Source organism: Perognathus longimembris, chromosome 1, assembly GCF_023159225.1.
Source record: "Perognathus longimembris pacificus isolate PPM17 chromosome 1, ASM2315922v1, whole genome shotgun sequence".
NCBI lineage: Eukaryota > Metazoa > Chordata > Mammalia > Rodentia > Heteromyidae > Perognathus > Perognathus longimembris.
In genome coordinates this window covers 76,367,988-76,607,426 of record NC_063161.1, presented here as the reverse complement: position 1 = coordinate 76,607,426, position 239,439 = coordinate 76,367,988, and the positions used below count along the sequence as shown (strand labels likewise).

Here is a 239,439-nt window from a genome sequence, read left to right as displayed (position 1 = left end):
AGAGGTTAAGCTGGCTGATAGTGGTTCATGCCTGTAATCCTAACTACTCAGGAGGTTGAGATGTGAGAATCCTGGTTTGTAGCAAATCCCATAATTATTATCCACAAATAACCAGCAAAAAGCTAGAACTGTGTCAAGTAATAAGGCCCTGAGTTCAAATACCAATATGGTCTCATCAACCTCTGGGTCAAATCTTTAAAAAGATTTGAAGACATCTGCAGAGATATAAAACAAGCAAGCAGGCATGAGCATACACACCTGCAATCCCAGCAGTTGAGAGGCTAAGAAAGGAGCACTACAAGTTCAAAGTTATCCTGGAGCCTGGGATACATAAGGATACCCAGTCTGAAAGAGATGAGGGCAGAGAGAGAGAGAGAGAGGGAGAGACAAGCAGTGAGAGAGAATAAAAGAAGAGGAAGAGACAAGCAGTTTAGTTTCCATGCTTAATAGCCAGCTAGTCTGAGTGCTTGTATATTTGTACATAAATTATAAACTTGATTAGTATGAAGCATACAGAGTACATCACCTACAGATAATAAATGTACAATACTTTTTTTTTTTTTTTAATGCCAGTCCTGGGGCTTCAGCTCTGGGCCTGAGCACTATCACTGAGCTTCTTTTATTCAAGGCTAGCACTCTACCACTTGAGCCACAGCTCCACTCTTCGCTTTTTTGGTGGCTTAGTGGACCTAAGAGTCTCACAGAGTTTCCTGCCTGGGCTGGCTTAGATTCTCAGATCTCAGTCTTCTGAGTATCGAGGATTATAGGCGTGAGCCACGGGAGCCCACTCAATACTCTTTAAAAACAAAAATTAACTCCACAGAGCCAACTGATTACAGAGAATGTTTTCCTTTAGTTTGGCTGAATTCTTCTAGCTATAGACAACATGTGGTTGAAATCTAATAATCTGTCAAATTGAACTATCTCCTAACCTGCTATTTTCCTAGTAGATTATTGTCATAAAATGTAATCCATGACATGAGTATTGGTTTACTTTTAAACTTACAGTAGCCAGAAAGAAATGAAGCAAATGAAAAAATAGGCTTAGATTGAGCCTTGATCATTCAAATATGAACAATTTATTTGCTACATCGATTGCAATTTTTCCATTGCATGATGAATGCTTTTTCCTATTCCTACTATTCACAATGTAACAGTAACAGATTTGACCTGATGTTAAGTTTAAGCATGGTATTAATTTTCCCCATTACTTTCTCTTTTTTTTCTTTCCTTTCTTTCTTCCTTTTTTTTTTTTTTTCTGCCAGTCACAGGGCTTGAACTTGGGGCCTAGGCACTGTCCCAAAGCTTCTTTTTGCTCAAGGCTAACACCCTACCACTTGAGCCACAGTAGCCTTCTGGCTTTTTCTGTGTATGTGGTACTGAAGAATGGACCCCAGGGCTTCATGCATGCTAGGCAAGCACTCTACCGCTAAGCCACCTTCCCAGACTCCCATCACTTTCTTCTATCTAGATTAGGAGTTAGCCAATATGTTCTTAGAGCAATCAGATAATAAACATGGTCACATGTCCTGTAATAATTTTTAATCAATACCAAACCACATATATAATTTACATTAATTTATACTGTCCAGGGACATCATAAACTCTATGAGGTTTGTACACATGCAAAAACAGAATCAGCTAGGTGCCTGTAGTGGTTTATACTTGTAATCCTAGCTACTCAGGAGGATGAGGTCTGGAGGTTCACAGTTGGAGGTCAGCCTGGACAGAAAAGTCTGAGACTCTGTCTCCAAAATTATCAAAACAAGGGACTAGTAGCTTATGCCTGTATTTCTAGCTACTCAAGAGGTTGAGATCTGAAATTTTGGGTTAAAAGCCAGCCCAGGTAGACAAATCCATGAAACTCTTATCTCTAATTAGCCAGCAAAAAGCTGCAAGTAGAAGAATGGCTCAATCAGTAGTGCACTAGCCTCGAGCAAAAAAGCTGAGAGCAGAGGCTCTGAATTCAAGCCCCAGTACTGGCACAAAAAAAAAAAAGTAAAAATGGAGAAAGCAAGGGCAGTTGAGAGGATTTGAATACCCATCATTTTCAATGAACCAGGTTGAGTAGCCAGCCCCCCCCCCGCCCCCGCCCCCCACTTAATTTGGAGCCACTGACTATCAGGAGGGCTGCTTCTAGCTCTGGATGAGTGGTACACTAGTGACCAGTGACTTGTCCAAGGATGGAAGCCAGTTCTTTGTCCATGATTCCCGAAGCTACTTGGGAAAAATCAGGCATCCAATTCACAGGGACCTATGGTAGAAGGTTCTAGAAATGGTTTCCTAAGTTCTAAGAGGAAGCAGTGAAAAGAGCTGACCTCTCCTTCCCAGGATGCCGCAAGAGAGCAAGCTGTCAGCAGCCCACGACGAGCATCCACCTCACCTCTTCTTCTGTGGATGAACATGTCTCAGCAGGAGGTAGTCCTTGTGTGAGCTGGGTTTGCCGGGACAGGGTGGGCTCGTTTAGCATGTGATTGAAATACCATGCTGAGCCCTTAACAAGGGCTGTCCCGGAAGACGGAGGGGAGGGGCACTTGACACTCACTGCCTTGGAAGAGATGGGCAGGGCTGGGCAGGGCAGGGCGTGGAAGAAAGTGCCTTGTCTGGCATTTTGTGAGGCTTCCTGTGCCCTGGCTACAGTTATTTCCCTGCTAAATTCAGGGCTGCCTGACTGATGCCTCCCTCCTCTCCTTTCCTCCCTCTTTCCAACCTTTGCATTCTTTTCTTTGTGGTAATGGGGAATTGAGCTCAGGGCCTCAGTTTGCTATGGGTGCTGCACCCCTTGAGACACACCCAGTCCTTTTGTTTTTTTTTTTTTTTGTGTGTGTGTGTGTGTGAGAAAGCTCTCCCTGACCTTTCCCCAGGATTGCTTTGAATAGTTCTGCTCCCACCACCACCTCCAGAGTAGCTGGGATTACAGACATGTGCTACCACACCCTCCCCTAAGTCACCCTCACTTCTGTGATATTTGGCAGCCTGGAAGTCAAGCCTTGTCCCTGTTTCCAGGCCACCTTGCTCATGGAGGGCCCCCAGGAACTCCTCCATCCTTAGAATTTCCACAAAAGAGCCCTCCCACTCCCTCCTTTCCCAAAAGCTACACATGACCAGCCCTGTCCCTGCGCCTAACTAAGCTCTGTTCTGTGAGATTCACAAAAGAACCCAAGGTCCCTGGGCTTCATTCAGCTCTAGCCCCAATCACTTTGCCAAGAGAGAAGCTCTTCTCATTCAGCTACCCCCTCCCAGCCCCCCAGTGCAGGCAGGCAGATATTCCCAGGCTGCTCAGGGCCTGAGGTTGGTGTGGTAAAGACAGAACTGTCCGCATGGGACCGGGGTTACAAGCAAGCAGCCACGCAGGCTTTATCCTCTTTTTTTCCCCTGTAGAACAAAGGCTCGGCTGGCCCTGGGAGCTCATGCTGCGGCTCTATTGAAATGTCGAGGTGGCTGTCTATTAATCAATCCCCCGGGTGCCTCAGAGGCTGAGAAAAGAGTCAAACAAAACCCCTTTTCTAAGCAGGAAGAGCTTTGCAGAGGCCCAGCAGCAAGATTTCCTCCGCGCCTCTCTCTGAGGCTGACAGGAGACTAATCAGAGGCTGCAGCCTCCCAGCCTCCAGCAACCAGAGCTGCCTGGCTGTGCAGACAGACGTGAGCACCACCACTTCCAGCTCCCAGGAGCGCTGGGAGAGAAAAAGGGTGGGTGTCTGGCCTTCCTGAAGTCCCCCCCCACCACCACCACCATTGTCTAGAAGTCACAAAGACCCAGTCTAGTAATTTTTTTTTTTTTAAAGACCAATATCCTAGGAGCATGGGAAAGCAGAAATAAACATTGTTTTCTTTCCTCCTCCAATGTAACCTTGGCTGGAAATTTCCCAATGCTGTTCTTCTACATTAATTAGTAACATACCATTCTTCATAAGTCTAGGAATATGAAGTTTAGCTTCTGCTTTTTTGTTGGTTTGTTTTCTGTTCTGGTGCCACCACTGGATCTTGAATTCACTCTCTCACTTGGCTTTTTCTCTCATGGCTGGCTCTCTACCACTTGAGCCATATCTCCACTTTGGGCTTTCTGGGGGTTCATTGGAGATAAGAGTTCCATGGGCTTTCCAGCCCAGGCTGACTTTGAAGTGCAGTCCTCCATCTCAGCTTCCTGACTACCTGTGATTGCAGGCATGAGCCACAGTGCCTGGCCTTGGGTTCTGTTTTTAAATCAAAAACACTAAGCAGGCCTGTTCCCAGACATGTTCTTATCACCCCAGGCCTGTTATCTGTGGGTATCCTGTTGTAGGGAATTAGCCACCATTGTGATCCTGTGGCTCCTGTCAGGGATAAAGGGATAAGGATAAAGTCTTAGGCTTATATGCTTGTGAGTTGAGCTGTATTCTATTTCATATAATTGTTGTAAAAGGGAGAGGAAGGAGCTGGCTTTTAAAGAAACATTGAGTGAAAGACATTCACAGCCATTGTCAAGGGAAAAAAAATCATCTAAAACAAGCAGATGAAAGGGTAGGGAGTTGGTGGCTCATGCCTGTAATCCTAGCTACTCAGGAGGCTGAGATCTGAGGACTGCAGTTTGAAGCCAGCCTGGGCAAGAAAGTCTGTGAGACTCTTATCTCCCAAGAAATAATCAAAAATCCAGAAATGGAGCTGTGGCACAAGTGGTAGAATCCCAGCCTTGAGCAAAAATGCAAGCATGGGTAGCCTCCTGACACCCATTCCTTCCTCCTGCCTGCTGTTCTGTCTCTCCTCAGGCTCAAAGCAATGGAGCCAGCTGATCCAAACATGTGCCAAAATAAGTCCTTCCTCTAAGTTATGCCAGATACCTGGTGTCAAGAGTAAGAAGTTAAGTGAGATGCCATCTTTTGCCTAGCTTTGCGAGACCCCAGAACAGGGGGCTTGTCTAGCATCTTCCCTGCAGGCTTGGGAGCTAGCTGCGTAACCTGCTTTATCCAGTAGACTAGAAATAAAAGCCCTTACTGTATGGTTCCAAACTGAGATGTTGTGAAGCCTAACACATTTACAGAAAAAGAGACTCATTGGGGAAACCTACTCTCAATCAACCATCTGTAGCCAGGCCTAGTAAAGCCTGGAAGAGCTACAGCCTAGAGACACATTCCTGATGGAGATATAAGTGCTTTTGATTGAAGATCTGGGTGGGGAAGAAGGGAGTTGTTTGTTGTACAGCAACACTGCAGCAGTAGCTGATAGTACACCGTCTCCATCTATCACCCCATCTCTCCAGCTCATTGCTGGTGGTAGAGCACTTGCCTTGAGCTGAAGAGCTCAGGAACAGAGCCCAGGCCCAGAGTTCAAGCCCCACAACCACCACCACCAAATATATGTATATAACCATATATATATATATATATATATATATATATATAAAATTACAATATAAAAATATAATCAAACCATTGTTTTGGCAAACCAGTGGAACCTACAGAGAGATATAGGAAAATTTCCTCAAGGGATCAGCTCACACAGTCATGGGGGCTCAGAAGCCCAGTCCTTCTCTTGGCTAGCTGGGAGCTGGAGGCTCAGAGAAGCCATTCATGACTCCCTTCGAGCCAACAGCACGGATGCCCCAAGGCAAGCAAACACAGATGCCTCAACTCAGAAAGAGGCTGCCAGGTGCCTTTCCCTCATCTTTTTTATTTTTCTGTTGTGATAATGGATGGATTTGCATTATGTCTGACCTCCTAGGTAAGGTAGCTTTTCTTTTTGTTGGTCATGGGGTTTGAACTCAGGGCTTAGCACGGTGCCTGAGCTCTTTCACTCAGGGCTAGCACTCTACCACTTTGGGCTACAGCTCTACTTCTGATTCTCTGGTAGTTAATTCTAAGAGATAAGAGTCTCAACAGACTTTCCCCCCCTGGCCTGGCTTTGAACCATGATCCTCAGATCTTGGCCTCCATTTTTTTTTTTTTTTTTTTTTTTTTTTTTGCCAGTCCTGGGGCTTGGATTCAGCCTGAGCACTGACCCTGGCTTCTTTTTGCTCAAGGCTAGCACTCTGCCACTTGAGCCACAGCACCACTTCTGGTCATTTTCTATATATGTGGTGCCAAGTCAAACCTAGGGCTTCATGTATACAAGGCAAGCACTCTTGCCACTAGGCCATATTCCCAGCCCTCTCAGCCTCCTTTGTAGCTAGGATTACAGGTATGAGCAAGCAGAATGGTTCTTTACTCATTGTAGTGGCTAATCTTTCCCAGAGCCACCCTCCTGGAGACTCTTAGAAATAAGACTTAACCAACTAACAGGGCACCCAACAGCCTAGTCAAGTTGGCACACAGAATTAGCTATTCGGGTAGAATGTGGATCGCATAGCCAAGCCTGTGCTGGGACCAAATAGCAAAGGAACATTCTACTGTTCCCCTCCAGAAATACTTGTGGAGTTACAAGATAATACATAAGATTAGTATGTTTCTTCTATTTTCTTAATTTTCAGCTACGAACATAGGTTTGCGGTCCTAACTGGTGGAAGGAGGGGTTTGAAAATGAAGTTGAAGAGGAGCTAGAACATCTCTCTAATAGTCTTTCCCCTCCATATGCTCTCTCTTTTTAATGATTGACATTTGTGTTTCATCGATGTTCCTTTCGTTCAGCTGTTGCTTAGTAACAATCATCTTTAACGAGGCCTTCATCTTGCTGGTTCACTTGAGTAAGTCTGCATCTCAGAGCAATCTAGTGTGAAATGATTTCTGGCCAGGGCAATAATGAAACTATCTGACTTTCTGAATTACTGTCTGAGATGTGGGTATTGCTTCCAACTTCCCAAAACATTATGTTTAACAAATAGACTAGAAAAAACAATAGCTTAAGGATCCCGGGTTCCGGGCTGTTATCTCTATAAACTCACCCAGGAAAATCCCTCCTTTCACCCCTCCCTCACACACTGCTGGGCCTGAGATTTAGCACATCACCCTATTATAGCAAATGACTACCGGTTCTGGTTGCTTACAGCTGTAATCCTGGCTCCTCAGGAGGGTGAGATCTGAGGATTATGGATGGAAGCTGGCCTGGTTATCATGAGGAGCCATGGTGTGTGTGTGTGTGTGTGTGTGTGTATGTGTGTGTGTGTGTGTGTGTGTGTGTGTGTGTGTCTACTCCAGCATGCTTCTTTCGGAGTGGGAGTTCAGTGTTCAAGCTTATCATTTTGAGAGAACTTTGGGAATCCTATGTGCTATATCTGCTCTTTATTTGTATGTTGATGCTTTGGTTTTGTGTTAGTGTTTTCCTCAGGTAATAATTATTATTCCATCCTAATTTCCTTTGGTATCTGGAACTTCTGTAATTGACTGGATAGGGAAATGTTTAGGTCCTGGTAGCTCATGTCTATAATCTCAGCCACTTGAGAGGCTGAGAATGGGAGGACCAAAGTTCAAGGTCAACCCAAGGCAGAAAAGTCTGTGAGACTCCATCTCCCAGAAGGGGGATTCCAGGCTCACTTGGTTGGAAGTGAAGGTGTGGCTTAAGTGGTAGAGTGCCAGCCTTGGGTGGGGGGGGAAGCTAAGTGAGAGCTTGAGGCTTTGAGTTCAAGCCCCAGTACAAACACACACACACACATACACGGTGGGTTGCTCATATGGTCCCCTGGATGAGAAGCCTGTAAGTCAGCGTATCAAGGCTCAAGTGTACCTGTGTGAGAAGCAAGACTCTACCCTAAAATTAACCGGTAAAAAAACAGGGCTGGTGGCATGGTCCAGCAGCATTGAGCCAGCCCAGCAAAAGGGAAGCCCTGAGAGTTCTGATCCTAAATACTCCACCCCAAAATAAAATGGTTACCAAGGAAGATTAAACCCCAGAATTCCAGGATCATTTTGGCGGCTAGCTAAACTGCATTTCATCTGTTTCCAATTACCCCAGTGTTCAGTGTGTTTAGTTTTATGAAGGGTACCGGGAACCAGGCATCTCAGATTCCATTTCTTCCTCTAGGGCATGAATGTCTTCCCTGTCAGTGGGAATCACTCATGCTTTCCTCCTTGGCTTCTCTTCAAATCGAGGAAGATTTCCCTATTCATTCATTCATCTGCTTATTATGCTGGTACTGGAACTTGAACTCAGGGCCTGGGTGCTGTCCCTTAGCTTTGTCACCCAGGACTGGTCCTCTAGCACTTAAATCACAGCTCTACTTCCAGGTTTTTTGGTGTTTAATTGGAGGTAAGAGTCTCACAGACTTTCCTGCCAGACATCAGCTTCCTGAGTAGCTAGGATTCCAGGTGTGACTATCAGTGCCCTGTCCCCATACATTTAGAGTAGAAAGAACAAGCCATTTCCACCTATAGCATATGGCTCAGTATCATCTGATCTCTTTTTCTCTCATCGTCTCTATGTACTTTCTCTCCCCCCCCCCCTTGCTACTTTACTGCTCTGAGGATTTCTTGTTAAATTACTACATTTGGGTGCCTTTGGTTTCAATTTAAGCTTTGGCTATAAATGACTATAATTTGATTGTAATTTTAGTTGAATCACGTGAAATAAATTGATTTTTAATTTTACTTTTTCATTTTTGAGGCAGAGTCTCTGAAATGTAACCCAGATTGGCTTTGAACTCATGATCCTCCTGTCTCAGCCTCCCAAGTTGAGATGACAGGGGCGTGTTACCATACTCGGCTCCAAATCACTATTTTTGGACAAACACTTGCATTTCATTCAACCTAATAGTAAGTGGTATATATTGAGAATTTGGGGTATTTAGGGAGGGGAGCAGTCAGTACTGAGATTTGAATTCTGAGCTTTGTCCTTACTAGGCATGCACTCTATACTTGAGCCACACCTCCCAGTCTTTTTGCTTTTCATTTATTTTTTCAGATAGGGTCCTGTATTTTGTAGCTTCATACAAAGATCCTCCTGGAGCCATGCACTGGGGGCTCACACCCACAATCCTAGCTACTCTGGAGGCTGAAATCTGAAGATCATGGTTCAAAGCTAGCTGGGCCAGGAAAGTCTATAAGACTAATCTCTAATGAACCACCAGAAAACAGGAAATGATGCTGTGGCTCAAAGTGGTAGAGCACTATCCTTGAGCAGAAAAAAAGCTCAGGGACGAGGCCCAGGCCCTGAGTTCAAGCAACAAAACAAAACAAAACCCTCCTGTATCACAGATGTGTACTACCACTCCCAGCCCCATACATTGAGATGCTGCTTACATTGTGGACACTGCACCAGGTCCTTCTGCATTTGACCATCATTTAATCTGGAGATCTGTATCAAATGAAGAAACTGAGGCACATGAAGAGATTAAGTAACTTGCCCAGGGTCATGTGGTTAGTAAATATATGGTGGGCAGTTAGAACTTGAGGGCTCTGGCTCTGAGCTTGTCCGACTTGGTCCGACTTGTAGCATTCCAACAATGCTAATGACTCAGGATAGGGCCATATTCCCCAAAGTGATACCTTGTTTCAAACATTTGTTATTCTCTTTATGGGTTACAAAGTATTTTGTAGAAAAAGCACTATGTAGAACATGGAGCTGTGATTCAAAGTGGTAGAGCTCTAGCCTTGAGCAGGGAAGCTCAGGGTCAGCATCCAGGCCCAGAGTTCAAGTCCCATCAATGGCCAAAACAAAACAAAAAAGCACTATGTAAAAGCTCTGTGTGTGTGTGTGTGTGTGTGTGTGTGTGTGTGTGTGTGTGTGTGTGTGTGTGATTGCTGGAACTGGGGCTTGAACTCAAAGGCCTAGACGTTGTCCCTTACCTTTTTTTGCTCAAGGCTGACTCTACCACTTGAGCCACAACTTCACTTCTGGCTTTTTGGTGATTAGCTGTAGGTAAGAGCCTCAGGGACTGGTGATCCTCAGATCTCAGTCTCCTGAGTAACTGGGATTACAGGTGTGAGCCACTAACCCTCATCCCTTCTTCTTAGCCTCGGAGAGCCTCTGAGCAAGGCCTGGAGAAGATTCTGGGGCCCATTGAAAAGGCTACCACTCTGTTCTATGGTGAACACTCTCAAACTGAGTGTGGGGTGGGGAATTTGCAGGCCTAGAGCCCATGGCCCTGCCCCATCTTGGAGCCACACCCACCGGCTGGGAGCCACGCCCACCACCTGGAGCCACTACTCCAGCTGTCTCAATGGTTGCCTTCTTGGACTTGGAATTTGAGGTCTGGCTTTTTATTTCATGTCATCAGTTCCCAAAGAAGTCTCCTGCCCTCCACTGCTGAAGTTCCATTTTGCCACTGTGCGCTGTTCCATGAACTCCTCCTGTATCCATGAGAAGTAGACTGGAAGTGGCTCTCCCCCTGTCATCCCAGCTACTCAGCTGAGATAGATGCCCTGAGGATGGCAATCAATCACTGAGACATCTCCAGGCAGTAGAAAGTTGGAAACAGAGGTGTGGCTCAAGTGGCAGAACATTAGCTGTAAGCAAAAAAGACAAGTGAGAGTGTGAGGCACTGAGTTCAAATTCTGGTGCGGGCACACACACACATTAAAGACTAGTCTGTGAGCACTCTTAGTGGTAAGCCTTACTCATAAAGCCAAGAAACTGGAAACAAGCCATACATCCATCAAATTAGTGCGTTGATTGTCTTTTTACAAGTGCAGTATATTTACCCAATAAAGTACTAACAGCAATAAAAAGAGGATGGATTGCTGATACAACATAAATGAACCTCAACACCTTGGGGTTAAGAGAAGACACTGGGTTGAGAATGTGACTTAGTGATAGAGTGCTTGCCTAGCATGAATGAAGCCCTGGGTTCTATTCCTCAGTACCACATACACAGAAAAAGCCAGAAGTGACACTGTATCTCAAGTGGTAGAGTACTAGCCTTGAGCAAAAGAAGTTCAGGCCCAGGCCCTGAGTTCAAGTCTCAGGAATGTAGGGGAGGTGGGGGAAGAGAGAGAGAAAGAAGGAGAGAGAGAGAGATAAAAGGCCATATGTTGTTTGATTCTGTGAATGAGGAATTAGAAAAGGAAAACTAGATAGATAGAAGAAAGTCAATCAGGGTAAGATGGTGTGAGGGGTGACTGAAAAAGGGTAGGAGGAACTTTGGCAGTGATGAAGATATTTAAAAGTTTGATTATGAGGCAGAAATCAAGAGGATTGTGGTTTGAGGTCAGTTCAAGAGGAAAAGTGTTACTAAGATCTTCAGGCAGGAGCCACTGATGCCTGGCAAAGTTACTTTTAAAAAACATTTAGAGGTTTACGTTAAATCATACAGAAGGATATAATGCCTGAGATTTGTTTCAAAATAATATGGGTGAACAAATGCAGCAGTCATACTCACTGGACATTATGTTGAAAATGAACTATACAACTTGTGAGTAAAGACAGGAGGGGAAAAACTGGGAGAAGAGCGAGGGAAGGGAGGACATTGTCCAAAAAGAAATGTACTCATTACCTGACTTATGTCAATATAACCCCTCTGTTTATCACCTTTATACTAACAATAAGAAATTAAATAAAAAAGCAAAAATAATATGGGAAGTCATCACTTGTTGCATGTTTTAGATGGTTCCATAATTCAAAGTTAAAAGGAATGAACTTCATATTGAAAGGAAACCCCTTTGTACAACTTAAAAATAATGACAATACATTTACAGCTGGGTACTTGTGGCTCATGCCTTTAATTCCAGCTACTGAGATATGAAGATCAAGGTTCAAAGCCAGCCCAGGCGGGAAAGTCGATGAGACTATTAAGTCCCATTAAACAGCAGAAAGCCAAAAGTGGAGATGGCTCAAATAGTAGAGTGCCAGCTTTGAGTGGAAAATCTCAGGGACAGTGCCCAGGCCCTGATGAGTTCAAGCTCCAGTACTGGAACATGCACACAAAATATTATAGAAAATAAAAATAGAAGAACATAGGCTGGGAATATGGCCTAGTGGTAGAGTGCTTGCCTCGTATACATAAAATCCTGGGTTCGATTCCCCAGCATCACATATATAGAAAACAGCCAGCAGTGGTACTGTGGCTCAAGTGGCAGAGTGCTAGCCTTGAGCAAAAAGAAGCCAGGGACAGTGCTCAGGCCCTGAGTTCCAAACCCCAGGATTAGCAAAAATAAATACATAAATAAGAAAACAAGCAAACAAAAATAGAAGAGCATAAACTTGAGAGTATTGAAAACAAAACAGATGGGCCTGGCACTAGTAGCTCACACCTGTCATCCTAGCTACTCAAGAGGCTGAGGTCTGAGGATCTCAGTTCAAAGCCAGCCAAGCAGGAAAGGCCGTCTGACTCTCGTCTCCCAATAAACTACTCAGAAAAAGCTGGAAGTGGCGTTGTGGCTCAAGTGGTACAGCACTAACCATGAGCAAAAGAAGCTCAAGGACAGCTCCCAGGTCCTGAGTTCAAGCCCCACGACCAACGAAATATTAAAAAGTAAACAACAACAAGCCACAGAAACAACAGATAGTCCTGCTCTGCATGGGTCACTGGCGAGATGAAGGTGGACAGAGGCTGTACAGTTGTTGTTCTTACCTGCCTCTGACTCTACCCAGCTTTGCTGAGAGCAAGTGGAGTGGCAGCACCCTGCAGGCAGCACTTACAGGGTGCCTGATGGGCTGGCCAGGTCCAGAACCTCCACTAAACTCAAGCAGTGTCTCTCCTCCAGGAAATGTGATGTAAGAAATGGAAAGCTTGGAGTGGATTCCCTCCAGAGACACATGCCCAGGGGCCAGCCTTGGGATTTTGCTATTAAAATCCCCTCGGTCACCTTGGCTTCTGAGCTCTTTACACAACCCGTATCTGACTCTGATTCCACAAACTCCCTAACATCGGGCTGCCCATGAATTTCCTTTGTTTAAGCTGGCTCAAAACCAATGGACCTTGTAGCCATCAACTGAATAGTTCCTTTTCTAGTCTCCACTTTGCGTAGGTTGATGCAACATTAAAATTTAGTCCTGCTGGGTGCTGGTGGTTCACACTTGTAATTGTAGCTACCCAGGAGGCTGAGATTTGAGGATCACAGTTCAAAGCCAGCCAGGGTAGGAGAGTCCTCAAGACTCTTATCTCTAACCACCAGACAACTAGAAGCGGTACTGTTCAAAGTGGTAGAGCACTAGTCTTGATTTTAAAAAAAGAGCTCAGGGACAGTGCCCAGGCCTGAGTTCAAGCCCCCATGACTGACCAACAAACCAACAAACAAGCAAACAAAAACATAGTCCAAATGAGCCAGGTGCTGTGGCTCCCACTTATAATCCCAGCAACTCAGTAGGCTGAGATCTGAAGACTGAGTTTTGAGATTGAGTTTCTGCCTGGGCAGAAAACATCTATGAGATTCTTATCTCCAGTTAACCAGAAAAAAGCTTGAAGAGGAACTGTGGTTCAAGTGGTAGAGTACCAACCTTGAGCAAAAGAGTTAAATGACAGCACCCAGGCCCTGACTTCAAGTCCCAGTGCCACCCCTTTCTTTTTCCCTGTGAAGTCATGTATCATATATCATATAGCAGCAATACTTCTATCTCTTCATAAGTCTCAGCCAGAATATATTCTGTCAAGATTAATTCCCTGCCATGCTTTGGTTGGAACGCATTTCCTGTGGTATGTAACTCAAACATATCTCTTCCTGAATTGGTGCTTGAAAATTATGTATGAGTTCTAAATGACAGGGCAGCTGTGAAAGCAAAACATGTTTGCCTGTTGGAAGCAAACTGAGAAAACAAGTTCACCTTGCTGCTTGCTTGCTCCTTCCTCTTTTTTTTTTTTTTTTTTTTTTTTGTTGGTTGTGGGGTTTGAATTCTGGGCCTGGGCATTGTGCCTGAGCTCTTCAGCTCAAGACTAGTGCCATACCACTTGAGCCACAGAGCTACTTCTAGTTTTCTGGTGACTAATTGGAGGCAGGAGGCTCATGGACTTTCCTGCCTGGGTTGGCTTTGAACCGTGATCCTCAGATCTCAGCCTCCTGAGTAGCTAGGATTATAGGTGTGAGCCACTGGCACCTGCCCTTCCTTCCTTCCTTCTTTTTTTTGCCAGTGTTGGGACTTGGATTCAGGGCCTGAGCACTGTCCCCGGCTTCTTTTCACTCAAGGCTAGTGGGTAGCACTCTACCATTTGAGCCACAGTGCCACTTCTAGCTACCTTTCTTTTGGAAATATTAGGTTTTGAATTCAAGGCCTGATGCTGGGTGTTCTACCACCTGAGTCACGCCTTTAGCCTCTTTTTTTTGTCGGTTGTGGGGCTTAAACTCAGCCTGGGCGCTGTCCCTGAGCCTCTTTGTGCTTGACTAGTGCTCTACCACTTGAACTACAGCGCCACTTCCAGCTTTTTTTTTTTTTTTTTTTTAGTGGTTAATTGGAGATAAGAGTCTCATGGAGACTTTTCTGCTAGGGCTGGTTTTGAACCTCAATCCTCAGAGCTCAGCCTCCTGAGTAGCTAGGATTACAGGTGTGAGCCACTGGCAAGCCTGCTTCTTTCTCAGATCTTTAGCCTCTCTGGTCTCTACTGTGTTTCCATGGGTTTATTGTGCCTTACACAGGTGTATATGTACACACAGGCACACTTTTTTGTTTTTTGCATTTTGTAGTGACATACAAGTGCAGCTCTTTCCCAACCTCCAGATTAATTCTGCTGCCCTCTCCCCTCAGTACTAGGGTCAGGGCTTTGTGCTTGCTAGGTGGGTGCTCTGCTACGTGAGCTGCAAAACTTTTTTTTTTTTTTTTTGGCCAGTCCTAGGCCGTGAACTCAGGGCCTGAGCACTGTCCCTGGCTTCTTTTTGCTCAAGGCTAGCACTCTGCCACTTGAGCCACAGTGCCACTTCTGGCCATTTTCTGTATATGTGGTGCTGAGGAATCGAACCCAGGGCCTCATGTATACGAGGCAAGCACTCTTGCCACTAGGCCATATTCCCAGCCCCTGCAAACCTTTTTGCTTTAGCCATTTTTCAGGTACCATATAGAGCTTCTATCCTGAGGTAGCCTTGGTTCGTGATTTCCCTACCTTCACTTCTTGTGCATCTGGGATTAGAGGAATACCATACCAAGCTCAGTCTAGAATGTAAAGTTCTTCTCTGGAATGATCAACGTGCTCATGCAGAAACAGGCAGGAAGTGATATTTAAGATGCAAGAAGGACTTGAGAATGATCTAAGGCAGCAGGATGTGCCACTGGGCTGACAGGAAAAGGAAGAGGTCATTGAGAAGATGGAAGAATGACCAGGATTCCCCCATCATTCACCAAATACTTACAGAGCTCTAGACCTTCTAATATATGATCTCTCTCTCCTTCCCCAATCTCTCTCTCTGTACACACACACACACACACACACTTTGTGAGACAGTATATCCTGTAAGGAGAGGTAGAACACTATTTCTAATATTTTGAGATAGGTTTTATTTTTGGGTTTTGTTTTTTTTTTGCTAGTCCTGGGGCTTGAACTCAGGACCTGAGCACTCTCCCAGGCTTCTTTTTGCTCAAGGCTAGCACACTACCACTTGAGCCACAGCACCACTTCTGGCTTTTTCTGTATATGTGGTACAGAGGAATCTAACTCAGGGCTTCATGTACGTTAGGCAAGCACACTACCACTAAGTCATATTCCCAGCCCCTGGAGTGAGTTGTGTTGTTTTTGCCAGTCCTGGGGCTTGAACTCAAGGCCTGAGCACTGTCCCTGGCTTCTTTTTTGCTCAAGGCTAGCACTTTGTCACTTTTGGCCTTTTCTATATATGTGGTGCTGAGGAATCGAACCCAGGGCTTCATGTATAGGAGGCAAGCACTCTTGCCACTAGGCCATATTCCCAGCCTATTGAGTGAAATTTTTTTTTTCTTTTTTTTTTTTTGGCCAGTCCTGGGCCTTGGACTCAGGGCCTGAGCACTGTCCCTGGCTTCTTCCCGCTCAAGGCTAGCACTCTGCCACTTGAGCCACAGCGCCGCTTCTGGCCGTTTTCTGTATATGTGGTGCTGGGGAATCGAACCTAGGGCCTCGTGTATCCGAGGCAGGCATTCTTGCCACTAGGCTATATCCCCAGCCCTGAGTGAAATTGTTTTAATGGCTTTTATTTATGTGTGTTAGTGACATTATTGGGACTTGAACTCAGAGCCTCACAGCTTAGCTTTTTCATTCAATGCTGCCACTCTGTCATTGAGCCACAGCTCTACTTCTGGTCTGGTGGTTAATTGGAGATTGGTCTCACAGATTTTCCTGCCCTGGCTGTTTTTGACCCTTGATTTTCTCAGATCTTAGCCTCCTGAAATTACAGGATTACAGGCGTGAGCCACCTGCACTTAGCTATAATGGCTTCATTGCCCCTTTTCTTACCCTCTCTAGTTGTCAACATATGTAATGTCTTATTAAGGAGAAAGCAATTGCAAACATTAAGCTGGATGTCTAGACTTGTCAAAGCCATATGAGCTGACCCTGGAAGCTCATAGTATGATTATATTTACTTGTCAGTTGTGAAGTTTGAACTCAAGGCCCGGATGCTGTCCCTGAGTTCTTTTGCTCAAGGCAAGTGCTCTACCACTTTGATACACAGCTGCACTTCCAGTTTTCTGATGTTTAATTAGAGATGAGTCTGGGCTGGCTTTGAACTGCAGTCCTCAGATCTCAGCCTGCTGAGTAGTTAGGATTACAGGTATGAGCCACCAGCATCTGGCTTGTATGATTTTTCTTTTTCTTTCTTTCTTTCTTTCTTTCTTTTTTTTTTGTTTCGCTTCTTGGCAAGAGAATAATCATTTTACTATGAGCCCCTCTCTTTCCATTGCTCTTGGAGGTCCAGAAACTTATAGGACCCAAACACAGCACCTCCCTCTTTTTTTGCGTGAGTTGTGGGGCTTGAACTCAGGGTCTGGGCATTGTCGCTGAGCTCTTTTGCTCAAAGCTAGTGCTAGTGCTTTGAGTCATAGCTCCACTTCCAGTTTTTGACTGGTTAACTGGAGATAAATTCTCACAGAGATTTTTCTGCCTGGGCTGGCTTTGAACTGCAGTCCTCAGATCTCAGATCCTGAGTAGCTAGGATTACAGGTGTGAGCCACTGACACCCGACTTTTCTTTTTTTTTGGGGGGGGGGGTATTGGAGTTTGAACTCAAAACCTCATGCTTGCTAGACAGGTGTTCTACCACCTGGGTCATATCCTATTCCCCTTCCCCCTCCTTTTTTTTCCCTGTAGTCATTTCCCTTGAACTTCAATTTTCCTACCTATACCTCCCTAGTAGCTGGAATTACAGGTATGTTCACCACGCCTGGCTAGAGATTAAAATTTCTTGAATCCCCTGGCTTCTCTCCATCTTCCTCCTTAATTCTGTCTTGCATGCTCCTACAGCTTCCTAACTAGACTCTCCCAGTCATTCTGACCTCTCTCCTGGCTGGGAACCATGACAGCCAGAGCCACTAGATTTCAGATACATGGATGTGTGTGTGTTCCACCTATGGCTCCAATCCCTTCCATGGCTTTCCTCTGCTCCTGGGCGCAGATCTAGATCTGTATTAGGACTCCATCAGCCTCTCTCTCCTTAGCCTCACCTGGCCCAACTGACTTAGTCATGTGGTGGAGGGTTCTGGAATTTGAACTTGGGGCCTCAAGATTGTTAAGCAGGTGTTCTTGCCTCTTGAATCACACCCCTAGCCCCTGTTTTGGTCACTGTTCCACACACACAGTGGTCTTGTGTCCACACTGCCACGGCACCATGCTTCAGTCTTTAGTATGAGACTCCTTAGATGAATGAGATCTCTGTCCTGCCGCCCTCCCCCATCAGTGCCCAACTCATCTTTTGGAACTCAGCTCAAGCTCTCACTGGGGGAAGAAATTCTTGGCCCAGCTGCACTGTCCTCAGGGCGATCAGGTAGGTTCTCTAGGGACAGCTCCTTATGAATGGTGTCCCTTGCTTCTCAAGCTGGCATTCGTATATTCAATACAGAGAGGTTGGAACAATGCCTGTTTCCGCCCAGAAGCAAGGAAGTTCCTGCCTCGGGGGAGGCCCGAGAGGCCGAATCAGACCAGCCTTAACCACGGTGGCAATTGCTCATTCATCAGTGTGTGTCTTTGAGTGGTGATGTCATTATCTCTGAGGGGAACCGGGCTTAACTTTCTCACTCTCCGTAATTATCAAATGATGGCTGGGGGGGGGGGGGGGAGGAGGAGCATGGCTCAAGTGGTAGAGCAGTGCCCCAAGTTCAAACCCTAGTTAACCACACACACACACAAAAAAAAAAATCACAAAAGGATCATGGCTGGAAGCCAGCCCCAGGTAGACCCTAATCTCCCATTAACCACCAATAATATAAAATAAAATAAAAACCCAGAAGGAAAGCTGTGGCTCAGGCGGTAGAGCACCAGCCTTGAGCGGAAAAAGCGCAGGAACCGCGCCAAGGTTCTGAGTTCAAGGCCCCAGGACAAGCATTAAAAAGAAAAGTGGGGAGAACCGAGGACGGGGAGTCCTTTATTTTGGAGCTAAAGAAGGGTCACTTTTTGGGGTGGCGGGCGGGAGCGCGTCCCCAGGCCCTTGGCTCCTTTCTGCAAGGATCCGGGATGACAACTTGGCGGCGGCAACCCCGGTATCCCTCGGGATGGCAGCGGGAGGCGGCGGCCCGTCCCGGTCCCGGTCCCGTCCCCGTTCCGTCCCGTTCCGCGGCCCCGGCTCCGCTCCGCTCCGCTCCGGCTGGGATCCGGTCCGGGTTTCCGCGCGCGCCCCGCCCCGCCCCGCCCCGCGCCGCCTCGCCGCCGCCGCCGCCGCCGCCGCCGGAGCCGCCGGAGCCGCTCGGAGCTGCGCGAACATGGCCGAAGTCGGCGAGGACAGCGGCGCCCGCGCCCTGCTGGCGCTGCGCTCGGCGCCCTGCAGCCCCGTGCTGTGCGCCGCGGCCGCGGCCGCCGCCTTCCCCGCCGCCGCGCCGCCGCCGCCGCCGCCGCCCGGGCCCACCGCGTCCCCGCCGCCGCCGCCGCCGCCCGCCCAGCCCCCGCCCGGGCCTCCGCCGCCCGCGCTGCCGCCGCTGCCGCCCGGCGCGGCCCCCGACGCGGCCCCGGCCCCGGCCCCGGCCCCGGCCCCGGCCCCCGGCGCAGCCCCGGTCCCGGCTCTGGCCTCGGCCCCGGCCCCGGCCCCGGCTCCGGCTCCGGCCCCGGCCCCGGCCCCGGCCCCGGCCCCGGCCCCGGCCGCGGTCTCGGCTCCGGCCCCGGCTCCGGCCTCGGCTCCGGGCGCGGGCGCGGCGCCGGCGCTGGTGGCCGCGGCGGCCGCCTCGGTGCGGCAGAGCCCGGGGCCGGCACTGGCGCGCCTCGAGGGCCGCGAGTTCGAGTTCCTCATGCGGCAGCCCAGCGTCACCATCGGCCGCAACTCGTCGCAGGGCTCGGTGGACCTGAGCATGGGGCTGTCGAGCTTCATCTCGCGGCGCCACCTGCAGCTCAGCTTCCAGGAGCCGCACTTCTACCTGCGCTGCCTCGGCAAGAACGGCGTCTTCGTGGACGGGGCCTTCCAGCGGCGCGGCGCGCCCGCCCTGCAGCTGCCCCAGCAGTGAGTGTCCCGGGCCCGCGGCCTGAGCCCCCGGGGTCACCACGGCCCCGCGCCCTGAGCCACGGGGCCCACCCCAGGCCCCGCAGCCTGAACCCCGTGGTCACCCCCGGCCCCGCGGCCTGAGTCCTGGGGTCAACCCAGCTCCCGGTGGACGGACCCTCCCGGTCACCCCGACCCCTCGGTCTGAACCCTGGCATCACTCCTACTGTAACCTCACTGAGCCTGTCCTTTTCCCCCAGTCACCTCCAGTGTCTCCCGATCTAAATCCTAGGGTCATTCTCATGCCCTAAGCCACTCCTTCTGGACCCCCAGAAGCACTCCTGTGTGACTCCTCATGGCCCGAGCCCCTCACCTCCTCCTACCCACATGCCTGATGGCTTGAACCATGTACCTCCTCAGTCTGACCCCCACCAACCTGGACCCCCAGAGTCATACCCCTGGCCCCACAGGTTTGGGCTTGGTGGTCATTCCCACCAGCCTCCACCTCCACCTCTGTCTCCTATCTAGGGGATGGGAGCATCATGCTGCCTAGTAGTCCAGCCTTAGGGGCAAGTCTGAAGGTATAGACTCAGCAGGGAGGGGCCAGGACAGGAAGTGCCCTGCCTTAATGTCCCCCCAGGAGGCCTGCAAGGGGCATTACCCTATGGGTATAGACCTGCTTCAGAGCTCCTAGGCCTGTGTTCAAAGAGTATCCAGTATCTCTTCCCCTGGCCCTTCCCTGCCCTCCCTGGCCCATACTCCCCTGCCCTGCCTCTCCCATCCTCCTTACCACCCCCAGAGGTCCCAACCTCAGGGTTTGTAGGCCAGGAGAAAGCCTGTTTAATTACTCACTTCCTCTGTGGCACTTTCTTTTTCTACTCAGTAATTGCTGGTAACCCTTACTAGTGTTTGTGTTCCTCAAGTGCCTTCACGTTTAAGAGTGTCTGATTGTCTCATTACTTGCTTTTATGAGTACCTGGACTCCAGGGAGTTTTTGCTCCTAGGCCTCAAGCTCCTTTCTGTAAGTGTCCCCAGTTCTCAAGGTCTGGGTAGGGTTGTTATGAGCACCTCTTTGAATAAAATTCAATCCCAACAGTGAGTCATCCTATTAGGGCGTGAGAAGGAAGGTGTACTTCTGTTTTGCTAAACCTGAAAAGCGGGCACTTGTAAAGTCAGGACTCAGAAGAAAACAGTTGTCTGTGCCCAGGTCATCTTTTCTCTTCCATAAGCTGTACATTCTCTCCCACACTCCCTTCCCTTCCGTGTTAGATGAATTCCTGGGCTGATGTCTTCCAGGGAGAAAATGACAGGTGAACATTCACTCTGCCTCCCCTGGATGCCCAGAAGCTTGTCTCTGCACCTTCATGTAAGGAATATTTTGGATGTGCCCCATTGCATGCTCCTGTTCACAGGGTCGTTTTCACACCCGCCCCCTCCCTCCCCCCTCCCCCCCCAGCTTACTGGATCTTGAATGAAGCTTTCTTTTGCTGTGGAGTCTTTTCCTTCAGAGTGCTCAAGCATTTGAATAAGGCAACGCCCAGTGTGGTAGGTAAGAAACGTTACTGGTGTACACAGAGCCAGGGAGTTGGCACAGTTGGTTGGAACATTTTGGAGCAGTGGGTTAGCGCAGGCAGAGAGGCATTTGCTGGCCCCTGAGTTGGTGCTTTTGATGTGTGCAGACTGCTTTGCCTCCCCTCACTGTCTGTCCTAACTTAAGGGGGTTGAGCTTTGGAGTGCCAGCCCTGTCACCAGAGATGTCACCTGTGGAGGAGAGAAGCACTGTGTCTAAGGAAACCAGCAGGAGGTGTGGCATCTGCCCTCCTGGGGACAAAAAGGAGCAGTTCTAGGAGTTTTGCTTTCTTTGCTTTGGGAAGCTAACCTTCATAGCTACATGTACAGAACCCGATGTTTTAGCCTGTGTCATTGAAGACAATCAAGAAATTTCATTGACTGCAGAGCCAGGAAGTTAGATGAGTACACATTTGTCATCCTGAAATGAGAAATTCACTATTGACTTTATAAATAATGGCAGTATTGTATGTCTGTTCGAAGGCTTCAGTATCCAGTTTGTTGTTGTTTTGTTTTGTTTGGCTCTGTTTCATTTTGAGACAAGGTCTTGCTGTTTAGGCCAAGCTGGCATCAAACTTGCTACGTAGTCCACATTATTCCTTGAATTCACTATCTGCCTGCCTTAGTCTCTTCAGTATTAGGATAATAAGTGTACATCACTGAGCCCGACTGACACCCTGTTTTAACGTTTTGAGTTACAGATTCCTTCACTATAAGCTGCCAGCTCTCATGTTGTGAAGGGATTTTGTTGACTTAACTATGTTTGGATTTAGTCAACTGCAGGCCTGGTTTTGCTCACACGGATTCCCAAAGCAGTCCTGCCCTCAGTCACCTTCTTTCCTACTGTAAGGACCAGTGATAGCTACATGGGTAACATTTGCACACATCACTCTCCTGGGTGGCTTTCATTCTACACCCTCTCCCCCCTCCATCACTATCATCCTATGTTTTCAACTCAATTCTTCTTTTTTGGTGGTACTGGGATTTAAATCCAGGGCCTTGCAATTGCTGGGCAGGTGCCCTATCACTTGACTCATGCCCACAGTCCTTTTGGCTTTTGTTAGTTTTTCAGTAGGGTCCCATGTTTATGCTCAGGCTAGCTTTGGCCACCATCTTCCTATTTGTGCTTTCTGCATTGCTGAGATGGTAGGCTCAGACTACCACACCCAATTTTTTATTGGTTCAAATTGGATCTCTTGAACTTTTTGTCCAGGCTGGCCTTGAATCACAGTCCCTGTAATCTCTGCCTCCTGAGTAGCTAGTATCATTACTTGCTAGGATCACTAGCTGCTAGAATTAGCACCTGGTAGCCTTGTTTAGTTCAGATCTTCAGCATTTTTTATGACTTTTTTTTTGTGTGTGTGGGGGGGAGTGAGGTTTGAACTCTGGGCCTGGGTGCTGTCCCTGAGCTCTTTAGCTAAAGGCCAGCTCTCTACCACTTGAGCCACAGCGCCACTTTTTTTATGACTTGAATCAGCTTGGAATTATTATTGTTGTTGGTCATGGGGCTTGACCTCAAGGGTCTGGGCTCTGTCCCTGAGGTCTTTTACTCAAGGCTAGTGCTCTACCACTTGAGCCACAGCACCACTTCCAGTGTTCTGGTGGTTAATTGGAGATAAGAGTCTCACAGACTTTCTTGCCCAGGTTGGCTTTGAACCGTAATCCTTAGATCTCAGCCTCCTGAGTAGGTAGGATCACAGGCATGAGCCACCAGCGCTCTCCCGGTGGAGCTGATCTTAAACTGCCTTGTGCATGACCCAGTGGCCCACAATCACCAGGACCTGAGTGCGCTGGGTCTTTTCTGATCTCAGAAGCTAAGCAGGGTTGAGCCTGGTGAGTACTTGCATGGGAGAATCTCTGAGAACTGCCAGGTGGCTGGAGGGAGTGTGCTCAGGTGAACCTGGCAAACTCAAGCACCACAGTGGTCACATTTCTTATGGACTTCAAGCACTTGACTGGGGCAGACTCTGTCTGTGCCAGGCTGGCTGGAGGTGACTGTGACTACATTACATTTGTTGAACGAACAGATTCACACCTAAATGAACTTTTGCTTCTGTAGGAGGAACCCATGTTTGAAATGAGGCTTAGTTTCTTGGGATCTGGCTACTCTTGGTCATGTGGGACCTGTGCACATGTGCATGTGTATGTGTATATCGGTCTTTGAACTCTTTAATTCAGAAGATGAATGGAACATGCCTGGCCAATTAAAAAAGACTTTCTTGGCTCCTTCTTTGCTCTTCTTCCTTACCTTTTTTTGGATGAGATATTAGGGATTTGAATCCAGGGCCCCACACATGCTGATCAAGCATCCTACTGCCTGAGCCATGCACCCCTTCCTCATTCCTCCTTTTCTGCAGCTTGCCCCAGGTCTCTTGTAGGAAGCCTGGGTTCCTCCAGAAATGAAACCAACTTTCCTGGCCATAGCTTCTGGGACTAAGAGTAACCAAGTCTTTTCTACTTCAAGTCTGTTTTCAATGAGCACAGATCACACACACACACACACACACACTCTCTCTCTCTCTCTCTCTCTCTCCCCCCCCTCTCTCTCTCCCCCCCCTCTCTCTCTCCCCTGGGGTTTGAACTCAGGGTCTGGGCTCTGTCCCCTAGCCTCTCTGTGCTCAAGACTAGCGCTGTACCACTGGAGTCACAGCCCCACTTCTGGCCTTTTCTGTGTGTGTGGTACTGAGGAATCGAACCCAGGGTTTCATGCATGCTAGGCAAGCACTCTACCACTAAGCCACATTCCCAGCCCCAGGTAATTTTTTAAACACTTTACTACAAAAAATAAATAAATAAATAGTAACAAAAGCACGTGTTAAAAAAAAAAAAGGAAGGAAGAAATCCATGTTCCCATTGCCCAGAGACATAGTTACTATCTGATGATCCACCCAGCTAGTTCTGAATCTGTTTTGGCTTTGACTACAAAAAATAAAGTGAATCCGGGGTGTCATATCAGGCTCTGAAAGATAAGGGTCCTTAAGCAGCCCCACCCCCAGTGTCCTTATCACCCCACAGATTGGTCCCCAACACTGCACTCAGGTTCCCTGTTGGCTCGTGACTTCTCTATTTCATGGTGTTTATTTGGATCAGGATCTAAGGAAGAGCCCTGCACAGCTGGCTTCTTTTTTTTTTTTTTGGCCAGTCCTGGGCCTTGGACTCAGGGCCTGAGCACTGTCCCTGGCTTCTTCCCGCTCAAGGCTAGCACTCTGCCACTTGAGCCACAGCGCCGCTTCTGTCCGTTTTCTGTATATGTGGTGCTGGGGAATCGAACCTAGGGCCTCGTGTATCCGAGGCAGGCACTCTTGCCACTAGGCTATATCCCCAGCCCCCACAGCTGGCTTCTTGTGGTCCTTGTATCTCTTGATCTGAGTTTATTCATTAAAGGAGCAGGGTTGCTTGTCTTGTTTCCCTGTCGCTCACAGATTGGATTCCCTTGACAGTGATTAGCATGGCCCTCTCCCCTCCTTGCTGTAAATGGGCTGTTGGTTCCAGAGATTCGATTAAAGTCCAGTGTGATTTTCTCCACCAGAGCTAATGTGTATGTGTGTATGTATCAGGCCAAAGTATCTGCTTTACTTTTTTCCTTCTTGTATCATGAGGAGCTTTGGGTAGTTGTTGCCTGGAGTCCCTTTCTGCCAGTCATTTTTGTGGCTCACTTGGCTCACTTGCAATGCCAGGGACTTACCTGTGGAAAGTGGCTGGATGAATGACTACTAGCCTGTCAACCATCCAACCGGGAACCAGTGTGAGAAGTGAAAGGTAATGAATTGTTACTGTGGAATTGTTGGTGGACATACAGATACAGATGTAACATAGTTTCTCATGATGTTTCTATTTAGTCAGTTGCAATGTAGGTTTACCCAGGAACCAACATCCAGCCACTTCTCAGTTAGATATCACTTTGAAATTAATGGGAAGCTGCCCTGGACTTAACGAAGATGGCAAGTTGGTCTGAATGCCCATTGTGCACCTCGATCTTCTCCTGATATCTCTCACCCTCAGCACTACTTCCCCAGTCTTGAGGGGCACTAGTCAGGAGTAGAGGTCTGTGGAGCTGTGTTTTGTACTTGGAATGGAGGTGTCAGGTAGGGCTCTTTCCAGGGGAACTAGGGCTGTGCCTGTTCCTAACTCCCACAGGGAGGGAGCCCCAGGCAGAACCAGAGAAGGTGGGCAGAGCTGTGATTGGGAGGGTTCCAGGATGGGCAGTCTGTTGTAGCTGGAGTGGCAGTAGAAACCACCTGGGAGAGGGGAGGAGATGGCCTTGGGGCCTGGGCTCTGGTGGCCCTGGGGCTGTGCAGGAAAGTCCTGAGGGGCTTTATTTGTCCAGGATAGCTGACCAGAGAATGTAAGCCTGAAGTGGGCTGCCTGAGGCATGGAGGGAGGCAAAGAGACTGGGGAACAGGAAATCCAGCCTGATCTCCTAGCAAAGGCTTTATTCTATTTCTTGCTAGCTGGCTGTTACATGGATTAGATGTGTTTGTTCAGTTACTGTGATCCCGTTTGAGTTACCTTGTGGACTGGGGGTGTCGGGGAGCTGGTGCACAAAGTCAGCTGCACTTACAACGCTCTGGCTCCACGTCAGGAGATTGAAAGAGTTTTTTTAATAGAATTTTAAGACAGCCCAAGTGTGGAAATGAATTCCTGCTACATGTGAGGGAACGTTAGGCTTGGGGGAGTGGCTCTGTGGCGTTTGTACTTCATACTTGTGAAAAGACACAGCTATGTTTAAAAGTATGTGCCTAAATGAAACATGCATCTGATTTGCAGACAGGGTAATTTACTGCTAGTGGTTTTTGCATCTTGTGAAGGTCGGGATAAACTTGTTAAATTAATGACCGCTCAAATTGCTCTGCGTCTCACTTGCATGATCGCCTTACCTTGCAGCACTTGGAGAGAGCCAGGCTTCTGTGAAGTGCTTTTACTTTCACTTCCTGGAAAGGACCCTGGCATGGACTTGCTGGCTGGCAGCTGTGCAGCTGCTTTCCCTGTGATGGTGGCTTCTCCCGAGCTCCTGGTTTTCTATACAGCAGTGCTGCCTAACTGAGAAGGAAGAATGCACGTGGGAGCATAGTCTGTGGGTCTATAAAGGGAAACCTAGAAGGCGTGCTGTATGTTGCTAAGAGTCTGAAGCCAGGCTGCTGTGCAAGCACTGGCCTCGAGTGGCTGTTTCTAGACTGTTGTTGACGGTTCCTGCCTCCCTGCTTCCCTTGAACACAGTGAAGATGCCTGATGCGTGCTTCTTTTGCTTTATTTACACAGAGCAGTTCCCACTCCTTGCCCTGTATACCTGTGCTCTTCTAGGAGTGGCTTCTCCCAGGTAGCCAAGGCTGGTCCTCAGATGAACATTTCATATGTGGTTCCTTGGAACCAATCAGTTTCTCCTGTGTTTGTGTCAGGAGGGTGGAAACTGTCTTCTATTTGTTCGTTCTTCCCAGTACTGTGGAGCTGAGCCCAGGTATGATCCTGGCTCCCCAGTACCTTGGGAGTCTGCTTCATGCGCTATACGTTCTTCTGACACCTAGTTGCCAAAGGGGGGCAAAATTGCTGTGGACTTTTTTTTCTTTTGTTTTCCTGGTCCTGGGGCTTGAACTCAGCCTGAGCTCCTTTTGCTCGGTGTACTCCACCACTTGAGCCACAGCACATTTGTGTTTTTTCCTGTGATTAATTGGAGATAAGAGTCTCATAGGGGCTGGGAATATGGCCTACTGGCAAGAGTGCTTGCTTGCCTCTTATACATGAAGCCCTAGGTTTGATTCCTCAGTACCACATATATAGAAAAGGCCAGAAGTGGCGCTGTGGCTCAAGTTGGCAGAGTGGTAGCCTTGAGCAAAAAGCACCCAGGGATAGTGCTCAGGCCCCGAGTTCTGCCCCAGGACTGGCAAAAAAAGAAAAGAAAAGAAAAAAAGAAAGACTTTCATAGCGATGACCCTCATATCTCAGCCTCCTGAATAGGATTACAGATATGAACCACTGCTGCCTGGCTTCTGGACATTTTTGGTGGGGTTTTTAATTTTGTTATTCAGCAGTACTGAGGTTTGAAATGAGGGTCTTGTGCTAGCTAGGCAGGTGTTTTACCATTTGAATCATTCCTTTTGTATTGGTTATTTTCTAGGTTAGGTTTCGCTTTATTTCTACCCAGGCTGGCCTGGACTGTGATCCTCCTGTTTGTGCTTTCCCACATCTCTAGGAAGACTGTGAGCTCTACCTCACAGTCATAGCAATTCTCAGATATTTCAGTCTCAGGTCCCTTGATCTCCTTCCATGTTACTGGGAACCCCAGAGCATTTTGTTTATGTTGAGCACTGTGTTTATCAGTTGGTGGTTAGCACAGAAGTTAAAATCTTTGGGCTGGGAATATGGCCTAGTGGCAAGAGTGCTTGCTTCATATACATGAAGCCCTGGGTTCGATTCCTCAGCACCACATATACAGAAAATGGCCAGAAGTGGCGCTGTGGCTCAAGTGGCAGAGTGCTAGCCTTAAGCAAAAGAGAAGCCAGGGACAGTGCTCAGGCCCTGAGTCCAAGGCCAAGGACTGGCCAAAAACAAAACAAAACAAAAAAGTTAAAACCTTTATTAATCTACTCAAAATATAAGCAATAACAAACATGTTTCAAAAGTAACTTTTCTGGAAAAATATTCTAAATTTGACTAAGTGTGGAAGCACAGCTACACACCAAACACTCAAGAGATGAGGACAGGAAGGTTATGATTGGAGGCCAACCAGGGCTGTACAGAAAACAAAACAAGACCCCTCCCCATATTTATTTGTTTATTTCCTTCCTTCCTTTCCTTTTCCTTTTCTGTTTATGTGGTACTGAGGAACCCAGAGGCTTAACGCATACTAGGCAAGCACACTACCACTAAGCCACATTCCTAGCTCCTTAAAGTAGATTTTTAAAGCACTTTGAAGTTCATAGGAAAGCATATTTTTACCAAAAAATTTAAAAAGTTATATAATTTAGTCATTGGTTTCATTACTCATCTTGTGCTACAAAAAAAATTGTGTGTGTGTCTTAAGTCTAAGTGTAACAGTATTTAGGTTTGAACTTGGAGCTTCATGTTTACTCAGCAGGTACTCTACTACTTAAGCCAGCCCCTCCCCCCAGTCCTTTTGTTTTTCTTGTTTTTTGAACAATATTTTGCCATGCTGGACTGGACTGTGATCTTCCTATTTATATCTCATGTATAGATGCGATATAGGCACCACACTCAGTGTGTTGGTTGAGATAGGTCTGGTCTTGAACTTCCATCTTCCCTATCTTTGCCTTCTGACAGCCAGAATTATAGGTATGAGCCACCACATCAGGCTAAATTTAGCATTGGCATGCATTCAAGCCTTGGGTCTTCCAGATTGTCATTTCCCATAAGCAGGCGGGCTCCCATTCCCCCTACCCCGCTCTCAGGTGACCCCTGTCCTTTTAGTGGCAGGTTAGGGCTCCTGGATGAATATGGGCGGAAGGACTGTGGGCAGGCTGGGCACAGCAAGCAGGTGCCCGCAGGAGTCTCCAGCAGCACAGCCACATGCTGGGGTTTATGGGCACAGTGGCTGTTGTTTGGAACCCTTCATGAAACTTAGCATTCACACTTAAAACACTGCCACTTTTGTGACATAGCTGCATCTTCTTATCCCCACTCAGACACACACCCTGCAGGATGCTTCTGTCTTCCTCCTCTCCACACTGGAAGTCACGAGGAGAAAGCCTGGCTTTCCTGCATGTGATCGGGGTCTCCTGTTCTCCGTGGGCAGGCTGGGCTGGGGAGGATTCCAGAGCAGCTTCCCAGTTGACAGTCTGATTTGTGCACACGACAGTGTGTCTCCCCGTCTGGTGATCTGCAGCTGCATGCCAGTGCTGCCCTCCTGCCTGCCAGAGGTGTCACACGTGGGGCACTGGGACCTGAGCTTCTCAGAAGTGCCACCTCTGTCACATCAGTCACGGTCATGCCATGTGGTAGGAGCAGCCTCCTTGGGTTACTGAGGAGCTGTGTCCTGTGTGCTGGCAGGCCTTCAGCTAGAAGGGCGTGAGGCAGGCGGCAAGGCTGCAGGGAGACTGAGAGGAAAGTTCCTCGCTGCCCTGTCTGCCTGGCAGGTACGGCCCTGTGGTTGGGAACCAGCAGTGACTCATCACTATCACTGTTGTATGGAAAACAACTCCTTTGCCGCCACCACCTCCTCCTGCTCCTGCTCCTCCTCCTCCTGCTCCTCCTTCTCTCCCCCTCTCCCCCTATACTGTGGCAGCCATGTCAGCCAGAAACTGGGGAGCCCCAGAAGTAGGGAGCCCGAGTTTGCAGCCTGGCCTAGCCCTGCCTGTCCAGGGCGTGGCTCCCCTTACAGTTGGCATTTTCTCTGTAAACTGGGGATGAAGAGCCTTCCAGGGCTGGGAATGTGGCTTAGTGCTAGAGTGCTTGCCTGGTAAGCATGAAGCCCTGGGTTCAATTCCTCAGCACCACATAAACAGAAAAAGCCAGAAGTGGCACTGGCTCAAGTGGTAGTCTTGGCGGGGGGGGGGGGGGGGGGCAAGACAGGGACAGTGCTCAGGCCCTGAGTTCAAGCCTTAGGACTGGGGGAAAAAAAAAAAAGTTTTCCAGCTTGTCCTGCCAGGTTAGGCAGCCAGGGAAGCTCTGGAGAGTCTAGAACTTTCTCCAACTGTACCATTGCTGTGTGTCAGCCATGAGCCGGCAAGGGCTGTTGAGGTCTTGGGATGTGGCTGATATGCCTGAGGAACCATGTTTTATTCTAGTTTAGTTTCTCCACCAAGTTGGAATAGTCAGTACTGCTGCTGGTTGCAGGCCCATGGTTCCTGGCTACTGGGCATGGCTGCCGCCTCACTTCACCTGATCACCTCAGGGGCTCAGTGTGCCTCTCCACAGTGCAGTGAAGGCAAAAGTCATCCACAGGTCTGGTCCAGCTCCCCAAGACAACACTGTGAGGAGAGGCACCTGCCGGCCAGCCCTTGCTGAAGGCTCCCTGGAATGTCCACTTACCACAGAGTGAGTGGTCAGCCACCTGCATACCTCGCACTCCCCTCTGTCATCCTGCAGTTCAGGTAGGGCAGGTGGGCACATGTGTTTGCTATTGCTGTCCATGAGGCCCACGTTCATCTCTAACAAGCTTTACTATGCTTTGCCATGGCAGGTCACTGCATGCTGTGATGAATATTGGGGGTTGCCTGAAGAGTTGTCCCATGAGGGCAGTATGCTGTCTGAAGTCTGCAGGGGCATCTGTGCTGACTGGGCCTGCCTGGCTGCTGGCAGGAGGGACAAGGAAGGGTAGGATGCAGGGAGATGAACCAGTGAGGTCTGTTCTCACACCAGTGTGCAGAGCTCAGGCCCCTCACTGCAGGGAAGGGCAGGCTGCTGGGATAAGAGAGGACAGTGGTTCCCTGAACAGCTGACCAGTCCATTAGATCAGAGTAGCCAGCTCAGCTTGTAGCCCCAAACCTACTAGTGCCTGTGTTTATGAATAAAGTTTTTTTCCCCCCCTCCAGTCCTGGGGCTTGAACTCAGGGCCTGAGCACTGTCCCTGAGCTACTTTTGCTCAAGGCTAGCACTCTACCACTCTACCACTTGAACCACAGCATGACTTCTGGCCTTTTCTGTTTATGTGGCACTGAGGAATCAAACCCAGGGCTAGGCAAGCACTCTACTACTAAGTCACATTCCCAGCCTCTCAACTTTATTTTTGAGATAGAGTCTTATAGACTTTGCTGGATTGGCCTTAAACTATAATCCTACAAATTTCCAATCTACCCCTCACCCAGTGGCTAGGATTGTACTGATTTTGACTTCATTTTTTTTTTTTTTGGGGGGGGTTGGTCCTAGGGCTTGAACTCTGGGCCTGAGAGCGGTCCCTAAGCTCAAGGCTGTTGCTCTACCACTTTGAGCCACAGCACCACTTTTCGTTTTCTGGTGGTGGATTGGAGATAAGGGTCCCACGGACTTTCCTGCCCGAACTGGATTTGAACCACAGTCTCTCAGATTTTAGCAATCCTCAGATTTCAGCCTTCTGAGTAGCTAGGATTACAGGCATGAGCTGCTGGCACCTGGCTAACTTTGACATTTTAAAAGAAAATAGGCCAGATATTTTATAGACTCTCTCAAATTAGAGTCATCCGATAGGAATCAGATGGAGCTGTCTTAACTAGCATAGTAGAAGGGACAGGTGCCTTCTCTGGATATGCCTGAGAGCATTTATTTCCATCACCCCTTTTTCCTGGTAAGTAGTTCCCTAGTCTCCCATTGCAGTTAATAAGTAACACTTGTAACATTGGGCTTCATCACTGGTGTAAATGTTTGGCAGCTCCTGCTTGCATCTATCAGCAGTGATTGTTTTGTCTTCCTTCCACTCTTCATCTCCTTTCTCTTTATTGTCTTCAGTTGGCTATAACCTCTTAAACACTAAATAAACACTGCAGTAAGGCCTTCCTTTGTTTTCTTTGGAGGTACTGGGGTTTGAACTCAGTGCCTTGCACTTGATGGGCAGGTGCCTTACCACTTGAGCCACACCTGCAGTGATTTTTGCCTGCAGTTTTCCCCCTCCCCACCAGTTAGAGTCTCACTACCTTTTGCTTCAGTTGGCCTTTGTAGCTGGGATTACAGGCTTATAGTACCCTACTCAGCCTGTATTTGTTTATTGTTGGAGCGGTAGTGCTGGGGTTTGAATTTAGGGCTTCTCACTTGGTAAGCAGGTACTCTTCCACTTGGGCCATGTCCCCAGTCCTTTTTTGCTTAATTTTACAGATAGGATCTTGCACTTTTTGTTTAGACTGGGCCTTAGAAACCAAGATCCTCACACGTCCTCTTCCCAAGTGGCTAAGATTACAACATGTGCCCTTGCACATGCTCAGAGGGCTCCTTTCTTGCTAACTGGACAAGAAATGCTCAGGAGGCATTTCATAGTGAATATAGATAAGCTGCTTAAAAATGACTTCCTAGCGAGGTGGGGTACAGTCCCAGCCACTGCAGCTGAGGCAGGGGGAATCACATGAGCAGAGGCTTTGAAGCCAGCCTGGGCAACCAAGTGAAACACTATCTCAGAACATGAAACAAAAGTAACTTCCTTCAGGAGGCCCTTGGTTATATAATGTATCCATACCCAGAAGAGGCCTGTGATTATTGTGGTCTTTTGTATTTACATTTTTCAGATATGCTTTTAATTTTTGGAGAGCAGGACCACACTTCCTGTTGATTTCTGTAACCCCAGTATATGCCAGTATGCCAGGCATATAGTGGACACTTTGTAGGTAATTGTTGACAGAAGGAAAAAGAAAAATCCATTGTTTCTGAAGGTAGGAATCACCTTGGACCTTGTGGGGTTAACGAGGGTTAATTCACTTCACTTTTTTGTATGGCAGGGGGTGGGGAGGGGAGTGGTGGTGGTTCTGGGGCTCGATATTAGTGCCTGGGTACTGTCCCTGAGCTTTTGTACTCAAGGCTAGTGCTCTACAGTTCGAGCCACAGCTCCACTTCTAGCCTTTTGGTGGTTATTTGGAAATAAAGGGTCTTACAGACTTTCCTGCCTGGTCTGGCTTTGAACTGCAATCCTTGTGAGTAGCTAGAATTACAGACATAAGCCTCTGAGCCCAGCAATTCACTTTAAGAGATGAGGCGTGGTCAGGTGAGTTGCATGTTGTCCAGTAAAGGGCCTAACCTGGGGTGTCAGTTCCCTTATTTGTCAAGCAAGAACACTGTCCCTTGAGACACTAGAATGTAAGAGACACGTTGGACATTCTCACCTCAAGGCTGGCGAGGAGAAGTGCCCTGCGGCACCCACCATGTCTTCATGTGGCAGCGCTTGTGCACAAGGGATGGCTCATGTGGAGGAAGTGCCCCACGCCCATGTCTCCACCCCCACCAACTTCTGTGGTTGCCCTGTGCACAAAGGACTGCGTTTACCCTGGAAGGTGCCTGGGGTGGGAAGTGCCAGAGCACATTGTTGTGCTCAGGGCTACCCCCCTATAGCCCGCCAGCCCCTCTGCCCTGTCTGCCCCAGCAGAGGGGTCCATCAGCTGACTGGTGTGCTAGGTCGGGTTGCATTCTTGCATCAGCCGCAGGGTCAGCCATGTGTCTAGCTCCCTTCTGACTCTGGAGCTTGTATGATCTGAGCAAAACAGTGGCTTTTGTCTCCTTCTGTGTTGTCATGCAGCTGTCTAGAAAACAAGAGCTCAAAGTGCAAGGCATGTGAAAAGACAAGCAAGTTTTACCTTGAATTTGTTTAAATAACCTTTGAAAGGGCTGGGGTGTGGCTTACATGGTAGAGCACTTACCTAGCTAGTACAGGGCCCTGAGTCCAGTCCCTATAAGCTTTGTATAGCCACTGAGAACCGTAGCATTTTGCTGTATTTTTCTATTCTCCCTTTTTGGGTGGCAGTGGGCTTTGAACTCAGCCTTTAGCCTTGTGAGGCAGCTATGCTATCACTTGAGACAGCCCCCAGCCATGTTTAACTTCATTCAGCTAAATAGCTGAAGGGTCTAGATAGGGTCTGATATTTTTACTCAGGCTGGCCTAGTACCTTGAGCCTCGCTAACTCTGCCTTCTACATGGCTGGGGCAACAGATGTGCACTAGTGCACACAGCCTCATGCCTTCTTTTTTTGGCCAGTCCTGGGCCTTGGACTCAGGGCCTGAGCACTGTCCCTGACTTCTTTTTGCTCAAGGCTAGCACTCTACCACTTGAGCCACAGCGCCACTTCTGGCCATTTTCTATATATATGGTGCTTGGGAATCGAACCCAGGGCTTCATGTGTATGAGGCAAGCACTCTTGCCACTAGGCCATATTCCCAGCCCTGCCTCATGCCTTTTTAAGTAAGAGAAGCATCACATTGCTGATGACCGGAGGCCCCAGCATCCCCCTTCCTTCCTGCAGTGTTTCTCATCAGCAGCCGCCCTGTGGGCAGGCTAACTGCCCTGTCCCAAACTTTTAAGCACAGAAATATCTAAGAGTAATACAGCTCAGTTTTGTGGGGGTTCCTAATTTACACCAGTGGTTTTGTTTTTGTTTCTTCAGTGGGTTTGTTTTTGTTCAAGGCCCAGTCGTGGGCCTTGAACTCTGGGCCTGGGCACTGCCCCTGAGCCTCTTTCTTCAAGGCTAGCACTCTAAGACTTGAGTCACAGTGCTACTTCCAGCTTTTTCTGTTTATGTGGTACTGAGGAATCAAACCCCAGGCTTTGTGCATGCTAGTCAAGCACTCTACCACTAAGCCACACTCCCAGCCCCATCAGTGGTTTTTATACAGTTCTCTTCAGTGTACTATTTCCGTTTGCTTTGCTGTGACACCGTCATTATTTATATCCAGGAGTACCTGGTCTCCACCACCCTGATACTCACACTCTGGTCCTAGCTATGGTCGCCACCCTTCTTTTGTTTTCTGAGAGTGGCAGTATGGCTTCCTCCTCCTGGATGGCCCTGATCACCTCTGCCTTGGGCTCCTCGGGGATCAGGCATGGCCAGCCTCCTGGAAACTGTGTGCCCCACTTTGGGGTCACATCCAACCTCCCTTGTGCCCTTAAAGCTAGCTATATACCAACCTTTCTGGTCGTACCAAGCATCCTTTGTTCCTAGGGCCGTCCTTTCCCTGCCCAGGCCCCACTGCTTTCACCTCATGCTGGGCTCCCAGAGCCCCGTCAAATTCCAAGCACCATGGGCTGCTCCTAGACAATCCCGGCTGAACTGGGCTGGTTGGAGAGTGTCTCAGTTCCTTCCCACTCATCCCTTCTTTCCTTCCCCTTCAGAGAGTGCCTAGGGCTCATTTCACACCTTGGCTGGTGAAAGGTGGAGCTCTTGGCTTATTTCAGGCCTGAGTCTCTGTGGTCTTGCTCACTGGCTGGAGCTGCAAGGTGCAGTATGATGGGCAGCGGGACAGAGCTCAGAGTGAGGTGGTCTTGAGGTCCACAGAAGGCTTGGAGGACAGGAGGAATATAATTCAACCTGAGTGGTTGGCAAGGCCCAGGTGTGGAGACCAGGGCTGCAGTGGGTGATCAAGGCATCTTGACTGGATCCCTCAGGTGCTTCGTGCATCCTGTGGAGGGCAGCTTGGTAAAGGGAGGGGTACCTCTCTCCCCAAGAGTGGGCCTTGGTGTGGAAGGAGGGGCCTGACGTGGAGCATGGAGAAGGGGTGCCTGGACTCAGAGCCGGCAGATGTTGGGTGAGGGTGGAGATCTGTGCATTTAGACTTGAGGATGGAATGTTATCCAGAATTGCTATGGCAAAGTGAGATGCCTGAAAATTAAAACCAAATTGTACCTGACCTGGTGGTGCACACCACTAAATTCGAAACCTCTAATCCCAGCACTAGAGGCTGTGGTAGAGAGGTTGCAAGTGCAAGGCCAGTCTGGGATACATAGTGGAACTGTCTCTAAGGGGAAAACGAAACCACAAACACCCAAGTTATCCCCAGAAAGTTGAGGCACATTGGGTACACAGTGTGTTCAGGAACTTAGGCAGAAGGCTGGGTGTCTGTTTGCCACTCTGCTCCAGAAGCTTCTAGATGCTCTCAGAACACTGGGGCCATGCAAAAGTGACAGCGAGCCTCATGCTGCTGGCAGCTCTACAGTTCTTGGGGAACAAGGTCTTCCTCCATGCGGGGGTGTGGCCTGTAGCACTGAGAACCTGAGGCTGCAGGAAGTGCATGGAGCCCTAATTAGGAAATAGGTTATTACGCACGTCACAGGTAAAGCTCAGACCATGCATGCTGCTGTCCCCTCCTTCAGGTGATGGGGCTGCTTGGAACCTTGCTGACCCAGGTCCCCTCTGGCCACCCCCGAGGAACAGAGCCAGCCCCGCCCTGGCTGCTCATGCACCCCGGTGCCAGGTGGAGATTGGTGCCGTCAGGAGCACACAGAATGGAAGAATGTGTCTGAGGTGGGGGGCACCCGTGCCAGCCCATCCCTGGAGCCACAGAGCTGTCCGTGACCACCATCTTCTAGGACAGGCGGGTATGGTCTCTGGGATGGTCAAATGGGGGTGTGGGACATGAAGACCAATGGGGTGCACCAGTGTGGTGTGTTGGGAGCTTCTCTGGAAGACAGACCCTTGCCAGGCCCTCTTAGGGTGACAGTCTGGAAAAAGATGGACAGTAGGCAGAGTGACCTGTGGGATCAAGGGCACTCAGGTGACAGCGGGGCTTCTAAGAACCTTGGGCAACCTCTCTGCCATCTTCCTGCTCCCACCCTAGCACCCAGGCTGCGGCTGCTCATCCTTGGGTCAGCTATTGCCGCTGCCTCCCGCGTGATGGTCTATTGTCACGATTGTGGTGGTAAGATGGAAATGAGCCACCTTTCTGAGTGTCCAATAGAGGGCCCTTAAGCACGTGAAGACTGTTGTGTAGCCATCGTCTCTGTCCTCCAGAACACACTGGAGTTGTATACCCCTAGATGCAGAGACCCCGCCGATGCCCAGCCCTGGCTGCCACCCTGCTCGGCCTCTGTGGCCTTGTGGCCAGACTCCAGCACTCACCCACGTCCTGCACATGCATGTAGTGTTTGCATCCGCTCCTTACACCCCTGCCTCACACCCCATACTGCGCCCTGCCCCTTGCCCTCTGCCCTCTACCCTGGCTGTCCCAGCCACTCTCTTCCACTCAGTAACTCATCATTACTCCCTCAGATCCCCTGTGTGAGGTTCTAGTGAGCATAGGTTGTGGCTGTCTTAGATGTCCGGGTCCTCAGCTGTCAGGGTTTACTTGGTCCTTACCCTACCAGGTAGTAGGAAGGAGGCGAGGCCACCTGCAGAGCCAGGCATCCTAGCAGCTTCTTCAGGGCACAGAGGCCCCCAGCCATGGCCAGGAAGGACTGGTGTCTGCACTTTCTGCCTTGATGATGTTTCACCTGCCTCTGGGGATGTGAGGGTCATCTGCAGACACCTGGCTGCCAGCTCTAACCCACACCCACCCCTGATTTCCACCTCTCACCGTGTCACCTGCCTTCTTAGGGCACTGTGATCCTGGCACCCAGTATCAACTTCTTCCTGTCTCTTGTGTGTTTTGTTCTTTTTTTTTTTTTTTGCCAATAATGGAGCTTGGACTCAGGGCCTCTCACTTTTGCTCAGCACTTTATCTTATGGCAATTGTTCTACCACTGGAGCCACACCCTCCACTTCTGGCTTTAGGCTGGTTAATTGGAGGTGAGTCTTTTTGTGTGTGTGTGTGGGGGGGGGGGGGCTTGAACTCTGGGCCTGGGTACTGTCCCTGAGCTCTTCAGCTCAAGGCTAATGCTCCACCACTTGAGCCACAGCACCACTTCTGGTTTTCTGGTGATTAATTGGAAATAAGGGTCTCATGAACTTTTCTCCCCAGGCTGAGTTTGAACTGCAGTTCTCAGGTCTCAGCCTCCTGAGTAGCTAGGTTACAGGCGTGAGAGCCACCCAGTGCCCGGCTAGGTGAGTCTTTCTTTTAAAAGGAGTCTTCAGATCTCAGCTCTGTGTGAGGAGGCTGTGACCCGCACTGCAGCCAGGCACAGGGAAGGTGGCCAGGGGAGGATCCAGGGGGGCAGGGCCTGATGGCAGATGCAGTTCCAGGCTCAGGCCTAGTGCAGTCCTGCCTGGGCTGTTTCATCCCCTCACCAAGGAGTCCAGGAGGATCAGGTGATGGATGAGATGTCCTTCAACAGGCAGAACAGAGGAGAAAGCGGTTCCTGGTTCTTTCTGTGTATTTTCTTGGTGGAGAGATGTCCAAAGTTGGCAGACATCTTAACAGAGGTCTGCCAGAGAGGCCTAAGGGCAGATGTGACCTGAGTGAGGGCTATTTCCTTTCCTAAGGAATTGGGTAAATCACCTTCAACCCCTTCTTGGTCTGGACACTGCTAGGTTTGTCACCTTGTCCTTGCCTTGTCTCCCCTAAGGGTCCCTTCTGCAGGTCTGGCTGGGCCTGCCACGGGCTTGCTCTGTTCCCACCATGTTCAGTGGTTGTGAAAAAATTTCTGCAGGAATTAATTTGTCTGCTTTCCAGGCTAATTGAGTTCTGCTGCTCTTTCTGCTTCAAAACTGAACACAGGGGAAAGGCACAGCACCCTGGCCGAAGTTGGGGGGGTGGGGCTGGGCAGCCCCCCGCCCGCCCCCCCCCCCCGTGGTGTAATGAGAGATGTGCATTCTGGACTTCCGGGAGGGCTGTGCGGGACTGGACGCTGGTGAGCATCTGGTGTTTTTTTTTCATTCCAGAGAAAACTGTGCAGATGAATCAGCGGTCAGGGATGAATTGATGGGACAGAGGATGCAATTTACATAACAATTAAACTAGTTTAGTGTGTCCTGAAATGCTGCTGGTAGAGGGCTTCTCCCTGGGTGATTTTCTGTGTTGTTAATCTGCTTTATGACCCAGTTTCCCCAACTGGGTAATTGCTCCTTCATAGCATTAAATCTGTTTAGAGATTTGGGATTCTGCCACAGCAGGAAGTGGCATGGGAGGAGTCCTTGGAGATTTGTTTTCTTTGATTTTTCTTTTATTCCCCCCATTTTCTTTTTCTTTTTTTCTCCCTCCCTCTATCCCTTCTTTCCTTTCTTTCTTTCTCTCTCTCTCTCTCTCCCTCCCTCCCTCTTTTTTTTGGGGGGGGGCAGTCCTGGGGCTTGGACTCAGGGCCTGAGCACTGTCCCTGGCTTCTTCCCGCTCAAGGCTAGCACTCTGCCACTTGAGCCACAGCGCCACTTCTGGCCATTTTCTGTATATGTGGTGCTGGGGAATTGAACCCAGGGCCTCATGTATACGAGGCAAGCACTCTTGCCACTAGGCCATATCCCCAGCCCTCCCTCCCTCCCTCTTTTTTTTTTTTTTTTTGCCAGTCCTGTTTTTTGCCCAGGCACTGCCCTTGAGCTTCTTTTGCTCAAAGTTAGCACTCTACCACTTTGAGACATAGTGCCACTTCCAGCTTTTTCTGTTTATGTTGTACTGAGGAATTGAACTGAGGGCTTCATGCATGTAGGCCAGCACTATACCACTAAGTCACATTCCCTTATCCATTTTTTTTCCCTCCCCCTCTTTGCTGATCCTGGGGCTTGAACTCAGGGCCTGGGCATGGATGGACGGTCCTTGAGCCTCTTTGTGCTCAAGGCTAGTACTCTACCACTTGAGCCATATCACCACTTCTAGCTTTTTTGGTTGGTTGTGGGGCTTGAACTCTGGATCACTTCTGGTTTTATTTTGAGTAGTTTATTGGAGAGGCTCACAGACTTTCCTGTCTTGGCTGGCTTTGAACCATGACCCTCAGATTTCAGCCTCCTGAGTAGCTAGGATTACAGGCATGAGCCACCAGTGCCTGGCTTCTTTTTCCTTCCTTCCTTCCTTCCTTCCTTCCTTCCTTCCTTCCTTCCTTCCTTCCTTCCTTCCTTCCTTCCTTCTTTCCTTCCTTCCTTCTTTCCTTCCTTTCTTTTTTTTTTTCTGGGCCTTGGACTCAGGGCCTGAGCACTGTTCCTGGCTTCTTTTTGCTCAAGGCTAGCACTCTGCCACTTGAGCCACAGCGCCACTTCTGGCCATTTTCTATATATGTGGTGCTGGGGAATTGAACCCATTGCTTCATGTATACGATGCTAGCACTCTTGCCACTAGGCCATATTCCCAGCCCTCTTTTTTCTTTCTTTCTTTCTTTTTTTTTTTTTTTAAAGACAGGGTCTCACTTCTGTAGTCTGGGCTGACCTTGAACTCTCAATCTTCCTGCCTAATCCTGGGAGCTGGGATTATAGGCATACACCACCAAACCCAGCCACTGAGTTATTATTGGCATTTTCTGATGCTGTTTGCCTTGCTTGGCCTTCAGGTGGTGTGCCCTGAGTGACATTCCATCCCTCTGACTTAGGTGTGTCACTGGTTCTTAGTTGCACACTTGCTGAGATTTGGGTGAATGTGGAGGTGGTGATGGTATATGATGGGGTGACAAGACGCCTGAGGTGTCTAGTCCCAGCTCCACTTGCTGGGCTTCCATACAATAGAGGGCCCTTCTCAGTTCTCTTCGGAGCTGTGGACCGGGCCCTTTGTGTGGGCTTTGATCTGGCTGGCCCGGAGGTCTCTGAGCTGCTTTGTGCACCAGGATGGTTGCTGCTGCCTGGCCACTAAGGTGTCCACTGCCTTGGACCCATTTCACCAGAGGCTGCTGGTGCATGGTCCATCTACAGGCACCTCCAAGAGGCTCTGGGAAAGAGCAGTCCCCCAAGCCAAAGCCATGAAACAGCCACATGGAACCACCTCACAGTATCCAAAGACACTTCCCTACATGGCAGCCTCACAGAGTGGCCAGGATGATAAACTGGTGTCAGAAGACTGGCTGTTGGTTCCAAAAGGACTTGTGGGCCTTGGAAGGAATTCCGCCATGGTGCTGGTTGATGTTGGATACGCTGGCCTTGAGGCCAGGCCCACCCTAGTCCCCAGCCTATTCGCAGCCTCTACCCCCAGCTTCTTGTCCCTAGGCTGGCTGGGCACGGCTGGCAGCATGTGCCACAAGGACTGCTGGGAGGTTGTTCTGTCTCCTGAGAGCATCTTGGGGCCATGGACTCCCCGGCTCCTTGCCCATGCTGTTCGGTCCACTCCGGCCCTGCCACCTGGAAAGTGCCACCCAGCTCTATAAAGTCTGCCTGGTACCTCACCACATTTGTCACACTTCCTTGTGGATCCAGGGCCTCTTGCCTGCCCTTCAGGGGTCCTCTTTCCTTTCTTGAGGCTCAGTGGTTGGTGTCTGAAGTAAAGGCTTACCTTGCAGCAGAGCCATCCAGGAAGGACTCATGCTGCTGTCTCCACCCGCTGGACAAGGCCTTACCTTCCACCCAGGCAGGCAGATGCGGTCTCTGGGAAAAAGAAGCTCACCTTGCCACAGGAAAGTGTTCTTGCCTGGTCAAAGCAGTCAAGTGTTGTGCTAGTCTAGTGCTGTGAGCATCTGCACAGTAAGTCCACACAGCAACGGGGATTCTGGCCTATGCGTCCCTCGCTGGCTCTTCCCAGTTCTTCGTCTGGGAGTGGGTCTGCGTCCGGTCATCATGTGGAGAGGACTGTGCATTAGTGCTCACGGTGGCTCTGTGCCTCCTGTCACGTGTTGGGATGGAACAACAGGCAAAACACATGACTTTAGCAATTAAACTGTATGGTGTTGACAATTCAGCAGCTCTTTCTGTGGTTTTAATTATATTATGCAACAAATGTTGAAGAAACTCATTTTCTTGGTTTCCTCATCTGCAATTGGGAGTGGGGGTTGAGTATACTCTGACTGCTTTGCTGATGTAGGTGTTCGCCTGCTCCTGGGAGAGCTGTGTCCCGAGACAGTCCAGGTCCACCTCTCTTGCATGGGAGATGCAGAGCCTAGCTTCCTTCCTGGACCTGACTACTTGCTTGGCAAGACCAGAGCCACACACAACCTCCTCTAATATGGCACTTCACCTGTCTTTACAAAGCTTTTTCTTTTTGACAGTGTTGGGGTTTGAACTCAAGACCTTGTGCTTGCTAGACAGGTGCTATAGTACTTGAACCATGCTCTTAGTCCTTGAAAACTGCTTTTGACTTGGTTTTTTAGATTTCCCCAGCTGACTAAATTTGCCTTTGTTCAAGGAGCCTGACTGAATAATCTGCTGAGCTAGAATCCTACTAAAAATAATAAACAGGCCAACCATGGTAGCTCATACCCATAATCCTAGCTGCTCAGGAAGTGGTGATTGGAAGTGTTAAAAATTGAGGTCAGCCTAAGCAAATAGTTATCAAAACCCCATCTTAACAAAAATGCTGGGTGTGTTGGTACATACATCTAGCTATGCAGGAGTTGTAAATGGGATTACATTCTACCGTGTCCTTTGGCAATCTGGGGGCTTATCTGAAAAACAAAGCAGAAAGGGCCAGTGTGTGGATCAAGTGATAGAGCACCTGTCTAGCAAGCATAAGGTTCTGAGTTCGAGCTCCAGTTAGTAGTTGTGATAATAACAGTAAACAGCAGAGCCTTGGTGTCTCTCTGTGGCCTACCAGGCCCTGAGCCTGTGCCTGTGCCTGCTCCTTGCAGCCTGCTTTTCCTTGTGGTGTGGGATGCACTGTGATGTTGAGAGTCCATACTACGGACTAGTGGCCTTAAGACTAGTGGCCTTGTGTGATTGGTGTCTTCCTTTTCTGAGAGCTCTTGTGTGCGGGGCCTCACTCTGTGCTCAATGAATCCTGGCCCTGGCAGTGTCTACCTGCCCCCCTGGCTGCCCCTGTGTGGCCTTTGTTTTTCTTTGCTAAAAAGCTCAGGCTTGGACTGGGAATGTGGCATAGCAGTAGAGTGCTTGCCTAGCATGCGTGAGTGAGCCCAGGCCCTGAATTCAAGCCCCAGGACCTGGGGCAGGGCGTGTGTGTGTGTGTGAGGAGCTCAGGCTTATTTTCCTTTCTATTGCCAAGCAATTTTGGTTTGCCAAAATATTAGAAGGATAAGATTTTGTGCCTGATGTGTGGATGTGGTGTGATTTTGCCACCTCTGTGTAGACTGAGGTTCTAACCTAGCTCCAGGCACAGCAGGCAGCCTTACTGCCCAGGGTGGTTGCTATCGCATTTCCATTCTTGGTGAGGAGTGGGAGGAAGGGCTGATGGGAATTAGTTCTCTCTTTAGAGACCCCTGTGAGGGCTGCCTGCCTGGCTCTGCTCACTTCCACTGCTCGGCCCCAACTGCAGAGAAGTAGGAATGGCATCTATTACCAGGTCGTGGACAATAGAAGATCAGCAGAGGCCAGGAGATGGGGAGGTGGCTCTGGTGGATGTTCTGTCCTCCTGCCCTGCCCTCTGCTCCAGCTGGAGCTTAGCTGTCCTGTCCTTGCTTATTGCACCCCACTGTCAACTCTGCCACAGAATCCTGGCCTGTGTTCCTCATTCACTGCCTTTCCCTGGTTTTGTGTCCTCTCTGTGACTCAGTTTCCCTCTGCTGCAGGGACGTAAGGGCATATGTCTGCTGGGTGACTCAGTTTTCCTCTGTGGAAGCACCCAGAGCCCCCCACCTGCTCCTTACTGAGGCAGGAAACCAGGGATGATAGCTGCTTCTTTGGAGGTGCGGGGGCAGCCTCTGCAGATGGAGAGGTGGGGTGATCATGTTTCCAGCTGGTGGCTCACAGCAGCAGGCCAGGGGTACAGACATCTGCCTCTTCTCCACCCCCAGCACTCAGAACTCAGTTTCCTCTGTACCCCAGCCTTGGCTGTTGGTGCCCACTGGCGCCGGCCCAGCCTGGGCCTGGGTGGGGCTGTGTCTGCAGAACAGGGGCCACCAGACCTGGCCCCTCCGTGCCCTGTGCCAGCGTCCTGTCCTGGACTCTCCTGGAGCTCAGGAGCTGTGTGCGCTGCCTCTGTCCTGCCTGAGCCTGGGCCTGGACCAGCGGCCTGGCTGCCTTAGACGTGGTCCTGGCTATTTGGACAGATAGAGCTCTTCTTCAAAGCCTTGTTCCTCATGAGGCACGGCTGAGTGTGGGCTCCCAGTGCGGCCACTGGCTCTCAGGAGAGCAGACGGGAAGTCTTAAAGCTAATGAGGGTTTGGATGGGAACGTCTGCCAGGCCAGGCTGGGCCAGGCCAGCATCTGTCATTGGCCCATCTAGAACATTCCTGCTCTGGAGAGACTGGCTCTCTTTACAGAAGATGAGGCTCTGCTGTAAGCCACCCTGCAGGCTGCTTGTAGTGGGGACCCGGAAACTTCCCCACAAGTCTTCTTTACCTCTTCAAAGTTTTCTGGGCCATGTTAGACAACCTGGGCAGGTAGTTAGAATGGAGATAATGAGCAGATTGCCTGAGTCCCCTCCCTCCTCCTGCTGCTGCTTCATTCTGGCTCTCTGCACCCCCAAGAGTAGGGATATCTACTCTTGCCCCTTTTGGGAGACACGGGGCACTCGAGGAGTTAACAGACTCATACCCACTGTGCACACAAACAGCAGGTGTTATGTGTATGCTTGCACCTGCTGTGGATAACTACATGCCTGTATGTGCACACATGTATGTATATATAAAAAAAATGTGTATGCCCTCCCTGTGCTGTGTACTACATATAGAGAGAGTTTCTGTGTCTGTGTCTGTGTCTGTGTCTGTGTCTCTGTCCTGGGGCTTGAACTCAAGGTTGGGCACTATTCCTAAGCTTTTTTTGTTGTTGTTGATCCTGGGGTTTGAACTTTGGGCCTGGGCACTGTCCCTGAGCTCTTCAGCTCAACTCTAGTGCTCTACTACATAAGCCACAGTGCCTGGCCTTTTTTTTTTTTTTTTTTTTTTTGCATAAGCGTAGAGCTCTACCATTTGAGCCACAGTTCCACTTCTGGCATTTTGTTTTGTTTTGTTTTGCCTTGCCAGTCCTGGGGCTTGAACTCAAGGCCTGAGCACTGTCCCTGGCTTCTTTTTGCTCAAGGCCAGCACTCTACCCCTTGAGCCACAGCACCACTCCCAGCTTTTTCTACATATGTGGTAATGAGGAATCGAACTCAGGGCTTCATGTATACGAGGCAAGCACTTTACCACTAGGCCATATTCCCAGCCCCTCTGCCTTTTTTGGAGGGGGGTAGTTTATTGGAGGTAAGAGTCTCACAGACTTTTCTGCCTGGGCTCTCATCGAACCATGATCATCAGATCTCAAGCCTTCTGAATAGCTAAGACTACAGGCGTGAGCCACTGGCACCCAACTAAACATATATTTTTTTAAACTCTTATTATTTTATGTTAACAAGGCACATGATTTTGCAAATTCTCATAAACTGAGGTTCCTGCCTTCCTGTGGAGGGCTGAGGGCCAAGCTGACTTCAGGTTCTGCCAGTCAGTGTGCTGTCCACAGGGGCTGCCTGGCCAGCTTTTTCTGTGCTGGACATGTGTTAACTGAGGTTCGGAACCAGTGCCCGTGAAGTGCAGTTGCACACCTGGCTCTTGGGCCCCTCTGGATCTTGGGTCTTGGGTCTAGGTATGTGGGAAAGTGTGCAGACTCCTGCTTGCTTGCCAAATGTTCCCTGAGTCTTTGATTAGGGAGCTGACTCAACACAGCCTTACCTTTCTGAGCTTAACCTGGTTAGCAAAAGGTCCGGTGATTCCAGGGTAGTTTTGGAGGCACCAGAGAGCGATATAGCTGCCAAGGCTGTGGCACTGCACAGGTTTCACCCTGCCTCAATCTGCAAGCTCCATACAGATTGGCCTCTAGCTGGCTAGCAGTGCTCTGTGTGCCCCCTGCGCTGTGTACCCCCCCATGCTGTGTGCCCTCCCTTCCCTGTGTGCCCCCATGCTTTGTGCCCTCCCTGGCCCACAGAGAAGGGGAGCTGCCCAGCAGGAACCCCTACTGGCTCTGATGAGCCAGCAAGGAGTTTTTTTCTTTCTTTCTTTCTTTTTTTTTTTTTTGGCCAGTCCTGGGGCTTGAACTCAGGGCCTGAGCACTGTCCTTGGCTTCCTTTTGCTCAAGGCTAGCACTACCACTTGAGCCACAGCACCACTCCCAGCTTTTTCTATATATATGATGCTGAGGAATCGAACCCAGGGCTTCATGTGTATGAGGCAAGCACTCTTGTCACTAGGCCATATTCCCAGCCCCAAGGAGGTGGAGTTTTGAGGAGGGTGGCTTGGCCTGCACAGAGCTACCACCTGAGCCATGCCACCAGGCGTTTTGCTTTTAGTGTTTTGAATAGGGTCTCATGCGTTTGCGTTCAGGTGGGGTGGGGTCTTCCCCTTGTCCAGGGTCTTCCCGGCTCCACTTCCCATGGCACTGTGACTGCAGAAGCTTGCTGGATTGCTGGAGGGCAGGCAGAAGTCGGGCTGAGCCAGTGTCTTGTTTCGCACCCATTGGATCCAGGGAATAATGCTTAAGTCCTTTAGGCTTTTTACAGGCAGTGCTCTCTTTAAATAAGCATGAGATAGAATGAAAGTGAACAGACGCAGTCCCCTGGCTGCTGAGAGCGGCCTCTGCACCTGCCCAGTCCGTCTGCAAATGCACAGCTGCGCAGGACGGGAGATCTGCTGGTGCCCTGTTCCATTGTGGGCTGAATTTAGGAAGCCAGGACCCTAGAGGTCCACCATTCACCCATCTGACAGCGTGTGAGACCCTCCCAGGGACCTGCCTGTGCAGGTGGAGGGGTGCGTTCTGCTCCATCACCCTCTCCACGGGGAACAGCATGGGAGCTCTCCTTACCTGGCAACCCCCTCCCCGGCAGTGTGCTTTCAATCCCACAAGTCCCCAGGAAGGACGAGTGTCTTCCTGGGAAGGTAGACTGAGGTCCCCTGACTGCCTCACCCAGCCCTGTGTGGCCGCTGCATCCTTGCTGGGCCTCCCCTCCTCACGGCTTCTGACCCCCAGACACACTTTTTGTTTTTTGTTTGTTTGTTTTTTTGCCAGTCCTGGGGCTTGAACTCAGGGCCTGAGCACCATCCCTGGCTTATTTTTGTTCAAAGCTAGCGCTCTGCCACTTGAGCCACAGCACCACTTCTGGCCTTTTCTATATATGTGGTGCTGAGGAATCGAACCTAGGGCTTCATGTATACGAGGCAAGCACTCTTGCCATTAAGCCATATTCCCAGCCCCGCCCAGACATACTTTAGGGAGTGTGGTTCCCATCAGCTCTGCGGACTCCCGGAGCCCCAGCCTGTAGGGGCCAGCTGAAGATGTGGTTCCCTGGGGCGGCCCACGTTGGCTGTGTCCCAGTCACTGTGGCGACCCTTGGCACTGGCAAGTGCCACCTGAGGTCACAGGCTTTGTCAGAGCCCTGGCCTCCTCTCTTCATCTTGAGAGTGTTCTGGGGGGTGGTGGTGGTGGTGGTGGTGGTGGTGGTGGTGGTGTGTGTGTGTGTGGCTGTACTGACTGAGGTTTAAACTTAAAGCTTCTTAGACAGGCACTCTGCCACTGGAGCCACATCTCCAGACCTAACTGCTGAGTTTTCAGAAGCTATTTGGGGTTGTCCTGATGCTTTGCTTCAGGATTTGTTATGAGGGTGCCATTTCACAGTGAGTGATTTTTGTTTGTTTTGTAAGCTCACAGACACAATGCCTCCCTTGCCTCTGTCTGTCCTTGCCAGTCTTACGCCTGTGCAGAATATAGGGGCTGCCTGGGGGAGGGGAGGAAAGAGGGAGGAGCCCTGAGTATGGTACCCTCCAGCATCCCAGTGGCCTGGTGGGTTCCCCCCCCCCCAATTCCTGGTGATTTCCCCCCCATTGTTCTGGCGGTTCTCCCCCCAGTGTCCTGGCCGTTCCCGCCCCCCCATTGTCCTGGCAGCCCCCCCCCCCCCCCCCCCCCCGCCTGGCAGGTTACCCTTCCCTGGTGCCTGTCCTCCCCGCCCCACCCCCCAACTGAGCCCTCTCAATGCTCTCAATGCTTTGTTGGGTCCAGGAGCCATGTGACACCACACAAAATCTGAGAGTACCTGTTGCCAAGTTTCTTTCTTTCTTTTCTTTTTGCCAGTCCTGGGGCTTGGACTCAGGGCCTGAGCACTGTCCCTGGCTTCTTTTTGCTCAAGGCTAGCACTCTACCACTTGAGCCAAAGTGCCACTTCTGGCCATTTTCTGTATATGTGGTGCTGGGGAATCGAACCCAGGGCTTCAAGTATACGAGGCAAGCGCTCTTGCCACTAGGCCATATCCCCAGCCCCTGTTGCCAAGTTTCTAACAGCTTTTCCCAGTCTTAAATCTTCCTTGCTTTACTGGAAGTAATGTTTAAATCCTCCCGTTGGTGACTTTTAGTGATTCAGAGGTTCCCGAAGCCATGCAGCCAGCCATGCACGGTCAGTGGCCTTGCCCTTGCCAGGCAGGCACTCTACCACTCAAGTCACGCCTCTAGCTCTTTTTGCTTTCATTATTTTTCCAATAGAGCCTCATATTTATACCCAGGCCAGCCTGGACCGTGATCCTCCTATTTATGCTTCCTGTGTAGCTGGGGTGATAGAGACGCACCACCTTACTTACCTTTTTATTGACTGAAGAATCTTGCAAACTTTTTGCTTGGGCCGGCCTCAAATGTCCATTCTCCCAATCTCTGCCTCCCTTAAGTAGCTAGGATTACATGTATGAGTCACCACACCAGGCTGTCAGAACATTCCATACATGCTACCAGCCACTCTCCTCTTTCCTGCCCCAGCAGTGGTGGGTCTGCTTTCTGTCCATACTGAACAGGAGTTCGGGGGAGGATTCCCTTTCAGGGGTGCCTGCTTGTACCCTTCCTTGCCAGGCAGGTTGCTTGTCTCCGTCTTCCCAGGGAAGAACTGGCAGCATGTGCGATCAAGAGAGTGTAAACCTTCCAGAAAGGACTTTAATTACTACTGACTCATTAAAATTCCACCTGGGAGTCAGTCAGGTGAGCTGGGGCTAGCAGGTACTAGTAGCAGATGGACAGAGTTTGAGGGCAGCCCGGGGTATCCAGCAAGAACCTATATCACAAAAATGAATCAGTGAACAAATGAGTGAATGTTCAGCTACAGTCCCAAACCAAAGAAAAACATGGCAGGGAGAAAAGTGACCCACAGGGGCTGCAAGCACCCCCCACTCCCAGGCCAGCAAGGCTGACAGGCAGGCCAGTCTTCCTGGGGTGATGGGGGTGTTGCCTCTTCCTCCCTCCCCACCCCTTCATTGTCCTCCTCTTCCTCCCTCCTCCTCTCCTTGTAACAGGATGTCTGGCCGGCTCACTGTGAGATTTGGAAGAGTGAGTCAGGAGCCAGTCTTAAAATAGCTGTCACCACAGTTATTAGGACCTGGCTTATGGTTAGGTCTTCATTGGGAAGTAGCAGATACAGCAGACTGTTCTGGGGCCAGACTCAGCTTTACTGACAGCTCAGTATGCACTTGGGGTGCGTCTCAGTGCAGGCAGGATGGGGTTCTGTGCTGTCAGTTGCATGGAGCCCCCTTGCTTGGTACCCATCACTCCCTCCCAACCAGTGAACCAGTTAAAATGTGGAGGAAGGGCTGTGATTCACCCTGAGCTGAGACAGGCCCAGGTTTCGAGCCCTACACAGCCGTGTCCTCTCCCCTCCCCTCTCCTCTCCTGAGATCCTCACCCACCTGTGGCCAGGGCATGTCCTCGTCCCAGCTGGCCGTGGTGACTGTTGTGATGGGGCCTTTGTGTGCAGGAGCTCAGCCGCCCTCCACTGGGCTCTCCTGGCAGATTGAGGTGGAGGCAGCTGATATTCAGGGCTGAAGAAAGTCACCACAAGAGTCCTCCTGTGGAATGTAGGGCTCAGGTGTGTGTCACGTCACACATGCCACACGCTCCCTGCGCATCCGTACGTGGCCCTCTCCTTAGCCAGCCTCCAGCCAGGCTGCTGGCAACAAACCCACTCTTTTTTTTCTTTTCACATCCCCCCTTTTTAGGTCCCTCTCAGGTGGGTAGATGTGGGCTGTATAACTTAGAAAGGCCGAGTGGCCTTCAGGCCTGAGGAGCCGCATTTAAGGAGAAGACTACTGGCTCTTTCTAGAGAAAGTAGAAATGACTCTGCACACTCCTGAGCTTGTGACATCTCTGGATTTCCCCCCCCCACCCCACCCCCCCACCACCAAAAAAAAACAAAACAAAAACAGAACTCTAGGAGTGATGCCGACTCAACACCACAGACCCTCACCTGCAGCACTGGGGCACCCAGCCTGTCCTCCAGAGTGCCTGTCTCCTCTGGTCTTACATGTAGGGATGTAAACATGGCCACCCACATTTTTACTGAGTGGCTGAAGTCTGGCTGGGTGCTCTCCGGCCCCTCTGCCAGGTGCACAGGTGGCTCCCAAGCAGGTGATAGAAAGCTCACTGCTTCGGGGCTGGGAATATGGCCTAGTGGCTAGAGTGCTCACCTCATATACATGAAGCCCTGGGTTCAATTCCCCAGCACCACATATACAGAAAAACGGCCAGAAGTGGCGCTGTGGCTCAAGTGGCAGAGTGCTAGTCTTGAGCAAGAAGAAGCCAGGGACAGTGCTCAGGCCCTGAGTCCAAGCCCCAGGACTGGCCAAAAAAAAAGCTCGCTGCTTCTGCAGTGGGTCCCCCAATAAGGAGCCCCTACCTCTGTAGTGGTCCCCCAATAAAGAGCCCCCACCTCTGTAGTGGGCACCCCAATAAGAACCTCCACATCTGCAGTAGGCTCCCAAATAAAAGGCCCCACCTCTGCAGTGAGTCCTCGAGTAAAGGCACCAGTTCACTACATCTCGCTGTTGTAGGGCATGTGACCTGCTCTTAAGTCCTGCTCACAAAACACTTGACTAAGTGTGAAGAAGCTGACATGAGAGTGGTGCGCACAAGCGTGTCCACGGGGCTGGGTGGCCCTGCCCTCCGCACAGTGCTACAGAGGAGCATGGAGCTCCCAGGGCAGCCACTCCTGCTCAGGTCCAGACTCCCCAGGCCAGTGTGTCTCTGCCAGCCTCCAGCATGCTGGCCACCTCTGCTGCAGGACAAGGGCACCGGCGGGGCCCATGCCCAGTGCACCCCGCATGTGCAGTTGTCTTGGCAGGTTTTGTTGTGATATTCTCAAGCTAGCAACGTAGGTGGCAATTTTTCTGTTTTGGAAATTAGAAGGTGTCCTAGGTGAACTGCCCAGACTGTGACAGGCTGCAGTTTTTTAGAGAAGAGGACCCTGCACATGGTCCCTGCCCACCTGAGCCCTGTAGCATGGCCCTGGTGCTTCTTAAGGCCAAGTGTGTTGGCATGCTGCCTTGAGTAGGAAAGTCACAGGCTGGAGGCCAGGAAGCCCAGAGCATTTGTCAGGCATCACTTTAGCTTTGCTTTCGCGTTGCTTTAGCTCTCCCTCAGCTGTCAGGAGGACTGACATCTCTGTCCTTCCCATTCTTCTCCGGTGAGCCACACCTGGTATCACCACAGCTGCTGGCAGACCGATGTGCCCGCATCTGTGGAGAGCTCTGTGCGTGGCCTTGTGGCATGTTGTGGGGCTGTTTGGGTCTTTTCTGTTCCTATGCACAGGCAGGGGCTAGCCGATGCCACAGGGTCCCTAAGCTGGCGTCCATAGGTGTCCTAAGGAGAGCGTAGGAAGTGCCATGTTGACCCCAGGGCTGTGTTGGTGCAGCCATGTGGGTGATCAGGCCCCACTCACCACAGCCTCCTCCTTCCAGGGCCTGACGGCTGCTCTCCTCCCTTTGCAGGTGTACCTTCCGGTTCCCCAGCACAGCCATCAAGATCCAGTTCACATCCCTGTACCATAAAGAAGAGGCACCAGCTTCTCCCTTGCGGCCCCTCTACCCTCAGATCTCCCCACTGAAGATCCACATTCCGGAGCCGGATCTCCGCAGCTTGGTCAGCCCCATCCCCTCCCCAACTGGCACCATCAGGTAAGCCGCCTCGCTGGAGCTCAGGCTCTTCCTACCAGCCTGGGTGGGCCTGGCTGTGGCTGTAGGCTCTGGTGGGCTCTCCTGGAAGGGTCATCCCCTAACCCACTCCTCTTTACTCAGGACTTAACATGCGTCTAAAATGTTTCATTCAGGATTGGGAATGTGGCTTAGCAGTAGAGTGCTTGCCTAACATTCATGAAGCCCTGGGTATGATTCCTCAGCACCACATAAACAGAAAAAGCTGGAAGTGGGGCTGTGGCTCAAGTGGTAGAGTGGGTAGAGTGCTAGCCTTGAGCAGAAAGAAGCCAGGGACAGTGCTCAGGCCCTGAGTCCAGGCCCCAGGACTGGCAAAAAAAAAAAAAAAAAAAGTTTAAAAGTCATGTTTACATGCTAGGTTTGGTGAACTTTGCTTCTGTAACCTTCATTTATGGAAGTTCACCTGGTTGTCATTAGATTCTATTCTGTGAAGGAAAAACCCTGGAGGACAGCTTCAGGGAGACTGGAGTAGCCAAAGCTCCACACAGAGCCCCACCCCAGTTTTACAAGTGTTCCTGGGAACCACCACATGCCTCTGCCCCCAGCCCAGGCCCTCCCATGGATTCCCGTGCCCTCAACCAAGACAAAGAGAAGGAAACAAGGGTTCCTGAATCTAAGGTGCCCTACTGTTTTATCCCCAAGGTTTCTGCTCCTCTCTGCCTCGGTAGTGGTATGCAGCCCTCAAGGTGCAGTACTTTATGCAGCCAGTTCGGAGGCCGTGGCTGCCATGGCCAAATGTGACCTAGCCGCTTCCGCCTGGGCTTCTGTCTTGCCAGCAAAGCTTACCCTGGTGGGGAAGGAGCTTGGTGGCTCCATGGTGTGAAGAGGCCCAGCCCAGCCCTCCAGGGCTCAGGGCTCTCAGCTACCTACCAGCCACATGATAACAACTGCTCTCCAGTGGGACAGAGTTGTGCTGTTCCTGGGTCTCAGGTGTGGGGCTCTCCTGTAGCCAGCCTCACCTGACACCCTGCTGGTACCTCACACGTCACCAGGTTCAGTTTGAAATATCCTATCTCCCTTTCCCTCTCCCTTTCCCCCTGTCCTGAAGATGGAACCCAGGACCTTGTCCATGCTAGGCAAGAGAGCTCCAGGCCAGAGCTTCACTCCAAGGCCTTGTTTTATTTTGAGGTGGGGTCTCTCCCGTGTAGCCAAGGCTGGCATGGACCTCAAGCTCCTCCTGGCTCTGCCACCTACATGCCAGTAAGCGCCACCATACCAGGCTGGACTTGTCTCTTGTCTCACCGTGCTATGCAGCGACTAGATTGGCTTCCTGCACTGGTTTGCCATTGTGGGCTTTGTTTTCCAGTGATGAAATGTGCTCCCTGGGGGATCACGTGTTCAAGTTAGACTTGGTGTTCTCTTTCCCAAAGCCGGAGCAGGGTTGTCCTCCTTGGAGGGGCAGCCCTGAGCTCAAGTCTTGGCCTTGAAGCCAGAATTAACTTCATCGATGGTGGTGGTGGTGGTGAATGACTAGCAAAGCCCATCGTTGCCTCTGGCGATGCTGACCACCTAGTGCCTGTGGTCTTTATGAGAGATTGTTTTTTTTCTCGGCCTCCCATTATAATGCCCAGACTCTGTATGTGACTTTGTGCTCCGGATGTCCAACTCAGCGGGCTCTGCAGGGCTCACCATCCTCACTCAGCTGTGGTGATGCTCTCTTGTTCCTAGCTGGGTGTGTGTAAGTTACACACTGATAAATGCACAGTGGTAACATGACACAGCTGCATCATGTTTGGGGTTCCCCAAAAAGACTACACAGAAGGTCCCCTATGACCCAGCAGTTCACTGTCACATCACCTTAGCCCGGGTGTCGTGGCTGCACGTGGGACCCTACAGCCACACACCTGGGGCAAGTTGCAGTGTGTGTGGCTTATCTGTAAGATAGGACACAAGACCTGCACACGTGGTCCCAGTGGGTCAGCTGGGAGACCTGCCAGTCACAAAGGGCCACATAGCGCACATCCCAGAGTTGTGGTGCCTGGTGGCATTCACAGGAGATAGCCAGGGTGGGCGCTGGCCACAGGCAGGAAGCAGGGAGTGATCTCCCCGGATTGAAGTGCAGTGAGTGGGTCCATGTGGCCTGGTGAGGGTGTTTTAAATTAAATGCAGTAGAAACTCTGCAGCTTTGTGAACACGTTAAAACTCACTGAGTTGTATGCCATGGCAGGTGCCGTGGACAGGGTATATGATATGGCTTAGGCTATTGAAGCCTCAGGTGTGCTTCAATCTCCTTCCAGTGTTGCCTTAAAGCAGCCACTGGGACAAAGCTAAGCCATGCCAGTGCTGCAGGGGCCCAGGTGTGAGCGCAGCGCCCTGTCTGCTTGTGGCCTATGGAAGTCAAACCAGGTGGCCACTCGGGCCTTGGTTAGTGTTTCTGGTCTAGCGTGTGGGAACTGTTTATGGCAGAGCTGGGCATTGCGGCTCTCCAGAGGCCTAGTCTGTGAGTGTGTTCTCAGTGGCAGAGATGGTGGTGGCTCTGCTGTCTGTGAGTCCCATGTCAATCTGCCCAGCAGCATGCATGCACTTAGCTAAACGCTTCCTTCTCCTTCCGGTCTGCATGTACATGCTGCCCGCTCTTCCCCATCCTTGTCCCCCTGGAGCTTCCCACTGGCTCCTCTTGAGTTCTTGGTCACCTACTGGGACTAGGGGATCTGCTGTCTGGTTTGTGGGCCTTTAATTAAGCCTTACAGCAATGGGTCTCTATGGACCTCTGCTTATCTTAGTGCATGGATTCTGCTGGGGTTTAGAAACCTCAGAATCTTAGAGAGTTTGCCGGCCTAGTGACTTTTCAGTTTGAGTTTCTTCCTGGGGTGGGGCTGCCGTGTTTACAAACATGCCCTGCCCTTCCTCCTCTGATCCTGGGAGGAGGAGAGGGTAGGGGCTGGTGAGCGATTTCCTAATTTGGTGTGCCTGCACTTGTCCGTCCCCATTGGCCACTGACACTGGGCTTGGAGTTCTCACTCCTCCCTAGAGCTGCGGGGCACTGCCCTCCCTCGGAGGCCCCTGATGGGCGGAGGCCCTGCCTCAACCCCACCTCTACCCACCCTGGTTTCCCTATGCCGCAAGAGGCGCCAAGTTTCCCGGGGGTGGGTGGGGTGGGGGTGGGTGGGGTGGTGGTGTGGTGTGTGTGTGTGTGTTACGCTGTGGTTTTCTGTGTATGTGTTGGGTGGATTTTTTTTTTTTTGCCTTGAAGTACTTCACCCAGCAAATGAATGAGTTCTTTGAACTAAATTCTGTGACCTTTAGCAGCTTTATGACCTTTCTCTTGCTGTAAAGGAAGCGTGTTTTTAGAAAAAAAGGGACTCAGTTAATCATTTTCTAGGTCTTGCTGTAACCCTGGCCAGTCTTAGCCAGGCTTCTTAGAGCTAGAGTTTGAAGAAAACTTATGAGGTTGTAGGGAGGGAAGAGGCCCTGAGAGAAAAGCCGGGGTGGGGGGCAGAGGGAAAGTAGGGGCTGTGCTTGCTCCCAAGGGCAGGGTTTTTGAAGTTGCTTCTTTAAAAAAGCTTTGCTTGGTGGCTTGTGAAATCAAGTAAATGTTAAGCTGTATATCCTATAAAATAAACAGTAGGCAACTGGCCATTTTAATCTGGTTCTTTAGCGCAGTACTGCTTTACCGCCAGATAATGCAGCCCTTTTTGAAGCAAGATCTTTTGAATTTGGAGATCGTGGGGTCTGTGTGTGGGCCAACTCCCCCTACCCCATCCTCAGGTCCACTGTCCATGGTTTTAATTATTTGCAGTCAGCTGGTGTCCACAAATACCACACCGGAATTTTCAGAAAGGAACAGTCTGTGCATTTGGATGGAGTGCCGAACTCAGCAGTGTGATTTCCTCCCCTCCCCTCCCCCAACACATACACTGTGTGCACTGTCCACCCCAAGTCCCTTAGCAGGCTGGGTCATCAGGTCTGTCCCGTGATCCTGGGCAGGTGATTGAAGCAATTCCTGTTTTACTTAACAGTGCCACAGAGCACTGGAGCCCAGTGCTGCAGTAATTTAAATATGCTGAAGCCAAGCTACAAGGCACTTCCTTAGGTGAAAGGTGAAAGGTTACCATTACCACAGGGGCCTGCACAAGGGCCTGGGGGTTTGGTACAGTCCTACCCACTGGGGGGCTTGGACTCCACCCATTGATAAAGGGCTTCTGGACTCTTGATTTTCTGGCAAACTCTGGATCCTTCAGGATGATGTTTTCATGGTGACTTCAGGTTGGATGTATAGAAATGTTCAGCCTGGAGTATGTGGGCCACTGGGGTTTTAACTGATGTTTCCTGCTTGTATTTGCAGCTCCTCCCACCTTGTCTTTTTCCCCATCTGAGCACCCTGGCTCTCCTGCACAAAGCAGTGGGCACCTGTGTGCTCCTTTTATACATCTGGGGCATCTTCGTGGACCTGTAAGGCTGGGTGGGGGACTTTCCACATGTGACCACAATGGGAGGCTGACAGTGGGAGGCCGTTCTGTGTATACCTGTGGGGGCATTGCTGGGTCTCTGTGGGGCTGCTGTGTGCTTTCAGTACCCACCAGAAGCATGGGAGGCACAGCCCTTCCCAGATTGCTTGCTCAGGGGAAGCAGGGCCCCTGCCATGTACCAAGCTGCTGGGCTTGTTCTTCTGGCCCTTGTCTGTGGAATCCCTTCCTGCATTAAGCCTGTCCCAGAAGAGCTGATGTGCAGTCGGCTGCTGTTTTTCTCTGAGGTAAAATGTGTCTCATAAACTAGTTAATCTTAAAGTAGCTCCCAGATTTTTCTGGTTGTTTCCCCCCCCAACACACACACTTGGGGATTGAATCAGGGCCTTGTGTTTGTTAGGCTGTCACTCTTCACCTGAGCCCCACCCCCAGCCATTTTTCCTTTTTGGGGGGGCCATCCTGGGGCTTGAACTTAGGGCCTGAGCACTGTCCCTGGCTTCTTTTGCTCAAGGCTAGCACTCTACCACTTGAGCCACACCACCACTTCTGACCATTTTCTATATATGTGGTGCTGAGGAATTGAACCCAGGGCTTCATGTATGTGAGGCAAGCACTCTATCACTGAGCCACATTCCCAGCCCCACCTTACTATTTTTCAGACAAGGTTTTGCCAACTTCTGGGCCAACCTGGGCCCACAATCTTGCTGCTCAGGTTCTCAGACTCTAGTCCCAACCCTCCAGGAGTCCCTATTAGTCCAGCCACTTGTCTGCATAGGCCAAAAAAATAAATTAAGGAAGGGCTGAGAATGGAGGTTTATTACAGGGTGGCCCTGGGGGGGGGGGGCAGCACTTCTGTACATCTTCATCTTCAGGGTGGAGTCAGGGGTGTCGGGGGAAAGTTGGGGCAGTGGGTGAGGAAGGTGTGCATAGTGAGAACAGTCCAGGGTCACAGGTGAGAACATTCCCCAGTCACATGTGAGAACAGTCCTGGGTCACAGGTGAGAACAGTCCCGGGTCACAGGTGTTGACCATCAGTTCAATCTTTCTCTCTGGAGGAATTCTGGAGAAGTTATCATCTTATTCCTGGAGTGAAACCTGGGACACGTTGCCTGCTGAGTGGTCCCCTGGGCTTTGAGATGATAAGACTATGGCAATACTTGTTTCAGAAGCAGTTTTGCCCTCTATCATGTGTCACCAGATGCTTATCGGTGAGTCCTGTTCTTCCTGGAGTCCAAGGTGACTGCAACAGGGAAAGCTAAGATCAAAGGGCACAAGACACTCTGTGTGTGTGTGTGTGTGTGTGTGTGTGTGTGTGTGTGTGTGTGTGTAGAGAGAGAGAGAGAGAGAATATCCACATTTTAGTTAATTCACAGGCCTTAAAAAAAAGCATCTTTTAGGTTGCCTCATACACTGTCCCCAACTCCCAAGGAGCTGGGATGGCAAATGTGCCCCAGAATTTTATAATATTGAACTAGTGTTAGGAGACCACAACCATCCTTCAAAGGTAGATCTAGAATCAAAATTCCCCTGAAAACATGCTGGCCCTATTCTTAGATTTCGAGCTTCTGTGCACACACACACACCCTGTGACGCAGACCCTGAGATGAAAGCCTCTCTCCCCTCTGCCTCTTCCGGCCTTGCTGGCTGGCTTCTGAGCTGAGCCACAGGCCCTGGCCTTTTGGTTTTACACAGTATACTTGGACTTCCTCCATGGAAACGAAGGAAGCTTTTCCTCCCCCACCCCATCCTCCCTCGAGAAAGTCACATGGTTTTTGGTTCAGTTAGTGTCAGCGTTTTCTGTACTGTAACCCTGTCATAATGGTTGGGCCCGGCTATTTATTTCCTTCCTTGTACTTTGGTTTGTTTTTCCCCCTCCCTGAAGTTTGGAATTCCTCTTCTCAGTCAGTGAGCTCCGCCAGTGGCCACGAATCTCCCAGGGAAGGCGTTCCTCTGCAGCCAGCCCCTGCTCCCACCAGAGCCGGGGGCTGGCCTTCCTCTCACCCTGGACCTTCCTCTCCATCCTGGGGAGACCCAGGTGGGAGGGGCTTTCCCTGACTTGGGTGGGTGGCCTCCTTTCTAGATTTGCTTTTTTTTTTTTTTTTTTTAAAGGCACATCCCTGATTCTCTTCCTAGAAAAGGGCACAAGAGGACACATTAATTAAAAATGTCTTCCAGCTGGAGGTGGTGATGCATGCCTGTAATCCCAGCTACTAGTCTAAGGCAGGAGGATGGCAAGTGTGAGGCTGGCCGGGATAAAGTTAGCAAGGTCAAGTGGAAGGGTTCGGACCCCAGGATTGTGGAAGGAGGGAGGAGGAGGAAAGGAAGAGTGACTGGGTCCTCGTTGTCCAGGGGTTGGTTAGTTGTCTCTCCTCCTGTCTGGTTTTCATGTACTGTTTTGTCTTTTCCCTAGCGCATGGTGGCCTGCCCTGTGTCCTGTGCCCTTTGTTTGGTTCTCTCTCGCCTGGCAGAGGCTGGCCTGGACTACAGGTGTCTAGGTTGGCCTTTACACTTGAGCATGGAGTGGCCAGGGTCAAGGCTTGCTCAGTCAGGGTTCTGAGCGGCCTCTGCATGAGGCTAGCCCCCTGAGGACGACGCCTGAGCTGAGCCACCCCAGGGTTCTGGGTAGCCTCTCAGCCCACCAGCATGTGGGCATTGGTGTCCCCTTACTGGGGCAGCAGTCTTGCCCGAGTCTGGGTATGAGGGTCCCCGGGTCTGGCCTACCTTGCACACTATATCCCCCTTTGTCCAGCAACACCATCTTCCTATGCTGGATAATTTTAGGAGCTCCACTTGCACTGTGGGAACTGGCACTGGAGGAGGACAGTCAGAGGTCCTCAGTTCTCTAGGGTTCCTGAGTCAGTCCCAGGACCGGTCCAGGACAGCAGGATCTGGAGGGTTGTGTGGAGGAACAGCCACAGTGTGGCTGGAAAAGGCCTGGAGCACAGTGTGGCTGAATTGGTGGCTCCAAGGGCAACGAGGGCTTCTATTCCATTGGTTCTCAATGGGATGGGGAAACACACGTGCCCAGGCAGGCTACCATGCCTGTGGGCGCCCAGGCTGCACTGGCAGGGGTGAAGGACCAGACATGCTGCACTCACCCGGTGCAGAAGCAGCTTCTGGGCATGGCACCTCGGGCCAGAGTAGGCTTGTCCAGGCCAGGGGCAGTCCAGACCCCAGGACCCCACGTCAGGGCTTCCCCCAGTTCTCACCCAAGGGGAATGTGGAACGTGTCGTGGTAGTGGCCGACAACCCTTTTCCACTAAAGGAAGAAAATACACCGCCGCTGGCCCAGTGTGCAAGCCCTGCTGTCCCACCTCAGCCCAAAAGAGAGGGACGGAAATTTGCTTTAGGACAATACTCCTTCCCTCACTCTCCCAATTTTTCCCTCCCATCCCCCTCTATAATTTGTGTAGTTCATTTTCAACATAGTATCTAGTGAGTTCCACTGCTGCTTTTGTTCACCCTTCAGGGAGGGGAATTTAATCCATGCAACAAAGGTGGCTCTCATTGTTCAACTTGGCCTCTACTGGGACCCTGAATACAGCCCCCCAAAGATGGGGCCTGGGGGAGGGGTTTGGCCAAGTCCCCAGGCTTGGGGCTCTTCCCCTTGTATGAGTGGTCATCTTTCCTGTCTTTTCTGTGATGACACCTGACAAGCAGTAGGGTCCCTTTCATGAGAGATATTGGCTTATTCTGCCTTTTTAATGTAGTGTGTGTGTGTGTATGTGTGTGTGTGTGTGTGTGTGTGTGTAGTTTGTGTTTGCATCCGTGCTAGCATGGGGCTTGAACTCAGGGCCTGGGCACTGTTTAAGCTTTTTCTCTCAAGGTTAGCATGCTACCACTTAAGCTACAGCTCCACTTCTAGCCTTTTTGTTGATTAATTGGGAGTTAAGTCTCATAGATGTTCCTGCCTGAGTTGGCACTGAACCTCGATCTTCCAATCTCAGGCTCCTGACTAGCTAGGATTATAGGCATGAGCCACCAACACCCGACTTGTTGCAGGTTTTTAATGCCAGCAGTGGGACTTGAACTCAAGACAGTGCCTCACACTCTTGCTTAGCTTTTTTCTATTTAAGGCTAGTCTTTTGCAGGTTAGTGGGAGATAAGAATCTCTCAGATTTGCCTGGTGCCTTCAAACTGTGATCCTCAAATCTCAGCTTCCTGAGCAGCAAAGCATCACTGGCAGGAAAGCTACTTTATTTTTGCCTTCTCCCTCTCACAAGCTAGTTTATAGGTGTTGATTAAACTTTCTTTCTGTGAAAGGAGCCTTGGTTGGGTATAAGTAACTAAGATTGCAGGCATGAGCCCAGTGCCCAACTCCTGTACACTTTTTTTCAAGGCTGGTCTCTAACTGCAATCCTTCTGATCTTATTCTGAGCCTGACTCGACAAGATCACTTCTGATCTGGGTCCAATTGGTTTTCTCTGAGTAGTTTCAGTAACAGCCATTTTCAGAGTCAAGATCTTGATGAGGTTTGATGAGCAAAGCCTGTGCTAGTTCATCAGAGGCAACAGGCCAATGCTCCTGAGCAGCAGGGCAGCCACAGCCTCCCGTGCCCCGTCAGGACTGCTTCAGGACTGGGCAGGATGAGGGGCTACAGCCGGGCCGAGGGAGAGCCAGTGCCCCTCTCCTTGTGCCCTGGTGTGGAAGCCCTTAGCCCTGCCCAGCACTCATCTATGTTTGTTTTGTTCTTGTCGCCAGTCCTTGGGCGTGGACTCATGGCCTAAGCACTGTCCCTGGCTTCTTTATGCTTAAGGCTAGCACTCTACCACTTGAGCCACAACACCATTTCTGGCCTTTTCTATATATGTGGTGCTGGGGAATCGAACCCAGGGCTTCATGTATATGAGGTGAACACTCTACCACTAGGCCATATTCCCAGCCCCTAGCACTCGTCTCTGGTGTGTCACTCTGGCTCTTCTTCACCTCAAACCTGCTCCTGGGGTGCCATCTTGTGGATACCTTGGCACTGAACAGCTCTTGTGGCCGTGGACTTACGCCTCTGCCAGGTGGAGGCCGCAGCCCCCTTAGGTTCTGCTCCACACAGAGATTCTTGTGGGGCGCTGCGTGTGTGCCAGTCAGAAGAGGCTGGGCGCCGCCACCTGTGTGCTGGGGCTGAGGTACCTCAGTCCTACTGGATGAAACTTGCTTGCTGTCCTTCCTGCACCGAGGTGCACACTGGAGAGAAGCGAGCCCTCGTCATTCAGGTCGGGCCTGAGAGCACGGCAGGCCCAAGTCCCTCTCTTCCGGGAGAACTCATGGTGTGTCCTTCCCTCTCTTTAGCGTTCCCAACTCCTGCCCGGCCAGCCCTCGAGGAGCCGGGTCCTCCGGCTACCGCTTCGTCCAGAATGTGACCTCAGACCTGCAGCTGGCAGCCGAGTTTGCCGCAAAGGCCGCCTCTGAGCAGCAGGCAGACACCTCGGGTGGGGACAGTCCCAAGGTACGCGCCACACGCCGCACCACCGTGACCCACGTGGAGTGGGAGGGAGGGGCCCTGAGGGCAGCAGAGGCAGAGCACTCACCTCTTCCCACTTGCCAGCCAGTCCTGTGACATCACCCACCCCTCTCCCCTCCCCGTCCCGTCGCCTGCCCAATGTGTGGGGCTTCATGGCAGTCATCGAGAGGGGTGGCACACGCTTCCTTAGGTCTGCTATGGGATTTCAGGATTCAATTATGATAGAAGCCTGATTTTTCCTTCCCCCAAGGCAAAGCAGCTAGTAGGAGTTCCATGAGAGTGGATGGCCAGGGATGGAGGGGATGGGTCTAGTCTGGGTGCAGGCAGTGTGGGTCAGGGGCACCACACCTTGTCTCCCTCCACCCCAGGATTCTGCTTCTCCCCAGGACGAGTCGAAGCCACCGTACTCATACGCTCAGCTCATCGTGCAGGCCATCTCCTCCGCCCAGGACCGGCAGCTAACACTAAGCGGCATCTATGCCCATATCACCAAGCATTACCCATACTACAGGACGGCCGACAAGGGCTGGCAGGTGAGGCCATGCAGTAAACAGGAAAGGTACGGGTGCTTCCTGTGGAGGGTGACCCACCACACCTCTATAAGGTGTCAGGCTGCAGTGCGCACAGCCTAGAATGGGTTCCTGGTGCCCCCTCTTCTTCCTGTCCGGCACTGTAAGTACCAGGCATGTGGCCGATGGGGCAGCGGGTGGGTGGCGCCACTGTGGCCCCCAGCACCACCAGCCCTGTGGCCCCCAGCTCCCACTAGGTGCAGTGGGAGCAGCAGTACGTGTTGTTCTCTTGTGTTTCCCCATATTTCCTGCTTCCTGCTTGCTAGCTCACTCAGGATGAGTTGTAAGTGCTATGGGATTCAGTCTTTGCTTTTATATTTTTGGAGGGAAGGCAGCGTTTTACCATGTAGCCTGGGCTGGCCTCAAACTCATGATCCTCCTGCCTCGGTAGCCTGAGTGCAGGTATTAAAGATGAGTGCCACCATGCCCAGCAATATGTAGGTAGCTATTTCTGGGTTCTTCTCTTCCCTGCCCTCCTCTCCTGGGTCCTGGGGATCGAAGCCATGTGCACGTTAGGTAAGCACTCCAACACTGAAGCGCATTCCTAGCTCTTTTTTGCCATGGGTTTTGTAGTACTGGGGGTTGAACTTAGGGCACTACCACTGGAACCATGCTCCTACCACTCGAGCCACATTTCTAGCTAAGTCTTTGCTTTGTTCCTGAAATGCTCCTGATGTTCTGCTTTGCTCCATAAAGATGGCGATGGAGGGCTGGGGATGTGGCTCAGCAGTAGAGCAGCTGCCTCGCAAGGCCCTGAGTTCAAACCCCAGTACTGCAAAAAGAAAAGAAAACAAAACAAAAGATCGGTGGTAGGTTTCCCTGTGGGATTCAGGGAGGAAAGCCCACCCTGTGCCTGGGCCTTGCACATGGGGTGCAGCACCCATGTGGTCACAGTGCAGAGGCTGGCTCCTGTTACCCTGTTGCCGGCATGAGCCAGCAGGGTCTGTGGTCTGTGCTTGGCTGGCTGTGACGGCGACCTTTGACGGTGACCGTCTCTCCCTTCCTGCAGAACTCCATCCGACACAACCTCTCTCTGAACCGCTACTTCATCAAAGTTCCGCGCTCCCAGGAGGAGCCCGGGAAGGGCTCTTTTTGGCGCATAGACCCTGCCTCAGAAGCCAAGCTTGTGGAACAGGCATTCCGCAAACGGAGGCAGAGGGGCGTCTCCTGCTTCCGCACCCCCTTCGGGCCTCTGTCCTCACGGTAAGCCCCTGCTGTGGTCCTCGCATGCTCACAAAGATGAGGTCCCTGGGCTGGTCTTGGCATGTGAGGCTCTTCTGAGAGGCTGCCTGGGACCATTGCAGGGCTTCCAGACTATAGGCATCAGAACTTCTCCAGTGTGTGCCGCCATGGCAGGGAAAAAGGGGTGAAGGCTTAGTGGATCCGTTCTTTGTTGGGCCTGAGGACACTCTGGGAAGCAGCAGCTGGCCTCTCCCTGGCACAGTGTGGGACCTTTGAGGGCAGATGGGGGAGTGAAGCTGGCACTGCCCAGAGCCACCTCTGCTGTCAGGTGATGGAGTGGGTGTTGGGGGTGCAGCTTGGTACTGGGGGGCACAGTCACCAGCAGGCCCCCTGGCTGGTGAATGCCTGGTCTGACCTTTTCTACATGCTCCCTCACGGCCATACCCAGTCCAGAGGAGCAGACCACTTTGGTATCAGAGGCGTGGCTGCTGGCATGGGTGGGAGTGGAGGACCCTGGGAATTCCTCCATATTGCAACCACCCCAGCCTGTGAGAGATGGAGGCCCAAATGTTGTCTGGCTAGGCTCTTCCCAGAGAGCTGGGGACGCAGTAGGAGTGGGGTCGTTGGACACAGGTGGGAGTCACTGGATCTCTCATTTATTGGGAGCGCAGATAACACAGTGTCTCCCCTTAATGGAGCCCCCAACTGGCCATGGTCCACAGTAACACAGTGTTAGAGAAGCACCTGGAAGAGGAGAGCTGGTAAAACCTCAAGGATCCAGAGAAGCCCCAGGAAGGCAGGCAGGCAGGCACGAGGGGATGGACGCTGGGGTCACGTCGTGTCTGAGGTATTCTGTCCGTGGCACACTTAGCACCATGGTCCCTTCTGGCTCTTTGTCCTCTGTAGGAGCGCCCCAGCTTCACCCACTCACCCTGGGCTGATGTCCCCTCGTTCCAGTGGCCTGCAGACTCCGGAGTGCCTGTCTCGAGAGGGCTCCCCCATTCCACATGACCCAGACCTAGGGTCAAAATTAGCCTCTGTTCCCGAGTACCGGTATTCCCAGAGTGCACCCGGTAAGGCTCGCTTCCAGCTATTTCCTGGAGAGGACAGAATTCACCCAGCACCTGGTGTGTGGGGCTGGGCTGGGGCCTGTCCAGGGGACGACCAAGTGACCATCTTCTCTCTCTGCTCCCTCCAGGCTCCCCTGTCAGCGCCCAGCCTGTGATTATGGCTGTACCTCCCCGACCTTCAAACCTAGTGGCCAAGCCTGTGGCCTATATGCCGGCCTCCATAGTGACCTCACAGCAGCCCTCGGGCCACGCCATCCACGTGGTGCAGCAAGCCCCGACTGTCACCATGGTCAGGGTGGTCACCACCTCTGCCAACTCAGCCAACGGTTACATCCTTGCCAGCCAGGGCCCAGCAGGTGGTGCCCACGACACGGCAGGCACAGCCGTGCTGGACCTGGGCAGCGAAGCAAGAGGTAACGGTGCTGCTACTGGCCTCCCTACCAGGGTGTGGCACAGCCATCTAGCCTGGCACTGCAGGCCTGAGCCCCAGGTCCAGAGCCACCCAGTAGGGCAGCACCATTGGTTCCCTCCAGGTGATGCCGAGTTAGGTTGCTCAGTCTCTCTGTCCTCTCTCTTCCTCTCCTCTCTCCCCTCTCTCTCCTCTCTCCTCCTTCCTCTTTCATCCTCTCTGTCCCCCTCTCTCTCCCTCCCTCCTTTCTCTGTTTGAGACTGGGTCCCACTGCAGCCCAGGCTAGCCTTGTATTTCTGATCCTCCTGCCTCCCTCAGCCTCCTGAGTGCTGGGGGGGGGGGGCAGGCACAGTCGCCATATCTGCTGCATGCACCTGGAATTTAGTGTGTTAGGAGGAAGGGAGCATGCGCCAAGAGAAGGACTCCACTAGGGCCTGATTCTGAATCTTTGGGAGACCTTAGGACTGAGAAGCAGCTTTCATTTCCTAGGATAAATCTGATCCTGAGGACTTCCCAGGGTGGGCACAGATGGTATACCGAATTCTGAAACATGCACTCCTGGGAGGCAGGGGCTGACTCAGTCTCAGCACACTTTATTTTAAAGTTGTGGTGGAGACTCTGTCTCAGTGAACCAGACCAAGTCATGGCTCTAGGAGCCAGTCCTTGCATTTTCAGAGGATGTTTTCCCTCCCAGAGTAAATTTAAGCCAAGCACAGTAGCTCATATCTGTAATTCCAGCTCCTTGAGAGGCAGAGATTGGGAGGATGTGGTTTGTGGTCTACCTGGGCAGGAAAGTTAGTGCCCCAATCTCTGTCAGCAACCTGGGGTGCATGCCCATCATTCTGCCTGCCCAGGAGGCATAGGTAGAAGAGAACTGGAACCAGGCTGGTCCCTGGAAAAAATGACCCTGTCTCCAAAACACCTAAAGCAAAGAGGCTGCAAGTATGCTCAAGTGGTAGAGCGTCAGTGTAGCGAGCTTGAGGCTCTGAGTTCAAACCCCATTGTACATACATACACATATACACACACACGTGCGCGCGCTAGAAAGGAGAGAGAATGAGTTGCTTAAAGTTGAAGGCCTATTCTAAGGCCCTGTGAATGGGTGTTCTTTTGCAACGTGGCGAGGCTTTCCGTGGCGCCGCCGTTTCCCCACCGCCATTCTGTCCTCACTCCGACCCTTCGCCAAGGCTGCACGGGAGGGGAGCTGCCGGCCTCCAGGGCCAGGAGTGTTTCTCATCCACTGCTGCCCCACAGGTCTGGAGGAGAAACCCACCATTGCATTCGCCACGATCCCCGCAGCCAGTCGTGTCATCCAGACAGTCGCCAGCCAGATGAGCCCAGGGGTGCCCGGGCACACGGTCACCATCCTGCAGCCAGCCACGCCGGTGACCATCGGGCAGCACCACCTCCCAGTCAGGGCCGTCACGCAGAACGGGAAGCACACCGTGCCCACGAGCAGCTTAACCGGAAATGCTTACGGTGAGGCCCGGCCCATCCTCCAGCCCCGCCCAGCCGCTTGGCCTCCCACCCTGGCAGAGGGTGGGAGAGTACCCTTGTCCTGCAGGAAAGGCCCTGAGGGGACCTGGTGCCCCGCCCCTGCTGTAGGGCTGCTTCCCCCTTGCCTGACTGGGGTTGAGGCCAGTGGTCAGAGAAAGCCAGCCAGAGAGGGCAGGAGCGGGTGGTGAGGGGGAGCCCTAGGAGGTCCTGGGCCAGAGCAGAAGCAGAGGTGTGGGGTCTGAGGCCCGGCTCCGGCCAGCTGGAGGGGCGAGTGTGAGGCTCCCTTGGCAGGTGGAGATGGCGCCCTGCATGACAGGTGGGGGGCGGGGGGTGCAGCGTGGGGCCTGCCAAGTCCACTGAGCATTCTGTGTCGAACATGCCAGGGGTGCTCCTCCCGGATCCCCCTGTGACCTCCTCTCCCTCCACCCCAGCCCTCACCAGCCCCCTGCAGCTCCTGGCAGCCCAGGCGAGTTCATCCACGCCGGTGGTGGTCACCCGGGTGTGCGAGGTGGGGCCCGAGGAGCCAGCAGCAGTTGTTGCCGCCACGGTGGCAAGTGCCACGCCGACTGCAGCCACCTCCACTGCCGCCCCCAGCTCTTCCAGTGGGGAGCCCGAGGTCAAGAGGTCCCGGGTGGAGGAGCCCAGTGGGACAGCTGCTATGCAGGCCACGGTGGTGGCAGCCTCCGGCCCCCAGGGCCCCAGTACCGGGGAGTGAAGCCACCCGCAGGAAGGTGGAGTGGGCCTCACATACAGGAGCCCGCGCGTGGGCTGCATGGTGGACCGAGATGTGACGTGCGCAGCCCCTGCTGCACCCAGATGCTTTGCATTTTATCTCCTGTCCTCCCGTGGTTTGAAACAAAACATAAATCCGTTCAGACAACTGATTGTATGTTCTGGGGGTTCTGTGTGCTTATTTCCCTCTTCTTCCTCACACCACCACCACCACTTCCCCCGGCCCCTGGGGTCCGGAGAAGGTTCTAGCCCAGAGCCTCAGCAACCACCATGGCCCTTGCCTGCAAGGATGGTGCCCCAGCTTTAGGTAGGCACTCAAGGTCCACCACGTGAGACTGGACAAAGCGCAGCCAGGGGCGCGCCGAGGCCGCCTCCCACCGCACTGGCGCGAATGCCTGCTTGTGGTCACTGGGAACAGTCAAGAGAAAGGCGGAACTGCCAAACTGCATGCTGCTTTGTGGGGCCCCCTCCCCCAAAGCCACAGAAAACATCAGCATTAACTGGGATGCCAGCATCGACTTGAGTTTTGGACCCCGAGCACCTCTTGCTATATTTGACCTCGAAAGCGCGGGGCTCCTCACACAGAAGGGGGCGCAGGCCCAGGTGCCTGGGCATCAGCACCTGCAAGACCACCCGCCGCTCTGCCCGCTAACTTCAAGAAGGACCAGCGACTCCGTGCTCCGTCCCAGCAGCAGCCAAGCCCAACCCCAGGCACTCAGTGGACGTGGCTCGCCGGGGTTGAAGGGACAGTGTGGGCCTGCCGCTCAGCATCCTTCCCTCCACATTACAGCTTCCCGGACCTCCAAAAGATGCCATTGTTAGAAATTGGGACTGTCTCTCTGCCGAAGCCCAGGCCCAGGTCAGCGAGTGGAAAGGAGGCGAGCTCCGCATGGCGCTGGCCCTGCTGGCCAATCCACACCATGTGACCCAAGGGCAGAAGGCCCAGGGACAGGCAGCACCCCAAGCTGGAGGCCCAGTCACTGGATGTTCATGTCGTCTCCGGTTGAGATCGGAGCCCCTGTGGTGAAGTAGTCGAGCAAAAGCTGGCTCTATGCTGTTCTGCCAGGGTGGACCGCAAGGGACAGCAGCACACTGGACACAGAGTTCCCGGCAGTGCAACTTGAGCTGGGTACAGCACCCCCTGCTCGGGACGTTTCCTGGGCAGTACTGGGGGCACCGCAGCCAGTCCCAGGCAGACGGGCCTAGGAGAGCCCCCTGCCTTCAGGTGGAGGGACCCCACCTGGAGGCAGAGCAGGAGCCCAGCTGTGCTCCGGTTCCTGGGCAGGAGGACAGGTAGGCAGCTGGGAGCAGCCCCTGTTGGTCACCACCAAAGTCACCGGCCCTACCTGAGACCTGTGCAGAGCATCTGAGGTGAGAAGCCACGGCGTAGGCATGGGGTGAGCCTGCGCTTTCCATCTTACGTGTGTGGCATATGTGGGTCCAGAAATCAGGAATAGGCAGCTGGGTCTGAGAGTATGTTGGTTCTGTGGGCTGAGGCCACCACAGCCAGAGCCCTGCCAGGAGAGGGCAAAGTCACCTTGTCACGCTGCTCCCTTCCTCAGCCACCATCTCTTCCCAGACTACATGTGGTCTCTGAGGCGGATTCCGTGTCTGGATTATCACTGTGGTGGCCGCACACAGAACTGTGGGTCACCTTGTGCCACGGCTGTGCGAGGTGCTGGCAGTTGGGCACTGTTTGCCGTCCTGGCTGCTGAGTGACTGTGGCGGCAGTGGGAGGGAATTTGCAGCTTTACTGGGGTGAGTGGGACGTGTCTCATGGGTGTTGGGTCATCCCCACCAGGGCGCACACCCGGCTTGTGTCAGAATCTGTCCTGGAACAGTAGCCCACAGGGGCATCCCGCATACTGCGGATGCTTTCTGATGAGCTGTGGGAGAGCAGGTAGAACATAGCGGGCTCTGTCCGGAAATCCTGGGGCCCCCCCGTACAGCGTGGACGTGGGTCCGGTGAAGGTGGGCTGGCCCAGCCAAGGGGCCACGTAGGGCTCCAAACTTTGGCAGTCTGTGGTCCAGCTGGTGGCCCCCTCTCATCTCACTGTCAACCGGGCACCCTCACCTCTGCTGCTGGCACCCCACAGCCCCACGCTGCAGTGGAGAAAGTGTATCATGGCTAGGCAGGGAGTTACAGACGCAATGAGCGTGGAAGTCAAGCACGTCCCCCAGGCCAGTTGGTGTGCAGTGTGCAGGGTGTGTCGAGGTGAGGATCCCACCCACCCCTTGCTATTTTTAGGCCATGGGCACCAGCCTGGCATCCTGGGCACAGTTTATGTTTCTGCCCGCAGTTGTGGCAGACACACTGGTGTGGTCCTATGGAGTGAGCATGGGGGCTCTAGTCGGCCCTCCCCTTCTTTTTACCCCTAAAGAACTCATCTTGTAGGTGTCCCCAGGCACCTGGGGCTATGTCTCTTGGGGCTGGTGAGGGGTCCTGATAGAAACCAATGTGCGAAAACAGCAGGGAGCTTTGGCCAGGAGTGAGTGCTCCACCTCACCTCGCCCCTCCCCTCACCCCAGCTCATTCCCCTCACCTCACCCCAGCTCATCCCCCTCACCTCTGAACGTGCCTGCTTGCTCTGACTGCCCGGGGCTGCTGTGCTCTCATCTTGGCTTAGGATGGCAGAGCGCTCACCCAAAGCCCAGCACCTCGGGCCACCCTTAGAATACCTCTGCCTAGAAGCAATATTACCTAGAGAACAACTCCAGTTGTTCCAGCTGCTGCTATGAAGACGGGGCTGCTATGGATAGGGCCAAGCACGGCGGTCACAGCACTTCCCTGCCTGCCCCGTCCCCTGCCATCTTCATGTCCGTTCCTGTCCTGTCCCTCCTGTCCTCTGTTCTAAGCCCCGTGCTCTGGGCCTTGTTATCACAGTAGCATTTTTAAGTGCCCAGGACACAGTTCTCATGGGGGCCCAGTGCAAGACATTAGTACGGAAAGCTGCTATGCTGGCCCAGGAGAGTGTGGTCCCCGAGCTGGCCAGGCAGGCCACCAGGGCCACGGGCCTCCCGGGGCACCCCACGGCTTGTGGTGTGGGCAGTTAGGTGAATGTCCTGCTCAGAGCTGCTTCCCTTCCTCTGTCCTGCCGTCCTCTGGCCCAGGCCACCGCCACTTGGCGAGTGACCACAGCATTCCCTCTGAACTGATGCTAAAACTTGGGCTGTTTCACTGTCTTGGTTTAGAGAAAGTATATTTCATGTTGACAAAAATGAAAGTCACTGTTTGTGTTTGGGTGCTGGTGGCTGCAGGCTGCTCTGTGGGCTTCTGTTGGAGGGAATATTCTAGAATCACATCCCAGGTGGTCAGGGTGCAGCAGCTAGGGCAATGCTTCCCCAGAGGCCAGGCCAGCCAGAAGTGCTACTTGGGGGGGGGGGTCCTCTAGAAGTGTACGATGTGGGGGTGTGGAGAGCAGCCGGCAAGAGCTGTAGGGGAGGGCAGTCCGCTGTGCTGCTGTCAGTTGATAGTTTTCGTGCTTTTTAGCCTTTCTTATCCTGACGCCCCAGGGCTGCTAAGAGTGGTCTTCAGGAGAGCCGTGCTTTGCTTTATTTTTAGGCATCTCCCCCTCCTGGGAGAGACCTCACCGCCAGGACGCATCACTGTACCTGCCTGGCATTCCAGCAATAGGGGAAATGTGTGAGCTTCCAAGCACATATCTGCCCTTGGGTAAGGAGCTCAGCATCAGCTGTATAGGACCCCCAGAGCCCCAACTACCCCAAACCCCTTCAGCCCAAGGTATCTGACCATATAAGAGAGAGAGGAAAATCAAAGGCACGTTGCTTTTTATTCTCACCTTGGTTTTGGTTTCTGGAAAATAGATGCATCTGCCAAGACATGAGATGAATCTTTGGGGACAGCGAGCAAGCGGCTGCTGGGTGGGATGGTGCCCAGGGCCCCGCCGCACCCTCCCTGCAAAGGCCCTTGTCCAGGCCACCACTGGCACCGTGTCCTGATTCCTGGATACAGTGGTTTTCCTGCACGGTGTCATCACTGAGCCTGCAGCTTCTGAGATCCTGGCTTAGCAGGATTAATAAGATGGAATGTTTGAAATTCGCCCTTCTCCCCCTTCTTCAGGGAGGCATGGTTGACCCCTTGACACCTTGGCTTGATTCCTGTTTCAGGAAAGGGTGGTGGGGAGGAAAGGAGACACCAAAGCTGGGTTCCAGATCTTTTGTGGCTCTGCAGGAAGGGTTTAAGCCAATACTGAGATTGTTGTTCTTACCTGAATGATAATTTTCCTGTAAAAAAAAAAATTGGGGGGCGGGTGATGTTTGGGAAGTGTGTATGAGTGTGTGCGTGTGTGTGTTTTATTTTTACATTGGCTGTCTAAAGGATTTTCATGATATGTTTAATTATCAATGCTTTTAAAAAGCAGTGGTATCCGTGGAATTCCGTGGGAATTCTGGTTCCAGAGCTTGGGGTGCCCCCTGTTAGTGGGTGACTCCACCCAGGGCGGCTGCACCCCAGCTCCTGGGGATCAGGAAAATCAGCCAGCCATGTGGCACCCACCTGGGTTTTCATTTCAAATGGGATACAGTATTTTTTTATTACGGAGCCATACATTTTTTTATAGTTTGAGATCTGAATGTGATTTCTAATTGTATCAGACGTTAATGTTTTAAAGCTATAACAAAGGTTTAAAATTTCTACTTTTTGTTTTTCATTTAACTGTTCTTTTATCTATTAAATTGTTGTATGTGGATGGGGAAGTTTTGTTTCTTCTCTTAGCATTTGTTTCTATAACCAGAAATAAAATTATATATTAAAGAAACAATAGCAAGGCTGTGTGGGTCCTTGTGAGCGGATGGGTGGCTGTAGACCCCTAAAGAATGAACAGATGAGGGGACATAACCAGTCCCTCCCACCTCCCTGCTCACCCATCCCCTCACCCCATGCATGGAGTACATAAAGGTCTCCCAAGATGGACCTGGGGGGCGGGGGAGGGGTAAGGAGAGCCTCCAGGTAGTCTTAGGTGGGAACTGTGTGGAAATCAGCCCTGGCCAGAAAAGAGCAAACAGCAAACAGGTCCTCCACACACAGCACCAGTTTAACATTCATTGAGGCTGCAGACAACTTGATGGTAGATCCCTTAATCACCTAGCTTGTGGCAAAGGCTCTGAGTTCCATCCTCAAGCACTAATAACAAAACAAAACAACTTCTCAATTTGCCACTGATATGGACGTGAAAAAGCTGTTTTGAGTTCAAGATTTGTGCACCACACTGTATTTTACCTTACCGGACACAAACCATGAGCACATGCAAGAATTCCCAGACTGCCTAGTTCCCTTCCTGCAAATGTGCAGCTCCTCAGGCTTCTCCCAGTCTCGCACCCCTCTCTCTATTGGGACTTCATCTCGCCTCATCTTTGGCATCAGCTCTTCAAAACCTTGTACCAACCAACCTCACCAGTCCCTTTCTGCCCCATCCTGGTGTCTTCTCAGTGCTGTCCTCTCAAAGCCTAACCCTGGGTCTAAATGTTCATTTCCATTCCCTGTCCTGTTCCTGGAACCTAAACATTGCTCAGCCTGGGTGAGGACACAGGTTCTGCTTGCTCACTGAATCCTTTTCTGCCCCAATACCATGTGCAGAGCACCAGCCAGTGCTCAAGTCAGATCTGCTGCTGCCCTCTACAGGGGGCAGCCAGCCAGCCATCTGTCATCAGGGCCTCACAAGTAAAGGGCTTGCCTCTCCCCTCCCGGCCCATTCTTTTTTATGTATCTGAAGATGGAATATGAAGGATTGAGTCCCACCTTATTCCCCTAGGCACTCACTCACCTGGGCTCAGCAGAGAAAGTCCCCATCACCAGGTGGAGTTTTCCACTCAGGGCCTGGCCAAGGATGCTGCCGCCTTTGGCCCCCAGGACACCACAGCCCCTTTTAAAATTTTCTGATTTCCTGTTAAGCACATATAAACCCAGAACCAAATCCAGTCCCTCGCACAACCTCCAAACCTTCAGGAAGGTTTGTGCCCCTTGCTGACAATAAACAGCCCTCACCTTTTGAAGATCAAGTCTAGCCTATTCCTTTTCTATTCTCCATGTGCCTAACAACAAGCCCCATGGAAACCAGGTTTTTAGACCCCAGGCTCCAAAGTCCAGGAGACACAAATTAGGTCTGGCTACTCACCCCCATGTGCCAAATAAAGAGACCCAATGGTGAAGGGCCGAGAAAGATTTATTCCATGGCAGTTGTGTGAAGACAGCCCTTCAGAGTCTTCAGGATAAAGACCGGTGGAGGAAAGCGTGCCTGGTTAAAATCCCAAACCACAGGGTGGCCTGATTGACTATCTCAGTCCTTGTCCTTGGAAGACATTGCTTGTTGACAGTCTGTCTACCTTTCACACAAGATGATGGTTTTCAGTGAGTCTGGGCTTCCTTGGAGCCCATGGTGATTGTAAAGTTGACTGCAGCATAGATCAAGGGAACAGGGACAGAGGGGACTTTCAGTTAATTCAGAAGCAGCACAAGTAGCCTTTAAATTGGCCCTTAGCCAGCCCCTGGGACGCGATCTGCTTCCATCTCCACCTTCACAGCCGCCAACCTGCTGAGCAGACTGTAGCACCGGAGTTCTCCGGACCCTGGCCCAGAGCTCTCACCCCAGCCGGACACCGCTGCGCCCTCGTCTTGGAAACACAGTGACGCTCCATGATGGGGGGCGGGGCACGGATAAAATTTTCGTTCTACTTTTGTTTGGTTTGTTTTTTATTGGGGGGTGGGCGACGAGGGGCACAGGAATAGAAGGAAGACGGGTGACCGAATAGGCTTTTAAAGCAGTAGATACAGCCCAAGGTAGGTGCTAAAGTGCCTTCAAAAACCAAGCTAGGGCCGGGGCCGCGCAGCTCGCACCATTTCTCCAGACACGTGCACGAAACAGAAACCAAGGCCGGACTCGGGCTCTTTAAGGGGCAAGTCGCCTCCAGAGGCCCCGCCCTTCGCGGTCCACCGCGAGATGTTCCCGGTCTAGGAGTGCCAAAGACCGCCACAGTTCCGGAGCACGTAGGTTCCGTGGTCCAGGAGGACCCTGGGATGGGCGCTTCCAGGCCCGCCCCATGTACTCTCCGCCAAAGCCCATTGGCTGACGACCTATCTGCCGCTCGCACGATGCGGCGCCGGAAACCGAGCCATTCTCGCTGTTTGCCCGGATTGGGTGGTGTGCCACGTGATACGAAAGGCCTGTCCCTCCCACGTGACGTGTTCTGGGTTGAAGCCCGTCGCCACAGTGCCGAGGCGCGGCTCGATCACGTGGTACATCACATGACACGACCCCGGAAGTCCCTGAGACGACGGGGATGTTCACAGCCGGCGCGGAAAATCTGCTCCACCAGGCGAGGTGCGGGCGGCCGCGGGTGGGCGACGACAGAAGCTGATCTGTGCCAGCTCTGGAGTCTGGGACCATGCCGGGGCCGCCTCTGGCCGGGAGTGGCGGAAGGGGGAAGGGGAGGCGGGCAGGACCCGCTGGAGTGAGCAGCCAAAGGCTTGACGGCGCTGGAGCGTTCGTGAGCCGTCTCGCAGGCTGAATTGTCCTAGCGTTAGGGAGCCCAGCGCCGGGATCACACCGATGCCCGGCCGAGAAGTAACTTCCCATCTTCAGGCCCGAGGTTGGCACTACTAGTCGGTAGCATGCAGGGTCCCGCCTATAATTCTAGGAGGCTGAGATCTGAGAACCGCAGTTCAAAGCCAGCCAGCGCAGGAAAGTCCCTGAGACTCCTATCTCTAAACCACTGAAAGAGCCGGAAGTGGAGCTATGGTTCAAGTGGTAGAGTATCAGCCTTGAGCAAAAAAGCTCAGGGATGGTGCCCAGGCCCCAAGTTTAAGCCCCAAGTGGCGCGTGCACACTCATACACGCCACAACCTGGGAATAATGGGTCCCAATCCAGGGGAGGGACCTGTATCAGAGGCCCTCCCCCTCATCTTCACCCCAAGTTTCCCATGCTTGAGAAGCCATACGCCTAGCTTTCTTCACTAGTTAGGGATTGTGCCAGAGCTGGCAGATGGTTGTCAGTCAGCACCCACCCAGGGTTCCTGTGTGGATGACGCCTCCTGATACTCTTTCTTGCTCAGGGAAATCCAGGATGAGGAGCTGGGGAGATTCTGCACTGGAGTCAGTAAGCTGCTGCAGGAGGCCCCCGGGCCTGCTGCTGTGGATGCCTTGCAGAGGCTCTTCCTCATTGTCTCTGCCACCAAGTACCCCCGCAGGTGAGTGCACCAGCAGACCCCAGCTCCACAACCAACACACCTGGGGAAATTCACTGACAGGTTGATTCCAGAACTGCTTTGGTGGCTGAGCCTGTGTCCACTTAAGCCAGTTTTCACACTGTGTTCAGGGCAAGGAATGTGGCTTAGTAGTAGAGTACTTGCTAGTGTGCATGAGACCCTGGGTTTGCTTCCTTGGGTACCACATAAGTGCAATAAATAAATAAAATTATTTTAAAAAGAAAAATGTATTCTTTACCTGACTTACATAATTGTAACTCCTCTGTACATCACATAAAAAAAAGAAACATTCTGCTCACCTCCACACACACCCAGGCCAGCTCTCCTGGGCTTGCTGTGACATAATGTGTCACCTGTGGGTGGGGGGGTCTCATTCTCAGGCTGGAGAAGTCATGCGTGGACCTGCTGCAGGCCACTCTCTGCCAGTCCTCCTGCCCTGAACAGCTCCAGGTCCTCTGTGCCGCCATCCTGAGGGAGATGTCCCCTTCAGACAGCCTGACCCTGTCCTGTGAGCATGCCCAGAACATCCGGCAGTTGAGCCTCGTGGCCTCTGTGCTTCTGGCCCAGGTAACATTTTTATCACTTGGGGTTACCATCCTGTTTGCTGGTGGTCCTAAGGCCTCTGGGAAGGCCCCTTACGTCCCTGAATGGTTCCCTTTCTGTCACCAGTTGTTACCACTGTCTCTAAAAAGTGCCGGCTCCCACCTGCCTGGCAAGCCACCCTGGGCACTGTTGAAGGCTAAGCCAGGCCTCAAGGTCTGGGCTGCCCAGGTGACATTCCTAGGCACATGTGACAGTGGCATTGGAGCTGCAGCCCCCTTTCCAGATGTTTCCAGAGCAAATGCCACACTGCCGGGAGTGCCTGGGCACAGGAGATGGCTCTACCGGGCAGAGGACATAGGTGACGGGGAAGGCGGACCCGGAAGCCTCCCTCCCGGAAGCTGGTCCCTCGCGCATGTGGCTCCGAAGGGCTGGGGGGGCTTGCATGGAGTGACAAGGGCACCACTGGGGCACACGTGGCAGTCACGGAGCCATTCACATAGCCGACTAGTGGCCCTGCATGACAGTGGCAAGCAAAAGGAAACTGCTGCTGTCCCCCGACTCCCAAATCACAAGAAGCAACCCCAGAAAATAGGACATTTCCACGTGCTTCCCTACATTTTTCTTTTCTTTTTCCAGTCCTGTGGCTTGAACTCAAGGCCTGAGTGCTGCCCCTGAGCTTCTTTTGCTCAAGGCGAGCACTCTACTACTTAGGCCACGGCGCCACTTCTGGCCTTTTCTGTTTATGTGGTGCTGTGGAATCGAACCCAGGGCTTCATGCATGCTAGGCAAGCACTCTACCACTAAGCCACATTCCCAGCCCTCTTTTTTTTTTCTTTCTTTCTTTTTTTTTTTAATTTAGAGACAGGACATCACTGTGTAGCCTAGGCTGGCCTGGAACTTTTGATCCCCCTGCCTCAGCCTTCTGGGGGCTGGGATTATAGGTGTTCCCCACTGCACTGGCAGCTGTGCTTATCTTCAAGTACTGGCTTTTCTCTTCCCAACGGTGTACTTGTGGGAGAGACTGGGTCCATCCTCTGTGGTCCTCCTGGCCTGGAGTAAGTGGATAGCCTTGGGGTGGGGCCTCCTGTGCCCCCATCCTCATTGGAGGAGCTGGGCCACATCTGCGCTGGGAGGTTTGACGCAGCCTGTGTGAGGGGCTCCAGCCCTGCCCGCTCTATGGCAGGAGCAGGTTGAGCTGTCTTCCTGGGGCCAGCCGTGGGGCTCTAGTCGGAGAGGCTTTGCTTCCCCAGCACCTGAGGGGCACAGCAGCAGTGTAGGAAGCGCACACCAGGGCAGAGTCCTCCCCGCCTTGCAGCTGCATTGACTGACTTAGTGCCACTACTGAGGCTTGAACTGAGGGCCTTATGTTTTTGCCTGGCCTTTTTGCTGATGGCGGCACTCTACCACTTGAGCCACAACTCCACTTCTGGTGACTTTTTGCTGGTTCATTGGAGATACGAGTCACACACTTTCCTGCCTGGGTTGGCTTCAAACCATGAATCTTCTGATCTCAGCCTCCTGAGCAGCTTAGATTACAGGTGTGAGCCACTGGCCCTTGGACCCCCAGTTTCTACAGCCACCTCCCCATCAGGCCCCAGTGACCAGCGTGCCGTGGCCACTGCCTCCCAGTGTGGGGGAGCTGTTGCTTAGTGCTTGCTGTGTTTGGTTTGCAGGGTGACAGGAGACAGGAGGTGAGAAGCGTGGGGCAGCATATCTTCACCGTCCTCGAGAGCCGGCAGCCGGACGGGTCCAGCCCCAGATCCCTCCTCCCCATCGTGCCCAAGCTCATGGGCCTCGCCCCGGACACCCTCCAGGGCGGTGCGTGTGCCTCCCGCGTTGCCCTGTGGCTGGGGGAGGCAGGAGAGTGGGGCTTCAGCATGTTGGGGGGCTGTGGGTCTGCATCATCTCACCCTGTTCCTCCCTGAACCCCACTCCCACAGACCAGATCGACCTGCTCAGCAAGAGGCTGGCAGACTGGCTCCGCTACGCCAGTGTCCAGCAGGGGCCTCCGCTTGTGGGGGGCTTCTTCTCCACACCCCGGGCCCGGCAGGTGAGGCCTAGAGCCCTCAGGGAGCTCCGGGTCCCCCACAGGCAGCCTCCAATCCCCCCTTCCCATGGCCACCTCCATCTGGGGTCTGTGTGCTCGGGGCCAGGCCCGTGGAGGCTGCAGGATACCGGCCCTGGGGACAATGTGGTGTTCCTGCGTGTTGGGGTGTGGACCTGAGGGAGCAGCAACACACACCCCATCCCCTGTAGCTTCCTCCCCCTCAGCCCGTCCTTCCTCCTGCAGCCAGCCCCCATCACTGAGGTGGACGGGGCGGTGGCCTCAGACTTCTTCACGGTGCTGTCCACGGGCCAGCACTTCACAGAGGACCAGTGGCTCAACGTGCAGGCCTTCTCCCTGCTGCGGGCCTGGCTGCTGCACAGCGGGCCTGAAGAGCCAGGGAGCCCCGGCGCAGGTGTGCCCCGAGGACGGACAGGCCCGGTGAGGGGGGAGGCCTGCCGGGCCTCGATGCCCCTGACATGCTGCAGGCTAGAGCACCTGGCACAGGCCATCTGCCACCCAGTCACCCTGGAGTCCCTTACACATCCAGGGTCCCTCACATTGGGGGCAGGGCCATGAGGTTATTGGGACAACCTCACTGAATTCCACCTGCTCCACAAACCCTGGGTGGTTAGGTTCAAAGCTAGCCTGGGCAGGAAAGTTCACAAGTCTCTTTTGTTGTTGTTTTTGTTTTTTTGCCAGTCCTGGGGCTTGAACTCAGGGCCTGAGCACCATCCCTGGCTTCTTTTTGCTCAAGGCTAGCACTCTGCCACTTGAGCCACAGTGCCACTTCTGGCTTTTTCTATATATGTGGTGCTGAGGAGTCGAACCCAGGGCTTCATGTATGCGAGGCAAACACTCTTGCCACTAGGCCATATCCCCAGCCCCCACAAGGCTCTTCTCTCCAATGAACCACCAGCAAACTAAGCAGCACTGTGGCTCAACATGGTAGAGCGCCAGCCTTGAGCTGAAGAGTCAGGAAGGCACCCTGGCCCGGAGCTCAAAACTAGAGCTCCAGACAGTGTAGACTTCCCGGGAGAGGTTGCAGCTGGGAACGGGTGTGGTGCTCCCTGCCTGGAATCCCAGGAGCCCGTCCTGCCCAGCCACCCCGCCACCCCCTGAGCCCCGTCTCCCGCAGATGACAAGTCGGAGCTGGAGGGCTCCACGCTGTCCGTGCTGTCCGCGGCCTCCACTGCGGGCCGCCTGCTGCCCCCGCGGGAGCGGCTGCGGGAAGTGGCCTTCGAGTACTGTCAGCGCCTCATCGAGCAGAGCAACCGGCGTGAGTCCCAGGCCGGGTCGTCCCCGCCCCTGCGGTCACTGTCCCCACAGTCACTGTCCCCACGTGCAGGACACCCCCTCTCAAGGCAGTTTGGAGGCTGACCTTGCTCTCCCCCTCCCCCCAGGAGCGCTGAGGAAAGGGGACTCTGACCTGCAGAAAGCTGTGAGTGGCCAGTGAGGCAGGGTGGTGGGGGACGGGGTGGCCCGGGGGCCAGTCTGTGACATGGCCTGGCACCCCCACAGTGTGTGGTGGAGGCTGTGCTGGTGCTGGATGTGCTGTGCCGGCAGGAGCCGTCCTTCCTCTACCGCACCCTGTCCTGCCTGAAGGCCCTGCACGGTCGGCTGGGCGCAGACCCGGGCAGCGAGCGGGCCCTGCTGGCTCTCGCCCAGTTCTTCCTGAACCACGGTGAGGCCTGAGGCAGGGAAGGCAGAGCGGGGAGGCCAGGGTGGTGAGGCTCTCCTGCCTCCCTTGTGGAGTGAGGTTTATCCCAGGCCCTTGTGGTACAAAGGGCATCATGGTTACATGTTGGAATAGAGAAGCAAACCTGTCATGCTTGGCCATCTCTGCTGAGTCTTGGGTGGGCTGTGAAACCTCTGCGGCCTTGGGGGACGGCCGAGGTCGGCCACGTGGGATGTGGCCTGGAGGCCTGGGGTGTCTCCGTGGCACGCACAGCCCCTAGACTCAGCAGAAGTGTCCCTGAGATGCATCGAAGGCACTGCTGCAGCCACTTTGCCCTGATGAGGTGGCACCTTCCAGGGGAGGCGGCCGTGGTGGACGCGGATGCAGTATATCAGCACCTCTTCACCAGCTTGCCCTCTGAGCGCTTCCACAGCCCCGTGCTGGCCTTCGAGGTGGTCCGGTTCTGCGTGGACAACCTGAGCCTGTTCCCCACCCCCCTCCATGGCCTCCTCAGGTCCAGCTTCCCCAATCTCTTCAAGGTGTGTGGGCAGGGGGGTGGGAGGTGGGCTGGGGGGAGCTGGGCCTGGTGTTTTGCCCTCTGTAGTCCCAGCCAGGAAGGTGGGGTCCAAAGTGGGAGGGGAGGCGGGGGGGCATGTGTGGCTCTGTCATCTTCTCTTTGTGAAGCTTGCATAAACTCGTGGGGCTTCTGTAGTGCTGGGCTTTGAACTCAGGAGTGTCACAATCCTAGAGACCCCCAGTCCTTTTTGCTTTCTTTTTCAGGTAGAGTATTGAACTTTTGCCCTGGGATACCCTTGGTCTTTGATCTCCAATTAGGCTTCTTTAGCTGGTGTTACAGATGTGAACTGCCATTCCTGTCTTAATGTGGAGTGGGGGCCCCATGCTTTGGCTGAGACCTCAAACTGCGATCTTCCTAAGCTCTGCCTCCTGGCATTTTTGCTTTTGAGACAGGATCTCAACAACTTTGTCCAAACTAGCTTCCTGCTCAGCGGATCTTTCCATAGCTCCCCAAGTGCTGAGATTACAGATGGGTGTCACCATGCCTGGCTTAACCAGGAGCGCTCTTTGCCCGGCACACTCAGCCCTTCCAATGCCCATCTGTACCATAGCTTTTTAAACTGGCACTTCCGTGGGCATTTGTAGTTTGTAGAGGGTGACTGATTCAATCATTAGTAAAATGGAAGGATCCGTTAGAAACCAGCCTAAGCCCAAGAAAACTTAGAATCCCCCACCTTCTCGCCCAATTAGCTGGCACCACGCTCAGCATCTCAGCTGCTCAGATGGCACAGGTAGGAAGAGCAGCATGGTGTGAGACAGGCCAGGGCAAAAGTGAGTTCTGAACCTGTGGCTTGCGTGGTAAGAGGCCCAGGAAGTGAGGCCCGGAGTTCAAATGACCAAAAGAGCAAGCAGGAGGGGAACAGGAGGACGCGTCCACAGCTGGCTTGTGGGCGGGTGAGGGTGGGGAGGTCCGATGCCAGCCTCAGTGTGGCCAGCGTGTGGCGACGGCAGCCAGTGCCTCTGGGTGTCCCACAGCTCCTGGCGTGGCACAGCCCACCTCTCACGTCTGAGTTTGTGGCGCTGCTCCCAGGCCTGGTGGATGCCAGCTTGGCCGTGGAGATGCTGCATGCCCTGCTGGACCTGCCCTGCCTCACCGCCGCGCTGGATCTGCAGCTCAGGTGACTGGAGGGCCCCCCCATCCCTGTACCCCACTGCGGATGCCACAGGCCACCACCTGGGAGGAAAAGCCAGAAGAGGCCCGTGTGGTCACTGTGACATTGCCCTGGGGTCAGAGGTTAAGTTGACCGTGGGTGGCCTAGGCCAGGAGCCACGTCCCAATCAGGCCTTGGGCCTTTGTCCACCCAGGAGCTCGGCTACCCCGTCAGACAGGCCGCTGTGGGACGCCTCCATCAGGACCCCCAGCTGCCTGGAGGCCTTCAGGAACCCCCAGTTCCAGGGGCTCTTCCAGCACCTGCTGCGCGCCAAGGCCAGCGGCTCTGTGGAAAGGTCAGATGCTCAAGTGGCCCTGTACTGACCTGCTGCCCGCCCAGCCCCCACGGGCCCTGCTGTCCAGAGGGAGACACGGAGGTGGGGGAGGGCTCAGGCTCCACTAACCCGGGGGTGCAGCCATGTCCCCGGGGTCTCCCCAGGCCCAGGGCAGCAGTGGGAACTGGGCTTGCGTGGACATGGCGGGCACTCAGGGGCTGGCCATGTCCGCAGGCTGACGCCTCTCCACCAGCTGCTGCAGCCCCTGGCCAGCTGCGCCCGCGTGGTGCAGTGCGCTGAGGCGGTGCCCGCCCTGCTCCGCGCCTTCTTCTCCGCAGTGACCCAGGTGAGCCGGCCTAGCGCACCGCCCTTGCTGGAACAGGGATGTGGCCTGCGGGGCTGGAGAACCAGAGCAGTGTCCCCCTCATCCCCACAGGCTGGGGTGCAGCCGCTGGCCCCTCCCTGATGTCCAGCTGCTGGGTGTGGGCACGGGGCTGTCTGGGAAAATTCCTTTGCTGTGGCCTTGCAGCGCTGCGTCCACAGGAGTGCAGAACAGGAGTGGGGGCTCAGCCCACCCTCCTGCATGTCCTGCCCTGGCCTGAGGCAGGGGACAAGGCGCCCCTGGGCCTGGCCACCCCCTCCCCAAGCATGGAAGATGGTGGGGTGCATGGAGCCCCCCTCTCCTCACCCCCAGGTCGCAGATGGGACCCTAATCAACCAGCTAGCACTGTTGATCCTGGAGAGAAGCGACTCCCTCTACCAGGTGGCGGGGTTCAAGGCCCGCGTGCACAGGTGCGCACCCCTCCCCCTGCCCATCTACCCCAGGCCAGCCTAAACTCTGTCCCCTTCCAGAATGTTCTTTTGTCTTTCTGCACCAACTCCGACTTCAGGGCTGGCTCAGGTCCCCTTTCCAGGGCCCGCTGCCCTCTGGGCGTGTCCTAAGGCCCCAAGATCCACAAGGGCCAGCGCCACCAGACCTCGTCCTGGTGTCCTGGTGTGAGGCTCTGGGGACAGGAGGATCCTCAGCTGTTAACCCATTGAGGGGCTCCCAGATCCGCCCTGGCTGCGGGCCCAGGCTCTGGGCAGAGCTGGCCGGCCCGCAGGCAGCCCCCACTCTCCGGCAGGGTGCTGGGCAGCCAGCTGCTGGTGCTGTGCCAGCGGAAGCCGGCGCTGGTGGTGGAGCTGGCCAGGGAGCTGCTGGGCATCGGGGGAAGCGTGAGCAGCATCCACAGCCACGGGAGTGTGCTCACCTGCGTGGTAAGCGGGGTGCGGTGGGCTCCCCTGCCACCTCCCTGGAGGCCTGGTGCAGGCTACGTCTCCATCTCTGGCCTAGGTGTGGGCCGTGGGCGAGTACCTGTCCGTGGCCTGTGACCGGCGGTGCACGGTAGAGCAGATCAACAAGTTCTTTGAAGCCCTGGAGGCCTTGCTGTTTGAGGTCACCCAGTCCCGGCCCTCCGCTGACCTGCCCAGGTGCCCTCCGCAGCTCATCACTGTGCTCATAACCACACTGACCAAACTGGCCTCCCGGAGCCAAGACCTGATCCCCAGGTACCCACGGGAGGGGTGCCCCACCACAGACCACACTAGCCAGCTACTCTGAGCTGGCTGCTTTGGGGGGATGGGCCTCCACCAAGACCCCCAGCTAACCAGCTGGGACCCCCTGCCCCCAGGGTGTCTCTGTTCTTGTCGAAGATGAGGACACTGAGCCAGAACCCAGCCCCTGGTTCTGCACCCCGGGAGGACACAGAACCCATCCGCACACGGGCCACCGAGCTCCTGACTCTGCTCAAGATGCCCAGCGTGGCCCAATTTGTGCTCACACCGAGCGTGGATGTGTGCCACCCCCGCTACCACCGCGACACCAACACGGCCCTGCCCCTGGCCCTGCGCACCGTCAGCCGGCTGGTGGACAAGGAGGCCGGCCAGCCCGGGTGAAGGGACAGCAGCTGGGGATGCAGGCTGTCAAGAGCCTGGTCTCCAACCAGGACTTGGGGCCAAATTTGGGCCAAGGTGATGAGAGTCATGTGGGAGGGGAGGGGGGCCGCTGCCTGGGCCTTTTCCCCACCCCTGCTGCCATGGCCGGGCGGAGTGGGCCTTGGAGTGGCGCTGCTTGGCCCTTTGCATTTTCTTTGGGGTGGACTCAAACTGTTTAACCTGTTGCCTCTTCCTTGTCTCTACATGATTTGGAGACACATACTGAAAATAAACCTTTAAACCCCAAGCTCATCATGGAACTTCCCTTCTGCATGCAGGGAGATGGCCAGGTCCCAGGAGTCTAGTCACAGCTCTGGAGCCTGGGACCTTCCTGTCCAGCCTCCATGTGCAGGGCTGGCTCTGGTTGAGGTCCAGTACTTGTGTACATGACACTCCCAAGTAATCCGAGGGGTGTGGAAGCCGCTGCTAGGTCCAGCACCTGCCCCAGGGCCCTGTTTAGGAGGTTTGGGCTCAGTGCCATGGGGGGGGGGGGGGGGGGCGTAGAACAGGCCTGCCTGCAGGTCCTGAGTTCAGTATTCCAGAAGCTACAAGTCCCAAAGTCCCAGCTAGAGTCAAACAGATGTGGCCGCCAGGTGGCGCTGCCCACCAGTTCCTGGCCGGCTGGGCCCCACCCCGTTGCCAGTCAAGTCTTAGCACCCGTCTCCCAGTCTACCTGTAGGACACGGGGACTGTGGGGCTGGGACACCCCAGCAGTAGGGTGCCCGCAGGCCAGGCTTTCAGATCCCATAGGGGAGAGGTGCTTTTGTGAAGCTTGGTCCTGACACTGGCAGCAGCAGGGGAGTGAGAAGAGCTAGCTGCCCATTCGAGCAGCACCTCCCTGGGCTTGGGCCTTGGCTTAACTCCAGGCTCTAAGGATCTCCTGGGTCCAGCTATGTGTCCCCAGCCCCCTTTTCACTTTTAGCTGGCGTTCTACCACTTGAGCAGCACCTCCAGCCTAGCTTTTGCTAGCTAACTGTAAATAGGAGTCTCATTGGTTTTTTGTTGTTGTTGTTGTTTTTCCTACCTCAGGTTGGCCTAGGACTAGAATTAGTGGGATGAGCCACTGGCCTGGCACAGTCACCACATGACAGCTTTCTGGTCAGCAGGCGGCAGCACAGGGTGGTGAGGCCCCATGACTGGGCTCCCAGGCCACTGCAGTAAGGGCTGGGCCCTGTGGTGTGTGCCTGGGACCCCTTAGCCCTGGCCCAGAATTTGACCACCCACTGATGGTCATGCTGGCCGTCACCCGGATGCCGGCATGGCCCTGCCCCCTTGCCCCGTTGGCTGGCTGGGCGAAGGGATGGCGGCCAGGTGGACATGGGTGCGGCTGGGGAGTCTGACCTGCAGCTGGGTACTGGGCTTGGGCTGTGGTGACCCAAGAGGAACAGAGGAACGGAGGCCTCTGGGAGAAGCTGGAGCGCAGGATAGACTAAGGGTACTGAGCTGGTCTGGTCCTGCGAACAAGGGTTTCTAGACCCTCTCGGGGCCATGCTGGGCAGGGGTACAGACTGGACCCCACTTCTTTGGGGCTCTGGCCCTTGTCCTAGCTGCTGTCCTGGGGCGGGAAGGGCAGCTCATGGTGATGGGCAGCTACCACGCAGCCCTGCCACAATATCAAACACAGCTTATTGAGTCCAAACTCTCATTAAAGTCTTTAAACATAAAAGCTCTGTAAGAAACATCACAACTTAGTGTCATCTGTCATAAATAAAATATACACTAAGATGTACACTATCGACAGGTGTGTCCCCGTGGAGGAGGAAGCGCACAACCTGGAAACCAGCCTTGGGGCTTGCTGCAGGTGGCAGCGCTGTCAGGGGGTGCAGATGGGGGGCAGGGGGCTCCCCCTGCAGCTCCCTAGCTGGGAGGCAGGGTGGAGTGGAAGGGCCCTGCAGTCTCTAGGACGGGGGCTGGGTCGGGCGGGGGTCCGCACCTCCCTAGGTGGGGGGTGTGCGGAAGCGGATCTTCTTGGCGGTTTCCGTGTTGGACTTGGCAACCAGAAACCGCATCTTCTTGCCACCATGCCGGATGAGGTCCACAGCTCTGGGATGGAGGACGAGGAGGTGAGACTGAGGAGCTAAGGCCACCACTGTACAGATCCCCATCCCTCCCCTGCCCCCATGCAGGCCCCATGCACAAGTGCAAGAGGACCAGGGGCTGGTGAGCCCAGCACCCCTCCCGTAGACCCCATCGCTACCCTACCTCAGGTAGCCGACGCCCATCAGGCTGCTGCCGTTCACCTCCAGGATGCGGTCACCCAGCGACAGCCGCCCATCAGATGCCGCGGGGCTGCCTGGTAGCAGAGTCTGAATGTAGAGTCCTGGGGTGCCCAAGGGCGTGTGCTGGGGAGAAGCAGAGGCCTCAGGACTTGGGTGGCGGGCACCCCTTCCAGCAAGGCCCTGCACACGGACCCTTTACCCATAGGCACATGGAGCACAGGGCACCAAGCCCCACTTCCCAAAGCCCAGGATGAACCTGAGGGCCCAGAGGCGGAGGCACAGCGGGCTGGGCCTCCCTGCCCTCCTCCGGGCCTGTGAGCAGGAGGGGTTGGAGGAGCCCATCCTCACCATCCCATCGATCAGGCCCATGCCCAGCCCCGCCGGGCCGCGCTCCAGCTCCACCATGAACACGTAGCAGAAGTCGTCGGTGCTGGAGCTGCGGCTGGAGGGTACGGTGGGCTCATCCGCTGCAGTGGCTGCGTCTCCTAGGTGGGACAAGAAGGGGGACGGGGATGAGGCCCAGGGGTCAGAGTACAGGACCCCCCAGAGGACATAAATCAGGACGAGCCCAGGGAAGCCGTGTGCAGAACCCATGTGCACCCATGGGGCGCTCCTCCCTGTCTCTGGAAGGGCACTTCTGGTCTTGTGCAGGACACTGGTGGCCCTCAGGCTGCATCTCCCAAGGCCAGAGTCTTCCTCCTCCCTGCATACCCAAGTGGAAACTGTCCGTCCTCTGGAGGGTTGCACCCACAACCGGCCACCCCTCCATGGTGGCACTCAGGCCTCTCAGCTGACCATGGGTCTGGAGCACCCGAGCAGGTAGCTGGCCTTGGGCCCCTCTGCAGGGGATGCCAACCGCAGGGTACCTCAAGCTCCATCCTGAAGCTGGATTCCCAGGGGTGACTGTTTGGCTCTGGGTGCCCAGCCCAGCCTGGCCCAGCTGCGCCCAGGCACAGGCAGCACACAGTGCATGCTCCCGGCCCAGTGTGCCTCCACATCCCTCTACCTGTGTGGAGGCGAGACTCTGGTTCCCACACTCATCACCTGGACAGTGCTTAGAAGTGGCAGCCCATGGACCACATCTGCCCGGGGTAGGGCCTCGTGCACCTTCCCACCTGGCTACACCCTCCAGAGCCCAGGCACGGGGGTTGGTTCCAGAAACCCAGTGCCCTCAGGTAGGATGGCACCTGAGGATGCCGCATGGACGTGAACAGGGCCTGGCCTCACCTTCCAGAACTGCAGCTGGGGGGCCATGCGGCCCATTTCTCTGTCCTTCAGGGGCCACTTTTCCAGAGTGGCCACCGGGCTCTGGCCAGCTGGGGCCTCCAGGCTCCAGGCCCAGTGGAGTGCTTGGGGGTGTGAGCAGGCAGGAAGAGTCGGGCTGTGGGGGGCCGGCTTGGGAGCCCTTGCGGACAGACTGCCTTACTGGGAGGCCCTGTGCCCCCAGAGGCCCAGCAGCAGAAGGAGCACGCACTGGGGCAGCTTCGAGGGCTCCTCTGCTGGCATCCTTGGATGCCACGGGGCAGCCCTGGCCTTGCAGGTGCCCCTCGAGGGTGGTGCGGTACGCACTGCCCTAGGGGGGACAGACAGACACAATCAGGCCCTAAGGATGGGCAGCCTACCTGCTTCTAGACTTGCCCCTCGATCCCAAAGCAGGGCCTGCTCGCCCCGTCTCCATACCTCAAGGGCCCCTGTGGGGGCGGGCGTGCCACCAGGGCTGCCAGGGCCCCGCAGGCCCCACAAGAAGTGGCGGACGTAGAGCAGGTGCTGGTAGACACCGTCGTCCAGGCAGTCGGCCTCCAGGTCCACCTGGAAGCCCTCGCTGGGCAGCACAATGGGCGGGGGGTGCTCGTAGGACTCCAGCACGTCCTCTGCAGTGGGGCAAGGCCATCGTGACCCAGCTGCCCTCACTTGGGGTGCACAGACCCGCGAGCCTGTGGGCACGTGGGCCCGGCTCATGACAATGTGATGCTTCCTGGGCCCGGGTGGCAGGCACTGCCAGGCCACCCTGAGCTCTCCCCACCCCCCTCCAGGTAGCAGGCTTCCCACACCATTCAGTAAGGACAGGGGGGCCCCCAGGGGCATTCAGGCCACCAGGCCTGAGGGGGAAAACAGCAGAAGTGCCAACTGCATCCATAGTGAAATCTTCTAGCACCTTCTGTATTCCATAGGAGGTGAAGCCACGTGAAAAAGCACACATGCACGTGTCCATGCACCAGGTAAAGCCATGCAGCCACATGTGCTCAGCACCTGGAAGTGACCCCATGGGCTCTGGGCCTGTGCCGGCCGAGCCCCAGCCAGAACCTCCATGAGAGGCAGAGGGCCAAGCCCAGCGCTCAGGGCTGGGTCTGACCTCGGGCCTTGGAGCCCTTGGAGGTTCCTAGGCAGATGCCAGGCTGCCCTGCACTTTCTGGGCCTGGGGTGAAGAGCCCGGCCTCCCTCAGCCCCTCCCTCCCCATGGTCTCACCTGACTGGAAGGCGTCAGGGCTGTCCTGAGCGCCTGGCTCCCAGGCACTCATGGGGCCCATGGCGGAGGCCAACTGGTACTGTGTCAGCAGCCGGTGCAGCTGTGCGGGGCTCAGGGCTGGAAACGTGGCCCGCAGGGTGGCCCAGCTCATCTGGAGATGGGGAGCTCAGGTCAGAGGCATCCTGCAACCCACCACAGCCCTGGGGCCCAGAACACCCAAGGTGTGCTTGGGAGCCAGGTGTGGCAACAGGGGGCCCAGGGGCGCCCTGTCACATCATGAGTGGCTATTGACCCTCAATTGCCTCAGGGGGCAGCGGGCGACACCCTGAGTGCCTGGACCAACGTGCACACACAAGGCAGGCATCATGTCACCAGGCCTCCAGCAGAGAACTGGGAACCTGCAGGAAACAGGATCTCTACCTCAGACTGTAGGAAGCAACCTAGCAGTGGGCATGCTCATTCAGGCCTATCATCCCACTTGGATCCTGGTTCAAGGGCGGGACCCACTTTCTGGATCTGGAAGCCGGGTCCTCTTGCCCTGCTCTATTCTGCAAGGTGCAGACCCCAGAGCAATACACGTGGCCCCAGCCCTCCACTGGCCTGCCGGCCACCCACCACAGGGTACCCTAACCTGGATGAGCTGGGCGCTGGGCGTGGCCAGCAGGTGGAGGGTGCAGGAGAGCTTCCGGAAGAAGCGCTCCCCAGCTGCCCCGAGGCCCTCGCTCCTGGTCCACTCCAGAAACTGCTGCAGGCGGGCAGAGGCCTGGACCCCTCGGGGCCAGTGGAAGCAGCTCAGGGAAGGGCCTGGGGAGGGGGAGATGGAAGAGAGGGTATGTCCAGTCCACAGGATGGGACAGCACAGTCCAAGGACAGACATAAACTGGCCTCAGTCTTCAAGGCGACAGCCGCTCCCCAGGCTTGATGGCGGTGGGAGGCGAAGGGCAGCCCACAGGGCATTTGTGATATTGGTGCTTGCGACGGGGAGGTGCTGCTAGCTTGAAGGCACCTGAGCTCAGGGCCTTAGATGATGATGGGGTGCCTTGGCAGGTGGGGTAAATAAAGCAGGCACCTGTGGGGCTTTACCTGGTTGCTTCTGGCTCACGTGGGCACTGGGCAGTTCTGGACAGCCTATGCTGCTCACCCTTCCCCAGCATAGACATGGTTACCTACCCCCTTGCTGCTCTCTGGAGCTCCCGTGGCCCCCCAGGCCGCGCCCTGCCCTCTCCCACCAAGGCCTGGGCTCTTTAGGGAGTGACGCTCAGCACCCCTGCAGGCCCAGGCGCTCACCCTTGTCCAGGAGCTGGTTGAAGAGCAGCGTGCCCGAGAAGAAGAAGAGGTAGGCAAGCATCTGGGCGGCCACCTCGGGGTGCACCTGCAGTTGCCGCAGGAGGTCCAGTGCGGCCTGGTACACCGACACGACGCGGCGCAGCTCCTCAGGGAGTGCGGGCACCGGGAGCCAGCTCTCTCGGCGCTCCGTCTGGAACGGGGGGCACTCCAGGAGTGCCGGGAGGCAGACATATAGGCACTGGGGGTGAGAGAAACCCAAGAACCACTTTCCGGGGCTGTAGGGGGTGGGCTACACCTTGTCTTCAGGCTCCTGGCCCAGGCCCACGAGAGCCATCTGGGCATATGGCCACCCACAGGTGCCATCTCCCAGGACTGCTGGGGACAAAAGCCAGGTCTTAGCCGAGCTGGCCACAGGGGACACGGGGCAGCCGGGGACCCCGGGGAGGCAGAGGCTCCCTGACACATGGGTACTGGCGGCTGGAGCAGTAGGGCAAGGGCAGCAGCAGGGCACCCTCTATGACCAGGCCTGTGGCTTGAGCAAGCAAGAGCTGTGTGGGAAAGGGTGGGAGGAGGGGTGCACCCAGGGTGAGGTCCAGCTCGAGTGGCCTCCATTGGCACCCACCTTGGACAGGTAGTAGACGCTCTGCTGGAAGGCATAGAGCACCACCTCCTCCAGCAGCGCCATGGCCTCCTCGCTGGCTGTCAGCGCGCAGGAGAACAGCGACTCCTTGGAGCCTGTGGGAGGGCGCAGGGTGCAGGGCACAGGGCACAGGAGGTGGTGAGGGGCTCAGCAACCCCAACCCAGGGCCCAGCTCCTCCGGGCTGCCCAGCCTCATGCTCCTATCTGAGCTGGTTCCAAGCCCACTCACCCCAGCCATGTTGGCAGAGGCAAGGGGGCGGCTCCCGCATGGCCCAGCCCCGTGTCACATGCCCTGGACATATTTCCCATCAGACCCTGCGTCACCCGCAGCAGCTGACCCCACCCAACCCTGCTGGGGACCTCTAATGGGGACACCACCAGGAAACCCCAACCCCCTGCATCCCTGCCTAGCATGGGAACATGGGCACACGGGAACGGGGCTGACAGGCCTCGTGGACTTCCCTGAGGGCAGGGCAGGCAAAGGAGGCTGGGGGACAGGAGTAGGTGGGGCTTGCAGGCCAGGACCCGGCGCTCCACTCAAGGGAGATGCCCCAGCAAGGCCCAGTTATCACCAGGCAAGTACAGGACTAGGAGGGACGGCTGAGCAGTACTTCCAGGGGCACTGTTGCCCCTGGATGGATGGCAGGGACCCACCACTCTCGGGACCTGCCAGCCTTGTTTCCAGAATGCTTCCTACAGCCATTTCCTGTAGAGCTGACAGCCTTCCACCTGGCCACCACCCTCTCGTTGACACGATTTCCTGAGCACCAAGGCCGCCATGCTGGTCTACACCCTCAGCTGGAGGCTCAGCGCCACCACCCAGTGTCAGGCCAAGCAGCACCCAGGCTCCAACCCAATGGTTTCCTCCCTAGGGCTGGAGGTGCCCGCTGAAGAAGTGGCACCCCAGCAACACAGGGCAGCTGTGCCCTGAGAAAGGCAACCAGGCCTGGTGGGATAGACAGCCTGTAATCCCAGCAGCACTCAGGAGGCTGAGACTGAAGAACCAAGAACACAGGAATAACCTGGCTAAGTAGGAAGATGAGAGGAAGGAGGAAAGGTGGGAGGAAGGGAGGAGAAGGAAGGGAAGTGGGGAGGCAGAGTAGTGTCTTCCACCTTATCACTTGTGGGAACTTGCAGTAGTGGGGCGAGCCAGTTCCTGAGTGGCAATGTCTGGAGTCAGACAAAGGGACCCCTTGTCCCCAGCCCTGATGCCAGCCCCGCCCCATGCCCCAGCTCTTGAAGAGGGGCTGAGTCCAATCCATTCTAGTAGTCCCTTGGCCTTAGAGCCGGCCTGCCTGCTTCAGTGGTCTGATCAGGACAGGGAGCGGGCTGGTGGGGTGAGCTCAACTGATGCACAGGCAGGTGGGCAACTGCGAGAGGGACTAGCTCTGGAGCTCTGGGCCATGTGGCATCCATGTCACACTTCGGGGGGCAGATGAGGGTCTTGAGAACAAGAATCGTTCTCCTCCTGGGGTCTAGCTGACTGCTTTCCTTGTCCACCTGGGGGTCAGGGGGCAAGTCTAGAACACCCCCTGTGTTGAGGGTCAGCACTTCCCTCCATACATGCCCAGGAGCCCCACATCCCAAGGCCCTGGGAGCCCTGGAGGGCCAGAAGGGAGGCGGTGCATGCGCCCTACCAGCCCAGCCCTCTGTCCCGCACTTGCAGCTGGGACTCTGACAGCTGGGCCACCTCACACCAACTCAGGCAGGTCCTGGGCCTGCGGCACATGGGCAGTGCAGGCAGGGGATAGGAGGTCAGGACGTCGGAGCCCAGGTCAAGACCGCACCCCTTCTGTCATGTGCCAAGGCCCCAGCACCTCATCCAGGCCACAAGATCCATCCTCAGGAGATCTCGCAAGGCCTGAGACCAACGCTGGCCAAAGCCACTTCTGGCTGACACATCCCAAGTGCCGGCTCCTGCGCTCTGAGATCAGAGCCAGCCCCCCACCCTCAGGAGAGGGCACCAAGACAACTGCTCAGGATGTTTGAGATGGAGTTCAACAGCCCAAGAGCCACACAGAGCAAAGCAGGTGGAATGACGCAGCCCACGTGGACAAGGCTCAGCCCCAGTCCCTCTTTGGCATGATAGTCCTGAGCCGTGGGCTGGTGTCGGAGGCTGCGCCACGCAGGCTCTGCAGACTCATGTCAGCTGCCTTGCTGTGGCTGCTCCACTTTGGAAATGCTCCCCGCACACTCCCCACATATCCACCCCTGAAACTGACCCACAGCATGGGCCTGCAGCTCCAAGGGGCGGCCCTGCTCCTCCTGGAGATAAAGGCCGCTTGGAGGTGAGCACCCTTTCCTGGTGTGGGGGCCCAGGTGCCGCCGCGTCCCGTCTGACCGAGCAGAGTGGGATGCGTACAGACACTTCCAATGCCCAGGCACAGGCTCCTACATGGGCAACAGGCAGCACGCAGGGCCAACACCCGCCTTCCCACAGCCACGGGCAGTGCTCGCAGTTCCTTAGTGCTAGCCTTGGCTCAATTTCTGCACTGGTGTGTGCCAGGCCTGGTTCCCGGCACTGAGCCCTGGGGGGGGGGGGGGCTGCCGTACCTGTGACGTCCAGCTCGTCCTCCATGGTCTGCACGTACAGCGGGCACTTCTGCTGGATGAAGTACAGGAGCTCCACTGAGTTAGACATCCAGAAAAGAATGTGCTGCAGGTCGGGAACCAGGTCGGCCATGGTGAAGCTGGCCCAGGAAATGGGTTCCTGGCTACCAAGACAAAAAGACTAAGAGTTAGGGCTGGGGGCATGGCTCAAGTGCTAGAAGTGCCTGCCTAGTTCAAATCCTGTAACACACGCACATACACATGCACATGCACACATACACAGACACAGACACACACAGGAGGAGCCTGGCACTGGTAGCTCATGCCTATAATCCTAGTTCCTTAGGAGGCAGCTATTGGGAGGTTTGTAGTTTGAAGCCAGCCCCAGAGGAAGTCCGAGAGGCTCCTTCTAGACCCACAGCAGGTGCAGTGACTCGTACCTGTCATTTATTACAGTGAGAGGCCTAACGTGATTGGATCACATTCTTGGGCGAGAAGGGGGAATCCTATTTCAAAAAGCTGGTGTGGACAGCCTTGATTTAGAGACCTTGGACTTATGTTGTTGGCCTTCAGACTGTTGTCACAGTCTATAATTATGTGCGACCACAACTACCCCATCCCAGCAGGCCAATTACAGGAAGGGTCATTGTTTCAAATACAATATGATGCTGCCTCTAAAAATAATTTTGTTCAAGACCCAGAAAGAATTCTTTAGGAGGATGCTATATGAAAAGCCACATGTAGGAACTTGGGAAGGGAGTGGAGCCTAAGGACATTTTTCTGAATTTTGTACAGAACCAATGCATAGGAAAAGGAAACTACTAAAACCAACTAAAAGGACTCATCAAATTTAAAAATACTATTTAAAATTATCTACCCAGAAAATGTTGTATATAATTGTTTCTGTCCAACTTGGAAATAATAGTCACTGAGTTATTAAACCAACATGTCCTAGAAAATGTCAAAAAAAAAAAAGCTGGTGTGGAGGTGTGGTCAGTGGTCAGAGTGCCAGCCCAGCAGGATGCAGCACAGGGTAGGGAGCTGAGTCCAGCTCTGTCCACATGGGCATGGTTGTTCTCCCACAGCACACTGCTGTCAGCAAGCCATGCAAGGCTGCAAAGCAAGATGCTGCATACCCACCCACACGCTGCTCAGAGGGAGGGGAACAAGGAGCTTAGGGCCTCAGTGGGTTATTTAAGTTAATGAGGCAATCCTAGAGGAGAGGTACAGTGGAATACCATGTGAAAGCAGGGGGCCCTCAGCACTGCCGAGCTTGCCCAGCACATGCGAGGCCCCGGCTCCATCCCAGCCCCACAGAAAGAAATAAAAAAGCAGCAATGAAAGAAAATTCTTAGGAAACTCAGAGACCACCATGGCCTGAGATCTGCAGGCAGGAGTGCAAAGCTAGTTAAGTTCCCACTACAGACATGCCTGCAGTTCACACTTTGTCCACTGGGGCGTGCTGCTACTCTGGTTAATTAAAAGCAGGACTAGCTGGCACTGAGCAAAGCCCTGGGACAGGCTCACACCCTCCCCGGCCCAGGGCGGGGCTCTGGAGGCTGGCCACCTCCCAGCTGGGGTGCTGCTTTTCCTGGGGACAGTGGTAAAGGTGAGGGTAAAGTCAATGGCAGCTGCCTCTCACTCAAAGTCAACCCCATCTCCCTCCCAGACATCTTTCACACCAGCCCTGGGCAGTGTCAACCAGCCCGTGAGGTGGGAGTCCTGGGGAAACACGCCACACCCACAGGAAAAGTCCTGGGACCGCAGGAAGCTGGTTTGAAGGGGTCAGGAGGGGCGGGGTTTTGCTTCTCCCCTGGGCCTGTGGTGCCGCTGGTTCCCTCTGACATAATCTCACTTTCGTTCCCAAACAACGCTGACCTCTCTGTCCTGCTCCTAGCTGCTGACCATCTCTGCTTGCTTCTGCTCCTCACCATTCTCCACCCTGGCTGGAGTTACATGCATGTACCCAGTCATTTCATGGACAGGGTCTTGTGGTTCTGCCAGAGGCTGGCCTTGGATCGTGATCCTATTTACACTTTCCCTGTGGCTGGGATTATAAATGACCCCCCCCCCCACCCCATGCCTGTTTGTTGCGAGGGGGGTCTCACTAAACTTTTCCCCAAGCTAGCAAAGATCTAATACTCCCAAATCTCCAATTAATTTGGTTCTTCAAAGCCAAATTCTATTTTGTTCTCAACACTCATTACTTTTCTCAATTTCCCCACCACTCAAAGCGATGCACAGGTCTCTACCAGAAAATGAACACCAGGCATTGCCAACTGTCACCTGCAAGTTCACGCCACCTGCCCTCTGGGCATGTGACATGGAGCACCCCCCCCTTCCCAAGCAGGGCACAGAAGACCCCTCATCACACCCAGGCCTGATGGGAAACACTGTATGAGGCCAGAGCGAGGACTGCAGTGGTGGCACCGGGGCCCAGCATGTGGCCTGAGCATCCTGTGCACGGGAGGGCGGGCAGCCCACCACACCTTTTGGCGGGTTCACTCAGGGAAGGACGTGCAGATGTGGCTCACAGGATGCACAAAGGCTAGCTGGCCCATGGCTGCCCAGGACAGCCAGCCCGCACCCAGGTGAGCAGGGACCTCAGTGCACCACCCAAGAGGTGGAGCCACTCCTATCAGCCTGGAGAGGCCAAGCATCACAGCGCCAGATCACACAGGAGGGAGGGGGGGAGGGAAAAAGCACACCAAGCTGTGAACAGAGCAGGACAGTTCTTATTACCTCACAAATCCTGCCAAGGACAGTGAGGGACAGGAGACTACAGCAGCTCCAAGCAGGGCCAGACTGTGGGCCAACAAGTGGCCAGGACAAGCCCAGCACAGGGGACCCCAAAGTGGCAAAGAGGTCCCTTAGGGCCAAGCAGCCTGTCAGGGCAACCACTGATAGACAGCAGAGCACAGGTGTCTGAGGCTGCCACTCGGAGCTTCCCAAGAGGGAGGGGAGGCAGGAGGGAGGTGGCCAGACAAGCCAAGGCCCTGGGCTGTCTCCTGTCTTTTCGGGGGCTGAAGAAACCTATCTGTAGGCACTACAAAATGAATGAACAAAGCTTACACCTATAATCCTAGCTACTCAGGAGGCTAAGATCTGATGCTGGAGGCTCAAAGCCAGTCTGGGCCACAGGAAGAAGGTGATTGGTAATTTACAACACTAGGTAGGGGTGAGCCTGGAAATCAATAAGCCGTGTTAAGACAGACGAGTAGCACGTGACATTTAAAAGTGGAATCGGAATAATGGTTCTCATAGAAGGTGAGTGGCATGGTGGGCCCTGGGGCTGGACACTAAAGAGGAAGAAGGAAGCCCCGGGCACAGGCTCCCCGGCCCCCACTTCTGGCTGTCACACAGGGAGCAGCTCAGCTCCTCCATGTCCTTCCCATGATGCTTTGCTTCACCACAACCCAGAAACACCACAGCCATTGCATTGTACCATGGATGATTCCTCTGAAAGCCGCCTTTTAAATCATTTCTCTCTACTTGTCATAATGAAAACCTGACTAAACCACAATGAATCGTAGCTCGCTGCGCATAAACCACCAGTGGACCAGGCCACATCCAGGAAGAGGTGGGTGGTGTGCCAAGAAGCTTAGCAACAAAGCTCACTAACAGGTACAGGGAGGGATGGCCACAGACAAGGACTGGGCCTTCTGTGAAGCCCAGACCAATTAGAAATTAGAAAAGAAACAGAGATCTGAAGCAAGTTGGAAGGGATGTGAGCATTGCTAAGCCCAGGGGTGGCTGCAGAGCCACTACTGTGTTTTGGATTGTTCTGCAATTTGGAAGGGATTCATTATTTTTAAAAGGAAATGGAAAAAAAAAAAAGAGCAACAAATGCACATCAGAGGTGACAACAGGACATTTTCATGCTGAAACATGGAAAGTTCTGGAAATTTCTCCCCAGCAGCAACTGCTAAGGGAAGACTGGGGCTCTTCCTGTCAGCAGGAAGCTGGGTCCATGTTCAACCTCACCTTGGCCTGGAGGTGCCAGGGGCCCCAGGTTACCAACAGACAGGCCCTGTTTGGAAAGTTCTCAGCCTGCATGGTGGCGGAGGGGTGGGGTGGACAGTTCCTGCACCTCCATGCCCCCTCAGCCCCAGAGCAGGTGTGGGTCCCCTACCTCACCCACCAGACCCTAGGACCTGGGCGTCTACCACCCTCCTGCCAAATGTGGGGCATGGTCTCCTGGACAGAGGGAAGAGGAGGGCGTGGCCTCCTGGGCAGAGAGTGAAGGTCTACCAGACCTCCAGGGCTGGGGCTCCTGTGAGGGGCGTCATGCAGAGCAGATATTTGTGCAAGAGGAATCCTGAACTCGGCTCTTAACTACCTGGATCAGGCAGTGGCCTGGTTCGGCCCTGCTAACCTAACCAGAGGCCTCGGTCTCTGTGCTTTGCTCCTACCTGGGAAGTCTGCAGGACTTGGAGCGCAGGTGGCCGTAGCACACTCTGCTTTCTTGGAGCGAGGGCAGCACTGGGGTTTGACCTCAGGCCCTTGCCTTGATAGTCAGGTATTCCATATCAGAAGCCATGTCCCCAGCCTTTTGCCTTAGTTTGTTTTGCAGAGTCTCATGCTTTTGCTGGGACCAGCCTTGGATTTCAATCCTGCAATCCCTTATACCTCCTGAATAGCTGATTACAGGTGTGCACCACCACATCCAGCCCATGTTCTCTGACTGACAGGTGAGGCACGGATAGGAATGGAGCCATCTCTACACAGTTGCCTGACTTAAGGAAGATGCCACCAGCACATGAAGCCCCAGGTGCCCCAGATCCTGTTCCCTGGCATGCTGCCTGCCTGACGTGACCCCTCTGGTGTGTGTGGCTCTCAGATGGGTGGCTTCACTGAGGTGTGCAGAGCGCCATGCCTATCGTTGCTATCTCTGGCATGGTTTTAGACCAGCCCCCCAGGGGAGGGCCTCCTCTGCCCATCCACGCAGAGTGCACTGGGGCAACTGCTGAGTGCCATCAGCTTTGCCGGGGTACCAGTGGGGCTTCCCATGGCAGCTAGTGCTGGGGAAGGCAATGGGGGAGGGGCCCACCTCCCTCCCAGACCCTTGCATTTCCTCAATAAAGGGAAGGGATTCTCAGGGACGGAGGAGGGCAGGAAGGCCTGGGAAGCAAGGCCTCCCAAGCATAGGATGCACTAGGGAATTTCCACAATGCCCCAGTGAGAAGGCAAGGTAGCCTTGGGGGAGAAAAATGAGTGAATGAATCCCAGATCAGGCACCTGGAGGCCCCAGGGGACTAGGCCATGGGGCAGCAGGGGCCTTGGGGAGCTCAATGTCATGAGGCAGGTACAATCACCAGTCCACACTTACAGTTGTGCCTGTTTCTCTGCCAGTTCTTTGGTTTTCTCCTGTAATTATAAAGAAAAAAAAAGTGAGGAAACAGGATAACACATAGATATATTCAAATACACAGTTCCTGCTCCACGAAAAATATGGCACATGATCCCAGACACCCAGTGCTCTTTATTCTAGGTTAGCCTGGAAGGAATGCTTTGCTGACTTAGCCATCTTCCATTCACCCCCTTACTGAACATGATCACATGCTTCTGGCAAAAGAAATGGCCACTCCTCCAGTGCATGTTTATTTGTTTTGTTTTTGTTGCCAGTCCTGGGGCATGGACTCAAGGCCTGAGCACTGTCCCTGGCTTCTTTTTGCTCAAGGCTAGCACTCTGCCACTTGAGCCACAGCGCCACTTCTGGCTTTTTTCTATATATGTGGTGCTGAGGAATCGAACCCAGGGCTTCATGTATACGAGGCGAGCACTTTACCACTAGGCCATATTCCCAGCCCTCCAGTGCATGTTTAACGACCAGTCTTTTTGCTTTGAGTTTGGTCCTTTGTTTGGTTTTGGGTTTTTTTGCCAGTCCTGGGGATTGAACTCAGGGCCGGAGCACTGTCCCTGGCTTCTTTTTGCTCAAGGCTAGCACTTTGTCACTTGAGCCACAGCACCACTTCTGGCATTTTTCTATATATGTAGTGCTGAGGAATTGAACCGAGGGCTTCATGTATACGAGGCGAGCACTCTACCACTAGGCCATATTCCCAGCCCGAGTTTGGTTCTTTTGGATAGGGTCTCGGCATCTGTCCGGATGAGCCTGGAACTCATGATTCTCCAGCCTCTGCACCTTGAGGAGCTAGGCACAAATCTGTACCACCACACTCAGCTTGCTTGGGTCTTATTAACTTTTTGCCTGGGGCTAGCCTGGGACTGGCCTCCCACTGTTCTCTGCCTCCTGAGTAGCTGGGATTACAGACACGAGCTACTATGCCCAGCTTGTACTGTCACTCTTAAGAAATCTTTCCTGGCTGTGAGTGTGTCTCAAATGGTAGAGCACTTGCCTAATGAGCAGGAAGCCCTAAATTCAAATCCCAGTACTGCTAAAATTAAAAGAAAAGAGAAGATAAAGAACCATCCTTTGGGTCCTTATGAGCTATCACCATGGGGCAGGAGCTGGTAGAGAACCTGAAACCATGGGGACTACCCCTATATCACCAGGCAGACTGCCCCAGAACCTCGAAGTCCAGCCCATTATAGAATCTGGAGTTATATGTGTGCATGTAAGCATGTGTGTGAATAGGCTGTGTGTACACGCAAGTGCATGCATGTATATGTGCATACGCATATATGTGTGCATGCACGTGTGTGCACACACATATGCATGTAGTAGTAGAGGGGCCAGGTCTAGGGGGCAGAGGCCACAGATGCTGTTTCCTACCCCACAATGCTTTTCTGCATCTCACAGGCCACCACCCAGCCTGAAGGGCAGTGTCAGAAGACAAACTGTTTGCCCGGCAGCCTGCCTCCCTCCCTCCTTCTTAATCCTTCCCTCTCACATGCTATGCTGGCCCTGCTGTTGCCTGGAACTGGGCCTTGGAGGCAGGGCAGTGTCGAGGCTCAAGATGGCTGGCACCCAGCCTGGCACCAGCAAAGGGAGGCATCAGGGAGATGACAGGCCTTCCATCCAGGGCATACAGAGGCCTGCCCCCCACCCCCACCCTGACCATACACGTACCCACACGGTGTCTCGAATCTGCCTGGCTATCTTGAGTAGGAGCTGTCCAAATGTGCCCGGCGTGAAGTGGGTGGCGGAGTGTTGGATGCAGAGGCAGAGGAGGAAGGCGGGTGTCAGCTTGTGGTCGTCACCCCCGGGCTCAATCAGTGTCATGATCCTCTGCAGTAGCATGTCCTCCAGGTCAGGCTCAAACTCCAGTACCAGCTGCCGCCGCCGGGGAAGAGCAGCCTGTGTGGAGGGGGCCCCTCGTCCCCTGAGTGCTGCCCCACACATCCTACAGCTCTGGGGCGCAGCCCCGAGGCGGGCCAGGGCCCCAGCGGGCAACGGCTGGGCCTGTCCAGGGTCTTTGAACAGCAGCAGGTAGTAGAGGCCCAAGGATAGCAGGTCACCATGGTGCAGCACTACGGGGCCCCGCCCCACCTCCAAGAAGTTGACAGAGATGGGGGCGCCGGCTATGGGCTCCAGCACCAGCCTGGCCCCAGCCGGGCCACCATCAGGGGGCTGATGGCGGCGGATGGTGCAGTGCAGGGGCAGGATGTCAGGGGCTGACAGGCTGATGCTGGGCTTGCTGGAGGGCGTGCGCTGGCCCACGGTGTGCCGCTCCCGGCTCAGCACATACACCAGGCTGTCCTAAAACACACAGCGCCATCAACCATCAATGCAGTGAGGAGGGCAAGGGCAGTCGCCATCTGTGCAGCTGGGCCTGCGGTCCCTTGGCCCTCTGTGGCTCAGCCCACCCACCCCAGAGCCTGCCGGCCTCCCAGGGTTACCCCAGTAAACAGTGGAGGCAGGAAGAGACCCAGGGAGACCTGGGGGTAGCCAGGGAGTGGCTCACATGCTGCTGGCTGTAGCCCTGCAGGAGAAGCAGGTGTGGGCACTGGTACAGGGAGTAGCGCATGGTGTCAGGCGCAGGCTCCTCAGGGACCGGGTCAGTGTCTGGGAGGCTGGTGGCAGCACTCAGGCTTGTCTCGCTGACTGTGCGGCGCAGCCCTGGAGGAGGGGAGCTGGGCGCCACCTCTGCGAGCAGAGCTGGGGTTCCCTTGGCGCGGATCCGCTGCAGCCTCCGGGCCTGGGCATTTATCCCTGCAACAGCACACAGGGTGTAGCTGGTCCCATGGCCTCACTGCCACCGGGCACGCCTGGACCCCAATCCCACCAGCTCACCTCAGTGCCACCGGGCACGCCTTGACCCCAATCCCAAGGTACCATCTGTTACAACAGATATGGAAAAGATTTGGACGACACCCACTGGCCATGCCTAGGTGACCCCAGAAAGGCTGCCCTTGGGGCAGCCACAGAGCATGTGGCCAGCTGTCCGCATGTCCCATGGCTCAGAGGCAACGCCTGCTCTCCAGGAGCCCACGGCACACACCTCAGCCTACACTATACTGCCCACCAAATGCTTGCCTGTGCCAGTCGCCCTGTCTCCTAGAGATGCCCCTCCCCCCCGTCCTCCCAGCCCACCTGCATGCCAGCTAAGCTCCCCTGGGAGGACGCCAATGGCACGAGTCCCAGCTGGACAGCCACTTCACAAGCCCACAGCCTGCACTGTCACAGCCAGCTGTCCCTTTCTTGAAGCTGCAGTGACACTCTCAGGTCACGGCATACACACGCACACACACATGCACACATACACACAGAAACAAATGCACAGAAATACACACACTCACAACCACACAGGAACATTGCATATGCATTCAGATCATAACACAGACACACAAACATAAGCACATATACGTACACACACACACACACACACACAGAAGCTGGAAGGAAAGACATTTAAAATGTGTGCTCACAAGCAGCAGCACTCTGCGCTTTCTAAGCCATGGCCGCTGGGAGCCCTGACAGGCAGGATGGATGGCGCCGCAGACTCTGCTTCCTGCGCCTCCGCTCCGTTCCCTGGTCCCCTTGGCGCAGCCTGTGTGTGGCAGCTTTTCCTCCAGCCTGTCCAGCCAACAGCCAGAGGAAGGGAGGATAGCAAGCACCTCACCCGGGGCTGACGCTGGCTCTCCCTTCCTTCCAGAAGGCTGTCTGCGCACCTGCAGCCCGCAGGGGCCAGGGCTAGGAGGGAGGCCGGCCAGCCGCAGAGCCAGGCAGCCAGACTGCTCCGCCTGCTGCAGAGCCTGGCGACCCAGAGAGCAGGTGGCAGGGGAGCTGGAGCCTCGGATCAGCCCACCCCCCACTCCCGGCAGACAAAGCCCCAAAGAATGCTCCCACCTCCAAGTGCTCCCCAGATCCTAGGCGGGATGGCAGGAGGCAATGCTGAGTTCTGCCTCTCCCGGAGTCCCAGCCCATCCCAGGCCCAGGCCCCCTGGGGTTGCTGCCCTTCCTGAGAGGCTGGCTGGACCCCTCCTCTCAGATGCCCCTCATCTGCCTGATCCCAGGGGCCAGCAGCTCAGAGCTGAGGCACTTTCCTGGGCACTGCCCATGCCAAGGAGAAGTGGTTGCTCAGGGTGGCAGCCCTTGTGAGTGTGCCCAGGGCCCCGGCACGTGGGAGCCTGAGCACAGGGTGGTCTTGAGCAACGGCAGTGTCCATGGTAACACCAGCCCAGCCCAGAAGCCAGGACTGTCTCCTCAGGTCCCCTGCTGTCCTGCACTTCTGTTGACACGTGTGTGTGTGTGTGTGTGTGCGTGCACTTGTATATGCCCCTGCAGAGGACCACCCACAGCAAAGCCTAGAACAAGCCGGTGGGTGGCAGTGCGCACTTGTGTGGCCCTGGCCCTCTCACCTCTGCCCCTGGGTTGTGGGGAGCTGCAGATGTGGCTGTGTTAGTATGGGGAGCTATGCTGTACACAAGAGGGAGTGGCCTGGCTGTCACACAGGCATGAGGTCTTCACTGCCCTCATGGATTTATTTTGCTTTTAAAACTCTCTGACGGGGCTGGGGATATAGCCTAGTGGCAAGAGTGCCTGCCTCGGATACACGAGGCCCTAGGTTCGATTCCCCAGCACCACATATACAGAAAACGGCCAGAAGCAGCGCTGTGGCTCAAGTGGCGGAGTGCTAGCCTTGAGCGGGAAGAAGCCAGGGACAGTGCTCAGGCCCTGAGTCCAAGGCCCAGGACTGGCCAAAAAAAAAAAAAAAAAACCAAAAAAACTCTCTGACCCTTGTATTTTTTAATCTATGGGGAGGGGGGAGGCGGCTTTGAGACAGGGTCTCACTATACCACCCAGCTGGTTCTGAACTCCCCACCCTGCCTCAGCCTCCTGGGTGCTCTCATGTTTACCTGGAAGCCTGCCTGCCTGCCTTCATTTTTTTGTGGTACTAGCATGTGAACTCAGGGCCTTGCACTCACTAGGCAGGTGCTCTACCACCTGCCCACACCTCCAGCCCTTTTTGCTTTAGCTACTTTCAGATGGCTTCACTGTGATCTTCCTACCTCCGCTTCCTGAGGTGCTGGAGCTACATGAATGTGTCCAAAGCTTTTCTTCAAGTAACCACCACAGAACCCTAAAGGTCTTTCACTTGAATGTGTCTTTGTGACCTGTCCCCCTATCTCCACCCCGAGAAGAAGCTGCAGGTCCAGTGCTGTGGGGTCAGGGACTCCCTTTGCCCACACCAGGAGCCCTGGACCCTGAAGAAAATAAGCCCTTGCCCACACTCTGAGACCGCTGCCCACCCAGGTGATAGACCAGAGGCAGCTCTGTGGGGTCCAAAGAGACAGCTGAGCGCACAGGCCAGAGCTGGGGGGCATGCGGCCGTGATGCAGGCTGTGCAGGCCCAGTGGTCTCCCCTATCCCAACATGCACAGAGCTTTTCTGTGAGTACTGAGCCTAGCATCCCTAAGCACCTGCCCGGCGGGGCTCCCTGGCTCTTGAAGCAAGCTGATGCCATGGCACTGCCCTCCACTGGAGGCAATGGCCAGCACACGTCGTTCTCTACCAGCAGCCGTGGGCCAGGATGGTGAATTCCCCCGGCAGCGGCTGGGGCCGGTCACCAGAGCCGCCACCAGGGCGCTGCTCCAGCTCTTCCTGAACGTCACTGGGTTCCTCCATAAATTCACCCTGTGGTTTCCCCTGTGGCTCCTGGAAGAGCATCTGTGCTCACCCCTCCGTGCTCACCCCTCCCTGCTCCCCGGCAGACAAATGCCACCCAGGGTCATAGTTAAAGCATTATTCATTACAACGAGCTCTTTCTAGACTTCAGAACGCTGCACTCCACACTGAAAAGAACATATCTCATTTGGGCACAAATGGGAATTTACGAAGGTGGCCACACCATCTCTACACACTTCAAAAAAGCCAATGGAACAATGCTCTCTAAAAATAAAGAAAGCAAGCTAGAAACAATTCTTAGAAAAATTACCAAGTGTTACTACTAAGAAGCATACTTACTGTAAATATGTATTGTCAAAGCCCTACTGGTAAACTAGGAAATAGTTGGCTTTGGGTGACAACTAGTTATTAACTGTCAATACTGTGGGATTAAGCTAAAGAACTTGGACGATCATGAACGGCCTTAAAAGTGTATGTTAGAAGAGAAAATAGAAAAGTCAAGTGAAATCTCAAAAAGTTAAAACAAGAAAGAAAAAAAAAGCCAAACAAACCAACCAAACCATCCAGAAATTAATAAAACCAGAGTAAAAGGTAAGAAATTATGTTAGGAGTAGAAATTAATAAAACAAAACAAACATAAAGCACATAAACATAACGGGGAGACTAATAGAAGCCAGGTGCTGGTGGCTCACGCTTGCAATCCTAGCAACTCAGGAGGCTGAGATCCGAGGACCGCAGTTCAGTCAGCCTGGGCAGAAATGTCCATAAGACTCTTATCTCCAGTTAACCACCAGAAAATCAGAAGTGGTGCTGTGGGTCAAAGTGGCAGAGTGCTAGCCTTGAGCAAAAAAGAAGCCAGGGACAGTGCTCAGGCCTTGAGTTCACGGCCTAGGACTGGCCAAAAAATAGTTATGCCCATCTCCCCACAAATGCACCTGAAAGTTAAGTTGCTAGAGAATTAACAAGGAGGTAAACACTTGTATGCAAAGATGCTCATAAAACAAATATTTAAAAATAGAGAAAGATGGGGAAAAACTCCACAAACCCCAAAAAGATCAGGGTTATGTGCACTTCCATTAACACTAAAAAGATGTTCACATGAGCATGGTGGCTCATACCTACAATCCTAGCTCCTAGAAGGCTCAGAGTTTGAGGCAGGTCTACAAGTTCATGAGACCCTACCCTCAAAATAGCCAGGCACCGGTGGCTCACAATTATAATCCTAGCTACTCAGGAGGCTGAGATATGAGGACTGATGTTCAAAGCCAGCCCAGGCAGGAAAGTCCATGAGAATCTCATCTCCAATTAGCCACCAGAAAACTGGAAGCAGTGCTTGGCTCACAGTGGCAGAGCACTAGCCTTCAGTGAAAAAGCTCAAAGACAGCCAGCCCCCAGGTCCTGAGTTCAATCCCCACAACCGGAAAAAAAAAAAAGGATAAAGAATAGCCAGGGTCCCATATATTACACCTTTATTTCTACCTACTAAAGAAGACTGAGATGTGAAGAAGGCAGTTCAAAGACAGCCTGGGCAGAAAAAGCCATGACTCATCCCCAATCTAACCAGCAAAAAAGCTGGTGTTGCTCAAGCGGTGGAGTGTCAGCCATGAGCAACAATGCCAGGCAAGAGTGGAAAGTACTAAGACGAAGCACCAGTATTGCAAACAAACATATAGACAAATATACAATATACATTTGCAAATCAACCAGAGCAAAAGGAGGTGGTAAAATACCTGCCTAGAAAGTACATAGCCCCGAGTTACAAACCCAGCACCGCTACCACAAAAAAAAAAAGAAAGAAAAAAGATTGTCACAACATGAGGAAATAAATGTTAACGTTTTTAAAATCCAGAGGATTTGAAGTAGGTGTGAGTGTGACTCCAGTGGTAGAGCACCAGCCTTGATTGAGTGAAAAGGCCAATGTGGAATGAGAGTCCCTGAGTTCAAGCCCCCTACCAGCACAGACACACACACACACAGACACACACACACACACAGACACACACCCCAGAGGACATGTAACAACACACATAGATTGGTTTAGGTTTTGTGAGGAAAGACACATATCCAGAGAAAAGACTGGATGAGGTGTGTCTGTTGAGCATGCTTGCTCTGGGGTGATTGTGCTCTCTTCCTCACATTTCCCCAGCTGGCAAATTTTCTGTACCAAAGTGGGAGAGACTGCTGTGAAGCTATCTCCCTCTGTGGAGAGTCCTAGCTGGGCAAGGCCCTCTTCCAGTAGCAACTAGAAACCCAGTTCAGATAGCAGGGAACTGAAGAGATAAAATGCCTGGAAACAGCCTTCCAGCACTGCCAAGCCCATGTGTGCAGAGAGAGGAGAAGAGGGGCTGCTGCTGTCCCTCAGTGTTCAGTCTTTCCTCTTTCCAGTGTCCCCTGTGGGCAGGCCTGAGCACAGAAGTCCCCGGCAGCTGGAAGGAAGCCACAGCCGCAGACACATGCTGTCCTTCCCCCAAATTATCCACACCTTGAGCAGCCCTGAGGACGGAAGACAGAGCTACAGGGAGGTTGGAAGTGCAAGCATTCTGGATCCCTGGTAACCAGGAAAGCCACCTTTATAATCTCTCCACTCACTATCTGCTACGTGACAAAAGAGCAGTCTTGCATTCATGCTATTTACCTGGCCAAATCAAACTCCTTACTATTAAGCAAGTTTAACATATTTTTTAAATGAGTGAGGTGGCTTATGCCTGTAATCCTGGGCACATGGCAGGCAGCAATCAGGATTGCAGTTCAAAGCCAGTGCAAACAATAAAGCTGGCTCAGCATGGTGCCACAACTACAGGGAAGGCATAAAGAACAGGTTGGCCAGGAAAAAATGCTACTGTGATCAATCTCAACCACTTACAGCTGGGTGCAGTACCATCCAGCTACACACACACACACACACACACGCACACACACACACACACACACACACGGTATTGCTTTGGTATTGGGGTTTTTCAAATTATAAAATATTTCAAACATATGGGGCTGGGGATATGGCCTAGTGGTGGAGTGCTCGCCTCGTATACATGAAGCCCTGGGTTCGATTCCCCAGCACCACATATATGGAAAAAGCCAGAAATGGCACTGTGGCTCGAGTGGTAGAGTGCTAGCCTTGAGCAAAAAGAAGCCAGGGACAGTGCTCAGGCCCTGAGTTCAAGCACCAGGACTGGCAAAAAAAAAAATCAAACATATGTATAACTTAGACTGTAAACAAAATAAACACCTTTGCATCTGCCACTCAATATAAAAATCATGGATCACTCCTCTCACCCCATCAAAGAACCACTATTCTGGATTTTGTGCCCCTAATTTTTCACTCATACTTTCTTTTTTTTTTTTTTTTTTTTTGCCAGTCCTGGGCCTTGAACTCAGGGCCTGAGCACTGTCCCTGGCTTCTTCTTGCTCAAGGCTAGCACTCTGCCACTTGAGCCACAGCACCACTTCTGGCCATTTTCTGTATATGTGGTGCTGGGGAATTGAACCCAGGGCCTCATGAATACGAGGCAAGCACTCTTGCCACTAGGCCATATCCCCAGCCCTCACTCATACTTTCTTACATCACACAATTTCTTTTCTTTTCACTTTGCAGCCCCAGCTGGCCTCACACTTGTGATCCTCCAGCCCCAATCTCCAGGGCACTGTGACTGCAAGGTGTATGCTACCACACTAAGCCTGCTATAGATGTTTATAACTGGAAACTATACTGCTGTACTTTGTATCAGTTATATAAACTGTATCACACCATGTATTTTGGGGGGCATGTGCTTTTTGTTCCCCTCAGCATCCTGAGACCTGAATGTCAGAAGCCATGGTTTAGAGTCACATTGTACACTCACTGGTACTGAGGAAAACTGGCTTATACACAGCCCCTCCCCACTGACGGAGATGTAAACTGTCTTGAGCTTTGGGCAATTACAAAACTCAATACAGTGTACCTGTCTCCTGGTCACCCATGGGACAGAGTGGAAAGTGTTTCCTGGTTTTCTGGTACCAAGGCCTATACAGAAAACGATTTTGAACACGTGGTGCACTGGAAATAGCCAGAGGGTGTACAGGATCCTGGACATGGCCTTGGCCCTCTCAGGACTTGAGAGAGGAGTACCAGCACCCACAGCACCACACAGAGACCAGCCAGCAGAGCAACTGGAACCCCAGATGTGATCCTATCACTTCCTCTTCTGGGAAATGCCCACACTTTTCTTAAAAGAGGGCCTCACTATGCAGCCCAGGCCAGCCTTCAACTCATGGTCCTCCTGCCTTTGCCTCCTGAGTGCTAAGATCACAGTAGGGCACTACCCACATCTGGCTTTCATTTGCCTATTTTTATTGTTGGATCATCTTAAGATTTTTAATTTTTATTTTTTACCAGTCCTGGGGCTTAAACTCAAGGCCTGAGCACTGTCCCTGGCTTCTTTTTGCTCTAGGCTAGCACTGTACCACTTGAGCCACAGTGCCACTTTTGGCTTTTTCTTCAGGGAAGGTCTAGTATTTTTTTTCTGAGGCCAGCCTCAGACCTCCATCTTCTTACTTATGCCTGGGATTATAAGCATGAGTCACTACACCTTGCTTATTGATTAATCCAAGGCTGGCCTCAAACTGAGAGCCTCCTAGTTTCTGTCTCCTGAAAAGCTGAGACTACAAGTATGAGCCATCTCACACCTGACCCTGCCCAATTCTTTTTTTTTTTTTTTGGCCAGCCTTGGAGCTTGCCTCAGGGCCTGAGCACTATCCCTGGCTTCTTTTTGCTCAAGCCTAGCACTCTGCCACTTGAGCCATAGCGCCACTTCTGGCTGTTTTCTGTATATGCGGTACTAGGGAATCGAACCCAGGGCTTCATGTATATGAAGCCACTAGGCCATATTCCCAGCCCCCCCCCCCCCCGCCCAATTCTTGAGAAATACTTTCCAATTGTTGGGTGAAGGGTTCTACAATAAATGTCCACAAGATTTCTGAAGTCAAACAATTTGGCCAGGAAATAGGTCCTGGCCATCTGCCAACATGTCATCTGTCTGCTCCCATTCTACAAGGTAGTTGAGTGGTTATGACCATGTGGCTCCACAAAGCTGAGCGTATTTAGTAACTGGCCCTTTGCAGAAAAAGTTCACCAGCCACTTCTCTAGCCTATGTTAAAAATGGTTCCCTTCTTTTGATCTGTTCCATACCAAGTTATAAAGAGCTGTTTTTAAATTTTCTGTGGTAAGCACATTTGAAAATACCTATTACTCTTTGCTTTGTATGTTTGTTTTTTTTTAATCAAAGCCAATGTGTTGGGTGCAATGAAGTTTACCAACCTGTCCTATTTTCCTGGTACCTGGCCTTTTCTCTCATTAACACCAGTGGCCCTCTTGTCTCAAATAAACTCTTTTGCTTTTTCTTTTCTTGCCAATCCTGGGGTTTGAACTCAGGGCCGGGGCACTGTCCCTGAGCTTCTTTTGCTCGAGGCTAGCACATTACCACTTGAGCCACAGCGCCACTTCCGGCCTTTTCTGTTTATGTGGTACTGAAGAATCGAACCCAGGGCTTCATGTGTACTAGGCAAGCACTCTACCACTAAGCCACACTCCCAGCCCTGTTTTGCTTTGTAACTTATCTGGCCAAGACAACCATCATACTTGCTTCTTTCCATTAGCATAGCATCTTTCCATTTTCACACCTATCCATTTTGGACAGATCTCTTGAACCTAAAAGAGCGTGCCTCATGTACAGTGGCTCATGCCTGTAATCCTAGCTTACTCATGAGGCACGGAGGAGCAGCAGCTCAGCTCAGTCCAGGCAGCCCTGGACAAGCAAAGTGAGGCCTCACCTGAGCAATATAAAGCAAAAAGGACTGGAGACATGGCTCAGGTGGTAGAATGCTTGCCTAGCAAGTACAAGTGTCCAGTACCACGCAAAATGAAAAAAAAAGTCAAAACAGCACACAGCTGGACTTACTTCTATATGGCTAATGATGTGTCACTATGGAAGTGGGTTCCACTTAGAGTGGTGGTGTGTGTGTGTGGCCTCACTGACACTACCTCAGGCTCTTCTCCCTTTACCTTTTTCTGCTTCCTCACTTTTCATCTCTTTTTTTCTTTGAAATAGGGTCTTACTCTCATATCCAGGGGTCTCAGTACAGTCATCCACCATGGCCCCAGCTGCCAGCTTTCTTTGTTAAGAGTTTTAACTCCCCTTTTGGTTTTTTTGTGTTTGTTTTTGCCAGTCCTAGGGATTGAACTCAGGGCCTGGGCACTGTCCCTGAGCTTCATTTGCTCAAGGCTAGCACTCTAACACTTGAGCCACAGCGCCTCTTCTGGCTTTTTCTGATTATGTGGTACTAAGGGATCGAACCCAGGGTTTCATGCATGCTAGGCAAGCACTCTACCACTAAGCCGCACTCCCAGCCCTTACCTCCCTTTTAGAAGATTGACTTGAAATGTTAACGTTCTGTGCTCCTAACTTTGTTCCATCCATCTTAGACCCAGTATGACTGAACCTCATCTGTGCCCCTGCCCTCTTACAGAACACCACCCAATCATCTGAATTCATAGTATCAGATCTAAACATTACTGGCCAGGATTTTAGTTTCACTTTGTTTGTTTGCCATTTATTTTTATTATGTTTGTAATGGAGAAATACATTATCTGTTTTCAAAATAGTGCTTGAAAATACAAGTAGTACAGATACTATATAACAAACAAACTCTAGTCATGAGACACAACGTACATCACACGGAAAAATAAAATAAGTCAGATATTCAGGTAAGAAAAACTAGAGTTAAAAATCCCAAGTTTCCAGCTTGGTAAAAACAGGTACAGTTACAGGAAGCAGTTAATAAACTAAAAAGACAAGTCTAGATCTGTGGCTGGCGGTGTGAAGCAGTCAATGGCTGCTACTCAGAATGCAGACACCAAGCACCATTGACCTGATTCCTCCCTTGTATGGTGGGAGGGCAAGGTGGCCACACAGGGCAAAGATGCAAAAAAGAGAAACGTGGTCCACCAGACATTGCAAAGTCTCAAGTACTGCATAGCCTAACAGGAAGACTAGAGGCCCACTTTGAAAAGTTAATCTTGAAGGGCAAAGAGAGAGTTTAAATACTTGCAGCATTAGTTTGAAGAAAAATGTACGTGTGGCAGAAAGGAAGGTGGCTGGGAGACACAACCAAGCTATGTGATCGATGCTGGGTCCACATTGAGAGCATCAGTCATCTGCATCTGCTGTCCCTCGTGATTCCTAGACATGGATGGGCTGCTACTCCATTGAGAGATCTTTCCCTTTTTCTTTTCTTTCTTAAATCTATTCCTAATCTTTGGCAGGATAAAACAAAAACAGTAAAAAGCTGACTAGATGTCAAGTTCTTTCTAGAAATCTTTCTTCTCGAGTTTACTGATAGGGAGTTTGCGTAAGTCATGAAGAAATACAAATTGGTTTAAAATTCTGGTTAAAAAAAAAAAAGGCCTCTGTTGCCTGCATGTGTGTGACTGGGCACAAGCTTTCTTACATAGCAGGGTAATGGGTTGGGTGAACAAAATGTCTGGAACCAGACGACATCCAAATCAGCATTGAGCTTCAGCTATAGGCCCTAAGGACACAAGCCTACTGGTTTCACATGTCAGCTTGGAAAACACATGACTGGTCTGGACTTTAAAGAAACAACATACAGCATTGTGCAGCAGAGAAAAAGAGGGTGGAGGCAAAAATGTTTTATGACAAATGATTGAGGACGAGAGAATATGGAGCTCTGTTAGCTCAAAGAAAACGAATGTCTGATTGCTGATTATACACTCTCTGAAACATTCTATAGATAACACAAACACTTCGTGATCACGTCCCATCAGAACCAAAGACTTAGTAACTACTGTTCCGATGTCAAAACTCTACCCTAGCAGTGGACATTTTGTTTGAAAGGGCTGCTGCTAAGTCACAGGGATTGAGCTATGTGTACTTCTTTTGTGCTTTGAGTATATTAGGCTGCCACACAATGGCATCTGCTTACGAAGAGTGAAGAAACCTACTCAGGAGAATAAAATAAAATGAAATTAAAATTCACCAAGTTGAAAAAAAATCCAAAATTAGTTCTAGTTCCTAACTTAAAAAAAAAACATAAAGTGCATCATTAATATAAGGAATTCTGATACTAGTTTGTATTGCAAATTTTTCCCAACAACGCATCAAACATAAATCCAGTCCTGATGTAATCAGGGGTACAAATATAGCTGGAGGGATTTTTCTTTTTTGTAAGTAGTCCTTTGACAGAGCTAATATAACTGTTGTTGACATGTTAATAATCAGAGGCGTTAATAATAGTACTTCAAATTTCACCAACTAATCTGAACTTCTGATCAAGATTAGGCCAGTAAAGGAAGTTACCAAATGAGCATAAAGCTATTTTGAGTCCTAGCTAGTCTGGTTACCCTCATCCTCCTCCTTCGGCACTTCAAGACAATGGGCTGAGCTTGTAGATACTGTTTATGGGCCCTTGTGGTGGTTTTTATTTGTCCAATCTGTTTTATTGATTTCTTGATAGAACAGGAGTAGGATCTGCAGGGAGACCAGGGGTACTGGATATATCTGTGCTGGGTATTTCCTGAGAGGCCAACAGAGAGAGGCTGCTGTCGGTACACTTGCTGAGCTGAACTTAACTGGTTGTTCCACTGTTTTGGTTTTCTTGGTCCCTTCTTTACGTGAGAATGTCCTCTAGACTCCTACTATAGGATTAGATATGTTTGTAGCTGTGTTTCCTGAAGATATAGGTGGATGGTTTACCATATGTGTTGAAGAAACCACTCTGGTCACTGTGGGCTTTGGTGGTGCTGAAATGGTAGGCTGCGAGGGGGGCTGAGGAGTGCTTTCACTCAGTGCAACACCTGAGCTTTCATTGGGACTAATGTGTTGCAAGGAAACCTCGGAAGCCTGTATGGTACTCAAAGATGTTGCCATGACAGATAGGGCAGGACTGTTCCTGCCCTGAGAGCTGCTGGTCAACGGGCTAGCCTTAATGGTGCTAGTGGGCAAAGGTACAGTTATGTTGTTTTCACTGTCTACAGACATGTGGAGGCTGCTGTCATTTACAGTTGTCAATCTCACACCTTCTGTTAAGTGTGCTTTCTTTTCCTGGAGAACATGATTAGGAAGTAGCTGATGAAGTTCCTTCTTTCTTAAATGCATAGCAGCAATTTTCATATCCATTTCAAACATCTTACTATTCATCGCTTGCCTATAAACTGTGTCTGTGAAAGACTGAATGTCGTAAGTGAGATCAATATTGAGAATGTCAGAGTCTTCTGGCTTTTTTAACACTAGACCAATTACCCACATTGTACGGAATTCTTCCTTGTCGGCATTTTCTTTGGGTGCTGGAAATGACTGGGGATTCACATGTGCCAGTGTGATAAACTCATTCTTTTCCAAGTTCCCAACCAGGATTCGAATCTTGGATTCCACCAAGCCCACCCACTCCAGATGCTGTTTTTCTGTTGGCGCACTTGCCAGAAGTACAATGTAGTGCTTGTACTTTTGAAAGAAGCTTGGAGCTTCAAAAAGCTTGGACCAGTCTGCCTTATTGAGCAAAATTTCATGTGTTATAGCAAGCCCTTGCTTAAACTCCTCAATCATAACCATCCTGGTTGAAACAGACACGTTGTATGTGGAGTTCTGCTGTGGGTACGCTGGTGTGATTATGGGCATAAGATGGTACCGGTCACTGGGATTCACTCTTGGGTCCCATACAGGCAAATTAAGATTCCGTTCTTCAGGCTCTTTGAGTAACACCGGATTTGGCCATTCCCATTCGGAAAACACCAAGAAAAATTTACGTACAAGCGTGGATGCTACCGCATTTGGATAAAGCTGACAAGTTCTGGCTACTAGCATGGCCCAGGAAACCCCTCCAAGGAAACCTAATATATTGGAATAAATATTGTGGCATTTGGCCCACAATTTGATGGCTCGCAGAGTTAACCGAAAGTTGTCGATGTTTGGCACTAAATGTAAAATCTCATCAGTTACCCGGCAACCGTTAAGGCTTCGTATGCATCTAATATCTAAATTTTTAAGCAAACTGTCATCTCTTAGGTCCAAATCCTCTGGAATGGTTTGTAGTGCTAATCTTGCAAACAAAATATCGATTTCTATCCCGTCAAAGCACAGCTTGATAACTGGCACAAACGCCTCCTCAACTGCCCTCAAGTCTTTCACTTCTTCCTGCAGCTTCAATTTATCATAGAAGGAAGTGAAGAAGTCGCTTCTGTCCACGTGCCTCGGGGCGACGCAGAGCGCGTCGATGTCAGCCCCCTTCGTGTGGACGCCCAGCCTGCAGGAGCCGAAGGTGAAGATCTTCCCCCCGACGCTGTCCACCACGGCCTGCGGGAGGCTGCGGCTCTCGCTGATCTCCCGGATCCAGGCCTTCACCAGATTATTTAATTTTTCCAAAATTAGAATCCTGCGCTGCAGTTCCTCTTCCTCTTCGAACACCCCGAAGGGCTTCAGGGTCTCCACCAGCCTCCGGGTGAGCTCGCGGTCCGTGTCCTTGGGGGCGGCCAGGCTGATCGGGGAGGAGATGCCCCAGTGCTTCTGCGGCGGCGCGGCCGGCGGAGGCGCTCCCGGGGCGACCGTCGGAAACGGCATCATCTCTAGCGCCCGCGCCGCGGGGGCTGCTGCCCCGCCACCGCGACCTCGGCGGCCGCCGCCCGGCTCATGATCCGTAGGCGGGAGGGGCGGGCTCCTGCCGCCTCAAGCGCTTCCCCTCCTTCCCCTCGGAGCCAACATGGCGCCGGGCCCTCCGCGGCCGCCTTCCTGAACGGGCTGCGCACGCGCGCGAGTGGGCACCGGCCGCCGCCGCGGGTCTCGCGAGAGCAGTAGATCTCGACCTGGCGGAGCTGGGCGACGCGCGCTCCTGGGGCGCGAGCACACCGCGACCCCAGCTCTGGCCCGTGGGCCCTCGCGGCGCCCCCGCGTCCCGCCCCGTCTCTAGCCCGCCGCCCAGCGCGCGCCCCTCGCGACCCCAACGCGGAACCTACTGTGAAAGGCCACCGGGGCGCCGGCGCCGACTCCCGGGGCTTTTGGTGGAGCCGCCGCCGAGGCCGCCCCCGGGCCCGCGGTCCCCGCCGCCCCGCCCCGCCCCGCGCCGCTGAGCCGTCCGCGATCTGCGCTGCTCGGTACCGGGGAAGCCGAGCCCCAGGATCCCGCGGTCGTCTCGTGACCGCAGGTTCCCACTCCGCCCCTGAAATGTTCTATCTTCACTAGACAAAGAGAACCTTCCAGCCTGTTCTCCCGACCTCGGCACCCACGGCACCTCCCGCTCGCCTCCCTGCGGCCCAGGCCGGCTGCAGTCCAGGCATCACTCGAGCCGTGCGGCCGAGACGCGCACTTTCCCTGCCCTAAGCATCGCCTCGGGTTTCTCGCATCTTTTGGTTGACCTTTTGCTCTTCCTCTTCCACGTTCTCTTTCCACCATTTCTCTAAGTATATCCCACATGCTTGTTTAGTCGTTACAGGCAACGATGCCAATGCCCAATGCGGTTGAAAATCCAGTTCCACGGTTTGCTTTTTTACTGACAGGGAGGTAGTGCCGCTTGCCCTGTGATTCTGGCTCACCAGCTCTCTCCTGGTGAGGTGGGTACATTCTTCCAAAGATGATTTGCTTTGATCCTGCAAGAAGCGCTACTACACTATCACACTGCGTGCACTGTAGCTGAATTCCTTTTTTTCTTTTTTTTTCAGGTAGGAGAGAAAGTTTATTACCTAACTGCTGGCCTATGGCCGAGGTGATCCATGGCCTCAGAGAAGGGAGAGAGAGAGAGAGAAGAGGGCGAGGAGAGTGGGGAGAGAAGGGAGAGAGAGAGCAGAGAGAAGGGAGAGAGAGTATAGCTGAATTTCTTTCCCAGGAGTGGCCATACCCTAGTGAGTGCAACTTTTAATTCCAGATGCACATGAGACAAAGGCTAGTTCTCAAATCTTCACATTTTCCCCACCCAGAGCCTAGATCAAGATAAATAACCTTCTTCCATGTTTCTTTTCACCATGCAGTAGATCCCCTTCCATCTCCACATTCAACGTGCCATGCTTCCACCATTCTAACTCAAACTTGGGGCACGTAAGTCTCAATTTTAACTCCATGTCTTGCAAGTTCTTGTCTTTTCTTGGCAGCTGGTCAACTTGTTTCTTAGCTGTCAAAAGGGACAGATACTGGGGCTGGGGATATGGCCTAGTGGCAAGAGTGCCTGCCTCGGATACACGAGGCCCTAGGTTCGATTCCCCAGCACCACATATACAGAAAAACGGCCAGAAGCAGCGCTGTGGCTCAAGTGGCAGAGTGCTAGCCTTGAGAAGCCAGGGACAGTGCTCAGGCCCTGAGTCCAAGGCCCAGGACTGGCAAAAAGAAAAAAAAAAAAAAAGGGACAGATACTAGTTGGGCACTGGTAGATTATGTTTGTAATCCTAGCTACTCTGGAGACTGAGATCTGAGGATCTTGGTTTAAAGCCAGCCTGGGCAGGTAACTCCATGAGACTCCTATCTCTGATGAGCCACCAAAAAGGGGGAAAGTAGAGCTGTAGCTCAACCACAAAGCAGAACCCTAGCCTTGAGCAGAAAAAAGCTCTTCCCAGGCCCTGAGTTCAAACCCCAGTGGGGGAAAGTGCCAGATGCCTCCAGGGCTATTATAGCTTCAGAAACAGCTAAGATTCTGTGGTCTTGCAGGACTATTTTTCTCCAGCCCTATAAATTTCCTTTATTATCTTGGGTATTCACCCATGCATTTAGAAGACGATTCATGATGTTTGCCCAACAGAAAGACTGCACATAATTAAAACATCACCAGAAAATTAAAATAGCTTTTTTAAAAACTCATTTCAATTTACCTTGTAAGCTTAACATCACAGAAAAACTGTTGCCCACATAAAGTCTTTTGGGGCTTCATGCTTGCCAGGCTTACTTTACCCAGCTAATACTCCCAGCCAATACCATACTTCCAGACCTGGTTTTTGCTGGTTATTTTGGAGATAGGAGTCTTGGACTTTTCTACAAAGCTAGCTTCAACCCATGATCCTCCAGATTTTAGCTTCATGCGCAGTTAGGATTACAGGAATGAACCGAGTGAAACAATGGCACCTGGCCAGTCAAGTCTTTGGGGACCAATCCAATGGCCCCAAAGTGCTGCATATTTTTTGTACTGTAGAATCCTCTTTCTGGCCTCCAGCACCCCTCCCTTGTCATGTTGTCTTTGTATCTCAGGCCACTTTCTACTTTCTCAGCATCCTCGTTATCTGGCTCCTAAATGCTGGAGTTTCTGTACTAAGCCCTCACCAGTCCACACTGTATGCACATTCACTACCTAGGTAAGTTGTCCATTTCCACAGTCTTAAATATCACCTTCTTACTGTTAATTTTTATGATGAGACCTCCTATGACCACCCATCCATCCATATCATCTGGCTACCACATATGCCACTTGCATTTGGGTGTCTTAAACTTCACACAGTTCAAAGAGAACTCTTGCTCTTCCTCTATTTTTGCTTCTCTCCCAGGCACCTCCATTTTAGGAAGTGGTGTCTCCACCAAATCCAGGGACCTGGGAGTGATTCTTGACACCTCTCTTTTCCATTTCCAAATACTGTCTGTTGTACTTTCAGAACACATGTGGAATCATCCATTTCTCTCTGCCTTGTAACTAACTGCAGTCCACACCTCCACTAGTTCCATTAGTCAGTAAGAGCTGGGCTTCTACAATCAGCTTACCACTGACCTCAAATATTCTGTTTCAGTGGTCTCAGTACACTTTCTCTAATGTCCAAAACGATTTCCCAGAACTTTTAAGAAAAATATCCAGAATGCTTAACTAACAGCCCAGGTTGGTCTTTCTCCTCCTCTCTCAGTTCTTCAGCCATTCATTAAAAGCATATCATCAGGTTTAGTACTGTATAAGTATTTTCTTCCAGTAGATTACAAGCCTTTCCATTTCATCTACATAGTTAGTGTCTTGGTCTCATCAGAATCTTCAGTTTTGATATAGTCAAAACGCATCTACCAGGGCTGGGAATATGGCCTAGTGGCAAGAGTTCTTGCCTCCCATACATGAAGCCCTGGGTTCGATTTCCCCAGCACCACATATATAGAAAACGGCCAGAAGTGGCGCTGTGGCTCAAGTGGCAGAGTGCTAGCCTTGAGCAGAAAGAAGCCAGGGACAGTGCTCAGGCACTGAGTCCAAGCCCCAGGACTGGCAAAAAAAAAAAAAATCTACCTCAAGATGTAGTTTGTACATTTTGTGTGTGTGCTACTAGAATTTGAACTCAGGGCCTTGCAAGTGCAACGCTGGCCCTCTTCTACTTAAGGCATACCTCCACCCTTGTTTTTTCAAGGTGGGGTCTTGAGAACAGTTTTACCTGGCTGGCCTCTAACCATGATCCTCCAGATCCCAGTCTTCTGAGTAGTCAGGAATATAGGTGAGAGCCAGTGACACCTGCCTATTTGTACTTTTTATGAGAAATTTATGAAATCCCCTTTTTTTCTTTTTTTTTTTTTTGCCAGTCCTGGGCCTTGAACTCAGGGCCTGAGCAATGTCCCTGGCTTCTTTTTGTTCAAGGCTAGCACTCTGCCACTTGAGCCACAGCGCCACTTCTGGCCGTTTTCTATATATGTGGTGCTGAGGAATCAAACCCAGGGCTTCATGTATACAAGGTAAGCACTCTTGACACTAGGCTATATTCCCAGCCCACTGAAATCCTTCTTTTGACTATATCATTTTGCATTGGACATGTAGGTATTTAGTGCATTTGGAGTAAAGATCTCTTTTTTTCACTGTATAGTTCAAGCAAACTGTTCCCATGCCATTTACAAAATCTTTCCTCCAGGATTTGTGGTATTGTGTCTATTCTGTGCCCTGATCTCAACTTGTTTGTTTCTACCTCTAAAATCACATCATTTCAATTTCCATGGCTTTATTAGCTGTCTTATGTTTTTGCCTGGGCTAGCTTCAAACAAGATCCTCCTACCTCTCTGCCTCCTTGATAGCTGGATTACACGTATGCACCACCACACCTGGCCAGATGCTTGCCTTTTTGTGAGGAAGACATCCCAAAGCAAAGAAGGGGGGCCTCACTCCCAGGAAGGAAGCTGCCATCAGAACAGGCCTTATGTCCACAGTGGGTGCCCAATGGTGAGGCACTGCTGTGGAGGACAAACAGACTCATCTAAACTGAGTCCAGTGGCTCCCAATCTAGGGCAGACCTGCCTCCCAAGGGACATGTGTCAAATGTCCAGAGACCTAGGTGGCTGTGCAGGAGAAGGGGCTGGAGGGCAGATGCCGGTTCTCACCCTGCAATGCAAAGGTCACCTCCCACAGCAAAGTGTCACAGACGGGGAGAAATCTCTCCATGCAACTCCAGCAGGAAGGAAGGAGACAAAGCAAAGAACTCCAGAAGCCATGTACTGGCTGCCTGCACAAACATTCCTCCTCCCTCACCCTTCCCAAGCTGCTGACAAAACCCACATGGCTTGGCTGTCACTTTCCCCACAATCCACTAAGTGACTATCACCTTTATCTTGGTGACAGGACCCAGACCCACTCCCAAGTGGCATATGCCTGAAGTCCCCGCCCCTGGGAAACTAGAGAAAAGGAGAGGACACTCCCAGCTCCAGGGCACCGCAGAACAGACTGGAAATCCAGGAATACAGCAGCATGAAAAGGTGAGATTCATGAAAACAAGGCCCTGATATGTCCTCAGGCACTGTGGGTGTGCCCCAATGGCCCAGAGGATTCATGGGAACAGGAGGGAGGCATTCTTATTTTTGTGCCCTCAGAAGCTCCCAGCAGCCTCCTCCACCCTGGGTTTGCTGGGGACCCCAATGCTTGGCAGGAGTTGGTCCTGCTGTGCACTAGGAGCCTCCTCAGGGCTCTTAACTGTCCCAGCCCCAGAAGCTCCGAAACTGCACCAACATCTAATCCTGGAACAAAAAGGACCAGCTGATAACAGCTCCATGACAAGGGACTGAAACTGCCTCCAAGGGAAGCAGGCAGAGCCTTATGGGACAAACCAACCCCAAATGAGGACAGTTCCCCAAGAAGAGTAGGTGTACCACGAAGTGACAGGAGTCACCTCATGGGGACCCGATTGCTCCCCCCAAGTGATGACAGATAACAGGAAACAACTTCTCCGGAACTCCACAGAACCAGAACTGAGATAAGGACCTACCAGGCCTCACTGGGACCTGTGACATTCCGTTCCCAGTACCAGAGCAGCACAGGGCCATCCTGTGAGGACAGGCGGGCACCTGGGAGCCCCACTGGCACCCCAGGAGGCTCAGGACAGACAGGCTCCCCTGCCAGGGCATGTAGAGTGGGGCTGTCGCAAAGCAGAGAGTCTCATGAGCTGCTGTATTCCTCTACAGTCACCAAACTGCTACAGTGAACAACTCCTTGTTCCTGTCACCTCCTCACAGCCACTTGGTGTCTCTGCCTTCAGCTGTTCCTAAGGCAGGACAGAAGAGACAGTGGGTACTCAGCCACAAGACTCAGGGCACAAGCTATAGTGACAGCTATAAGGATGGCTAACCTTCTAGTCCTGCAAGCCACAGAAGGCTGCATGAGGTCCTTTGCTAGGGACAGCCGCGTGTCAGATTCTGTGTCATGTGTGGGGACAGTCTAGCTGTATGCACACACACACACATCATCATCAATGAAGTCAAAAGAAGATCTCAACTCAGAAGTCTGGGCACCATGGTGAATGCTGCCTCACCATCAGATTCCCCTGGCTGCCCTGTCCCTCTCTTCCATGCCTCCCCTCAGCCCAAGCCCTTGCCTAAGGATGGGTGGCATAGACGTGCTGTGACAGCCGTCCTAGCTCAGCCTCTGTAGCACTCATTGCTGGCAAAGCCACAGGCACAGCCTGCAGACACAGGGGTGTCCAGGCCACACCTGGAGAAGAATGGCAGCCAGGAAGGTCATCCCTGGTGCCAGGCCTGCCTGGGCAGGTAACACGACCCATTCCATCCCAACAAGTGGGTCAGCTGGGCTGGCAGCTCAATAGCCTCTTTATTGGAAAGGTTTGAAAGCAACTAAGCCAAAGAGGCTGTGAGCCACAGAACTTGCTCTTGCCATATTGGTGCCAACCAGCTGCCTCCCCCAACGCCATGAGCTTGACCCCCACTGCCCTGTACCAACCTGCAGTAACCACAAAGCGACCACCCCATGTGGGCACAGCGAGCCATCCAAGGTTCCACCTCCAGGTGAAGCAGCACGGTGACCTTGGAATGGGAAGGGCTGGGCAAAGGGAACAACCCTTTCCAGCCGGCTCTTTGTTTGTAACTGAACTCAAGGACTGACATACTGCCCCACACATTAAGGGTCTTCAGCTCTGTGCAGATCACTGCTCCACCCAGCTGCCTCTTCCCTTTCCGATCTCCCAGACCTCATTGAGGGTGTTCAGAATGAGGAATCATCTGGATTCTTATAAGCAGGGTCAGGCCAAAGCCAAGCTCCCATAAGCAGTGCCCTCATGGGTGGCCGGGGGGGGGGGGTGTCCTGTGCAGGCAGGATGTGGGGTATTTGATGAGGCTTTTCACTGTTATCCTGTGCTAGCAATCCTAGTCAATGCCAAGCCAAGCACCAGTTGTTCACTCTTGTAACTTAGCTACTCAGAAGACTGAGATCTGAGGATTGTGGTACAAAGCCAGACTGGGCAACAAGGTCTCTGAGATTCTACCTCCAATTAACCAGCAAAAAGCCAGAAGGAGAACTGTGGCTCAAGTATCAGAATGCCAACACTGAGCAAAAAAGCTACAAGACAGTGCCTAGGTCCTGAGTTCAAGTCTCAGTACCAACACCAGAAATAATACATAAATTTTTTAAAAATGCCAATAACAACAGCTTCTTCCCCATTGAAAGGACATGCCCCCCCGCCCACCCCACTCCAACTCCCATGCACCACCGCCTGTTACAATACTGACAATATGTAGCCAGGTATGATAGTGTGGTCTCAATTACTCGGGAGGTGGAAGTGAGGATCAAGACTGGAGGTTGGTCAGGCAAAATTAAAACGAGATGCTATCTGAAAAAATAAAAGCAAAAAATGCTAGAGCACTTACAGAGCAAACACAAACCCCTGAGTTCAACCCCAGTGCCATCAAAGAGAAAAGTGGACAGTGTGGTTACTGGCTGCTGAGGCCAAGGCCAGCCACGCAGCAGTGCTTCACCAACCCCCTTGCGACCCTGTGGAGCCACCCCCAATCTCCACATAAGACACTGAGGCAAAAGGAGGTGACATGATTTCCCCAAAGTAAGAGTGCTGTAGGACTTCCAGGGCTGAGTGACACAGGGTCCTGGTCCAGCCCAAGGGACCAGGGACACGAGGCCAGCCACTCTGCCACTGTCGAGATCTTGAACATGGACACTATAGTGGGTTGGCGTGGGAGGCCGGGTTGGAGGAACTGAGCTGTCACAGTATCCTGAGCATACACACAGGGCGCCAGCAAGGATAGGGCCCTTTCCACCATGAAACCAAGTGCTGAGTCTCTTCAGGCTGTTTAGCATTGTTTTCACTCCGTTCTCATACGAAACAATTGTGTATAACAGGGAGTGAAGGAAGTGACAAATATGACATAAAAAATTTAAGAATATTTTGGTATGTTTTGTAGGCGGGTGGTTCATGTCACTTATTCTGCCTACTTGGGAGGCAGAGATGGGAGGATCACAATTTAAGGCCATCCCAGGCATTAAAGCTTGAGAAACTCCAATTGCTGGGCAGATGGCACATGCCTATCATCCCCAGCGAGTGTGGATGCCCAAGTAGGAAGATCACAACCCAGACAGTCCTAGGCATAAAGTGAGACTTTTATCTTGAAAATAATGCAAGAAGGAGCTGGAGGTTAAGCTCCAGTGGTACAGCACTTGCTTAAGAAGCACAAGGCCCAAGTTCAAGCCCCAGTACAGAAATACTACTAATAAACTAATAATCTTTAGGCACATCTGTATTAAAATAACCAAGTGTGTTGGCGGTACAGGGTCTGCACATGCAAGGCAATGCTTTACCCCTTGTGCTATGTTCCTTATTTTAATTTTTTGAGACAGGGTCTCAACAGCTTTGCCTTGGTTGGCCTTGACCTCATAATCACCCTGCCTCTACCTCCTGAGTAGCTGAGATTACAGATGTGGACCACCAGGCCCAGCCAATAGCCAACTTCTTTCCACAACTGAATACCAACAGACACAACGCAGCAGGCCACCAGCTGCTGTCAAGACACCAAGCCCCAGGCAAGCAGAGTGGCCAGTTCCTGGCCCAGCTGCCTGTAGACCCCTTACCCCACCCCAAGAACAGCCTCTGGCCACTTTTTTAGATACCACAGTCCCACTGCACACTTGGGTGCAGCTGCTCGTCACAGGCAACCTGGTGATGCTATGTGGGTTTGTGAAGGATTCCTTCACCATCATTCATCTGAACACTCCAAAGCCCATATCACGTCTGGATGAGACTCTGTGACACAGAGTCACAAGGCTACCTGGATGAAAGGTGATATGAAGGAAGTCTGGCTGCCCCAGAACACTAGGAAAGGCCATTAGGATCCACTGCAGTGCACCACCTGACCCAGACTGGTGGGTCTCGGAGGAAATGTTCAAAGGCTCAAAGTAGCTCCATTGGCCCCAGAGCAACCCTGCCTTCACCTGTGTTCCGGCGCCACACCCAACCTTCCTCATCTGCTGTGGTGGTGTCCACATCCTCTCTGCTCCTGACCCCAGAGCCCCCAGCCCTCCTCACCTGCTATGTTGCTGACCACCTCCTCTCTGCTCTTGACCCCAGAGCCCCCTGTCTTCCTCACCTGCTGTGGTGGTGTCCACGTCCTTGGCTGTGAGCGCTTCCACGTCAGATCTTTTCCTTAGCTCAAACCTCCGAGACAAACCTTCTCGGGGTTTCCATAACTCTTGGATTAGGAGGGGCTTCTCGTTGTCCCCAAATACCCGGAAGCACTGGGCTTGCCACCTCTGCCCCGAGTCCCCAGCCTGGCCCACCACATCACACAGCACATACTGGCTGGCATGTTCAGGGTCCAGTGAGTAGCGCTCCAGGGCCTCCTTCACCAGCTCCTGGGCACTGGAGGCACCGGTAGCAAGAACACTCTTGTAATGCGTGCCTGAGCAGACGCTGTCCCCAAACACCTTCAAGACCCCGGGGGCTGAGAGCTGGGTGGAGAGCTCTGCTGGGTCATCGCTGGCACCCAGGCTGCAGAAGGTAGCATCCAGGTCCCTGTACTTGTAGCTCAGTGTCCGGGACAGCATGCTGGACAGCAGCTGGCCCTGCCGTTTCAGCTTGCTCTTGGCAGGAGGAGACATGATGAAGTGAGTCCCATAAAACATGGTGGGCAGGACTTCATGGATGACATCCAAAGGCTTCAGCCAAAAGTTTCAAAAAAGCCAGGGCCTAGGAGAACAAGGTGAGACCTATCAGCACCAAATGTCACAAGCATTCAGGGAGAATGAGGCTGGGGGGCAGTGGTAACACTTATAATCCCAGCTGTTTAGGAGGCAGAGACCAGGAGGATTGATGTTCAAGGCCAGCCCCAGCAAAAAGTTCTCGAGACCTCATCTCAATCCACAAGCCAGGCATGGTTGTACACCTGTGATCCTAGCTACACAGGAGGCCATAAATAAGATCTTGGCTCACCCCAGGGAAAAATATGGGACCCCATCTAAGAAATAACCTGAAAGGAGCTAGGAATGTTGCTGTAATAGTAGAGCACTTGCCTAGCAAGCGCAAAGCCCTGACTCCACCCGACATACATATACACTCAAGGCCAGACCCCAACAAAACTCATAAGCAGAAGACAGGTCTGGAGCCTATGAGCCCAAGTGAAACAGGTCTGATGGGCTGAAGCCTGCTTCTGAGAAAACCACTACTAGGAAGCAGGCTGAGGTCTCGGAAGGTAAGCCACTCCACAAAGCACTCCAAATTCTGGGAAACACTGGGCACCAGCACAGGGAGAGTAACCGCCGGCTGACATGGGAGGACTTGTGTGAAATCTTAGCAAGACTGGCTCTGTCCAAAGCCAAGCCCACCATCCAGCAAAATCACAGCAGAGAAAGATGCTGAACAACTTGGGGGGCAAAGCCTCTCTGTAGACTCGATTTCTCCTACACCACAGTGTGGAAACTGGTCACACACAGAGGAGCCAGGGAGATGGGCAAATCTGCTGGCACAGCAAGAGTGACAAACAAGCAGACTCCCACAATCAGGCAGAAAAGACAGGTCCTGGAGGGAGGACACTTCCCTGAGATGCATGTGGCTTAGCAGGTCCACAGTGGACACAAAGGGCTCTTCCAGAAGGGGGAGGCATGCCTGGAATGTGTGTATTCCACCCACTGCAGCCAGCAGCCACCAAGCCCCTGGAACAGGGAGCACTCTGCGAAGCCTCAGTGTCCTATGCAGCAGAATCTTAATCCTAATGCCCTGGTGCCCCCACGGGATTACAGGAGGCATTATCGGTCTCTGTTACAATCCAGGCCAGAGAAGAGGGCAGAGAGAAAGAAGGGGACTCTACATACAGCCTTTGCTAGGAGACAAAGGACATCTCCTGGTGACCACACCCCACTTCTGTGCTCATGTCCCCAACATAGACCAGTAAGCCAGCTAGAAGTCATTTCTAGAAAGCTCAGGAAAGATTGGCTTAGGACCCAGTGAATGGCACTTGTTGCTGTGCCTGTGGCCAGCCAGCTTCACTGAGGTCCCCAGCCTTGGAAAGTGGATACTCAGGGCAGAGCATTTAGGGGGACTCTCCAAAGGCCTCAGGAAACCATCACAGGCTGCCACTGTGAACCAGGGTTCTTATACTGTCCAAGGGTACAGTCCTGTTCCCTACCACTCACATTGACACCGGGGCTGTTGTGAAGGAAGCAACAAAGCAGACTCCCATTCCGCTTGCCAGGTCACTAGCCTGCTGGCCTCCAGGCATTCTGGAAGCCTGTGCCCCTCTCAACACTTCCAGTAGCTACAGATGCTAAAGTCTGGGTACAAAACACACCTAGCTCCAGCCACTCTTGGAGGTGACATGCATATTAGCAGTGTGGTGTGTGTTCTCACAGTGAAAATGTTTTAAGTTACATGAGAGATCCAGGAAGGAAAGCCAGAGCCAGCAATGGGCAATCCTAGCTGCTTGAGAGGTAAGAGAAAGGATGATGAGTTCCAGGCCAGCACTGGCAGTTAGTCTGACACTTATCTCAAAAACAAAATGCAAAAGGGCTGGAGTTATGACTCAAGTGGTAGAGCACTTGCCTATTCAAATGCCAAGTCCTGGGTTCAATCCCCAGTACTTGAAAACAAAACAAACAAAAAAAGAATGTTTGGAATCAAAAGACTCAAGCAACCAGCAACCTCTCAAAATCAGCCAGAGTCCGGCCCAAGAAATTCCCAATTGCCAGTCCCAATGTCCCCTGTTGGCATCCTCGGACCACCAGGCCCTCCACAAACATTCAACTCCCTGGAGCACAGTGGATCTCCCGGCTGGAGAGTCCCCAATCTAGACCAAAATGAGCAACCGCCTTGCCAGCAGAAGCCTTGGCCTCTGGAGATGGTGTCTAAGTTCCTGGAGCTATGAGAGGAGGAAAGTCCTCCAGTGAACACAAGTATTTAGAGGCCCCGATCCAATGTGACTAGCATCTTGCACTCAGGGATGGATGCAGTTGGGAAACTGTCACTTCCATACTTCTGCTCTAATTAAAAAAAGAAAAAAGAAATAAAGCTGGGCACCAGTGGCTCATGCCTCTAATCCTAGGTACTCAGGAGGCTGAGATCTGAGAATTGAAGTTCAAAGCCAGCCTGGGCAGGAAAATCTGTGAGACTCATCTCCAATTAACCACCAAAAAGCTGGGATGGAGCTGTGGCTCAGGTGTTAGAGCATTACTCTTGAGCAAAAATGTTCAGGGACAGGATCCAGGACATGAGTTCAAATCCCAGGACTGATACACACACACAAAAAGAAAGAACAAAAAATGGAAAATTACAAGTATGCCCAATACTTGCTAGGTCCCTTGAGCAACCCCTCCCCCAGCTTGAGCTACAGGCACACCCCTCTTTTTTTTCTTTCTTTTTTTTTTTTTTTTGCAGCTCTTGGGCCAGAGTCTAAAGTAGAGTTGGGAAAAGCTTAAAAAGTAGAAAGACCATGTAAGCAGGGAGAGGGTGACTCACTGCTCTGCAATACATCCTTAACCCAACCAGTCCCTGCTAACCCTTAGCCTTAACCTTTTATTTTTTTGGGGGGGGAGGGGTAGGTTCAGAAAGCTCTTTCCCCCCATGATCATCCCTCTGGGGCCATGTGCACACATGCCACCTCCCTTCCCCTAATGAAGTGCAGAGTTCAGCCTGGTTGTCCAAATGGGATAGGAGTGCAGGAAAAATCCTACAGAGAGGCGCACACCCTGGGTAACCAGATCTGTTTTTTTTCTGGAAGTGTGACCTGCCTTTGCCTTCACTGCCCAATTCTCACCTCGGTCACACAAACACTGGGGACAGCTCAGGGCCCTGAGAGCCAGGGAGCATGCTCTCAGCGAATGAGTCTACTTTCTAATGGAAAAACAAGCTTAAGTCACAGCAGCAGGACAGTGAGGTCAGTGCCGGCTGACATGGGTGGAGGGACATCTTTCTGTTCCAACAGGACAATGTGGAACCTATTATCATTCCAGCAGGAGGGAAGAGGAAGAGTAAACCGTGCACACAGAGCCTTGTCCCCCAACTTCCATGAACCCTATTTTTACAGCTCCAGCCCCAGGGAGGCTTGCCCTATGAACCTAATTCCATCAGGTCTCATTCCCCCCCCCCCCCCCGCCCCAGCTGCTGTCTTGGGAAGGCACTGCTTCCTCCCCAGGGGGATTAAAAAGTGCCTCCACTCTGGAATGCATTAGGTGCGGAGACACTAGTAATCAAATTCTTTTTGGCAATTCAGATTAGCCAAACACTTGACAGGCGACAGGAGCCTGGCAGGCAGGTCTGCAGCCCGCCAGGCCCCACCCCGGGGTCCCCAGGGACAGAGGCTAGCTCCTTCCACGGAGGAGGCGGGGAGGAGGGACAGGAGCTCCAGCTCAGCATCTGTCTTCTCAGACGCGACACTTGATGGGGGCTGGAAATGGTACAGAAATAGCTGGGAAACAAGGCCCGTCCCGAGCACACGGGTGTGGGAACCGTGCGTGCCGCGGGACGGGCGTGGGCGAGAAAGTGCGGGACCCCCTCGCAGCGCCCCTTCCAGGCACTGGGGGGCAGGGGGAAGAGGGCCGGGAGTCAGTCCCCTGGGGGCCGGAAGTCAGCCAATCCCCTGGGGGGCCGGAGCCGACTAGTCCCCTGGGGGCCGGGAGTCCCGCCAGAGCTGGGTTGGCCTGGGGGAAGCGGGTGGGCCAGACCACGCGCGCCAGCCCGCCCGGGGGTTGCCGCCCCCCACCCGCGCCGCAGCGCTCGAGGTTGCCATGGTAACCGAGCAAGCCGGCTTTCCCCTCCCTCCCCCTCCCCCTCCCGCGCCCCAATTTCGCGGGAAAGATGCCCCCGTGCGCCTCAGCCACCCCAGGCGCGCGCCGGGCCGCTCCTTCAGCCTCGGGCTTCCGTGCCCCCAGGACCCGACGGTCGCCAAGTAGCACAACCTGGACGACTCTCCCCTCTTTCGTCCTTCCTCACGCGCCCCGCACTCACCTTCAGCGCCGTCCGCTGCCGCCGCCGCCGCCGCCGCTTTCCCGCGAGGCTCCCACGGCCGCCGTTAACCGGAGCCGGTGCCCCGACTCGCGCGTGCCGCGGCGCCTCCTGCCGGCCGCGCAACGGGCAAGGCGGGGCTCTGAGGGGAGGAGCCTGATCGGGGGCGTGGCCTGGGCGTGGCTTTCGGAGTGGGACTAGCGAGGGAGGGTTGTTAGAAGAGGCGGGATGGCAGCTGGCATCCCGGCGTTCGATAGGCAGACACAAATACCTAGGGGCGGAGCCTCACGAGAAGGGGCGGGGCTAGCCGGCAGGAAAGATGGGTTGTGCGCTGGCGTCCCCAGCCGGGTACCCGACGGACGAAGATGGGCTCGTGGGGGCGGGGCTCCTGAGAGAGGCGGGGCTACGAGAGGAGGCAGAGCTGGTTTCAGACAGCCCAAGGGGCGGAGCCTCGGTCTCAGGGGCGGGGTCAGTGCTGGCCGCCGCCTGATTGGGGGCGGGGCGGGGGTCCTTGTTCTGTCCTGGGCGTTCTTGCCGCCTGGAACCAAGACCGCCAGTTTCCTCTTCCCAACCAGCAACTCAGGGCCTGGGCTCTGTCCTTCCGGTTTTTTTTCTTGTTAAGGATGGCGTTCTACCACCTGAACCACAGCTCCACTTCCGGCTTTTGTCTCACAGACCTTTTCTTGCCAGGGCTGGCTTTGAACCATGATCTTCATATTTCAGCCTCCTAAATTGCTAGGATTACAGGCGCGAGCCCCACCCTGCTTAATAGGATGAGATATTTATGGAGTGTCTATATACCAGACTGTATGGAGTTTATCTTGCTGGAAACTTACATCCATTCTTGTGAGGCACATGTTATTTTCAGATGAGACAGAGGCTCAGAGTGGTCAGACTGTCTGATGAAATAATACCCGTGTGAACCTTTATGGCACCCTGCATGCACATGGACCTTGCACTGGGAAGCCCCTGTATGCACACCGACCTTGCACTGGGAAGCAGTAACCAAAGCAAGTGCTAGGAAATACTGATGCAGATTCCTGTGAACAAAGCAATATGATGAGTTACCTGCAGGCCATCCTGCAAGTCTTCCCCTCCCTAACCCAGGATCGATCGCTGCACCACTCCTCTGGCAAGGAAATGTGACTTTTGGAAAGTGATTGGAAGGCTATGCCTGAAATGAATAGATGCATCCCCAACAGATTCACTATCTGCTGGGAGGTGCTAGAAGGTGGAGGTGGAGGCTCAGTTGGAGAGAGCGGGTCACTGGGCTGGTGTAAATCAAGTTTTGTTGGAACACATAGCTATGCCCATATGTTTGCCTATTGCCTGTGACTGTTTTCTTGGAATTAAGACTTTACAGCCCCAAAGCCTAAAACATGTATTAACATTGTGTGTGTGTGTGTGTGTGTGTGTGTGTGTGTGTCTTCCTACATGACAGCCAACATCCCAGAGTGGTCTAAAATAGAACCAGGAAACACCTACTGTCTGCCTCCTACTGATGCCAGTTTTTTGTTTCATTTTAAAATTTTTAATTTTTGTTTATTTGTTTTTTTTTTGTTGCCAGTCCTGGGGCGTTGGACTCAGGGCCTGAGCACTGTCCCTGGCTTCTTTTTGCTCAAGGCTAGCACTCTACCTCTTGAGCCACAGAGCCACTTCTGGCTTTCTTCTATATATGTGGTGCTGAGGAATGGAACCCAGGGATTCATATATACGAGGCGAGCACTCTACCACTAGGCCATATTCCCAGCCCCTAAATTTGTAATTTTTGGCAGTACTAAGTTCAAACTCAGTGCCTCTTGCTTGCTAAGCTGGTTGGTGCTCTATTACTTGAGCCACACTTCCAGCCCAGCTAGAGCAAACACTTGTTAATTGGATATAGAATCTCAGGATATAGAATCTCTATCCAGGTTGGCTTTGAGACTTATTCTTTCAGATTCAGCCGCCTGAGTAGCTAAGATTACAAGTGTGAGTTATCTCACATTTCTGAAGCCCAGAACTGGAGTCCTGGTTTGCTCTGTGGCTTCTCCTTAACATAAGGTGGTCATCTTCTCCCTGCCTGGCCTTTCCTCCTTGGGTGTCTCCCTTCCCATGGCTTTCTGCGTTCCAGTCTTCTCTCTCCGTCTGTCTATCTGTCTCACTCTCAATCTGCCTCCCTCTCTGGTGGCATTATTGGGGCTTGAACTCAAGGCTTTGAGCTTGCTAGGCTGGTGCTCAACTACTGGAGCCACACTTCTAGCCCTGATTTTGTTGGCTATTTCCAAGATCTTGTAAACTTTTCTCTCTAGGCTGGCCTTGATTCTTCCATACTCTCAGCTTCCCTAGTAGCTAGAAGTCTAGGCATGAGTGACTGGCACCTGGCCAATCTCCTCTTCTGACAAGGACACCATTTAGAATGGATGAAAGCCCATTAATTATCTCATTAAGAATCATACTTATAGGGCTGAGAATGTGGCTTAGCGGTAGAGTGCTTGCTTAGCACACATGAAGAAGCCCTGGGTTCGATTCCTCAACACCACATAAACAGAAAAAACCAGAAGTGGTGCTGTGGCTCAAGAGGTAGAGTGCTAGCCTTGAGCAAAAAGAACCCAGGGACACTGCTCACTCTGAGTCCAAGCCCCCAGGACTTGCAAAAAAAAAATCATACTTCTAAATACATTCACATCTGAAGTATTGGGAGTTAAAATTCTGCATATGAAGCTGGGAATGTGGCTTAGTAGTAGAGTGCTTGCCTAGCATGCGCGAAAACCTAAGTTCAATTCTTCAGCACCATATAAACAGAAAAAGCCAGAAGTGGCGCTGTGGCTCAAGTGCTACCCTTGAGCAAAAGAAGCTCAGGGACAGTGCTCAGGCCCTGAGTTCAAGCCCTAGGACTGGCAAAAAAAAATCTGCGTATGAATTTGGAAGGGGAATAATTTCGCCCACACCACCAATTCTTGTCACCTGCTTAATGTCTACTCATCATTTAAGACTCAGTTCAAGTGCTGCCTCTGAGATGGTCCAAGGGAGCCACACCTCCTGGTTTTACACACTACTGTGGAAGAGGGATGATTTGTGTAACCAGTAAGGCAGTGCCTCAGTGGCACTGTGGATTCTGGAGCTCCATGATAAAGCATGCAGTTTCTGTTGGGGCTATCTCCTAGATCACTTGCTCTGAAGCAACCTGGTCGCCATGCTGGAAGGTCCCACAAGCAGCTCTAAGGCGTTCCATGTGGTGGATGCAGCCCTGACCAACATTGTGGCTGAACTCTAATGAAAGGTCATGTTATGGTTTAGATATGAAGTACCCCCCCTCCTCCACTACAGAGAGAAAGAGAGAGAGACAGAGACAGAGAGACAGAGACAGAGGAATACAGAGGCAGGGAGGGAGAAAAGGCTAATCTATTGAAGTCTTGGTCCACAAGGCAAGCAGTGTTCAGAGGTGATTGGAGGGCTGTGACTTCAACCAATGAATTAACCCTCAATAGATTCACAATCCGTTGATACTAGTGGGAGATGGTGGAAGTAGGAAATGGGGCCCAGTTTAGAGAAACTAGCTCATTGGAAGTGTGTCCTGGGAAAATATACCTTGTTCCCAAACCTGTCCGGTCTCTTATCTGCTTCCTGGACACCATGAGGAGAGAGGGACTCTGCTCCTCCATTCCCTTCCATCAGGATGTTCAGACCCTGGCTCAGAAACCAGAGCCAGCCCACCATGCCCAAAACCTCTGAAACCAAGTTAAAATAGTTTCTCCATGGCTGGGAATGTGGCTTAGCTTATCTACCTTACAGGCAGGGGCCTCGTGCCTTGTTTACTATTATACATGGCACACAGTGGATGTATAGTAAATGTTAGCTGAAAATGGTGATGCATGCCTGTAATCTCAGTTCAGTGGAGGCAGAGGAAGAGGATCGTGAGTGGGAGGCTTTCTGAGCTACACAATGAGTTCTAGGCCAGCCGCCCACTCTTTCTGTAGACTGGTAGCTTCTTAAGGGTAAGTGCAGAGTTATAATCATCTTTACATGTTTTCTGAGCTGCTGAAATTTCTGAAAATCCAGGAGACGTGGAAGAGTGAGCTGCCCTCTTTGGCCACCAGAGGGAGACAGAGTCCTGCGGCCTAACTGGGTAAATAGAGGGATGGAGCTCATAGAAAAGCATCTGGTGAAGGTCTGGCCTGTGCCTGAAGGATAGCTATTCCAGGACCACAAAAACAGGCTGCTGAGGGGCCCAAGGGCGAGGAAGACTCCAAGTTCAAACCCCAGTGTCACTAAAAGAATAAATGAGACAACGCAGCCACCAGAGTGAGGTATCTTGAATGTTAATGTATTGATTGAACCTCTACCTACTCCACTGGGAAGAATTATGTCCACACGGAGAGTCATCACTCAGCATTCTTCTTAATACAAATGTTTGCCTAATAGTGTGTTAACATAAAAGCAATTTTGCAAACAGGGAAGATCTGATAACCAGCAGGACATTGTTTTAAACACGTGCTGTTAATGCCATTTGTACAGTTTTGAGGTCTGTTTAAAAGGGGGGCAGGATGGTGGGCAATACCAGCCCCGCAGGGACACCTGGGCCCGATCACATGCCCCCCTCGCAGCGGAGGCGCAGTCTGTGGGCACCAACCCGCGCCCGGGCACTTGATCCCACTGGGGCCCACACATACCGCCCCCCACAGCAAACTCGCAGGAGGGCACAAGCACAACCTAACAACCTGGGGCTCGTTCTGGTAGGCGTACCCCGCACAGGTGGGCAAGGCCCCCCAGCAGCAGCGCCCGCTCAGATTGGCAAATTTCACACAAGTGGGTGGGCTGCCCCTCAATAACACCGGCCCCGGAGCAATCCACACAGGAGGGCAAACCGCCTGAGAGGTGAGCCCCTCTGACCAAGATACCGAGTGGAAAAAAGAACCAAAGAAGAGAAAAGCCTCCATGCCATGCTGAATCAGCGACCAGCAAACCCCCACCAGGGGCACACTAGGGTCAGCACAACACAGTGGCAGGACACTATCCCGCAGAGAAAGACACAGAACCTACCCACCCCCAAGTGCAGTGAGGGTGACCACCTCAGCAACAACCAAGACAGTCACGCTCACCCATTGGACCATTCAACAGCCAAACTCAAACCCAGAGCCAGGACACAAACAAGTCTCCCACTGACCGACCAGCGGGAACCAGCACAAAGCCAAACCAGGGAAGTCACCCACAGATCTCCAGATGCACAAATCACAAAGAAATATAACAAATTTCATCAAAGGGCAAGCCAACTTGCCAGCTCCAAAAAGCAGCAAGACTGAAGAGGAGATGGAGAATAAAAAAACAACTGAGGCTGTGTTAGCAGAAATGATGAAAAGCCTCAGAAATGAAATCAGAAAACAATTCCAGGAGTTTAGAGTGGAAGTCTCGAAGGACATCCAGGAAGCCAAGAAGGAAATGGAAGCAAAAATGGATACAGTGCAAACCTCCGTCAAAGAAGATCGTAACATCCTGAGAAGTGAAATGCATGAAAAAATAGATTTAAAATACAACTCTTTAAAGGAAGAAATTTCCATGATCAGAGCTGATCTGACAACCATAAATAGCTCTCTGACATCCATAAACTCCACACTTGAATCCACAGCACAAAGAAATGACCATATGGAAGCCAGAATCTCTCTCTTGGACGATGATGCAGCCGATAAGAACCAGAAAATTACCACACTCCAAGAAACAGTGAAGCTCCAGGGCAGACTAATCCAGGAGCTAGTGGACAAAGACAAGAGATATAATCTGCGCATAATTGGAATAGAAGAAGGAGCCGAATACCAGAGCAGAGGGCTTCAAAATATTCTCAATAAAGTGATTGCAGAAAACTTCCCCAATTTCACAAGGGACACCATCCAGGTAACTGAAGCCTATAGGACACCTGGCATACCAGATCCTAGAAAAGCCACACCAAGGTACATAATATTCAAGACTTCAGATCTCAAGAATAAAGAGCAAATTTTGAATGCAGCCAAAGCAAAGAAAGAAATTTATTACAACGGGAAGAGGATCCGAATAACAGCAGACCTCTCCACACAAACCTACCACGCACGAAGAGAATGGAAGAACACCATCCAAGTCCTACAGGCCAACAATTGCCAACCTAAAATAAAATATCCAGCGAAGCTGGAGTTCATATTCAAGGGGAAAACCATATCTTTCCATAGCAAAGAGGATCTAAAGGAGTATGTGAATAAAAAACCAGCCCTACAGCAAATTCTAAGAGGGGACTCCCACCCAACAGAAATCGTACAGGACACACAGACAGAAACAGAAAGAAACTACAATAGCCAGAGCCCAACAGAAAGAGCAGCTCACTAAAGACAAGAAAGAAAAAAAAAAAGAGGAAAAACAGCCCAACAAGAAAATGGAAGGAGAAAAAACACTCTTATCCTTGATCTCTTTGAATATAAACGGTATAAACTCTCCGATAAAGAGGAGCAGACTGGCAGAATGGATCCACAAACAAAAAGTTGCCATCTGTTGTCTACAAGAGACCCATCTTACAGCAAGGGATAAAAACAGGCTCTGAATGAAAGGATGGAGCAAGATCTTCCAAGCAAACACACCTACCAAAACGACAGGAGTAGCCATCCTGATCTCAGACAAGCTGGACTTCTCATTAAAATCAACTCAAAAAGACAAAGAAGGTCACTACATTTTAATACAAGGAAAAATCCAGAATCAAGACATCACAGTGATAAATGTATACTCACCGAACAAAAGAGGCCCTACATATGTCAAGCAAATTCTCACAGAACTACAGAACAAGATAGACCCAAACACAATCATAGTGGGTGACTTTAATACCCCACTCTCTCCAAGAGACAGATCCAACATCCAGAGGATCAGCAAGGGAGCTGAGGACCTAAGTAACACCATATCCCAAATGGAGCTGACAGATCTATACAGAATCTTCCACCCTACAGAAACCCAATACACCTTCTTCTCAGCAGCACATGGATCATACTCCAAAATAGACCATGTCATAGCCCACACAAAGAAATACAAAAGTATTGACGTCATCCCATGTATTATATCTGACCATAGTGGATTAAAGGTAACCCTCAACAACAACGGTTACCACAGAGGCTATACACATTCTTGGAGGCTAAACCCCACACTGTTATCCAACACTTGGGCCACAGACCAAATTAAAGATGAAATTAATGAATTCATAAGCCACAATGACAATGAAAATACATCACAAAGAAACCTATGGGACACAGCTAAGGCAGTACTGAGGGGCAAGATCATTGCCCTCAGCACTCACATTAAAAGAATGGAAACAGAGCAGGTGAATAACCTCACGATGAAACTAAAACAACTGGAGAAACAAGAAATGATCGAATCTAAAATGACTAGGAGGAAAGAGATCACAAAGATTAAAGAAGAGATAAATCTGATTGAAAACAGAAAGACCATTCAACAAATAAATAAGACTAAAAGCTGGGGGCTGGGGATATAGCCTAGTGGCAAGAGTGCCTGCCTCGGATACACGAGGCCCTAGGTTCGATTCCCCAGCACCACATATACAGAAAACGGCCAGAAGCGGCGCTGTGGCTCAAGTGGCAGAGTGCTAGCCTTGAGCGGGAAGAAGCCAGGGACAGTGCTCAGGCCCTGAGTCCAAGGCCCAGGACTGGCCAAAAAAAAACAAACAAACAAAAAAAAAAAACCAAAAAAACAAAAAAAAGACTAAAAGCTGGTTCTTTGAGAAAATAAATAAAATTGACAGACCCCTCACAAGACTTACAAAAAAAAAGAAGAGAAGAGACTCATATACATAAAATCAGGGACTCCACCGGAAAAATAACAAGTACACACGATATTCAAACAATCATAAGGAACTGTTTCCAGAACCTCTACTCACTAAAAAACAATAATTGTACAGAAATGGATCAATTCTTAGAGAAGTATAAACTGCCCAAATTGAACCAAGAAGAAATAAATCAACTAAATAAATCAATAACTTACAGCGAGATACAGGGGGTAATCAAGAACCTCCCAACAAAGAAAAGCCCAGGCCCAGATGGATTCACCAACGGATTCTATAAAACCTTTAGTGAGGAGCTAATACCAATACTCCTCAAACTCTTCCGCAAAATAGAAACAGTGGGAGAAATCCCAATCTCATTCTATGAAGCTAATATCATACTCATTCCCAAACCAGGCAAAGACCCAACAAAAAAAGAGAACTACAGACCAATATCACTAAGCTCCTCACACAAAGCTCCTCAATAAAATATTAGCTAACAGGATCCAGAAACTGATCAAGAAAATTATACATCATGACCAAGTAGGCTTCATCCCACAGTCACAAGGATGGTTCAACATCCATGAATCAATCAATGTAATACACCACATAAACAGAACTAAAATCAAGAATCACATTGTTATCTCAGTCCATGCCCAAAAAGCCTTTGAAAAAATACAGCATCCATACTTATTAAAAGCTCTGGAGAGAACAGGAATAGAGGGAACATTCCTCAAAACAATAAAAGCCATATACAACAGACCAACTGCTAACATCATATTAAATGGAGAGAAACTTAAATCATTCCCCCTAAACTCAGGAACAAGACAAGGATGCCCATTCTCCCCACTTCTTTTCAACATAGTGCTGGAATCCCTAGCCATAGCAATAAGGCAAGAGAAGGACATCAAAGGGATCCACATTGGCAAGGAAGAAATCAAGCTATCCCTATTCGAAGACGACATGATCTTATATCTGAAAGACCCAAAAAACTCAGTCCCCAAACTCCTACACCTAATAAACCATTTTGGCAGATACAAAATCAATCCACAAAAGTCAGCAGCTTTTCTGTACACCAGCAATATACAAGCAGAAAAGGGAATTATGGAAACAATTCCATTTACAGTAGCCAAAAAATAAAAAATAAAGTACCTAGGGATCAACCTAACCAAGGACGTGACGGACCTATTTAATGAGAACTATAAAAATCTAATAAGGGAAATGAAAGAAGACACAAGGAGATGGAAAGACCTCCCATGCTCATGGGTAGGCAGAATCAATATAGTGAAAATGGCCATATTGCCCAAATTGTTATACAAATTCAATGCAATCCCTATCAAAATCCCAGTCACATTCTTCACTGAAATAGAGAAAGCAACCCATAAATTCATATGGAACAGCAAAAGACCTAGAATAGCCAAAGCAATTCTAGGCAAAAAAAAAAAAAAAGCATTGCAGGAGGTATCACAATACCAGACTTCAAGCTCTACTATAGGGCCATCATAACAAAAACAGCCTGGTATTGGTATAAAAACAGACCAGAAGACCAATGGATCAGAATTGAAGATCCAGAAATAAAACCGCACTCTTACAGTCAGCTGATATTCGACAAAGGAGCTAAAGACATACAATGGAATAAACAGAGCCTCTTCAACTACTGGTGCTGGGAGAACTGGGCAGCCATATGCAGAAAACTCAAAGTAGACCCAAGCCTATCACCATGCACCAAGATCAACTCAAAATGGATCGAGGACCTCAATATCAAACCTGAATCCTTGAAACTACTGAAGGACAGAGTAGGAAAGATGCTAGAACTTATAGGCACAGGAAGGAACTTCCTGAATAGAGTCCCAGGGGCACAGCAAATAGGGGAGAGACTTGACAAATGGGACTACTACAAATTAAAAAGTTTCTGCACAGCTAGGGACATAGCCACCAAAATAGAAAGACAGCCAACCATATGGGAAAGGATATTTACCAGCACAGCAACAGACAAAGGCCTGATATCTGTCATCTACAGAGAACTCAAAAAACTAAGCCCCTCCAAGCCCAGTAAACCAATTAGTAAATGGGCAAAGGAGCTAAAGAGAGACTTCACAAGAGAAGAGATAAAAATGGCAAAGAAACATATGAGGAAATGTTCAACATGCCTGGTAGTAAAGGAAATGCAAATAAAAACAACCCTGAGATACCACCTCACTCCAGTTAGAATGGCCTATACTCTGAACTCAGGCAACAACAAATGCTGGAGGGGGTGCAGGGAAAGAGGAACCCTTCTCCATTGTTGGTGGGAGTGCAAATTAGTACAACCACTTTGGAGAACAGTATGGAGGTTTCTCAAAAAGCTCAATATAGACCTACCCTATGACCCAGCCATACCACTCCTAGGCATCTATCCTGAACAGCAGGTCCCAAGATATCAAAAAGACATTTGCACTTCCATGTTTATCGTGGCACAATTCACAATAGCCAAAATATGGAAACAACCCAGATACCCCTCCACAGACGAATGGATCCAAAAAATATGGTACTTATACACAATGGAATACTACATAGCGATTAGGAATGGTGAAATATTGTTGTTCACAGGGAAATGGTCAGAACTCGAACAAATAATGTTGAGCGAGACAAGCCTAGAACACAGAAAACAAAGGGGCATGATCTCCTTGATATATGACTGTTAAGATGGGGGTGATGGAGAGACAGTAGAGACCAGGTCTGTGAAACCAAAAACTGCTTGTCAAATGGAATTTCCCACAGGATTGGGTCAGTGACCCAACATTATGTAACTAAAACCAAACAACTACTCAACATATAAAGGTCAAAAATTGACCTCTCAGTGGAATACAATAGCTCAAAAGCTATGTATGTACGTTCATATAAGACTACTGTCAACATATTGTCTAATGTCGACATTACATTTAAAGCTCTAGGCGAATTTTCTTTGGCGTAGGCCACGTGGCTACTCTATATGTTCTTGGTACATTGTGTATTGTATATATGTCTACCTGACCTAGGGAAGGGAAAGAAAAACAGTGTTTAAGCTATCACAAGAAATGTACACATTGCCCTAATATGTAACTGTACCTTTTTTGCACAACACCTTGTCATAAAATTTTTGTTTAATTAATAAATAAATTACAAAAAAATAAAAGGGGGGCAGGAGTTAGGAACCAGGCACTAATGGCTCACACCTGTCATCCTAGCTACTCAGGAGCTGAGATCTGAGGGTCGAGGTTCAAAGCCAGCCAGGGCAGGAAAGTCCATGAAACTCTTATCTCCAATTAACCTTCACAAAAGGCCAGAAGTGAAGGTATGGCTCAAATGGTAGAGCACTAGCCATGAACAAAAAAGCTCACAGACAGCACCCTAGACCTGAGTCCAAATGCCAGGACACACACACACACACACACACACACACACACACACACACGGATTAGGAAAGACACTCAGAGAGCCATCTCCTGAAAGGCCTTCTGAAGCAGCTGGGCCTTCCATGCCCTGAAGTGGGAAATCCTTACAGGAACTGGGAATGTGAGGACTAGTTAGTGGCAGCTGACTCCATAGGAAACTAGAGCCAGAATCTGACATTGCACATGAAGGCAGGGCAGCTCTTGCCAAGCTGAGCCTTTCTCAAGTGGCCTCTACCCTCTCTCTCTCTCTCTCTCTCTCTCTCTCTCTCTCTCTCTCTCTCTCCCTCCCTCCCTTCCTCCTTCCCACCCCACTTACATTCAGGTATGCCCCTCCCCCAGAGGCCTCTAAGAACCCCAGTCCTAAGATTGGTGCCCCCCTCCTCTCCACCCCCCCCCCCCGCCCACCAGAACATGGGATGTCTGTCAGAACAAGATTCCAAACCTTGGTCCTGGAATCCGTCAATGAGGCCGGGGTTCAGATCATCCAGTTCTTACAAACATCTCATTTCTTTCTCCCTTCCTGTTCCCAGATGCCCAAGGTCTGACCTCATGCCAACCCCTGCCAACTGCAGCCAATTTACACCCAACACCTATGAACCCTGGCCAGAAATGGTTTACCACGAGTATTCCCTCAAGAGCAGTTTCCATAATTTAAGATGTAGGCTCACTTGTGGATCATAAAACTACACATGAGTGAGTTGCAAAGATAAAAACAAACACCATGACATAAAATGATAGAGCAGGTCGACACAGAGGGTAATAGATAAAAGTAAGATTGGAGGGTGGCATGGACTGAATGTCTGGGGTCCCCAAAGGACTAACCTCAGGGTTATAGTATTATGAGATAGGGCCTTTGGAGTTGATGAGGTCCTGGGGCCTTGCGTGGGGACACCAGCCCTACCAATGAAGTTCTATTGGGGCCAGGCAGGTGACACATGCCTGCAATCCCAGCACTCCAGAGACTGAGGCATAAAGGTTGAGAGTTCCCAGGGGAAGAGAGAGACAGAGACAGAGACAGAGATAGAGAAAGAGACACAGAGGGGGGAGAGACCAAGTCTAGCAGAGAGCACTTCTTCACCTCCAGCCATGTGAAGACATATAAAAAGTCACCAAGGGGAAAAAAAGTCACTAAGGACAAGGCTAAGAACCACAGAGTCACCCTCATCAGACCCTGAACCCACCAGCATCTTGATCTTGGACTTTCATATTCCAGAACTGTGAAAAGTCGATGTTTTATGGTTTTAAGCCAGCTAGTTTATGGTATCAAGTTTATCTTACAACATGGTGTAAGATTAGGATAGAATTGCATAGGACAAGATAAGGTGCATTGAGTATATAAAAATGTCGGAATGATCAGTGCGCATGGCCCAGGCTGTGTGGGGAATGGTTGTGTAAACTGGGGACTCACAGTGTAAGGTGTTTCTTAGAATGGGCTGAATGGAAAGGTCTGGGTCAGCTGACCTATGCTCCTTGGAGCCCGTACAAAGTGGAGGAGGGAAGGCCTTTCCATCAAGGCTGCAGGGAGCAGCAAGGGTGTGGCACACACACACATGCACACACGTGCACACATGCACAGTACAAGGGCAATGTCAGATTGAAGGCCACCTTGGGGTTGCCTTTGCACAGAGAAAGCTGTGGGGGCAAGCTCAAGGATGTGGGTGGAGAGGCTGCTTGCTTGTGGAGCTCTAGACAAATAGCCTGTCACAGCTACGACTACTTCAGAAATCCTCAGATCCTTTCTGAAGATACTAGATAGATTTTTGTTTCAAATCATCTGTTCACAAACAGATATGCTTCTTCGTTGAGACAGTCTTGCTATTTGGCCCAGGCTGGCCTTGAACTCAGGACCATCCTGCAGACTCCCTACAAACGAGTCAGGAAAACAAACCCATCCCATCAATCCTCTGGTTAATTTTCTGCACTTAGAGCCACAGGTTCAAGACGAGGGACACATCCACATAAACTCTGATCCTGAATTTGCCTCTCTCCAAGCCAGCACACTAAGGGACCAACACTTTTTCCAGATGAGCCTTTCCAATCCCAGAAAGGAAGGAGGCGAGAGGCCACAGAACCAGGAGCAAATTGCTACTGAGCATCTACTAAGTGCTGGGCTTCAGGCCTTCAGTGTCTGCTCCAAACACCCTGAGCCTCTCTGCCCAGGGCACATGGTACTTCTTCCTACTGTCCCACCTAAACCTCCAGGTCTGACTAAAATGCGTAAAACAGAAGTGCCAACGATGGTACATTCCCAACTGCAAAACAAAGGGAAAACTCTAGACCGATGTTCCTCAACGCTCTCTGCAAACTGAACTACCTTGTGCTTGCTAGGCAGATGCTCCACCACTTGAGCAATGCCTTTAGTCTTTTTTTTTCTTTCTTTCTTTTCTTTTGTCGGTCATGGGGCTTGAACTTTGGGCCTATGCCCTCTAAGATCTTCAGCTCAAGGCTCGACCACTTGAGCTACACAGTGCCACTTCCTGTTTTCTGGTGGTTAATTGGAAATAAGAGTCCCAGACTTTCCTGCCCACTAAGTCCCGCCCCCCAGCTTCAGGCCTCCTCTCTCTACTCCCACTGACCTCCCCACCCCCAACTGGACCCAGAACTTCCATTGGCTATTTGCCCCACAGAGTAGTGCCTGGGTGCTGGACGGGGGCCCCGCCCTGCCCTCATCAAGGTGCCCAGATGTCCAGCTGGCTGCTAGCTGTCTCCCTGGCTCCAGGGGGTCTGACAACACCTGGGATGCGCATTCTTCCTTCCTGAACCCCCCTCCAACTGCACAGCCCAGAATGTTCCTGGGGACTGCTCCCCCACCCCCCCCATCTCCCCCTCCCCATGGACTGGTCTCTGAAACTTCTTTTCCTTCCCTATGCTATTTGTGGTGCACTGGAAGGAGTGGGAGACACTGGGAAACTCACTTGTGGAGGAGGCTGAGGAAGAGAACGTGATTGGAGGAGGGGAAGATGTGAGACCCAGGACCATGAGGTCACACTCCAGTGTCATCATCAGCCTGCATCTGCCCACAGTTGGACATCCCACCATGAGGGATTCATTCCTTTGGCTGGCTCTTCTGGACAGTATCATATCCCCAACCAGAACTTTCACCCTATGTGCACCATTAATAGAATTGATTACAGTACCTAGGTTTCCAGGGTTCAGGAATTGACACACACACTAATAAGTGTTCCCTCCTGGCACAGGTGCAAGTGTCTGGATGAAGGGTAGACTGGGAGCCAAGCATGGGGAGCACTGGGAAGCAGAGGGGGAGCCCCTACATCAGATGAAAGCCAGAGGCTCCTCAATGCTGACCTGGGCTTTGAAGGATATATAGGAGTTGGGTAGATGAGGGGATGAATGGTACATTGAGGTGGGAGGCATGCAGATGGGGATGTGCACATCAGCTCCCCAGATGAAAGGCAGAAGAAGACACAACTGTCAGGTGATGCAGCACAGCCAGGGCCACTAAAATGTGACACTAGTGTCCCCAGGCATCCGGCACTATTCTGGTAAAGTGACTGGCCACATTTGCAGCCTGGTGCTTTTGTCCTGGCATGGTGCCTTCCCTTGCCACACAACCTCTCAGACCCACATCGTCCACCTCCCCAGCTCCAGGTCGGGAAGAGGCAGATCCCAGTGTCCCTGCACGGAACAGGGTGGGCTCTCCCCTACCCTGTTCACCGCCCACTGCCAGCTCTTCCCTGGCCCTCTGATTTCCAGCCCCAACTGGGGGAAACTTTGGAGGAGACCCACCCCCACATGATATGCCTACAGCCTATGTGTATGCATGCAGGTGAATGAGCACCACACATGCACACACGTGCACACATGTGCACGAGCAGGTGGAGAAATTCAGCCACAAACCGTCACAGAAGTCGTCTGTCTGAGGAATGTGTTGAACTTTTAATAGAATACTGGCTTGGACACGCAGGATTCTGGGAGCTGAGCCCCAAAATGCCCTGGAATGTGCTAGAGGAAAGTATAAGGCACCCTGTCTTGGCCCACCCTCACCCTCCTCCCTGTGGCTGGGAGGTGTGGAATAAAGGCCTTCCAACACAGGTCAGACTTTTTACCCAGAAATTCCGAGGTGTCAGTTCAGACCCCAAGCTCGAGCAGCCATTCCCCATCCAGCAAACGTCCAGGAGGCACTGGGCAGAAGGCTGGCCCGGCCTCAGAGGCCGGGGAGGACAGGCCCTGGCAGCCACACAGCTGGGCAATGGGGACTTCAGAGGCTGAGGGCCTGAACGCTCTGCCCAGGCAGAAGTCTAGCTGAGGCTGAGGCCTCGCTCCTGGGCCCACCTGAGTGGCACCAAGCGACACTCCATATGTTGGCATCATGAGTCCCGAAGAGCAAGTCTGGGGGTCTTCTTGGCGCTCTGGTGAACATGTAGCTCTGCCGTGTCTCTGGATTTTGAGGGACGAGAAGGAATGGACGAGTAGTGACATCCTCATTCCACCTGCCTGCGTGTATCCTTCCATCTCTCTGGCTATATGCTCCAGTTTCTCTCATCTGACTCCAACCTGCTCACTCCAGAAGCCTCCCCAAGAGGGGAAAGGGAGAGGGAGTGGGGGGACACTAGTGCCTGGAGGTACGCATGCTCCCCAACGTGGCAACTTTTAACTGCTCTGGCCTTGAATCTGTTTCACACACTAAGTAAAACAGGTCAAGAGGTTCCATCATGAGTGCACAATTGATTGGTAGTGGGCTGCCCATAGTGCTGTGTTGGAAGGAATTCATACTTGCTGCAATTGATCGGTGATGTCTGCCAAGGTCATAGCTATCCCCAGTCCCCCATCTCTCCCAAGGGGACTGTCCCCCAGTCAGGACTTTGGGCAGAAGCCCTAGCACCCAGCTATGCACAGTGCACCAGACCCCTTGCCAGGTTTCTCAGGACCCCTTGGCCCATCATTCTCCATGTGCCCTTTTCTGGAGATGTTAAGATTGGTTGGATTATGAACACTTGTCTAAAGTAGAAACACTATAAGGTTAATGGCTCCTCCACAGAAATGACTACACACTGGCTTTCCCTGCAGGGACTCCTGGAGTAATCTGGCTGTCACCAGAAGGGACTGCAGACCCCTCGAGAACTCTACCCAGGGAAGGGAGAACAGGTCTCAACACTACACTCTAGGCGAGCGTTCGGAGGTAACCTCCCTCGATGCGCTGCTCCACGGAGTGCGGGCTGCTTCATTTGGACACCTTGGTCTGTAGGGTGCTGGGCAGGTAGAGGTACCTCCAGATGGCATAGTAGTGGGTGCCAGCACCGAATGCCACAAAGAGATGCCAGATGGCGTGGGCAAAGGGGATCCTCCCGTCGCTCTTGAAGAACACCATGCCCAAGCAGTAGAAGACCCCTCCGGTCACCAGCTCCCAAAGGCCCTCCGTGTTGGGCTGTCAACAGGGACAGAGTGGAGGCAGGTCAAAAGGACAGCCTCCCACCCCTCACCACCCAAAATGGAAAGACCCAGGCCCCATGGGGGGGCTCATTGGCGACATCATCGAATTGCCAGAAATTAGTGCTGCGATGTAACATATTTCTATCAGAATCTCAAAGCATATTTTGATGGCTTTTGTTATTTCCAGGAAAGTAATTGGGTGTACATGCATATATATGCACAAATATACACATATAGAAATGAATATACACATACAAATAAAAATGTGTGTATATATGCAATATCCAGCAACTACAACAGTTTATCTGCACATCCATCTTCACAGTACTATTCATAATAGCCAAAAGGTAGAAGTAACGTAACTATTCATCAGCAGGGGCAAGTGAATAACTGAAAGGCAATATGTCTGCCTAGTGGAATATTAGACTTTAAAAAGAAGGCCATTCTGACACATTGCAATGTAGATGACCCTTGAGGACATGGAGCCAAGTGAAACAAGGCAGGTGATCACCTCACAGCTCTGCCTCTACAAGCAACCCAGAGTAGTCAAGTCCGCTGGGGGCTACCAGATGTCCAGGGGAGGAGGAAAGAGAAATTGTTGCTGAATGGTCTGGAGCTCTGGAATGGTTAAAATGGGAAATGTTCCATGGCGAATGGTGGTGCTGGCTGCTTGACAAGGTGAAGGTCCTGGTGTTACTCAATTACGCAGTGAGAGTGGTTATAAAGGACCAACAACCAGTGGCCCAGGCCTGTAGTCCTAGCCACTTAGGAGGCTGAGATCTCACTCTGGAAATAAACCATCTCTAAAACAGCCATCAAAAACCTAGGCTAGAAGCATGGCTCAAGTGGTAGAGCACCAGCCCAGCAAGCACAAGGCCTTGAGTTCACAACTCATTACCATAAAAAAGGAAAGGTTAAAACTGCCAGATGAAACAATAACCCCTGTCCATCACCTTTATTGTAACAAAAAATTAAAAATTAAACATTGCATTTGCTTAAAAAAAGAAATAAAAATGTCTTATTATAAGAATTTTTTTTAAATGCCAAATGACAGTGGCTGGTGCCTATAATCCTAACTACTCAGGATCCTGAGATGTGAGGATCATAGTTTGAAGCCAACCTGGGCAGTAAAGTCCATGAGACTCTTATCACCAATTAACCACCAAACAGCGGGAAATGGAGGTCTAGCTTAAGTGGCAGAACATCAGCCTTTCGCAAAATAATAAACGCAGGGACAGTGCTCAAGCTCTGAGTTCAAGCCCCACTACCAGTACAAAACGGGGGGAAAAGGATAAAATGGAACCTGCTGCATATTTTTGTCCCATTTTTTAAAGTAGCTAATCATTTATGGCAAAATAAAAATGGGATAAAAAATGAGTTCTAAGCACCCCCCAGGGGCTAACCCCCTTACTGTGAGGTGGTTTGGGAAAATGAACTAGAATTGAAGAGTAAAGTGAGCAAGAAAAAGAGCCAGCCAAGTACTTGTCCCAATGCCCTGACTTGATTTCCTACATTAACATGTCTTCGAATGTCCTTCTAGAACTTTCCACACATTTCCAGTGTACACCTTAAAGGAGAGGGGCTCTGACCATCCCTGTCATTCATACTTCGTGCACGTCTCCTGGCACTGCTCCATGTGTGTGCAGGTTCCTAGGTGTTTCCAGCAGCTCCATGGTATCTCATTGCCTGTGTGCTCAATCACCTACTCCTTGGCCGTCAAATGGTAGAGTTACTGTCAGCCTAGCTACACGGGAGGCTGGGATTCAGCAGGGTTGCAGTTCTAAGTCATCCAGGCCAAAAAAAAAAAAAAGTCTGTGAGACTCCAAAATAATGGAAGCAGCTGAGTGTGTGGTGCAGGCCCGTCATCCTAAGTATAACGGGAAGACCACAACAGGCAGCCTGATGACCGGGCACAAACCTGGGCAGGAAGACACTCTACCTCAAAAATAACCAGCACAAAACAACAGACGGCTTGAGGTATAGTTCAGCGGTGGACCACCTGCATACCAAGGGTGAGGCCCTGAGCTCAACCCCCCAAGACCACAAGGAAGAGTTTAATTCAGGGGCTGGAGATATGGTCTAGTGGTAGAGCGCTTGCCTCGTATACATTGAAGCCCTGGGTTCGATTCCTCAGCACCACATATATACAAAAGGCCAGAAGTGGTGCTGTGGCTCAAGTGGCAGAGTGCTAGCCTTGAGCAAAAAAGAAGCCAGGGACAGTGCTCAGGCCCTGCGTCCAAGGCCCAGAACTGGCAAAAAAAAAAAAAAAAAAAGAAGAAGAAGAAGAAGAAGAAGAAGAGTTTAATTGACTACTTTTTTTATGTGCTGGTATTGAGGTTTACACTCAGAGCCTTGTGCTCTCAGTTGCTTTTCTTGTGCATGGCTGGTGCTCTAACACTTGAGTCATGCTCCCAGTCCATCTTTTTGCTGCTTAACTGGATGGAGTTTCATAGACTTCTTTGCTCAGACTGGCATCAAAGTATAATTAGCCGGGTCTCAGCCTCTTACAGGCAGGAACCCTTACAACCCAGCGTAACTGAGTATAAATCACCTAACCATAGTAATAGCCAGTGAGTGTAACACTGACAGGTACCAGGTCAGGCTCCTCACTGGAGCTTTCCGGTGCCGCACTCACAATACATGGACGCCCAACTTCAGGCAGAAAGCCTGGGGGCAGGGGGCTCGAGGATAAACCCTAATGCCCTCCTGTCCTGCCAGACAAGTAGGCTCCAGGTGCCACAGGGGACCTGAGGACAGTCGACAAGTGGACAGGTCAGATGCACCCACACGACGTCAGGGAGACCCCGTGCTGGACAGCGGGACTTACCATGGAGAGAATGACCAGGGCAGGGAAAAACCCCATCACCACGTAGCAGAGCAGCTCCACAAGTTTGTACCTGGCAGGAAGACAAGCCAAACTAGCCCCAAGACAAGCTGCCCCCACTCCCACCCCCAGGAAACATCTCTCAGCTCCCCAATTCTGGGAAGGAGGAGCTCTCTTTTTTTCATTCACATTTGTATTTTTATTATACTTCTGATAGTGTATAAATGTGTAAATGAATGAACCAGGTTCTAAGCCACAATCTTAAATATTAACTTACAAACATGTTAAATACTTAGAAAAACATTCTGAAAACTAAAAGTAATATATATGCATACTGACATCCATTCTTGCAAAGTAAAACAATGCTATGGCTTCACTATCTGCTGATGTTACTGAATTTAACATATATATAGTCTTACTTCAATGCTAAAAGAAATGCTTGAAAAATATAGAATTCTTTCTTATACAAAAACATAAAAAAGGTACGTAACAAAACTGAGTTGAAATTTTAGTCATTTTAAACATACCTAATATTTCTGGCTTTATGGCATTGGATTGTCATTTCTAAAATTTAAGTCACAAACACACTTACAAAAAGAAGTGTAAGTACACGGAGGGGCTCTCTTTATGCTGCACCCCATGGCCTGATGCTATAATAGGTGAGAGAAGTCGTATCACTCGGGCAAGTCTCTTTCTCTCCCTGAGACTCTGGCGCTAGAACATGGATTGCAAATACTGAGTATAGCATGCAGATGAGCACTTCCAATGCTCTGCCCAAGGTAGACATAACTAGTCAATCCCAAACTCTTTTCCTACAGAGCTGAAGCAGCCGCTCTCAATGGAGCCAAGTGGCCTCCAGAGACTCCATGGTCTCTGAGATTCCAAGACTCCCCCTTTTGCTTCTCTAGCCAATCACTTGATTCTTCCTATCCCTGTTACATAGAAGGACAAGGACTTGGGGGACTGCACCCTCCTAGTCTCTCTCCTTTATCTGTCAACATCAGCTAGGTGGTGATGGGTAAATCAGATCAGTGGGTCAAGTGATCTATGATGTTTTTGGTGGATTTGTGAGGCCTGATGCCCAGCCATGGCCTCAAAAGAACTGCACCCTCATACTTCTGTTGTCATCCTGAAGAGGAGGCCCCACCCACCCACTGAGAATCCCTACTCAGGCCCTGGCTTACCGCTCATGGAAGAAGAACACATAGATGGTACCGACAGAGGCCATAATCCAGACGAGCCAGCGCATGTGGGAGGCCCAGGGGCCCAGCTCCCGAAGATTCAGCCTGGGAGAGAGAGAGCCATGGCACAGCCTGAGGGGCCCCCTGGACCTGGCTCTGCAAGGAAGCCGATTCCATGCCCAGAGTTGCCCTGACCCCAGCAGGGCTGAGCAGGGGGACATGGGTTCTTGCAGGAAGACTCTGGACAGGTCACTAGACAAGTCGAAATAACCATCAACTGCAGGCCCAGCGACCCTTCTTCAAAATACTTGGGATGGGAATTGTTTCAGATTTTGCATTTTCTCCCCAAGTTTGGAACATTCACACATGCATTAGAAGACACCTTATAGCTGGGACACAAGTCTGCACATGGAATGCATTTATGTCCTGTATACACCTTGTACACAGAGACTGGACGTATTTTTTGAGACAGTATTGCACTATGTAGCCCAGGCTGGCCTGGAACTTATCCTCTTGCCTTAGCCTCCTGAGTGCTGGGATTACAGGCATGGACCACCATGCCCGGCACCTAGACATTATTCTCAGTGCAGCTGTGTTCTGAGCCAAGCAACTTCTCACTTGAGGCTGAGTGTAGTGTTTTCCACTTGTGGAAAATGTCATGTCCGTTCCAGAAAAGTTTAGAATTTTGGAGCACTGCAGATTCCAAGCATCCAGACTTGGATAATCAACCTGTTAACAGGAAATCAGTCCAAGAAAAGAAAGAGCATCTCAAACACACAGAAGTAAAAAGGAGAACGTAAGCCAGTGCTGCCTGTCACCCCAGCTATGTGGGAGGCTGAGCTCAGGAGGAGCGTGGCCCGGGTCTAGCCTATATACCAATTCAGGGGCTCACACCTGTCATGCTGAGTGCAGGAGGAGCGTGATCCCAGGCTAGCCTGGTAGGAAAAAGTCCACAAGACACCAACTCAGTGCAAGAAGTTGCGAGTGGTGGCACATGCCTGTCATCCGGCTACGGCAGGAAGCAGAAAGGAGGAGGGTTGAAGTCCAGGCAGGAAATGAGAGACCCAGGCTCCGAGCTAACCAGACAATAAGAGCTCTGGCAGTATGACATGAAGGAAGGAGAATGGGAGAGAATCAAGTTAGACATGTCTTTCTTTTCATGGCGACAGAATCTAGGGCCTCATGCACGTTGGGCAAGCACTCTCCCGCTGAGCTGTATCCTAGTCCTTAGGTATCATTTTTTGCACTGCTCTGCTTGCTCCCAGCTGGTGCTCTATCACTTAAACCATGCCTCCAGCCCAGATTTTTCCTGGCTTATTATGGAGATGGAGTCCTGAGGACTGTTCTGCCTAAGCTAGCTTTGAACCTCAATCCATGAAATCTCAGCATTCTTGAGTAACTAAAATTGCCAGCATGAGCCGCTGATACCTGCTCATGGTTTCCTTTTGCTTTCTGTTTTTGGTTTCTTTGTGTTTTGTTTTGTAGGGCTTTCTTTAAATTTTAAAATGTTCCAGCTCATTTTTAACTTGACTTTAAACCGAAGAAAATAAAACCAAAAAAAGATCTTTTACTGAACTTCAAACAAGTGTTTCTCCATCATAAAATTTGCTTTGACTCTACAATTAAGAGGGTAAATCCTGAAAAGAAACATGAAGACATTGTGTTTTTAAATGATATGTTTCCACTACCAGTAATACCAACTGACACTGATAGAAACAAAAATATCAGCATGCTCCACCCCCTTTCCACCAACCTCCCTATTTTCCTTATAGGTATTATTACTTTTACATTCTCAAGGTCTGTAATAACTACATCCTGGGGGAAGCAGAGGCAGCTCAGTGGGGGAACATTTGCCTAGCATGAGCCAGGCCCTGCACTACACAGAGTATTCACATTCCTTTTTAGCATAATAATTCATGCAACTATTAATATTGATCTTTCTTGTGGAACTGAGGTTTGAACTCAGAACTTTATGCTTGCTAGACAGGTGTTCTCCTGCTAAGCAGGGCCTCCAACCCTTTCGTTTCCTTTTTTATCAAATAGGGCCTCATGCTTTTACCAGCAGCTTAGCCTTAAGCTGGGATCTTCCTACCTCTGCCTCCTGGGTATTACAGGTGTGCACCATTATGCTCACCCAGGTTCGTGTGTGTGTGTGTGTGTGTGTGTGTGTGTGTGTGTGTGTGTGTGTGTGTTGCTAGGGACCAAACTCAGGACTTCATATATGCTAAGCAAGTTTTCTACCATCGAGCTACCACTATAGCCAGGTTATTTCCTTTTCTTTTCATAAGGCATGGGGCTTGAACTCAGGGCACTGGTGGTGTCCCTGAGCTCTTTTTGCTCGTAGTTAGTACTCTACCATTTAAGCCACAGATTCACTTCTGATTTTCTAGTGGTTAATTGGAGGTAAGAGTCTCATGGACTATCCTGCCCAGGTTGGCCTTGAACCACAATTCTCAGATTTCATCCGCCTGGGTAGCTAGGATGAAAGGTGTGAGCCACTGGCACCCGGCTTCTTTTCCTTTTTTAATGGAGTCAATATGCACTGCATTCCTGGGTTGATTTGGGAGGGGGCATTCTCTTAATTAGCTAGATTTTGTTGTCAAAGTAGGTGGGTTGACTTTTTTCAAAAACTTCTCCCGAGTTCTGAATTCTGACTCATTTCATGTATGAGAATGGTTGTCTATTGTTTCTATATCTGAATGACAACTTTGGTGGTTAGTTTAGGAAAACCTAGAAAAATCACACAAGTATCTTCATTGTGTTTCAGAATTAATGGTGCTATAATTACATCCAGGCACCAGACTGATTTTTTCTCCTTTGAAAATAACTTATTATTATTATTATTGGTCAGGCTCAAAGCCCAAAAAATTCATCTCTTTCATTTCTATTCATTGCTTTAATTAATCAGAAGCTTTTAAAAACTATGTGTGCACTCCCTGATAATCTCTTGCCTTTCCGCTATGTGTGAATTTGGTTTGCAGTGGCTTTCTACTTCTCTGCTGAACTGAATTTAATTCAGCCTATCACGATGTGGCTTTTATCCTTTACTTTGTTTCTTGATGTCTACAGTCACCATTTTCATTTCCATTGGCTATTTCATTATCTCCCATTTGTGCTCGTTTAATTACATTCATTTTCTTATTAATGGGTCTGAAGTCACGTGAGAGCCAGCAATGGGGGGGGAGGGGGAAGGCTGACACAAGAAGTGGGAGATGGCAGGCACAACCAGGACCTGCATCGTCATTCATGACCTCCGCCCTTCAGGACACAGGAGCCTCAGACCAAGAGGACCAATGACACAGCCCCAGTCTGAAAGTGGGAGGCCTGGAAGCTTCCTCAACAATGGCTGCTGAGTCCCTATCTAAAGACTGAAAAGGCCAGAGCCTGAGATTGGTGGGCAATGGCAGCATAACAGCTTCAATTGCTGGCAGGCCTCCTTCTACTTGGGTTTCATCCAGTCTCCCAGCCTCTGGATGGTGCCACTTACTTTCAGGGCAGGTCTTTCCTCTCAGGGGCTATCCTGCCTGTCAATCATCTCTGGGAACACCCTCACAGATACACCCCACATTTAGCTCCCAAGCTCTGAGTCCAAGCCCCAGTACTGGCACCAAAAAAAAGTCAGTGGAATCGAGTGCTGGTGGCTCATACCTGTCATCCTAGCTACTCAGGAGGCTGAGATCTGAGGATCGAGGTTCAGAGCCAGCCCAGGCAGGAAAGTCAATGAGACTCTTAACTCCAATTAACCTCCAGAAAACCGGAAGTGGCACTGTGGCTCAAGTGGTAGAGCACTAGCCTTGAGCTGAAGAGCTCAGGGACAGCACCCAGGCCCAGAGTTCAAGCTCCACAACTGACCAAAAAAAAAAGTTGGTGGATAGTAAAACTGCACCTATAAATACTTTTTGTTGTTATTGTTGGCAGTTTCTTTTGATTTTTTTTGTTTTTTGCTTTTTTTTTTAGACTAAGCCCCCATGTTACCAAGACTGGCCTCAAACCCCTGATCCTCCTACCTTGGCCTCCCAAGTGCTGAGATTACAGGTATACACCACCACCTCCTGCCAAATGCATACTGTATAGATGTGAAATATGTGTATAGAACCAGGAGTGTGGCTGGGTGGTAGAGTGCTTGCCTAGTGTCCACGAGGCCCTGGTTCCATTTCCTAACACCATGTGATCCAACCATATCACAGGCATCAATGGGAAGAGGGGAGCAGGGAAGCCGGGCCGGTGGCAGGGTGGGGCCACTCACCAGGGCGCATAGGAGGCTGCGATGAAGAAGTAGATGACCATGCGGTCGGTCATGTGCAGGCAGTGCTCCACCATCCTGGAGGGACAGCGAAAGTGTCAGCACGGTCCCCCGGCCACACCCAGGCCTCCAGGGCCTTCCCCACCACCAGGGTTTGTCTTCCCTCCACCCGGCCTCTGTCTGTCTGGCCTTTGGCTGTGGGGCAGAGCAACTAGGCCCCTCAGTGTTCTAAGGTACAGATGCCTCGGGGGAACCCCGCAGAGGTGAATATTGGCATACCCTCCACTTTAAACAGAGCAGCTCTGCATTTTGTTTTCTTTTTGGTCAGTTGTGGGGCTTGAACTCAGGGCCTGGGTGCTGTCCCTGAGCCTCTTGGTGATCAAGGCTAGCACTCCACCACCACTTCAGCCACAACACCACTTCCAGTTTTTGAGCGGTTAATTGGAGATAAAAGTCTCATGGGGACTTTTCTGCCCAAGCTGGCTTTGAACCACAATCCTCAGATCTCAGCTTCCTGAGTAGCTGGGATTACAGGTGTGAGAGACCAGTGCCCAGATGCATTTTGGTTTAAAACTGTAGTTTTTCAAAAGATTCTGAATGGGGAAAGAATCCTGCACCTTGAAAATATGCACAGAGCCAGGCAGTGTGACACACACCTGTAATCTCAGTACTTGGAAGGCTGAGGTAAGAGGATGGTGAGTTCCAGGCCAGCTTAGGCTATATAGCAAAACTGTTTCAAAGCAGCAAACCAACAGAGCTGGAAGGGGTGTCACAGCTTCAGTGCTTGCCTAGACGGTGTAAGACCATGATGAGTTCAAACCCCAGTACTGCAAAAACAAACAACTTCTCCCCTGAAACTTTCTGGGGTCTAACATCCCACATCAGAAGAGCTCAGCAGCTCAAAGCCCAGCTTAGTGACCACAGGACGGGATGGGAGTTGCCAACCATGGTGCCCTACTGCCTGCTCCCCACCACCCCTTGTCCAGTCCCACTAACAAATAGGGTGCATTCACAGACCCAACAGACACTTGTGTGGTCATCACGGCATCATGAAACACGTTCTGGCGTCTGCCTTGTTGTCTCAGTCATCCGCAGTGAGAAAGTGGGTGCAGCTGTGGGGATGCCCAGCTGGGCAACCGAACCCCGCACCAGCTGGCCGGCCAGGGGAGAGACGGGTCTCCCTGGAAGTGGACTTCAGCCCCACAGGGAGCGGAGAGGCTGCAGCACCGGCTCCTGTCCACAAGAGGGACCCCAAACCCTGGCTTGTGGTTCTCCACTCTCTAAGGCTCCAGAGGAGAGTAAATAGTTCTTATTATTTTCATCTATCAGATTTGGGAGCACTTTGTTACACAGCGATAAGTAACTAACACAAACTGCGGCTCTGTCCAGCAAGCTGTGTCTGCTGAGCTCTGAGTGTGACTTTGGTTCTAGTGCATATCTTCTTAAACTTAAATGCAGTTATACAATAGCTGGTGTGTACCGAGCTCCTACTATAGTCAGAGCACTATTTTAATCCCTTTCTCACCTCCCCCCTTCCCTTTTTGGTTGCTATTAATTCTGTTTTGGTTTTTTTCGAGACAGGGTCTGGTTATGTATCCAGGTGGTACATGATTCTCCTGCCTCCTGAGTGCTAGGATTACAGATTTATACCACCATGCCTGTATATTGAGTTGAGGAGGGAGTCCCATCAATGTTTTGTGCAGGCTGGCCTCAAACTTGTGATCCTCCTGCCTCAGCCTCCTAAGGGTTTGGATTGCAGGCAGGCACAACCACATCTGACTCAGCATTAACTCTTCCATCCACCATCCACGGTATGAGCACAGCACATCCCCCCACCCCTGCTGGGGTGCATAAAACTGGTGTTTTTGTAAGAGAAAGAAGCTGGAGACCTGGCCACAAAGCCACACAGGAAGTCGCCCATGGGAAGATGTCGAAGTGATGTGGCCGCAAGCCAAGAACATAGGGAGCCACTGAAAGCTGGAAGAGGTAGGAAGGATGCACCCCTGGAGCTTTAATGAGGGAACCTGGAATCCAGGACGAGCTCTGGCTCAGACATGAACAGCTCTGTGACACTGAGCCAGGCCATTCCTCTCTGAGCCTTAGGGGATGTGAAACAAGCTGGTCACAAAACCTTGAGTACTATAGGACTCCACACATAGAACATTCCCGGTGCCATCGAACTGCTAGACACAAGCAAGGTATAGTGGTACACACCTGTAATCTCCATACCTGGGAAGCAGGGGTCGAGAGAATCATTCCAGGCAAGCCCAGGCAGAAAGTGAGTGGGACCTCATCTCAACCAATAAAAGCTGGCTGTAGTGGTGCCTCTGACATCCCAGCTATGCAAGAAGCTTAAATAAGAGGCCTGAGACCCTATTCAAAAAATAACCAAAGCGAGGTGCCAGCAGCTCACACCTGTAACCCTAGCTACTCAGGAGGCTGAGATCCACAGATCTCGGTGCGAAGCCAACCAGGGCAGAAAAGACCATAAGACTCTTATCTCCAATTAATCACCCCCAAAATGCTGCAAGAGATGCTGTGGGTCAAGTGGTAGAGTGTTAGCCTTAAAGAAAGAAAAAAAAAAGCTAGAGGACAATGCCTAGACCCTAAGTTCAAGCCCCAGGGATGGCTTAAAAAAATAACTAAAGCAAAAAGGACAAGAAATGTGGTTTAAGTGATAGATCACCTGCCTAGTAAGAGCTAGGCCCTCGGGTTCAGTTTGGAAAGACAGCAAGTTCTGAAAAGTTGTGGAGATGGCAGTACCCCTGACAGTGTGTGACTGTTGGTCTTCAATGGTCCACTTCAAAAGGATTCTGGTGGCAGTGCCATGTAGGTGTTGTATGTGTTTTACTACATAAATTAGAAGCAAAGTGGGTGACATTGCAAACCTGCAGGGATTGTCATGTCCAAGGTGCTGAAGTGTTGAATCAAGGGAACACTTGGACCCTGGCAGGTCTCCTGCAGGGAATGGAGGCCCTGAGAGCAGGTACTGACTCTTGGGGTCCTCTCAGAGCTGAGTGAAGGGGTGAGGCCTGTGTGGGAACTGAAGTCACCTAGATAGCCCTCAAGCCCAAAGCAGGGTCAGCGCCTCCACAACGATGGCCCTGGTGTCACTGTCCCCAGCTGCTCCTGGTCACCTGAGCGAGCCTCTCCCCAGAGGCACCCTGCACAGCGAAGGTCCCTCGCATCTGTGTTCAGGAGGTACCTGAGGTGACTCTTCTTCCAGGAGACGGTGTGGAATATCGTGGACACCACAAAAAGGCCACACAGGCCAAGGCCATAGATCCAGGCAGATATGGTCTCCCAGTCGTCATCTGACAGGAAGTAGAGGTTGGAGCTGCCCAGGATGCTGGGAATAATCCAGAACTGGAGGGAAGAGGACAGGCGCTGCAGGTCCACTCTTGTGTGCAACATGGAAGGAGGGGAGAAGAGCCCCTCATGCATACCTCTCTCTTTTTTCTCTAAACCATGTCTCCAATATTCAGTCAACCTGGCAGCCACTGAACATGGCGACCACCGGGCATTTGTTTCATCTTACTGGATTCCTTTTTTTTTTTTTTTTCATTTTTCACTTAACTGATACATAAAAGTCAAAATGTTGTAAATATGGTACTACTATATATTTTTTTGGTACAGGTGTTTACTGGATATTCCTTAAATTAGGCTTAAATAGTTGAATCTCTTCAAATTCATGCTGGAAATTTCCCCCACATCCTTCCTTCTAGATTTTATAAAGATCCAGCCCATTGTGGATTCAAATTTAAATTTCAAGCCAGGTGCTGGTGGCTGAGATGGAGAGGTTCAAAGTTCAAAGCCAGTCTAGGCAGGAAAGTCTGAGAGACTCCATCTCAAATTAACCAGGAAAAAACTGGTCTAGAGATGTGGCTCAGGTGGTAGAACACCAACCAGGAGCAAGTCTGGGATCCTGAGTTCAAATCCTGGTACCACAAAAAGGTAATTTAAATTTTTCCTGGCATGGATAATGTCCATGTAAATGTTTCATTGGAATCCCTGATTGGCACCCCCCAGACCCAACCACCATGCTGAGGCCCCACACAGAGGAACCTCACTTGCCATTTGCCATGCACCCATCACTGATGTTCCTGAAGGAAGAGCCCCACCCACAACACTGCTACCCAGGTGTCACTCAACTCCTGAGTCTAAAGAGTAGATTATCCTCTCTGGAGAGAAGCCTCTCAAATTCTGTGTCACTACAGCTGTGTGATTCGGCCCACCAATGCCCTTCCACTTTGTTCTTATGACTTTCTCTTATGAGCAAATATGCCGCATGACCAAGTGACTGTTGAACAATTCTTCTTGTTTGACATACTGGGGGGGAGGGGCGCCAGCTCAGGGACCCCTGCATCTGGATGGTTGAGGATATACTTGGAGGATGCATTTCAACAAGGTCCCTGAAAGATGGGGAATGTCGGGCTGGGATGTAGCTCAGTGGCTAAGCACTTGCCACTGGGTTCGATTCCCCAGTACCAAAAAAGAAAAGACAAAAAAAAAAAATACAGTTAAAAAAAAAAAAAAAGATGGAGAGGGCTGGGAATATGGCCTAGCCTCTTACACATGAGGCTCTCGGTTCGATTCCCCAGCACCACATATATGGAAAACGGCCAGAAGGGGTGCTGTGGCTCAGGTGGCAGAGTGCTAGCCTTGAGGGGGAAGAAGCCAGGGACAGTGCTCAGGCCCTGAGTCCAAGGCCCAGGACTGGCCAAAAAAAGATGGAGAGTGTCTCAGAAGCAAGGGTGGGGCAGAGAGGCCGAGCATTCCAGGCAGTGGAAGAGACTAAGCAGAGACACTGAGTCCTGCCTGCCTTAGGAAGCAGTGAGGGGCTGAACGGGGAGCCAGGGACATGAGTGTGGCAGGGAGTGGGACTGGCGGGGGAATGTGCGCCACAGTGAATGGACAATACCATGGGTATGAGGGAGTGGCTCCAGATTTTTAGTCAAGCAGAGACCTTGTATCGCTGTGATCTTCCCTCTACACCCACTCACCCTTCCGGGAGTCACAAGAAATGAGAGGCCATCTGTGTGGGTGAGGATGTCTTCCCCCTGCCCACCCAGAAGTGTCCTGCCTCAGCCCCCATCCCTGGACCCCACTCACAGCATGGGTGGCACAATTGGCTGCATGCTCATACTCCGTGGGCTGGTACCTCTTGTGGGGTGGGACTCGGTGGTTCATGAACCTGTAATGACAGGCAGAATATTCCGGAAAGATTGGCTGGGAAAACATCTGAGAGAATTGCCATGGGGTTTGGTTCCCTCCATCTTTCTCCTTCCTATACTTTTCCTCACTATTACTTTTGGTGGTACTAGGTTTGAACTAAGGGCCTTGTACTTGCTTAGGCTGATGTCTTACCACTTGAGCTATTTCCCCAATACCTTTTAGCCATGGTTGTTTTTGAGGTAAATCTCTATTTATGTCTAGACAGGCCTGGATGGTGATCCTCCAATTTGTGCTAGAGATGAAAGACTCATGCTACCATGTCCAGCCACTGTTTCAGCATTCAACACCACAGCCAGTCACTGGCTGAGATAAAGTTTTAGTCACTTTATACCTGGGCTGACCTTGAACTGAGATCCTATTTCTGTCTCCCAATTAGCTTGTATTATAGGCTGAGCTAAAAGTACCAGTTTTGCTTTGTGTTTGGTGTTTTGTTGCTGTTGTTTTTTTGAGACAGAGTCATGCTATGTAGCCCAGGCTGGCCTCAAACTTGCAGTCTTCCTGCCTTAGCTTCTGAGTACTGGGAATACAGGTGTGTACCACCATGCCTATTCTAACTTGCATAAATTTGGCTCCCCAGGGACAGAGCTTGATGAATTTTTACATATGCACCAGGAGGATACTACCCAGGAGGATTTGGGCTATTTCCTGCCACCCCAGAAAGTGCCCCTCTGCCTAACACTGGTAGGTACTGTCCTGATGAGCACACTCTGTGGCACTGTTAGTTTGGATTACTTCTTCCTGGTCTTGAACTTGGTACCAATGGATTCACACAGAACCCAATCTTTTGTAAGTTCTTTTGCACCCGGGGATTCTTCTGAGATTCATCCCTGTTATTTGGCCTGGCGATTGGTTGTTTCCATGGTTGTGTAGTATCCCCATTGGGTGGATGAACCATGCGTAGTTTATTCAGTCTACCACAGGAGAATAACCCAGGGCAGGGTGATTCAGGATAACTCTGAGGGGGGCACGTGGGTGTGAACCTCTTGGTGAACATGGGATGGGTGATCTAGATGATCAACTCGCTTATACTGAGAAGCCCTCAGGAGACTGGCACAGCACACACGCGCACACACGCACACACACACACATACACACACACACACTTTTCCGTGAGGTATTTCCAGAAAGGATCAGCTGAGGGGGAAATCTTCTCTGAATGTGTGCGGCTCCGCCAGGGATCTGGATGACATAAACGGGGGAAACACTCGTTAGGTGTCATCCCACTTTGCCCTCTCCTCTCTTCCTGTCCCTCCCTGCTCTCTCCTTCCTGGCAACTATGAGGGCGCTGCTCTGCTCTAACCCCTGCTTCCCATCACCGGCTGAAACCAGGGGAATCGTGTAGCGTGTGTGCAGCCCTCTCTGCGGCGTTCAGGTCGATGGGGGAGTCGGGGGGGGGGGGGTGGCTTTACCTTTAAAATAAACATTCTTGGCGGTCTTGGGAGCACCGGGGTTGGAGCTCTTGCTAGGTGGGGGCCAAACTTCGTCCCCAGCCTAACGATCTTGTGGTTCGGGTGCGGAATCCTCACAGCCCCGGGGCCGGCCAGTCCCCACCCGGGCCCAGCACAAAGCCGCCCTGGATCTGCAGCTGGGAGCTGGAGAAGCAGCGACATAAGCCGGCCGGGCTCCCAGGCCGGGCCCCCGTCAAGACACCACCGCGCGCGCGGGCCCGGCTGGGTCAGGAACAAGGCCCAGGCCGGCGGGGCGGGAGCCAAGGCCAAGACCCGCACGCCGACGGGCGGGCAGGCACCACAGGCAACGCAGGTGAGGCCACTTCCGGCCGCAGCACCTACTTCCGGGGCCCACAAAGCCACACAAGCCACCAGCCATTCACTTCCGGGGCCCTCACGGGCGCAGGAGCCACAGCAACATTCACTTCCGGAGGGGTGGTGGTGGTGGTGGTGGTGGTGGTGGTCTCACAGCCGCTCATGGCTCCCCGGGGTTTTGCCAGCATTGTCCACCAGGGGGAGACACACGCCGCTCAAATCGGCCAGCCCCCCTCCCCCGCAGCCCAAATCCTAATGAGTGTGATCCAGAACAAAAAGCCCTTGAGCCTGGCTCACTGAGCATCTTCTGTATGCTGGCTCACACCAGTACAGATCATGGGGCATTCATTCACTGAGCACCCTGTGGATGCTGGATCCTTGTTATCATCGTCCCTGGAACAGTCATCGAGTATTTTCTGTGTGCTGGCTCCATGCTGGTATCCTGCGTGGAGCATACGTGGAGCTCCTTCTGTTCACTGGCGTTATGTCAAGGACAATTCGTGGAGCATGTATCAAGCACTTTCTGTATCCTGGACCAATCAATGCTAGTACAGTCCTTGGTGTATTCATGGAGCACCTTCTGTATGCTGGCTTTGTGTATGGCCAGGCACTGGGTCTGTGGCTTTCCCTAGGCCACTTGGGATCTGGTTTCCCTATACTCATCCTCTTGGCACCTGGATGAGCCCATGAGTCCATGTCAGCCTCCTGTTCCAGCCGTGTGCTCTAGCAAGTGCTCCCTGCCTGCTTCCTGACAGGATTGCATGGTCATGTGCTTCTGGGGTCATGTGACTCCAAGACTTGGATCATGCTAAACTCATTAGACAAGACACACACACACACACACACACACACACACACACACACACACCTCCTGGGTCACACCTGTAGGACAGAGTAAAAATTGGGTTTTCCCAGCACTTAGGAGGATACAGCAGGCGGATCTTGAGTTCAAGGCCAGCCTGAGCTACAAAAAGAGACCCTCTCTCAAAAATATAGAAAGGACTTAATAAGAATGAGAGAGAGGAAGGAAAGGAAGGAGGGAGGGAATAGGAATGCACACCTGTAATGAGATCTGCTCAGGAAGTGGAGGTAAGGGGATCAAGGGCCAAAGCAAGCTCAAGCTAAAAGTGTGAGACTCTATCTGAAAGGCAAAATAAAGCAAAAAAAGGAGCTGGGGCATGACAAGTAGTACAGTGCCTGTCTAGCAAGTATGAGACTCTGAGTTCAACCCACAATCATAAAAAAGGAGAGAAAGGAAAGGAAAGAAAAGAAGGGATGGAAGGAGAGGAAAAGAAAGAAGAAAGGGAGGAAGGGAAAGAGAAAGAAAGAAGAAAGCAAAAGAGAGAAAGAAAGAGAGAGAGAGAAAGGAAGGCAGGAAGAGAGGGAAGGAGGGAGGAAAGGAGGGAGGGAGGGAGGGAGGAAAAATTGGTGCCAGTGCTCATGGCCCATGCCTGTAATTCTAGCTACTCAAGAGGCTTAAGATCTGTAGCTCAAGGTTTGAAACCAGCCTAGGCAGACACATCTGAGAGACTCTACAATTAAGCAACACAAAGCTAGAAGTGATGGTGTGGCTCAAGTGGTAGAGTACCATCTTTGAGTGAAAAGGTTAAGGGAGAGTACAAAGTTCTGAGTCAAACCCCCAGTACTGGCAGAAGGAAGGGAGGGAGGGAGGGAGGGAGGGAAAGAAAGAAAGAAAGAAAGAAAGAAAGAAAGAAAGAAAGAAAGAAAGAAAGAAAGAAAGAAAGAAAGAAAGAAAGAGAGAGAGAGGAAGGAAGGAAGGAAGGAAGGAAGGAAGGAAGGAAGGAAGGAAGGAAGGAAGGAAGGAAGGAAGGAAAAGGATTTGAGCCACAGAGGAAGTATGAGGTCACCCATGGAGATGGAAACACCCCTAGAGTCAAGATTCCTAATGGTCAAGATGCAAGCAACGCATCTCCAAACCTAGAAGCCCCCAGGGTTGTCAGCAATCCCCAGAAGGCTGGAAAGGAGCCCTTAGAACCTCTAAAGCAGCAGTGCTGAGCTCATCCACAAAGATGCTGGTCCAGGCTGGTCCAGACATGCATAAATACACACACACACACACACACACACACAGAGCAAGCACACCCATAGTTTCTGCCAAAATCCCCAGGGAAGCCATGGTAATGTCTGCCTTGTCCAGGGCCACACAAGTGGGCAGCCCCAAGTCCAGCTGCAGAGAGGCCTCCTGCACCTGTCCCCAGCTGGGCCCGGCAACCCTCTCCGCATCTGTACCTTTAACAGACATCACTCTAAGGACCAGACTCCTGGGGTTCCAGGGTGATGTCACAGTTGCCATGGCAACCCAGGGGGCAGGCAGAGAGATTATTTATTTATTTATTTCTGGGCTCTACAAAACTCTCCTTGTCTCTGGCTGCTGCTATGACTATTGAAGGCCGGAGGGGTTGGGGGGAGAAAAGAGAGGCCGGGAGATGGGTGACCCAGAGAGCCAGGCAGACACCCAAGAAATAGTTCCCACCACCCTAAAGCCCAAGCACTTTTCCTTTAACCCTCTGTGGCCTGCTTCTGTCCCTTCTAAGCTTCTGCATGGCATTATGATAGCAGATTCTTCTTCTCTATTTTTTAAAGAAAAAACAATGTTTTAATTTGCATACTGGGTTTCTTTTCTTTTTACTATACAAGTTTCTTTTTATTCCCTGTCCAAAAGTCACCAAATCATTGTGATATTCCCATCCACACATATAATGTACTTGGATGACATTTGCCCCTCTATCACTCTTTCCTATATATTTATCCCTCCCTTTTTTTTTTCAACCATTATAAGAGATTGTTGCCAAGTGCTGGTGGCTCATGCCTATAATCCTAGCTACTAAGGAGGCTGAGATTTGAGGGGCTTGGTTCGAAGCCAGCTTGGGCAGAAAAGTCTCTGTAAGACTCTTACTCCCATTAACCACTCAAAAACCAGAAGTGGTGCTGTGGCTCAAGTGAGAGTGCTAACCTTGAGCACAAAGACGCTCAGGAACAGCATCCAGGCCCTGACTTGAAGCCCCACAACCAACCAAGAGAGGGAGAGCAAGAGGGAGAACGAGAGCGAGAGAGCGAGAGAGAGAGATTGTATCACTCTTTTTTCACACATACGTAGGAGAAAGAACTTAGATCTTAGGCACCCTATTATATGGTTTTATGAGTTTGGACCATGATAAATAGTGGCCCATGAACTCCCCTACATTCCCTCATCTCTGAACCCTGCTCCTCCCCCTAGTCCATTCCTGACAGCCAGGGCTCCATTCTTGTCCCACAACTTTGACTTTTCTATCTTGTCACAGATGTGGACACACAGCAAACCAGGCATGGTGGTGTGTGTCTGTAATCCCAGCCAAAGGAAAAGGATCTTGAGTTCTAGACTATGTAGCCCCAGGCTACACGATGAGACCCTGCCTCAAACAAACCAAAAACAAAAGGAAGTAAATAAGCAAATAATAAATGGAACCATACTCCACTGGGTGCCAGGCACGCAGCAAGATTTCAAGGCAACTCTTTCTCCTCTTCCCAGAGAACCTTCCCAACGCCCCAGGCACCATTTTCTTACAGGTGCCCAGTCCACCCAGGGCCTCTGTGTATCTGGTCTGACTGGAAGCTCACACTGCTTTGTTCAGCAAATAGCATTGCTCCGATATGAAAATGAGGTCACAAAAGTGTAGGCCACGGGTGGTCAATCTTGGCCAAACATTAACATTCAACTGGGTGCAGATGACATGGCACCAACAACACGTGGTTTCAGCTACCTGGGAGGCTAAGACAGGAAGCTTGCATGAGCCTGAGTTCAGGGCTAACCTAGGCAATCTAGTGATACCCTCATTTCAGCAGCAGAAAAAAAAAAAAAAGTCACCTGGTACAGTGGTCCTGTAGTCCTAGCTACTTAGGAAGCAAGTTTCAAGACGATCATAGTTCAAGGTCAACCTGGGAAAAAAGTTCAGGAGACCACCCCCCCCCCCATCTCTACTCATGGAAAGTTAGGTGCAATAGCATGTGCCTGTCATCCTAATTATGCAGGAAGAATTAATTGGACCAAGCCAGCCCAGATATAAAAATGAAAGTCTATTTAAAAAAAAAATGATAGGGCTGGGAATATGGCCTAGTGGCAAGAGTGCTTGCCTCCTACACATGAAGCTCTCGGTTCGATTCCCCAGCACCACTTATATGGAAAATGGCCAGAAGGGGCGCTGTGGCTCAGGTGGCAGAGTGCTAGCCTTGAGCGGGAAGAAGCCAGGGATGGTGCTCAGGCCCTGAGTCCAAGGCCCAGGACTGGCCAAATAAATAAATAAATAATGATAACAGCAAGTCAGTGGCTCATACCTATAATACTAGCTACTCAGAAGGCTGAGATCTGAGGAGCGAGGTTCAAAGCCAACCTGGGCCAAAAAAAAAGTCTATGAGACCGTTACTTCCAATGAACCAGCAAGGAGCTAGAAGTGGAGCTGTGGCTCAAGTGGTAAAGTGACAGGCAAAACAAAACAAAAAGAATGAAGGCTAGGAATGTGGCTTAGTGGTAGAGTGCTTGCCTAGCATGCATGAGGCCCTAGGTTCGATTCCTCAGAACCAATGAATTAAAATGAAATACCAATGAATTAAAATGAAATACCAATGAATTAAAATGAAATAACAAGAGCAAAAAGAGGGAGAGGTGTACCTCAAACAGCAGTCTGCCTGCCTGGTAAGCACAAGTCAAACCTCAGTTCTACTAAAATCAGAAACTTCTGTGATGCCAGTGAATGATTAGATGGGACAAAACGTGGCCCATCTATACAATGGAATATTACTGACACATTAAAAAAGAAGAACGATGAGATACTCATTGGGGATATAACTTGGACCAACCCCGAACACACTAGGCTGGAGACTACAGGGTGGGTGAGTGGTACTGCACGTGTGGCCTCTGAGCTGGGCCCTCTTTCCCTGGGCCTATCTGGGGTGGGGGGTGGGGTCTCCGGCCACAGAAATAAGCAGGCCTGGCTCCTAAGAAGTCTGCTTTGGGGACACCCCGGCCCTGTCCATGGCGACCCTCAGTCCCTTGGCCAGGGGACTAGCTGGGTTTGCCCGGGCTCAAACAAAGGAGGGTCTGTCCCCTGCTTGGCCAGGCGCCCCCGGGGCCCCCTCCAGCACCCAGGCTGCTCTTTGTATTCATTCATGAATCCAGGCTCCTTCTGCAGGGCCACAGCCGTCTTGGCTCAGCCTTTGGGAAAGAGACCTTGGGTTTATGCTACCCAGGAAACGGCCAAGGGATGAAAATCCCAGGAAAGGAGCTGGGGACAGGAAGGCGAAACTGAGGAAGGGGCTGAGGCACCCCGGGCACCAAGCCTCGGGGACTCTGGGCAAGGCAGAGCACAGCAGGGCCAGCCAGGGGCAGGGGCGCCTGGGGCTTCCCGCCGGCCTCCTCTCCAGCAGGGGGGCCTCAGCCTCACTGGGGACTCCTGGAAGACACTGGAGAAGAGGAATCCCGGGGTTCCCGCTGGCTGCAGTGAGCGGGGTTGAGGACAGGGCTGGGGCCCTCCCGGGAGGACCCGCCTAGACCACCAGCCCGGCCCGAGCACCGCCTCCTGCCAATCACCGCCCAGCCCGGCCCGTGACGTCACCGGCAGCCAATCAGAGCGCCGGCTAGGGCTAGGGCGGGTTCTTTTCCTTCTTTGCAGAGCTGGGAATGGAACCCAGGTCCCCAGCCAGGCCGAGCCACCGCAGCCAGCGTTCCTCTCCTAAGTGACATTCCTTCAGCCACAAATAAACAAAGGACACTTTGTCAACGCGTCCATCCGAGGGGCTGGTGGGAGGAACTGCTGCTTCTCATATCATTTCTGTCCTGTCTCTGGCTGGGGGCCAGCCAAGGAGGGGATGGCTTCAGATTATCTAGGACACCCTTCCCCCAACCTCCCGTAAGTCCTGCCCCTATCAGCTCGCTCCTCCCATTTTACAGGAGGAAACTGAGGCCAGCCACTCTGCTCTGACTCCCTACACACACACACACACACACACACACACACACACACACACACACACACACACACACACACACGCAAGGATGGGGACAGGGTGGCTGGGCAGACCGGCTCACCCCCAGGAAGCAAGCTCTTCAAGGTTGGAGCCCAGAAGCCTGGCCCTGGCCATTGGGACCCAGGAAACAGCAGCTAACCCTGCTGGGCTTGAGGTCCTTCTAGAAAATCCCCAAGCTGCCTGTGGGCATAGCAGTGAAAGAGAATTATTCTTGTATCTTCTGTTTAGTGGCACTTAATGTGAGTTCTTATTTTTTTAATCTCCTAAATTTTTTTTCCGTGTGTGTGTGTGTGTGTTTGTGTGCCCATACTAGGTTCTGAACTCAGCACTGCCCCTGAGTTTTTTCACTCAAGGTTGGCACTCTACCATTTGAGTCATAGCTCCACTTCTACTTTCTTGGTGGGTAATTAGAGATAAGAGTCTTAAAGACTTTCCTGCCTGGACTGGCTCTGAACTTCACTCCTCAGATCTCAGCCTCCTGAGTAGCTAGAATTACAGGATGAGCTATTAGCACCTAGCCTTTCCCTCCTTTTTATTAGAATTTATTCATTGCACAAAGTATGGGGTTTCATTGTGATATTTCCACATGTGTGTATAATGTACTTTGACTAATTCTCTCTCTCTCTCTCTCTCTCTCTCTCTCTCTCTCTCTCTCTCTCTCTCTCTCTCTCTCTCTCTCTCTCTCTCTCTCTCTGTCCTGGACTTAATTCAGAGCCTGGCTACTGTCCCTCAGCTTTTTTTGCTCAAGGCTAGCACTCTACCACTTCAGCCACAGCGCCACTTCTGGCTTTTTCTGTTTATGGGTACCAAGGCATAGAACTCAGAGCTTCATGCATGCTAGGCAAGTACTCTACCACTAAGCTACACTCCCAGCTCTAATTCATACTCTCAATTAGACTTTATTATCACTGAAGCTCATTTATTTTGTCCTCATACATTGTTTTCTATTGGTACTAAGGGTTTGAACTCAGGACCTCCCACTTGCTAGGCAGGAGCTCTACCACTTAAGCCATAGCCCCAGACATTTCTTGCTTCGGAGAGGGTCTCAAAGTTTTGCCCATGGCCAACCTCAGATGGTAGTCCTCCTACTGATGCCTCCTGGGGTGATGCCACCATGCCCCGAGTGTTGCTTGAGATGGGATCTCACTGACTGTCCACAGGCATGAGGGGAAGGCAGCAGGAACGCCTGCCATCCATCTGGAAGGATACAGTGGATGGAGGACCGGGGCAGTGCACGGCCCATTGTCCCCAAGGGAGCATCTGTGAGATGACATCTGGGAAGAACCCTGAAGGAAATGAACAAGCTCTCCCTCTCCTCCCAGACAAACCTTAGCCCTGAGATGAGGGTGCTAGGGTGGAGCAGGAAAATTACAGAAGGTTCTGGAACATAATGAAGCCAGTTTCCAATTCCACACCCCTCCCCCATTAGCAAGATCCAGGCATCCAGGCTGAGCAATGCAGGCACTACGGAGAAATTGATTCCCCCAGAGAGTGATGCCTGCCTGCTAGGGCTGATGCACACACACACACACACACACACACACACACACACACACACACAGAGTATACGCAATCCCAGGGGCTTCACAGGACTGAAACACCATCCACACATCTAAGAATATCCCTGCTCCAAATACATGCTGATCGATCTGTTCTTCTCTGAGGTCCTTTCTCTGAAGGAAATTCAGTCTTGGCTTTGTCTGGGAATGCAGGCACCTCAGAAGAGGGAGCTCAGAGGCTCTCTTCCCTTCTTTCTTCAGAGACGTTGCAAATGTACAGGACTGCAGCTCCTAATGAATGAAATGATTGATTCTGCCTGCGATAGCCATCAGCTGCAGAGACTGCAGGAAAGGAGGTTGCCCGGCGACCAGATCCATAAAGGGAGCAGAGCTGAACATGCCCCCCCCCCACACACACCCCAAGTAGCTCTTAGCCCCTGCTGATCAAACAGGTCAACCAGATGTCTCCCACCTCCAGGGAAATACATCACCTGGACTAGGATGCTTTTGCCTTTCTTGGAAAACATCCACCCTGAATCTAATGGAGCCTCTGAACCATTGCTGTAGGAACATGCCACACGTGGCCACATGTGGTTAATTACAAATAGATTCATTAAAAATACATAAATCAAAGCATGCCTGTAGTCCCAGCTACACAGGAGGCTGAGGTGGGAGGATCACTTAAACTCCTGAATTTGAGACCAGCCTCTGCTGCAACACAGAAAGACCCTGCCTCAAAACTAAAAAACAAGCTAGCTGTGGTGATGTATACTGGTAATCCCAAGTGCTTAAGAGGCTGAGGCAGGAGGATGGTGAGTTCAAGGCCACTCTATGCAATGTTATTCCTAATTCAAAAACAAAATAAAGTGCTGTGGGCACTCCAGCTGCAGAGCATCTGTCTAGCAAATGTGAAGTCCTGAGTTCAAATTCCACTACCATCAGAAACAAACAAAATAAAACTTAAGAAAGGGCTAAGGATGTAGTTCAAATGGTAAAGCACTTGCCTAACAAGTAAGAGGCCTGGGGCTCAATCCCCAGTATGGAAAAACAATTAAGAAAATGAACAAAAAATAAAATAAAATTTAATTTAAAATTCATTTCCCAAGTCACACTTGGCACATTTCAAATGTATACCTAAGTGATATTCTCTAGGAATTGTCTTCAAATACTCGGAACAAAAAGTGAAGAGGCAGCTGGGTGTTAGTGGGTCATGCCTGTAATCCTAGCTACTCAGGAGGCTGAGATCTGAGGATCACATTTCAAAACTAGCCCCGGTAGGAAAGCCTGTGAAACTCTCATCTCCAATTAATCACCAGAAAACCAGAAGTGATTCTGTGGCTCAAAGTGGTAGGGTGCTAGCCTTGAGCAAAATGAGCTCAGGGACTCTACCCAGGCCCAGAGGTCAACTCCGCACCACCACCACCACCAAAAAAGTGAAGAGGCAGCCGGATATTGGCAACACATGTCTATAACCCTACCTGTTCAGGAGGCTGAGATTGAAGGATTTTGGTTTAAAGCCAGTCTGATCAGAAAAATCTGTGAGACCTTGTTTTGTGTCTGTGTTGGTCATGGAGCTTGAACTCAGGTAGTGGGTGCTACCCTTGAGCTTTCTCACTCAAGCCTAGAGCTCTACCACTTGAGCCACAGCTCCACTTCCCACTTTTTGGTGGTTCATAAGAGTCTCAGACTTTCCTATCCAGGGTGGCTTTGGACCAAAATCTCCAGATCTCAACCTCCTGAGTAGCTAGGATTGTAGGTATGAGCCACGGGTGCCCAGCTGTAATGCCTTTTTAAAATTATGGCAACATACATATGACAAAAGATATACCATCCTAATGTTTTCTACTTGAGCCATGCCCATGGTCTTTTTGGCTTTAGGTGGTTCTTGCTATTGCTGTTTGATGGTGCTGGGGTTTGAACTCAGGCCTCATTCTTGGTAGGCTGGGGTGATACTGCTGAGCCTTGACTCTAGCCCTGCTTTTTACCATTTCTTTTTAGGACATGATGTCCTTTCCCATTCAGGCATGCCTGAACTGAGGTCTTCCTGTTTTAGGCTTCCTGCTATGATCCCAGGCACATACCACCATACCCAGCTTCCAGACTTTTCTGACCAGGCTAGCCTGGATCCTTGATCCTCCCCATCCCAGCATCCCATGTAGCTGAAGATGACAGACACCTACCACTGCACCCAGCTGTGGACTGAAGAGCAATCTCAGGAACTTTGCTGCCCAAGTTGGCCTCCAATCCTGACCCTCCCAATGTCCACCTCCCAAGTAGTTAAGATCAAAGGCAGGAACCACTACCACCTAACCTCTATTTTGTTTTTGACATAGGGTCTTGCTAACTTTGCCCAGACTGAACTTTAACTTCCCATCCTCCTGCCTCTGCCCCTCAAATAAGTGGGATTATGGCAGGGGCCACCACCACTCCCCACTCCACCCCCATGCAACCCCACACTCTAGTCCTCAGCAGCCTCTGAACCATGTACCTGTCACCCACGGGGCCTCAGCTTACAAGGCTGGGGGGTCCCCTCAGGGCAGCTTTGGGGGTGCAGAGTTGCATGAGGTACCCTCCATTTGGCTTTCTGCTCCTTGCTCTGTCTCACTGGCAGGGGCTGGGGGTGGGTGGGCTGGAACATAATGAAGCCAGCTGTTGCAAAATCTCAGACAGACATTGTTCTAAAAGAGAACAGGCTCAGTTGGAGGGGAGGGGAGGGGAGTGGGGGGAGACCTTCATTGCAAGGTGGGGCCTGTCCTGAGTCCCCAGATGGGGTTGTCCTTCCTTCCTTCCTTCCTTCCTTCCTTCCTTCTTCCCTCCCTCCTTCCCATTCTTCCTTCTTTCTTCTCCCTCCTCTCTCTCTCTCTCCCCCCCCCTTCCCCACCCCTCCTCTCCTTCTCTGGCCCAGGTCACAAGGGAGCTCAGCCAGACATGGCGCCCTCCTTCCTGCACACATGTGGCAGGCATCACTCATGCAGGATTGACACAGGTGGAGCCTCCTCTTAAAAACCTCCTGGAAGGAAGCAAGTCTTGCATCTCATTTCACCCCCAGCCTGACCTCTGACCTCCATGAGCCTTTCTGAATGCATGGGAGAATGACCAGCGGTGGGTAGTGGACAAGCCTGGGGCGGTCACCTTGTGCCACAATGGCATGTGAGGACATGCTGGTCCTAGGCTGACATAGAGAGGGACTCGAACCCTGCTGGGAGAGGAAGCAACCACACAGGTCCTGCACAGCCTTGTGGGCTCATTCGTGAGGCTCAGGACCGGACTTGTGAAAAACTGGAATGGTGGGCAGCGCCGGGATGAATCTGGGATGAACTTCTGTAAGCCACTGCAGGGGAGGAAGGTGCTGTGTATTTCTTACTTTGGTTTTCTTCGGGTTGGGTTTTGGTTTGTCTGTGTTCTTGGCAGTACTAGGATTTGAATTCAGAGCCTTGTACATGCCAGACAGGTTCTCTACAATATGAACCATGCTCCAGGTCCTCAATGCCCCCCCCCTTTTTTTCCCATCAGTTCTGGAGTTTGAACTCTGGATCTGGGTGCTGTCCCTGAGCTCCTTTTGCTCAAGGCTAGCGCTGTACCACTTGAACCACAGCACCAATTCCAGCTTTATACGTGATTAATTGGAGATAAGAGTCTCACAGAGGGGCTGGGGATATGGCCTAGTGGCAAGAGTGCTTGCCTTGTATACATGAAGCCCTGGGTTCAATTCCCCAGCACCACATATACAGAAAATTGCCAGAAGTGGCGCTGTGGCTCAAGTGGCAGAGTGCTAGCCTTGAGCAAAAAAAGAAGCCAGGAACAGTGCTCAGGCCCTGAATCCAATCCCCAGGACTGGCAAAAAAGGAAAAAAGAGTCTCACAGACTTTCCTGTCCTGGATGGCTTCAAACCATGATCCTCAGATCTTAGCCTCCTGAGTAGCTAGAATGATACATGTGAGCCACCAGCGCCCAGTACTGCTCTTTATTTTTTAATGCATATTTCTCACTTTAGCTCCTCAAAGATCACAGTGGTACACACCTGTAACTGCTTCTCAGGAAAAAGCAAGACTGGGCTTGAGGGTGCACACCTGAAGTCCCAGCTACTTAAGAGACCAACATACTGTCATTGATTGAGCCCAGAAATTCAAGACCATCATGAACAACAGTGCTGGTAAACCCATTTCAGACAGAAGGAGGGGAGCGTACAGCAAACATGGCAGTACACGCTTGTAACCTAAACACTTCGGAATCTGATGCAAAAGGATCATGAGTTCGAGTCCAGCCTAGGCTACATAATTCTTGTTTCATAAAACCAAAAAGACGCAATGAGCTGGGGCTTTCTAGTGCTGAAAGGATAGTTCCTCCAGCACCAGCATAGAAGCCACCCTTGCATTGACTATTTAGTTGGCGCCAACTGTATACTATGCGTGCATGCATTTCCTCCCAGCCCCCTGCAAAGTTCTGGCAAGCAGGAGCAGCTGAGGGAGTAGGGGTAGGGGTGGGGGTGCTTGTTGCCTGGCCACACCCCGGAAGTGGCATCAAAGCAGCCCAACAAGTCTGTGTCCCCTAGGCCACAGGAATACAGGGAGACCACAGCAAGATGTCTAGCACCCCAGCACCTAGGACAGCACCCATCACACAGCAAGTCCTGGCAACTAATGGCATCAAGAATGCATGGAGGGAGGGCTGGGAAGATGGCCTAGTGGCAAGAGTGCTTGCCTCATATACATGAAGCCCTGGGTTCAAGTCCTCAGCACCACATATATAATATATATATATATGTATATATATATATATATATATAAAATAGCCAGAAGTGGCGCTGTGGCTCAAGTGGTAGAGTGCTAGCCAAGGACCATGCTCAGGCCCAAAGTTCCTCTAATTAACCACCAGAAAACTGGAAGTGGTGTTGTGGCTCAAAGTGGAAGAGTGCTAGCCTTGAGTGAAAAAGCTCAGGGACAATGCCCAGGTCCTGTGTTCAAGCCCCATGACAAAAAAAAAAAAAAGCATGGAATAAGAGCCAGGTACCAGTAGGTCACACCTGTAGTCCTCAGCCTCTCGGTGGCTGAGATCTGAGAACCGCAGTTGAAAGCCAGTGGGGCAAGAAGTCAAGATTTTTATCTCCAATTAACCAGCAGAAAGCTGGAAGTGGAGCTGTGATTAAAGTAGTAGAGCAATGGCCTTGTGTGGAAAAGCTCAGAGACAGTGCCCAGGCTGAGTTCAAGCCCCAGGACCAACACACACACACACACACACACACACACACACACACACACACACACACACCTACTGCCAAGATTTCAAGGATAAATGAGATGCTGTTGCAAAGTGCTAGGCACATACTCAAGGCCCACCTCTCCCCACACCAGAAAGCTTTGTACCAGGACATCCACCATAAACCAGCCAGCCAGCCAACACTGAGCGAACTCCACAGTCCTGCACCTACACCTTGCACACCGAGACCCCTGTAGTCATCTGCGCCAGGGTAAAGGATTTCCTCCACAGCCTCCAACACACTAAGAAACTCGCTTCTCCAAACTGCCTTCAAGCCTCTCTGGAAAGAGGCCGACTGCAAATGATCGCAAATGATCACGATGACACAAATCCTTGAGTTTCTGGAGCATTCGAATGTACACCAGATGCTCCAAGCAACAGCTCATGAATATTATCTTAATCATCTTTAGAACAAAAAGTCCAGGATGAGCTGAGCTCACCAGTGGCTCACAGCTAGCATCTGACCTATTCAAGAGGCTGAACGGTTGAGGCTTGATGGTAGCCCAGGAAGAAAAGTCTAAAAGATGTCGTCTCCTATCAAGCAGCTGGGCTGGAGGCATAGCTCATATGATACAGCACCTGCCTACTAAACCCAAGGCCCTGAGTTCAAGTCCTAGCACACTCACCCACTCATTCACACACACACAGGATGAAAAGTGTTCCTAGGCCCTGTGACCTCTCGTTGCCTAGCTACAGAAATGGGTCTAAGTGGTAGTACGATGGAGGATATAAATCTACAGAGGGCTGACCAGGGCCTCCGTGAGCTTTGCAAGCCTGTCAAGGTGCCACATTGATGAGACAATATATAATGAGGGCACCTGTGCCCCCCACCACCCACAGACCATATGAGGGGCAAGCTCAATGGTCTGAGAGGCCTTAGGAGAAAACCCCCAAAGCCTGTGAAAGAATTCCACTGTGGGACCATTCACAGCAGGACTATTTGTCCTGTTCTCTGCAAATGGAAGCAAATAAACTTGACCTGGGACTGAGGAACCACACAGGTTGCCACACTCTAGGCTAATAATGCCCAAAGTTGACCAGGGATCAAGTATTCCAGCCCTATGGGAAGGGGCTTGAGCCTGTAGGAGGCGGGCTTCGTGGTGGTAGCGTTGAGTGGGCGTGGTTTCATGGGGTAGAGCTTAGTGAACTGGTTGGGCGGGGCTTACTGGGGGTGTGACTTGGCCAGATTTCTTCTAGGCATTGGGGTTCTTGACTTTGAAGGAGATTGTAGGTTCCTGGTTTCTCTCTCTCTCTCTCTCTCTCTCTCTCTCTCTCTCTCTCTCTCTCCCTCTCCCTCTCCCTCTCCCTCTCCCTCTCTCTTGCCCCCCTCTCCCCCTCTCTTCCTCCTTCCCCCTCCTTCCCCCTCCCTCCTCTCTTTATTTGTTCCTGTTTCTCCATCTGTTATTTCTCCCTCTCTCCCTTTCTTCCTTCTTCCTTTCTCTCTTCTCTCTTTCCTCTCTCCTTGTCTCTCCCTCTATCTATCTCCCCACCCCTAGCCTTAAACAGGAGGTGAGCAGTTCATATCTGCAGGTGTTCGCATATGATATACTGCCACAAGCCCAAAGTAACAGAGCCAGTCATGGGATGAAACCAAACTTGTGAGCAGAAATAAACCTTTCCTCTTTATAAGTCTCAGGTATTTGGGCAGTGTCAAAGAAAGCCAGCTGACAGGCTGCCTTTTCCTTCTACAGGTGGGATTTGAATTGCTGTTGCCTACACATATTGCAAAGATGTCTTAAAAGTTTGTGGCTGGTCTTCAACTTTCATTTTTTTTTTTAATGGGGTGTTGCTGTGTTGCTCAGGCTGGTCTCAAACTTGTCATCACCCAGCCTTCCAACCACTGAAATTTTAGGCATGTACTACCATGCTTGGCTACTTCACAGACTTTTGTTATGAAGAGAAAATCTTAGGTTTAAATGTAGTCTAGTTTATCAATCTTTTCTTTTATCGTTTGTACTTCATGTGCTTCAGAACTATTTGTCTATCCTTATTACTACAAAATTCTTTTGTATTTTCTGAAAGCTTTCCAGTTTCTTTTTTTTTTTTGCCAGTCCTGGGGACTGAACTAAGGGCCTGGGCAATGTTCCTGAGCTTTTCCTCAAGGCTAGCACTCTACTACTTGAGCCACAGCGCTGCTTCTGTTTTTTTCTTCTTATGTGGTACTGAGGAATCGAACCCAGGGCTTCATTCATGCTAGGCAAGCACTCTATCACTAGGCCATATTCCTAGCCCCAGTTTCTTTTTTATAACGTTACAATTTTCACTTGTAAATTTTTGTTGGTGTTGGTGGTAGTGGTAGTGGTCATGGGGCTTGAAGTCTGGGCCTGGGCGCTGTCCCTGAGCTCTTCAGCTCAAGGCTAGAGCTCTACCACTTGAGCCACAGCACCACTTCCAATTTTCTGGTGGTTCGTTGGAGATAAGAGTCTCATGGACTTTCCTGCCCAGGCTGGCTTCAAACCATGATCAGATCTCAGCCTCCTGAGTAGCTAGGATGACAGGCGTGAGCTACCAGTACCCCGGCTTCACTTGTAAATCTTTAATCTATTAGAAATACCTTTAGAGGCCTGGGAATGTGGCTTAGTGGTAGAGTACTTGCCTAGCATACATGAAGACCTTAGTTCGATTCCTCAGTGCCACATAAACAGAAAAGGCCAGAAGTAGTGCTATGCTCAAGTGATAGAGTGCTAGCCTTGAGCAAAAAGAAGCCAGGGACAGTGCTCAGGCCCTGATTTCAAGCCTCAGGACTGGCAAAAAGAAGAAGGAGGAGGAAGAGGAGAAAGAGGAAGAGGAAGAAAGAAAGAAAGAAATCCATTTAGAAATGAAAGGAAGGAAGGAAGAAATCCATTTAGAAATGCCTTTTCTGAGCCACAGAACCTTGTTGAACTTGAAATGCTTCAGATAGAAACAGTTAACTTAAGCCAGACACCACTGACTCATGTCTGTAATCCTAGCTTCTCAGGAAGGTGAGATCAGAGGATCTCAGTTTAAATATAGTCTGGGCAGTAAAGTCTGAGAGACTCCATCTCCGATTAACCAGCAAAAAGGCAGGACTAGAGGCATCTCCCAAGTGATAAAGTGCCAGGCATGAGCAAAAGCATCAAATGAGAGTCCAAGGCCCCGAGTTCAAACCCTGGCACTGTCACAAGAGAAAAAAAACAAACCTGCCTTTTCTGTATAGTGTAAGGTAGAGCTCCACTTTCATTGCTCCTATCTGGAGAGTCAGCTGTCAGCATTGTTTACTCAATGGACCATCCCTGCCTAGACTGAGCTGTTGATTTACATCAAGGGCTGGGGTTAGAACCAAGAACTCAGCTAGTCCAACCACTGAGAAACAGAGGCTGAGAGAGGGAGAGTACTTTTGTGGTCCCACAGAACACTTACTTGGAATGCCTGACTCTTGATGCGGAACATCCCTGTGCTGTTGAAGCTGGATCAACACTAACTACATACAACCTGGATGGGGATTGCTTGGAATACCCAAGTCCAAATTCAGGGGTGGAGTCCGCATAAAACATACAACCAATATTGAAGATGCATAGTGAAAAAAAGAATGCAAAATAGCTCACAAAGAGTTCATATTGATTACTTGTTGAAATCATAATGTTCTGGATGTAAACAGTTAACTAATCAGAGCTGGGAATATGGCCTAGTGGTAGAGCGCTTGCCTGGTATACATGAAGCCCTGGGTTCGGTTCCTCAGCACCACATATATAGAAAAGGCCAGAAGTGGCACTGTGGCTCAAGTAGAGTGTTAACCTTGAGCAAAAAAAAAAAAAGCAGGGACAGTGCTCAGACCCTGAGTTCAAGCCCCAAGACTGGCAAAAACAACAACAAAAAAAGAGTTAACTAATCAGGTGCAGTATCTCACCCCTGTGATCCTAACTACATGGGGGGAGGAGATTGGGAGGATTACAGTTCCAAGCCAGCCTTTGGGGAAATGTTCACAGAATTCCATGCACAACAATGGTAAGCTGGGGTGAGACACTGGTGGCTCACACCTGTAACCCTAGCTATTCAGAAAACCGAGATCTAAGAATCAGTTTAAAGGCAGCCCTAGCAGAAAAGTCCGTGAGTCTCTTATCTCCAATTAACTGCCAGAAAACTGGAAGTAGCTCTGTGGCTCAAAGTGGTAGAGCACTAGTCTTGAGCAAAAGAGCGCAGGGATAGCACCCAGGCTCTAAGTTCAAGCCCCACAACTGACAATAATTAATTAAATGACTAATTAAAAAGCTGGGTATGGTAGACCATTCCTGGAATCCCAGCCTCTGTTTGCCTGTGGATGGTTGGCCTGGTTAATACCTTGGTTCTAACCCAGATTCCTTGCTGTGGGTCACAGCCCAACCTAGGCAAGGGTAGTTTGTTGAGTAAATGATGCCAATAGCTGAGACTGTCCTGACTGTATGGGAAGCATACACAGGAGGCCCAGGCATACATGTGAACAATATTGCAAAAATAACTGAAAATAAGATAAAAGCACCAGAGTTGGGTAGAATGCTTGCTCACTCCACCCACTTTTGTCCCAGCCCCTTGAGGACAAGCTTTTATAAGTCCAAAAGGACCACTCCAGAGAGGATGGGTTTGTGCAGCCACCACCAGGCCGAGAGGGAGCCCACGAGGATCACTCAGGTCCTTGTTTTGGTGACCAGGTCTAAGTCCACCCCCTCACTGGCCTGGAAGTCATGGTCCTCCTGCTTCTGCCGCTGAAGCAGCTGGGATTACAGGCGAGGGGCACCTCACCCGGCCACTGGTTCACGGGCCTGGGGAAAGGGCTCAGTCTGTTCTCCTGGCAGAGCAGAGGGTTCACCCTGAGACTTCACTTCCTCCAGTTGTGACACGATGACCCAACCCAACCAGATCTGCTGAACGGAAGCTCAGCACACACCTGGGTACTCACTCCACTTACAAAGTTGAAGACTGGGGGGCCAGGAAGGGTGAAGGGTTGTGGTGACTCAGTTTCTCAAGGGTTTTGTTGGAGGGAGGAGGGGTTTCTCGTGTGAAATCCTCTTCCGGTATCCCCTGCAGTCTTGGGGGTCTACAGGCTGGCTTGGCTGGAGAACTCCCTCCCCACCCCAGGCTACTAAGGGAGGGGTGTCCTGCCTGCTCCATCCCCGTCCACCCTCACGAAAGGACACGAATCCATTCTTCTGGCCTGATGTGAGGGGGAGGGAAGGGCTCACGGGGAAGCCCGTTAGCATTTCTAACAGCGTGTCTGACAGATGGGGCAGGAGGTGGCCCCCAGGGCGCAGTAGATGCTTTCCAGGGATCATCTCACTTAATCCTCCGGGCGGGGAGGGGGGAACGGGGACCCCAAGCCAGCGCTGGGGAAAGTGAGGCTCGGCCCGGGGAAGCCACTCTCCCAGACACCCCGACTATGAGGGCTCCCCACAAACGGCCCCGTTGGGGATGGGGAAATCCCCTCGGAAGAGCACAAAAACCTGGAGTGTGGTCGGGTCTTAGATACCAAAGGAAAAGCCTGGACTGTGTCCTGGTCAACATTGCCTTGTTTACCGGGACGGTGATCGTCTGTAACTGTTAGGGTTACCTGCTGGCTCTGCCTCACTTGCTCCACCACCTGCGCGGGGTTTTCACCCTTGCGAGCCCAGGCCTCGGGCGGTTCGGGGCTGCGCGGCGCTCGCGCGCGGCGGGGCGCGGACACCGTGCGGGTGACACGATCCGAGCCCGGTTCACCGAGTGTCGTGGAGTCGCCTTTGAATTCCCGTGGGTTGGGAGTCCCATTTGGGTGAGGGGAGACGACACGCTAGGGGGTGGAGGTCTGGCTGCGTCCACCCCGCGGCCCGGGCCTCGCCTCAGAGGCTGGGATTACAGGCGTGCGCCGCCACGCTCGGCGCGGGGCGGCCGGGGCGCAGACCCCATCCGCGACCAGGGTGACGCCGTCGTATGGGGGGTGTTTCTGGCCGGGAGAAGGGGGGGTTGTCCGGCTGTTCAGTCTGGGTTTCCGAGTCTCGGAGGACAGCGGGGACCCCAGCCCCCCCCCCCCCCGCCCGCCGCTCACCGGGCGTATCTGGTTTTCTGGAAATCCAGCAGCCTGGAAGCGAACATCGCGGCGGTTCCATCGGCGCCCTGCCCTGGGCTCGGCACGCGGGAACTTGCGGAGCCACGGGCACAGGCGCAGCAGGTTGGACGACACGATCTTCAGTGTTGGAGGACGAGGTCGGCACCCCGAAACCCCCCGGAGCCCAAGCCCGAGGCGCGCGAGGAGCCAGCGGCGCCAAATCCCGAGCAGATGGTGGCGGGGGCGGGGTGGGGGGGCCGGGAAGGGGGCTCCCGCGGGCCGCCCATCGCCACGCCACGCCCAGCCACGCCCCTCAGTCCCTGGCCACGCCCCTCGCCACGCCAGGCCGCCCGCCGCCACGCCCACCACTCCTGCCCATCACTCATTGCCACGCCCCATCGTCCGGCCCACCACTCCCTCGCCCCGCCCACCGGCCTGCCCACCACTTCTCGTCCCGCCCATCACTCATTGCCATGCCCGCCTCCCTGCCCACCCGCTCCTCGCCCCACCCACCGGCCTGTCCATCATTCCTCGCCCCGCCCACCTCCCCCTAGCCCACCCTGTCACCCTCCCCACCCCGGACTCGCAGCTCTCCGGACACACACACACACACACACACACACACACACACACATACACACACACACACACACACACACACACAGCCCTCAGGTAACGGGGACATTGGCATTTCCAGTTAATGGATTACAGAGCCCCAGGATCTGTTTTCTGCCTTCCCCTAGTCCCATCACGGGTCCTCCCCCCCACCGCCGGGGTCCCACAGCCAGGTGGGTGCTGGGACCACCAGCCGGAAGGCGAGACCCCTCCCCCCCAACGGGGGCTGCAAGATGGCCCTGGATGAGAGAGCAATGTCAGCCTGTAATCCCAGCACTGGGTAGATTGAGGCTGGAGGATATAGGTGTTCAAGGCAAGGCTGTGCCACCAACATGACTTTATCTGAGACAGAGACAGAGAAACAGAGAAAGACCCGGAAACAGAGACAGACAGAGAGACAGAGAGAGAGAAACAGAGACAGAAGCATAAACAGGGACAGAGAGAGACAGAAAGGGGGAGAGGGGGCAGGGAAGGAAAGGAGGAAGGAAGGGAGAGAGGGAGGGGAGGAAGGAAGGAAGGAAGGAAGGAAGGAAGGAAGGAAGGAAGGAAGGAAGGAAGGAAGGAAGGAAGGAAGGAAGGAAGGAAAGAAGGAAGGAAGGAAAGAAGGAAGGAAGGAAGGAAGGACAACCCCATCTGAGGACTCAGGACAGGCCCCACCTTTCAATGAAGGCCTCTCCTCTCCCCCTCACTCTCCCCCTTCCCACTTCCCCTTCTCCCTCCTCCATCTGGACTGGTTCTCTTTTAGAACAATGTCTGTCTGAGATTCTGTAACAGCTGGGAAGACGCCCACCCACCCCCAGCCCCTGCCAGTGAGACAGAACAAGGAGAGAAAGCCAAATGGAGGGCACCTAATTCAACTCTGCACCCCCAAAGCTGCCCTAAGGGCACCCCCCCATGTGAGGTGAGGACCCTAAGGCGACAGGCAGATGGTTCAGAGGCCACTGAGGAACCACAAGAGGCTGTGCCTGGGGGCTGGGGAGATAGCCTAGTGGCAAGAGTGCCTGCCTCGGATACACGAGGCCCTAGGTTCGATTCCCCAGCACCACATATACAGAAAAACGGCCAGAAGCGGCGCTGTGGCTCAAGTGGCGGAGTGCTAGCCTTGAGCGGGAAGAAGCCAGGGACAGTGCTCAGGCCCTGAGTCCAAGGCCCAGGACTGGCCAAAAAAAAAAAAAAAAAAAAAAAAGAGGCTGTGCCTGGGGCTGGGGGTAAGTTGCTAGAAGCAGAGGCAGAAGGAAAACATCCATAGATGGTCATACAGGAAGACTTACCAGCCTGAGATCTGAGGATCAGGGTTCAAAGCCAGCCTGGGCAGAAGAATCCCCAAGACTTTTTTTTTTTTTGCCAGTCCTGGGCCTTGGACTCAGGGTCTGAGCACTGTCCCTGGCTTCTTTTTACTCAAGGCTAGCACTCTGCCACTTGAGCCACAGCGCCACTTCTGGCCTTTTCTATATATGTGGTGCTGAGGAATCGAACCTAGTGCTTCATGTATACAAGGCGAGCACTCTACCACTAGGCCATATTCCCAGGCCTTCCCAAGACTCTTATCTTCAATTAACTAGCAAAAAGTCACAAGTGAACCTGTGGCTCAAGTGGTAGAGTGCCAGCCAGCCTTGAGCGAAAAGCCAACCACGAGCAAGAGGCCTTGAGTTCAAGCCCCAGTACCAGCAATCACACACACACACACACACACACACACACACACACACAGTTTGGGCCACAGCAACCACCTGATGCTGGCAGACTTCTAGATTGGACTGTTTGCAACAATGTTGTAGGATGTTCTCCAGGTCAAGGCTGCTATGTGCAATGGGAGTGGGGCAATGTGGGGGATGGGAGCCATCTTAGAAATGAAAATGACACAGAAGAAAATTCTAGAAAGCACTCCCTCACACAGTGAGGGGAAGAAGGGTCCGTGAGACTTCTGTTTCCTGCTTGTCACACAGATGTCTGTCCTGCTGTAAGCCACAGTACCTAGCAAAAGGTCTCTGCCTTGTCCCGAATCCTCCCTGAGACCTAAGATTCTGAGGCCAGCACCCTAGCCTCTCTGTGCCCTGCACACACTGCCCAGCAGCTGGGAGATGCCATTTAGTAACTGATGACTGGAGGAAGGATGAGGAGAATCAGGCCCAATTCTCAGCCATGTCCCAGGGATACCAGGGATTGGGCTAGGGCTCCAGGAAGGGAGGGCGAGGAAGCTGGGCCATGGGGTGGGGGGGGGGGGGGGTGGGAGGACTTTTTTTAACCATTTGCTTCCCCCGTGGCCCCACAGCAGATGCAAAACTCAACACATGTCCAATAGTGCAAGTGTTTCAGGGTGGGGGGGTGATGCAGACAGATCTGGGTGAAGATTAGTGGTCAGCATCTCCTTGCTGACATATGTAGAAGGGAAACTGAGGCTGAGGGACCAGGGACAGGTAGGAGCAAGCTTGTGCTGAATGAATCCCCCATTCCCTGGACACAGAGTTGATTACCCAACAGAAACCTCCAGAACTAGTGAGTGCTCAGAGCTCCCAGTGACAGAATCAAACAGGAACAGATAGTCCCAGGTTGCCAGCACTCTCCTCCCCAGGTCCCTGTCTCCCCAGGCCCCTGCCTCCCCAGGGCCCAGTCTCCTATCCACTGCATTAATGCATCCGTCCCCTGTCCCCCTAGCCACACCTTTGCCCCAGCCTTCAACCCCAACTTCCACCAAAGTCCCTGCTGGCTTGGCCAAGGTGGAAGTTCACCACTAGTGTGTCTGATCACAGCTGCATGCCTCCCTCCTTTCTTCCTGGGGAATCGCAGCTGGGCTGGGGCTGGAGGAGTCAACAGGCTGGAACCAGACACCCACCCTTGCGACCCTCCACCCCCAGGGTTTTTGCCCTCCTCCTGGCCCCAGGATGCTGCTCATCATCAAGCAGATCGCTACAGGCCCCCTCCTCCCCAGAGAAGACCCCTGAAAGGAAACACAGACCTAGGAATGGATTTTCTTCCTTCCTTTCTTCCTTTCTTTTTCTCCACAGCTAAAGAAGTTGAATAAAAAATAAGTTGCTATTTTTACTGCCAGGATCTGGTTGCTATGGCAACTGAGGGCCTGACTCCTGCTCCAGAGCCAGGGCTGGACTGTGCCTGAGCAGGGAGGTGGGGAAGACTGCAGCAGTCCATGAGGCCTAAGAGCCACAGGGCTGAGCCCACACCCCAGGGGTCCACTCTGCCCCCCAGACCTGTCCCTGGTGAATTCAACTATGATCATCTCCCTTAGGCATAACCCTTTGGAGTTTTTGTTGTTGCTTTTTGTTTGCTAGCTCCTTTTAAGTCTTGCAGTCCTGGCGTGTGATCTCCAGGGCCTTGCTCTTGCTCAGCTTGCTTGCCAGGCTGGTGCTCTACCATTTGAGCCACTGTTTGGCTTGGACGGAGGTCCTCTTACCTCTGCCTCCTGAGTAGCTGGGATTACTGGCATGAGCCACCATACCCAGCCCCTACATGCCCAGCTCTTTATAGACATTTCAACAACTTGAGAATGATTTCCGTCTGACTAAGGCTTACAGAGGTGACAGATCAGGTGTCTCAAACCCAGGCTAGTTGAGTACAGTGGCTCACACCTATAATCCCAACTACTTCGGAGAGAGGAGATGGGAGGGTCACACAGTTCAAGAACTATGCAGGCATAAAAATTTCATGAAATTCCATCTCCACCAATGGCTGAGCACAGTGGTGCCTGCCATCCCAGCTACAGGGGAAGCCTGAGTAGGAGGATTGTAGTCCAGATCACCTGGGCACAAAGCAAGTCCCTACCTTGGAAGTAAGTAAAGCAAAAGGGGGCGGGAGGCATGGCTCAAGTGGTAGAGCTACCTGACTAGCTAGCTGGGGAGCCTGAGTTCAATCTCAAATGCCACAAAATGAATAGAGAAGAAATACGGAAGGAAGGAAGGAAGGAAGGAAGGAAGGAAGGAAGGAAGGAAGGAAGGAAGGAAGGAAGGGCCATAAAAAAGAGGGGGAGGGGGAGCAACAACACCCGGGCTAACCTCCTTCCAAACTCCCAACTGCTTTTCAGAATTGCTCTGCCATCATCCCAGCCCCCCTGAATAGATAGCGCTTTCTAGGCGCTGTCCTTTCTCTTTGGAGCTCACAGTTGAATGGGGGAGACAGCTGCTTAGAGAAAGCCCCAGGACCTTGGCTACCGATGAAAGCCCTGTGTGTGGGGATGGACAGAGACAAAGATAAGCAAAGCTGGACACATTGTGGTCAGGTCCGATTTTAGTCAATCTCAACGATTGCAGTCAGGCAAAGTCCAGTGGGAGCTGAGACCGACTTCCTTCCATGATATAGAAGTTGGGTTTGGTGTTTTAAAAGTAGTGGAGAGCAGGGAAGAGGTGAAGGGGGTGCTGGGAAGGGGCAGGGAAGGGAAAAGTTTCTGTGGCTTTGGGCCACATGAAACCCAGCTATAACTGGGTTCATCAGCAATGGCCTCCTGCCCTCCGTGGGGGGCTGGATATGCGACAGGGACTGGGGAGGGGACCTTAGCCTGGCTTGGGGTGTTGGGTTTGTAATCTTGTCTCACACACACACACACACACACACACACACACACACACACAAAATTAGGATATCTGGAGGCACAGCTCACACTCAGAATGGGGCCTGGGCTCACCTGGGGCATTCTGGGTAGTTATTTGTGCTGGGAAAGTTGGGCAGGAAGTGACTTGAACTTGTCCTCTCACGGGTGCCTGCCTCTCTTTGTCTTGCTATCCTGGCACATTCAGTCCTGCTTCCTGTCACACTGTTGCATAATTGGGCTCAGAGATGTCAAGGCTGGTCTGTTTAGGGTCGTTGTAACATAGATGTCTGAGCACCTATTTAAACAAAGATGGATTCTGCCATATGCTCCCATCTTGAGATCAATGCCATACCTGCAGATTCACATTGTTCCTTACAGATATGTGTGATCAGAGGAGGCACTGGGTGCTGGCGGCTCATCCCTGTGATCCTAGCCACTCAGGAGGCTGAGATCTGAGGACCAATGTTCAAAGCCAGCCCAGGCAGGAAAGTCTATGAGACTCTTGTCTCTAATTAGCTAGCAAAAAAGGAAGTTGGAAGTAGAGCTGTGGCTCAAGTGGTAAAGTGCCAGCCTTGAGTAAAACAACCAAAGGGATAGCGCCCAGGCCCTGAGTTCAAGCCTCAGGACACACACACACACACACACACACACACACACACACACACACCAAAGGAGTCATAGTTTTGTTTGTTTGTTTGTTTTGGCCAGTCCTGGGGCTTGGACTCAGGGCCTGAGCACTGTCCCTGGCTTCTTCTTGCTCAAGGCTAGCACTCTGCCACTTGAGCCACAGCACCACTTCTGGCCATTTTCTGTATATGTGGTGCTGGGGAACCGAACCCAGGGCCTCATGTATACGAGGCAAGCACTCTTGCCACTAGGCCATATCCCCAGCCCCATAGTTTTTGTTTTTTGATGTTCCTGGTTGTTTTTTTTTGTTGTTGTTGTTGTTGTTTTGCCAGTCCTGGGCCTTGGGCTCAGGGCCTGAGCACTGTCCCTGGCTTCTTTTTGCTCAAGGCTAGCACTCTGCCACTTGAGCCACAGCGCCACTTCTGGCCGTTTTCTATATATGTGGTGCTGGGGAATCGAGCCCAGGGCTTCATGTAAACCAGGCAAGCACTCTTTGCCACTAGGCCATATTCCCAGCCCGTTCCTGGGTTTTTGAACCACCTGATTATTGAAAACATTCTACCCCTTGAGCCATGTCCCCATCTCTTTTAGCTATTTTGGAGGATAGAGCCTCATGTTTTTCTCCCCGGCAGGCCTGGACTGTAATCTTCCTATTTACATCCCATACTTAGCTGGGGTTACACCCCAAAGGAATCATTTTATCAAATGCTGCCTCTCAGAATATTTCTCTTTTTCCTTTAGAATATTTTTGCTTAGTTCCCGGAGTGTAGTAACCATTTTGGCCAGCAGGCAAGGTCAGAGGGAATTTTTTTTTCTTTTTTGTAGTATGTTACAACACAGCAAGGGAGGGAGTATAGTGCTTCAAAGAAAGAATTATCTGCAAGTGTTTAACAATTTGTGAATACAGTGCATTCCTCGCTTGTGTCCCAAGCGTCAGCACCCTGAGAACAAAATGAATTTTTCTCAAGAGCCTTGAGCTTTCTCAGAGGTCTCTTACAGAGGTCTGAGGTTATCCTGGGGTGCAGCCTTGAGCTTGGAGAAACTGTCAGTGTGGGCTCTGTCTTCTGGGCCAAGGCTGAGGCCTAGCTGGGAAGAGTGAGAGGAGCCCAGCTGCAGGTCCAATTAGGATTTTTATTTTTTTAGAATACTGCCACTAGGGCTTGAACTCAGGGCCTGGGCAATGCTCTTGAGCTTTTTCACTCCAGGCTAGCACTCTACCACTTGAACAACAGCTCCACTTCCAGTGTTTTTGCTGGTTCACTGGACTTTCTCACCCATGCCATCCTCAGATCTTAGCTGCCCAAGTAGCTAGGATTGTATACAGGCGTGAGCCGCTAACACCAGATCTAACTTGGAATCTTTGTTGGGGGTGCTCCGGGGAAGGGGAACAGGGAAGCATTTCAGCTAAGGCATGGAAGATCATGGAAAGGTGGTCAGGTGGTGTGGGCAGCCAGGTGGGGCAGTCAGGCTTTAGACAAGCCTGAGGACACAGGGCACAGGGATAGAGAGGCAGAGCCTGCCAGGTTGGGAGAGGACTGGATGGGAGGTGGGACTGTTGGTTGGGGTAGTGCCAGGGTTCCTGGCTAAGGCTGTAATGATAATGCCATAGTTTATCACATCTAAGATGCCACCAAGTATAAGGTATTAAGAATCTCTGTTCAGGGCTGGGGATATAGCCTAGTGGCAAGAGTGCCTGCCTCGGATACACGAGGCCCTAGGTTCGATTCCCCAGCACCACATATACAGAAAACGGCCAGAAGCGGCGCTGTGGCTCAAGTGGCAGAGTGCTAGCCTTGAGCGGGAAGAAGCCAGGGACAGTGCTCAGGCCCTGAGTCCAAGGCCCAGGACTGGCCAAAAAAAAAAAAAAAGAAGAATCTCTGTTCAGGGGCTGGGGATATAGCCTAGTGGCAAGAGTGCCTGCCTCGGATACACGAGGCCCTAGGTTCGATTCCCCAGCACCACATATACAGAAAACGGCCAGAAGCGGCGCTGTGGCTCAAGTGGCAGAGTGCTAGCCTTGAGCGGGAAGAAGCCAGGGACAGTGCTCAGGCCCTGAGTTCAAGGCCCAGGACTGGCCAAAAAAAAAAAATCTCTGTTCAAAGCCAGCCCAGGTAGGAATGCCACCAGCAAAAAGCCAGAAGTAAAGCTCAAGTAGTAGAATGCCAGATTTGAGGGAAAGAGTTAAGGGACAGTGCCCAGGCCCTGAGTTCAAGCCCCATGACCAACTCCTAAAAAATAAAATGGGTGAAAGATTAGGACAGACCCTTGATCAAAACAACAACAAAAAGATGTAAATATCAAAATAAGTGTTTGAAAACTTTAAAGGTAGCTGGGTGCCTGTGGCTCATGCCTATAATCCTAGCTACTCAGGAGGCTGAGATCTGAAGATTGTGGTTCAAAGCCAGTAGACAAGTCTCCAAGAGATTCTTATCTCCAATTAACCCCTCAAAAACCAGAAGTGGTGCTATGGTTCAAGTGGTAGAGCACTAGCCTTGAGCACAAAGCAGCTCAGAGACAGCACCCTGATTTCAAGCCCCACAATGGACAAAAAATAATAATAAATAAATTTTAAAGGTCATAAATTGTGGGATTGTGAGTAAATGTAAATTAAAGGCACAATGTCAGCCTACCACAAAACTCTGGCTGAAAATGCCACAACTGCTGGTGTTGTGGCTGGCACAGGGCACCGAGGGTGGGTAGGGGAGGGGGCTGCCTCCTTCTGCTCCTGAGCTAGTTCACTCATGTGAAATGCTTTGGAAAGAATTGGGGAATTTTTTTCTTTTCTTTTTTTTTTTTGGTGGGGGGTGTTCTTAAGTGAAAACACACCTGCCTTACCAGAGTGGTGGTACACTCCTGTAATCCCAGAACTTAGGAGACTCAGGCAGGAAGGTGAAGATTTTGAGTCTGTAGCTGGGTGCTGATATAGCTAATGATTATAACCCAAGCTACTCAGGAGGCTGGGACCTAGAGGATCACAATTCAAAGCCAGCCAGGCAGAAAACTCTGCAAGACTCCATTTCTAAAAAAGCCTGACAAAGCATGGCAGAATGACAAAGAATGGCAGAATGGTAGAGCACCAGCTGTGTGCAAGCAAACCAGGTGAGCCAAAGGCCCTGAGTTCCAACCACAGTATTGGCAATAAATAACTAAATAATAGGAGCTTGAGATCAGGGCTATATAGAAAATAAAGGTTATATAGACAGATAGACCAACAGATAGAGCTATACCTATTTAGTAAGCCATATCTTGACTTTTAGTACTTTCATTATTTTATTTTTTACTTATTTTATTGTATTTATCTTTCATTATTTTCACCCATCCCAGCCTCAACCACTATCCCCCCATTCATGCCTCTTGCATAACTGGATTGACATATGTGCCCCATTTTAACCTGGTTTCTTGACTAAGATGAGGTCTTGCAAACATTTTTCCCAGACTGGCCTCAACCCTCAATCTTCCCTCTCTCGATTCTCGAATTGCTGGGATTACAGGCATGAGCCACTACACATGGTCCCTCTTCTACCTCTTGTTTTAATCACTAAACTGTGCAACATTTGGATTCCTGGGGAACAGATTGCACCAGATTAGACACCTCGGTGGGTCCTCTCTAATGGGCCCAGCCTCTTGTCCACTCCTCCCCTGTCCACCCCCCAAACTACAGACACTGTATGGAAAGCCCCTCCATCTCTGGCACCGGCCTTCCCAGCCTGGGGCAGCCCCTTGAGGCTGATATCTGGTGCCGTGGTGCCCTCTAGTGGTCAAAAGTAGAATTACCATCTGTTAATTTCAATGGCGGTGCTTGGCTGGGGCTCCTAAAGGTTGAATGCCACCCTTTGGTGGCTCCTGACAGTGAATTCAAGGCCTGTGCTTGCTGAATGGATACTTGAATAATGTCCCATCCCTTTTTTGCTTTCTTTTCTTTTGATAAACTCTCTCAGTTTTTCCTCTGACTTGTGTGCTTCTGGAGTAACTGGAATGGTAGTTATGTACCCCCATGTGAAGTGTCCACTTCAAAGCCTGTGCTGGTGGCTCACCCCTGTAATCCTCGCCTCTCAGGAGGCTGAGACATGAGGATACAAATTTGAAGTCATCCCTGGCAGATCCTTATCTACAATGAACCAGCAAAAAAAGGTAAAAGTGGAAGCAGGGGCTCAAGTGACAGGGGCTCAAGAGCGCCAGTCTTGAGCAAAAAAAGTTAAGCAAAGGTAGCAGGCCCTGGTGCCATAACAGAAAAGAAAGAAAGAGAGTGTGAGAGAGAAAAAAGAGGGAAGCAAGGAACGAAGAAAGGAAGGGAGGGAGGGGAGGGAGGAGAGAGAGGGGAGGGAGGGAAGGTAGGAGGAGGAGGAGGAGGAAGGGGAAGGAGGGAGGGAGGGGAAGAGGAGGGAGAAAGGGAAGGAGGAAGAATAGAAAGAAGTAAATAAGGCTGAGATCTGATGATCGTGATTTGAAACCAGCCTGGCTAGGAAATCCCATTAAACTCTTATCTCCAGGCAACTACCCAAAAAAGTCAGAAGTGAAGCTGTGGCTCAAGTGGCAGAGGACCAGCCTTGATCAAAATAGCTTAGGGACAGGGCCCAGGACCTGAGTTCAAGCCCCAGGACCAGCACAAAAAATAAAAAGAAAGAAAGAAAGCCTGGAAATATTGGGAATATGGCCTAGTGGTAGAGTGCTTGTCTCTTATTCATGAAACCCTGGGTTCTATTCCTAACCACTACATATATAGAAAACGCCAGGAGTGGCGCTGTTGCTCAAGTGCTAGATTGCTAGCCTTGAGCAAAAAGAAATCAGGGATAGTGCTCAGGCTCTGAGTTCAAGCCCCAGGACTGGCAAAAAAAAAAAAAAAAAGACGGTGAAAAGCTGTTGAGATTGTTTATGGCAGGAGGAGGAGGGAGAGTACTGGGGTGAGGCTGGTCAGATATGTTGTTTCTGTGTGTAGAAATGTCACAATCAACTATGCGATGAATATATGCTAATACAAAAGTTTTGATGGAAAAATAAGCATATTTTAAAAAGGTTTTAGAGGAATATCTCTTGTAGTACAACATCTGTCTACCAAGTATAATGCCCTGAGTTTAAACCCAGTACTGTCAAAGGTGGACAAAAAACATAGCTAGGACAGGAATAGCCAAATGCCAGTCAGGATCAGAGATAAGATTTCCTGTGGGGCTGGGAGTATGGCCTAGTGGCAAGAGTGCTCGCCTCATATACATGAAGCCCTGTGTTCAATTTCCCAGCACCACATATATAGAAAAAGCTGGAAGTGGCGCTGTGGCTCAAGTGGCAGAGTGCTAGCCTTGAACAAAAAGAAGCCAGGGACAGTGCTCAGGCCCTGAGTCCAAGACCCAGGTCTGGAAAAAAAAAAAAGATTTCCTGTTTTTCTGGACAAGGTCTGTGTGGAAAAATATCTATCTATCTATCTATACACATATATTCTTGTGTGTGTGTGTGTGTGTGCACACACATTTGTGTGCATTTGATGGTCCTGGGGCTTGTGCTAAGAGTTCAAGCTCTGGTACAGTTGTAGGGTGTACAGCTGACACCATCTTGATTAGGGAAACATGGTAGGGAACGTTGGGGGGAGTAGATTAGGTCAACCTGACCCCAAAATTCTGCTTCTGTGCCACACTTGCTTAACTTGTTTGTTGCTTGCTCTACTCCCTGAGTCAACCCCCTACATCTGTGCTATGCTTTTACCTTTATAAACTCCAGCTTGAAGACTGCTCCGGGTCACAGTGGCAGCTCCCAAGTCTGCACTGTGTCCCTGGCCAGTCAGCCCGCTTTTCACTGTTGCAGTTTCAGCTCCCCGAGTCTGTGCTGCGTCCCTGATTGGTCAGTCTGCTTTTTGCTTCTCCAATAAATCCATCTGGGTGGTGGGCTCCTAGAGGGTCGGGGACTTCCTCCCTTGAACCCCGTAACAGTACCAACACACACATACACACACACACACACACACACACACACACACACAGTCAATCTAAATTGTATTTATGAGAGAATGAAAAAAAACTAAGATCCTTTGGTTAAAAAATCACTTGTTGGGGCTAGGAATATGGCTTAGTGATAAAGTGTTTGCCCAGCATGAACGAAGCCTTGGGTTCAATTCTTTAGCACCACATAAACAGAACAAGCTAGAAGTGGCACTGTGGCTCAAGTGGTAGAGTGCTAGCCTTGAGCAAAAAGAAGCCAGGAACAATGTTCAGGCCCCAATGCTCAGTCCAAGCCCTAGGACTGGCCAAAAAAAAAAAAAATCAGCTGTTTTGTTTTGTTGGATGTGAGACTTGAACTCAGGGTCTGGGCACTGTCCCTGAGCTTTTTTTTCTCAAGGCCAGTGTTCTACCACTTAAGCCACAGCTCCACTTATGGCTTTCTGATGGTTAATTGGAAATAAGAGTCTCACAGACTTTCCTGCTGGGCTGGCTTTGAACCACAATCTTCAGATCTCAGCCTCCTGAGTTGCTAGGTTACAGCAGGAGCCACCAGCACCTGGCTAAAACTATTTCTTTTGTTGTTGTTGTTGTTGTGTGGGCCTGGTCACTAGTGAAGGACTTGCCTTTCCTCTCTCAGCCCAATCTTTTTTTTTTTTAATTCATGAGTAATTTATTCCATTCCTTTCATGACACATTTTTGGGAAACTTTTCTTTATCCAGTTCTGAGACAAACATAAACCTGTATTTAAAATGAGTTAAAAAGGGAAATATATAGCCAAAATTTGTAAAAGTCATTCCAATGAATCCAAAGTTTGTTTTAATCCCATTTCCTTAACCTACATGGGGAGGAATGTTATTATGTGAATAGATCACTGGAGGATGGAGCTCAGCTTTTACTTTGTTCCTTTTGTTTCCACATTAGGGAAATTATCTTCTAACAAGAAAGGCTGTATGAAACGTGTATATGAGACAGTTAAAGCCATGTACAGGGAGAATCTCAGTAAAGAACTCGCTTTTTCAAAAAGTTCCATCAAGAGTTTATTTTAGCCTAAGAAGGCTAAAGTAGGGAGAAATGGACAAGAGAGAGAAACATGTCCCTTTCCCTAAACAGGAAATAGGAGTCAAAGACTCAATTTGTCAGCCTTAAGGAGTCTATTAGACTTGGGCTTTTCAAACTCTTGCCTTCAAAACCACAAAATCTTACAGATGATTGAATTCCAAGATTTCCTCCAAAAGGAAGGCCGATGTGGTCGAAATCCCAGAATGGGCAAACACTGTCCTGGTGTCTAAAAATGGGAGAAATGCAGATTCTCCAAACTAGAGACATACTCCCTCTTTGTTACATCAAAATTGTACTTATTCTATTAATATTGTCTGTCAGCCCAATCTTTTTATGTATCCAAATAAGGACTACAAAAGATTGACTCCCACCTTATTCCCTCAGGTCAAGCAAAGCACCAGGTAGCACTCACCTGCCTGTCCCCAGGCAGGCCATTCCCATCTTGGCCCTAGAAGACAAGAGCCCCTCACCCCAGTTGGGCCTGGTCCAGGGCACTGCCCTTGACCCCAAAGAAACCAGAGCCCATTTTTTGTTTTCTGTTTTTTTGTTAAGACCAATATATATATAGCCTACCCCCAAATCTAGTTCCACGCACAACCTCCAAACCCACAGGAAGGTCTGTGACCCTTCTGGCAATAAACATTCCTAGCCTGTTGACAATTGAGTCTCGTCTATTCCTTTTCCATTCTCTTCCATTTTCCTAACAACTGTCCCTGAGCTTTTTGCTCAAGGCTAGCACTTTACCACTTTGAGCCACAGTTCCACTTCCAAGAAGCAGTTTTTCAAGTCCTGTTTACAAACCCTCAATTATTGACAGCCAACATAGTTCACCGCCAGACCCAGTCTATGTGAAAATAAAGAAATATATGCTCAGAGCCTGAATGCTATCCTTTAGATTTTTCACTCAAGGCTGGAGCTCTACCACTTGAGCCACAGCTCTCCATTTCTGACTTTTCAGTAGTTAACTGTAGGTAAGAGTGTCACACAGACTTTTCTGCCTGGGCTGGCTTCAAACTTCGATCCTCAGATCTCAGCCTCCTGAGTAGCTAGAATTATAGGTGTGAGCCACTGGCACCTAACTTTCAGGACATTCCACTCTCCATTTCCATTTCCCTATCAGGGCAGGGAGTCATTTTTCTGCCAAGGGCCATCTGAATATTTATAACATCCTTCATGGATCACACTAAATTATATACCAGCGGACAGCCCATTGCAGCCCACAAGAAGCTCATGAGTCTGTCTTGGGATGTACCAAGTGATTTCTCAGGTCCTGTATGGCCATGGGACAGATTATTCCTCACCCCTGGAGGGGTGGAAGCCTCTAGGAGGAGCTAGGCAAATGGAAGGGCTAGAAATTGGTCTGGATCCGAGGAGAGCTGGAGATCTTCCAACATGTCAAGGCGATCTTTAGTTTTAGAAGGGGTTAGACACATTCAACATCCCTCCCACAAGTCCCAATCCTGAGAAAAAAGTATGAAGTCCTGGAATCATATAAGGAACCATTACAGGAATTAGAGACCTTTTAGAAGCTGAGTGCAGTGGCTCACACCTGTAATCCCATCTATCCAAGAGGCTGAGATCTGAGGATTGAGGATCAAAGCCAGCCTAGGCAGGAAAGTCTATGAGACTTTCTGTTAGGAAGATGGAGGAGAATGGAAAAGGACTAGACCAGACTCCATCGTCAACAGGCGAGGACTGTTTATTGCCAGCAAGGGGCACAGATCTTCCTACAGGCATGGAGGTTGTACAAGGGGCTGGGTTTGGGGCTGGGTTTACATGGACCTTAACAAGGAAGCAGAAAATAAAAAAATGGGCTATGGTCTCCTGGGGGCCAAGGGCCGTGTCCTGGGCCAGACCCCAAGTGGAATGTTCTTCCTGGGGTGAGGGGGTTTCCAGCTAAGCCAAGGTCAGAATGACTGCCAACAAACAAGAAGGTGAGTATGCACCTGGTATTGTGCCTGACCTGGGGGAGTAAGACACGAATCAGTCCTTCACTTTCCATCAAAAAGCTGGAAGTGGAGCTATGGCTCAAGTGGCAGAGCATCAGCCTGAGCAACAACAACAAAACTTAGAGATAGCATCTGAGTTCAGGCAAGACCCTGAGTTCAAGCAAGACCATTTAGAGGAATAACACAGGAAAAATCAAGTTGGAAACTGGTGCTACAACGAGAGTGCCAGCCTTGAGCAAAAAAAAGCCCAAGGACTGCACCCAGACCCTGAGTTCAAGCCCCAAGACTGACCAAAAAAAAAAGTGTCACTTTGAGACCAGATTTTTCCCATCTGGCTTTTGTGAGCCAGTCACATGGCTAAAATTGAGTATTTCCTTTTTAAGCATTTAAGAATCAAATTTAGCCCAGTGTCTGCAGCCTGCAGTCCAGAAGGGAGTTTCAGGGGAGAGAAGCATCTTGTCCCATGAATCCCTGGGGCATCCCATTGGGTGAAGGGACAGAATTGGGGTACTGTGCCTGATGAGGCCTCTCCTTCAGTCAGAGGAACCTCAAAATTGAGGTGTAACTCTCAAGGATGACAGGATCCCTGGTTTGCCATTCTGAGGACTGAGAGGTCCCTAAAACAAAGTCAGACCCTACCAGAAAAGCAGAAGCACAGGAGACAAAGGGACTCATCACTGACATCAAGACTCTTCCTGCAGGCAGAGAATGATGCTGAAAAGAGGATGTGAAAGGTAAAGGAGGAATACAGGTACCTATACTCCTTAGCGACTCAGGAGGCTGAGATCTGAAGGTCTCAGCTCAAAGCATGGGCAGGAAAGTCCCTGAGACTTTTATTTCCAATAAACTACTTAAAAAAAAAAAAAAGAGGGGGCTGGGAATGTGGCTTAGCAGTACAGTGCTTGCTACCATGCATAAAGCCCTGGGTTTGACTCCTCAGCACCACATAAACAGAAAAAGCTGGAAGTGGCACTATGGCTCAAGTGGTAGAGTGTTAGCCTTGAGCAAAAAGAAGCCAGGGCAGTGCTCAAGCCCTGAGCTTAAGCCCCAGGACTGGCAAACAAAAACAAAATTTAAGAAAACCAGGTGCCAGTGGCTCACACCTATAATCCTAGCTAATCAGGACGCTGAGATATGAGGATTGAAGTTCAAAGCCAGCTCAGGCAGGAACGTCTGTGAGACTCTTATCTCCGATTAACCACCAGAAGAGCAGAAGTGGTGCTGTGGTTCTAAATGGTAAAGCCCTAGCCTTGAGCTGAAGAGCTCAGGAAGCACCCAGGCCCAGAGTTCAAGCCCCACCACCAACCAAAAACAAAAACAAAACACAATCCAGAAGTAGAGCTGTGGCTCAAGTGGTGAAAAGACATCCTTGAACAGAAGAAACTCAGAGACAGTGTCCATGCCCTGAGTTCAAACCCCAGCAATGACACAAAAATAAAAGTGGGAGGACTTGGAATGAATATGTGCTCATCAGAGACTCCATTTTTTCCTTTTTTTTTTTTTTGGTGGGGAAGGCTTCACCAGAGAGCTACCTTGGCCAGTGACCCACAAATTCCAAGGGAAGTAGATCATTCCACCAAACTATTCCCCATGCAGCAAATGGGAGTAAAAAACAGTGGCTCATATTTTGTAGCCTTTATATATTTTTCGTGTGTGTGTGTGTGTTTGCAAACATGTACATGCCAGTACTAGGGCTTGAACTTAGGACCTTGTATTCTCACTTGGCCTTTTCTGCTCAAGGCTGGTGCTAGACCACTTGAAACACAACTCCACTCCTGGCTTTCTTTTCCTGGCTAATTGGAGATAAGAGTCTCAAAGACTTTCCTGCCCAGACTGGCTTTTGAACTGTGATCTTCAGGTCAAAGCCTTGAGTCAAGATAGTGATGTGCTTTCCAGGAACCACTGGAGTCCCAACAATAGACATGAAAACACAATTGTCTCAGCAAGGCAAAATTTACTTCAGCAGAAGGTGTGCCAACAGCCAAACATCTGGCAAGCAACCCACTGCTCAGATTGGCTGAACTCAAGAGATTGGCTAGTGTCAATAGGGTAAAAATACATTTACATTAAGCCATCATTAAAAGACTTTGAGATAAGATTAACAATTCTCCAAGCAATCACAACATAACCACACCCTCTACTTCGGAACCTCCCAAGGCGTGTCTTCATTCCACTTTGGAAGTAGCCGTTTAAGACTTTCAATTTAAAAAAAAAAATCCTTCCTTATCCAAAGCCATTCCTCTTTTTCCTTCTGGCTGATATTTTCTTAGAATAATCCACTAGAGCCATGCCCCCTGGCCAAAGCAGGAATATGTATGTCCCTGGCTTCTTTTTGCTTTTCAAGGCTAGCACTCTACCACTTGAGCCACAGGGCCACTTCTGGCTTTTTCTATATATGTGGTGCTGAGGAATCAAACCCAAGGCTTCAAGCATGCTAGGCAAGCACTCTAGGCCGCACTCCCAGCGAGGAACCTTTTTTCTTTTTTGTCAGTGGTGGGATTTGAACTCGCGGCAGAGGCGCTGTCTCTGAGATTTTTGTGCTGAAGACTAGGGCTCTACCACTCTGAGCCACAACCCCACTTCTAGTTTTCTGGTGGCGTCTGGTCTGGTGGTTCATTGGAGATAAGTCTCATGGACTTTGCTGCCCCTTCGGGCTTCGAACCGCGATCCTCAGACCTCAGCCTCCTGAGTACCTAGGATGACAGGCCTGAGCCACCGGCGACCGCCTCAGCCTCAATTCTTAACACCTGGCAAACGACTGGCAGTTCTAGGCCTCGGTTTTCACGTCAGTGCGATGGGGCGACAACTCCTTCACACGGCGGCAGCGAGCACCGGAAAAAGCTGGGGCGCTTCCCAGACTTCGCACCAACCGGCGCGCAGAGGGCGCCCCCAGACCAGCGGACGGCGCTTCCCCCGTGCGCATGCGCGGCCGTCGCGCGCTGCCGCACGCTCCCACGCCTGCGTGCCCCTCACGAACCCGAGCCGGGACCGGGAGCCGAGGGGGCGGGGCCTCTCCAGTGCGCCTGCGCCGCATCAGGCCGTGCGCCGTGGTGGGCGGGGCCGCGCAGGCGCTTTAGGCAGCCCGGCTCCGGAGCATAAACAAGAGCGGGGACGGGATGAGGCGGCGGTTGGTCCCCGAGCAGCGAGTGGCGGCGACTGTGGTGGCGAGCGGGTCCCGGCGCCGACCCTGAGCGCAGCCCGACCCGGCCCCGCGCGCGCGCCCCCGCGGGCCCACCCGCCGCGCGCGCAGCCATGAACCTGGCGAGCCAGAGCGGCGAGGCCGGCGCCGGCCAGCTGCTGTTCGCCAACTTCAACCAGGACAACACGTAAGGCCCGGCCCGGGGTCGGGGTCGGGGGCGAGAGGTCAGGGCCCGGCCTAGGGGGTTGCCTCGCGGGGTCAGGGCCCGGCCTCTCGCCCGGACTGGGACGTGACGGAGGTTGAGTGGAGATTGGGGAGGGGGAGGGGGTCTTCAGATCTCTCCTCATGCAGAGTTGGGGCGCTTCGCCTTATCTGCCCGGGAGTGGGGGCGGCCTCCTCGCCTGCCCCCCTCCTTGCTCAGCCCTCTGCCCGCCGCCTACCTTCTTCCCTCTGGCCTTTCTCCTTGTCTCCCCAATATCTGAGCCCTCTGGCCTCTTGGGCCCCCTGTGCTCGCTTTTTTTTTTTTTTTTCTGTTCCATAGCCTTCCATCCTGCTAATCTCATTTTCGCCAGGTAACTTGGTTGTCTTTTCCAGGCAAACTTATCAAAAAACCAAAAAAAAAAAAAAAAGTCGTGACCTCCCTCTGATTCAGGGGGAAACTGAGCCACGAGAATTCTTCCAGAGACTTTTCCCCAAGAGTTTTGGTGCTTCAGGAGAGGGGCCATTCCTGGGGCAAGACAACCCCCCATGTTCACACCCAATGCCTGTGGATGCGCTACCCTGTTTTTTTCCAAGTTGCTGTGATGTGGGTGAGAAACAGGTGGCTCAGAGGCTGCCTCGATGACCTGTGAGGATAGTTGGAAGATGAGAAAGAAAGATGAGTTATGACACTGGAAGGGAGAAGAGCCATCTTGGGAATGACTAACAGGAAGTGATGTAAGAGGAAGACCAGGAGTGGATCACTTGGCATCATGCTAAGTAGTTGGTTGGTACTGGCAAAATGACATCAGTAAAGTAGAAAAAGATATGTGTGACTGTATATTTACATATATATATATTTCCCTAATTTGAAAGTTACTTGCAGAATGGAAAAATGCCCAGATGGAGGCATGCAGCAGGTGCTCAATAGTTCCTCCCCCAAATCCTCCAGATTAGTAAAGACACAGGCACAGTGGAGCCATATTGAAAGTTGGAAGAAGGCTCCTCACCTGGTCCAGCTACAGATAAAACACTAAAGTTGTCTGGGTCATTACAGATGCTTAATAGTGGAATGAGGGTCAGAGTGGAATCTTGTCTCCTGAGTTCTCTCTTCCAGTGTTCTCTCCACTCTGCAGAATTCTGAAAACCAAGTTTAGAAATACTGGCATAGTAGTTTATAAAGATTAAAGCTACCAAATACTATAGCAGCACAAGAAAACTGTGTTGGGTGTGGTGGCGTTTGAGCGTAATCCCAGCTCCTCAGGAGGTAGAGATCCAGAGGATCACAGTGTGAGGCCAGCTTGGCAAAGAGTTAATGACTATGTCTCATCTCAATGAGCTGGTCCATGCCTGTATTTCAGCTCTGTAGAAGTCTTTAGGTAGGGTTTGGGTTTAGACCAGCCCAAATAAACATAAAAGACAGTATTTGAAAACTAAAACAAAAAGGGCTAGAGCTATGGCTCAAGTGGTAGAACACCTGCCTAGCAAAGTGCAAGGCCTTGAAGTCAAATCCAAGTACTTCCAGAAAAAGAAAAAACCTATTTTTGCAACCTGTTGCAGTTTGCTATAATTGGAATAAACTATCCAAGTAGGGAAGAAGAAATTCAAAACCTATTATGATTTGGTTTATAAGCTCATAGTATTTGGGGTTTGTCTAAATGAAGAGACTTTCCAAAATGTTTCCATGGCCTTTTCAGCTTCTTACTACTTATTTATGTCAGAAGGAAGTCAATTATAGGAGAACATTTTTGTTACTTTAAATGAGCAATTAAGTTGCCTATATAATAAACATACACCATTCTTGCCTGAAACAGGACCTTTTCATTCAGACTTGGAATCCTAGTACTAGTGATGCCTGTGTGATAATTTTATCTCTGTGGAGACCTTGATGTATGTAGTATTAGCGTAAGTCAGAGGGGTGCCAAGTCGAGTTCCACTACATTGATCAGCCAGCTGGGCTGCCAGACTTGTTTTAAAGCTACATTGGAAAGAAATACAAAAGTTCTTGTGGAGAGACCTTATGCCTTCTCTCCTTCCCCACTCCAGAATTTATTTTCTTAGAGGAATGCATTTTTGTTCAAGGACTTTTTAACTTTATTCCCTAGTCAGATCAGAATTATGTAGAAACTAGAGGAACACCATTTTTAGGAAGGCATCCATGTCAGCCTTGGTCCCCATTTGTGAAGGACAGAAGTTAAGAGGTCAGTTCAGGAGACAGAATCATGCTCCACCGGAGAGTCACTTGGTTTGTATCTTTTAAACTCCATATCCCTCCCTGGCATTCCAAACTGTCTCTGTCTTGTCCTTTCTCTTTATACTGGTCAGTGTGATTTCAAATGATGCGATTGATTTTCCTTTCATGGTTCTAAAAGTGCAACTTGAGTTTTATTTGCTTTTTATCATGTTTTGTTTTTTTATTTTGTTTTTTTTTGTTTGTTTGTTTTAAACTAGAAGAGTGAAAAAGACAACAAGAGCCTCTGGTCGTCGTCGTCCTGACTTTGCCTGGTTAGTTCCTACCCTGGGTCTCATAAAAGTAACTGCGGAAGGCTGGTACTGGAGCCCTTCCTGGCTTTTTGATACTGAATTTAGACCAGGGGCACACCTGTGACCCTGCTAATTTGGGTAGAGATTGGGAAGATCTTGGCCTGCCAAGCCCAGGCAAAAAGCAAAACCCCACCTTAATAAGATAGGGTTGGCTGTGCACGTCTGTGATCCCAGCTATGTGGGAGACCATAGGTGAGAGGATTATGATCCAAGGTCATCCTGACAAGAGCATAAATCCCTAGGACTGGGAGATCACTTATGTGTTTTGAGTATCTGCTTAGCAAATGCAAGGTTGTGAGTTCAAACCCCAGGACCTCCACAGGGGGGAAAAAAAGTGAAGCTAACTAGTAACGTATGTGACAAAGGGTCTCTGGACTGTAAGCAGAAATAGTGGGGGGCATAGTGGGGAGTGCTGGTATGGCCATGTCTATCCTAGACAACACTGCTGAAAGGGATAGAAAGAAGAGGGTGTTTGGCCTCCCCAGCCTCGATGTCATTCAGGGATTAGCTGCTATGCTCTGTTCTCATCTGCGGAACAAGATGGCTTTTTAAGGGTCTTCAGCCTTAGAGTTAGGGTCCCTGTGCCTGAGGTGCTGAGGACATAGTTGAGGAAGGCAGTCCAGCGCGGTCACCTTTGTCTAGGTGGCTGCCCCACAGGCCCTGCGTTGGAAGAAATGTGTTGTAGGAAAGGGCTGTGCTTTGGATCCAGCTGGCTTTGGAAGGCCTTAGGACTGGCCAGGGGCAGGCCAGAGTGGAAACCTGTAAGAAGTCTATGGCAGGAGCTGGGCCTGCCGTAGACTGGAGCTTTGGAGGTCCCAAGTGAGGGTGCCAGGCCCTGCCGGCTTGCTTGCAGCCTCAGGGCAGCTGCTTCCTGTTAGAGCACTGCCTGATTTCCTTCATCTCTGTAATCAAGTACTCACCCCTGTAATCAGGTGTGGTCTTTCAGAAAGAAGGAAGACAGTGGAAGGAAGCATCTAAGTGACTACTGGAAAAGGAAGAAAAAGATTGTCACATTTCCACCTGTTACTGCAAGTGGCTGCTTTTTAGATGGGGAGTGATTAAGTTAAATTCTGTGACAGACTTTGGATTGAAGATGGTAGATGAGGCAAAAGAAATTGTTTGGCTTCCTCCCCAAATTGGCATTAAATGTCTGAAAGATAATTGAAAGGGCCTGATCCAAGGTCTAGGAAGAGGGCTAGGCTAGAAGGGTGAGGAAGGAGGTGAGGGGATTGAAGTCTTGTGCTGCCAGTGGCTTCCCCACCCTGTGCTAAAGACAGGCCTGGTCTCTGGAGGCAGCAGAACAGAACAGGATCGCTGGATTTGGACCCCCATTTAATAATGAAATAGGGTACTATAGACCAGTGGTACTATATTTTCTTTGGTCAGTAAAAGTTCACTTTTGGGGGCTGGGGATATAGCCTAGTGGCAAGAGTGCCTGCCTCGGATACACGAGGCCCTAGGTTCGATTCCCCAGCACCACATATGCAGAAAACGGCCAGAAGCGGTGATGTGGCTCAAGTGGCAGAGTGCTAGCCTTGAGCGGGAATAAGCCAGGGACAGTGCTCAGGCCCTGAGTCCAAGCCCCAGGACTGGCCAAAAAAAAAAAAAGTTCACTTTTGGGCTGGGGATATGGCCTAGTGGCAAGAGTACCTGCCTCATATACATGAGGCCCTGGGTTCGATTCCCCAGCACCACATATACAGAAAATGGCCAGAAGTGGCGCTGTGGCTCAAGTGGCAGAGTGCTAGCCTTGAGCAAAAAAGAAGCCAGGGACAGTGCTCAGGCCCTGAGTCCAAGCCCCAGGACTGGCAAAAAAAAAAGTTCACTATTAACTTTTTTAAAAGTGCTTATGTGGACTGGGGATATAGCCTAGTGGCAAGAGTGCCTGCCTCGGATATACGAGGCCCTAGGTTCGATTCCCCAGCACCACATATACAGAAAATGGCCAGAAGCGGCGCTGTGGCTCAAGTGGCAGAGTGCTAACCTTGAGCGGGAAGAAGCCAGGGACAGTGCTCAGGCCCTGAGTCCAAGGCCCAGGACTGGCCAAAAAAAAAAAAAAAAGTGCTTATGTATATTGCTGATTATCAGCAATAATTAGGATTATCAGAGCAAATCTCATACTTATCTACAGTCTACCTTTCCCATTCTTAACATCTGGCATTTTATGGTCTGGTGAATTATGAGTAGTAATTAAAAGCAAAATCTCTTTTGTGTTGGAAATATCAAATGTACGCATGCGCACACACAGACACACGTGTGCTGGGCACTGAACCCAGGGCCTCACTCTTACTTGACCGTAGAGCTACCCCCCTCCCCAGCATAGTATAAAACTATTCTCCCTCGTTCCCCTATAATACTAGGAAAGGGCCTACTCCTGCTGTACTGGGTCTTTATCACAGAACTACCAGTGTTTTCTTTGTGTGTTTTTATTTCTTACTGGCTGGAGTGCACCCCTGCTTGTGTAGACCTTGGGGTAGAATTCTAGAGGTATGTAACATGCTAAACCAGTTTGTGATCACCCAAAGCAGGCATGGTGGGCAAAGCCTTAGTTTGAACAGCTTCTGTTCATCAGGGAAGGGAAGGAGCACAATTGAGTACTAAGATACTTTACATTTGTTCCAGTACCCAATTCTAAGGCTTAGCCCTTGGGAGTACTCCCCCAAGCTTACTTTATACTTAAGGCTCATAAGCATATGGTGATGTGGTTTCTAAGACAGCAAGAAGTCAGATGGAGCACGGCTTTAATGGTGGTAGATGGTCCCAAGGGAAAGCAGCTCTGCAAAACCAAAGCAGGAAATAGACTTTGGTGCTTGGGATGGAGCATGTGTACATGCTCTGCCGCCGAGCTACAGCCCCAGTCACCAAAAGTGTCTCCATAAACCACTGAAGACTGGCCATCTGGTGGGGGTACACAAGACAGTTCAAAAGAATTTGTGAGCCATGTATGGAGAGCATACCTGCCATCCCAGCACTCAGGAGAATAAGGGAGGAAGACCTCAAGTTTGGGGCCAGCCTGGATTCCATAGCCTGACTTTGTCATAAAAATAAATAAATGACCTTCCCTGTTGTTTAAAAACAGGAAAGTATACATTCTTTTAAAGTAGTTGTGCAGAGGAATTGCCTCTGAATATAATATATCTTGATTAGTGTTATCTCTTTGAATATTTTCATCCATCCCTCTAGAAACTTTTTTAAATTCAGAAATAGTGGGAGTAAAACTTAAGTTGCTTAAAATAGTGAATCTTAAGTTATCTGGGAAATATTTGCTTGAAAACCAATTTTATTGCTACAATCTTATTTTTATTACTACTTTTCGAAATGTTTGCAAATATTACTAGTAATACCTGAGATAATTAGTTATAAACAGGCAGTTTTTGTTGTTGTTTTCAAAGAAAAGTCACATATACTCATAGGTAGGTTTTTGTTCAGTTACATTGTCTGCAGCCGAGACTTGTGATCTTGGTACCTCCTTGGTGCTAGGATTACAGGTGGGTACCACCACCCCTGGCTGTAACTTAAAATGTTAACAGTGCTGATAACCATTCCATTCTCACAGTGTCTTTAGTCCACATGTGTATGGAAAAGAAGGAAGTCTCAGGTCTTCAGTAGATGACATATTAAAGTTGCCCTGCGCCTGTCTTGGAGTTTAGATACATGAAGGATGAAATGTCTGTCTGCTGATTTTCACCCAGAGGGCATGAGAAGCTCTGTGTGTGATTCTTCTGTCGCCACCACACCCCTCCTGCTCTCTCCTCTCCCCTACCTGCTTCTGCAGCTCTGCTTGCTTCTCCCTGCCATCCTCAAAGTGGTAACCCCATGGGGAAACACCTCCCTTGATGTCCCTACACCCCATACAGGGGTAGCTGAGGAGGGCACCCAGCACCAGGCCCTCAGAAGGCAGCAGCACAGCGTTCACCTGACTCTGCCCTGCGCCCTGCCTTCCCCCCCCCCCCCCGACTTGGTCATAGCTCAGTGGGAATGGTGGGGACCATGTTAGAGAAGGGGCGCCTGGCTGGCAGCTGTCTTAGGTGGAGGATTTAGAATTCAGTGCTGGTGTTTTGAAGTTCTCAGTACATCCCTGTCACCCATTGTCACCATGCAGCATGGTAGGTTCCAGAAAACCTTTGCAGGTGTCAACCAAGAGCCCTGCATGTGCTTCCATTGCCTGCTCCTGTGCCCTGCCATGGTATGCGGGCAGCAGTGGGTAGGGATGGGCTTGCTGCCATGCCCTAGAACCACAGGAGGTGGGAGCAAGCTTCGGTGAGCTTGTATGAGAAGGAACTCTTTTATTTTTCAAAGATTTTTAGTTGTTATTATAAAGGTGATGTGCAGAGGGGTTGCAATTACATAAGTCAGGTAAAGAGTACATTTGTTTTGGGACAGTGTCACCCTTTCCCTCACCCAGCCCTTATTTCTGAATTTGGCTTTTTTGCAGGTCCCTAGCGGTCGGTAGTAAGTCCGGTTATAAGTTTTTCTCCCTTTCTTCTGTGGATAAGCTGGAACAGATCTATGAATGCAGTAAGTGTTTGCTTTATTTTTCCCTTCTTAAAATAATACAGACCAATTGTATGTGACATGGAATAAAGTCTTAAACACTCTAGTTTAAGTCCAGCACCGTCTGGGCCAGTCCTCTGGTCCCCGTCCCATCTCTCCAGGGGTAACAACCAGGTCTTCTCCTGTGCATTTGTATAAGTATAAATGTTCACTCAGAGTTTATAGACTTTTTTCTTTTTGGTTGGTGATGAGGCTTGAACTCTGGGCCTGGGCACTATCCCTGAGTTCTTCAGTTCAAGGCTAGTGTTCTACCACTTGAGCCACAGCGCCACTTCTGGTTTTCTGGTGGTCAGTTGGAGATGAGAGTCTCAAGGACTTTCCTGCCCAGGCTGGCTTTGAACCGTAATCCTCAGACCTCAGCCTCCTGAGTAGTTAGGATTATAGGTGTGAGCCATCGGTGCCTGACCTGACTTTAAAATTTAAAAAAAAAAAACAACAAAAAAAAACACCATATGCACTACTCTTTAATCCCCTCTCCCCTCCCCCAATGCCATTTAAACCATTTAGATTGCTTCTAGAACACTCAGACCTTTTCAGCTCCTATAGGAATGATTTAACTTCTTTAGTTTTCATTTTCAGCATCTGAGCTGCCCACATGTCACCAGCCCTGTGGAGTAGAGGGAGGGCTGTGAGCTGAGTGGCCATGGAGCAGTAGAAGGGCTGTGAGCTTGGGCTCCTTGCTTATTCACTTATTGTTGGCTTTAAATGGATTACCTCATTTATAGGCCTCAGTTTTTTTTTGCTATTTGTAGAACAGAAATAATGCGTGTGGATGCAATTGTCTGATTAGAAATCAGTGGCTCTATGAAACAGTATTTGCAGAAAGAACTGTAAGTACAGACCCTCACTGAGATTATTGGAGATTCTCCTGGAGATCTGAGAAGTCCAGGTCCCTGGAACCCTTTGTCAGTTTCCCCCAGTGGGAACATATTGCAAAGCCTCAGGATAGTGTCACCACCAGAATAGTGCCAAGTCATCCTGCAGGTTTATTGTAGCCATGTTCCGAGTTCTAATCTTACAGTGATTCCTTTATCCTGCACAAGATGCAGAGCAGAACCACTCAGCATCCTACCACAGCCCCTAATCCTGGCGACTGAATTTGTCTTCCTCTCTCAGGTTAGAAAGTTGTACTAAAGTTTTTTGTTGCTAGCACAAAATACTCTTGGGATAAGACAACTTGTGAAGAAAAGATATACTTAGTCTTGGAGCTCTAGGAGCATGATGATCACCACAGTTTTGTTCTGGGCTTCCTGACCACATCACATCATAGTAGGGGCACAGTGCCACACAGGAGCAGGTGGTCACATCTGGAAGCCAGAAACAGTTGGCTGTGGCCAAGGATGCACCTGTTATGACAACCTTTTAATGACCTAAGGTCCTCCCCATGGGCCTTTCCTCTAACAGCTGTACCATCTTGTATTGCTACCCTGGGACCCGCAAGCACACCATGTTCAGACCACAATAGAACAGAACCTTTGTGACTGTTGTTTTGTTTATTTATTTATTTTTATTTTTATTTATTTATTTTTTTTGCCAGTCCTGGGGCTTGAACTCAGGGCTTAAGCACTGTCCCTGGCTTCTTTTTGCTCTGGGCTAGCACTCTGCCACTTGAGCTACAGCACCACTTCTGGCCTTTTTGTATATAGGTGGTGCTGAGGAATTAAACCCAGGGCTTCATGTATAGGAAGCAAGCACTTTTGCCACTAGGCCATATTCCCAGCGAGACTGTTGTTTTGGTTAGCACCATTACTTAGTCATTCCTCCAAGCTTACCAATAGCTTGCCCCTTTTGTTTCCAAGTGGTGTTTCATGGTTAACTGTTCTGCTGGAGGATATACAGGCTGATTCCAGATAAGGTTACTGTGAACATTCATGTAGTGGGTTTTGTTGTTTGTTTTTCTGAGGCAGGATCTCACCCAGGCTGGCCTCAAACTCATGATCCTGTTGCCTTTGTCTCCCAGGTGCTAGGATTAGTGGTCTGCATCACCATGCCTAGTTCTTGTATAAGTCTTTGTGTGGACCTAAGTTTTCCTTTTTGGAGGTAAGTGCCCAGCAGTGCAGTACTGAGTCCTATGTGATAGCACATGAGGCTTTGGAGAAACTGACTTTTTCTAAAGTGGCTGTACCATTTTACCTACCTGCCAGCAGTAAGTGGTCCAGTCCCTCTGTTGTGTGCCATTGCCAATATTTGGTCTTACCATATGTCCAGGTGGCATTGTGCTCTCCCAGTGTTCCCTGTCCCCTTCTGGCTGGTGATGGGAATGTCTTTGGATGCTCAGCACCACCTGTGTGTCCTCCTCAGGGGGCTGTCAGGTCCCCCATGCCCACTCTTACTGGGTTGGTTCTGTGGTGTTGAGCGCCTTGTTCCTGGCTGGCTGTGGGGCCTGCATCTGCATGGAGAATTTGGAACAGACCTGAGAGCCTGCGTGCCTCATTTCAGGGAGTAAGGAGTGTGCCACTCTTAGTGTTCTGGCTGTAGTTTGGACAGTGGGTTGTGGGTCTTTATCATTCTGGCTGTGTTTACAGGGGCAGTTGTGGAGCTGGGTTTCCATCCTGCTGACAATACCAGTGTCTCTTGTTGGTGTGCAGGCCATGTTGGCTATGCTGCCTGTGTTTGTGCCTGTTAGTGGCGTGAGAAGACAACCCTCTGAGTTCACACCTGTGCTCACTCACACCACCCAGTCTAGTTACTGGAGACCAGGAGAGATGCCATTCCTGCCCTTGTGAACTTATCTATCTCGAGGAGGATGGGGATGGAGTGTGTGTGTGTGTGTGTGTGTGTGTGTGTGTGTGTGAGATTCCTGAGGCTGGGGCATAGTGTTAAGCAAATGCAGGTGGAACTGACAGTCCACACATGTGCACATACCCTGCTAACAGAAGGAGAACACTCAGTTGTGAATTCTAGAGGTTAGCCATCAGGAAGGGAAGGTCTGGCCTCCTGCCTTCAGGCACCCTCTCTTGGTGTGCATCCATCCCTTCTCCCATAGCCCATTGTCCATTGTCTTGTTGCTTGGAAGAAGCACCCTAGGCCTTTTCCAGAGAGAGGTGGACCAGGCTTGCTGCAGCCTCCTGCCACTGTCTTAACTTTGCTTCTCTGTGGTCACAGCCTCTAGTGCTTACTAAACCTTCTACTGAGGCTCCCCATTCTGGAGGCCTTTCCTCTGCACCCCTCCCCACATGACCCAGGGGTGAGCTAGGTGTGACCCAGTTCACTGACCTTGAGCACCCAGCATTCCTGATCAATAGGACCTTCCCGCCCCACAGAAGGTGAATGGTAGCCCTGTCTCTTGAAAAGGAATCCCTGGCCTTCATGAATGGCTGAAACATTGACTAAATTCATGTCCCCATGAGGTACCTTGATCATGCCAATAGCTACAGATGTCCTCACAGAACTCAGGCACACATTACAGCCCCAACATAGCTGGGTCCAATGGCTCACACCTGTAATCCCAGCTACTCAAGAGGCTGAGACCTAGAGGATAGCAGTTCAAGGCCAGCCAGGGAAGAATAAAAAGACTGTCACCCATTAACCAGTAAGATGCCAGACTGGAGGTGTGGCTCATATGGTAGAACACCAGCAGATCAAGCAAACAGGACACAAGTTTAAGTTTAAATCCTGGAATTAATGCACAAACACACACACACACACACACACACACACACACACACACACACAGAGCTGGTCTTCATTCTTGTTGAAGTGGATTCTTGTCAGGCTTTTGGTGGAGCAACATGTGATGTGTTGACAGTGTCTGTAAGGAAGAACTACTACATAGTGGCCAGCAAGGGAAGACAGCATTGGGATTGTGTTGATTCTCTAGTGAGCTTTGGTTTTAAAACTAGATGAAGTGGACAGAGTTTTCAGGTGTACACTTCAAACCTAAGGCATCCTTCCATTAAGAGGTAAAAGGAGCAGATTGGCCTGTGTGTGTGTGTGTTCATGTGCGTGAGCAAGTGCAATGTTGTTTCATAGCATTTTCATGCAGGGGAGCAGCAAGGACCCTTGCTTGATGTCCCAGGGTTAGCTTGTCCCCTCCCAGAAGTCTACAAGAAAATCAGATCTCTATGGCTGTGACAGAAAGAATGAGCCAGAGCCGGTCCTGGAAAGAAACAAGCTGGGCAAGTGTTCTTCCACCCCTTGAAAATGAACCAGGAACCACAGCCTGTGGCCGGCAGCATTGTTTTTGTTTTGTTTTTTTTTTTTTTGGCCAGTCCTGGGCCTTGGACTCAGGGCCTGAGCACTGTCCCTGGCTTCTTCCCGCTCAAGGCTAGCACTCCGCCACCTGAGCCACAGCGCCACTTCTGGCCGTTTTCTGTATATGTGGTGCTGGGGAATCGAACCTAGGGCCTCGTGTATCCGAGGCAGGCACTCTTGCCACTAGGCTATATCCCCAGCCCGGCCGGCAGCATTGTTAGCCTCACTGCCTGTACTGTTGGTGCTTCCCACAGAGCCCAGCAGCCCAGCTACTAGATGGTTTGCCTGGTAACGCCTGTATGGTGCTTTGAAGATGCATAATGCACCCAGGCGAGGCCTCTCATCCCATCTCTTCATCCCCTGGTAGGTAGGACAAATAAGTGACCGCTTTGTAATTTGCAAAATTGTGCCAGGAGGTTAGCATTGTATACTTTCCTTGCATGTCGTGAGTTGAGCTAGATACATATAGAAAAGCACTCAGTCCTGAAAACTGGCAGAACCACTATCTTCTGGAGGATCCAGCCACACAGCCCTTTCCTTAGCCCCACGCTGGTGCCATTATCTGCATCTTCTGGTTAGACACTGATGCTTCCACCTGCCTTCCTAGTTGTTGGGCCATGTGGTGGCTGTGTATGGATTCCAGTGAGGTCTGTGGTGATGGAGTCTGGGGACACAGATCCAGCATCCAACAGGCTCACGGGAAGCATCTTGTATTATTTACTATCTTTTTCTCCACTCTCCAATCAGCCCTGTGAACTCACAGCAGAACTTCTTCCTGCCCAGTGATTCATTCTCCAACTCAGAGCTCATGCTACCAGTGCCCAGGAGGAAAGTTCACAGGAACTGGGGCAGAGGCCACCTAGACAAGTCCTGAGAGCCTGGCCTTGCCACTTGAGGTCACCAATGTTTGTGCTCATTCCTTTCTGCCGGGCCGAGTATGCTCTGCTCGGTTTTGACAGTGTTGTCACCATAAATCATGTTTCTCCTGTGACTATCCTGCCTTGTGCTCCTGGCATCGGTGCCCTGGGGGCCAAGTGGTCTTGTGTGGTAGGGGTTCCAGAGAGTGAGGTAGAACACTCCTGGTGGATGGGAGGCCTTGGCCTCTGCTTGGCTACTGACTGCTTTGGAAAGCCACAGTGTAGATAGCCACCAGAAGACTGACCAGTCGGCCTCCACCCCCAGATTCCATGACCCCATCAGGACACCTGGGCCACGGGCAGGTCCCAGGAGGGGTTGCCCTGCATACCTGTGTCCTCCTGGCCTAGCTCATGACTTGGTAGAGTGCCCTGCAACTCTCATCAGCTTCTTGCATCAGTTCTTCATATGTCAAAGTTTAGCAGGCTGCCTGGCATGCACATGTGCCTCTGTATGCATGCACAGCCCTGTGAAATGTGATTCACACCTATAAGGCATCCGAAGAAACCTGTTGAAAGAGCACAGTTCAATGAGGCTTAGTATATTTACTAAGTTTTACAGCTTACTGTAATTTAGTTTTAAAACATGTTTATCATTCCCCTAAGCCAGCCTGCTTCCATTAGCAGTTTCTCCCCGGCTCCCCCAATACCCCGATGTCCACAGCACTAATCTGCTTTCTGCTCCTGTGGGCTGGCTTGCTGTCTGGGCCTTTCAGATAAGTGGAGGGGGGTGGCCCGCCTGCTTCATGGTGCCATAGGGGCACCTGGCAGGAAGAGCCCTCCTTTGAAATTTCAGAAAAGAGAAGGGTTGACACCAAATGGCAAGGGTTTTTGTATTTGCTCCATCTAGGGCATATATGTATGACCTTGCACTGGTTCTTAAAAGTCTGAGAGAAATAGGCCTCTACTGCTTCTCACAAAAATTTCCAGAAAGCCATCTGAAAGCTGTAGTAGGGAAGGAAAGATGGGCAGGCCCCCTGTCTGGTGGCTTTCACCCTCTCTGTGCAGCATTGACATTGCGAACATGCTGTGTCCTTCCCAGCCAGCAGACACCACCCGCAGCTCAGGTGGTATGGCCGCCATCACTCCAGCCTCATCTTTTGCCACATGCCACCATCCTGCTCCATGTACACTGTCAAGGGAGTGCTGCAGAGCCCCCAAGCCTTCTTGCCCCGGGAGGTGAAGTGGGTACACAGCACATTCATGACTGTGCTAGATCTGTGTGTACTAGGTTTCCCGTGCTCAGCAGGGTGTGAATATTATTCCTGTAGTGGTGTAGCTGCTTTGGATAAAGCTGCTATTAACGTTCTCATATATGTCCTTTTTTCTCACTGTGGCCTAGACTAGTCTCAAACTTGCAGTCCTCTTGCCTCAGCCTCCTGAGTGCTGGGACTACATACAGGTGGTTATACCGATTTTTTTTTTAAATTGTGATTATAAAGGTAATATGCGGAGGAGTTACAGTTACTCAATATACCTGTCTTTTGTAGGAATATGTTTTCATGCCTTGTGGGAAAATACTGTAGTGGGATTGTTGGATAAGTACTGTACTGTGTGTGCGTACACAGGAATCCTCGGGCTTGAACTCAGGACCTGGGTGCTATTCCTGAGCTTTTTTGTTCAAGGCTAGTGCTCTACCACTTAAGCCACACACTGTGACTTTTTGGTGGTTAATTACAAATAAGAGTCTCATGGACTTTCGTTCCCAGACTGGCTTTGAATTTCAATTCTTAGATCTCAGCCTCCTGAATAGCTAGGATTTCAGCCACAGGTGCCTAGCCACTTGCTCACTTTTCTTCTTTTTTTTTTTTTTTTTTTTTGCCAGTCCTAGGGCTTGAACTCAGGGCTTGAGCATTGCCCCTGGCTTCCTTTTGCTCAGGGCTAGCACTCTTACCTCTTGCCACAGTGCCACTTCCAGCTTTTTCTGTGTATGTGGTGCTGAGGAATGAAACCCAGGGCTTCATGCATGGTAGGTAGGCACTCTGCTGCAAAGCCACATTCACAGCCTCACTTGCTTACTTTTATAAGAAGCTACCACACCTTTTTCCTAAGTGACGGCCTCTTACCAGTGTTGTGAGATGTGCTCGCTGTGTGTCCCTCACCTCACTAACTGTCTTGAGCATTTGGGCCGCTCCATTGTGGTGATCCTGTCACATTGTGTGTGTATATGTGCACACTCACATGTGTGTGGTTCAGAGCTTGGGAGGGAACTTAGGCCCTTGTGCCTGTTAGGTGTGTACTGAGGCCCTGAGCCACACCTTTGTCCATTTGGGGGTTTGCATCCTGCCTGCTATGGCTCTGCTAGTGCATTATTAGTTCTAGTAGTTACTTTTGCAGGCCCTGGCACTGCAGGAGGCTCCATAACACCTTCCTCTCTCCCTGCACTCCTCACAGCCAAGCCTGTAGGGCACTGGGAAAAGAAGGCATCCTTGCCTCTTTCCCAGTTTTGTGAGGCAGGATTCAGATCTGCCCCGGGAAGGGTAGTTAGTGTCCATGAACAGTAGCAATGCTTGTTCTTGTCCCTGGGCAAAATTCTAAGTGTTCGCCCTGAACAGGCAGCGTGCTGTGTCCTGCTCCACTTCTGTGAGCTCATGGGACCATGCTTTCATGAGTGGGTGTGGATTTGTCACCATAGCCTCACATAGAGACTCTGAGGGAACCTCTCACCTCTGCTCTCCAAGCTAGTAAGTGCCCGCACTCCAGGGAAGAGCTGGTGACAGCGAGGGTTCCCATTCTCCCCGCACCCCGACCTGCATCTGCCCTGGCCTCATGATGTCCTGCCTGGGGAAAGGCTGGTAGGAGTGTCTGCTCCTGCTGCAGACAGATGGTCTCAAAAATGCAGAGAGGGGCTGGGGATATGGCCTAGTGGCAAGAGTGTTTGCCTTGTATACATGAAACCCTGAGTTCAATTCCTCAGCACCACATATATAGAAAAGGCCAGAAGTGACGCTGTGGCTCAAATGGTGGAGTGCTAGCCTTGAGCAAAAAGAAGCCAGGGACAGTGCTCAGGCCCTGAGTTCAAGCCTCAGGACTGGCAAAAAAAAAAAAATGCAGAGAGGATAGCCCCAGAGCAGCAGTGCCCCTTGCCCTGCACTGCAGGCAGCTCCTGCAGGGGCTAGTGCGATCCGAGATGCTGCAAGCCGCGGAGCTGGCATTGCTCTGCTGGTAACAGTCACTTGCATTTTATTTTGGAATAAGTTTGTTGCCTGACACAGGAAAAGGTGGATATGGTTTGTGTCCACTGGCTCAGTGGAAGTGGCTTTGAGTAAACTATAAAGTGCTTAGAGGATTGCTCTTAACTTCACTGGCTTCTACCTCACTCCAAGTGATAGCAAACCCTTAGGCACGAACAGCTACAAGTGCTGGGCCTCTGTGCACAGACGTTCACTGTGTTAGTACTAGGCCAGTGCTCAGCACCTTTGCTGTCGGAATCCAGGCTGAAATGGTCCTTACCAGGCCCTTCCCTAGACACCTGGACACTCCCTTCCTAAGGTGAAAATAGGTTAAGTCAAAACTACTTACAGTACAAGTGTGGTCGTTCATGCCTGTAATCCCAGCACTTGAGAGGCTAAGGCAGGACTATGAGTTCCCACAAGCCTGAGACCTCCTCCTTGTTTTTTTTTTTAAAGCAACACTGCATTTCTGTGCTCCCCTGTTGTGTTACAGGCTGCCAGCAGCACAGCAGGTCAGGGCTAGGTTTTGTGGCTAAGATCAGGATCACCAGGCTGACCAGCATAGCGCTGTGATACCTGCCAGCAGCCCAGGAAAAGATCCCAGCACACACCTGTTGCTTTTTGCTCCACTGTGAAGTTAGACCAGGAAGCGTTGAGCTCTCATCTCTGCCTCTGTTAGATTGCTTTGTAAATGGGCTAGTGTGCAACTGCTTATTTAAAGGGATCCTCTGAAGTAAGTTCCCTTGCAGATCGTCTTCTGTGTGAGTTGTCATGCTGGGGTGATCTTTGTGCCCTCTGATGATCCGAGACTCTAGGACACTAGTTCACAGGCCCCTAGGCATGTGCGTGTCTGGAGGTTGTGCATAGATACCCATGTGCATGCTCTCATGATTCCAGCTGACACAGAAGATGTGTGCATCGTGGAAAGATTGTTCTCGAGCAGCTTAGTGGCCATCGTTAGCCTCAAAGCTCCCAGAAAACTGAAGGTTTGCCACTTTAAGAAGGGAACGGAGATCTGCAATTACAGTTACTCCAACACCATCCTGGCTGTGAAGCTCAACAGGCAGGTGAGTGGCAATCGGCTGGGTGCGCTGCCCACTCTCAGGGTCCCACCATGCCTTGGACAGAGCAGAGGTCAGGGCTGGCACCCCCAGCTATTCACCCTACTGCCTGTCCCCGTGTTGTGTGCATACACCTGCACCCAGCAGCCCAGCAACTCAGTCCTCCCCTCAGCCCCTTGTTCAAACCATCTCCATGTGCCCTCACCCCTGCCCCACTGTCTTGCTCATCCCTGGGGTCCAGGCTTGACCTCTGCATTTGCTTGCCCAAACAGCACAGTGGCTCACTTCCTGCTGCCTCTTGCTCTGCCTGTTTTCCTTTGGAAGTATACTTGACTTGTTTTGTTTTGTTTTTGCCAGTCCTATAGGGCTTGAACTCTGGGCTTGAGCTAAAGTTTTATGTTCAGGATAGCACTCTACCACTTGAGCCACAGCTCCACTTGAACTTTTTGTGGTTAATAAGAGATAAGAGTCTCATGGACTTTCCTGTCCAGGCTGACTTGAAACTTCAATACTCAGATCTCAGCATCCTGAGTAGGAATACAGGCATGAGCCACCAGTGCCCAGCTCTATTTTTTGGTGTTTGGTTTTGTTTTTTTTTGGGGGGGGGGAGTTGAGATAAGATCTTGTTATGTAGCCCAAGTTGACTGACATTTTGAATGCAAGATCTTATGGTAGAATTATAAGTGTGAACACATACTCAGCTCTATTTTCCCTCTTTTAAGTTGTTCATTTGGCTTATATTTTGCCTAAAACCAACACGACTGCCTATCCCACACCTGGTATGTGGCCCTTGAACTTACCCTGGAGGCTGCGGTGCATTGTGTGTGGCAGCTGGTTTGGCACAGGGAAGCAGACCACAGCCAGCAGTGAGCTGGAGGGCTGGGGGCCCCTGTCTTACCTGATAGGAGCCAGGGTTGCTCTGGTAACTGGCAAAGCTGCCTAAGCTGGGAAGTCATGGCTTATTCTCATCACTTCGTGCATGGGTGACAGGAACCATGCTCATACCCAACTGTTCCTGCATAATTATATCATCTGTGATATGCTTTTTTTTTTTAAATGATCTCTAAGTAGTTGGACAAAGGGGTTTCAATCCAACAAATCAGTTTATTAAGTACACTGCATTTTGATGGATGCCACCCTTTTTGTTGTTCTCGCTCATCCTTTGAAGCTGCCCCCATGTTCTTTACAGGAGTGAAACATGGAGACTACCGTCCATAAGGGAAACTCAACTTCTCACACATTGCTAGGCTTTTGACTTTGTCTTAGCAGGGCTTCATTCCCATCTATAGAGGAGCCCGCCTGTACCAGCCCCCTCTAAAGCCCACTTTGCTCAGCTCTAACATCCACTGAGAACTAGCACACCCAGATGCAGTTGTGGGAGCAGGCCCATGGGCTCAGCCCTGGGGAGCGAGCGCCTGCATGGTGTTCTAGGAGTGGATGGCGTCATGCTCCAGCAGACGTGAACCATGTGCCCACAGGCTGTGTGCCAACTGGGACTTGTGTCATGTGTGCTTCTCATCATGTGCTGTCTCTTTGTAGAGGCTGATTGTGTGTCTGGAGGAGTCTCTGTATATACACAACATCCGGGACATGAAGGTACTGCACACCATCAGGGAGACCCCCCCAAATCCTGCAGGTAAGCCTCTGAGAGAAGAGAACCTGCTTCTCTAGACCTTTCAAAGATATCTGTAGTTGCTGGGTGCTGGTGGCTCACACCAGTATCCTTGCTACTTATCTCTAGTTACCTTAAATTAGAAGTGGAGCTATGGTTCAAAGTGATAGAGTAGTAGCTTTGAGCAAAAGAGCTTGGGGACAGTGCCCAGGCCCTGAGTTCAAGCCCCAGGACTGACAGGAAAAAAAAAAAAATATGGGTGAAAGGGCCCCTCCCTACTTATGGTTTCTTCAGAAACACATTTAAGAAGTAGTGATCCTGCTGGGCACCAGTCACTCACACCTATAATCAAAGGTACTCAGGAGGCTGAAATCTGAGGATTATGGTTCGAAGCCAGCCCTGGCAGGAAAGTGTGTGACTTGAATTAACCACCAACAAACAGCAAATGGAGCTGTGGCTCTAGTGGTAGAGGACTGGCCTTGAGCACAGAAGTCTAGAGACAGCAGTAAGGCTCTGAGTTCAAGCCTGAGGACCAGCAAAGAAAAAAAAAAGGAATTGCCTGAAGCCAGGAGTACTGGCACACTCCTGTGGTCCTAAGTTCTTTGGAGGGCAACACAGGAGGATCTTGAGTTTCCAGGACAGCCTGGGCTACATAGCAGCGTGGTCTCCCAAAAGTTGTTAGAGCAAGCTAGCCACCTTCGTGCTGGCACTGTTTGTAACCATCCAAATGCTTATAAGAATGGCACAGCACTCTTGGAGCTAACACACCCCCTATCCATGTCCTCACAGGCCTGTGTGCGCTGTCAATAAACAACGACAACTGCTACTTGGCATATCCAGGGAGTGCCACCATTGGAGAGGTGCAGGTGTTCGATACCATTAATCTGGTGAGGCCCCTCTTATACTTGGGGAGCTCTTTTTGGGACACATATCCATGGCAGCTTTGACATCTAAGTTCCCTGGCTCAGTACCACACAGCCTGTTCTGCCACTCTCGGTGACCAAGCAGGTCAGGTCCACTCGTGACCCCAGGAAACCAGGGAAGTGGCTTTGCTTGTCAGTCTGAGCAGCTGTCCATGAGCCCCACAGGGCAGTGTGTGGGTCTGATGTGTATACCGGCCACTGTGGCTGTTCAGCCTTTGGCCATGGTGGCGCTCACCTGTTACTGTTTCCCTCTGCAGAGAGCTGCAAACATGATCCCGGCTCATGACAGTCCTTTAGCTGCGCTGGCTTTTGATGCAAGTGGGAGCAAACTGGCCACTGCTTCTGAGAAGGTAGGTCTGCAGGCCAGAGGCCGGCAGCAGAGGTGGTGGCAGCCTGCTCTCAACACCTGAGAGCGCTTACAGGGAGAAAGTGGTATTTTGGTTTGGGCTCGTGATTTGGCCATTACCAGTTGGCTCCATCACTTTGGGCCTGTGGCAAGGCAGAATTTCTAGGTAGGAGTCGGGGGCAGAACAGAGCCCACCCCTCTTATTATAATAGGAAGCAGAGAGCAAGAGAGGAAGGGGTTGGGGTCCCATTGTTCCCCTGAGGGCACACCTCCCAGTGGCCGGGGTTGGCCACCAGCTGGGGACCATTATCCTGGGAGGAGGAGGATTCTGCTCCAGCTGGTCAACACTCTTAGTGTGCCTGCCTTTTCTGTTTATTTAACAAAGTTGAATCGTACTGCAGTTCATCATGCTTTTTACTCTCACCATTCTGTAAGTTACAAATACTACTAAAGTTGTGCGTGCTGTGATTTACTCTAACATGTCCTTCTGGGACTTCTTGTGTTGTCTCTATTATGTTACTGTTGCTGACATTTCCTGCTAATTATTTGGACTCCAGTAACAGATTTGTAGGTTAAAGGCAGGTGGCCCCATGAGGCCTGGCAGTACACATTGTGATACAAAGGTAGGACAATCCTGAGTGCCTCCTGGCCCACACAGTGACCCCCTATGGAGCCCAGGCTGGGCTTGAACTTAACTATCGCCCTGCCTCAGCTTCCCAAGTGCTAGGATTTCAGTCATCCCCACCCTGTCTAGTTTGGGTTTTGTTTGGGAGATGAGGTCTTGCTATGTTGTCCAGACTGGCCTTCAACTCCTGGACTCATAAAATCCTCCTATGTTGGTCTCTCAAGTAGCTGGACTACAGGAGAAGACCACCATGCCCACTGCCTTTGGTCTTTTTCCTTTGTTTGTTTGTTTGTTTGTTTCTTTTTTTTTTTTTTTGTCAGTTGTGGGGCTTGAACTCTGGGCCTGAGCACAGTCCCTGAGCTCTTTAGCTCAAGGCTAGCACTCTACCACTTGAGCCACAGCGCCACTTCCAGTGTTCTGGTGGTTAATTGGAGATAAGAGTCTCAGGGACTTTCCTGCCCAGGCTGGCTTTGAACCGTGATCCTCAGATCTCAGCCTCCTGAGCAGCTAAGATTACAGGCGTGAGCCACCGGTGCCTGGCTGCCTTTGGTCTTTTAAAGTGAATATACAACTAAGTTAGCAGTCATACTGCTGAGATCTGTGCGGTGAAGGTCCCTCCAGTGCCCTGCTCAGGCTGTGCTCGCTCGCTGGGGCAGAGCAGTGCGGTCCCGTTCATACTCAGCACTGTAGTGAGTAAATGCTTCGCTGAGTAAGTACAGCCCCAAACCAAACACATCGAGCACTCGTAAAAGGTCAGCTTAGAAGGCCCCTTCAGGTGTGCAGGTCCGACAAGGCCAGCTGATTTTGTCCAGCATTTGAGTTCACTGTGCCAGGTGTGGAGCTGGGCATAGGGTTTATGAGGACAGTCACAGACACCACCACCATACCACCCCCATCACTTACACCAACAGAGGAGAGGCCCATGGTGACATCCCCAATAGAGCGTGTAGCTAGTGTGGCTATGAAAATCAGCACTGGAGACACAGTCACTCACTTTCTTCCTGGAAAAGACAGCTGAGGTCTGAGTTGGCAGCTGTGTTTGCTGCTGTGTTCCAGATTGTAACAGTTCCAACTACCCATCCCAAGCCACCCCTCTGCCGCTTCTGAGCAACAGTGTTCACAGCTGGTGTCGAGATGAGGGGCACCCCAGGCAGTTACACTTTTTTACTTTCTATGTGTGCATGTGTGCGTGTTTACTGGTACTGGAGCTTGAACTCAAGGCCTCACACGCGTCCCCGGTTTTTTCATTTAAGGCTAGCCCTCAGCTGCTTGAGCTGCAGCTTCACTTCTGGCTTTGGTAGTTAATGGGAGGTAAGAATCTCACGGACTTACCTGCCCAGGCTGGCTTCGAACTATGATCAGATGTGAGCCATCAGTGCCTGGCCTGGCTTCACTTTTGATGATGCTAGGCTACCCAAACATCACCTTTTCTTCTATAATTCTGTTACCTAATAATTATTAGCTCCTACAAAGCCTAAAGAACTTGGAATTTCAAGACCATACAGTTCTTTGTACGTGGGATTGAGTGTGATCTCCCACCCTACCCTGCCAGGCCCATCGAGGCCTGCCTCAGGCACTGTGCCGCTGGCACAAAGTGACTCCCAGCTGCCAGTACCCAGGGGCGGGCTGTTAAGTTGCGTTGGTCTAGAATTCAGGCCACACAGGGAATGCTTTGCCTTGGTGGTAGTGTGCGTGTGTGTGTGTGTGTATGTGTATCAAACCTTGCATCCTCTAATTCTTGAGGTACACGCTTATGGTGTCCTTACTCCTAGAAATGCATATGAACCCCAGGAGCCGTGTGGCTGGCTCTGCCTGGCCTTCACCGTGTTTGTAAACAGGCAGGTACTTTCCAAATGCGTAGGTCTGAAGAGAACCTTGCAAATTGGTGGGCTTTGGACTGTTCCTGTTGCACACATTTGATGCGATGCGAACTACAAGGTTCTTGCTCCATCTTGTCAGCCTTTGGGCTCTGTAATGCCATCACGTGCTTGCTGCACACTGACAGTCCCCTCAAGTTCTTTTCTGGGCTCTTGTCACCCACTCTCACTTCAGTTCCTGTGCACTGCAGGGAGGCAGACAAGGAAAGTCAGGCTAGAGGGGCATGGTCCAGATGGTAGAGGACCAGCCATGCAAGCAGGCTGAGCAAGTATGAGGCCCTGAGTTCAAACCCTTGTACTAGCAGGGGGAAAGTAAAGTTTTCTTGGGTGAATACAACAGCCACACCTATAATTTCTACCACTCAAGAGGAAGTCTCAAGGATCACATTTGGAGGCTAGCCTAGGCAAAGAGTTAGTGAGACCCCTTCTCAAACAACAAGCCAGTTGTGAACCTGTAATTCCACTGCCCCATAAAAAGAAAGTAAAAATTAATTGTAATAGAAGTCATTTTGTACTTTGTCGTTTTAAGGCAGGTGAGTGAGTTATGGGGTCGGTGAGTCCTCCACAGTGCTTCCAGTGGGCAGCCCTGCTTCCAGTTTGGATGACTGAGGCCCCTTGGCCTGCATTGGGGCCCAGGGTAGGCCTGCAGTGCGCTAGAGCAGCTTGCCTTAGAAGGCCAGGGTGGCAGTGCGACCTGCCCTCCATGTGGCCCCCTCCCTTGAGCTGTTTCTGGGAGCAGATCCAGGTGCTATCAGCAGTCTGAGGGGACAGAATCGTGGAGTCCCCTTACCTGCCAAATGTGGTTCTTTGATTTTCCTTCTTTCTTCCCATCCCAGGGGACCGTGATTAGGGTATTTTCCATTCCAGAGGGACAGAAACTCTTTGAGTTCCGGAGAGGAGTAAAGAGGTAAGGTACAGACTCACATCCCAAATCCAGTCTCGGGTTACCTGCGACCTAGCCCCACAAGGCCGAGTCACCCCAGCTTCTGGTCAGTCTTGTTATGCAGGGATTTCTCTGCAGGCAGACTAGGTGTCCAGGTGCCTGGTCCTGCCTGACCATGGCACCAAAGGCTAGAGCACTGGAGGCCCCCTGGGACAGGCAGGACCAGGTGGCAGCAGCCTGCCTAGTCTCCCCTCGGAGTCCACTTCCTGCTGGAAGCCCATCCCCTTGCTAGGCCGAGCTGCGTATTCCACCTGTGCCTGCCCAGCCAGCAGGGAGCCTCTCCTAAGCTGCCCCCACCCCGACTGCGCCCTCAGACCGCCACACTGTCCAGTTCACCTGTTTCCTCTCACATCCCTCCTACCTTGTATCCAGGCCTGCGGCAACCTTGCCCTGAGCACCCTTAGCTCTTGCTCCACCTGAACTTCCATCTGGCTTCACTGTAATAGTGGCCCTGCCCACATTGGGAACCTCAGGGCTTCACTGTGCTGCCTAGCCCTGGCCACTATCTACACCCTGGGATCTGCCCTAGGGTCTCTCAACTTCTCCAGAACCTTCCACTTATTCTTTCTAGCATGCCTTTGCTTGGAACAAACTATGTGTCTGTGCGTACATGTATGTATATATGAATTTCATGTCTGTATGTGCACGCACACACAAACACACATCATCAGCCCAGGAAAGCAAGAACCTCCAGCCTCTTCCAACCCAGAGCTAGAAGACGAGGCTGGCACGTGCAAACACTGAAAACACTGGACCGCTGAAGGCAGAGCCTTCCTTACCCAGTGGCCTGGGGGTTTGGGGTGTGTGGCTGTAGGGCCTTAGTGGTTACACGTTTGGTGATGGCACTTCACTGAGATGAAGCCGCTGGCCTCCCTGTGCGCCCTCACCGCCCAGCCTCAGCTCACCTCACTCACACCGCCCTGGTTCCTGTGGGTTCTGGGGTGTCACCAGGCTTGGCATATTACCCATGGCGTGGCACAGGGAGGGGTCTCAGGCAGCAGTAGGGACTGTGGGTGGGAGGGGGTCGCCAGCTCCTCCCGCAGGGCCAGCCCTCACACCCACTCTCCCCAGGTGTGTGAACATCTGCTCACTGGCCTTCAGCATGGATGGCATGTTCCTGTCTGCGTCCAGCAACACGGAGACTGTGCACATCTTCAAGCTCGAGACGGTGAAGGAGAAGTGAGTCAAGGCGGGGCTGCTCCATGTCTGTGCCAGCCTGTGCACTGGGGGGCACACCAGCCTTAGGTGAGATAGAGCGCCCCCACTAGACAGCCTCCTGATGTGGGGATAATGCTGGAGAATGAGGGACAGACCCTTGCTGGATGGAACAACCACCCTCCATGAGGCAGCGAGGGCTGGGGCAGGCTCTCTCCCATGTCAGTGATCTGATGCTCTGTTGCTTGGGTGTGCATGGCAGGGGCTCCTGCTACAAAGAACATCCTACCGGGTCCATCTCGCTTATTCAGACTCTTCCAGTATGTAAGATAACTTCAAAATCCTACATGGAGTAACCGCCAAAAATAGACCTTAGGGAAGTCATTTGAAGCTTTGGGACTTGCAGCTCCGGAAGTCCAGCAGGGACTTCCTGTACCTGTCACTGCAGAGCCCCCTGGGGGAGGACATGGCCACCTCCTTCTGACCATGTGACAGGGGATCTCAGTGACAACCCAGGCATTTCCTTGCAGGCCTCCAGAGGAGCCCACCACCTGGACTGGCTACTTTGGGAAGGTGCTCATGGCCTCCACCAGCTACCTGCCCTCCCAGGTGACAGAAATGTTCAACCAGGGCCGAGCCTTTGCTACCGTCCGCCTGCCATTCTGTGGCCACAAGAACATCTGCTCCTTGGCCACGTGAGTGGGGGAAACAGGGCCTGCCACTGGGTGGCAGGGCATGGGACCGTCCCACTTCACCGCTGTGAGCTGTGAGAGTGGGAAGAGCCACAGTGCCTCAGTAGATGGCCTCAGCAATGAGGCTTCTCCCTCCCTCTCCCCCCCCCCCCCCGCCCTCAATCAATGGGTGTTGATAAAGACCTAGGGGGCAAACAGGGGTGGGGGAGAGGACAGGACACCTGAGCCCCAGGTGGTGGCAGTGGTACAGGATTGCAAACAAAGCCTCAGGATTGTTTGCAGCAGGGCCCATGGGAGTGTTCACTGAAGATCAGTCACCTTCACACTCCCGTAACCCCTCAAGTGTCCTTTTCCTCGCTCATGAGCAGACTGGCACAGCGGAAGGTTCTGGGCATGGGCAGTCACAGTGCAGTGGAGTTTGGGCCATGGTGTCCATGTGGCATCCAGGCCCAGCAGCGCCTGGCCTCTGTGGACTGGGCTCCACCAGGCCATGCCTTCCCAGCCCTGCTCCAACTGACATCAGAGCTAATAAGCATCTTTTCCAGAAGTCCAGAGTTTGTATTCGCTTCTCGCTAGGATCCAGAAGATTCCCCGGCTACTGGTGGGAGCATCGGATGGCTATTTGTACATGTACAACCTGGACCCCCAGGAGGGCGGCGAGTGCGCACTCATGCGCCAGCACAGGTGAGGTTCCCGGCACGCTGTCCCTGTCCCACTCTGAAGCCCACTGCCCAGCCAGGATGCGGCCTTCTTCACTGGAAAGAGAATGCACGTTGATTGGGAAGTGGTGGAATTTGATGCTTCAGTGTGCTTACCCAAAAGTTTTGACCACGATACTAAACTGCTTCTGTAATCTTGGGGAGTTTTAGTTTGGGGGGTTCTCGGCATTTTTGAGACAAGGCCTCACTATGCATCCCAGGCTGACCTGGGATTCAACTCTCATGCTTCAGCCTCCTGAGAGCTGGGACTGCACACTCCTGCACTGTGCCTCCACACAAGAGTGTGTGAGCATGCCTATAAAAATACATTCTTTTTTTTTTTTTTTTGCCAGTCCTGGGCCTTGGACTCAGGGCCTAAGCACTGTCCCTGGCTTCTTCCCACTCAAGGCTAGCACTCTGCCACTTGAGCCACAGCGCCGCTTCTGGCCGTTTTCTGTATATGTGGTGCTGGGGAATCGAACCTAGGGCCTCGTGTATCCGAGGCAGGCACTCTTGCCACTAGGCCATATCCCCAGCCCCTCTTTTTTATTTTTGATCACCCATTATAAAAACAAAATCCTATTTTCTCACTAGCTATAACTCTCACAGTGCAAAATACACCATGTAAATAGACTGGGGAGCATCTCAGCATTCCAGAGCACACTTTGGGCATCTGCCTGGCAAGAGGCATGCTGTGGTGTCTCAGACCTTGCCACCCCTCTAGGCTGGATGGCAGCATGGAGACAACTAGTGAAATCGTAGACTCCGCCTCCCACGACTGCCCGCTAGTAACTCAGACTTACAACACTGCGGCAGCCAAAGGTGCCTACGCGCCCTCGTCTCCCACCAGACTTGGCAAGGGGCAGGACGCGAACCTAGAAGGTAAGTGACCCTGCCATGCTCCCTCCTGGGGGCTCATTGAAACTTTCACGCCACCCCTCCCCTCCCCAACTTGGCATTGTGAATAAGCCATTGCCTTTGTGAACTGTTTCCAAGGCCTTGCAAGGCTGAGGGTGGTTTTTCTTTTAGAAGCCTGAACTTTATACTTCCTGTGCAGAAATCACACCCCAAGTGTTTCTTTAGTTACTTTTTAAACAGGTTCTCCTGTTCTTTCCCAGAACCAGTCTTGGACTAAGATCCTCCTCGCTATGCGGTTCCTCCATGTAGCTCCCCGTGCCCATGTCTTCATTTAGATGGGGTGTTGCTAACTGTGAACCTAGGCTGGCCTCGATTGCAATCCTCCTGGCAACCTCCCACGTAGCTGGGTGCACGTGCACAGGCTGCTGTGCACAGTGGCTTAGGCTGCCTGGCCTGCCCACTCTCTCTCAACCTGCCTGCGCCCTGCGCCACAGAGGAGGGCACCAGGCCCTCTTGCTCCTTATAAAAGCCTACTTTCCCCAGACCCTGTGGCCCTGCGTGGAAGCCACACCTGCTACCCAAGACCCCTCTTTGGGGTGGCCCCACAAAATGCAGAGCATCCTGGGATGTGTTCCTGCACACCTGTGGAACAGAGGCATGGAGGTCACCCTACCTGCGGCCTGTACCACCAGCAGCCGTGCATCGTACATGGTGGGCAGGGTGAGGAGAGGCACACTGCACATGCCTCGTGCCTGGGGTCTTAATTCCACGGCTTTTCTGCAGCCTATACAGACGACCTGGGTGCCGTGGGTGGTGCGTGCCTGGAGGAGGAAGCCAGCGCCCTGCGCCTGGACGAGGACAGCGAGCATCCCCCCATGATCCTCCGCACAGACTGAGCCGGCCACGCTGCCTGCCGAGGCTGCGCACTGCTGCTATGAACCTGGGGCCGGGAGAGGACAGCACGCCAGGCGGGGGGCACACCCGAGCGGGGGGCGTAGGGATAGTCCACCTCCACTCTGGAGAAAACAACGTTCACTTCAGTGGCTTCTCTTCCTGCTTACGGATTTTAGCTTTCTGTTTTCTCTCTCTCTTTTTTTTTTTTTTCTATTTTTCGTTTTTTGCCAAAATGAACTGATTGGTGAAGTCCTTGGAGTCTCCTGGCTTTGTGTGCATGCCGTGCCAAGCCAGCACGGAGCGCTCCGGCCTCCCACTAGCAGTTGCCGTGGTCAGCCTCGACCGGAGGCCATCCTTGGGAGGCCATGGAGGCCATAAAGGAGGGAGGAGAATGGGCCGGGGGGCTTCTGCCAGGGGGCCAGCCTGGCGTCCCCCTTGCCCTCCAGCCCACCTGGACCATTTCCCTCTACTGTATTTTGTTAATTAAATTCTTTCCAAGTTGGATTCTTCCGGGATGTCCTCCATGATGGAGTGTGTGTGTGGTCTTGTCCGTGTGGACGTGGGGGAAGAGCGCTTCCTGACGCTCCGCCCTTCCTTGCTCACCTCTGGGGACCCAGAAGGCCAGCCTACCTGCGGACCTGCAGCGAGGACTGACCACCGGCCCTCCACTAGCTGGGACTTTTAAGGAGAGTTGGTGGCCAACCCTGTGCTCTGCCCTAAGCCCTGTTCCTCGGAGTAGCAGCAGCCAGGGGCCTTTCTAGCTCACAACGTCCACCCGCACATCCCAAACCCAGACAGCAGGAGCAGCATGGCGAGCATTCCGATGGACTGAGGTGGCTTTGGGGTCTTGGCAGTGGGGTGTTGAGAAGCAGAGGCAGCAGGACTGTACACAGTCAGCATACAGTCTGGTTGGGGCCACAAAGGATCAGCGGCTGTGTAGGGTCATCAAGTCTGGTAGAGGGTGAGCACCTCCCTGGGGGCTACCAGCCACCCTGGCCTGCTGAAGTTGCTCGCCTGATTTTCTGGGACTGCTTATTGGTAGGCTGAACTTGGAGTGCTGGAGCCAGTTCTGGTTGTGGCAGTAATCTCAGCACTGCAGGGCCACGAGGAATGTTTTCCTTATGCAGGGGCTTGCCTTGCAGATCTGTCCTGCATGTCTGTCCTGGACCTTCGGGTGAACCCCAGCTGTGTAGCCAGCTGCAGCAAGTGCTGCCCTCACACCAGGGCTCCTGGCATCACCTGGCCTTCCGAGGGCGCCAGCTCTGCCCCTTACCACCCATGAGCAGATGGAGGAGCGCAGCAGTGGACAGGAGCCCTGAGCTAGGGTTTCCCAGTAATCAGAGAGCATGTCACCTATCTTCAGGTGGGGTTCACATGTGGCCTGCCGGTGCCCTGCATGCTCTGGGCATTGGGGGCTCAGCTCTGCCATGCCAGGTCTCTGACCTTTCTTCTGGATCACTAGCCACAAACTGTAGTGGGAGCCCATTCTCCATTTTTGCCTGTTATCTCTTATAAGATGCTCAGGAAAGAGGGCCCTCCATGGAGGGGATGCCCCACTAGTGCTGGACAGAGGCATTTGATCCTAGCTTCAGGCAGGCCCCACGTGCCTGTGCTGCCCTTACCCTGGCAGGATGTGCCCTGTGCTTGCGCTGGAGGAAGTTCTCACCCTCTCCCTCCATGCCTGATGGCTGGTGCCCACCTTGCCTGCAGGCCACAAGCACGGGGCCCAGCAGGGAGGAGACAGTAGCTCCAGGTCCCTGGCCCAACAGCATGCATCCTCATTTGCTGACCATGTCTTTTACCTCTGATAAGTTTTTAACTATATCTTCTAAACTTCAGAATAGATTTATAGCATGGAGGGAGCACTGTCAGAAACAACCACCAGCTGGGCACAGATGGCTCATGTCTATAATCCCAGCTACTCAGGAGGCTTAGATCTGAACATCGTAATTCCAAGCTAGGTGAAAGTAGAGGCATGGCTCAAGTCATAGAGCACTAGCCTTGAATGAACAACCCAAAGGGGAGAGTATGAGGCCCTGACGTCAGGCCCCTGTACACACACACACACACACACACACATACACACACCTCTCTCTCTTACTTAATGGATTCCAGAAGACTGGGACCAAACCTTGTTTTTTTCTCAAATGATGGAGCCAGTTAGACTGAATGTGGAGTCAGAACTGCATTTGGTCCCCAGCCTGCCCCTCACTAGCAGGGTGCATGCACCATGGCAGGTCTGGGGGGCTTGGGCTCTGCACTCGACCATCTCAGGATCCTTGTGATGTGGTAGTGACAGCTGTCCACAAGCCCCAGGTGGCACACACTTAACACACTAGCTCATCTGGCGGACGCCATCTGCGGCTTTTGGTGAAGCTGTTAGGAAAGGAGGAACTGTGGCATTGCCATTAGGGGGTTATCCTTAATACCAGGAGTGAGTGCATAGCCAGAGCTGGTCCTGGGGGGACTGCTGAGTCTCAGGCCAAGACTACGAGGTTGACTAGCCACTCGGGACCTTCACCAAGGGCTGGAAGTTGCAAGAGCCCTGGTCCTAAGTCCTGCCTGATCAGGAGGGGCCTGACCTATCCCCCCTCCACCTGGAGCAGCTAGCCCTGCCTCCTCACAGCCTTCCACTTCCTGTCAAGAAGCCCCTGGATGATGTCATTCTTGAAGAATCAGCAAGAGCCAGGAAACAGTCTGTCGGGGAAGACCAGTGTGTCTTGTGAATTCCCCTTGTCAAGCTGGCAATTTTCCTGATGACACAGATGGCTCATCTTATCTCTGGCCCTTGTGGATCCGGCTTTCTGCATGCAGGAGTGACCGAATCCCCATGTGTCAGTGTGTCTGGCCTGATAACCCAAAGGTTACTTTCCCAAGTGTACTTATTAGTCCCCCAGCTCCCAGGGGACAGGTGGGGTCCGGGCTCAAGCCATTCTGTGTGGCAGCCCACTTTGTGGGGAATTGTTTGGTGAATATTCTCGATGAAAGCATAGACTGACAGCTGTTTGCCAAGTGGATAGTTTTTTCTGATGTGCATTTTTGTTCTTTCCCCCATCTTAATCCTTGGCCTGTGTTGTCCGACTATTCTGTGGAATTTGTGAAGCACAAGGGGAAAAAAAAGCAACAACGAATTCTGGACTTGGATAGGAAAATTTCTCTAAATTTGGAAAAATTAAATCTTTTTTAAGCTCAAATCTAAAGGCACTGTGTATGTCTCTTGTCTCTACTGTTTTATTTTTTCCTGGGTCACATGAATATATTGATTTTTACATTTCCTTTTTTAGATGAAACTTTGGAGGTTTCTCCTAGTCACCTGTGCAGTGCTCACAGAAACACCCAAAGATTTGATGGCCAGTGAACAGACATTTTGGGGTTTTGGTGAGGGGAAGGGGAAAGCTCATTCAGCTTTCTTGCTTAGCTAATGCTCTACCGCTTGAACCATGCTTCCAGCCCAACTTCTTGCTGGTTAATTGAAGATGGTCTTCTGGACTTTTCTGCCTGGGCTGGCTTCAAACCATAATCCTCCAACATCTCAGCCTCCTGAATAGCTGCAAGTTTTAAGTAGAAAGGATCTCAGCAACTGTAAGGTAGAATCCAGCTTCTTATCCCTGCATATCATCCAGAAAGCCATGCGGACCCTGGGCTTGAAACTCAACTGGGGCAAGATAATGGAGTTCCAAGTTAATGGCAAAATGTGTCTACTTCCTGCATCTCTGCCCAGTCTCCAGACAGAAGGGACAGTGGCTCACACCTGTCATCCTAGCTACTCAAGATGCTGAGCATCATGCTTTGAAACCAGCCCAGGCAGGTAAATCCAAGAGACTCTTATCTCCAATTAAACACCCCACCAACAAGAAGTGGAGCTGTGGCTCAAGTGGTAGAGCACTAACCTTGAGTGAATAAGCTCAGGGACAGCGCCCAGGACCTGAGTTCAAGCCCCAGTTCAAACCTGCCGGTCTCCCTCCCTGGCTCCTCTGAGCACATCCTGAGATTCAGATCCAACCAATGCTGTGACTGTCAAGCCACTCCCTGGCCCAGCCATGTCACAAAGCCTGTGGCCTCCTGCTGAGGTCAGGCTGCTGAGCCAGTAAGGCTTTGTCATTGTTGACAAATGGGTATCTGCAACAGATCTGGGCCACCATCCCTGTCCCCCTTCCTCCCTCTTTTTTCTCTCTCCCTGCTTCTCACCAGTCCCGTTATATATGGGCTCCACCAATCCACGCCCACAGATATGGATGCTAGCTGCCACTGAATGCTAAATATCACCGAGGCCAGCAAAGCCACTTTATTGGCTTCAAGTGAACCAAGCTGGCAGGGCTAGGAAGGATGAGGAGCGGCACTCCTTGGGGGGGGGGGGGGGGGGGAGGCGGTGCTGTGCATGGGGGAGCGTGACATGGGGCTCCTGCGAACTCGGTGTGCACAGAGGGGCCATGGCTCTAGGCATAGAAGCCCCCTGGCCCAGGCATCTGCAGTGCAGATGCCCCGGCACCACATCCCAGAAAGAATAAAGGCATTCCTCGCCATGTAGAGATCCTGTACTTGTGCATTCATGTTCTCCCCAGAGAGTACGGCAACCTCCAAATCAGCCCCCTGTTTGTGCGCAGCGATCTACACACACATGTGCAAAAACACTGGAGAAATGGAGTCACCTGATGGTCATGGCCCCCTCTGAAGTCACCCAGGGCCACACTCTGCCTTCTGGTGTCAGATCTCATGGTTGTTAACTAGAATCTTTCTTGTGGCCCATTGAGTGTCTGGTTTTTCAGGTCTGGCTGCTTGATGGTAGCAATGTTGATGTTTAAAATGGCCCCAAGCCAATGTAAATTAGTGCAGCCACTATGGAAATCAGTATGGCAGTTCATCATAAAAATACCCTATGAACCTGTTATACCACTCCTGGCCAGCTAGCCCAAGGATTGGTAAGTCAGAAAACAGCAAAGACACCTTACACCAAGTATACTGCAGCCAAAATATGGAATCTGCCTCAGGGCCCACAAACTGATAAGGGAAATGAGGTAAATAAACACAATGGAGTATTACTCAGCCATAAAGGAGAATGGAATGAAATCATTTGCAGGGAAATGAGCCTTTGTTTTCCTATCAAGTGCAAACCCTCAGTGGACAGGTGACTATAAAGTGTCTTCCAGGTACTAAATAAAGGAATGGTGGGGCTGGGAATAACGAAGCCCTAGGTTCTATTCCTCAGCACCACATATATAAAAGCCAGAAGTGGCGCTGTGGCTCAAGTGGCAGAGTGCTAGCCTTAAGCAAAAAGAAGCCAGGGACAGTGAGCGCTCAGGCCCTGAGTTCAAGCTTCAGGACTGGCAAACAAAACAAAAAGGAATGGTAACCACATTCCATTCACAATCAGGGTTTCTGTCACTCTAACAAAACACCTGAGGAAACTTAAAAAGGAGGGAATGGGCCTCAGTCCAAGGACAGCTGGCTCCCTTGCTGTGGGCACAACAGCATGGCAGCAAGAGCGTATGGCAGAGGAGGCTGCTTAGAGGGAGAGAGACAGAGACTGAGAAAAACTGAGACAGAGACTCAGATACACAGAGAGACTTAGGGAGAGAGATAGGGACCTGGGACAAGATAGCCTCTGAACACACACACACACACACACACACACACACACACACACACACACCTGCTTCCTCCAACCAGGCACCATCTACTAATCCCACCACCCACCAATAGAGCCGCAGATGGTGAACCCATCCTGGAATAATGCATTGACTGCATTGATTTCATCAGAGCCTGGGGAATACGGCCACTCCTCTGAAGCCCCACCCGCAAATGTCACCTTGGAGAGCAAGCTTTAATGCTTAAGCCTTCAGGAGACATTTTTTTACATCCAAACCAACAATGCACAGTACATGAATCATATCTCAGTGAAGCTAAAGGCCCCACCTCCAGGACTTTGGCTGTGCTTGAGGAAGGATGACTGGAGCCCAGTTAGACAGTTAGAGCAGGATTTCCCCCTCAAAAAAGAAAAAAAAAAAATGTGCTCTGACCCGAGGGTAATGCAGCTGGTCTCGGGTGTGGTGGGGCTGAGGCAGTGACCCCTCATAATCGCGGCAGCTCCTGAGACAGAGGACATTGCTCACCCCTGAGACTAGAGACAAAAATCCAACAATTGCACTCGGTAAGGCCACGGGCAGGATCGATGTGTGCTGTCTTGTTTAATTTATCCTTCATCTAAGCACCACCTTGCAGGGCTCTCCAGGGAGCCACTGGAGGAGGCCACAAGCTTGTCACACACAGGATGGCAGGCCATAGTCCCTGAGGCCCAGACCTGGCCTTGAACTTCAAAGACAAGAGAAGCTGTCTGCAGAGGCGGGCCATGGGGGAGCCCAGGGATGCATGCTGAGGGCGGAGGGGGCCCACAGGAGTGTGGGGGCTTCCCAGCAGGGAGGCAGAGCTGGCCACCGCCCACCCAGGCCTGCCTGGGCCCAGGGGGTCCTCCACCCCTTGGCTCTCTCCTCTATTGCTTGAGCCACTCCCCCCCAGTCCTTTGTGTGTGTGTGTCCATCCTGGGGCTTGAACCTTTTTGCTCAAGGCTAGCACTCTACCACTTGAGCCATAGCTCCACTTCTGGCTTTTTTGTTGTTGGTGGTGGTGGTGGTTAGTTGGAGATAAGAGTCTCATGGACTTTCCTGCCTAGGATGGCTTCAAACCAAGATCCTCAGATCTCAGCCCCTGAGTAGCTAGGATTATAGATGTGAGCCACCAACGTCTGGCTACTACTACCTGCTGTTTGTTTTTTGCCTGTGTCAGCCTACACTATAATCCTCTTATTTAGGCTTCCCTGTGACTGAGATGGCAGGAATACATGAGTGCCCTGTTTTTTATGGATTGAGATGGAGTCTACTGAATTTTTTCCCAGTCTGGCCTCTAGCCATGATCCTCCCAAATCTCAGGCTGAGTAGCTAGGATTATATGGAAAGCCACCACACCCATCTCTGATTCCATCTTTCAATGATGCACACACAGAAAGGGACAAGTCTCAAGACTCTACCCTCAATGCTAAGAAGTTTTCATCTTCCCCAACCCTTCAAACACCTTCAACACCTTCAAAATTTTAGCACACAGTACTCAGGAGACTGAGATCTGAGGATCGTGGTTTGAAGCCAGCCCAGGCAGGAAAGTCTATAAGACTCTTATCTCCAATGAACCTCCAGAAAACCAGAAGTGGAGCTGTGGCTCAAAGTGGTAGAGCACTACTAGCCTTGAGCAGGGACAGTACCCAGGTCCTGAGTTCAAGTCCCACAATCAACAAAAAATAAGTAAAAATAATAAGCAAGCAAAAAAGTACCCTGTGCCTCCCACCAAACGTGGCATCTTTGCTGAGAAAGGGCGAAAGGGAGTCTGTGTGTCCCCACCCAGCCTCAACCTCCTGGCTTATTTCTCCAGATGGTTACAAACCCCAGATCCTGACTGCAGAACTCACTGTCTCTGTGGCTGCCAGTCGGTGTGGGGGTTTCATATTTGCATAAGCTGGGGGAGCTGGCTGCAAAAAGAGCTATGAACAAAGTTTCAGCATAGCAGCCCAAATGCTCCCAACACTTAAAATAAATCCTGGAGAAGACAGGGGCCAGCTAAAAAGAGGTGAGGCTACCCAATAATCACTGAGACTTCCTGTTGGACTCTCCAGTCCTCTTTTGGGGGAACCTGTAGTCACTGAGTTTTGCTTTGTTTTGTTTTAGGTCATGGAGCTTGAATTTAAGGCTTAAGCTTTTGTGCTTAAGGCCAGTGCTCTACCACTTTAAACCAGAGCACCACTTCTGGCTTTTTGTGGTTAACTGGAGATAAGAGACTCACAAACATTGCTGCCTGGGCTGGCTTTGAACCATATTCCTCAGATCTCAGCCTCCTAAGTAGTTAGGATTACAAGTGTGAGTTACTGGCACCTGACATATAATTCTTTTTTTCCCCTCCTTTTTCTTTGCCAATCCTGGGGCTTGAACTCAGGGCCTGGGCACTGTCCCTGAGCTTCTTTTGCTCAAGGCAAGTACTCTACCACTTGAGCCATGGCACCACTTCTGGCTTTTTCTGTTTATGTGGTACTGAGCAATCAAACTCAGGGCTTCATGCATGCTAGGCAAGTACTCTACCACTAAGCCACATTCCCAGCCCTGTATAGTTCATTTTCAACATTTTGTCTAGTGAGTACCACTACTGCATTGGTTTGCCCTTTGTCCCTCCATTTCTGTGCCCCCTTGCCCTCCCAAAGACAGATAAGCAAACAAACAAGACAAAAAAGAAAAACAGCAACAAAGGAAAAACCTCTTGCTTCCATTTCCTGGAGTTCATTTGAATAACTATTATTTCATAGGATCAAAGGCACATAGGCATTGCACCTTTGTGTTCTCCTCCTCAGAGTATCCTCCTTTGGTCTCACTATGCATGAATGTCTAGAGTCCTGTATAAATAAGCAAGCTCCATGTACATTAGATCTTGCCTCTGCATAGGAGAGAAAACATGCACCATTTGTCTCTCCAAGCTTGGCTTACCTCACTTCACATGGGTCAATTCTTTCTTGATAGTTCAATTAATGGTTTTTGCAAGCCAACCAGTCCACAGAAGGGCTAGTGGACTTGCCCTGGGACACCGACAGCTGGAACCTGTCTGTGTCACCCTAGTATACAAACAGCAGTGGCTCACACTGTAATCCTAGCTACTCAGGAGGCTGAGAGCTGAGGACTGCAGTTCAAAGCCAGCCTAGGCAGGAAAGTCTGTGAATATCTTATCTCCAATTAACCACAAAAAGCCAGAAGTGGAGCTATGGCTCAAGTGGTAGAATGCTAGCCTTGAGCACAAGAGCTCAGGGACAGTTCCAAAGGCCTGAGTTCAAGCCCCAAGATTGGTAAAAGAAGGAAGAGGAGGAGGAGGAGGAGGAGGAGGAGGAGGAGGAGGAGGAGGAGGAGGAGGAGGAGGAGGAGGAGGAGGAGGAGGGAGGAGGAGGAGGAGGAGGAGGAGGAGGAGGAGGAGGAGGAGGAGGAGGAGGAGGAAAGAAGGAGGAAAGAAGGAAGAAAGGAAGAAGAGAGAAAAGCTAGTACCACAGATCCCAGCCCCACAGAGCCCACTTCATATCCTGTTTGTAGTTTTGGTTTCTTCTACTTAATTTTCTACAGTAATACTAGGATTTGAACTCAGCACTTACCTAGCAAGTGCTCGTCCACTTGATTTGTACTTCTAATGCTTTTGCCTTTAGTTTTTCTTTCAGCTAGAGTTTCTCATTTTACCCAAGCTGGCCTCCTACCATGATTCTCCTAATCTAGCTTCCCATGTAGCTGGGATCATAAACATGTGTTGCCACTCCCTGTTTCCCAAAGCTCCAATTTGCTTGTACATGTCCTTCAAGAAACAAAGGAGACAGGAGAGGAGGAGCAAACAAAGATGGTGAGAGCTGAACCAGCAACTTTCCATAGAAGGATTTGGTGGCGGCCTGGCCAACACCCACAGTGGGAGCCCACGGTATCTGAAGCTGTGACACCCTGCTGGGCATTATCACCCTTGTGGAGACCCCTCCCAGGCGCAGTCCACAGCCCAAAGAAAGCAAGCATTTGAGATAAAAATAGAAACTTTGTTGTTTCAAAAAATCATGCTTGGCTTCAAAGAGCTCATCTCCCGTTGTCATGGAGTTGACAATACTGATAAGGATCAAAGAGACCAGAATAGACTCAACTGTTTCCCCTTCAATCTTTGGATCGTTTTCCCCTTATCTGCAGGCTCTCTACCCCCTCTGAAGAATATTCTAGATGCCTGCAATGCAGCTATTAGTGGATGTGAAAGTCAGTATTCCCACCCCACCCTAGGCAAGTACATCTTCTTGGGAAGAGCCCCCTTCCCTACCCTGATTTGTCATCCTCTACCCTGCCTGCCTCATTGCATGGCCCATGTGACCTGAGCTGGACCAATCAGAATTCTTCCTTGGGATTTCATATGTTGGAAATGTGTATGTGGGGTGTGTGTGTGTGTGTGTGTGTGTGTGTGTGTGTGTGTGTGTGTGAGAGAGAGAGAGAGAGAGAGAGAGAGATCATCCTAAGAGAGAGAAAGTCTGGGAGATGAAGTGGTTGTGAACCACTTGTTCTTATCTGAACAGCCACTTGTGGGTGCTCTTGTCCTTGGTTCCAGACATTTCTGAGACCCAGTCTCACTCTGGCCTGTGTTGCTTGCTGTGATAAAGTATCTGAGAAAAACAACTCAAAGAGGAAGGATTTGTTTGACTTACAGCCTCAGTCTATGGTAGGCTGGCTCCATTGCTTTAGGCTTGAGCTGAAACAGAACATCTTATCATGGCGGCAGGGTATGGTAGAACAGAACTGTGCACCTCATGGCTGCCAGGAAGCAAAGAGAGAGACACAAGAAGTGCCTACTGACAAGATCTACCTAGGCCTCAAGAGCCCACTCCCTGTGACCTACTTCCTCCAATCAGGCCCTACCTCCTAGCTGTTCATTCAGCTATGAACTCATCAGTGGATTAATCCATGAATGTGGTCAGCATCCACATGTTCTAGTCACCTCTCATAGTGCCACCTGCTGGAGACCAAGCCTTCAGATTCAAACATGACCTACCCTTGATTTGGTCACTCAGGCTTTCAAACATCTTGGTTCAGTGGATGGAAACTCAGCCTCAAGCCTGCTAAGCAAGCACTCCACCACTGAGCCATATCACAGCCCCTACCCTTTGGGTCTAGATTGGCTCTACTGGAAGTCACATGGATTTATTAAACCAATCATGTAGCTTATTTTGGAGGGAGCTTATTTTGGAGGCTTTGATTGGCTCTGAAAGAATCACACGGCTGTTCCTTAACCAATCAACTGGCTTACTTTGGAATGTCAAAGTGGATTGGCCTATCAGAGGCCTCTTGTAGTAGCAGATGGTGAGATGTAAGGTTACATGTTGGAAAAGGGGTTTCCAGAGGAAGGACAGGCTCCTATGTTCTCTGCAGTGACTTTTAGTGCAGTGTTGTGCTGTTGTAGCCCAGAGTAAGTTTTGATGAGCATTTTGTGAGTGGATGGATGGTGGGATGGGCACACAGCCAGCCCTTGCTTTTCTCTTCTGAGGGTTTTCAGGCTGTGTGGGACCCACAGACCTGCTCATCTGAATGTCACTAGAGAAAGAGAGGACTCAGACCCCACCTTCCTCACCAGCCAGAAGCACTGAGGCCACTTGTGGTCAGAAATGCGGGACCTGGAACTTGGGCCTCCCACTGATCTGGGCTCCCTGCCCCATGCAGTCTCTCTCAGGCAGGAGGCCACCAACTCTGTCCCCTGAGCTCAGAGAGAAGCCAGGCTGTTGTGGCTGGTGTGTTCACTGTGGTGTGTAAGAGGCCATGGGAAACTGGTGGGATTTGGAAGGGAAGAGACTCAGGAAAGCATGTCTGAGATGATCAGGACACTTAGGAGGAGACAGAGAGGGAGAAGGAAAGCCACGGCAATGGTCCAAGAGGGGGTGACCATGTCAGATCCTGAAGACTCTGCCTGCCAGGCCTGGAGCTCTGGAATCAACAGAGGCAGCTGTGGGCTCAGAACAGTGCTGAACTTGGGATCAGTCCAGACCCTCAATTTGCAAGGGGTCAGAGGGAAAAGGTCCCAAATCATGACTAAGAATTATAAAGCAAGCCAGGCCCCAGTGATTCACATTTGAAGCCAGCCCAGGCAGGAAAAGTCTATGAGACTGTTATCTCCAGTGAACCACTAAAAAAGCTGGAAGGGGAGGTGTGGCTCAAGGGATAGAGAGCCATCTTTGAGTGAAAAAGCCAAGCAAGAAGAGTATGTAGGGGCTGGGGATATGGCCTAGTGGCAAGAGAGCTTGCCTCGTATACATGAGGCCCTGGGTTCAATTCCCCAGCACCACATATACAGAAAATGGCCAGAAGTGGCGCTGTGGCTCAAGTGGCAGAGTGCTAGCCTTGAGCAAAAGGAAGCCAGGGACAGTGCTCAGGCCCTGAGTCCAAGGCCCAGGACTGGCAAAAAAAAAAAAAAAGAAGAAGAGTATGTAGCTCTGAGTTCAAGCACAAAAATAAAATTATATAGCAAATAGTGCTGGATACATTGTGTCCATATCTTTCTAACAACCCAGGAAGCTAAGTATGTACAAATTTTCTGCTAAGACATAGTGTCAGCAGGGAGCAGTCCTACAGACATTTAGTCAGCCAAGAACCACTTCATCCCTTTCTTCTTCCTTATTTAGTTATTTATTTTTCTTTCCTTCTTTCTTTTTCTTTTGCAGTGTTGGGATTTGAACTCAAGGCCCTGTACTTGTTAGGTAGGTGCTCTACTATTAGGACATGTTTTTCAGGGTTTGTTCTGGGGTTTTTTGCATTTGTTTGAGATTGAGTCTTACTTTTTGTCCTGGATCCTGATCCTCCTGTTTTATTTATTTAGCTTTCTGCCATGGCTGAGATGACAGGTGGGCACCACCATGCCCAGCTTCTGCCATTGAGATGGTACCTCAGTCCTCTCCATCTCAGCCTCCTGAGTAGCTGGGCAAATCCCCTTTGGGAGGCTACTCCCAGTCTAGGGTTGTATACACCAGACACAGGGCCAATCTTCAGGAAGCTTCCCGGGGCTTCCTTTCCCTTGGGCCAGGGGCTCTGGGCTTCTTGGATAAGAATTTAAGCTCTCCAGTAGTGCTGACTGGGACAGGAGCAGAGGACCTGATGTGGTTCTGGGGGTCCTGCCTGGCGGGGTCCATTTGGTAGAGTGGTGGGGGAGGGGGACAGTGATGTAGGGAAGTCCCAAGGGCAGCTTTGTCCTTGGAGTGTGTTTTGGGGTGCTGTGGGGAGAAAGGACCAGAGAGGGCAGCGAGGAAGCTGCTGGAGAAGACATGATGGAGAGGTAGACGGCAGGGATGAGGGTCTCAGACATGTTTTGGGGGCCCTCAGAGGAAAGGACCACAGGAGCCTCTGGGCGAGGGGAGCAGGGAACAGCGGCCTGCCGGGAACAGCCCTGGCCAGTGTCTGTGGTGTATACATTGCCGCCATGGCCAACAGCGAGAATAACGGCAGCATCATTGAACCTGGACTTGAGCTGAGGCGGTTCTGGGGTGCTTCTCCCCGACATCAGCGCAAGAGTAAACATAGGGCCCAGGCGATAGTAGAATAATCTCCACCCACCCTTCTATGTACGCGTCTCTATGTCTTTCTGTTTTTCTGTCTCTCTCAGTCCCCTCCCCCTCCCCCTCCAAGTCCCGCCCCCTCAACTCTCAGATATCCAATCAACACTCTCCCCTTATCCATCCCTGGGCTCCAACCTGAGCCTTCTGCAATGCGATCTGGGCAGGTACTGCCTCCTACTGCTGCCCCTCCCCAGGGAGGGAGTTTGCCTCAGTTTACCTTCCCACCTCCCAAACTTCCTAGTTCCATGAGTATTACCTTCCCCCCCCTACCCCCATAGGAAACAATGATGTTATTTTCAGCCTGCGAACAAATGAATCCACTGTGAATAAAAAGCCCCAAAGCAGACCCTTGGAAAGCCGCGCTGGGTTGTGCAGGCTGGCAGCCTTCCCCACCGAGGACGGGCTTGATCTGGGCGTAGCGGGGACAGGGTGAGGGTATAGGGAGGCACCGGGACATCCTATCACCTGGCTGAATGAGACCCTTAGTTTCTACAGCTAGACCCTGAGGCGCTGAGAGGATGAGTGCTCTGCCCCGGGGGGCACAGCCCACAGGTGCGGGTCCCGTTCTGCAAAGCACAGCCGGGCTGTGCAGCTCCAGCTACCACTGCGGACTAGGTACAGCTGCAGCTCGGGTGTTTTCTCCGCGCTGGGAACAGATGGCCCCAGCTCCCACCCACGGAAGCCAAACATTTTCCCTGGTTACCCTGCTAATTTGTTCACAAGCCTGCTTTTGTAAATAGAGTAGATCCCATTACCAAGCGTGACACTGGAGGAGGGAGGAACACAGCCAGGCCCAAGTAAGGCCAAAGATGGGGCCAGGCAAGCTCAGCCTGGCCTGGGACCTGGCTGGGAAACCTTGGGTTCACTCCAGATTCCCTACATCAGTTTTCTAATCTGTGAAATGGGTTGAGTCCAAAGATCCAGACCCCCACTGCTCTGTGGATGCGCTGGGAAATGCCTGTAAGAGTCAGGGTGCCCTTGCTGCTTTAACTAGGGGTCAGCTTGGTGGGGGTGGGCCCAGGGTCAAGGTAGCCCATCCCACTCTCTTTTTTCCCCCCATGCACCCCCTCTCAGTCCAGCCCTGGCCTGAGGGCCAAAGAGGAGCTGATTCTCCCAGCCTTTTCTGCTGTGTGACTCTGGCAAATGCCTTCTTGTCTCTGAGCCTGATCCAGCCCACAAAATGCGTTCTGGCCAAGCCTCCCTCGAAGGCCATAGTGAGGAGGGCTCAGGTTCATTCATTCCTACCAGGAGAAGTCAGTGAGGGCTTCCTGGAGGAGAAGGAGAAATGATTTCGACCCTATGAAGGAACTAGAGCTGGTGGAGTGCAGGGATGATGATGAGAGGACCTCCCTTCCTGCATGAACAAAATGTGGATAAAAGAGACTGTGGAGAAAACTTCCAGAAAACTGGAAGTGGCACTGTGGCTCAAATGGTAGAGCACTAACCTTGAGCTGAATAGCTCAGGGACAGCGCCTAGGCCCAGAGTTCAAGTCCCATGACGAGAGAGAGAGAGAGAGAGAGAGAGAGAGAGAGAGAGAGAGAGAGAAGAGAGAGAGAGAGAGAGAGAGAGAGAAAGAGAGAGAGAAGAGAGGCTATGGGTGGCTGAGCATGGTGTCACATGCCTGTAATCCCAGCATTTGAGACCATGCATCTGGAGTTCAAGACCAGCCTGAAGAACATAGTGAGCTCCCCCCCCGCAGAAATGAGAGACACAGAGAGAGAGATGGAGATGGAGATGGGGAAAGTCACAGGTAATTAGTTCAGCTGTGCCTCACAGGAGACTAGGTATGGGGAAGGGAGCAGCAAAGTTTCAGGTGTTTGGAAGGAGCCAGTTAGGGTTTCCTTGGTAGGCACCCGCCAGGGGTCCCCCAGGGCTTCCAGTCTGCCCCACTCCCTCTTTCCCCTGCCAACCTGAGCTACAGCAGCATAATGAAGAGCTGCTTCCAGCTCAGAGTTCTTGGGGCCTGGCCAGGCGGCTCCCTGATCTGGGCCAGCGTCCAGCAGGCTCCCAAAGCCCCAGAGTCTTTACGCCACCTGCCAGCCTGGCCCCACACGGCTGGGGGCAGCTCTGACCTGCACGTCTTGCCTTGTGGGGCCCAGGGGAATGGCATAGGTCAGGTGGCCATGCAGTGTGACCCCAGCCAGCTTGTCCAGCTCTGGCCGGCCATCTGGACCTCCTCTGGCATCCTTGGCACTGGGCCTCAGCCTCGTACCCAGCCGGTCAGTGGGTGTCCTCTCTCCGGGGAACAAGTCACCAGTGGCCCGCTCGGCTTCTTTATTTCATTTGCTTATGGCCAGGGAGGAGCTGGCCACCAAAGGCCATGCCTTGGGCCCTCTGGATGGGGCCTCTGAGCCCCACTTCTGCCTTGAGGTCTGGGCCTCACCTAAGGTGACCTCAGGAACACATGTGCAGGCAGGGGTCTGGTGAGCAAAAATGTGGGCCATGTGGCTGTCTGATGGGGACACTGACAGCCCAAGTGAGTCTCCAGCCCCCTTTCCCTAGCCAGGAGATGGCAAGGCCCGTCCTAGCATCCTAGCCTCACCCCACCCGAGATCATGGTAAGCAGCTCTCCTCCCTCCCCCTCTCCCTCCTCCTCCTCCTCAGCTCTCCTCCCTTCCCTTCCTTACTCTCTCATTCCCCCTCCTCCCCTCCACCTCTCCCTTCTTCCCCTCCCTGTATTCTGAGCCAGCCTTTCCCAGCCCCCATCTGCCCCTCGGATTGTAGCAGGCTTTAAGTTAATAAGTTGGGAATAAATTAGGTTTGCAGCAGCAGGCAGCTGGAGACAGTGGCTGGGGCCCGCTGGGGCCCAGGGCTCAGCTCAGGGGGCAGGGCTCCGCTGGCCTCAGTATTTGAACTGTAG

The 239,439-nt window shown here is 51.3% G+C and overlaps 6 protein-coding genes and 1 long non-coding RNA gene across 8 annotated transcripts; 4 read left to right on the top strand and 3 right to left on the bottom strand.

Moving 5' to 3' along the window:
- The first annotated feature begins 18,983 nt into the window (after positions 1-18,983).
- Positions 18,984-70,814, top strand: Foxk1 (forkhead box K1). The gene is made up of 9 exons (XM_048330053.1): positions 18,984-19,369; positions 50,901-51,086; positions 60,812-60,968; positions 61,352-61,516; positions 62,562-62,755; positions 63,641-63,807; positions 63,933-64,217; positions 65,468-65,692; positions 66,142-70,814. Exons 1-9 carry the CDS (start codon positions 19,161-19,163, stop codon positions 66,423-66,425), a joined length of 1,872 nt encoding a protein of 623 aa, XP_048186010.1. The 5' UTR covers positions 18,984-19,160; the 3' UTR covers positions 66,426-70,814.
- LOC125339002 lies at positions 56,054-57,043 on the top strand. The gene is made up of 2 exons (XR_007208381.1): positions 56,054-56,457; positions 56,527-57,043. It is a non-coding gene; the product is annotated as an uncharacterized LOC125339002 (long non-coding RNA).
- Positions 70,815-73,708: 2,894 nt separating the features above from the next.
- On the top strand, positions 73,709-83,149 carry Ap5z1 (adaptor related protein complex 5 subunit zeta 1). The gene is made up of 17 exons (XM_048330043.1): positions 73,709-73,779; positions 74,511-74,645; positions 75,044-75,230; positions 76,880-77,024; positions 77,147-77,256; positions 77,497-77,665; positions 78,389-78,529; positions 78,654-78,691; positions 78,772-78,934; positions 79,286-79,467; positions 80,480-80,622; positions 80,810-80,950; positions 81,164-81,275; positions 81,624-81,721; positions 82,054-82,186; positions 82,263-82,477; positions 82,600-83,149. The coding sequence occupies exons 1-17, from the start codon at positions 73,739-73,741 to the stop codon at positions 82,862-82,864; spliced, it is 2,418 nt and encodes an 805-aa protein (XP_048186000.1). The 5' UTR covers positions 73,709-73,738; the 3' UTR covers positions 82,865-83,149.
- A 1,401-nt stretch (positions 83,150-84,550) lies between these two features.
- Radil (Rap associating with DIL domain) lies at positions 84,551-127,773 on the bottom strand. Its single transcript, XM_048330016.1, has 15 exons — positions 127,737-127,773; positions 122,890-123,488; positions 99,935-100,182; positions 99,100-99,729; positions 97,396-97,433; positions 92,070-92,230; positions 89,499-89,611; positions 88,877-89,114; positions 88,221-88,393; positions 87,590-87,740; positions 86,803-86,993; positions 86,350-86,695; positions 85,471-85,607; positions 85,106-85,245; positions 84,551-84,946 (listed from the first exon to the last, which is right to left on the bottom strand). The coding sequence occupies exons 2-15, from the start codon at positions 123,422-123,424 to the stop codon at positions 84,841-84,843; spliced, it is 3,207 nt and encodes a 1,068-aa protein (XP_048185973.1). The 5' UTR covers positions 123,425-123,488; positions 127,737-127,773; the 3' UTR covers positions 84,551-84,840.
- Positions 109,446-114,052, bottom strand: Papolb (poly(A) polymerase beta). The gene has a single exon (XM_048330029.1). It carries the CDS (start codon positions 113,710-113,712, stop codon positions 111,781-111,783), a length of 1,932 nt encoding a protein of 643 aa, XP_048185986.1. The 5' UTR covers positions 113,713-114,052; the 3' UTR covers positions 109,446-111,780.
- Positions 127,774-142,781: 15,008 nt separating the features above from the next.
- Positions 142,782-178,502, bottom strand: Mmd2 (monocyte to macrophage differentiation associated 2). The gene is made up of 7 exons (XM_048351304.1): positions 178,332-178,502; positions 157,657-157,738; positions 155,750-155,910; positions 152,548-152,622; positions 148,305-148,406; positions 147,124-147,193; positions 142,782-144,291 (listed from the first exon to the last, which is right to left on the bottom strand). The coding sequence occupies exons 1-7, from the start codon at positions 178,376-178,378 to the stop codon at positions 144,088-144,090; spliced, it is 741 nt and encodes a 246-aa protein (XP_048207261.1). The 5' UTR covers positions 178,379-178,502; the 3' UTR covers positions 142,782-144,087.
- A 17,623-nt stretch (positions 178,503-196,125) lies between these two features.
- On the top strand, positions 196,126-223,959 carry Wipi2 (WD repeat domain, phosphoinositide interacting 2). 2 transcript variants are annotated; one of them, XM_048329995.1, is made up of 13 exons: positions 196,137-196,375; positions 198,838-198,891; positions 203,366-203,448; positions 212,663-212,832; positions 214,366-214,462; positions 215,228-215,325; positions 215,619-215,711; positions 219,046-219,116; positions 220,224-220,331; positions 220,838-221,002; positions 221,576-221,683; positions 222,422-222,579; positions 223,339-223,959. In XM_048329995.1, exons 1-13 carry the CDS (start codon positions 196,302-196,304, stop codon positions 223,449-223,451), a joined length of 1,392 nt encoding a protein of 463 aa, XP_048185952.1. In that variant the 5' UTR covers positions 196,137-196,301; the 3' UTR covers positions 223,452-223,959. The 2 variants fall into 2 exon arrangements, with proteins under 2 accessions (XP_048185961.1, XP_048185952.1); XM_048330004.1 differs by lacking the exon at positions 198,838-198,891 and having other exon boundaries at positions 196,126-196,375.
- The last annotated feature ends 15,480 nt before the right edge of the window (positions 223,960-239,439 follow it).

Coding starts and splice junctions, on each gene's coding strand:
- Radil (XM_048330016.1), bottom strand. CDS start 123,424: ATGTTTTATGGGACTCACTTCATCATGTCTCCTCCTGCCAAGAGCAAG. Junction 86,994..87,589: donor CCCTGACGCCTTCCAGTCAG/GTGAGACCATGG, acceptor GCCCCACTGCAG/AGGACGTGCTGGAGTCCTAC. Junction 84,947..85,105: donor ATGGGCGTCGGCTACCTGAG/GTAGGGTAGCGA, acceptor CCTCCATCCCAG/AGCTGTGGACCTCATCCGGC.
- Foxk1 (XM_048330053.1), top strand. CDS start 19,161: ATGCGGCAGCCCAGCGTCACCATCGGCCGCAACTCGTCGCAGGGCTCG. Junction 19,370..50,900: donor GCCCTGCAGCTGCCCCAGCA/GTGAGTGTCCCG, acceptor CTCCCTTTGCAG/GTGTACCTTCCGGTTCCCCA. Junction 51,087..60,811: donor TCCCCAACTGGCACCATCAG/GTAAGCCGCCTC, acceptor CCCTCTCTTTAG/CGTTCCCAACTCCTGCCCGG.
- Ap5z1 (XM_048330043.1), top strand. CDS start 73,739: ATGTTCACAGCCGGCGCGGAAAATCTGCTCCACCAGGCGAG. Junction 74,646..75,043: donor GCCACCAAGTACCCCCGCAG/GTGAGTGCACCA, acceptor TCTCATTCTCAG/GCTGGAGAAGTCATGCGTGG. Junction 77,666..78,388: donor GCCAGGGAGCCCCGGCGCAG/GTGTGCCCCGAG, acceptor CGTCTCCCGCAG/ATGACAAGTCGGAGCTGGAG.
- Wipi2 (XM_048329995.1), top strand. CDS start 196,302: ATGAACCTGGCGAGCCAGAGCGGCGAGGCCGGCGCCGGCCAGCTGCTG. Junction 215,326..215,618: donor TGTTCGATACCATTAATCTG/GTGAGGCCCCTC, acceptor TTCCCTCTGCAG/AGAGCTGCAAACATGATCCC. Junction 219,117..220,223: donor TTCCGGAGAGGAGTAAAGAG/GTAAGGTACAGA, acceptor CACTCTCCCCAG/GTGTGTGAACATCTGCTCAC.
- Papolb (XM_048330029.1), bottom strand. CDS start 113,712: ATGATGCCGTTTCCGACGGTCGCCCCGGGAGCGCCTCCGCCGGCCGCG.
- Mmd2 (XM_048351304.1), bottom strand. CDS start 178,378: ATGTTCGCTTCCAGGCTGCTGGATTTCCAGAAAACCAGATACGCCCG. Junction 155,911..157,656: donor CCAATTGTGCCACCCATGCT/GTGAGTGGGGTC, acceptor TCTTCCCTCCAG/TTCTGGATTATTCCCAGCAT. Junction 148,407..152,547: donor GCAGCCTCCTATGCGCCCTG/GTGAGTGGCCCC, acceptor TCTCTCTCCCAG/GCTGAATCTTCGGGAGCTGG.